The following is a 288358-nucleotide window of genomic DNA, read 5'->3' as shown; positions in this document are numbered from 1 at the left end:
CGAAAATGTCAGTGCGCAACTTATTGATCACATCCCCTCATGGCCCTGTTGTTTACGTTCTTTCTCCATCCCTGGTTCTAAATTTCAACTCTTCCAAAACCAATTCCGTCTTTCCGTCACCACTTGACCCGTCTTTTCCTCCTCTGAACTTACTTCCACCCCGTTTCTTTTATCCAAGTTGTCGCTTTATGCTTCTTCCTTTTCCCGCTTTTTTTTTCTTCGTGATCTCATCCTCTGTTTTTCTCCCATTCTGTTCGTTTCTTTTTATCCCTCTGTTCTTTCTCTCTCTCTCTCTCTCTCTCTCTCTCTCTCTCTCTCTCTCCTCTGACTATGGAAGAGAAATTTACGCATTATTTCCTTTGTTACGTCACCGACACTCGCGATTAAGGTGCAAGGACTTCATCATACTCTTCACCTGCGCAATTTTCACTCTTTCATAAAACTATCCGAGGAGAATTGGAATCGGAAGTGAAGCAAAGTGAGAATAAACAACAATCTTATCAGATATATACACCAATACACCGCGCTCTCAGAATATTATAACGATGCCACTTGGACAGAAAGACCATCATTCGGAGATATAAAGTGCCAATTTCCTCATCTTCTTCTTTGTCAATTCTAACAGGGTCTTTTAACGCCAAATACAAGTACCTACCATTTTGCAGACGCTGTTGGATTGAAGTAGGCGCTGAATACCTGCATTAAGAGATAGACGCAGTTATTTTGAACAATCCATAATCAGATTGGAGACTATAGATACACGAAGGCATCAGCTCCTTTCAACCCGTGGTATAGCTGCTTCGGGATTATAGGATGCCAGTGGTACTCCCTGGCAGATCGACGGGGTTGAATTCCGCCAAGATAATCCTCAATGGGGCGACAAGGGTCAATATACTATATACCTGTATGGCTACAGTTCGAGAGCTGGATTCAATTCGAAGAATCAAGTCAAAAAGGTACCCTTAAGACGGAGAGGCAAGACCGAAAACAAGCAATTCTCACCTATATACGTCTTCGGCGAAAGAGAGCAGACTTGTAAACACTAGCTGCTTGTACTACGAGCAAATTGACCAGTAAAGGAAATTACCTGGTTTCTGGTTGCAATCGGCAAAAACAAAATAGGCGAAAAACACGAATGCCAGACAGTGTTATTTGTTTCTAGAACATTTTAGTACAATATATAAAGGAAGAGACCTGGATATTTTTCTTTGAGTACCTGTAGCCGCAAGGCAGTGAAGTACAACTTTTGGAAAGTTGAGCTGGAGTATTTCAAAAAGCGGAGCTGGAATATAATGATGTTGTTTCCTATGATTTTCCTTTTTAGCATTCCTCCCCATTTCCAGCATTTCCGTATACTTATAATATTTTGCAATCTTATCCTTTGTTATGTTTTATGATGAAGTTTATGTATTCAATTTCTGTAAAACATTTATATGTTTCTGTTGGAAATGGAAAAAAAATAAATGAATGAATGCATGAATATGATTAAGAACATTTTTATGTGACTCACAATTAAGTACTTTAAAACGAGCGAGCACAGAGTTTGAGAGTTACAATTTTATCATCTTTTTCAATCAAGCTATAGATTCTCGAGAAAACAAAAATCTGTTGAGACGTCATGGTGTTCAACATTGAGACATATCACTGGTATCACAGCTATTCACTTTAAGTTGCAGAGAGAAATGACAACATGTGAGGGGTATGCACTCATAAGTCCCAATTGAAGGTGAACTCTGCGATTCTTGCACTGTGATGCCGTGGATTAATGCTCTTGAAACCCTATTTAGGGACTTAGGGCAGCGTGTAAATTGCTACGGAGTTTTCTGCGGGGATCGGCACTCAAAGGACTCAAAGGGTTAATCAAACAGGTGATCCTGGGTTCGAGTTCTGCTCGTCAGTTTTACATACAAGTATAAGGACCCCATATGTGGCGTATTATGGAGTTGAAGTTGTACATAATCTTAAGCAAGTGAATGAATAGATGAATGAATGAATGAATGAATGAATGAATGAATGAATGAATGAATGAATGAATGAATGAATGAATGAATGAATGAATGAATGAATGAATGAATCAATGAATCAATCAATCAATCAATCAATCAATCAATCAATCAATCAATCAATCAATCAATCAATCAATCAGTCAGTCAATCAATCAATCAATCAATCAATGAGCGAATGAATGAATGAATATTATGAATGAATGAATTTACTTAAATTATATCTGTAACATCTATTAGAGTTCCTGGCACAAACGCGCCGACATTGACACATTTCCTGAATTGGGAATTCGGATACCTCCAACATAAGTTGCGATCGAGGGGGGGGGGAGCTCTATGGGAACCTTCCAAACGTGCTACAAGTCTTCTTGAATGCTGACCTCGCTGGCACCGGTTGCATTTTGATTTTGGTCCTTCGCGCTTGCAAAGCTCAGGGAAGAAATCAATCACGAAATAATGATGTCCGTAACGATACCCATTCTCCGTGTTGTTATGAGGCAATTCTGGGATATTTTTCTCCTCCTTTTTTCTTCAATCGCGGCTAATATGATGGCGCGATAAACTTGACATCCAGATAACCCCGATGAATCATCACGCAGTCCTGGAGAAGAGGTTGTCGCCGCTTGAAACGACCCGTAACGAAGGGTAAATCACATCCTTTGTCTGCCCCCTACAAGTAGGAGGAACAGTGGCTGCCATATGAAACGATGGGTGTCGAGGGGCGAAAAAACCCCAAGAATTCAGGAGACTTCAACAAAAAATGACTAGATTTAACAAAGTGTGTATTATTGGAATTCCACGTTCACACACCCACACACACACACACACACACACACGTATGTATACGCAAATCGCACAAGACGCATAATGCCACAACAGCAGAAGAAAGAAAAAAAAAAGTATCATAATTTCGACGCCAATCAACCTCCGTTGTAATGCGATGCGGTTATAATCAGGTTGTATTGTTTTCATTCTGATTGATAACTGAAATAACTTTGTAGTCTGACGTAAGAACTTAATTGTGTCATCATCGCTATTTTTATTTAAGACAGAACTTCAAATTGAGCAATGGCCGGTTTACTAATGTGTGCTAATTCATGGGTGCGTTCTTTTTCTACCTGCCAGGGTCTTTGGACAGTATGTAAATGCTATAGGGTTTACTGCGATCAGTACTCAAAGCACACATAAAGCTAAAAGGATCTACTAACGAAATGTTCAATACACCAGTTCCTGGTTCTACTTAAAGTACAAGTTCCCGGCCGCTGTAACAAAGTTGTCCTTAAAAAAATCAAATCAGACAGACATAATTATAGTTTTGTTTTGTTTTTTGTTTTTTTGTTTTTTTTACTATTAGACATAAGATCATATAAAGCTAAAATATCACATCCCTACTCTAAACACGCAAATAGGAAGAAGCGTTGATGATATTCACATCACGTGTCTCCCATCCGTTTGTACACACAAAATTAAAAAGACAATCATAAAAAAGGTCATAATTTCTTGGAGAAAGAGACTCCAAATTAATTAGCCTGTTGATAATGTCGTTGTCTACCATCTCCCATTCCCCCCCCCCCCCAAAAAAAAAAAAGAAAAAAGTTTTGATGTCACTGTTACTAGTTTATTGCAAGACTGCAATAGTTATTGTTGGTTGCGAAGAAAAATCGTATATTCTTATGGATTTCATGTTAAAGAAGGCACCCACCGTCTTGACCACTGATCTCTACGCAACCATTTACATTATGTCTAACAAGTTACATGGATAGAGATAAGTAGTCTTGACCCACTGGGTGGCTATGCAAGGCATGATTGGATACCATTCAATATGGGTGTCCTCATTTCGCGAGTAAGCGCAAAATTCCACTCTCCGCCTTCGTAATACCTTTCTTTTGTGAAGTCAACTCCGGTAGAAGATCCCTATACCACCAATAATGCACAGGTACCCGCAACAGGTGCTGATAGGTACTTTTTTTTTCAACGTATGGTATTCTAAATCCGGAAGACAAAGACATTATCAACTGGCTAATTAGTTTGAGTCTTTTCCTTTAAAAAATGTGACTTTGATCTTCTGCAACTCTCTCTCTCTCTCTCTCTCTCTCTCTCTCTCTCTCTCTCTCTCTCTCTCAAGATCATACTCTCGTTTACTTCCTTCCTATTGTCAGTATACCATGGTATCACTTTCGTTTTTAAGTCCAAAATGCTGCTTATAGCTAATAAGTAGCGCCTCCTCTTTATTTTTTGTTAAAACGAAAGAAATAAAAAGAAAAAAATTAGGACGTCCCCCCCCCCCCCATCTTTAATTTTGTATAGCTAGGCGCCTCCCCTTTACGGAATTCCTGGATCCGCCCCTGGCAATAGTGTCTGAATATTATGTGCTAAGAATCATCGGTCGTCCATTAAATCACTCTTTAATTTTCACTTCTTTTCTTTTTCATTTTCATTCTTCACCCTAAACCTTGTAACCAGCCTGATATAGATTAGGCATGAGTTGCAATGATTCATCCTAAGTTTTCTATGAAGAATTATCTGATGTATACTGTCATCATTATCTCTTCTTTGTGCTACCCTTTTGTGTATCACAAAGATACAATTTCTTTCGCGTGAGGTCCTCTATTATGTCTGTTGCCACCAATGTAATCTGTACCCGCTTTCGCTTCTGTTTTTTGTTTGGTTTTTTTTTGTCCTAATCACAATATTGAGTAAGTAGGCATAAAATTTCAATTAGTCGAGTGACGAATAAAAAGCACTTTATCCTTTGCGAACTTATCGGGTTCTTTGTGTATTACGTACAAAGGAGTTTTGAAAGCACGTTTAGCTTTGCGGATTCTTTGCAGAGTATAGGCGTTTTGTTCAAGTGTTTGAAAAAAAGGGGGAAGTTTTCAAAGATGTGACAGATTCTTGTGAAGAGGGTAGTTGACATCCTATAAAGTGGTGAACATGATGAGGTTATTGGGACGTTCTAATGAGACGATTGCGAAGCAGGCATTTTCCAGGCAAGAATGAAACCGCTAATTCTGATGATGGAACATTAAAGAAAAGAGTTAGTCAAAAGTTGGACTATACGGAGCTGATGAATAAGGGAGGGGGTCAAAGAGAGAAAGAGAGCGCCACGAGGGGTGTGAAGTGTGAAGCAAAAGAGATGGGCGGGTGTAATCACACGGCTGAGCGAGCGTGAGTCATTATGCGGCAAGTCACAGTAAAGTAATGAGAAGGGGGAAAGAATACGGCCAATCATGGCTCTTTTATCCGGACGTGGGGGACTTTGAATGAGGACAATCACGGAGGCAAATCATTCCTATTACATTCTGGTAACACAATGATCGATCGCTTTCATAGATACAAGGACCACCCATCAACTCCAATAGATTAAATAGATTGTCGGGCAAGCGATGACAAGACTTTTAGTGGTTTTGTCGGTGGAGAAGGGAGCTGGTTTCGCAAGAGAAAGGGGATAAATGAATCCACCAACGTGTCTGCCTACTCATCTCTCGTGGCGTACCACACCTTAGATATCAATTTCAGCGGAAAGGAAGCTTAAAATGGCATTTTATGGACACCCATTGTCTCTGTCGGTGTTGAGAGAGCTCTTCACACCCCGATGAAGGTCACATGAAGACAACATTCAACCAAGGATTGACAATAGAATTAGGAGTGCAACAACCTCGAAGGAATGTTGCTTTATTTCTCAGTGATTCTTCGATTTCAGCACATCACGGCATGAAGCATTGATGTTTTTCAGTTTGTGCGTTTGGGTAATTGTAACAACAAGTTTTGAAGCGCTTTTCGACGCCACAAGTTTCAGTTGCCATACTAGTAAATAAAATCAGACAGAGGATGGTAAGCATTTCATCAAAATCGGATAGGAAATAGAAAATTAAGCTATGAAAATGTGAGATTCGTTACTCAGGAACACACAAACCCGTATACCAATACCTAATTATGTTCGTTAATCTGAAAACGAAATTTGTTCTTTAATCCTAAAAGACATTTATTATAGGTTTGTTAATCCGAAAATTTAGTTTAAAAAAAATAGAGCGTACTAACGAACCTTTGAAATCACGAACTTGATTTCGTTTCCGGATCTACGAAACTTTGGAATGACGAACTTTTTTTTCCATTATCGGATTAACGAATTTCGGAAAAGCGAGCCTTATTTCATTTTCTGATAAACGAACCTTTTTTTATATTCGGAGTTATGAACCTTCGGCAGAAACGGGGGGGGGGGGGACGGCCCCCCTTTTGTTTTTCTTATTCTTCCCCCACATAGGACTGTATAGAGTGTAACCACTTTGGCCCCCACTTTTTTTTTACCCCGGAAGTGGCACCAGAAAAGATATAGAATTGGCCTATTGTAAGTTGTACCAGAATTTTTTTGGCAGCCGATGAGATCTTGAAGCGGGGGAGAGCGCGCGGGTAAAGCCTTTTTTGGGTTGTTGTTGTTGTTGTTGTTGTTGTTTTTTTTTTTTTTTTCGTTTTTTTCTTGTCAGCTGAAGAAACCCGGAAGTAGAATTATAAATGAAGACATTTTTTGTTCTGCTTATCAGCTGATGAAACCCGGAAGTGGCACTACAAATATAAACTGCCCCCCACACTTTTAAAAACGTTCCGCCGGCGGTGTTCAGGATATCGAACCTTCGACATAAAGACCTCCCTCGGAAAAACGGATTGCGATCTTTACTTCATATAATATATATATATATATATATACTTCTATATACTTCTATAATGATATCACAAGACTACAATTACATGTATGTCAAAAAGAGACATTTCTTGGTGAAGATTGAAATATAGGTCGATGAGTGAGACTTGTGACGTAATGACATCATCGTTCTCCAATTTGCATACTGTTGCTATCCATGTCAGACACTGTTTCGTGAAAACACGTGAAATTTGAGATTCAGAAACGTTATCATTCTAGGTCCACTTTTGACGAAACCGTTGCCATTCTATTCGATGGATTTTACTCTGTTTATCAAAGTCAATTTGAACACAGTGTGAAGTTGCACTATAACAGAAGAGAATTACTACTTTTTTGTATCTAAAACCATGGCAAAGCTTACACGGTATAATAGCGGAATAAAAGGTGGGACCCACATTTTATTAACATTTTCATCAAATAAACTTTGAATTCCTCTCAGAATTGTGCGCTCTTTAATATTTCATAAACGGTTTCACATTATCTCATAAAAAGTTAAAATCCGAATCCCCCATCTCAACCATAACTATACCGTTGGTTAAAAAAGCGGGTTCATGTTTCTCGCTCTTTTCGTCTGTCCTCGCTCATGTGTGTGTGTGTGTGTGTGTGTGTGTGTGTGTGTGTGTGTGTGTGTGTGTGTGTGTTATATTGTAGGTGTCAGTGTGTATATTTATGTGTACATTGCACTGTGTATTTTCATCACAACTCGCACGTTTATAGGAGTTGATTGTTTGGGTATGTGGCGCATGAACGTATGTGTGAGGATGTCGGTAGGTGCTGAAACATTGTGCGACGAAAGTGGAATGACGAGTTGACGAAAAAGACGAGATTCCCCGGCCAGTTAGCCTACCATCATGTGCGTGCGTTGGCTCAAATGTTGACGCTAGGGGGCGCCCGGTTGCCAAGAACTTGTGATATGCTTGGAACCTTCCTTGCTGTATCATGAAATGTCAGTAATGAACCGCGCGCGCTATACTACTACTACTAGTACTACTACTACTACTACTACTACTACTACTGCTACTACTACTACTACTAATACTACTACTAATAACAATAATAATGATAATAATGATAATAATAATAATAATAATAATAATAATAATAATAATAATAATAATAATAATAATAATAATAATAACAATAATAATAATGATAATAATAATAATAATAATAATATATTGCACATTTCACATTAAACATGATAAAGACTCTTTGCACCGTACAATTATTTTGATAATAACAGTAATAGCCAAATAGCTGCAAAATACTACAAATGATATTATTAACAAAATATTACAATTAATTGAAAAAGTATTATATTATAATTGCTGTTCTGATAATTTTGTTCAACTCAACAGGTTTTCACATCCTGTGGTCAGTTTACACCTATACCTCCCTCGTAGCCTAACCTCTTTCATATCTGGATAACCTGTCTGCCCATTGTCTGTACAAGTGCTAAGTTTCTCCCCCATCATCCCCATCATGTAATATGTATATAGGTCCTAAATAACTGATGTCAGTGACCCATGGAATGTAACCGTGGTCAGTACCGACTTACACCTTTGTTTTATTGTAATTCAAATCCCTTCATTTTGAATACAAGTACATTAGACTAAGCCCCTCCCTCTATATAGTATAGATATAGAAGTGACCATGTGCTTGGGGAAAGAGCTCTCCCTTTCACCCTCCTCGGGTAAAGACTTGCGTTGGTCTCCCTTGCCATCCCTCTTTAGACAGAGGATACATGGCCGTTTGATAGGGAGTACCTATAGTACATCCAATGACTATTATCTGTTACCTATCATCTTGACTGGGTTAGTGTCATTATAAGTATTCTACAATCGTTATATATGCATTTGGAGCGAATATTTTATGGGAAGAAATAAAACACACTGAGCTGGATAATGTATAATGAACTTACATCTCTGTTTCTTCTGTAGTTGAGCGGTCGAGAATATATCCTTCATGTAACACCGACATACGCCATCGAACATCAACACCACTAAAATGAAGGTGTTACAGTATTGTTGAAATAGATGGTGCAGTACGAAAAGAAATGGGTAAAGTGTTCCAGAGAGTGAACGCCATATTACTTGAGCCGGTATTCGTGTATGTATACATTAAATCGTACTTTGAGGTTTAATTGCTGAATGGTGGATTAGCGTTTGCCAAAGTTTCTAGAGTGCGGTAAGTTGTTATAAACCTACTTGAATTTAGTTTTTTTAATCATATTTCAAAGCAAAACGAAATTCAATGCATATCACTGGACAAAAACAATCAAAATCATCAGATTACAATTCCAAACATAAATGAAAAAACGTATTGCTACCAAACTAAATGCAATGATATCAATGCGAATCGACACACAAGGCAATCTGTTATGACAAAACCAAAGCTAAGGTCCGTTACGAATAAAAGTGCGAAATATGATGGAACCAGCTAAAAGTAATGCTTGTTGAGATACTAGTCGGTTCCTGAGGTTGAATGCATTTCATATAAATAATTCATATTGGGTGGTCTACATGAGTCATATAAAACTAATTCAGTGAAAACAAAATCAACTTTGTTCCATTATACCTGCACCTGCACTATAATTATAATTGATGAGTTATAAACACAAAGTCCTACTAAACACGATTATGTTAATTCTCGTATCCCCGAGCCGTGAAAACCAAAAGATTCTTCATTGTTCCAGGATTTATATCAGAAATGCACCGAATTTTGCATGAAATACAAAATAATAATACCTATATTGATAAAGAACGCAATCAATTATCATGAAATCGAAATGTATGATCAACCTAACGTGTCTTTAGATTTCAATGAAGGTCGCTCCCACTAAATTACTTGATTTTTATTACGAGAAGGAACCTCATTTTTATCATAAGGTATCACAAGTTATTATTCTCTAGATGAACACGATCTGTCCAGATTGATCCGCATGGGCTTTTGAAAAGTCAACCAGTACTATCAAATCCACAAAACTAAATAAAGCTGAATTCACTGTCTTTCAGGGAATTTGGCGTGAAGATATCGGTATAGGACCTAAGTGTAAGTTAAGAATGCTAATTCAAACGAAATCGACCAGATGAGGATAGCGATACGTATGTTTTCGATTCCCTTAACGTCGAAAAGGGCTGAGAGTCGGTAACTGTTTCTTAAACAATCATCCAGGGTAGTGCGTATACTAGTATTATGATAGGAGGAATCAATAAAATTGCTGTAAGTAAACTTAGTGCGTAAACAAGCCACAAGAGGGCGCTCTTACCTTTTTGTACCTGTCGAGCACTGTTTTTCTAATGTGTGAGAGGAGAGCATAGACTGTCTCGCCTCCCTCGATATCTCTTAACTGATTCATCCAGAAAAGTTTGGCATATGAGAGTTGAGAGAGAGAGAGAGAGAGAGAGAGAGAGAGAGAGAGAGATGGAGATGGGGAAACAGACAGACAGACAGACAGAAAGAAAAACGGAGACAGACAGAGACAGAAAGGGAAAGAGGGAAGTGCAGAGGAAAGGAGAGAGAGAAACACAGACAGACAAGCAAAAACGTTCAGCTTTCCACGTCCCTTTTGTTGTAGTGCGGATACAAAGAGGGCGCTATAAACTGCAAATCACAATACTTATCATGTCAGATTCACAGGTCAAGGGTATTTCCGAAACAGAAATAATGTACGTAGTTTCGAAGGTTCGTTAATCCGAAAATGAAAAAAAAAAGTTTGTTATTCTATAGATTCGTGTTCGTTAATGAATATCTATGATTTATTAATGAAGATCTATAGTACGCACTTTATAATATATTCATTATTTTTCTGATTAATGAACCTTCGACAAAGCGAACCTTCGGCATAACGCCACAGAATGTTTGAATTAACGAACCTCACTTCATTTTCGGAATAACGAATATCACCCTGTTAAATCAAGGCGCTCTCAAGGCATGCTATTCACACCCAGATTCGATTCTCTTCCTCATCGTCTTTCCACGCCTCCCTTTCGTTGTCTATTCCCTCATATCTTTCGAAGCCTTTCGAATTTTCATGACTCTTGAAATAAAGTTTTCCATTAATATAGGTTTGTATTGTCCACTTTTTCGCTTCTTCTTGAATGATGCCCTCTCTTCAGTACCTTACGACCGAAACTGATGTATGTGTCCTTCTATCTCTCTATCTGTATATCTATCTATCTATCTATCTATCTATCTATCTATCTATCTATCTATCTATCTATCTATTTATCTATCTATCTATCTATCTATCTATCTATCTATCTATCTATCTATCTATCTTTCTATCTATCTATCTATCTATCTATTTATCTATCTATCTAACTATCTATCTATCTATCTATATCTATCTATCTATCTATCTATCTATCTACTTATAGCATCATGCTTTAACCTATTAATTTCTCTCTAGCTGTCATCGAGATTGATACAACGTATCAGAGCAAATCCTTCTTTCATTGTTTGGTGCAGACAGCTCAATCGTATGGAAGTTTATTTTTTTATCATTTTTTTCTTTGGGGGGGGGGGCTGTTTCATTTGACGCCTACATTTTAATGAGTTGTGAAATGAAATATCAGTAAAACAGAATTTATGAATTTATAGGAAAGGGTGATTTTCATCCTAGTAATCAAAGGGGAAGTTACTCCATATGATACATCAATCGTATACAATTTTTTTATTTTTCTACGATTGGTTGACGATAACGAAAATTTTCACGTTTCACCTCGTTCAGGGATCGAGTTGAGGAATTAATATGTCGTAGCCATGACGAGGGAATGTGTAATTTCCATGAAAATGAAATTTTGTAAAATTCTCATCATATTTTCTATGTATCGTTCTCCATTACGACATCATGGACCGCTGTAGCTTTCTTATCGAGAGATGACTGGTCATTGATTTAATCAAAACTGTTAAGAATTATTTACTTTTGAATGGACGGTGTGATTTTCCTCAAACGTCACCGATATTTTCTCTTAATATTCTATACTCACTGAGTCCGCATAACTTAAAAAGTTTGCTTTCGTTTGAGACATCTTTTGTTCATCATTATATGTGGTTGAGCAATTACGGGGATTGTTAAATTCAGCATTCAAACAATGTTATTGCTATGTTTGCTTTTTATTTATCTTATTGCGAAATATACGAAGGGTTTGTTTGCAAAAACCGATAAGTCCATTTTTGAAGATTTTGAAGAAAGATCTCTGTCATGAAGTACAAAATAATACCTTTTAAATGATATATTGGTCACTACATATAAAGGTATATTTTTTAAGTTATGGTCAAAAGTAGCAAAAATTTTCTTATTATTCTCTTTATTTTTCTTGAACTTTAATCGCAAATATCTCCATTTGGCAAATATGGACTTATCGGTTTTTGCAAACAAACTCTTCGATTCTTAAATTTTCAACATATTGCTAATAATAATAATAATAATAATAATAATAATAATAATAATAATAATAACAATAGGAACCTACTATTTATAAAGCGCCAAATCCATGCTCTACACTAGTATGACTAGGAGCAACTTGTGCAATATTAATAAATTACGTCATGCAAACAAGAAAGAAAGGGGCAAAGTAAAACAATAGATTACATTTTTTTGACAAAAGTGATGAAAATCGATTATTGTTTGTAGGCCAAGATAAACAAATGCTTCTAGCGGATTAACGTTTCTTTTGTTGCTTTTTCCTTCAAATTGGCAACATTTCTGATTTGGAGCAGATTAAATGAATCTTAAAAGTTCAGTTCATCAGAGTATAAGATATGCAATGAAATTCAGCGCGTCCCAGCGTGACAAGATGGACTCTGTTGCATAATCAACACGGACTTCATGATCTAACTAAGCCGTGCAAAGCCGGGAACTATAATATTATAAGTATCTTGCTCTCCTGTAACAATACTTGCAGCGTGATTCCCTGAGCGTAATTACAACACTGAAAAGTAAATGTTATCCTTAGATAATTATATATAAGGGTAAGGTCATTATGTAATTATGCCTCAGGACGTGCTCATACTGATTACCCCCACCCCATCCCACCCTACCCCATTTCTTTCTTTCAGTGCTGATTGGCATCATTTTAAGGACATCCTCCCACGCCTTACCGGTACTTCTGAAAGCCATACGCGGATAGAGGAGTGAGGGATTACCCACTTTTCCGAAGCTATCATTCGCACCCCTGCGTTATAAAATCGGCGAGTCCATACAATCATCGGTAGATGGCTCTCCGTCCGCAATCGAAATGACATTGCTGGTTACCATGGCGACGAGGAGTCGCTCGGTATCTTTGGTAATCTGCATTTATCATTGCCGCTTCCTTAATCAAGTACATCATGTATACCTTGTCAGTTTTCGCGAACAAAGAATGCGCAACGCCGCGACGTCTCCCCGCCCCTTTCCGTTTTGTTACTAGATACAAAATTTCGATTAATTTGCTTCGTAGTTTATTGCAACCCCTTGTCAAGCGCCATTTTAAAATGATCTTTGTTTACATTCTGATGAGTTTACAAGCTAATTTTTATGCCTGATGGGTTTTTTTTTTTTTTTTTTTTTTTTTACAAAAAGAACAAAAAAGATTTTTTTTTTTCATGGAGGTACGCAGGAATATTTTTCTGGGGGCAAGAATATGATAAATGTTTGAGGGGAATGGGATGCGGGAAATTTTGCATTTTTGGAGCTGAAATTCATCGATGTCATATGGTGCACACTTCTGGGGGTAATGTTTGGAGAACTCAAAGACAACCCCAAAAGAAAGAAAAAAAAAATAACAGTATTCGGGGGGGGGGCTGGGAATGGTTCTATTCAAATGTGGAATCGGTCGCCTGTTTTTCCCCGTCTGTTTCATCACTGTGTATTTCGTCTATGGAGACGGACAGAAGGGGAAGGCTGTAGGAGCTTTTGAATTTTGTTTTATTTGAAATTCAACGATCTGGTGCCCTCTTTTGGGGGAATCTTGAGATTTTTTTAGTAAAAAGAGTGAGAAACATTGTACAATATTTAGGACCATGTGAATGGCCAGGCGAGTACTGTAGGGGTCTTTCATTTTGTCCTATAAAGTTTATGGAAGTGAAGGGGGTCCTACACGAAGGAGTGTCGCACTTTGAATTTTGAATTTCATTGCGGTGAACAATTTTCAAGGAGATTTATAATTAAAAAAAAAAACAAGTAAGAAGATAGATATTGAGGACGGATTGTCTCGCTAAATCGCGAAAAAAAAAAATGGGTAAAAGTCACTTTTAGTGCTCTATGGAAGAAAGTTTTGTTGCAACAATCAGCTCGTCACATACACACTATACACCAGTGACCTCAGTGTCACACACAGACAAACAGCAGCACAGCACTATACATTACCAGTCCACGGAAGACGTAAAGAAATTAATCACTGGAGGAGTTCGTGGATTGATGTTTTAAATTACTGTTCAAAATTGTAATAACATTTTGCGAAAAGCCAGATTATAGAATAAAAAGAGTATAATTCTTGTTATCTTAAAATTGTAATTACGGTTTTGAAGGGGGAAAAGTCATGAGGTAGCAAAATTGGCATTGGGATCCTTATCGCAGCCGCCAGTCAGCTAATATTTGGCCGCTATAGGTAACTGCACATTTTCATATCATACATTCACTCCATGTACATCTAACCCGGGGTATGACGGTACCCCGGGATACGGCGTGGTGCATCAAATGTGGTGGTGACAGATCCACATATCACAATAATGCCACGTGTTGGGCTAGGATAACGAGATGTTAAAAGATGTGATGAGCAAACACTAAACAAATAGATAAGAAATACATTGTAGATTCTTTGATTTCTGCGTCATTTTCTCAATAAATTATTGATCAAATCATGTGAGAATCGTATTCCAAGTCTTAGTCTTCCAAGTTCTTAGTCCAAAAGAAAATGGGGGTGTGGACATTTCTGTCTCCGCCGTATGACCATGATTTTCATAGTACCGTTACAGTCTTTTCTTTGGTATCATTATCTTTTTAATATTCATTGTATGATCATTGCAACAATAAAATGGTATTTTTTTTTTTTTAATGGATAACTTCAATAATGAGGACTATTATCTTAAATCATTGTTACACCTCGTTGGCTTTACCAAAACAGTTTACATTGTGTACTTGTAGAGGTATCCCTACTGTATTGGGGAACATAATGGAGACTTTTCTGCGTCATTACCAGTTTCGCTACACGACGGGAAGACCGAGAATACGCGGAAGCAATCAGCTGTGACAGTCCCCGTACTCAGATTCCCGTCCCAATATCTAAGCAGTTTCGCTGTCCTGTTAGACGGAGGCGTGGGGACAAGATCGCTGATTGGCTGGCCGGATGGCTTGGTTCACTCCGAACGCTATTTCGGCCGAGTACCGTAATCGTTTTCCCCAGGACGGGACGTTTCTCGGATTTGATCATGCGCAGAAACAATTTTTGCACACGGCACGCTCAATTACCGGCTGCGTCGTGTAGCGACGTACACGTACACGTATAATGGAATACATGTTTACTCGTGTGCATAAAACGTTTTACCAGTGTTTCAAATGTTCTTAGCCAAAGAGCCTACAATGTACTATGTACCCCATTGCACAACAGACATACAGTAAACAGAAAGACACACACAAAAAAAAAAAATAAGCAAGTTAAAGGGATGGTACAGTTTTGGTTGAGATGGGGTGTGAGGTTTCCAACGTTTTTTAGGATCATTTATTCCAGTTATTTTCTTTTTCTTTTTCTTTTTTTAGATGTCAAACCTTTTATGAAATATGAAAGGGCATATGTTTAATTCCAAGTGGAATCGAAAGTTTATTTGATAAAAATTGGTTTTGAAATTCCCGAGATATCCAAAACAAGGCGATTGCTTTGTTTTACTTTGGTTCTTTTTTTATATGTCAGCCATTTCAAAATTGATTTCATCAAATAAACTTTGAATTCCTCTTAGAATTCCATGCTTTTTAACATTTCATAAAATGGTTTCTATGCATCTAGTAAAAAAAAATAAAACCTGAATTTTTACCTCAACCAATACTATACCATCCCTTTAAAGGGACTGTACAGTACTGGTTGAGGTGGGGACTCAGGTTTATAACATTAATAAGTGAGATAAGGAGAAACCTCTCATGAAATATGAAAGAGCATGTAATTTTAAGAAGGATTCAACGTATATTTGATGAAAATTGGTTTTCAAATGGCCAAGATATCCAAAAAAAGTGATACATGTAATAATAAAAGGCGACAGGCCACGCCTTTTATTAAGATCTCTCTGTTTCACCTTGTTTTTGGATATCTCAGCCAATTCAAAACTGATTTTCATCAAAAACTTTGGATCCCCCTTAGAATTGCATGCTCTTTGACATCTCATAGAGTGGTTTCCGAGTTGTATCTCGCAAAACATTAAAAGCTAAATCCTCACCTCAACCAGAACGTACACACCCTTTAAAGGACAAGTTCACCTTCATAGACATGTGGGTTGAGTGAATGCAGCAATATTAGTAGAACTTATCAGTGAGAGTTTGAGGAAAATTGGACAATCCATTCAAAAGTTATGAATTTTTGAAGTTTCTGCTCAGTCACGGCTGGATGAAAAGACTAAGTAAGCTTGTGATGTCATATGAGTACAACGATATAAAGAAAGAATAAAGAAAATTCAACATATTTCCATTTTTCTTGCATAACAAAAGAACACGACTTCTCTCTTTCAGATGGCAGGGGGAATAATATTACCCTTAACATACGTCGGCAGCCAGTCGAAGAAATGTGCACTTTATTAAAAAAGTAAAGTTTTGTGAAATTCTCTTTTTATTTTCCTTATATAGTTGTACGCATGTGACATCATACACTGTAGTAGTCTTCTCATCCAGCAGTGACTTCGCAGATACTTCAAATATTTATAACTTTTGAACGGATTGTCCGATTTTCCTCAAACTTTCACTGATGTGTTCTACTAATATTGCTGCATTCTCTCAATCCTAATGTATATGAAGGTAGACTTGTCCTTTAAAGGTACTAGCCCACATTTGCAAACCCAAGAAAATCAAAACTGCATAAAACAGGTCCAATATGACTTCAAGTACAAGTTATAACAGTAACATACCTCACCTGTCGCTCTTTGTCTATACCATTCGATAAAAGAGAGAAAATCATCGTTTTAAAATCAATTTTCAAACCGGGTCAACCCGACCCAAAATCGAATTACGAGCGCGGGCTATAGCTACGTACATTGTACATGTAACACGTACGTGGACCGGAGCTAGCGAGCGTTATACGCATGCATACGGATTACGGTGCATTTTCATTTATTTTTATGAAAGTAATGGACTAATTGGAACGAAATTTTGCACAGGTGTTACTGCAATCATACCCAAACTCCATGCTAACTATGAGACCAATTGCTGCAGGTTTGCAAATGTGGGCTAATACCTTTAATAACATATCCATTCGTACAAAACACACAAAAACCAAAACACGGGACCATCTACACGTGTTGACGACAAAATGAACACATTATACACCTCATGTCAAGTGCCTAATACCAACAAAAATCTGTTTGCATTTATTCTGGTTATTTCTCTTTTTTTCTGTAATACAAGTATAACCTTGCATTGTGAATTCAACATTCTACAACCTAGTCCAAACCCCAAGACGGAAGCAAGTAGCTGTCTATCCAACATTATTTTGGAAAGGAGTGTCATACAAGCTTCTCAAGTATTCCCACTGGGGTTGGTCACCACTAATGACCGATGAGTGGACACGTGGCAACCCCTTGTGGGCACGTTTTATCGTGGCGGTCAGCAAAGACAAAACACAATCCGGTGGCTTGAACCATGGCCACGGTGAATGCATACAACTGGAATTGACAGAATACTGGAATTCAAGGAAAAGGAACTAACATAGCCAAGATTGTCTTCTTCTTCTTCTTCTTCTTCTTATTTTTTTAACCATATCAAAACAATACCGCTGGAATATTCTTGTCGTGGGGCAAATGAGCAAAAGACATCCTTGAACCGTACCTGACTTCACGCTGTCCAACAAATTCTTATCACTCTCATCAAAAGACATTTTCTTCACGGGGAAATATACACAGGATATTTCAACTTACATTACAATTAGTAGTAGATACTATAACAGAAAATTGCTCACGTATATCTTTCAGTATAAGGCAGGAAATCACACCAGATCTATACATATTTCAACAAATAAGAATACATAGATGCACGGAAAGCAATCGTACGTAACCTAACGAGGCCAGCGGTCTGTGCAAATATCAATATGCACATTCAACACTCAATCTACGTACATTTCATGTGCACCATATTTGCAACGTGGCCAGACCTGGGGATTAAGATATGATAGTCATTGTTAACATTGGAGCAACCCTCACAGTAAAACTTGATTCACACAATTTTCGTTTCTTCGCGCAGCTCTCACTCTCGGTAAAAAATAAATACCAAAAAATCTCGGGATTCTTTGGTTAACAGTATAATACAGTTGCGAATACAATTTTCTACAAGTTATAAAAAAAAAAATCCTCTGACTCTCACACTCAAAATGTTGTCACTGCCCCAAAAGTTACTAAGAAAGAGCTAAAAACTTCGTGACAAATCTCACTCAGCATTCATACCATCACTCATCAAACTGATGACTATCAACTCAAGATAAATGCGCGGCTGTAAGTTAAATAAGTTAAATAATTCATAAACCACTTATTTCAGGGAAAATTGACAGCATCGTATACAGAGGCCCTCAAAACCTGTGATAAGAATTTGTTGGATGTCGGGAGGCTCAACCCCACGGATCTGTCGTTCAAGTGTTCAAAACTTTACATTTCTTTCAGGATTACATACACTTCAGGACATTTCTAATGCACAAGTTACACTGTCGAGACACATACATGTATGATTTGCACAAATTTGCTCTGTTCACAACCAAAGTCAAGTATGTACAATTGCGAGAATATGAGATGTAGTCCAAAGTTAAACTCTCAGTCAACAGAGAGAATTATGAAATTCAATGCACAAAAAAAAAAAGAAACATGGACCTATATGCTTCTGACCATAAATGCAGCATACGCTATTTCTGAAATTTTACATATTGTTTTCTGAGCGAATAAATATGGAAAAATGCCAGAGTTGCCCAACATCACGAGTTGACTTCAGTTCGATTATATCTATTGTACAATAACCTTCAAAACTGTGTCACAAGTATACTACTGTACAAATATCGTGCAAATACAGATTACACCAAGGCATGCAATGTACAACGACATATCTGGGTCCCACGACAGTGACCGACCAGCGTTCATCTACAGAGCGGTGCTGATATACAAAGCCTCCTTCAAACAGACATTAGCAATGGTGGATATTACACACAGAGAAAACAAAACAAAACCAAGCTCTCAATTTCTGGGTTTTCAAACAATTCATCAGCGATTATATCTCACACATAGCACATAACGTCTGAAATAATCAATCCATACACTCAATGGTTAGATTTGAAAGCCATTATTAGGCGTTGAAAAATTTGTTTCTCATCCAATATTATGATATACCTAGAAAGCCTTGCAAAATTTTTTTGCCCTATTTGGAAAAATATACAAATTACAAGTAAAAAAATTCATCAAACACTTGAAAAACAAACATCTACAAATACAGTACACTATCATGGTGGTTTTTTTAAATCTTTCCAGTAACTTTGTCAGGAACCAAAGGCAAGAACCTACACTACAATTTTCTTTGAACTGTACAAAATAGAGAAAGAGGAAGAGAAGAAGTCAGGAAAGAAAGAAAGGTAGGACAGAGTGTGTGTGTGTGTGACCTCGTAGTAGCTTCTTGGCCAGGGAATATACAATGAAGGCCATAGTGTGACTGAGGTACAGATCGTTGATAGGGGGCGCTCTTCAAGAAGCAGCCTCGGCTTGAGGTGCCTCTTCCGTCGCGTCGCCGTTTGTCTTCTGGCGTTTGATGAAGTCTGCTCCCTCCTGCAAGTGGACGAGAAACAAATCACATGATATGATACAATCCAGGACACAGCATCAAATGGGCTATTAAAATGCCATTAGGAAGTAAAATCAAACATCTGTCTCCTAGCAGCTGTCGGTACACTCTACACCATCTTACACTTGGATGGAAATGTGATGTTCATTCCAGATCATAACACAAAAAGTACATCACTCTTGTTAGATGACAATATCCAGAAGTTGAATCAGAAAGCTTTGCGAGATCACTTGGGCACAGACTTTATAATATGTTAAACACTGATTTTAAAATCACGGAGCATGTGAATAGAGTGTTTTCACTAACTACAGTACCAAGAGTGTTTTCACTAGGTACTGTACCAGATCCCAGTTGTATTCAACCAAACTTTTTGAGGTTTAGATAGCACATGTGATCTGTATTTCTCATTTTTCATTCATTCTGTACAAAACTATTCCTGCACAGACAATGGGATATATCTTTCCAACTTTGTCAATTGGGCTTTCGTGCAAGAATGGTACACTTTCAGTGAGGGAGTGCCCATTCACATTACAGTAGAACCTTATCATAAAGAGGTAAAAAAAAAAAAAAAAAAAAAAAAAAACCTCTTAACAAGGTGATCATGCAGGTCCCAAGTCCTTGTACTTCTTTTGTATACCGTGATATAGCAGGGTGATTGTAATGGTGTTTAGGTCTTTGTTATAATTAAATTCCTCTGTACCAACCTGACAGTCAAGTTTCAGTTGCCTCAAGCAAGTAAGCAAGTAGCAGGAAATAATTTCCCTTCTCTAAATTGAATAGAAATTTTTGTTGATGCACATACGTTTTGAACAAAATGATGTACAATTGTATGTAACGAAATTCCTCAACAAATGACATTCTGTACAGCAGTCACATCAAAATGCATAGCAAACTACTATGCGATACCAGGAAAATTATTCCCTTTTTAGTAGGTATGTAGCACCCTGGACATTCGACTTCGGTACCGCTGTCACGTCACGGATGTACTCACTGCGAGAGTCTCTGCCATGGTGATTGTCCGTTTCACAGCAGCCTTGTCTGCCCCCTCAGCGTCCTCTTCCTCATCGCCATTCTCCTCATCGTCATCGCCTTCGTCATCGTCTTCGTCATCTTCGTCTCCATCCTCGCCCTCTGCCTCTACAATATTCACAGGATGGTGCAAGTTTACTCAAAGCGTGCATCCATTTGTATTCAACAGATATATTTCTCTTTTCATCGTGAAATTCTTTTATATTTCCTATTCTTTTATACTCATTTATATGCTACAACTTAGCGTTAATCAGTATTATGAGGCACATTGATATAATACATGACAAAATCAACTGAATATTCAACCAGAAATGGTGCAAATTGCCATTTGTTTTTCTTCTCTTGCAACCCTCATTTTGCAAAAGTAAGTTATAAGTAAGTGCTGAATACAAGTAGTGATGCCCTCATTAAAATAAAACAAATCTACATAATTAACTGCCTTCACAGCAAAACATGACACTTCCTTTCTGTGGCAAATGATAAAAGGGACCTCTTTCGATTGAATCTCAATAAACTGAACTCACGTACTACACTTCAAAATTCAGTGCATGTTACTGCATCCATTTCAAGTACTAAATGCAGTCTTGTTCGTCTGTTCCCTGTACATAAAATTACAATGATATATTTTTTTTTAACATCATTTTCACTTTAGAGCATCAAGGGACTTTCTTTTCAAGGGCTTTTCTATTTATAGCGACTGCCAACAAAAGGCAACTTTTTATCCAAAGATCTACTTGCCATAATACGGCAAAAGGGTTCAGCTAAGCTCTGAACTGAGAGAAATTAAAATGAGAAAAATGACTTTACAGTTTAGCCCCATTTGCATTTGCTCTAGAAGTCACAGGAATAGATGTTTGTATGGTGGAGTTTGTCTTAACGGTTTCCTCAACACTAAGAGATCCTTTGTTGATATTTCTTACTTTCTAAACCTACTCATCACCAGGATTTAGACTAAGAATTATCCAGATACATCCTTCAGCTCAAATAATGTGTCATGTGCCGCAGTAGTCTCTTCATGGCAGAATGGTGTATCTGACATACAAATCCCCTCTTTCACCAACTCTCTATGGGGCAAAAGGTGAAAATGGAAAATGACTCTAAGATATAGCTCATAACATCAAAGAAACAGAAACTCAAGTGCATCTGAGAGATGGCTAAATGAAATTCTTTACCTCATGTGTAGATCGCCCAAATGGAAAAAATTACAAAAATCCACATTTTACCCAAATATCACCCTTTTTGCCATGTTATGGCCATATTTACCTGCAACTTCTGCCTCCTTGATAGCCTCAGTCTCCGCCCTCGTCGACCCCAGGGCCTGGTCGCCAAGAAGCTCTTGCCCCTCCTACAAAGAAGAAAAAGTATGATGATGATGATGATGATGAAAGAGAATATATAGCACCATTTATCTGTAGAAACATTCAAAGGCACCCAGCTCCCAATGATGTTAATCATTCACAAAGTATCCACATGTTAATCAGCAAATGGACACCACACATGATGGGGTGACAAGCATGCAGGCAGGGCGGGGCTGCCTACAAGTCATGCATCAAAACCAGACAGATTAGTCCAAAGGGTGATCATGGAAGATCATGTCTAACATGCATCTCCCTAGGGGCAATTACAATTATTACACAGAATCAGGAAGAGTTTTACATTTCTTTTGTCCGGGCATGTCAAGATATTCATAATTTTTGGGAAGCCTTCCAGAGAATCAGGAAGACATGGCAGCTTTGATGCGGTAACATCTGACAGAGTAAGTAAAAAACAAACAAACAAACACTGAATTCTGAAAAAAAGAAAAATCTTCAGGAGCAGTATTGAGACTGTTTTAGTGTAAAAGCACTTCAAACATTAACAACTCCAAAAGAAAGGATTTAATTTCAAGCACTGATTCATGTCTGACAAGGAAGACACGTACATGTGCATGCTTTACATCAAACATACTGTACAGCTCTGTAATAAATGATGAAATTTGCAGGTTGTGTTTGAGTCACTGCATGCAATATGCTGCTGACAAACAGATACAAGTACTTCTGGACGCGACTTAACAAATGGATTCGACCTTCGTTGCTTGCTACGGTTCTTCACGCTTAGAAACCTCACAACACAGCGTGAAGACTGAGGAAAAGCACACGCACCGAGTGAATCAAGAATCATGTTCGACCAATTAAACTCCACCTTCCAGTCTCGCAATGGCCTCATTACCAGCGTTCGACCTCCCTTTCACGGGATAACGCAGAAAACATACATTTCACCCCGTTTCAGACGCAATCATGACTTTACATACAGACTAAAAGCTGATAGAGGAAGCAGACTATTAAGAGTCGGTGATGTGACTAATGGCGGACAAGAATAAAACATCTGTCTCGAGGCCAAGAACATTTGCATTTGAGAGACTCTGCAGAACAGGTACCTACTGCCATACAACTAAGGACTTTACGGGATTGAGACCACACATCTGGGGGACAAGTTGAGACTAAACCTCAAAGTCTTTCTGGGCACACTGAAAGTGAAAACTTGCAGAGGCATAATGGACAAAAGGTGTTGTAAGATATGGCAAACATAATGCATCTGCCAACTGCCCCAAGTATAGATATGAATAAAGATACAAATATCTGTAAGTATATTAACTAAAATGATGATCTCTTTCCAAGTTACCCTTGCTGCAGGCAAAACCCCAATTGCTTGAACAGGAAAACCACCACACATTGTACACAAAAAATCTGCAAGGGCTCTTTCTTTTGTTTTACTATTCTTTTACTTCTTTTTTTTTTTTTGGCTTTGTTTGTTGATGTTTTAATTTTTTTAATTTTCTTTTTTTTTCTTTGGGGGGGGGGGGGGGAGTTAGAGGGGCTTACTTTAAATTTTCTTTGGATTTAACTTCACAGATTGGGCAAAGCCCACACAACACAATTCCTCTTCTTTATCCCACTTGAATGGTCGTCTCTAATTCATACAAGTCCTTACTTTGGCTGTGACCTGCATAGTGTTGTCCCTGGGAACGGCGGGCACCTCGCTGGCTGCCAGGGCTGCATCCAGCTGCTCCTGCTCCCCTCTCGTTCTGGCGTTCTCGTCGGGCTTGCCAGACGCCTCCAGGAATGCCTCTCCCTCCTTGCAGTCAAGAGAAAAACAAAATAAAAAAAACAAACAAATTGTTATAACCAAGCAAAATAAAACTAATTGTTATAACAAACAAAAACAAACCCAAGTGAAGGCAAATTTAAGAGATCATGCTCTAACACATACTGTAAAACCACTATTTTTTTTTTTTTTTTTTTTTTGGGGGGGGGGGTTTGCATGCATGAAACTTTCGTGAATTTCGCAAGGAGCCAAGATTCACAGAAGGAAAAAGCATGTTGAAGTTTTGTCTATGACTACACAATCCATTGAACATCATTTATCAATTTGCAAAAGTGTCCCGCGCCAAAAGAAAAGGCGGTCAGCTTCAATTCGTAAAATATTCATGCCATGCACGTTTCTGGCTTTACAGTAAATGAAATACACAGTATGTGTTAAAACTTTAATACACTTTGCACAGCACTGAATTCGCGCAAACATAACAGCAGATGCACGATTGTTTTGCTAACTTATTTTAGGCAAGAGCAAATTTTAATGTGTTTCCATTTTGGTGTGCTGACACATCTGGACCAGACACAAAGATAACATACATCTCATCTGTTTTTACCCCCCTTTCAACAAACTCTGGGTTAAGTGCTCGTACATTATACAATCTGTACCATGCCCTGATCGGAAATACTAAATGGGTAGGATTCATCTAATGCAGCAGTGCGTAATGAGTCGATCACACACAAAAGTTACACAATGTACAGCCATCCTAACAAAGTTGACCTCAATTTTCTATCTCATGGAATGGGCCCGGTGTCTAATAAACCTATCTAGTGCTGTAATCATTTCAATTTAGAGAGATACATTTCACTGTCAGAGAATGAATGTCAATGAAAGCAGGACAGCCAAAAATTGGATACATTATATGGAATCAAATTTACCTTGGATTAGTAGACCTACATATAAATACATGTACTACATTTTGTACAACACACATGTACAATACAATGTACAACACTGTAAATTACTGTATACAATCCATTTAACACACAACTCGGGATCAGTGGTTGCTGCAGTACTGAAGACGGTCACAATTTCACTTTCTTCAATGACTCAATCAAACGACACCAATCAACCAAAAGTAGACAGCACTGCTAAGCCTCATATTACTCACTTTAATATCATCACAACAGATGTATTCAATCAAAAGGGGCAAAAGCCTGTGTTTGATGTTACAGGCAGCTATCACGTATTCAGAGTGACCGAAGATACAGATGACTTTCTTAGTCTTAGAGTAGTTACCAGTGTTATGATAATTTCAAAGGCTCTGAAACATTATCCTTGGAATTTGAGGTTTTTCCTAACATACAGTATATGTACAATGTCTATGTTCAATCCTGTTAAATCAGACACTATTATAACAAGAGCCCCCAAATTAAAAAAACAAAAACAAAAACAAAACTGTGATCAACCAGGAGATTGGTATCATGCCAGTATCAGCAATCTACATGTACTTTGTACAATCTCCTCCCTACAGTTGGTGTAAAATTCATCTTTTGATTGAATATGTTACATTGACCAACTTGGCTATGAAGAAGGAAACAATAAGGACAAAAATGTCCTCTGACTTCCCTTTACAGTTTCCTGGGGATCTTCAAATCACATACAAACATCATAATCTTGTACACTTTGATAAATGTAATGGAACATATATTGGAAGAACAGTTTCCTGCAACCCAGAGCAGGAAATAACATCCACGGTATCAAATCGCAATTTAATTTGCATTTTCGACATACTGCTTTGCAAACTACGTGTACAATGTATCTCGGCAGAATTATAAAAATTAACAAAAACATTGGGGCTTTGTAGTGAAGCATTTGTCCACTGACTCAGCAAATGTGAAGTAAAATCATTTCCTGCCAATGTACATGCAAATTGAAAATTACAATCTATCCACATACAAGTACTTCCTGTAGTTTTCTTCACCCAGTGTGCATTGTACATGTATAATGCAAACATTGAAGAAGCCAAATACTTTCACTTTCCTATCATAATCATTCGACAATGTTTTAACAACAGATGAGTGCATACAATTGTATGACGTGCAGGCAGGAAAATAGATTCAGACCGCAATAAAAACAAAACTGAAATATTTAGCATACTGGTAATCTACTCCAAAACAACCTGCACTGTATCTTTCTCCCATTTCCCCAACCCCCCCCCCCCCCAAAAAAAAAACACACACACACACACACACACACACACACACACACACTGCTGTACAAAAAAATTAGGTACACATACATCATGTATTTATTCTGAGTCTACATTTTTAGACTATCAAGTTTCAAATTCAAACATGGTGGTAAGTTTGACTATGCAGTTTCAATAGGCTTTGTCTTTAGGATCAATATGACTGAAAAAGTATCAGGGTTCCATTGGGCTGTTTCAAAGACAGCAGCTGGTTGACTTTACAAACAAACAACAAAAAAAGCAAAAAAGCAACTCTTTGTTATTCCAAAGACATGTCCTATGAAAATATTGAGCTTTGCCTCGTTCAACATAATCCTTCCTCTATGGACCCATCCTGACACTTACATAGCATTAAAATGCTTGTTATCTCCTAAAGAGTGTTTAGATAATAATAATTCACTTCTCAGCAAAGACGACATTAGCGACAACGCTTCGTACAAGGGTCACGCATCTCCTCAGCCACTCCGCCACTCATTAGTCTAGTTTCCCTCGCTGCCCTTTGGACCGAGACTCATGTTTGCTAGCTGGAAGTGAAATGTAGCTTTCACATCGGAATACTGTATGGAACATGGATACAGCATGCAGCCATACTCGGTGGGCCGTAGCTTCTTCACACCATGTAACATGTCGGGTTACAAAGGGACCAACTCTACGAACAGTGCTGCATTGATAGTGTGAATTCAGCCTTGCCTTTCCCCTTTTGCACGCATTTTTCAATTTTTGGTTCCTGTTTATTCATGTCTCCCCTATCATTCCTCATCCAACTAAACATTACACGAAAGGCAAAGCCACAAATACACTGTTCCTTTTTGTTTTGTTTTGTTTTTTACCTGTGTCTAAAGGTACTATGTACATGTATGCATGTCTGTGCTTTTTCTTTCATTCTTATTTTTTTCTTTCCTTCCTTCTTGTTTAGCTGCTTGAAAAATCAGGGACTTCCAGATACTAGAAGTAGAATGGCAGTAACTGTAATTTCTGTAAAATATAATGCCGTTTGCTCATTTTGTCAAAAAATACTAAAACATTTTTGCGGCCAAAAAACAGATAAAGAAATCAAACATAAGCATGAAGGCAAAAAGGTTTTTTGTGGGTTTGCTTGTTTGTTCTTTCATTTTGCATGTGTGTGTTGGGTTTTTCTTTTGGTCTTTTCTCCCATGGACAACACTCACATAGACGTCACAAGTCCTCTCTGTCAAATGCTCTTATGGTTTTGACAAGGAACAACCTGCTTTTATATAAATTAGTGAACATCAATGTTTGACCTCATTCTGTATTCCAGGGTATATTGTATCTTTCTTGAATGGTTCTGCTCAAGCAAAGGATGGAGTGGGAGGCACTGCTCACCATGATCTCGACAACTCAATCAAACAGACAGCGGACACAATCATTCAATACATTGAAGCTGGAGGAGCAGGAGTTTCTGGTTGCAATGAAATAGCTATCTAATTCTAAAGAAGTGAATGGCGAGAGCCACGCCAACATTTCCCGAAGCATTCAGCAACGGGCAGTTACAAAGTCTCCCCCAGTCCAGCACTTTCATTTCGAAACACACACACACAGATAGCTTTTCATCTCTCATACAAGACTGCATGAGGCAGAAATGATGCAAAGTACAGTACTGCAATGTACAGTATCAGTTTTGTGGTTACAGACGTGTTTACACATGGCAGTGTTTGCTCATTTTTTTTGGCATTCATGTGGCATACAGCACTTACTTTTGTCAGTCTGCTCGGATATTTCCATCTGTTGCTTTTATTTTGTGGCTCTTTGCTTACAACTTTCTTAATAAAGAAAAAACAAGAAGTTCTTCACATTGCACAGCTTACACATACTGTACAGTTGCACATATGCGCTATGAGCAAATTCAGACAAGTGTTAAATGTGACCTGAACAAAATTTCAACGGCAGCACACTACAATAATTTGTACTGGAAACACCAGGGGGATTTCCCAAAATGTTTAGTGTGACAAATAATTACAAGACTTAATACATGACCACAACACTTCACCATCGTTAGGATGACCATTTGGAGCCAGGGCACTTACCTTTACTGTGGCATCAATCGTTGTGTCTCTCTTGACATCTGGCTTAGCATCGCCCTCGCCATCTACGTTTGGGATCAGGTCCTCCGCTCCAGACTTCTTCAGGAATTCTGCACCTTCCTGTTCATTGGGAATGGGGCACAATAGAAATGGGGCATTACAGACTACCACTATGCTTTTCCTACTTTCCAAATCACAATGTACACTTGAGCAAGTGTTCAGGTACTGTACACGCTGAATATTTCGCGAGGTTTTTATTTTCGCGAATTTTGCAAGTCAGGTGCTATTCGCGAATTCAAAGACACATGAAAATAAAGACTAAAAAAATATTGACTCTGATCTGTATATGAATAAAACGTCCATGTATAAATACATTTCTCTGTTCAGTACTGTACACCACAATCGTGAATTTAAAACCACTCAAGAAATCATCGGGAAGTCCCGATTTGCAAAACTTTAGACTTGCTAAATATTATATGGCATACAGTGTATACAGTAACTACTGTATCTGACCATTTTATTCCATACTCGCCAAATAGCAAATATCAATTGGTTGCCACGAGCAAAAAACGAGAGAGAAAAAAAAAAAGGTATGTGGGTTTGTGATGTAACACCCTGAAAAATCAAGATGTTTATTTAACTTCGCCTTTAATGTGTTCACTCCATTTCACTATGAACATACCTTGTACAACAGTGTACATTGTGCATGCAACTAGTCATTCTAATCCTGGAAGTAGTGTAAGAAATTCACTTTCAGTTACCAATGTCCACACTAGAACAAATGCTTTTAATCCTTGAAAACCTGAAAAAGACAGTTGCAGAATGTGTTATCATCTCTGTAATTAACGCAAGTGGAATGCATTCAGAGAACATATTCCTATTCTCTGCGTTCCCTGTGAATGCAATGTTATCAAAATCGGTTTGGTTTTCACTTTTGTCACCTGAAGCTGTGCAGAAATTGCATGCATTCTTCCACCATCAGAAAGGCTGAGCATGATACTACAGAAAATGCAGTCCCTACATGTGTATGTACTATGTATCCATGCAAAGATAAACACACAGCAGTATCAAGTCAAGGTTTTAGAACATTTTAGCACATTACACACATCACTTAGCCATTATTCTGAAAGAACACTGAAGTCCAAATTAATGATAATTCCTTACCAGCATATCTTCTTCATGAAATTAAAATTTATTAAATGTATCATACTTCTTCCAAGCATGTTGTTGCATATTTCAGCAGCACCTGCACATTTAGTCCTACATACATTGCTTTGCATAATTTCCGCTCCAAATTCTTCCAAGGAAAATCTTTGATAAAACTTAATTAACATCAGGATTGAACGACTCTGTTGTTTCAACTTTTCAACAGAGGTTGGTTACAAAACTACTGTATCTAAGTCCCAAGACATCAATTTCACACATTATAAACTGTTTCACAGATAAGCCGCAAAGTATCACTGTAATGAGGCTCTAACGTTACAACAAGTCATTAGGACCATGATAAAACTGACTTCAGACTAGTTGTTACTGTATGAGCTGAAATTTTTGCGGTGGTTTTATTTTTGCGAATTTCGCGAATCGCCTTTAAACCGCGAAAATAACAACACGCGAAAATAACAACGTGCGAACAGATGAGCACAGTTAGACCTCGCAACCGCGAAATTAACAACACATGAAAATGTTCTCCTAGTAGCAATTCGCGAAAATATCTATACGCGAAAATTTCAGCTCGTACAGTATTCAGTAGAATGATACAAATGGGAAGCTACAAAATCTCATGACAAAATTGCTGTTGACTCCCCGTCATGACTTGAATCTACAAATGTACGACAGGCACGTGATATGGGGAACAGTCCAAAGAAATTGAATTTTAATTTTCAAGGAAAATAGATTGTCTTACACTGATATACTCCATGCAAGTATCCATTATAACGCTATAAACTCAATTTGTTGGATTTTGCAATTTGTACCAAGTTTTTTTTTTTTTTCATGATTATCATGAGAGGACATGAAAGTTTACCATGTGGTTCACCTTCAACCAAGACTACCTGTTCAGTCTACAGTTGTATGATGCTGACGGTGCCTCCGTCGAAATCCAGATGTTTTATGCTGATTTGATTGGACAGACTTTGCAAAGGGGAAGGCAACTCCCGTTTCGTGGTATATCCAGCTCTATGTGCATGCCACAACACATGACAATGTAAATGGGAGTCGCAGCTGGGAAGAGCGGATAGTTCTGGCATCATTATCGCGACATAATTGTTGTCTGAAAGTGACACCTTCTGGGCTGGCATCTCATCCCCGGTGACGTCCTGATGAAACCTTGCTCAATTCAGGCCATGTATTTGCTCCCTTTCCCCCCATGCTCCCCCCCCCCCCCCCCCTTCTCTCTCTCTCTCTCTCTGATGCTGGTCGGCCAGCTCATTTGCCGGAGCAGGCTAGTCAATCAGATTCATTATCCCTCGCAGTTTTGATCAACATTATCTCTTGGATAATTCAACCCCTGGATATTGTTTTCCTGTATGCATACGCAGAGATGTCACTGGCATGGAAACTTTTGAACATACATTGTACCTGGCTTAATTCACACATGAGAGCAACATAAAATCTTGGTTGGGAGTTAAGCTGTTGCTGCTTACAGTAATGACTAAAACAAAGGGGGGAAGGGGAACATTAACATATTTCATACTAAGTACTGCATTATAAGCATGTACAGCCTGTGAAATACAGTAAATGAATACGGTACTATTACTAGTATGTCACTGTCATCCACGATTTAGTTCGAATATTTTTGAGACATCCAAGATTTTTTTTTCTTTTGCAAATATCTTGAGGCAATCACTCCATGACAATGTCTTCCACACTGAATAGTAAACAACCTTTTATCAATCTTATCACCAAGTCAGAGTGTACATAGTAGAAGCTCAAGCTCGTCTCAAGTAATGACACATTGCACATACTTACAAGCACTTGTTTGCTCTATTAACGCTTATCAGCCACTGCTTCCTCAGTAAGTGATAATACCTTGCTCTATCACACTCTTTTACTCTTTGGTCTGGCCTACACACTCTAATCACAGTTATGCCGTCATTTCATTTTATAATAACACCCTGCCTGATTTAAGACCTATTTTCCGCCAGACCCCGTGATTTGTCCAAACTGCCCTTTCCTGCAACGAAAGCTTCTGCGCTCTCAATCTGTCAGTATCAGTGCTTTGTTTTCTCACTGGGGCGTGGAATAGAAATGTGTGCTACCTATGAAATCATCCCCAAAGGGTTCGAAAGAAAGGAGAAAAAAAAAGTGACCATATGAGGAAGGGTGACATCATGCCCTCATTTCTCCTCTGAGTCGGCCAGGTCGTGACCTCACTGGTTGGCTGGTCTCAGGACAAGGCCCTGCCTTACGGTACTAATCTCCGCAAATTAACAAGAGCTGGGATTTGCCGGCCGCCGACTGAAGCGCAATTTTGTTTGCATGGATGGACAATGGGCACAGGAAGTTTTCGATTCTTTCTTTGGAAAAATCAGCGAGGTGGAAAGATACATGTATCATTATTCAGGGTTCGACACTAACTTCTGTTATTCAAAATCACCGAGGTTCATGCATATCATTGCATGACAAAACAGAAAATCTGGGTCTACCATAACCACCTCATGTTGTCTACATCCCTATTGTAACATGCTATAGAATTTTTTTTTTTTTAAAGTCTATCTATGAAACATAATTGCAGAGCATGTTAGGTGAATATATATTTTTTTTTTATTCCATGGGAACATAAATGCAAAGCACGTTAGAATTTTTACAATACAGGTATGGAGACAAAAAGTTTACCCTTTCAGGAATCCCTTTTCACCGTTGCGAATCAAGTTACAATAACCACATCTAAAATTTGGTCACAAAGAGATAATAGGTTCTCATTTGCTGAAAAACAGGGCTAAGACTATCAATGCCTCTACTGAAGTGGAAAACCCTTTCATTGCGTGCAACCTGCAGAGGCAACATGCAAAACCACATCAATCAGCCATTCATGCCTCAGCACAAGCTGTGGACTTTGAAGCATGGAGACCATTTTTCAGCATTTTATCCATCACACTATTAATAGGAAGACCGTGGCACGCTGCCAGACACACCAGTCTGTGCATGTGTGTGTATGGGGGGGGGGGGTATTAAAAAAACCCAGCATCTATAGGCAATGAGGCACAGACCAACGATCAAAAATTTACAAAATTTACAGAGAGCTACCTGGTATACAGTGTATATCAGAGTTACCAATACCAGTTTATTGCACTGCTGCTGATAATGGGTTTAATCATTAATATTCAGGCCTGGATGGGAATTTCTTTTAAAAAATGCAGCAAATCACTTATCAGGAAGATATCAAAAAACAAATGTATGGAACCTGCCTCTGTGGTTTATTAACTATGTGTCTGCTGGTAAACTATTTTATCAGAGATTTCATGCAACATACATTTTGTTCTTTTACTGAAGTGCAGCTTCAGTCTTTGAGATTAATTGTACTGCACATGTATACAACTTACAAGCATACAGTATTCATCATGGTTTTGTGCAAATGGTGGACAAATTTCTACAGAAAAAAAAAAAAAATCATCTCCATGCATACATACAGTATAATTTCACAAATATTCCAGTACTTGAAAATTAATACAAAATGTGGTGTGAATGCTGACAAAATGCAGAGTATGGTATGAAGTTCAGTTTGTAAAACAAATTGCTATCATAAACCCACCATAACATGACATCAAATCCATCTTCACAGCCACAATGTCACTTACTTTTGAGTAAGAATACAATAACAAGATGAAAAAATACAATAGCATACAAAACACAGCACTAGTGACAGTAGTGTGTGACATATATTCTGTACAACATGTTACAAAAGTAGGCCCTATACATCTAATATCAAAATATTAAAAGCCTGAAAACATTAATATTTTCATTTATGTTATCACAAATTTAATACAACAGCCGACAGAAATTTGAAGTTACATATTATCTACTAGGCCCTAGAGCAATTCTTTAATAGGTTCTACTCCTCTATACTTACTGTAGGCCTATGATGTATACAAGGCCAAGGTCAATTCATACTGAACAAGTGAGCAAAAATAACAATGTCTTAGCTGCCATTCATGCCTAACAATTCTAAATATTCACAATATTGTTACACTCCTTCAGAAAGGCCAAGGTGTAGGATCTACCAAGGAGGGCACATATAGACAACTCTCACCTCAGTGTGCAATGTACAAGACATACTGTTGACAGCGCAGTGCTCAGTGCAGGGCAGGGGTCAACTTGTTCATGAAATCACATTTGAATGTCTAGTTTCTAGACCTCTAGAATCTAGATCCCATTTCCAAATCACATTGAACATGATATGCGAATGACTTCAAGAATACCAGGTAGAAGAAATAAATCAGACTAGCTACGAGTATGATTATGAATTGATACTAATGACCAATAATGTGAAAAATCAAAACACCACACAGCTGCAAAGATCGATCAAGTCGGCAGAAGGCAACCATTGGCCATCATTTATGAATCCCTGGCACAAGTCTGGGAAGTACGCCGACTATAACCTTGCTAAATTGATAATCGTGACTCAAAAATTGCCGTCTGCATTTCGAGGTCAACACAATTTTTACATTCACTCTCTCCGACTCTTCTGCCTATGCTCTGCTGGGCACACGGGTTGGAGGCGAGCATCTCCACTCCAGGCATGTTGACATGTCAAAATGTTATTCTATATCAGCATTTTAAACGTGCAGTACAGAAGAAAAGGGTAAAGGAGAATGCGTTCGAACTTGGTTTTATCATTAGGCTAGAGTTTATCGCAGACAGTCTCTCGCTATGTCAAAAGTGACATTGATCGAGGACTAACTCGTTACGACATCAGTTACATTAGCCACTTCTACACGGTACCGCACTACGCATTACATACATGGAGAGAGAACTCGATTCGCATTTCCAGGTTCTGCTGCTCCTATGTGTATGTCGGACTTGTCCAAAGAAGTTTGCCTTCTCTTGAACATTACTGTCTCTTCATGTTCAATCTATACCTCTGAAGTAAATCACGACTTATTGGAATGCTTTGTGACATACGAAACCAGAGTCCTGTATTCACGGACAAAGCAGAATCAAGCCACCAAACAAAGACCAGAGGCCGGCTTCAGATACAATGCGAGGGCATTGATTTTCACACACGTGTGGAGCATAGAGGCTTCGTATCGCCAAACGGTGGCTGCCCGTGCAAAACACTGCAGAGTAACGTTCAAACAAACGCGAAGTCCACTTCTGAATTTCAACCAAGACAGAAAACAGATCAAAAATCACATCGCATTTCTTACCTGTGCGGTGACTTGCATGGTACCATCGCGTTTGAGTTCTGGTGGGTTGGCTGCCATGTTTTCTTGTGTGAATTTAGGTGAAACAAGTGAAATTAAAGAGTGAAAAAGTCAAGAAGTGGAGATCCGTATATTTCCCAGACACCGAGAGCTGGTCACACACAAAGGATTGAAAATGAAAATGAATGAACCAGCTTCCTCGTTTGTAGGGAGAGGATGTTAGATCGCGGGACTAGACGGTGAAAAAGGATAAGGCGGGAGTGCGGATGCGCACTGACAAAAATCATAAAAACATGTATTTTTTAATTCGAATTCTATTATCCAATACAATAAATATATCATGACATAATCATTGTACATCTTTGAAAATATGCAGTCACATGGAAAAAAGCAAAGATCATAAGAAACCAGAAAATAGTATTCATGCTAACGGGTCGAGTCTGGCCCCTAGAAGTTCAAGCACATAATAATTATTATAAGTAGGGCCTAGTATTTTTTTTAAACTGTGCAGTAATGTGTTCAGTTATACCACGGTTACTGTTATCAAAGATTTTCTAGTGCTAATAGCAAAATAAAAATGATTAAATGAACGATTCATTACATGATGAATATGCCTTATAATTGTAATATCGCCGTATGTCATACACAATGTCTATCTAACCTGAAAAAAAAAAACGACAACAGAAAGAATAGGATCAACAATAGATTATGATTGGTGATGTTTTTTAATTTTCGATTAAAAATTCTACGACAACTTTTAGAATACATTAGGCATACGTCCTACGACAATTATACAAAACCAACAAACAAAAAACAAAACAAAACAAAACAAGAACTGTGAGCCGGATATTAGATTTAAACAAAATTAAATCATTTTAATTAAGTCAGTTATTTTAAAAAAAAAAAAATACCCGGAGGTTGAACTTCAGCTAGGACAGTGAATGAAATGAGGAACAACCTGAGATCGAACAGCTGTTATGCCGCAGGCCTAGCTGCTACGTCAGAGGGCCCTGGTGGAGCAAAGGAGAGAAGAAGGAGCCTTACCGAAGACGAAAGAAAATGAGTAAGAAAGAAAGAAAGAAAGAAAGAAAGAAAGAAAGAAACGAATTAATAGTAAAGAAGAGAACTTTATGATATAAGCAAGAGGATGGAAGAACCGTTTTACATGGAAAGAATCAAAGGAAAAAGGAGATTAAAAGCGCTAGAACTTGGAAACGGCATAGAAATGTACAATAATGTACTATGCCTTCAGTGTGTAGGCATGCATGCCTACTTTTACAAAAGTGATGAAACGCACGGTGCCATATAGTGGGTTAGGCCTAGTCCGTGTCATATGAGAAAAGAAAAGAGAGGAAAAATGCGAGTTGGTTTTCAGCTTAGATTTCAGTGAATAGATGAATAGACAATATATGTAGGACCTACACTATGCTCTAGGGTAAATTGAATTGAAATGCAATTTGTATTTTATAGGAATAAATAGGCCTACACACACACAAAAAAAAAATACAGAGCTCTGGATTCCTTCATGGTGCCATATAAAACGTCTTACTGCCGCAAGGAATGTTCAAAGGTCCATCAGTCATCATTTTTATCATGGACACGATCATTTGGACCGATAGTATCTCGAAATAATGTTTCTTTGAATTGTTGATAAACCTAAAAAAAATATTTGAAAACTAATGCTACACCTACCAAGATTAAAAAAAAATTAAAAATCAGCACAAATACAATCTGGTTTCAAAGTTCAACTTCGCAAATGCAAATTCTAAATTATTTCACGTTGTACACACTTGAACTATGAACGCGCTGGTAAAGACTTGTGCATCGATCAAAATGTATTAATAGAGTCATTCTAAACATACCATATTTTGTCAATTTTAATCACTGGATCTTTATCGGAGATAAAAACCTATTAAGAATGTTTTAAGATGGTATTTAAACCACGTACAAACGCTGGAGTGTGACGTCATCAGTATGGTACCCACTGACTAGTCCTACTCATTTTATGTTCTTTTTCTCATAAACGTGCGCTTACCTGTATTCGCGGTTCAGCTGTATGCAAATAGCTGTGGGTGACGCAAAGGAAAGTCGGGACACCATTGGCTTATTGGAGCGATTTTCTTACAGCTGATTGGCTCCTCGTAAAATGAATATGCAAATATGTAAATATTCAAAACGGCGGGCGCGTGGGTTACGAGGAAAACGACAATGAGGTACGAGTGCCGACATGCTATTAATGTGCGATGAAATCATAATATCCGTTGCCATTGGTCACCGATGAGATAAAGTAAGTTGTCTCAACTTGTTTAAAGTAAAAATACTGAGGAATTCGACAGATATTTCCACTGTTCCTACAATCGCATTATTTAGAACATGGGTTGAAATGCCGATTTTCCTGTGTCTATGAGATTCTTCTCACTATTCTTTGTTTGAAGGCTGCCCTGGCGGAACAAAGAAACTAGGGCGACTTGGTCCAGCCTCTTCGTTTGTTTCTCTCGAGCCGCACTCAAGCAAAAAGAAAAAAAAAAATACTAAGAGGTTAGCGAAAAGGAGGTCTCTCTGGCTAACATCATTCTGATCTTTTGCCGACGATAGAGGTGATTGGCCAGTGAGGGATTTCTCGTACCAAGGAGGTATGCTCGTACATTACTGTATTGAATTAAAATAAAATAGAAGGTGTGCGGCCGGGGGGGGGGGGGCAGTTAAAGGGATGATAGATTTTTCGGTTGGGATGGAACTTCAGGTTTATATTTTGTGTGAGTGTGTGTGTGTAAGATCATGAGAAACCATTTATGAAATATGAAAAAAAGCATACAATAAAAAAAGAAGAATTCAACGTTTATTTGACGAAGATCGGTTTTGAAATGGATGAAACAACACTTTGCTTGGGGATATATCAGCGTGACCCGTCTGTCCAAAACCTATTTCCATCAAATAATGTTTGAATTCCTCTTGGAATCGTATGATTTTTCATATTTTTAAGAGGTTCATTAATTGATGAATGAAAACTCGATTTTGAAATGGCGAAGATATCCCAAAACAAAGTGGTCCTAAGAAAAGTTGTGGCATCACTCATTCACTCAGCCGTTTCAAAAGCGATTTTCATCGAGTAAACTTTGATTTCCTATTAGAATTGCATGTTCTTACATACATCATAAGTTTCACATTATTTCATACACAAAAAAAAAAAAAAACTATTTGAAAATCTGAATTCACTTCTCAGCCAGAAATATTATATTTTGATATGTCACTCTATCGTCTCTCTCTTCCCCTCTCCTCTCTCTCCCTCTCTCTCTCTCTCTCTCTCTCTCCCTCCCTCTCTTTCTCGGTGCATTTTTTGAGCTGTGAGATTATTTTCAAACAATTTTGTGACTAGCATGACAAATCTCTCACGCACAAACAAACAAAAAGTACTTTATGCATTTTCATTCAGCATCTGTATTAAACGCCTTTTATTAGGATCTCTTTGTTTCACTTTGCTTTTGGATATCTCAGCCATTTCAAAACCGATTTTCATCAAATAAACTTTTGACACCCCATACACTGTATATAGAATTGCATGCTCTTCAAATGACATCACATGGAGTGGTTTCGGAATATCTCGCAAAATGTTAAAAGCTAAATCCTCGCCTCAACCAGAACTGTACACATGCAGCCTTTATAATGATAATGCTTTTGCTTCTGGCGTGTCGAGCATTGAACAAATATATTTATCGTTAATTGTAGAAGGAAAACAGGTTAGTAGAGTAGATATAGCAGTGTGGCGCGGTGGTGTCTACTTCTTCATGTCTCATTGGCGAGGATGACGTAAAAACAACAACAAAACAACATTGTCTATATATTACAGTGATCGCTCGCTGGCGCTCCTATAACAAAGGGTATTGCGAGTTTTATTGACCAGTTTACGAAGTGGTCACCATGAGTCAAACTTACGAACCTCTTTGTTGTAAGTTTGTATTTCTTCCATCAAGTCCTCGGTTAATCTTGCCGCAGAAATAATCACCTCGCACGCCCTCTTTGAATTGGCAAACATACCGGTATTCTTGTCATAATGTCATTAGCGAATGGTTAGGTGAAACATTCAATATTTGTTATACATCAGTCTGTACAATACACAAGAATGTCAAGTTGAGAGAGAAACAAGTTAATTCGATCGTCTAATAAAGTATTAAAGGGATGGTACAGTATTCTCAAATTCAAATCTCTCAAATTCAATCATAGTTTATTTCCAATCAAAGAAAATCAAGACGTAATGCAAAGTATACATATCATAAAATGATATTGTCTAAACTTTTACACTTTTACAAAAGGTTCATGTATTATACGAAGTATTGGTGGAGATGAGAATTGGGCTTTTAACTTTTTGCAAGATACCAAGAAAACACTTACGAAATAGTACAGTGCATTCCATTTTAGGAGGAATTCAAAGTTTATTCGATGAAAATCGGATTTGAAATGACTGAAACATCAAAAAACAAAGTAAAACAAAGCGATCGTAATAAAGTGTGGGTCCCACACTTTACTAGAATCGCTCTGTTTTGGATATCTCAGCCATTTCAAAACTATTTTTATCAAATAAACGTTGAATTCCTCGTGGAATTACACGCTTTTTCATATTTCACAAGAGGTTTCTCATTATCTCACCCAAAAATGTTAGAAATCTGAAATAAGGTCTCAACCAAAACTATACGATCCTTTTAAAATCATGTGGTCGTTACTATCAGTTGTTAATACAATTTAACTAAGACATCTTTTAAAGTTGTACAACTCAAATAAACAGGTGGTTAAGTTTACTGACAAAAAGGAAAATATCTTCATACTCTATGCAAAGCTATAGGAGTGAATACTTAATATAATGAGAAAGATTTAAAAGAACCAAATGAAAAAAATGTCGCCAGACCTTATAAAGACATGCAGTTTATTACATTTTAGAATTGATTGCCTGTTAATGTAGAGTGACTTTCATTTTTATGTGTGAACAAAAACATACAATATTCAGTACGATGTAGGCCTATACAATCATTCTTGTGTACATTTCGAAATTCGGGGTAGAAAAAAAAAGACAATACATGACAGTGAACTGTTCCAAGAAAAAATAACTTATCATCAGACTCTTGCCTTTTTGAATTGTGAATAATAAACGCGTTATATATTTCACAATATTACTGCATGAATGGAAAGGGTAATAAAATATATAATGTATTATTTTATAAGATGCAAACATATATCTATATCTCTCATTTTTTTCGACACTCAAAATGCAACTCATCATCAATCATATTTTGATTGATTCGATATCATTTTTAAACAATAAATCAAGTGAATTAAGATGAAAATAAAATAAAAGTTAAGAAAAAACAGATTGTGGCATAATCTATGATGCACCGGGAAATTACGGACTGTCATTTTTCATGGTGTAAAAACCAATAGTCAACTCATAGCATGCTGACAGATATTTCAACTGTATGCATGAGGGTAAAAAATCACTGTTTGTTGATTGATTGATTGATTGATTAGATAGATATTCGGCTGCAGAACTATGTAATCAACAGTCTCTTCAATCGCTAAGTATAACTGATAGCACATTAGAGGATACTGTGATACTGTTTATGATAGTCTTCTAAAGTGGCATATTTTGCGTAATATTTTTTTATTGTGTGCGTGCAGTGAATATTATATTTGATTCCATTTTATCTATAAATATCATCTTCGACGTATAATTCGCAGCGTCGTTCAGAGGTGCGAAATTAACAGAATAAAAATTTTGCAGCAAGATTGACTGTACAGGGGCTGATTCAGGGATTACGTAAAAGGGGGTGCCTTAACAAAATTAAAGGGGGCCCCCATCCCATTTTGTGAATTTCTTTTGTTCTAACAAAAGTAAATGGGGTGCTCGCCCGGTGCACCCCACCTGTGGATCCGCCACTGCTCATGAAGTCAGAGGTGCATTAAAAAAGAGTATACACAGGTATCATTAAAAACTTGATCACGGCTGACCTCATTCTTCTTCATTCTATATAGCCCTGAACATTCTAGGTAAACGAAAGAGTATACAATTAATGATTCAATTTTGTTGTCTTCATCATTGCAGGACATCGAAGGAAAGAACTACACCTATTTTCTGCTCTTTTCAAGTTCTGTTCATTTCCAGGATAAACTTGAAAAAGAACACCAAACTAAAGAGGTAATAGGCGAGCTTGCCTAGTACCGTCCTCCTTGATCACACTTTTATCCTGGGAGAGAAGATTTTTTAGAAGAACCAGTGTGATAATCATATCAATAATGGTATTAAAAAGTTGGTAAGTCGGTAATTTCTGTGCAAAAACCTCTATTATGTACACAGTACCCTCTCTATACGACATTCCTGGTTTCCTGGGTATATCCTTCCCCCATGGATGATCGAATGTGAAAAACAGGTGTGGAATATAAAATGATTGTGGCCGTATAAAAATGCTTTCTCCTCCCACCTCCCTTGGTATTTTGCCTGCATGACTATAAACATTTTTTTTGCCCCATCCCGAGAAGCTTTTACACCCACCTCCCCCCCCCCCTCCCCCCGCCACTTCCTTGCGCCACACTTACACCTTTTGCCATCAAAGAAGTGCAATGTGCCTTATAACTCCGGGTGTTACATCATTAGAGATGAATAATTTTCATTGATTCCCCTCATTGCCAAACATGGCTGGACTATAAGCATTATCATGTACAGGTTAGTATAACAATGAGAGAATGCCATTGTGACGTCAACAATAGATGGCACAGAAGTTTACAAGTAGGCATAATCACTTCATTGTAATTATGATACAGTAAGTAAATTTGGAAAATGGAAAAAAAAAACATGTCATTAATGCTGCATTTAACTGATACAAGTATTATTGTTAGGCACACAATTTGTTTGTTTGTTTGTTTGTTTGTTTGTTTGTTTGTTTGTTTGTTTGTTTGTTTATTTTAATTTGTGAACTCGGAGACTTTGGTATAATAAAAAGCTTACGTTTATAATTGTTTTAGTATTAATCACAGCATCACCAATTATTGCTGATGCAGTGATTGTTTGATAGATATTTTATTTTCTGCAAATCAATATACATAAGTTACATTATCATGAACATGTAGGAAATATACAAAGTGAATTTAACACAGAGTCGTTTGACTTGCATAAACAACGATATAAAAGGAAAGTAATATAATATACAGCATGCATGTCTATGCAGCAGGGATTACAATAACAATAGTTATTAAAAGAAGTGATTGAGTGCAGAGGGCCGCCATTATAAGCATTGCTTGATCGGGATGGCCGACCCGAGGAAAAGGTAGGGACGTACTAGATTCGTATAACAATACATACGAAAATATTAATACTAAAACAATAATAAACTTAGACTTTTTAATGAGAATCATCATGTAATTCCTGCTTTCCTATCATCATAATACATGTACTTCATATCACATTAACTTCTCATGGCCGGCGGAGCCGTGGGGGCCGTGGGGGCTCGGGCCCCCACACTTTTTGTGCACATTACAAAGGAATACATAAGGTGTCATCACTTTGGGCCCCCACACTTTTTTAAACCCGGAAGTACGTAAGTGGCACTAAATAGAAATAGATAGAGATCTTGAAGTGTGAGCGCAGTATGTTACGTTTTTGGTTTTTTGTTTGTTTGGTTTTTTTTTTTTTTTTTTTTGCTTGTTAGCTCATGAAACCCGGAAGTGGGCCCCCACACTATATAGTCTTTTGAAAACGCTCCGCCGGCTCTGTTTCTCAGTGCGGCAAACGCCGATCCTGAAATCTGATATTTGATATTTTGATATTTTATTATCTCTGTCGACCCCCTTCAGGGGTATGAGAGTACAGCACATGTTCAAAAATATAATACAAGGGCTATATACATAGTTACAATACACAGAATATAATACTGTAATAAAAAAAAAACTGGCAAGTACAAATAGAATACTGTATAACATAGGCTATAAACTACTGAACGTACAAGTATTAATGATGGCTACAGATCTAAGATATCACGTGGTTTGGTTTGTCTGCCACTACGAGTTACTATGCTTTTAAAATACACGTTATATACAGGATCAGGACTAAGCCTGTTTGCCTTTCGAATCAAATCAAAATGCTGGGTTATAATTTTTTTCAAGTGCTTAAAACTGAATCTATTAAATATACTTTCCATATGCAATGTACTGGGGTTGCCTTTGGGCAATTGACTACCTACATGTTTCTGCCTTTGTTCCATAAAAAAAGGGCAAACAAAAATGTAGTGAAATTCATCCCCTCTAACTTTTAAATCACAACATGGGCATTCAATATCACTGTCCTCTACATTTGTTTTAAACCTCCCATTATTGATTGGTAAACGGTGTGATCTACACCTGAAACGACATAGCAAAATTGCATCCCGTCTGCTAAGTGTTAACAAATAATTTTTGAACAATATATCTGTCTTGAAAATTCGATAATTAATACAAACACTATTAGACCATATTTTTGACATAATATCCTGCTTAGCAATATCGGTTAATCTAAGCTTGAGAGCGTTAATAATGCAGGTATCACTGAGCCCTTCCCCCTTGTCGCTGCCACACATGTCCTAGACCAGCATTATTTAAAATACTTTCTATGTATGATAGCCATTTTGACAACATGGGGGTGTTGTTGCTATTTCAATTTACCTTAAAGGTAGGGAATCCCATTTGCATGCCTTAAATGAAGAGTTGTATAAAATTTAATACAATGTGTTGAAGAGAGTATCATTTTAGAAACTCCCATGAAGTATTGAAAGTGGAAGGTAACATTTAGTACATTTTTATTGACCGTTAGATCTTGAATTGAATTTTTTTCGGGGCTCACCGTAAATTCCAGTACATTACTAGGCTACCTTTGCAGACCCATGCACCGCATGTGTGTCCATCATGTATATTTTGTGAAGAAAGTTCATCAAAACTTACAAACATTTCTATATACATTCTTGCCACACACTCTATATGTTATTACATCAGCTCTTATACTTTTAGATTTGTGTTTATAGATTAAAAAAAAAATACAGAAGACTGCAACAAAAAGGCTTAAGTGTGGCTGGCACACAGAACTACTAAGTAGTTGAGTTTTGTGCATTATTCAAATTGTAGATAACTGTTGACTTCCAAATTTCTCAGCAGTGGCCTAAACAAGTCCCCTGAGGTTCATATTTAATGTTTTGCTGCATTTTGGGAGGTCTGTAAAAGGTATCCCCTACCTTTAAAATACTATAGTCTGAATGTATATTTACAATGACTTCCCTTTACTATCTTTAACCAAAAACCTATCATTCTACACTTAATGTGAGCTTCAACATGCATGTGAAAATCAGTGAGACCGAGAGAATGGCAGTTAGCGGAGCAGGCCTGGGGATTTCAGCAATGATTTTTGTTGCATAGCGCCATCTGCCGTTGAGGGGACGTTAATGTTGGGGCTACTCGAGTTTGGGTATCGATTCGTGTCTTTCAGAATAATTGTATACAGTGTAGGTCATATTATCAGAGAACAATATTAGTGTTTTGTTTTCTTTACTTTTAACCCACATAAGTTGAATCTCCAAACGAAGTGTTCCCCAAATTAATTTTATTATTACTTTTTTTTTTAATTTAGTGCACAAATTTTGTGCACAATTCAAAGGGAAACTAGATGATAATATATGGCATGATGAAGAATCGTCTCATGAAGTATTCGATTGCGACTACGGAATATAATGTATCACTTATTTATTTGTGAAAACATGAACAAGTTCGATATGTACATATGACATAAACGATATGTAATAACTTTTTGTTCCGTCTTATTTCTATTTTTATCAACAACAAAAAAAAAACACCCAACTCTGCGGTCCTGTTAGTCGGTCTTTATCACCGAATAGTGTTTCGACAATTAAATGCTATTATTCATTAATTACGTTTGTACAAAATAATTATGGCAATAATGTTCATTAAAGCTAACCTGAACATTCTAATGTGTTCGTTATTGTTCTTAATGTAAGCCCTATACACATTATCTGCAAAGAGCGCTAAACATAAAAAACTGGACCAAAATATCCAATATTAAATGATGGTACGTTTGTTTGGCATAACTATATATATATATATATATTTTGATAAAGTCCCCTATTATATACCATACTAGAGTCCCCTTTTTCATCACAAGTCATCATACATACACACTCATACACAAGCGCACACTCACAATAGCTCCCTTGAACCTGGCAAACAGAGAACCATTCTCATTCAATGCTCAAAACCGAAATTGTGCTGTTTGAAATTTATGGACATAAAAGTAGGCGGTGTATACACGTCCGTATATATAGGCATTAAAAAAAGACCCCAGTAAACCAAGGAGATATATAAAAGGCTCGCCTATACAGCTAGTACCTCTTTTGTTAAACCATGATGAAGAGGAGGTCGAATAACATATTGACAAAAAAAATAATAATTGTTTATTGCCTATACACCATGAGACTTCAAAGCAAGGCCATATGCACGCATGCCTATAATCCGCAACCTAGATCTCCCACACACGAATCTCCACTCCGTTCTGTAATAAATGGGTAAAACTGGAATACATGTTTTACAAATATGATACAAAATATTGGTATAACAAATTGGTGCTGTCGCTGTTTTGTTTCCAGTGTTCCACGTCTTACAAGCTTGGCTATTTAGTGGAACACTGTTTTCCATCGTTATGATGACTTACTTTTTCTTTGTTGCGTGACAAATTGTGCATTGTTTCTTTTTTTTAATGATATCATTCGTGAATATACTTTATATTGTATTCGAAAAAAATGTCCTTATCAGACTGAAAGACTGAGTTAATCGACAACTTGTACAGCTTGGAATCATGTTCTCTTTTTCTTTTTTGATGATGGAAATAAACAAACTATTAAATTGAATTGAATTGAATTGAATAACTACAGGCCTATATACATGTCATACACACATACACATAATAATGACAATGCGGACACTTTTTTTTTTTTTTTTTTTTTTAGCAGAACACTAAGTGAGTCTTGAGGAAGCTTAACTCGGACAATCTGTTAAAAAGTGATGAAATTTCAGAGTTTTTATTATCGCTGGATGGGAAGCAGGAGTAAACAGATCATGACGTCGTGATAGGTACGATGAAACTATAAACACATACACACAGATAATTATGTCCACATAATTATTACATTCGTTTTTCTATATCATATTATTATGAAAGAGCACTTCACTTATACTTTCTTAAGAAGGCAGAGGGAAAATATCAATATGAGAAATGAGTTGAGAAATTTGTACTTTTCATGATAAAATTGATGAGCTGCAACTCAGAATCTTTGACAAAGGGCATGCTATGTTTGCATGTTTGGCAAGTCAGCAGTGTCGCTTCGCTTATTTCAGTAGTTGTTCTATAGGCCTATATACAAACAATAATTGAAAGATTGGCACGATGACAAAACGTGGGTACATAGACATTATAAACGTCGGCTTCTCAATGCTACACACCATTGTATTGATAGCTCTGTGAGTACAACGGTGCGTAACTTTATAGGTGGCAATATTATAACACTTGTTTCTCCGTTGAGTGTCAGCATTACATACTCTGAATTATTCAGTTTACTCAGATTGGAGCTGCCTGCAACGCTCAATGGATTGAATTGTGTGCATCTGACCGAGAGATCTTTCACAGTGGAATGCAAAAAGTACATTCGTGTATAGCTGACAGCCATTTGTGTACACAATGATACTAAAGTCAGTGTTCTGATGATCAGTTTGATGTTCACGGTCAACATCATGGGGATATGCACGGGTCATCGCGGAACTCCGTTATACTGAGTATACAGCACAGTGTGGAGCGCATGGTGCAGAATGTTATATTTTTCTTTGGTATAACACTCCGTGTCGCTCGAAATGATTTATCTCTAAGGTAAGACTTGAACCACACTCAAATATTTCCGGTAATTTCATAGTCTGCAAATGCACAGTGCGTTGACTGTATAATGTCAGTATCTGTGAAGAGTTTAACTTGACAAAACGGGCTATAAGTGCCATTAAAAAAATCAAAGCAAGTCTATCATCATAATAAAGAGCAAATTAAAACATTTCCAATGATACCTCAATTCTTGCAGAACAAGGAATGTTTTAAAAAAATGTATTACGTTTCTTTATACAGTTGTTTATACTGTTTTCTATTGCGAGCAGGTTTAATCGTAAATATCTCAAAATGACAATATAAATGGGATTAATTCGTTTTGCGATGAAACTCTTCATTATGATATGATTGACCATGTGGAAACAGAATTCAGATCTTTTTACAGCGTATATACAATGACTGTGGGCTCTCTTTTATGAAGATTACTGATGCAAGTCGACCAGTTAAGACATTATGCATGATGACTGTACTGTTTATTAACTTCATTTGTTACGTAAATTTGAAATTCACAATAATGTAAAATCTGTAAAGGGAAGAGATGACACACTCTTACCGTCATCACGCTGAAGACCAAGACAGTCATATAGCTGTGTGATTTTATGTAAATATTTTGAGCAAAATAAAAGTGCAGCACGATGATTGGTTGACGTCGGTACTATACTAAGCTTTTTGGAAGTTAATGTCTTGCTTATTGCATATCGCTTCTCCGTAGATACAGGAGTTGGATTGATCACTTCATGGTCACGACGTGCATGCATATATAGGATTGTCGTTTGATAACGAAAGGTGAGAAATTGATATTCAGAAAAATCTTGTGCGTATTATGATTGGAAATTTGAGTTATTTCTTTTATCGTGCGCTCAAAGATTCAGCACTGTACCGTATACTAGTACGTCCCCCCCCCCCCCCGCCCCCTCCAAAAAAAAAAAAAAAAATACAACGGGACTCTCCACAATGATAACTTTAAAAATGGTGAATCAATCCAAATACAATTTCAGGGTATGAAACTATAACTTATTACCCACATCTTGCAGAAAATCCCATCCGATTTTCTTCAGTGGTCAAAGACAAATGATGATTTTTGTAGAGCATGTTAGAAATCTCTTCCTTCAAGTTCTGTCCATTGTGTTCACACATTATGCAGTTTCAAAAGCATCCAAGTGCTATAAGCTCAGAAGAATCAGACCCATGACATGCTTTACAATGATTCACATTTCTCTGTGACCACTTAACCAAATTGAATGGGGTTTTCTGCAAATTATAACTAAGATGTTATATTTTAAGACCCTGAAATAGCATTTTGCCAGTTTATTCATGTTGAAAGTTATCAAGCGAAGAACTGATTGTAATTTTTTGGGGACATACTGTATACAGTGATCCTCTATACACACTGATTTTGTTGTTTATTTCGATGCACTGAACTTAAAGAAAGGAAACACATCATAACATCTCGATAGAACGCAAAATTCGAGTATATATTAAATTTTATGTTCATGGACTGATAATCAACGTATATAGATTTATAAAATTCCAGCGAAAGAATTAGCACTCGTTGCACACTCGTTCTCACTACCAGTATTTTGTGTAACGTTGATGAATTGGGTTGGGTATACAGTAGTATTTCTAGCAGACAATCAGTCGGAATCGCGTATCACTTGAATTGCGGAGATTGTGGCCAGTGAGGGTATAGTTTCTCATCTGATGAAAAAGGCTGGTATTCTTTACCTCACTACCTATATTTACATACAGATAAGTATTGTTCTTCAAGGTCACGCATATAGTTCTGGAACGAATAGCTTTCATTAATGTATAGCTATAGCTATAATGGTGAGTATTCTCACTATCTCGTTTAGTTGTCGCGATTTCCGTGTGCACTGGGAACATCGACATAATAACACAATCATGAAACACCATGCAAATAATACAGCACGCATATCAATAATATTTCTTTGTGTAATGCTAATATATTATGTAATTATAGTGATATTTTTGTCTATTGAATCGATGTAGGTTTATAGTATATATAATAACATTATATACATACATACATTACATACAATTCAAATTTCAAATTTACAGGATGCATGCAGTATAAAACCAAAACTGTTATGCCATCCCCTATAAGAGAGAGAGTTTTGGTTGAGATGGGGATTCAGATTTTGAAGTTTTGAGAGATAATACCACTTATGATAATACGTTAAAAACTTGATGTGAAGTACTATTGCATGTTATACTCGGACAATAATTACTTGCATGTGGTTTATGATATTCTCCTTTAATTCATCTGGTTCCAAAAGTATGCGTATAATATTATACTCTCATCGTAAAATTGAAATTGAAGTTGTTTTTGTTGTTGTTGTTGTTGCTATTATTATGATATGAATGCATATCTTTAGCCATATCGAATGATTAAAAGATGAAACAGAACTTGCGAAAAGTGTATGTAATATGTGAAAGTGTGTGAATATATAGGGCCTAACATGGCGATATAGAGTATAATCATATAGCACAGGGTATATCATGAAAATAATGATACTACTCATAACAATAATCATAATGATAACAATTACAATACTACATGTTTAACAGTAGACCTATCATCGTCAAACGATGACTTTAACACAATGATAGTGGTTTTCAATTAATAATTCTAGAGGGCTGTTGTAATCACACTGGAGCAACACAATGAATTAACTCCTGTATTTTCCTCCCCAGAAAGTGATATGAATCCCTTTAAGACCAAGGATCGAGGTGATACCTCCTTCCATAGACTAATAGCAATAAAGCATTGTAGCATATGGCACTGCATGGTATATCTTTTGAGGAGATCGTCGCTCCAAGGATAATCACTGTGTGAGCGTATTCCACAATTTAATTCCAACTTTGCAAAATGCTGTCGCGAGGATTAGCTTGAAATCCGCCCCAAATCCTATTCACTCTCCTTTCAGTAGTTTCTATCACAACGAAGTCTACATGGGTAAGCTGATGTGGCGAGGATCGCCTTGAATAAAGTTCCGCCCCAAATCCTATTCATTCTCCTTTCAGTGGGCCTATTCTTTATTTAATGCACTCCCGTGACCGTTGTGTCGCTAAAGTATGTTATAATAGCCCGCAGCGACGAAAGAGTTGTACACTAATCAAGGGTCCATGCAGTAACCCGGCCGCTCTCAGTCCAGTGTCTCAGTCTGTTGGTTACCCAGGGAGGTAGGAAGAGACCCTGGGTTACCACACAGCTTATTACATTTTTACTATACTGGCCAATTCTCGCCATATGACAGGTGATCATCATGGCCCAACAGTCTGCGGGGGCTTCCACATCGGAATCGCACCCTTCTCGGGCCTTGATCGCTGGGGATGAGGGGAATGAAATGGGAGGAACTTCCGCCGGAAAAACACCTGACCACACGACACCTCTCAAGAAGGGCAAGAGTTACCAAACATTCGAGAATAAGAAGAGTAACTTAGGTCATGGGTAAGTATTGTACTTATCATGTCTTGATATTGATACTGGTATAGGTATTGGTATTCAGGGGGCTAATCCAGGAAATCCGTAAAGAGGAAGGCGCCTTTACAAAATGAAATGGGGCGCACGCCCGGCCACCATTCTCTCTTCTATTTCTTAGAGGGGGTGCGCGCTCCGTGCGACCCCTCTTGATCCACCATTGGTATGGGTATTTCTATTTGTATTTGTATTGGTAATATATTTGTATTGAAATTGATATGGTATTGGAATTGGAATTTGGAAATGATGTTGGTTTTGGTATTGGCATCGTTTGGCTTTGTGTGCAGATATTTCATGGCAGCAATGTCGCAGGAGCAGGGAACCATGGTACTCAATATATATGACATTGGTGTCAACGTTCCTAAGTGTTAGGTGCATGACATTAATATCTGCATCACCATCAATACTGATATTGATTTTGTTGTTGAATGCCAAAACGGATTTTTTTTTTTTAATTGTTCATTTCTGTCTTTTTTTTCAACAATTTCATAGAGTTGCAGCAAACTATAGGTAACGGGGCTTTCTCTCTTTCATATTGTGCTGCTGCTGATGGGTGCAAAGCGATGAAAGGCACTTTGTCAAGACCTACAAGTGCCTGTAGTTACCAGTATACTCAATCTATGCCTATCCTCCAGAGGTTGCTTTCTCTCGCATTGCATAATGAGTATACGGTGAGGATCAATAATTTCATGAATATTGTAATATAGGTTTTCCCGTCAGTTTTCGCACTTTTAAAATTCAATTTCAAAGATTTTTCATTCAAATTCGTTCCGAGAAACTCACAGAATGCAAATCCTAACTTCAATTTATAGTCAATCGTCATCGTATAAATTCGTTTTTCGTCAACCATTTTCAAAGACATCGCATTTAAAATCGTCGATTGTCATTGAAATTCGTCCCCGCCGCCCATCGACTGCGATGGAGAATGTAAGAATCAAATTCGTCTTTGCTTGCACAATTTCATTATTTTTTTTTTCAAACAAAATGTCGGCACATAGCATTGGTCTTTTAGTGTGAGGGTGAACTATTATTCTAAGCCTGCATTAATCACTTTCTCCCAGTGGGATCAGTAAACATTATTCCTAAACCGTTTGCTTGACAATATATATATACATATATATATATATATATATATATATATATATATATATATATATATATATATATATATATATATATATATATATTATATCATAACATAAAATCATACAGACACACAGGAAATTAAAGGATGAACGGCAGTCAGAGAACATTAAAATAGTAAAGGCAATCTTAAATCATGTTGTGAAAACTTTTGGATTTGAGCTCTTTTACTTCCTGATTTTATGTTATCGCATGAAACAAACTTTATTCAAAATGATTAACGGCAAAAAAATGATGTCTTTTTGCAGGGCCTATATTAAAATGGGCTTAAACTCTACACACATGTGAAATTGTCTGGAAATCGTGGATCACTGTTTTCGTTTGTTTGACAGTACACAATATTTGTTTTCGTGTGTTCTGTGAGAAGGGTGTGTCTGTATGTGTATGTGTGTGTGTGTGTGTGTGTGTGTGTGTGTGTGTGTATGTGTGCATGTTTGTGGTTTTTGTGTGTTGTTGCGGGGGTACGGTATACGTGTGTGTATGTTACTCCTAAATGTGGAAAAAGTGAACGGTTGTAGGAAAAATTAAACAACCAAGAAATCACAACAGAAAAGATATGAGACGAATTTGAGGGAAAATTTGACTAATATGATTGCCAAAAGACGAAATTGCTTTTGCTGTTATGAGTGCAGCGAGTGTGACGAACGAATTTGAATTGTAAATGACGAAAATATGTGACAAATGACTAAATTGAATAGACTTTGTTCGAAAATGATCGACAAAAGACGAATTTGAAACTAGGATTGGCATATTTAAGATCTCTCGGGACGAAATTGAACCATAAATATATTAAATTGAATGAAAACAGTTTGAAAATGACCAGAAAACCTATAATTACACAGTACCCGCTTCATGCTATAATGATTAGAACCAACACTTGCTGATGGGCGGAAGCTCGGTGGTCTGGTGGAGATGACACCTGTCCCGGAGATCGGGAGGTCGTAGGTTCGAATCCTTCTCGAGTATATAGATACATCCATTATTTTTTATCGTGGCTACTACTAAAACACTGATCAATTTAGTGCTTATTTACGTCGATGTAGGGCAATTTGTCAATCAGTTGCAATGAAAACATCTCGACGAAAGAATTTCATGAATTTGAGTTAGAGGATGGTTTATAGGCAAACATTGGAGTAGGCCTATGTGTGTGCTTATTTTAGTGTCAAAAGCGTTTTTTGTGTTACTCTATCAATTGAAATACAGCAATGATAAAATACATACTCGTAATACCTTTGGTGAGATATGTTTTCATCTTGCAGGTGTTATAATGTTCTGTTGCCTATATAAACATGCAGATAAGAGCGTGTTCTTGATAAATACAGTGTGTATACATGTACACCATTTGAGATTCCGACACCGCTCCGAAATACTCAGTAGTACACGCAGGATCTGATGTAAATAAAACAACGTGGTGTGTGTTCAAGTCGCGTGCAACGTGCGTTTGGTACTTAGCATGCACAGTCTCAGTACAGTGTCCTGAAACGCGTGGGTATGATTTTATGCCCCCGTATCTCCTGGGCGCGGGCGGTGCGGGCGGGCGGGCATCAATTCGGCCCCGGCGCGGCGTCAACATCTGTAACGTGCTACATCTCAATATATGTAGACTGCTGAAGATTTGAATTCAGTATACTACTATTACTAAGTATACAGTGTGCTCCCACGATGGCAATGGGGTTCCGGCTGAGCTCCGGGTGAGTTAGCATTAAAATTTGCTCGCACTCCTGGTACAAGTTTATAGCTTGATCATCTACAAAAAAGTACTGCTCGGTCGGTTCAACCTGAAGGCTTTTGTTCATGTGCGTGTGTGGCTGGGTAATGGTCTTGTACCACGCGAGTGTGCTATAACTTAAGCCCGTGCACATGCGATATTGGGTCAAGGTACACATGTGTAGTGTAGTAGTCGAGTCGTGTACCTGTCGAAGGTATGATATGTATATGAATGGAGGTTTCCACGTGGTACTGGTGGTGTTTGCTGGAAGTCTAAGACCACGGCCCATATCTATTTATCTCTCACTACAGTAGTTCGGCCAATGTTCGTTGCCCAAATAGTTAATGAAGAAGTGTAGAAGATAGAGGAATCTTTATGGACTTAAATTCAATGCTTCCTCTTCATGGACTTAAATTCAATGCCAAAATTTATAAGATTTTGTTTATCAAATAGACTCAATCAACAAAGGTCAAAGCTATAATTAATTGCATATTTTGCACACATAACATACCATATGAGTCCATACAGAACATCATCTCGGGATATCTGTCTGTGTACACAATGCATAGGATACTGCGTTCATGGACTGGAGATTCTGAATATGTGCAAATGAAGTATAGCCAGGCTAAGACAGGGTTTTGTTACCGAATCCCACGACCAACATGATGCCTATCCAGCAGTATATGCTTCGGGCCCCTATTTGGCCCCTGGCCATAAAGAAAGGGATGACTTAAAGTTTTGGGTGAGACCTAACGTCGGGTTCATAACATTTTTTTTTTTTTTTTTGGTGAGATAGAGACACCTCTTACGTATGAAAGATGAAAGAGCATGTAATTCCAAGAAGGATTTTACATTTTTTTGTATGTATTTTACTTTTTTATTTTTACATGTATTTGAAAATTGGTCTTGAAATGGCTGAGATATCAAAAAAAGTGATCCTATTTAATAAATTACTTTTGACAGGCCACGACTTTTGTTTTATTAGTATTGTTTTACCTTGTTTTTTTATATCTCGGTCATTTCAAAACCGATTTTCATCAAATAAACATTTGATTCCCTTTGAAATTTTATGCTCTTTATCATTTCATACCGAATCATAGAGTGGTTTCTAAATATCTTGCAAAACGTTACAAGCTGAATCCTCACCTCAGCCAGTTCTATACAGTCCCTTTAACCCCGGGGCGCTCCTTCACACAGTTACAGATGTACTCTGTGGGAGCACATTTGGGCTAGTCACAATTACCTCGCCATGAACAACACCTGCCCTATCACTATCAATCAGCTCCGCTGCAGATTCTTTAGCAATGAACGAGGTAAAGTATATCTCAAAAGAGAGAGTAGAATTTTACAAGCGGAGTAGACCGAAGGTATCTGTCTCTTCACTGTGGGCTTCTTTAAAAACGTTGGACATGTATTGTCAGCCCGAACGGGGGTAACATCGGATAAGAAGCTCACCATGAAGAGACAGATACTATCGGTCTACAAGCAGAGGTAACAGAGCAGTGAAAGTTTGAACAGACATGATACCTTGAAGTAAGTTGTGCTTAGGCCTGCAGATAAAATTAGAAAAGATGAAATTGAACAAAAGACAAAGAATTCGAAGTTTCCTGTGTTGTCCGAAAACAATCATTTCACTTGAATGCATTCATACGCAAAGTGCATAATTGTAGATGTAGATGAAGTGAGTTAAATGGTCGAGTCTCCCATTTGGTTGCAAATGTACATGATATATTCTATAGATTTCTTTTGAAGACATACATTTTGAAGAAGAAATCATATCCTTCATATCAAGTGGTAGTAGGCCTGTAATATTATTTGTTTGTGAGTTTTTGTAAGACCTCGTATGACTGAGGCCCCCACCTCCTTTGAATTTGCCGTCGCGTTGCTTCTTCAAGCTGGAGATTGCCTCCTACTCACAGTTTTAAAACTTCAATTTAGAGGAGATTTTTTTTTTTTTTTTTTTTTTTAACCTCTGAGTGTTTCAAGTGACCATTATAATAAAAAAAAAGATAATTTGTTCCTTGTGCTTATTTTGGCATTGATGTGTTACCAGCAGTTGTTTTCTTACTGTAGTGTTCTTCTCACATGTGAACAGCCAGTGATAAAGACAATGTTACATAGACTCCCCGCTGGTTGAGTCTGAAGCAGGCACAGACTCAAATGCAAACTATGGCCAATCATGAGCATGGGTATTCCAAACCCACCAAATTTGATCAAAACCCAGGAGGAAAAAAAAAAAAACAAGGAAAAAAAAAAGAGCAGGGTAGTTAAAACGTTTGATACAAGGGAAACAGGTACTTTAGTTGCTATAATTTACAAAAAGTCATAAATGACCCTACATCAACAAAAGTCACTAGGCATGAATTTTTAGTTCAGGGCAGATTCTGAAAGAAAATGCATGGCCGGCACCACGTTTTCAAAAGTGTGTGTGTGTGTGTGTGGGGGGGGGGGGGGGGAGGGGGTGCCACTTCAGACTTCTGGTGCCACTTCCGGGTTTCATCAGCTAACGAAATGTTCATTTTGATACAAAATGTTGTCATTTCTTTACAAAATAATAATTTCGTTGACGAAATGACTGATTTTTGTAACGAAATATTCCATGCGACACTTGGCGCTCCATGGTCTTTGTCCATAAAGCCATGGACAAGATTGTACCACCTTCGTGAATTCAGGCCAAAGTGTACAACTGTAGGAAACTTACAATCACTTTCTTCAGCACACCAATATGGATAGCATCTTGTCGCAGTGATTGTGAAACTTTGGTATTCACAACATCTGTTTTGAGCAGAAATTTGAAGTAGGCCTATGCATACCAACTTTCTCTTTCTCTTTTTCGCTTTCTCTTTCTCTACAACTTTCTCTTTCCTTCTCCGCCTGTGAAATCATTGAACAATCAGTTCACGCTATCTTAGAACACATGGCCCTGTTTGTTATACGCTGTACTTTTGAAGCCAGTGGGACTTTCCTCTTAATAAAAACAAAAAGTAGAGTTGCGCAAGTTTACAATTGGATTATTCCTCATTGAGAGGCAGCGAGCAAGTACCTTAGTAAAGGAATTGGAAACAACCAGACAGCAATGGCAGAGAGCCATCATGATGGTATGCATTATGGCAAGGGCTCCCTCTACAGACACACTGGCAACATTCATACCTGAGCTGCCTGTGGCAAGGCAGGTGCAGGAGGATTGTTTGTGTTGGGACAAAATGTTGGAACGAAGTCTGGGTTATAAACTTTAGCTAGTCAAGCTGCAATGCTTATGTTGTTGTTGTTGTTGTTGTTTTTTTGCATTTTCTTTTGTACAGAAACTGAAGAAAGTGCTTTCCTGATAAATCTACAATGTTTAATCATCAAACTTAATTTTTGTTTACATGAATAAATTGTGTTCATGAAAAATTAAACAGAGCTGGGGCCCGTTTCATAAAACTTGTCATCAGTGACAACTGTCACATCTATGACAACTTGTCACTGATGACAAGTTTTATGAAACGGACCCCTGAAATGTATGTACATCCGTACTTCGCTTTGAGAATCATGGTAATGGACTGTCAGTGATGGGATGGGTGCTGCTCAATCACAATAACAGGCCAGAGAAGTTTATTTCAGTTTGTCTTATGTACATACTCTACAAACTTGTACTCTTGTGATAGATTTTATCAACAATGATGAAACAAAAACTTATCAGACCACATAAAAAGAATACAACACACAATTCTGTATGTAAATAAATAAGATGAAACAACCCCCCCAAAAAAAAGAAAAAAGAAGAAGAGAAGTTCAACAATTGACATGTAGTTAGAAATTTGAAAAGCGTATTGACAGCCTAAGATACATTCAGCACTGCTCTGTAAGAAGTTAATCAATAAAGATTCACCAGTCTCTGACAGTGATGTTCAGCTTTCTACAATTTTAAGAATTAAACAGAACAAAACAAAACATTCAGAAAACATGAAGAAGACGAGAGAAAAGCCTCTTCAAACAGTGAAACATGCCCTTGTCTGTATGATATTTGGGCATGGCACTAGGAAGAAAGTTTGTTCGGGTTTGTTGAGGGCAGCAGACAATTTGTGGCACTGGGCGCAGCCATGAGCTCAAATTGCGGTGTCCCAGCCGACCCCCCTCCTCTCCCCCACCCCCCGGGCAGCATGTTTATTGCGCACTCAGTAGCAGGAGTATGCGCATTTGTAACAAAGGTTCGCGCACTAAGCAAGCGTTCGCACACTCAGTACGAGACGCCTATTGGCTAAAACAACCACGCATCAGTTTTTCGTTCTGTGAGCGTGAGAGGGGTGGGGGAGAGTGAGGGGGTGTCGGCCGGGACACTGCTGTAATGGCGCTGCCCATGCCGATAATACACAAACCGCCTCACAGAATCGGTCAATAGAGAGGAGAACAGTATGCAAAGTACAAAGGGAGGATGAAGGGGAGACAAAAACATCAAGACATAGATACAGACAAACTGACAGAAATTTAATTAATATGCAACTTGACTAAAATGACATAGGGAAAAACTGCTGTAGTAATCAGACAGTGTCAGATAAAGGGTACTGTATGCAAATTGTTCTCAGAGTTGTTGTTGTGGGTTTTTTTTTTTGGGGGGGGAGGGGGAGGGAGTAGAGACACTAAAGTGAATTTATGTAGATTGTGTCTAAGGGTTGCCAATATCTGCCTCCTGCATGTCCCGCTATGTAAACCAGCCCCGCCCCCTTTTACCATTCGGCTAATCCAGCAGAGCATGCTTGGTATCTCATATTGTACGTGTCAATATCTCCATGTATAGTGATTGGTTCTGCTTCCAACAAAGGGTTAATGATTTTTGTAGTCTTTAAACTTGTCAAAGTAGACTTCTTTTCTTTTTGTGGTATACCATATTTTTTTCCTATTCTATCTACATTTGGGTGGAAGGTACGTACTCGTAACGTAATAGAAAAGACATGACTATAAAATTAAAACAAATTAAGATAGACTTTAATCTGGTTTCAAATCTGCTTGCAATAAAACAACAACAATGGAAGAGAGCTAAGAAAAAACGAACAAGGTCAAACTTAAATCTACTTGCAAGACTGAACTCATGAAGGGAGCTACAGAACATTCGTCCATTCAAATGTATTAAAATGAGGTACGCTCTACAGTAAGAGCTACTCTTCTCTCAAGAGCAGGGCAACAATAGATTTCTTCTTGAGAACGACATCAGGATTGTGAGCCTTTAAATACACTTTTGTGTCTGCCAATAGCCTTGCCCCTCTCCCCCACCTCTCTGTTGACCCCTCCCCCTCTGGAGACCTCGTCCTGTTCTTGTTCCAAGAGTACACCCCTCAAGATCTGAAAAGAGGGAATGGTTTAAAAGGACCTTGGACATTGTTATCCAGAGTTTGCCATCCCTTTTGTGTGTTCCAGGGGGGAGGGCAGAGCTTCTCTCTTGCGGGTCAGTTTCTGGCAGTACCATGTTATCGATTAAACAGGACACAACAGACCTTGCCTCTTCCAGAGAATCGGAGATTTCATCAGAGTGCTACATGTCCTGATTACAAACTGTGACTTTCTGGCAGTACTGTGTTATCGATTAAACAGGACACAACGACCTTGCCTCTTCCAGAGAATTGGAGATGTCATCAGAGTGCTACATGTCCTGATTACAAACTGTGGTAATCAAGAGGTACTGTACGTGTGACACTTTTGGCTGCTGGCTTCAAGTTGTGGAGAAAGAGAGAGAGAGGCTTGTTTCTCTTTTCTACCCTGGGATCCTGCTTCTGATTGATTTGGCACTTCCGTAGTTCAATTCTTGTCGTCAGAGTGAGCGAGACACAAGGGGAAAACGTTCAGTACTGCAGGGACTTCGTGCCAGTGAAGAAGACGTGGATGTTTTTCTTCTCTCACTTTATCTCTAGGCTCGTTGTCTGAAGAGTTGATTAGACGGGAGCTTCTGTGATAGGACATCAATGTAAGTCAGTTATTATGGCCGTGTCAGCGATAGGGAAATCTACTTCATCTTCTGCTGATTTGTCTGTAACTTCTGTTGGATTTATCTCACCAAGGAATATCAAAAATATTTGACTTCAATAGTTATATATTTAGTTAGTGGACTTGCACCCCAACTTATACATTCCTGGCACCATTTGATCATGATTATAGTCAGCGATGCCCTTTCTTTTCTTCGATAAAACTGTGTGCATGGTCTATAAACTTTGAGTAAGGAAATAAATACACTTGTAACCAGTGTCAGTATTGGTGTTTAAAGACTTGTATGGTACAGAATGATCTGGAAAATATTTTACTGTGAACTTCTCGTCTTTGGAGATGGTACCAGTCACGTTTGCAAGTCTCATGTATGCAGATTTATCCAACTACAATTTCCAAATGCTAATTGTGAAATAGATACAAGAGCAGCAAACGCAATTTAACATGATCATTTTCATAATAGCTGCAATGTATCACTCTATAGTGTACCATATAAAGTCTTTTTCTTTATGAGTTTCTTTAGTTGTTTCCTTTAATGCTCAAGACATGTATTTAGTGTCAGGATAGTACATCAATGCAATATCCAGTTCTACTTTAAAGCATTATTTTCAGACTCAGATTCAGATTTCAGATACAAGATCAGCTTTTACAGCAAGAGAACTGGCAAAGAGAAGCAAATTTGAGACCTTGTGTTTGTTGTTATAACTGCATTTTTTACATTGTTCTTCATTCTGAAATTCACAGAGTTTGAACTACCATTGTTATGCTCTTACAGCAATTATGACGACCAAGCTCCACCTCTGCACATCAGATTATGTTATATTAATTTGTTCCATAATACGAATAGAGTTTTAAAAATGCTATAATGTGACTGCAGTATAAAAATATTTTGTATTACTTCAAACTGAAGGGGTAGGGAATTATTCACTTGAAGTGAATAGGGAGGAAGCTCAAGACAGATGAAAAAAAAACCCAAAACAGATAGATTCAAGTCATAAATTATGCCTTTTTAAAGGACAAGTTCACCTTTATAGACATGTGGGTTGAGTGAATGCAGCAATATTAGTAGAACACATCAGTGAGAGTTTGAGCAAAATCGGACAATCCGTTCAAAAGTTATGAATTTTTGAAGTTTCTGCTCAGTCACGGCTGGATGAAAAGACTACTATAGCTTGTGATGTCACATGAGTACAACGATATAAAGAAAGAATAAAGAAAATTCAACATATTTCCATTTTTCTCGCATAACAAAAGAACACTTGACTTCTCTCTTTCAGAAGGCAGGGGGAATAATATTGCCCTTAACATACGTCAGCAGCAAGTCGAAGAAATGTGCACTTTATTCAAAAAGTAAAGTTTTGTGAAATTCTCTTTTTATTTTCCTTATATAGTTGTACGCATGTGACATCATACACTGTAGTAGTCTTCTCTTCCAGCAGTGACTGCGCAGATACTTAAAATATTCGTAACTTTTGAATGGATTGTCCAATTTTCCTCAAACTTTCGCTGATGTGTTCTACTAATATTGCTGCATTCTCTCAATCCTTATGTGTTAATATGAAGGTGGACTTGTCCTTTAAGAGCATTGTGTGACATGCATTTATCCCTCTCATAGGAGAAACTGTAAAGCAGAGTATTTTCGCAGCATGAAATTTTCATGAATTGGACTGACAGCCTTTCTCACAGCATGAAATTTTTGTGAATTGCCACTGGCATTCAATGCATATTGTGTAGACAAGAACTTTTGTGTGCATTTCAACTTCGCAAACTTTGGCTCTCGCGAAATTCACAAAATATGAATGCATGTGAACATTTCTGGATGTACAGGAGATTAAACAGAGTGTACTTTGATAAACACCACTGTAATTAAAAGAACATGGATTTGTCCCTTTTAACTGAGCAAAACATTTGCACCACACATACCCACTTATGTGCGTTATCACTCTGACAGAGTAGAATGGAAATCTTAAGTTTAAATTCAGCAGTAATGAATTTTTTTTTTCCCATCTTTTGTCTCATGTGTTTGCATACTACGTAGCCTGTACAAGAGGGCTATGTCAGGCTGTGGCTCAGACCAGGTGAAGATAGCCGAGGAACGCAATGAGACACTGGTGAGTATCCTAGTCTGCTTCCAGACTGAAGAATTTATAGGTGTATATCTACTGGTATATATTTTGTCATCGCATGTTGTATGTTTGCCATATATATATTTTGTGAGCATACAGTTGTATTGGTAATTACAAATCTTGACTTGTTCAACCAATGATATTGAGTGGGTAATATCTTATATTAAGAGCCACAGGGATAGATAGAAGGAGAAATAAGTATTGAAAGTGAGAAATAAAATAAAAAAGAATTGGAAGTGAAAGTAGTATTAAAATGAGGATAAGTAGTATTCCCTTTGTGAAGCGTAATATTTCCCACTATGCAGACTAAACATGTGTACATGTATACATGCACATCTACATTGCATATATTGTGTAATGGTAGGCAATATTTTGACTTGTTGATAATTGCAGAAACATCAGTTGACTCTCACAATTTGCAACAACAGTGAAAAAAACAAAAACAAACAATCATTCAGGAATTATGTTGCGGTATACACACAGTACATTTGAAGCATGTTCTTATCATGTTAAGAGTTTTAAATATGGATCTCTTCAGATTCTGAAATGAGTCTAACCGCTGAGTGCAAACCACAAATGACATTCCATACAGCAGCTGCCTGTAAGCTACGTGGCTTGTCAATTAAAGGGGAATTTACTACCAAACACATTTGTGATATATATCAGTACATGTAGAAAAATTGTCAATGGTAGAGCACGTCAGTGAAGTTTGAGGAAATTTGGACAAGGTGTCAAAAAGTATTAATTTTTACATAGATCTGTGGTTAACTCATTGTGCTGTCATAAGGTGGATAGGCAGGCTTCAGTATCGTATGATGTCACAATAGTACATTAAAGAAAAATCTGTACTTTTTACAAAAAAGGGAGTTTCCCTCAACTTGTTACTGATGTACACCATTGGTACAATGTATGCTATATAGGGTAATACTATTCCCCTTGCTTTCTGAAATGGTAAGTCAAGTGCACTTTCATTGTACTAGAAAAATGAAAATAAATGATCTTTATATATTTTCCTTTTATTGAACTTTGATATCATTGACTGCTGTAGCCGTCCTATCCAGCAATAATTGCACAATGATTTAACAAAAACTTCTGAACTTTACACTTATAAAAAATGTTCGGGATGCTCGTGAAATTTTAATGGTGTGACGTGCTGATATGGGCATTTATTGAATCCCCGTATTTGGGTTAAATTCCCTTTTTAGACCTGGTATCATTGGGATTTGCTGCCCCATTGGGGTACATTCAAAAACCATGAATTGCCTTGATCAGAGAATGTACATCAAAGGATGCGCTCATCGCTAACATTGGACTCGGGTCAAGATTCTGTGCGGCTGTGTACTTACATACTACACAAAGATTACCTGGTAGTGATAAACTTGTACACGATTCGTTATGGGGATTCTCGAATATTCCCGAGCTAGGCCAACCTTTTAATACCACTCCATGGATCTCGGTACTACAGGGTCGTTATAGGACTTTCTCCGTGTTAGGGGGCAACAAAGACCTGTTGTAGTGTTGTCTGTCATCCCACGAAGTTGACTTTCTTTCTGTTTGAAGTTTTTAAATCTCATATCTTGATGGTACAAGGACCAGCCAACTTGCAAGCCTAGATTAAATACAAACATAGGAAGATAACAAAACATACATGTACACTTTTAAATCTGTTGGTGTCCTCAAATTCTGAGATACATGTATGACAGTTAGTATGAAATGTTAATGCTTTTTGCATTAGTTTGCAGTCAGAAAGCATGCATCTTGTTATTCAAATTAGAGCTAAACTGTCCATGGTGTTCATGAAGGCAATCTTTTTTGTTTGTCCGTGGAGTGGATTGCTTTAAATACACAAGTCATACCTACCCTGGTATATTGTGAGGCAAATAATCATTTCTGTGACCTGAAGAGCATTTGCAATGAACAAACGTGATACCTCCAGATGTTTTTGAAATTCTAGATCCCAACTGAAAATAACACCAGTGGTATTTGAACAACACCATCTAGTATTGAAAGTGGACAACCTATATGTGGTTTTTCTTGGCAGCGTTATTTATGCAGGTCCTTTGAGCAGTGAGAATCTGCAAGATGAAATGATAGTTCTTGATGTTTGACTGTGTCCCATGATTTACTGCCAAGTACAGATTCTTCCTCCATTCCTTTTGAAGTCTTTGTCGCAGTACTGGTTTGGTTTTGTCAATGTTCATCCAAAGTGTGATACAAATACTGGAGTGCTACTTACATTTTATCTGAGAAGATCTATACTTCTAGAAGATGACCTGTACTTTTAGAAGAGCAGGGCTTGTTCCTTTTCCTTTTTTTAAAGTGATTTATGGCAAAGTTGCAAAGACGAAGAAGAGATACGTTGTAATATCAGTGCTTTTGTCGTGTGAAATGCTTCCTTTTAAAGTAGAGTCATTGAAACTTGTTTATTAGGCAAGTGATATCATGATTTTCACACTTCAGTGAAACTAAGGTGTAAAGGTATCTTCAATATGTGCCTCCAGAGCCAAAGGATCCGAGTTCAATTCCAGAGTGTAACTGAGCAATGTTTTCTCACCATTCCCTCTACACTCTGTCCCTCAGATTGGACGTACAGTGTAAGATGGAGGTCCCTTGTGTGAGAGAGGTACAACTCATGCACATACAAATTGTAAAAGATCCTTCTTCATTTAGACATTGCGAAAAGCAGGGTGCATAACCCGGTGAAGTGGTCCCACCTCACATCCAACTGGGCCCCGTGGAAGACCGTCCAGCTTAGCGTAGCTGGCTATCCAGCCATCTTCTCAGATGGAAAATTGAAGCAAAAATGAATACTATTAAAATGAATACTTCTCAATGTTTAGTGTTAGGCGGCTTTCATAATGTATCAGAATTCTATGCACAACCTTTTCCCTTGAGACCACAAAATTTGTGCAAACTACATCTGACTGCTTCAAGCAAAGATTCACTAAAGTTGCTTAACAAGTGAAGAAATTTTCCAATTACTCAGATTACATGAAAAAGTGGTTGAATTTAGAATACATTATGGAACTTGTTCATTTACTTTACACTCTGTAGCAGCTCAAACAGATTTCACTTGATTTTGACCATCGCAGTATGATTATAATTTCATGCTTCATACAGTCTGTTTCCTTCATGTTTGTCACAAAAGTTTTGGCATCTGTTCAAATGAAAAACAAAGCAAGAAAGTGATTTGGGAAGAATGTTGATGTTTTTTCGGGGGGGGGGGGGGGGGAGGGAGACAGTTAGGAGGTTATGACAGTACTATGACAGATTTGACTATCGTTACCAGTTTCTGTATGTCAGAATTTTGTCTTCTTTTCTAATTTTCCTTTGTTCTATAAATTACTGTGTATAAAACTCTCTATAATTTGATAGTTAATGAGACTACCATTCAACATGAAGTATGAAGTAATACTGAAAAGCATGTAGTTCTTAACTCATTTTTGCATCCCCATCTTGTATTATATATTCTCTCATCGTTTTTTTTTTTTTCTCCCCTTTCTTTCTCTCATTCTTTCTCATACGCAAACATACATACCGATTCAATACCGCTGACCTTTTCTCTCTGCCCTCTTCACCATCTCACTCCTCTCCCTTTCCCTGATTGATCCCTTTTGAAAACTCCAGTACTGCTCCGGTTACAAGCGCAGTCTGCCCAGGACGGTGCTGGTGTACATTCTGGGCTTCTTGACCGCTGGCTTCTTCCTGCTGGTCATCTACTACTGGCGGCCGGACTGGGGCCTCAAGCTGACCCACTACCGGAGTCCATTCAGCGAGGCCGATGCCGTTCTCCTCAAGGTGAGAAGAAAAAATATTTCTGTTGCTTTTGTTTTCACACTTGAGGCGTCGGTCCTCATTTTGTGTCACATTTTCTTCAGAGCTGACATTGTTTTTGACAGTAACATGAGCAAAAGTTGCTTGAAATAGATGTTGCCATGACAGTCACAAACTGAAGGGCTCCTGAAATGTGTCTGCTTTGTTCAGGTTTGTGGAGAGGTACAACATACTGTAATTACGAGAAATGTTTGCGTGCATTTTAATTTCGTGAATTTCGCAAGCGGCAACATTTGCAAAATTAAAATGTACGCGAAAGTTCTTGCCTACACAATATGCATTGGATGCCAGCGGCAAGTCGCGAAAATTTCATGCTGCGAGAAAGACCCGTGGGCTCCAATTTGCGAACTTTTCATGCCGCGAAAATATTGTATTTTACAGTATCATGTACACTTATTCAGTAGGCTCGTGATGATGATGCACATTTTTCATATGAATTTATTGTCATGACCATGATATCCTTATCATGACTTGTTTTTGAAATAATATGCAAGTTTTCTTCATCACCTAATTGTAGCTTCTGATGCTGGAGATCTTAACCTGTAGTTAGGATGTTCAAGCAACACTCAACAAGCCTGTGGAAAGAAGTGTTGACTGTAGTAGAGAAAATGCAGTCAATGGGTAGTCTGCCCAAACCGGCGAGTTATCTGAATACCAACAATATGTGAAAGCAGTGACAGTGACGTTGCTATATGACTGATTGTATTATTGGACATTGTGGTGCTTTTTACATGATGTCTTTTTCAGACAAGTTTTTAAACAGACACACTATGCAGTCAGGTTTATATGTTGGTCTCTGCCTCTAAATGCCATTTTCCCCCTTAAACCCATTACCTGCCAGAATATGGTAGCCCCTGCAGAAAATCTATGCAACATATAGTCATTTCAGAAATCTTGTAGCTAACGGGTTATATGAATACACTGAATATATATGTGAATATATAAGAAGTTATATTAATTGAGACGATAATGGTGTGCAAATTTAACAATCCCAGAAAAACCCAAAATGCTCATGAAAGTTCTTGTCTGCACTTATGTGCATTGAATGCCAGTGGCAATTCATAAAAATTTCGTGCTGCGAAAAAGGCTGTTGGCTCCAATTCACGAAAATTTCAAATTTCATGAGCACTGTGAAAATATCTTGCTTTACAGCATGCACTGACTAGAACATATCTGTGAAGATGTTTAGATTTAGTCTTTAAAAAAAAGAAGAAGAAGAAGAATGCAACCAAATGTTTCGAATGCTACAGTAAGTGATATATCGTCGCTGGGGCGACAAGACCTCGTATCTACAAAATGTCAAATGTTCAGGAGAGCCAAAAAACATGACGGCCAAAGCACTAGAGCGAATGGGAAAGCCTTTTCTTTGACATGCCATGGTGGCTTCATTTTTGGAGTAAGACAGTTGGGATTTGGACAGGACATCACTTAACCCATTATTTGACCATTAATCAAAAAAAGTCATTTTCACCAAAAATGCAGATACAAGGTCTTGTCACCCCAGCGACGAATGTGTCATTGAACCAAAGCCGTATCATTGTATACGTGTCCTGGATGTTGGTTATAACACTAGATGACTCATTCTCACAGAGCCTTTTCTGGCTAGTTCTCACTTTCACTTATCTGTCACCTTGGCATCAATGTTTAACTTTTTCCACAACTTTCTCTGTTAAAAGTAGATCAGTCTTTTGTTTGAGTTGATAGTGAGCAGGGACAAGCTGTCATTGCAGTTTTATCGCAATCCTGCAGATAAGTAGACTATACCAGGTATTGGAAGAATGAAGGGAAATTGATATAGCTCAAGGACTCAAACTCATTTACTGCAAGAGTAATGGCAAAAAACATCCGTGTTACTTTCCCTTGCATCCTGTAGTATTGTACCAGTAACATTCAAGAGTCATTGCTTTTTTCTTTTTTTTTTTGACATAGCGGTTTTTTGGTATGTGTATTTCATCTGCTTCATCTCCATAAATCAGTGATTGATTGTATAGTTGATAGCCACTTACAGAAAAGATGCATGTTTGGAATAGTTGTATACTTATCTCTGTTACACCTCCCTGGGTCAACAATGTGGACATCACATGCAATATTTTTTAAACCTCAACCCTGAGTAAGTTTTCCCCAAATAGTGTAAATCGAAGTTTTGATGCCAAATTATGGACTGAGTCCAAGCACTTCAAGAGACTAAACTTTGTAGCTATTTTTTTTTCTCTTTAAAAAAAAAAAATGTTTTCATAATTTAAATTTCCTGGAGAATGGATTTTGTTTCACCTGTTGCAATGGGTTTAGGAATATCCACTTTTGGCATGTTATTATCTCAGGCTGGAAAGGCTAGAGACTCTTTTCTTTGGATCTGACCTGTGTATCCAAAGTTGGAAGGGCTAGGCTCTTTTCTTTTGAATCTAACCCAGGCTGCGAAACCTGTTGTGGTGACTTTTGTTGTTAGTTTTGTGATGCAAGGTCACAATTATCATTGGTCAGTCAATGACCCCGTTTACAGTGCAAGGCTCGGCCGAGCCCTCCTTCATTTCAGTGTAAACGCGCAAAAGGCCAAATGCGAGGCCAAAATTGGCCGCACATTTGGCCACGCTCTGGAAGTGGTCTCGGCCGCGGCCAAGCCGCAGCCGAGCCCGGACTCGCGGCCAATTTTAGTTTGGCTTCCAGACCCTCTGCCCGTACTATTTCACTATTCACGATATTAACCCCCTCAACATCTAGTATAGTTTAAGGTGGTTTTGTCCTGCAAAGGATTTTCCTTTGGCAAAGGCCTTTGCCCGAACAGCGACTTTGTCGCCAAGGAATCCAGTTGGCAAAGGGTCTGAAAACCAGACTATACCAAATTGCATTTGTCTACAAGCAGAGCGCCACTTCGACAAAATATTGAAAGGTTTGAATTAAAAGCGCGGCCGAGCCCGGCAGTGTAAACAGACAAAATTGCGGGGCTCGGCCGCGGCCCAGCCGCAGCTCGGCCCAGCCTCGCACTGTAAACGGGGTCAATGACAGAAAATGGCAACCATATCCTGTGACAGAGGAGGTTGGTAACATTGTGATTTCTTTTACAGAAATAACTTTAAAGTGCAGATCCAACTTTTTTGTATGTTACAATCCATGGTAAGATTGCATTCAACAACCATTGAATATATACCCCCCAAACAAAGAAATACAAAACATATACATCATAAACTTGCCTTTTTCATCATTTCAATCAAAATTTAAGGCTAGGTATTGATATGATAAATGCATGTGAAAACTACATGAAGCTCCCTGTATTTGTTCTTTCACACAGTAATGCTCTGAGAAATCATTAAAAAGATTTCAGGTCAATAATGCTGCTTGGATTAAATATGTTAGGTCTTCTATTTTTCCACATATTATGCCCCCCCCCCCCCTTGCTATTGCACTGTGGTGATCATTTTTATGATTGTTCAAAAAAGTTTGAAGCAGTGCCAGGTGCAATTATAGATTACAATTTTGTAGTCGTGTAAAAACACATACGATACATGTCTTTTCAGTTGTTACACAAGAGGTTATAATATCATATTAATGGCCAACATTCCCGCCCCCCCCCCCCCAGTTTGTTATGATTATGAAGTTAACTTTATACACTTATAATGTTTACAGTTACTGGGAGTATTATTTCTCCCGCAATAAATTTTTAGGAGGAATTGCTTAATCAGCTGGCTGTTCCTTGCACTTCGACTTCATTTGGAATTGCCTTTCTCATATATTGCCTTACTAGTATATGAGAGTAATGAAATACTGTATTCTACCCAACAGACTCCTTATTCAATGTACTCTTCAGCCCAGCAAAGAGAACATGATTAGAATGATTTGAAAGACCCATTTCACTGCAGTTAAAACTTCTGCCACTACATTACACACATGGTCTGGATCTTTGTGTTATAATTCTTCTAGTTCAAGGAGTTCTCATGTTTCATTTGTTTGCAGGATGTGGATTATATCATCAGTAGGCAAGTAGCAGTTACAGTGGCAATAATGTAAACAGATGGACTCAAGATTGGAGGGAAAACATTTCAAGAGACATATAACTGTATCAGGTGTAATCTGACATTTGGACCTTGACCACTCTATTTGATTGGACTTTTTTTTTTCTATTTTTTTTTTGTTGGTATCAATTGTACAAGACCCTATTTACTGGCGGAAAGCTATACTGGGAAGACTGGTTACATTGAAATGGCGTGGACCATACCTGTGTACCTGCACCAACAGCAAACACCGCATTGGTGCTAGTCCGGAAACCCTTTGCACGCACCTCCTTTTGTGTAGCCTATTTTGCTTGTTCCCACATGTAGCTTTCATACCTCTCTCTTCCAAATCCTGGAATTTGGCTGGTTGAAGTTTTTCGTAATCATAACTCTGCCATAATGTGTCTTCACTATATGCCAATAACACAGAATAAATCTTGTATTGAAGTGTTTTTTTTTTTCTTCTTTGTTCAAGTGTGCACTTCCCCATCTTATGTTAAATATGACAGACCTGAGACTAAGCAGGGAGGTGAGTCTCACCTCCCTGGACTAAGACAGTAAGACAAATATTTGGGATTGACTTTTAGCACTTCTTTTTCTCCAACTAAGTGTCTAGCTGTTTCCCTACCTCTTTTGCAACATGATAGACATTTTTTTTATTTTTTTAAAGTTGAAAGTTTCATCTCTGTACACGTTATTCTGTTGATGGAGAAATTTGTACAGACTGGTGCCCAGTTCTTGTGTTTGTTTTGTTTTGTAATTGTTTTCATGAGTTCTTAGCACCTATTGATATCTAAATCTGTGGTAATCACTTAGTTAAAGGGGGTGGACAGGGTTATGCACTCCTGAGATAAAAGATAGTGGTAGTACTGCCAGAGAGCTATAAGTGTATGCATACAATGTTGTTTCCCATGAAAATTACAATATGAGAGCTGTGTGGGTAGCTCTCAAAAGTGAATGCACATTGGTTTAGAAATAGATCGATGTGACTACAGTAGATAAGGCAGGAGTGTGATAGCAAAAACAGATTTCTGTCCCTACAGGAAGTTGTGAGTACACGTGCTTGAATTAAAGGGACCATTCAGACCAGTTTGCAGTCTGTGATCATCAAATCACTCCACATTTGAAACCATCGAAGCGAAGGAGAACTTAGTATGTTTAAAAGCTTGATATCACCCACTTCTGCAATCAAACTTGCTGTGATGTTTGATAGCAAGCTCCCTTGAATATTAAAGGATGTTCTTTCAGTGCAACAGAAAGAACCATTCAGGTGCTGTCCATGATATTTCCCATTCCAACTCTGTGTCTCATATTATGCTGTTTTTGACAATTTACCTTTGACTGCTTGTGTGCAGAATGTAACTTCAAAATGGCTTTAATACCCCGGGGAGACAGCATGATTGTACATGCATACGTTGCCAATGTTGGTTTGACTCAGAATATATTCGGGCATCCCCATAACGCTTCAGAAAATACTCACACAACGGGCTCTTGCAAGATGCCCAATTCGGAAAAGACTATCAAGCCGTTGCAAACTTCTTTTAGCTAATGTTACCGTAATATGATTTGATGCACAGAGTTGCTGATTGACAATTCTATTCTATTCTATTCTTTTCTATTCTATTCTTTTCTATCCTATTCTTTCCTATTCTATACAATCCCATTCTATTCTATTCTATTCTATGCTATTCTATTCTATTCTATTCTATTCTATTCTATTCTATTCTATTCTATTCTATGCTATTCTATTCTATTCTATTCTATTCTATTCTATTCTATTCTATTCTATTCTATTCTATTCTATTCTATTCTATTCTATTCTATTCTATTCTATTCTATTCTATTCTAATCTATTCTATTCTATTCTATTCTATTCTATTCTATTCTATTCTATTCTATTCTATTCTATTCTATTCTATTCTATTCTAGTATATTCTCTATTCTAGTCTATTCTACTCTATTCTATTCTGTACACGTAGTTTTCAAATGTTATGCGGTAGACAGCAAGTTAAGATCAATTCGGTGATAATACATAATCTCCCCACGATACAATCATTTCAAATTGAACTTAATACACCACCAGTCCGATTGATGCTCCTTAGCAAACAAAATATCCTTTCACATAAGGATGTTCATGTGGCTGCCTGTACTGCTCTGGCAAAAATCCCCCCTCCCCCCCCCCCCCCAAAAAAAAAAAAAAAAACACACACACACACAAAAAAAAACACAATAGGTACTGGTAGGCCTGTTCTCATTGGTCTTTAGTTGTATCCGTGTTCCTCATCCTGTTCTCCACACTAGACTTTTGTTGGGACCTACACTCAACAAGCTTTGCTTTTTAGTAGGTTCCATCGTATTTCTCTTTAGCATTCTTTTACTTTGATTGAAAATGACACATCGACTGCTATGTACTATGTATTTCTTTTTGTATATATCCGAGCTGGACATTCTGTATTATTATATTTTGTCTGTATTTTTCATCGAGAAATACGAAAATAAAATTGAAATTGAAAAAAAAATTGAAATTGGGAAATATTGTGACATGAAACACTGTGATGTTCTCACTGCAACAAAATATTGTGAAGTTATGGCATGAGATAAAGATTGTGAGATTTTTTTTTTTTTTTTCTTGCCACTATAGATAGTGCACACATGGCTATTGACTGAGCAATCTGCCTGCTGTCAAACAGTTCTAAGTCCCATTCACACGTACCCAAAATTGACAATAATTTTCAATTCATGTTTGCAATGGGATGCAAAAACTAGTAGTTCTTGTGTGTGGACACAAAATTTTTAACTGATTATATACACGTGTAGATTGATTTGTGGGAAAATAACGTGCAATAATTTTCCATGCACATTGTGTGTGAACAGCACACACACACACACACGCACACACATTCACATATTGATGTTTTCAGTTCTATATCCATGATGCAACTTGCCATACTAGTACTAAGGTGTCTGGGCTTATGCTGCGATAATTGTCAAGCCTTGTACAGTTCTGGCATTTTTAAGTGCTTCATGTGCATCCCAGTGGGTTGTTTTGCCTGTGTGTGAATGATGGCAAATAAAATTGACTTTTGCTCAGAAGGCACAAACCAGTGAAGTCTTGTGGACAAACGGGCCGAGGATGATGTAATGATACTCGCAACATCTACAGCTGAGTGTTGTGTATATAGCCATGAGGAAGAATACATTGTATAAAGAGCTAATGGGATTCACATGACTCAACATCAAATATTTTTTGTTCCTGCCTTGAGCATTCCGACATGACAGCAAATTTACTGGACAGCGTCGGAAAAATTGTAACGGCAGTTTATGATTTTTCTTGCACAAAATCTCTGGTGGCTTTTGGCACAGTCGCCTTCCTATTCTCCCGGAATTACCATGATTTTTCATTGTCAGTGTGAATGCATGGCCTTAAAGATAACATCAGTTACTGTTGTATCTAAAGTGCCCATTTCCCAGGTTGCAGTTCTTGAAACACTTTTCCACACTTCCATTAGTCACTGGAATCAAACCAGTGCCTGCAATGTACTCATACCATACCACTCCAGTGAGAACGAGTCCAGCCATTCCTTTCACTATAAAATGTGCATGTGCCGGATCCAATCACGACGACTCTCGACTTCCTATTGAGCACGCACACCTGGGCAGAGAGAAGCCAGATGGAAAAAGTTCAAGGGTGCGAGTTCTCTAGCAGGCCTTCCAAGTTTTGACAGCGTGAGCTCGTAAACTTCATAGCTTAACAGTTGATAGCATGGTAATTTTACCATTGAAGATAGCTATCATTGTTGATAAAAAGTGAAATTGCATGTCATAGTGGTGCTTGCTATCATTGTTTAGTCACATACAGGTAGTTTACATCAACAAGCACTAGGCAATTATGAAATTAAGACATAGTCTGGCTCTTTTACACCCCGTTCAGAGCCCCTCTGGACTAGGAGGACCTCCAGAGGACCTCCGGAAGACATGACAGATGAAAACGAATGTTTTTTTATACTTACTCAGCGGGGATGAAAAAGACCCTTTTCAACCACAGCCTTGGTTGTGGTTCAACCACAACCTTTTCAAGCACAACCTCCGGAGGTTGTGCTAGACTTGCGCTAGGCTGTCTAGCACAATCTTTACCTCAGACTTATGCAAAACTCACCCCAGATTCGTTCTTTGTGCTTTGTGCCATGACCATTTAGAGTCCCCTCTGTCTTGAGGTAAACACGACACAACTTGTATGGAGGTTGCACCGTGCTTATGGGGACTCTATAAACGGGGCATAATAGCAAGCGCTCACATGAAATTTTTAGTTAGAAAGAGGCAGTACAGCTACAATGTAGCACTAGTGATAATAACAAACTGCATTCACTCTGTCCCAAGAACACAGAATCACATATTGTGATATTACATGTAACCATGGATTTAAAACACACTGAGACTTTAATATCCCTAATTGTTAAGTTATCAAGCCCACTCAGGTATTAAAAGGGATGTGCCTCAGTCCAACAGGAAGACATGGAACACTACAGATTTAGGGGATTATGTAATATTCTGTTCATTGACAAGTCCAGACATCTGTGCTAATCAGTGAAGAAAGCACCCCAGCTTGTGTGTCAATTGGAGAAAAAAAGCACAATAAAGGTCCTATCTCACTGGAGGAGATGTCGCAGCGACTGACGCGACTCATACGACTCGATAGACCAAAAATGGATTGCATTCTCACCAAGAAGGTGACTCCAGGGCAACTTTCGAGACATCTCCGAACAAGGTGACAACTTATTTGCCTGGAAGTCACTGAAACGTTGCAGCGACATCTCTGAGATGTCTCTGGTACGTCACCAATTGGATTCTGCAAGGTTGTGGAGATGTCTCAGAGATGTTGTCTCTGTGACTTGGCCGTGACCAAGGAGACGTTGCCATCTCCGAGACCAGCTGGAGACTAGAAAAAGTCTCCAAGAACATTGAACATATATTCATTTCTCTCACGACTTCGGGTTAGTCTCCAGGAGACACTGCGCGACCAGCATGAATTGAGTCGCCACCAGGTTGCCATCTAGTCTCCGAGCCAATGAGATACCCACTTAATAGGGGTTAATAGTTAGACCCTCAACACCAACCAGTAGGCAGGGACTGTGTTAAAGCTGTATATGGCCTCTCAGTACTACAATGTACATGTTGAATATGCCATTGCTGTGGTACATGCTGTTTTCTGATTGGCTGTTAAGTGGTCAGTATGCATGTAATCTGCCAAGTTTTCCAAGTGGACAAAGAAAAAAAACAGAAGGCACACCTTCGTCTGAGATAAAAGATATAAAGTACTAAGACTTTTTTTTTTTTTTTTAATACACTGTAAATTGTCTCATGCTCTGTATATTTGCTTTCAGGAATTGTACCTCCCACATATTGCTCTTTAGAACTATTTCATCTCGCGGAACATCAATGTCTCAACATCATGTAGTTTTGTGCTTACAGTTTTGCAATAACTGGCTTCCCATCCATAAAAATTGTACTTTTATGATAACATTTTATAATCTAGCATGTTGATGTTGTGATTGTGATGTAAACACAGATAATGTTTAATTGCATGCATGTATCTTCCAGAAGCGAAATGCTATATTATGTTGGGTTGAGCTCTTTGTATCAGCTCACTTAAAATAAAAACACTGTCAATGATATTGGCTCAAGAGCATAATTATATAAAGTAATTTTCAATTTTTTTTTTTCTGCCTCCAATTTGATTTCTGTTATTTGTCTGGAGATGGCATCTGATAAAGAACCCTGATGGCAATTGCAAAAGTGGACAATTGCTCCGTAAGATCTATGGAGTGTGCTTTTATACATGATTGTGTTTATTGGTATCATCAAAAGGATAATTTATATGCTGTATATTTCTCCAATTTTATTAGCCAGATATGGGCTTAAGGTCCACTCTCAGCCCTCCTCGGGTCAAGCTATGACCTTACATTGCTCTCCACCCTAACAAGATGGTTAGTAGAGAGTGGTGTGAAACATTAGGTGGGTGGATTGGAAGTCAGTTCAAATGTAAGCTTGAGAAGGGTCTTACACCCAGTACATAGGGAAGCTCTCCTCTCCCCCACTTCATACTGCCATTTTTGTGACAAAAGGTACTCCAAGTTGTTTTGAGAGCAGAATTTGTGCGAGCAACTAGCATCTTCATCTTCAGCAGGGGGTTTGGTATGGCAAGAGTCCATTCCACAGATGTCCGGAACCTGCAAGAGAATGAGATTATTTAAATGAGGAATAATAAAAAGATTGTTTAATGTAATGAGCTAATTGTACTTGTGCAGGGTTATGTATGATGTGTTTTCATGGTGGATGCATGATACACTGTAGCTACAGTACGTTATAGGTTGGTTTCTGTTCTTGTGAAGAGATGTTTAATACGATCTGACTACAGTACAGAATTTCAACAGTCCAAAGTAGCAAGATGATCATTCATATAATTAAAAGCAATCATAATTCTGTATGTCCCCCCACCCCACAAAAAAACAAACAAACAAACAAACCCAGAATACAACAGGACCCTCTGCAATGATAATTTTAAAGATTGTGAATCAATCCAAATACAATTTCAACGTACCATTTGACCTTCATGCAGCATGATATATAATTTCTCTAATTCATTGATTTCGTTTCCTCTTCCCATTACCATCAACAACATCAAATATTGTATTTTCCATTCACATTTCTACATAATTTTTTTATTTCTATTTTTGCTACACATAGTTTTTATTATTATTTCTTTTTATTATGAATAGCAAGAGTTCTCCTAAGAATTGTTTTTGTATATTTGTTTGTTTTTTCCCTTATACAGGATGCATTCTCGAGATACCATGTGTCACGCATCTTCAGGGAAAAAGTTGGCGAGTAAGTACATGTACATATCTTGGTAATATTATCTATGCTCAGACATGACTATCAAGATGAAAAGTCTTAATTTGGGTATGGACACTTCTCATAATTTGACATTATAATTACCTCTTCCTAAAGAGTGGCTAACTGGTTATGAAATGTAGACGGCATATACTTATGATGGACTCAAACGGCTGCCAATTTTGCAGCAAAATCTGATGAATTAATTTGACATTTGAACATGTTGCAAGCTGTTTTTATTGTGAGCTAGCAGAAATTGTATGTGCACAGAGCAAACATCATGGCCTGAATTCACGAAGGTGGTACAATCTTGTCCATGGTTTAAACCACGAACAAAGACCATAGTTTTGTATGGTGCGCCAAGTGTTGCATGACCTATTTTGTTACGAAATCAGTCATTTTGTTACGAAGTGATCATTTTGTCGGATGAAATGACTGATTTCGTATTTCATGATTTATTTCCTGTTGTGCTGCTTATGTTCGATGTGCTGTCTCGTGTTTTGCGCACAAATTTTCCAAGTAGTTTGCATGTAGTTTGATGTTTCTCAAGTTTTGTACATGCTTGATTACATTTTATTTTGAGCATGTCTCCATGCTTATAATTTACACATCAATGTTAATAAAGAAGCAACTTACTTGCCCATTCTTACCAGGGATTTTTTTTTTCTGATATTTCACTGGCCTAGGGCCAATGGGCTAGTGGTGGTTTCATGAAAATCTTATTTTTTTTAAAAGGGTATTCCGTCTGTTTTTTTTTTTTATGTCAAAAAGTAGGCATCTCATCTCTGCAAATATGTGTCAAGCTGTATGGAGTTTATAGGATCACTGCACCGGCAGATAGTTGTAGAAGATGTCATGAGACGTTGCATAATTCATGACAAGATGCTGGTTTACATCTCAAATGAAAGGCCATTACTTTTTCTTTCAATTGATATATAGTTTTTCTGTAGTCTTCTTTTCATACATGTACGTGTATGTGTCGGTGACATCACCATGAATTTGAGACGGCACAGTTTAATGAACGTACATGAAATAGCCTCTGGCAGCAACAGCCTATAAACTGCATTACGCGACCGGCAGATGTGGGCTGAAGCTTTCATTCATAGGATACTGTGTCACAAAATTAAGGTGACATGTTGTACTTGACTCTGATTTCATGTTCTGTGTAGGTCAATGGGAAACTTGTAATAGGCAGTGATTGCCTAGTCCTACACCTTTCCTCTTATCTTACATCTGATCTTGATGACATGTCCATAATACACATTTGTTTGATTTACTTGTACACTAAAAAACCTACTTGAACATGGAATTTGTAATTGCACTGTATAATCAAAATCAGGCAACTCTGCTCAGGCAAATAACCCAGATTCTGTTAAAGGGCATTGTGTTGCCAAGAAGTTATATATTTAATGGATATGATATCTACATTGTAGATATTTGCACTCAATATAAAAATGTCATAAATTTGTTGCAAACCAGACGGTTGACTTTCAGATGGGCTTTGAGTTCTACCAACAGTACAGATGACAGAATAATATTATGTGCTTCCAGCTGAGAAGCACATGTCAATAAAGCCTAGCAGTTTATGAACCTACCTGTACTGATTGTATATAATCAAAAGATAGGCCTACAACCCTTTGTGTGATCAAGAATGATTTGATGAGCTGAAGTGCGTGTAATTAACTTGTCCATAAAGTTTGCTTGTCTGACAGTCTAACAGACTTGCCGATGTTTCTGTTTGGAAGAAATCAAAGTTTGAGGGCCTCATAATAGTAGAGCAGATAAGCCCTCAAAATCACGTGAATTGTGCAAAATTTGACTAAAGCATGAAACTTTCACCAGTGTTAGTACATACCGTAAGATTTATTTTAAGATCGGGAGGTAAGTCTGATTTGACCTCTGATGACCTCCAGAGGTCAATGTACTTTAGATATCAGAAAATCGATGTTTTTAGACATTTGCAAATGATATATGTGGTTTTGTTGCACTAAACATGCATTTATACCACAGAGAAATCATTTCCAAATTCAACAGAGCACTTACAGGTTTTTACCTTTGACCTCTGATGACCTCCAGAGGTCAATGAACTTTAAATATCAAAATATCGATGTTTTTAGACATTTGTGAATGATATATGTGGTTATGATTCACTAAACATGCATCTATACTTCAGGGAAACCATTTTCTGATTCCTAGGAGCATTGACAGGTTTTAACCTTTGACCTCTGATGACCTTTGGAGGTCAATGACCTCAAAATATTATATCGCTCTGTGATGTCATTGGTTAATGGTAACCATTGTTAAGATGTACAAAACAAGCATATCTGTCTTACAATGAAGTTGTCTTCATATTCTGAAGAGCAGACAGGTTTCTACCTTTGACCTCTGATGACCTTGAGAGGTCAATGACCTCAGAATATCAGAATATTGAAGTATGACATCATTGGTGAAAGGTCAAACATGGTAAGGATGTACAAAACAAGCATATCTGTGTACAATGACATCGTCTTCATATTCCAAGGCACACAGACGAGTTTCTGCCTTTGACCTCTGATGATCTCGAGAGGTCAATGACCTCAAAGTATCAGAATAGTTTGGCATCATCAATGGTAAACATGATGATGTTTTAGAGAGCACTCGTAGGCCCTGTTTATTAACGAGCCATTACCGTTCACCTATGAAAATCACACAAGGTCAAATACCTCGAATGAAATGTGAGGATGTTAATATTGATATTGCGATAGTTAATAGTTAATAATTGTTTATAATGTAGGGCTTACAAACCATGCATTTCTGTTACCAAAAAAGTGGCTACTCATTCCGCAGAACTTTTCAGGTAATTATCTAAGTCGGGTATGTGCACAGAGCAAGGGGTGTCGATCTGTTTTCACGTGGGGGAACTTGGAAAATATGTAAAAGCATAAGTTCATGGTGCAAAGGAATGCAGCGGAGGGGGAGGGGGAGGATGTGGGTGGGGGATTGGATTTTTGCAAGTTTAGACCTGAAATCAGTGATTCAGTGTAGCTCTTGTTTAATGTGTGCGTCATCACTTATACGGAAGTTGATGGGGTGTGGGCGCATCTCACCTACCCTCCTCCCAAAGACGAAGTTTGTTTGTTTGTTTGTTTGTTTTAAGAATCTGATGCATACGTTTTTGGGAATATTTGGAAAATTATGGATCACCAAGGTGTACCAAGTCTATATGGATGGGAACCCAGGAAGCGCAGCGTTGGCGAGGGTAGGGTATTCCACTCCCATTCGACAGAGCTCTTGTATTTTGAGAAATGAGATTCAACGACCTGGCACACAGGCACTTTTGAAGGAATACCTCGAAATTTGTATCAAAGAGGTGTAGTAAGTCAGCCATCTATGGAGGAAGACCAATCGACAGAAGGATGTGGGTAGAGGTATCCCCCTCCCACATTATGGAGCTTTTGCATTCTTTTGTTTGCAATTCAATGATCTCGTGCCACTCTTGGTTGAACTACCATTTTGAAAAAAAAAAAAAGTCCATACCCAAATGTGTAGCCATAATCAATGCATGGAGGAGAGGTTGATACAGCGAGAGGAGGGTATGAAAGGGGCTGTCCCCCAATCCTTCCCATGCGAGGGAGCCTTTGCAGTAAGAATAGAAATGTAAAAAAAAATCTAGTATACACATTTATGATGGAATATTTGGGAAATTATCAGTAAAAGGAGTGAACCAAATATAAGGGTAGAAACCGAGGAGGGATTGTTAATTGAAAGATACACTACCCCCTCCAACAAGAGGTATTTTCTTTAATATGTCTGAACTGAAATTAAAGATCTAGTACATACTTTGTGATGATATAGAACAAAAATGGGACAAAAGCACTTAGCGTATATGGAAGGGGACATAACGAAAGATAGTGTGGGGGAGGGGGTATGCAAAGGAGATTCTGCCTTTTAATCTGGTGCATACTATAGCTAAAATGTTCAGTGACAATTCATTTTCTGTCAAAAAAGTGAAGAAAAAAAATCTCAATCTCAGGAAATGCTTGGAGGCAAAGTTTTATGTCCCCACCATTCCCCCTCCCATATTTTCTCGGGAGGCGGGGCAAATGCCTCTTGCCCTCCAAAATGAACAATCGTGCATGTAGGAAAGCCTTTTCATCTTTGGAATTCAAATAAAAATATCTCTTAAAAACATTTTTCATAGAATAAGGGAAATTATCATTCCCCAAAGTATGTTATATCTGTGGAAGGAACCAAGCAGGGGGAAGGAGTCTATCGAAAGGAGATATCCCCTCTCACAGAAGGGAGATTTTGGATTTTAGAATTAAATTTTAACAATCCGATGCACACTTAAAGGGACTGTACAGTACTGGTTGAGGTAGGGATTCATGTTTTGAACATTCCTAAGTGAGATAATGAAGAGCCTCTTATGAAATATGAAAGAGCATGTAATTTTAAGAAGGATTCAACGTTTATTTGATGAAAATTTGTTTTCAAATGGCTGAGATATCCCAAAAAGTGTTAATAATAAAAGCTGACATGCCACAACTTTATTAGGATCTCTTTGTTTCACCTTGTATTTGGATATCTTAGCCATTTCAAAACCGATTTTCATCGAATAAACTTTTGATACCCATTAGAACTGCATGCTCTTTGACATCTCATAGAGTGATTTCTGAATATCTCGCAAAACGTTAAAAGCTAAATCTTCACCTCGACCAGAACTGTACACACCCTTTAAAGTGAAAAACTTGGGCAGTTTTCTGTCTAAAAAACAAAAAACAAAAAACAATAAAAACTAACAACAACAAAACATAGTCCACATCTCAGAATTTAATGGGGTGGGGGTCAACTATCCCTGTCACCACCCCACCCCTCCTCCAAACTAATGCCCCGGTATGTGCATGTGTTTTATTCCACTTGTTGAAAAGAAGAGAGAGTTTTAAGAAACAATATTGTTCAGTGGTCGCTATCCCAGTCAAGTAAATTGTTTATCAATAAGGTGATTTCCTTCACCTGTATACCTTAAGATGATGTAGGCCTGGTATTTGCCTTGCACGTTATTACATCTATTTCTTTTTTAGTATTCTCGTTTATATTTTGATGTGAAAGTTGTTTACTTTGCCACGATTTTATTTGTACATAGAAAAAATAATCCAAGACTGAAAATGAAACTGATACAATATTTATTGATTGACATGATGCACATATTGTGTATTTCTATAGCAATAAAAGTGAGCAATTCAAAAGGCGTGTACTCATTTCACATGAACATTAGCGATGATCCTCTGACCTCTGGAGGATATTGAAAGATATGCATCAAAATGTAAGAATATTGATGTCTGGTCTCATTGGCTTGTAATGGCCTGCTGCTTATGAAATAATAATTACATTAAAAAAATGCATTTTGTGTGTGTGTGTGTGTGTGTGTGTGTGTCCAAAATTGTATGCAGAGTATTCCACACACAGTTCAATTTTGACTTCCATCTAGGACAATGAGCGGTTACTTTTTTCTCAACTACACTGTAATATCAAAATCTATTGAAAAAACACGGTGGCGGCTGGGTCTAACACATTATCATTCCTTTTCGTTGGAGATCCATGCGGGATGGTCAAAACAAACATAAAAAATAGATATCTCAGACCTAATTGTTATAACAAAGCATCATATCCTCATATACCCAACCCAACCCTCTATGCCCAGACAATGTAAACCACCCCATGGACTTACTTGGAGCTTTAGAATATCCTTTGTCAACAGAGAGAGACATCCAAACCTTTGCAGTGCCGACTAAGATCTGCCATGGAACTGATTGGTATTGGCTCTGCATCATTGACAGCAGATCTCGTTTCCTATTCTCATTCTTCTTCTTCTTCTTCTTCTTCTTCTTCTTCTTCTTCTTCTTCTTCTTCTTCTTCATTATACTGTGTAATCTTGTAATATTCTGCCATGGAGCCTTTTCTTAATTGGTTAAAGAAGGTATCCAAAGAGCTATATGAAGCAAAAAACAACAAACAAATGCAAAAACAAAAAGAGAGACACATGTATCTTTACTAACAGAGCTGAATATTGAGTATCTCTCTCCTGAAGTGTTTCAAAGAGATACAAGAGACAGTGGCCGAGAGTAGCCGCCACCTTTTTTGGGATTAGGCCTACTTTGTGTTCTTGCAAATGATGCGTGACATTTTTGGTCATTTGCCCTTTTTGAAGAATGCAGCAATAGAGCCACAACTTCCTGCGGAGTGGATATTGTGGGGTTCTTGATGCAGAACATCATCGCTGAATTTGCCTAAGCTGTACTTTCTTACAGGGATTGCCATTGTAGTTTTGTTTTGTTTTGCTTTGTTTTGTTTTTCAAGTGTGGCTGTAACACTGCTTGTTTTGCATATGATGGTCATTGCAGCTAAAGAGTGCATATCTTCTCTGGATCATTCCATACTTCATGATGTTTCACCTGGGTGAATGGATCCCAGATGATGCATGCATATTCCAGGACAGTCCTGAGCGGCATGGAGTAGCAAAACACCTGAACTTTATGATACTCGTATCTTCGTCTGGAGAGAGTCTTTGGTTGAAGTATAACCTTTTTAAGCTGCTGTGGCGATTTGATTCCAGCTGAGCCTCCTATTGGAACTCCAAAATATTTTGCACAATCCGCTTTCTCCATGGTTTGCCATGAATGCTTATCTATTCCCTGGGTAGGTCTCGGATGGCAATAGCTAGTTGCAATACACAGGATTGCTTCATGTGGAATGCATGTTGGGCCTCACAGTATGTCGAAGTTTTCAAGATGGTCCATGATGTCGCAGCTGTGGACTGTATACTCCAGGACCATGAGTCATTCATCGCAGTCATACTGTAACAACCCACCAGCTTTACACTGGCCAATACAGGCCCACCAGCTGGAAACTATGCAAATATTGCCCATGAGCTTGACACTTAGGCAAACCAGTCCCATAATGAGTCCGACAAATGGGGGAAAAGATCTATGAGACTTACACTGAATAGATTAAACACTCTGTATAATCAGTCTCGTGGGCCTTGTTTTCCTCGAGTGTCGAGATAATGGCCATATTTGCTAGTCTACATAACTAACCCAAACATAACAGTTGTATTTGAGGTCACTGCCATCACTCAAGAAACTTAAGCTTTATTTCTGAAGTAATTGACCTCTCACATTTCAGAGACATGTTACTATAAACCAATGCTCTGTGGAATATGCATACATACTTTGATCAAAACATCAATGCGTGATTTGTACATGGTTAAGCATTTACGATTACACCAATGAAGCCAAACATCAATACAGGTAAGCCTACACAATGTGACCTCAGTGACCTCTCATTGTCCTGAGAGGTCAAAGTTGGATATAATGCACAGGCTAATGACCAATGTTCCATGGAATGACAAGATTCTTCTATTATAGCATAAATGATTGCACATCGGGTATTTCAAAGTTGACCATTGACTATACATAGAATATCAATATTCTGATATTTTGAGGTCATTGACCTGTCACCTTCTTCAGAGGTCAAAGGTAGAGACACGGGAGTAATTTCTCTTGCTCTGTGGAATAGGAAAACAATTCAATTGTAATACAAATGAATATAACATCTACATCACGTTTGTCATCAACCAATTGCACCAAATATCAATGTTCTGACATTTTGAGGTCATTGGCCTCATCATAGGTCATCTGAGGTCATCAGAGGTCAAAGGTAGAAATCTGACTCGAAAGGCTCAGTGGAACATTGAGGCAATTCCTCTTACAAAAATTAGTTTTTAGTACATAATTATCGTGTTTCAGTTATGAGTGACGCATTAAAATATCAATTTTCTGACATTTTGAGGTCATTGACCTCTGAAGGTCATCAGAGGTCAAAGATAGAAACCTGTCAGGGCTCTGTGGAATATAAAGAAAATTTCACAGTGACAAAAATTAAGTTTTAGTACATCATTACTGTGTTTTATCATTAACCAATGATGCAAAATATCAATTTTCTGACATTTTGAGGTCATTGACCTCTGGAGGTCATCAGAGGTCAAAGGTAGAAACCTGTCAAGGCTCTGTGGAACATAAAGACAATTTCACTGTGACAAATATTAAGTTTTAGTACATCATTACTGTGTTTATCATTAACCAATGACGCAAAATATCAATTTTCTTAGATTTTGAGGTCATTGACCTCTAGAGGTCATAAGAGGTCAACTCAGACTTACCTCCCGATCTTAAAATTAGTCTCATAGCATGTACTATCAATGGTGAAAGTTTCATGCTTTAGTCAAATTTTGCACAATTCTTCGGCTTATCTGCTCTACTATAAATATTGTTTATACAGGATACTATAAATAGGAATAAATTGGAACTGTACTGTACAATACATTGTACATGTCATGCCACCCATTTCAATAGATTATGTTAGGTTTCGCTTCTGCCACCCTCAATATTCTCAGCTCACTGCCTGTATCGAACTGTCTCAGCTTCCATACCCAAAGACTTGACAGTATTTATGGCATAAATGTAATAACCTATCCCAGGTTTTGGCAAAGATACGTACATGTACATGGCATTGATAGATGATGTTTTATCCCATTTAAATACTGTTTTGCTCAACATGGACTGATCGCAGAAGAAACCAAGGAGTTCTATTTGTATCTTCAAATTCTCAGACGTAAAATTCAAGGTACGATTCTAGTCAGGCTAAAGACATGGTATTTAGTCTGAAAGGTTAATTTAGAAGGAAAGCAGCTATTATTAAGTAATGTACCGGTACCTGTAATTCAGGATTTTGATTGGTTACCACTGGGACAGGAATAAAGTGGTGTGTATTCATGTAGACCATAAACAGGCCCTGTTTTATGAAGACCTATAATTGATTATATAGTGGATTTCTATCATAAGTCCATGGCAGCCTGTGTGGTAGGGAAATTTATAATCGATGATATCTTTTGATAAAATGGGGCCACAGTAGGTCAACTTCTTGTCTTCTTAATATCTTGCCTGGTCTATTGTGATACTGTAAAATATTATATACTTGCGCATTGAAATTTTCGCGAATTGGAGCCGATGGCCTCTTTTCTTGCATAAAATGTTTGCAAATTGCCACTGGCGTGCAATGCGTACAGTGTAGACAAGAACTTTCATGGCATTTTATTTTCACAAATCTTGGCACTCGCGAAATTTGTGAAATTAAAATGCACGCGAACATTCCTCATTTTACAGTATACATTGTGCAGATTGTAAAACATGTGCAATCCCTTTGGAATTACAAATGTATATAGTTCCCTTGAGACATTATTTTTTTCAACTTTGCACACCTCAGGAAAATAAAGTCTCTTGGGAAAAAACTAACTTTGGGTGGGTTATCAGGTATTGTATATTACACAAAAAGGCAATATAATGCAAATTATGGACTGATGAACATTATTGATATTGTTGCCCTGCCTCCCTTTTTCCAGAGTCATTAGTAAGGAGGTACTCCTTGAGGTGATGAACCGTGATGTCATCATGGGGGACTGCTTCCTCTACTTTCGCTTCCAGAAGGTCAAGTACATCTGGGACCCCAAGGAGGAAACTTTCTTCAAGCTCAGGTGAGGGCTCCCTTCTGGCCTTGTTTGTTTGGACATCATCAGCTTGTGACTTAAACTGTGGGGTAAATTGTACGTAAAGATTTATAATGCGCTCCCGTTATAACGAACGTGGTTATAACAAATTTCCGGTTACAACGAAGTAAAAATTCAGGCCACACCGTTATCCATTCTATGTATTTTTTTTTTTTTTGGTTTATTTGTTCTGTTATAATGAAATTTCGATATTATGAAAGAAAATTGCCGGTCCCAAGGACTTCGTTATAATGGGAATCGACTGTATATAACATCTAAAAAGAATGTAGCTATCCGATTGGTTGATTGCCCATCATGTAACATGCAGTTAAAAGTACCATCGCATGCTCTCTCTGTCAGCTGTGCAATTTTGTTGCGAGCAAAAATGGATATCACATGGCCGACATCACCAATTTTCATTGACTCCTGCGTGAAAGTCATGATTGACTCGAAGTTTTTGTGCCATTGCACGGCTCTGATGTCACAATAAGCAAATATTTACCGCACGCACTCAACAATAAAAAATGCGCTAACAAGCATGTATTTTGTCACTCAGTCTTGTAAATAACTTTGGTTTGATCGGTTTCGCGTACCAGTACGTACGAATATATGGCTGACTGTGACTGTGCTACTCAGTCGCCTTTCAAGGAAAATGGTTGCCATTTCTGTGCTAAAGTCAAAGATCTGTGAGGACCACATCTGTTGACGTCCGAGGTGTCGTATAAAACAAATAATATATGGTCTTTCCTCATGCAATGGAACAAGATTTCGCACTCGGTGAAAGAGGAGGCGCACTATTCAACTCGGCTTCATCTCATTGAATAGAGCACGAGATAGAGCACCATCTTTCACCTCGTGCAAAACTTTGTGCCATTGCACTCGTGACCATTCACTATTTGTAGTATATTATATCCCTCACAAATTACTTCTTGTCCTCTGATTGGTCGAGAGCACTGAAAAGGACAAAACATATTTCTACCATACAAATCCTTGTCCTGTTCGCGTCTTACTATTCTCCCTAGGGAAATAGTACAAAAACTATATCACGCTGCCATGGAGATACTTGCTAAGCTCACGCGCACCACTCTTGTCACAAGCGCGTAACTTGCATGAGACATCACGTCACAGTACAGTTTTCCACCAAACGCGTGACGTCTCCGCTTCAAGAGATAAAGGGCATCGCACAGTCAATGCATACACTTTTACGTTGTAACTTTGTGCGTGAAAAAAAAAGATGACTTTAGATCAGTAAACCACTCACTTTACTTTGCTGTAACTCTTAAAATTCATTGGGAAGGATATTAAAAAGCAAATATACAAGGCCATTTTTCGAGGTTCTTGTTACACCATGTGCCTTCGGTGACTTCAGTAGCACTATTTTTTGAAGTCACCTCATGCACATAGTTTCAACCAGAACCTCTCAGGGCTGGTATATTTGTATAATATTTGTTGGCGTGTCTGCTTGCAGTGACTGTCTTTGAGTTCAAATGCTGTCATGATGAAGAGATAGTTAATGTGTGAGATAAGATGGTGATGAGCAAATAGTGGATAGTTCATGCTAGTTTTGCTTAATTGGTGATCTATCGTTCAAGTGATGCCATCTGTAGTGGTATTCACGCACAGGAGTTATCAGTTTTTGCATTGCAGTGCAAAAAAAAATAATAATTATATTTTTCCTGTGTTCATACAAGATAAAAAAAAAATCACTCTGCTGTAAATGAATCACTTTGAACCCCAGTCTGCGCATACCTAAACGATAACCAGAGTGTGACAACATTCAGGTACCCAATTGTGTAGACCTAATGGCCCGAATTCACAAATGTGGTACAATTGAAACCATGGTTTAATTCATGGACAATTTGTATGGAACGCCAAGTGTCGCATGGCCTATTTCGTTACGAAATTAGTCATTTTGTCAATGAAATGACTGATTTCGTAACGATATAGGCCATCCGACACTTGGCGCTCCATACAAATTGTTTGTGGTTTAAACCATGGTTTCAATTGTACCACCTTTCGTGAATTCGGGCCATAGTGATGAATTACATTAAGGGGATTAAAAAAAGTATGGTTATTTATTGTTCTTTTCATAAGCGTCATGTAGGGCAACTTATCAAAAGAGTTTAAAAGAAAGCAAGCTTGTTCAATTTATACATGTGAATCGTATTGCGAGAGCTAAATTTGTGTGTGTGTGTGTGTGTGCCCACACACAAGAATTAGATGTTTTCGCATCACGTTGCAAAAGTTGATTATCAAAAACCATTAATTTCAGATGTGTGTGAATGGAACTTGTGGGTCAGTGAGGTCGTCTCTCTTTATTAGACAAGTGGTTACAAAATATATCGGGAGGTGGAAATGGTGGCTGTGATTGTGGTTTGAGATGTAGCCACCTTCCCCCCCCCCCCACCCTCGAGGTTATTGTTTATCTGCCATGAGACAGATGTATGACTGTTTGCTGAGCTTTAGATGATATTGATGCTCTGAAAATTGAGACTGATTAGTCATTTATAAGCCCACACATTATCCTCATTCTCTTACTAAGCAAACTAAGCTTTACAGTTCCGTGAACTTGTGATTTCCAAGTGTTCAACACTATTTTCAAGGGTAAAGTCTATTTGCCCAAGAATTGATTGATTTTCCATTGTTTGTACAGGAAAAATCAACGACCACATCCTTCAATGGTAATTTATATAAAGTGCAATTGAATTTCAAAGTTTATGTACATGTTGTAGCTCTATGAACCTGTAGTATATTATTAAAACAAACAAGACATGAAAACTCTAGGGCCTCTTCTTGAAATTATGGAATTTAAGGTGGATGAAATACACTGTTTTATGAGAGGTGCAGCCTTGAAGAAAATTTCTGTTACTTAAGAATCTGTAATTTCACCTGTAGCTGGAATCTGTACATTATTTGTTTATATTCCCCCAATAGATCTTTAAAAACCTAGTTGGATTATTTCAATAAAGTTTTTAAAATATTTTAGTGCAGACTATCAGTGTACTGCTGTGGACATGATTACATGCTCTGGTCTGTGGGGTCAATGCCAATTTACACACTATCGAGAAATTATCTATTGATCGCATTGAAAATCTATTATGTAAGATTCATGGTATAGTGCTCTACTATGAATACTAGTATAACATCACGGTATCACATTTTTCTCCAGGAATTGTCTTCAACATCTTACAACGTCATAGCAATGTTGTATTTGGTCACATGATGCTATGTAGACCAATGGCTGAACAGAATTTCATTAATGAGGGATATGAACTTTTTCAAATTCATGATTTTCTTCCGTCGAGATGTTTTCATTGCAACTGATTGACAAATTGCCCTACATCGACGTAAATAAGCACTGAATTGATCAGTGTTTTAGTAGTAGCCATGATAAAAAATCATGGGCGTACATACTCGAGCAGGATTCGAACCTACGACCTCCTGATCACCGGACAGGCGTCATCTCCACTAGACCACCGAGCTTTCGCCCGAAAGCAAGTGTTGGTTCTAATCCTTATAGCATGCAGCGGGTACTGCTTTGTTATTCAAATTCATGATTTTCTTCCGTCGAGATGTTTTCATTGCAACTGATTGACAAATTGCCCTACATCGACGTAAATAAGCACTGAATTGATCAGTGTTTTAGTAGTAGCCATGATAAAAAATCATGGGCGTACATACTCGAGCAGGATTCGAACCTACGACCTCCTGATCACCGGACAGGCGTCATCTCCACTAGACCACCGAGCTTTCGCCCGAAAGCAAGTGTTGGTTCTAATCCTTATAGCATGCAGCGGGTACTGCTTTGTTATTCAAATTCATGATTTTCTTCCGTCGAGATGTTTTCATTGCAACTGATTGACAAATTGCCCTACATCGACGTAAATAAGCACTGAATTGATCAGTGTTTTAGTAGTAGCCATGATAAAAATCATGGGCGTACATACTCGAGCAGGATTCGAACCTACGACCTCCTGATCACCGGACAGGCGTCATCTCCACTAGACCACCGAGCTTTCGCCCGAAAGCAAGTGTTGGTTCTAATCCTTATAGCATGCAGCGGGTACTGCTTTGTTATTCAAATTCATGATTTTCTTCCGTCGAGATGTTTTCATTGCAACTGATTGACAAATTGCCCTACATCGACGTAAATAAGCACTGAATTGATCAGTGTTTTAGTAGTAGCCATGATAAAAAATCATGGGCGTACATACTCGAGCAGGATTCGAACCTACGACCTCCTGATCACCGGACAGGCGTCATCTCCACTAGACCACCGAGCTTTCGCCCGAAAGCAAGTGTTGGTTCTAATCCTTATAGCATGCAGCGGGTACTGCTTTGTTATTCAAATTCATGATTTTCTACTAAAACACTGATCAATTCAGTGCTTATTACGTCGATGTAGGGCAATTTGTCAATCAGTTGCAATGAAAACATCTCGACGGAAGAAAATCATGAATTTGAATAACAAAGCAGTACCCGCTGCATGCTATAAGGATTAGAACCAACACTTGCTTTCGGGCGAAAGCTCGGTGGTCTAGTGGAGATGACGCCTGTCCGGTGATCAGGAGGTCGTAGGTTCGAATCCTGCTCGAGTATGTACGCCCATGATTTTTTATCATGGCTACTACTAAAACACTGATCAATTCAGTGCTTATTTACGTCGATGTAGGGCAATTTGTCAATCAGTTGCAATGAAAACATCTCGACGGAAGAAAATCATGAATTTGAATAACAAAGCAGTACCCGCTGCATGCTATAAGGATTAGAACCAACACTTGCTTTCGGGCGAAAGCTCGGTGGTCTAGTGGAGATGACGCCTGTCCGGTGATCAGGAGGTCGTAGGTTCGAATCCTGCTCGAGTATGTACGCCCATGATTTTTTATCATGGCTACTACTAAAACACTGATCAATTCAGTGCTTATTTACGTCGATGTAGGGCAATTTGTCAATCAGTTGCAACGATATGAACTTTGTTTTGTATCATTTTGTGGTGATCAGTAAATAGCACTAATAATCTTCATCAACATCATCGTCATTATCATTATCAGTGCCATCAAGTATGAAGCAGTGTATTCAGATGCATCCGTTCACACATACTACTGGACACATACACACACACACACACACACACACACACACTCACTCACTCACTCATTCACTTATACTATATGGCTGATATACCTTTAATACTTCAACCTGATCTTGTTGTATATCTTTGTACAATGGTGCACAAATAATGAATGATCAAGAGTGTAAGAGTTCAAGACTTTGCAGCAGGTAAAAGAGGAGATACCTGGTACTCTATGATGAGCAAAAGGCAAGTAGAAATGAACAGCCCATCTATCATCAAACAGATAATATTTGTCCTTTTCGCAAATCAAAACCATTCACTATTTGTTTTATGCAACACCTCCTGATGCCAAGTCCAGAATGTAACAAAACTTAAAAACCTGCAAGTTATGGGAATTCAGTGTACATGTGCATGTATTGTACATGTACACAGTTAGTGATGTTACCATCATGTACTATCCAAGACCATTCAACACTTTTTGTTTATTTATTTATTTATTTTTTTATTAATGAAAGCAAAATCGTGCAGTAGAGCCATTTAGTGAATATCCTGTGATTAGTTGCAAGATTTTATTTACCAGTACCGGTAGGTATTGTATGATGATTTCTATTCTTTCCTGATGTGTTTTAACACAGGGGACTGGATAGGTACACCACAGCTGACGATTTGTACAGGCGAGCTCATCTGGGTCTGGACTCGAAGGAGAGGTCTGAAAGGTAGGTCCAGGAACCAACAGTGGTCACACTCTCACTATAGTAAGGGACTGTGTAGGAGTGAGGCCTCTGCCTTCATCCAAGACTAAGATTGTTCAGTTTGTTGTGTCCGGACTTTCAGTTTTTGTCGTTCCTCCCTTTCGTTTCGCAAAAAAACTAATAATTTTTAAGGATTTTTACCACATTCTTTCCTTGAGTAATGATAACCAAGTAGGATATGTTAGATGTTTTGATAATAGAGTAACTGCGTGTAATTGCCCTTTGTCATTTACTGCATGGTCTAAAATAGTCTTCTGAAACGTTTACCGTCAGGCAGGTATTCATTCATTTGTATTTGAAGTTCTGCAACAATTGTTTCCTCCAATCTTATCCCATGACTTTGAAATGCCATAGTTGTGTTTTGTTTGTTTGTTTTTGTTTGTTTGTTTGTGTTTTTGTCTGTTTGTTTGTTTTAAATCCACATCATCACCATTTTAACCTGGTGATGTGAGATATGGCAATTTTCAACACAGTTCATGCTTTGCATCTTCAATTCCAACAAGCAGTGGGTAATATCTACCATCAGGTTGAAGTATGAGGTGTGCCAATCTTTTTTCCCCTCTCTTCCCCCCCCCCCCCCAAAAGCAGGCTCATTACAGTTTCCCATTACCATTTGTGCTGTTGTACTTCAACCCCTCCCCACATTATTCACTGTGGCCAATATTCACATTTCAAAGAGAAATGTGTTCAGAGTGAAACTGTTTCATCTGTATATATGCTCTTTCTCTTTGCAGGCAGTCAGTGTATGGTATCAACAAAATCAAGATTAATGTGAAATCCATCCCTCTACTTCTCATTCAAGAGGTAATATAAAATTGTATATTGCCTTCCAGTTTTGATAGATTGGAGCTCTTCTCCCTCAAAGTTTTGTAGTTTTATTCAGTGTGCTTGCCCCAGCATTTATCTGCAGCAACACCTAATGAGCACACAAAATTTTTGATATTTTGTTGATATCCTTTCCTCCATGTATGTCAAGTCAAATTCTCTTAGCATGCATATTGAATTGTCCAGCTGTATTAAATCTTGGAGCTGGTGTAAGAACATTGTAGTCATACATGTAGTATTTTGTATCGCTGAAAGAAATTGCCTAGAGACACCATCCAAAGTGCAAAGCAGTAGCAGGTTCTTTGAGTTCTATGCTTTGACCTCAAGCTTTGCTAAGACGTAATTTCAGTCAAGAAATTTATTGCCATTCAGCATAAATGAGACAGACAATTGTATAATAGAGTGATTGCATGGGGACAGGCAGTGGTCATACACATAGCATTACTAGTGCATTCGTGATTGACTGCCTTTACCAGCGCGAACACACTGATCACCTTCACTTGAAATAGGAGGTGATACGTTGATGTCAGCTGGTGTGATATCAATGGCAATGCTTTTCAAGACATCACATACAATGGTATCTGTATTCACTTTCGGAAACTCTTTGATGCCTAGCAAGCAAATGCTATTCCTGCCTGAGTATTGATCCGTATTGTGGACATCGTATAAACTTACACGCTTGAGATTGTCTGAGCTCTTCTGATTGAATGCCTTCTGCTCCTCAATTTCGGGCAGGTGCTGAACCCCTTCTACATCTTCCAAATCTTCAGCGTGACGGTGTGGATCGTGGACGAGTACCTCTACTACTCCTTCTGCATCATCGCCCTCTCCGTCCTCTCCATCTCTGTCTCGCTCTACACCACCAGGACGGTGAGTCTCGTATAAGCTGTGGTCACACCGGCAAAACTTCTCAAAGTTTACTTTCTTGAAGTTGTGCAAGTGTGGCCACAAACTTCGTGAAAACTCCTTGCTAAACTTCATTAGAAACTTCCCATGAACCCCTTCCGTCTCACTCTACACCACCAGGACGGTGAGTCTTGTATAAGCTGTGGTCACACCGGCAAAACTTCTCAAAGTTTACTTTCTTGAAGTTGTGCAAGTGTGGCCACAAACTTTGTGAAAACTCCTTGCTAAACTTCATTAGAAACTTCCCATGAACCCCTTCCATCTCACTCTACACCACCAGGACGGTGAGTCTTGTATAAGCTGTGGTCACACTGGCAAAACTTCACAAAGTCTACTTTCTTCAAGTTCTGCCAGTGTGGTTGCACCCTTCAAGAAAACTTCTTGCTAAACTTCATGAGAAGCAAACTTCCCACGAAAGTGAGGGGAATATCCCGAACTCCAGCGAGTCTTAAAGTTTGTACAGTCTACATGCATGAAGCTGAAACTTTGTGAATTTTGTCATGCGACAAGTCCAAATCCGTTTTGTGGTGCTTCCGAAGCACACGCTCATTGGGGTGCATGTGCATGCATTCCTTGTGTGGCAATCACCTTTCTTTGCTGCACAAACTTTGAGAGCTGAAACTTCACAAAGTTTGGCCACCAGTGTGAACATGAGCAAACTGTGCAAAGTGTTCACAAAGTTAAACTTCGAAAAGTTTTGCCACTGTGACTGCATCTATAGTGTACCATTCTCACTGATATGCATTGTGATGATGGAGAAGAAGACGAGATCTGGTTTTGTTATTATAAAAATGATGCACAGGATAGAGTGCGTTAGTGGAGGCGTAGCGCACTCGAGGGTATTTACAATTGTGAAACATGCACGAGGCGAAGCCGAGTGCATGTTGCATTACATTGTAAATACCCGAGAGTGAGCTGCGTCTCCACTAACGCCACGAAATAATCCTGTGCATCATTTGTTTTATAAAATGGGTCGAAAACTAACAACATTTTTCACGTACATTTGTGGATCAAGATGTCCGAAGATGTTCGTCCCAAACACGTCGCACTTGGAAATCCCGCACATATAAGTACTGTAGTACGTATAAGAGTATACGTACGCCACACATGTTATGCACGCAAGAAAGGCCGGCCGGCAGCCCGAACTAGAAGTTGTTTACAGGATTGACAGCGCGTATAGTAGCGCGCGACGCACTTGTAACAACTGATTGAGTGCGCACTGCTAGCGCAAACCTTGTGACGTACGTCGGCCGTGGATCCGGATGTTAGTGAGAAATTAATACAAGCACACGTGACTCATTTCAGCGCTTCCAGTTGGCTACATTCTTGAACCCATTTTATAATATTTTTTACGATATGATTGCAGTCAAACCTACTTTGCAGGCATGAAACCTTGTTGGTCGTAAAGGAGTCTGCGCCAAGACTACTACATGCAGCACCCTGTCACTGCAGCTTCTCAGAGGCTACAGTACAGGACCTATGGGAAAGTGCCAGTGGTGCATATAGTAGTCTTGGCACAGACTCCTTTATGACCAACAGGGGATTGTGCCTGCAAACTATAAAAAGTCAAACCTGCCCATGGCATCCATCGGTCCACCATCCCAACATGTAAAACAGGACTGATATTAGGAGAACAAGCATTTGCTTATTTGTGTGGCCCCCGAGTTGTGGAGTAACTCACCACTGGAAATCAGGAATTCCTCAACTGTAGCATGATTCAAATGCATCTCTTTATAAAATATATTGTTCACTATTAAACTTATGTAGGAGCTGTTGCAGCACAGAAGAATGTATTTACTTTTAGCATGATTCAAATGCATCCCTTTATAAAATATATTGTTCACTAAACTTATGTAGGAGCTGTTGCAGCACAGAAGAATGCATGTACTTTTGTTATACGCTTTACAAATTGAGATGTTGTCATTGTTATAGTCGCCACTTCTACTCATTTTTTTTTTCTTTCTGTAGCGTCTGCTAGAGATGAGTTATAGTGTTTCTTGACATCGTCATCAAAGGTGTCTGAGACATGATCCCAGACACTTGTGATGTGATCTCTATTGTTTATGTTTTTTCATCGATGAAAGTGGCACTATTCCCACATAGGTGTATAGTGGTATGATTATGTACTGTACAATTGGTAGTATATACAGTGTACATGTAGATATGTCACAGTTTTTCGTCAGTTTACATCATAGTCATTTAGGTTTCATTTTTTATCCTATTCCTGGGCCTTTCTCCCACTGCTGTTTTTTTTTTTTCCAGACCCCTGATTTCATCCCTAACCATTTTGATATCTGTTTCACAGCACAATCATATCTTTTTCCTTTTTCCCATTTCTCTGTCACGTCTGTGTATGAAATCATTATGCATTTTTCATTCCATGATATATCAAAGTCTTTATGTGATTTGCAAAGTTATATTATCCATATTCAATGATATAAAACTACACCTCTCTACCTAATTTGTTACGCCTTTCATTCTCCTTGTGTTCGCAGCAAGCGACCACCTTGCGAGCCATGGTCCGGTCCAACACCACCGTTCAAGTTCTTCGTCCAAATGGAGGTGACTCATTTTGTTGTTTACCCTTTAGTCACAGAAATTTTGCATTTCCGGGTAGAATTTATACTGTTTATTCTCCTCACAAACCTTTCCCGCAGTTTAGCTTTTCAGGATTTTATTTTTTCTCAAGATTTATAGTAATGATTTTACTTGTGGTATATTGGGTGTGTAAGGAATGATAGGTTATGACAGTCAGTTCATGCTATGTTGTGTTGATGTGCATTAACTTTTCTTTTACCTTGAGAGATGTTAGATATATACATCTACATCCAGGCATCTGTGAGTTGTTAAACAAGGTTTACTATGTAATTATTGATTTAGTTAAAGAGGGGGAAAAAGAATCTTTTACAGCCCATCTAAGCTTGCAGAAGTCTCTTAATGAATAAAAAGAGATGGAGTTTTGTTTTGTGCTCTCTCCCTTTCTATCTATCAATCTCTGTCTATCATTTCTCCATCCATCCATTTATCTACTGTATGTATATATGTATCAATCTGTCGGTCTGTCTATTCCTTTATTTGTCCATCCATCTATCTATCCATTTATGTACATTGTAAGTGTCTATCCATTCATCTATCTATCTATCTATCTATCTATCTATCTATCTATCTATCTATCTATCTACATATCTGCATATCTCCATACCTGTCCATCTGTTTCTCTATTCATCTCTCTCTCACTATCTATTTATATCCATCTGTCTGTCTTTCTATCTATCTATCTATCTATCTATCTATCTATCTATCTATCTATCTAATTATCTATCTATCTCTGATTTGGGAGAGTAGAAGTTGAGACGGTATGGGAGGACCAGCTGGTACCAGGAGATGTCCTCATCATTCCCTCCAGTGGCTGTACGATGACGTGTGATGCCGTCTTGGTGGCGGGGAACTGCATCGTCAATGAGAGCTCCCTCACAGGTAGGATTAGATCATGTGACCTGCATCTTCCTTGTCACTGTTTTGTTTTTGTTTTTTTTAACTACTGTAAAAGTGGAAATTTTCACTGTGTGGAAATATCTGCGCAATTTGCAAGACATAAAGCTAGCACAAATATTTAAAAATGTGAATATTTTGCTTGTTGTATTATAGACTTTGATTCGGATAAAAAGAAATATGCCAAATTCAACTTACCCGACCAAGCGTGAAAAATTCCTTGTGCAAAAATTTCTTCTTAGTCTCTGCCTGATGAGAAGTGGCCCTGAGCCTCTTTGATAGGCAATCAATAAATTATGATATTTGTTGGAGTATAAAGGTATTAAATGTGACATATTGGTGAGCTGCAAATGCCTTGTTCTAAAAGATGCTTGTATGACTCTTGAATGTATGTTTGCTTGTTTGGTTGGTTGGCTGTTTAGGTGGCTGGTTTATTTGTTATTGTTTGCTTGAATTATTCATGGTTGTAGTAAGGCATTTCTGCAGCATTTTATCCATTATCAAACATTCCAGGGACCACAGAAATGAAACACGACGATTGTTCTCAAAACACTTCAACATTCAATTTTTGCAGGGAACTGTCTCGGGTATTGATGATGATGATAATAGTGGCTATTATAGCACACAGGTTCACCTTTTAATGATTGCAAATAGATTTTGTGGTCCAATTCAATGGTTTTATACTTGCAAACCATCAATAGCTTGTTAAAGAAAGGAAAAGATGATTTTATAATATGCATGTGATACTTACAGGTTCATACCCGTATATGGTATGCCACATAGCTTTGAAAGCTGGCCCCAAAATGCAATTCAGGAGCTAAGGTGCTTACTCTTTTGAATTACTTTTAACCTCTGCTAGGGGAGAGTGTCCCCATCACGAAGACACCACTGCCCAACCCTGAGAGTGGAGAGTTGACATACTCCATGGACGAACACAAGCGACACACTCTGTTCTGCGGGACTCACGTCATCCAGACCAGGTTCTATGCAGAGGAGAAGGTCAAGGCAGTGGTTGTTCTTACAGGTGAGATACCTGGGTACTTGAATTTGTATGAATGATGTAGATAGTCTGGGTGCCAAAGTCAGATTTTTGGCCTAACCTTGTTTTACCATCCTCCCAATGTTTTATCGAGGGTGTTGAATCCAAATCTGGATGATGCAGCTCTTCAAAATGAATGTCTTTGTATGTGAAATTACAGAAATCAAATAAAGATTACTGAAAAAAAAAGAACCCTCCTACGTCCTTGAGTAATTTGAGATATTCAAGATGGCCACCAAAATGGCCACCACAATCTGAAATTTCTGCATTTTGAAGGTGCTGAATCCAAATCTGGATGATGCAACTTTTGTACTCTTTAGGATTCTGGGATATTCAAGATGGCCACCAAACATTTAAATTCCTGTATATTTCTTTAGCTGATAAAAGTTGAAAAGATTTGATGGTTTTAACCTGTTTTGAGGGTGCTGAATCTAAAGTTGAGAATGGGGTCAGTCACATCTGAAATCAAAGTCTGTGTAGATGAGATTTGAAGTTGGAGATGACTGCATGTAAACTCCACTCTGATGTATTTTGCCTTATTTCCTCGTTTTCTGTCTTGCTAGGTTTTTCCACTGCCAAGGGGAACATGGTTCGCTCCATCCTGTATCCCATGCCCACTGAAATCAAGCTCTTCAGAGACTCACTGCTCTTTGTTGCCATTCTTGCTGGCTTTGGTGAGTCTTTCCCCTCCCCCTCCCCCTTCTCTCCCCCTTGAAGGCCAATTCCAGTCTAGAGCTATCTCTCCTTGACTGAAAATATCAAAATCTGTTGTTTCCTTTCACCAGAGACACAAATTCCCAAAATTCTATGCATCTGCAGAAATTCTGGATTAACTCTTATTATGTCACCCGGCAACTTCCCACTGTGTAGCATGTTGTTTTCACACACGACCACTGGAGGATTGATGACACACTACACAAGCAGCTTCATAACAGTTATAGCTATGTGTGACAAACCCATCAGCCTCAAAAACTGTAATTATTAATATTGTTTTCAAAACTCCTTTTTAGTATGTTAGATTTGTTTTAAAGGTAATAGAATATTTATTGCAAAGATAATGCACTATTTTAGTTTTTTGTTAGCTTAGGTAGATTTTAGACTTTTGGATGAAGAGTTCCCTGTGATCTTAGAGGGAGAGAAGGGCAAGTCGGGAATACTCACAAATTTGAATGCATTTCAAACTCATCAGTGAGTTTTATCTTGATGATTTTCTGTCCTTGATTCATTGACCCTAATTCCAGCAGTCTTATTTTGTTTTGTTCTCTATAAAGAGAAGACTTGAATGACACTATCAATAGGTTGCTGGTCAAAAAAAGGTCATTATAACTTCATCTGCACACAAGTATTATGTCCAAGCTATTACATGTATTTTCTCTCATGTTGTCAAAAGGCATAGAAAGGTCAGGCAGGCACAAAGACCATTTCATAACCAGTCCTTGCATCTTTGTGTATTTATTTTCCAAGCATTGACCACAAGTTATTTACTCTGTGTAATCTGAATCTCTCTTTTTACCCCCCTTCCTCCAGCTTTTATTGGTTTTGCCTACACTGTGGTGGTGCTAGCATTAGATGAGGTATGTATATATGAGTATGTGGGTTATGTAGAAAGACTGCAAATATCTGACTTATGCTAGGTGGCTAATAGCTTGCTATAGACTAGGTCGGTTGGTGGCTTGAATGTTCTTTAGAATACCTGGTAGTGTCAGATACATGTGCCCTGTTGCATAAAACCCTTACCGCTGGACTTACCGCTCCTTTCTAGCAGTAAGTCTTCAAATTAGCAGTAAAGCTTATAATCCTTGATGCTGATTGGCTGTGACACCTAATTTTGACGGTAGTTACCACTGAAATTCAACGGTAAGTTTTATGCAACGGGCCACTGGAGCAGTGAATGGGTTCAATTATGCACTTAATCCAGTAGTTTGATTAGTGAATATTTGAGAAGGGCAGGGTGGTCCACAACTTGAAATCTGAGCATGCTGCAAGCTCGGAATCTGAAAATATTGCAGAAATTGTATGTGCATATCACGAGCATGTTGTACTCAATATTTCACTGCTTTTCTCTCTTTGTGCTGCTTACATTCAATCTTCAATGTTCAAGTATGGGTATGAAAAATTAAATAGTGAGGCAGAAGGACAAACTAAATTGGTGAAATGCTGAACCACAAAATCAAATGACTAAAGTGAAGGATCACTCTATCATGTAGGTGTCCACAGAATAACAATTTTTCCCTATTGACTACCACCTCCCTCTTTTCCCATGAATTTCTCAGACCGCAGTGAAGGAGATCGTTCTGAAATCTCTGGACATCATCACGATTGCCGTCCCCCCTGCCCTGCCCGCTGCCCTGACCATTGGGATGGTGTACGCCCAGCTCCGCCTCAAGAGGAGGGGCATTTTCTGCATCAGCCCCCAGCGCATCAACCTGTGTGGAGCCCTGGACATACTCTGCTTTGATAAGGTCAGTTGCAAACTGGGCAAGGCAGAAAGGTTTTAAATTCTTCATATATTGATAAAATATGGTGTAATATTAAAAGCATAATTTACCATATGCAGATGAAACAAAAACCAAACATTAGTGCTCTAAAATATTTCTACTATTAAGTTAGGGATAGAAACAACCACTGTAAAAATTTGAATTGGTAAAATGGATGTTAAGTATTTTTGAATATGCAAAATGTGAACAATAGATATAATAAAAATGCTTCCAGACTAAACCGTCTACAGTTACGGTTTATTGAGAACAATACAGATATCTCCGTATATTTTAGGCTTTATCGCGAAAATTTTATATGAGTGGATGTTTTGTGGTACAACAGACCTACACTTATGCGTTAAATGTCATATCTAAAACATTTTTTGTATTACTGTTCCCAAAGGTAAACAGGGCCTTTGAAATTGATATTAGTATTGGTATTGGTACTGGTATTGGTACTGGTATTGGTATTGGTATTGGTATTGGTATAGGTATCGGTATCGGTATCGGTATTGGTATTGGTATTGGTATTGGTATTGGTGTTGATGTTGATTTTGGTATTGGTATATGTGTTAGTGATTATATTGGTATCGATGTATATTGATGTTGAGGATACTGTGCAGATAAAGTGCTTGGGATTTTCATTTCCATTTGATGTTCTTGATGTTGCCTTGATAGTTGGCACTAGTCATTGGTCTATGTGCATGTCAAACTTGTGTGGATCCAGATCTTACTTAAACTTATATCTCTGTATTCTCCTCACCCCATGGTAGACTGGGACCCTCACTGAGGATGGACTGGACCTGCTAGGGGTGCAGGAGACCTCAGAAGGAGGGTATGTTTAGTTTTACCATGACTTTCCCCAGACTCACAATTTGTTCATTGATCATATATTGTTCTTTGGCTGACAAGACCTTGTCCCTCAAAAAACTTTTGTCATTCTTGCGATATTTTCATAAAGATAATATAAAAATTTGACGACATATATTGTAGAAGCATTGTTTTGGATTACACTAATAATGGTACTGTTTTGAAACTCAAATCAGTGTTATTGATATTCAAAATTGAGTGACGATTTTTTTTTTTTCTTCTCACCCCAGGGAAGATATGTAGTTTCTATGTCTGCTATGTGTGTCGAAAAAATGCCAAGAGGGATTATTGATACATCAGATGACTTGTTTGAAATGCACATCTACATCACAAAGATGAAAAACTGTAACTCCTATATACATGCTTGAATTATAATATTGTTTTGATTTCTATTTCCAGCTGAACTTTGCAAGTAGGTATCAATGATTGTTTTCCTCTTGTTCTTCTATGGTCAGTTTTGGCCCCATGATAGCCGACCCCACGTCGATCCCCATCGGTCCATTCGTGTCCACCATGGCTACCTGCCACTCCCTGACCTTCATCAACGGAGAGCTGGCCGGCGACCCCCTGGACATCAAGATGTTTGAAGCCACGGGATGGGTGAGTTATCTCCCCTCTGCTTCCTTAGCGGACTTGGATGTTTTCTCCTCGTTTTCAGTAGGAAAGTTGGGATAATGGTACGGTGTTTTGAAGTCAAATTGACAGGAAGTTTGTCTAGTATGTTTCAATAAGCAAAGTACTGTAAAAGTGTTGTTTTTTTTCGTAATTTAATAGTTGATATTTGTAGAGCGCCTTTTCCACTGGATACAAAGCGCTATGAGATGTCATCCCTGGTCGCCATGAGAGATAAAATATATAAAAATTACCAGGCAGTGACAGTACAAGTTCAGTGCATATAGAGTAAAAGCCCCAATTTTCGGACACTTGAGCTTTTTGCAATATTTATTCAACTCAAATAATTTTCCACAAAATGAAATCAATAATAATGTTTGTCACATATATCAAACTAATTTTTCGCAATATTGATTTTGTTAAACCGATCGTAAAATTTCACAAAATCCCCAAATATTATCACCTTGTCAATTCCCCAAAATTCGGACAGCGTCTCCAAAATCCGGACACGCGTGCAATGTCAGTACGCATACAAGGCCGCTGAAATATCCGCGCGCGCCATACCTTGTTGACGCAAGGTTGCATTGGCGATGTTGCGACGCCCGTTCGTGTCCGAAGTTTGGGGACTCTCCACTTGCATTCAGCCCCTGTACATTCATTCACTGCATCGGCACGTACGGAGATTTTGTTTGTCTTTTGTGTTTTTGAGGATACCATCATACTCTGAGCTTGCGATAAGCAAAAAATCTCACAACCAAACAGCGTAATTTTCAATTTTTTAGCACTTTTTCGGCGACCCCGATTCTTAACACGGGCCCTAATTTGTGCGCGCTTTGGAAAAATTGCGGCGATTCCGCAATTTTGACGGCAAAGTTTGGGATTTTAGATGGATTTTTGGAGGTGACTCGGGCATTTTCGTGTGGTGAACGAGTGTGCTAGTATGTGAAACGATGTGATATGCTTGTGCTGTGACAGTCGACTTTGCTGCCTTGTGATAAGTGGTAAGTGTCCGGATATTGGAGGCCGTCCGAAGATTGGGGTTCTTACTCTATAGGGATATCAAAATAAGTAGGTCTTCAAAATTTTTCACGCTTGGCTGGGTGAGATGAATTTCATGTGTTTTTATTTCCACAGAATCAAGACATTTATTAGCGGAACATTGACATGCAAAAATATTCACATGTTTTTATTTTCGCACTGGTTTGTTGTCGCTCAAAATGCTTGAAAATTCCCACTCAACAAAAATTTCCACTTTTACAGTTAGCATTTTAATAATAACCTAAGGAATCAAGAAATGTAATACTCTTCATCCTGCACATTGCTGCATAAAAGTTTTATGTGCGCGTCGCAAAATGTGTGAAGTAACTGTCTCTGTAAAGAAGGCTATTGGAGAATGAAAAGACTAAACCATATTGTAGGTAAACGAAGAATCATTCAATTGAGTATCTGGATATATTTCACTCTGTCATCGTGTATCTCTTTGTATGGTTTCGTCATGTTTAAGCAGTGAAGGGAAGACGTACAGTAGTAGAACAAGAGGAAGTGGAAAAAGATATCAAACTCGTTAGAAGGAAGGAGGTGAAAAGTGTGTTGCACAAGATAAGTAGGCTTAGCATGCATAATAGTTCCCTAACTCCTATGCGCTTCCTCTTGTCGTAAGAAGAGGGCATTGCTGTGACATTAAGTGGTGCTAGCAAATCTACATGTAACTCTCCGAATTGAAGAAAGCAATGAATTTTGGGATAATTTGTGTTTGAATAGTGTGAACAAATTCGGATCAGTTTTTTTTTGGGGGGGGGGTTGTTCATAGATGTGTGTCACCCACAAGTTCTATTTGTATTGATCAAAAAAAATATAGTGGATAGTGATACCAGCTACAGAACCATTTACAGACCTGTATGTCCCATGACCTTTGACCTTTCAAGTGGGAGAACAAGTAAACCAGAATGTAAGAGTTGCTACAGGCAGAAGGGCAGCTGGGGGAGGTTTAGATGCATTGAGGTTATGCTACATTCTGTGCAAATTATTCAGGGGCACCATCTTGAATAGCCCCTCAAGACACAAAGGTACATTGTAATTGAATTGTGTGGTTAAAATATAATCCATAGATTAAAAGGAGTGAAAAAATAGGTGTCCTTTTCACACATATACATCAGTTCACATTCACTATTGGATGTTTGTTGGCATACGTGATCCGTCACGCAGTTATGGAGACTAGATTTGCGTAGGATGATCAATGAGCAACATGAAAAACTACCGTTGTAAGTGCAAGCCATGGAGACGAGTCTTCCAAACCTTTTCCATGGAGTCCATCAGTTTATATGTCTGTGAAAATTTATAGACAGTACCAGGGGGGTGTTTCATAAAGCTGTTCGTAAAGTTACGAACGACTTACGAGCGACTGGTGATCAGTTCTGATGTGCTATACTAATCAGAATTTCCATAATTCAGCACAAGAACTGATCACCAGTCGCTTGTAAGTTGTTCGTAACGTTACGAACAGCTTTATGAAACCCCCCCCCCAGCTGGTATATTTCTTCATTAAGGCTCTGGTAGTACATGTAACTTGCAGTATTGACAGAGGACATTTTTAAAGACACATGTTTGTGGGTTTTGCATTCTTTGTCCCAAAGACAATGCATGAACATGGGGATACAGAAGGTGGCTTGGTATGTAGAATCTGATTTCAATCTGCATTAATGTCACAACAAGTTTCCATACAGTCATGTATAAACACTCCACACGAATCACTGACTAGCCACCCACCCGTGACATTTTACAAAAAGCATTGTCGTAATTCATCAGTGATAAGCGTCATCACATCCATTGTCATTATCATTGACATGTGATCGCAACTTGAAGGGCAATCGTTTTGTTGTCACGATTACAATATGCTTTGTCTTATGAATATTACAGTAAAACAATGTTCATTTCAGACTGACTGTGCAGTGTATAATCCAACTCTGCTGATTCAATGCAATCTTTATCATCAAACATTTATGTGCATGAAAATTAGTCATGGAAATTTCTTTTATTGTCAAGTTCTAATCATATGAACACATATGAATTTAGGTTCATTCCTCCAGTGCTATTAACATTAATATCGTCAATTTCAGGCTGTTTTTGTCAAATTTCACGTACCAGACAGAAGTTCATGAAATTGTCATACATAACATGTATTTTTGTTCATATCATCACCAAAGCTACCATTAATTATTGATTATCCATGGTTCACAGCTGCTGTATAGAGAATTTCCAGTTCACATAAACAAGGCATTGATTGTTGTCCAAAATTCTTCCAGAGACCTACAGTGTACTTTGTAATATTTGTGCTATGGGGACACCTAACTTATTCAATCAATGTTCCGTGATTTTTTTTTTTTTTTTGAGTAATTCCTGTCATTTTAGACTGATGGCTCAAGAATTATGCAAGTTCAGTCAAATGTGCATAGCAGATTGTATTACAGTACCGGTCACAAAAAGTGGCTTGAAAGCAGCTTTTGTAAGGTATTGTTGTTCGGAGGTGGATGTCAGTGTGTTATCTGTTTGAGCTGTAATGAAAATTTTCTGTTGGTCTGCTTTTCACTCTACAGTTGTATTTTTAATAAAAGTCAAATTGAGTCGGCGGTGGAGATCCTCCTTTTCAACAACATGATATCCTGTTAAACTCCAAGTAACAGTTTTGGCCTCTCCATGTGATGATATCATGCTCGTGCAATCATGACACTATGCAGCTGCATTTGCTGGTCAGGTGACCACACTGTTAATCACATGACATGATCTAATCACATGACATCACATTCCTCTGCTCATATGCCACATAATATTTTGCTGATTTAGTCGTAAAATGTAATGACAATAAGTGATGTTCAAAGTTGTCACCCCTAGCTAATGACAAATGTATTCAACTGAACGTCTTCTCATTTTTTTTTTTTTTTTTTTGGTACCAGGCTGTGATGAGGGGAGTCTATCAATTTTTGTAACAAGACTGTCCCTTTGTTTTTTGGAAAACTGTCCATAGAAATGAAAAAAAAAAAAAAGCATCGTGATCATGATATTGTAAGTGATTTGGTAGAGCATTATCACACCACCTGTTTTTAAAGTGGCCAGTGAATGTCTACTGTATGTACACTGTACATGCATATCAAGGTGCATCAACGAATGGATAGCCAGTAGGATGATGAACACAATTGTGCTTGGATTTACTGCTATGTATCCTTGAATGTGGCAGCTTGGCTTTTGAGACTGCTGCTGAGAGCATGCTGCAAGTGCACCGTAGGTTCAGGGTTTTCTACCAGTGAATGGGTGATGATATGATGTGAGACACTTTAAAAAACTGTGATGTGGTTGGTTGGGGATATATAAAAGGTGATTATTCTTATTCTTATTTCCATCAGTATCACTAATATCAGTATTAAAGTATTGTCAAAGTTATTTGTCATCAATTATTCAGTCATCCACAAAAGGAAAAGATATCTTTTCCTTATCCTTTTCCTCTTCCTTTTTTTCCTTATCTTTTCATATATGTACAAATGACACATGATGTGTGTGTGCTTTTGCGTATTCTGTAAAACCAGAAACTTTTGATAATGCTATGGAGCTGATGATTTTTTTCGCAGCAAAAAAAAACTTGTTCGAATTGCAGCTGGAATTCAATGCATTGAGTAGGCAAAAAACTTTCATGTGCATTTTACTTACATTAATCTTGGCACCTTGCAAAATTTGCAAAAGTTTCATACACATGAAATTTTTTTTTACAGTTAGTTTGCTTCATGTAAAACGCAGAGTAACTTCCCGTTGCCTGGATCTGCTGACTGACTGTTGACTGACTTTCTGTAGGTTCTAGAGGAGTCCAATCCGGCAGAAACCAGTAACTATGACGCCATGGTTCCCACAGTTGTTCGCAGTCCAGGCAAGCATGCAGATCTCAAGGCTGAGGTTGATACAGGCGAAGAGGTAATAGTCATGTGATATTCGCTTGTTACTTTCAAAGCAAAGATTGCCATGTGAGTCATTTCCCTTGCTTGATTAGATTAGGTGGATTTCACATGTTTATAATTTCTGGGAATCAAAATATGAAGTATATGAAGTACAGTTGTAGTAAGACATAACTATCAAAAATTTATGTACCTTTATTTTTTCAGTAATTTTATGTCACTCTAAATGCATGGAAATTTTCACTTTTACAATATCCATTTGATGTGAAATATGTGCGAAATACGAGTAGACATGCAAAGTGCATTGTATGTGCAAATATCAGGTGTTTTCACACCCCAATTTTGGCAGTGTGACTCTACTAAAAATACATTTACAATTCAGGTATGTCCCTGGTCTTTTACTTGAAGTTGTTGTATTTGTAAAAGTTTTATATGACGTTACAGCATTAAGCAGATCTTCCCAAGATAGAAAAAAAAAATATTGAAAAATCTGAATATGTTGGCAGTTAGCTTCATTCCCCTAATATCACAAATTGAAATGCAATTACGTTGCTAAGACCTAGTTCGATCTATCCATCTCCATGGTAACGCAGGACGCAGGCGAAATTGGCATCATCAAGCAGTTCCCGTTCTCCTCCAGCCTCCAGCGCATGAGTGTGATAGCCAGGGCCATGAACGCCAAGCACATGACTGTCCACTGCAAAGGGGCACCGGAAAAGATCGCCTCACTCTGCCTACCAGACACAAGTATGAATGGGTGGGACTGAGACAAACTTGTCTCTTTCCAAGGGGATATTTTGAGCTGCAGATGCTGTTGATGCATGAATCATGCTATGTATTTCTTGCAGCCATTTTCACATAATGAGCTTAATTTCAGTGAGCTCCCCTCATTCATAATTTTGAACATACAAATATTTTGTACATACCTGGTATCTTGTATGCCAAAAATATTGCACATTATCATTTTATGTGCTATAGTTCAGTGGAGAGCAGAATTTGAAAATAATTCCAAATTATTTAACATTTCATTTTAACAATAATCACGTCACAGGAACTGTGCCCATCCTATCCTGGCTTATGCACAGGCTATCAATGTATCAGTATAACTAACTTTTAAAACAAAAGTTATAATTTGATATACATGTACATCTAAGGAAAGTTAAAAATTTCTTGTGTTAGTTGTTTTTGTGCAGTATTCAGTTAATGCTAGATTGCACACAAAGGAATAGTTAGCAAAGTTTCATTAAAAAAAAAAAAATGAGTGAAAAGTTGTGAAATGATCAGTCAAGATATCATGAAGAATTCCCAGCGGGCATTACCTGAACGTATGGGACATGAAATCATGGTGTGGTTATATTTCATCATTATGCCTGCAGTTCCAAATAACTTTGAGGACACCCTGCGATCCTACACTGCCGACGGCTTTAGGGTTCTGGCGTTGGCATGGAAACCCATGGACCCCGGTCTCCAGTGGCACAAGGCACAGAAAATACAAAGGTAGGGATGTGACTGCCGCATGGTTGGATTTACTCTTAACCTGTTGAAGGATAGTCCAGAGGATACTCGGGCAGGCGTCTATAGGAAGTGTACGTTATAGCAAAATCACCTCATCCTCAATGGGTAAATGCAATTTTCTTTGAGCTGGAGGTGGTGGTCTGTGTTCACTACAAAGATGGCATAGTATATAGTAGCTATCTGCCCATGCTTTTGCTTCACATTGCTAAAACCTTGCAAGTCCACTATTGCCTTGGGCAAGTTGAACTCACTGTGTGGTGAGTGAAATGAATTGATACTTAGCACGATTTCCTGCTCACTGTGATGGAAAGGAGAGTGTGGAGACAGTAGCGATGTAGCTTGAGTAACAGCTGCACTGGGATGTCGCAAGGTAGCTTGAATAGCAGCTGCACTGGAATGTCGCAAGCTTAGCAGACAGTAGACTGAAATGTACCAGTTATGGGGGTAATGGCTGAGGGGACCGCTAAGAATTAGAGTGAGGCTAGCAGAGGTATTCCTGTGGCATAGAGAACAGCTCTGACACTTAATCGCCTCATGGCGTAGATAAGTGGCTCATTCAGTTTCTCTGTGTTCCCCAGTGGGGAACCAATTGTGAAGTGAGAAAACTGTTCAGACTTTAGTCATGGATATCAGTGCCCAAGAAGATGATGGCTGGATGACCTAGCATTGGGTATACAACTGATTTGAGGTCACATAGTGACAGAAACAAAAACAAAAACAAACACAAGACGTGTTTAGGCATCAATTAGTAATATTGTTGGCTTAGTATGTGATGAAGATATGCGACAAAAAAACAAAGTACCAGACGCTTATTGGTGGACAAAAAAAAAAAAATTGCAGGGGTAAGGAATGCACAGGTACACAATACAAAAACTGGTATTGGCTTGTGTTCACACCGGAGATGTAAGTGAACGGCACTACATGTGCATTCGACAACTTGGTCCAATGCCCAGCTGGGCGAATGGGAAAAATGTCCTCCACATTGAACTGCACATAGTGTTATGTTGTGTGGATTTGACTGAAAAGCTGTGAAATACTGTAGTTAATGCAGAAATTTGGGATAATAGTTTTATTTCTTGAGTCACGTGATATTGCATGTAATCCTCTGAAAATCCTTGTTAGTTATTCTCCATATTTCTGAGCAAAAACAATGTGCAGGCACAGATGTGCAAAATGAATTATCTTGTTTATTTCTTGCCCAAAATATATACATCCCAGTTTTGCTGAACATTGTGTGGTTGAACTAAACACACTTTATATTCTCTATGGCACTCTTCTATATAATCTGACTCTTCACCATACCAGCATAGCTTTATGCATGGTCTGCTTTGTGGGGTGACTGCATCAAGTATAAGCATATCATATTGCACATGTGACCTGAATGCCATGATTTGATTGGTCCATCATGGAATTCCTATACCCCTATTTCAGGGACTCAGTGGAGAAGGACCTGCAGTTCCTAGGCCTCCTCATTCTCCAGAACAAACTCAAGCCAGAGACGATCCCCGCCATCAGGGAACTCCACGATGCTAACCTCAGAACTGTTATGATTACAGGTATCAGTATTAAAAATGTTGGGTGTTCTTTTCTTGTTTTGTTTTTTCCATGATGTTCGGGAGACACTTTTATGTGCTTACACCTGTTAAAGTAACATGTCACTGAGTTGGTAAGGCAAGTACTTGACATTATGTTGAACTACACTGTAAATGATTACTCTAGATTAATACAGAGGTGCCAACTGTGCCAACTTTTTGCAGTGTTTTATGCATTTTTTTTGCCAAAAATACTGTAGGTCTCATGGAAAATACTGTTTTCCCAAATTGTATTACAACACATGTTTATTGCAGGAAAGGTAAAAATACTGTTTCCCCCCACCCCCCCCCCCCAAATATGCCTTTTCAGCCCTGAGAAAACTTCCAAGTTGTTTTATCTAAGGTTGGCATCCCTGCCCTTTCACTTCCTTACTTTTTCAACAAGCACAGATATCCGGATGCTGATAACGAGTAGAGATTATCTTGTCCCCCTTATCCGCACTTTTTCACTTTGGTCTTTGGTTTTGGGACTGGAGTGATTCTACATCGGAATTGGATGTGTAACTCACAGTAGGGTCAAGTTTTTGGGGAATTAACTGACCGCTAACGAGAGACATTAGCATGTTGCAACAGAGTGCATTGGCTTATAAAGGCTTAGAAAAGATCTGGCATAACTTGCATTTGGGTAGTACTTAAAGGGATGGTACAGTATTGGTGGAGATGAGAATTGGGCTTTTAACTTTTTGCGAGATACCAAGAAAACACTTATAAAATAGTACAGAGCAAAACATTTTAAGAGGAATTCAAAGTTTATTTGATGAAAATCGGGTCTGAAATGACTGAAACGTCCAAAAACAAAGTAAAACAAAGCAATCGTAATAAAGTGTGGGTCCCACACTTACTAGAATCGCTCTGTTTTGGATATCTCGGCCATTTCAAAACCAATTTTCATCAAATAAACATTGAATTCCTCATGGAATTACATGCTCTTTCATATATCATGAGGTTTCTCATTATCTCACCAAAAAATGTGAGAAACCTGAAATTAGGTCTCAACCAAAACTATACGATCCCTTTAACCCACATTGGCCAGAAATGTTCAGATTTGCTTATCGTTTTCAAACTTGAAAAAAAAAAAAAGATGACTTGTATATTCCTCAAAGAAAAGAGTAAAGTGGGTTTTTTTTTTTTCATTCTCTCTCTCTCTCTCTCTTTTTCTGTCATGGAATGCAGGAGACAATATTTTGACGGCGGTCAACGTTGCCAGGAAGTGTGGTATCATCCAGCCAGGGGGGCGTGCCATGCTGGTGGAGGCTGCCACGCCCCTTAACGGTGACAAACTGGACGTTCAGTACAGTGTGATGGAATATCATGACACCAAGGAAGAGCTGTGCACAAAAGGAGATTTGGTGAGGAGGAGGAGGAGGAAAAAAAAGACAAACATATTCCTCTTTTTTTTTTTGTATTCTTAAATATGTACATGTATTCCTTTAGCATAACGTCGCTGGGGCGACAAGACCTCTTATCTACAAAATGTCAAATGTTCAGGAGAGCCAAAAAACATGGCGGCCAGAGCACTATACCGAATGGGACAGCCGTTCCTTTGACATGCCATGGTGGCTTCATTTTTGGGGTAAGACAACTAGGATATGGACAGGACATCACTTAACCGATTATTTGACCATAAATGCAAAAAAGTCATTTTCACCAAAATTGCAGATACAAGGTCTTGTCACCCCAGCGACGATAACATAACCAAAGCTCAACCAAGACTCGCAGAGCAATCTTTTCTTTGTTACCTCAATCATTGCTTTAATCTTCTCACACACAGCAGCATGCATTTACATACTAAGAAGCTTAAAATTAGTTAATTTACAGAATGAGAATATATATGTATCTACATGAGTACATACTGAACACACCATTTCATTGTCACACTGTGTGAATGGGTAAAGAAAAACTGGCTGTGTATTGGTCGAGAGTACATTTATTTCTGTGTTTCTGTTGCATTTCGATAAACTTCACTTATTTAAAACTTTGTGAATCACCCAAGTTCCTTTATTTATTTGTAAAATCAATCGAAAAAAGGAAATGTGTGTTGCTTGTTTGTCTCATCTTGATGCGTCCCTGTCTGTGTCGATGTCGCAGGGTGTTGGAGAGATCATGGTAGACGTGGAAAACAGGAATGGGACGACGTACGCCATGGATGGCAAGACGTTTGGCGTTATCAGAGAGTATAATCCAGAACTCATGAACAAGGTAGGCCGAATCTAAGATTTTCTATCCATTTCACCTTTTATAAACAGAGTGTTACACTGTATATGCCGAATATTTCGCAAGGTTTTTACTTCTTTGAATTTTGTGACTCGGGTACTATTTGCGAATTTAAAAAATGAAAATATTAACTCTCATCCCGACATGAATGTGTCGTTCAGTCGTGTACTCCACAATCACAGGCTTGCACAATCACGAATTTAAACACTTGCAAAATTGTCGGGAAGTCCTGGCTTGCGAAAAATTAGACTTGCTATATGTATGGCGTATACAGTACTGTAAAAGTGGATATTTTTGCATGACTAATTTTTCGCGCTCGGCCGGGCAAGGAGAGTTTCGTGTTTTTAATTCTGCGGAATCAAGACATCAGCTAACGGAACATACGGCAGGCAAAAATATTTGTGTGCTTTCATTTTTGCGTGAGTTTCTGGTTGCGCGAAATGCGTGAAAATTTCAACACCGTGCAAATTTCCACTTTTACAGTAGTCTACTCAAATTTCAACAGCTCCCCCCCCCCCCCCCCCAAAAAAAAAAAAAAATGCATGAGTCTGTCAGAAGGCTAGACTGGCAGATCATGGAATATATTCATGGCAGGCAGTTATAGGTCAACATGTTTTTTTGTTATAGATTCATCCTGACAGTATACTATATATTCACTGCAGGATTACAACAATATATGTTCAGTTATGGACTCGCAGTGAGCACTTTAATATATCAAGTTAATATCCACATGAATCTCACGGATAGACTCACCCCCACAGTACGCATGCTTATATTGATTTTCGGAAAATATTGGCATACCAGTGTATCTATTTATAATGTATCTAGTGATGACTCATATCTATGAAATATATTCATGACAAGTATATGTCAGCAAAGGTCTTCTGATGTCGGTTTGTATCCTCTTCTCTCCTCCCAACCGTCAGTTGTCTGTCCATGCCGGCGTGTTTGCTCGCATGTCTCCCGACCAGAAGATGCAGCTGATCGAAATTTTCCAGAAGTTGGAATACCACGTTGGAATGTGCGGGGACGGAGCCAATGACTGCGGTGCCCTCAAGCTGGCCCACGCAGGCGTGGCCCTGTCGGAGGCGGAGGCATCGGTGGCGGCGCCCTTCACGTCCAAGATCCACGACATCTCTTGCATACCGACTGTCATGAAGTGAGTTTACTGTGATACTGTCTGTCTGCTCAGTCAATTGGTCCATCTATACATCTTTCCAATTTTTATCTGTTTTTGCATTTGTACATCACATCAATAAGTGCTTTATTTACTGACTTACTGCAAAATTGCTCTACTTGGAGTGTAGGATAGCTTTGCTTTATCTGTAGCGAGTTTGTATTACAGGACACATTCTTCGGCCCTGTGCCCAATCCTCTACTCTGAAGACCAGCGGGTCTACTTTGTCTAACATCTGTGCTTTCACCCAATATATGGCTACTTGGAGATAACTTCTCCCATCTCATCCCCATGCATAAGCTCCCAAAACACAGCCAGGTTGTAATCCGTCAGGAAATAATCAGTATGTCTCAAATGATTTACCAATGTGTTTGCCGAAGACGCACTCTCTCTCTCACACACTACCTACTTACTCCTTTCTGCCACTCAGGGAGGGCCGCGCCTCTCTCACCACCTCCTTTGGCATGTTCAAGTTCATGGCGCTGTACAGCATGATCCAGTTCACCTCGGCCATGATCCTCCTCTGGGACTCCGGTTACCTCGGCGACCTGCAGTTCCTCTACATCGACATCATCCTCAGCACGGTGGTGGTGCTGCTCATGGGGCGCAACGAGGCGTACCCCATCCTGGCCAGCGTGCCTCCCCCGCCCCAGCTCATGGAGGTGACCATCATCTTCTCCATGGTGGCCAACGTCTTTGTCCAGTGCGTCCTGCAGGGGGGCATCTACGCCCTGACCCAGCAGCAGGTCTGGTGAGTGCACTGTCACAGAGAAGATGCCATTCCAAGTACTGTATACTGTATACGCCGAATATTTCGCAAGGTTTTTATTTTCATGAATTTCGGGAGTCAGGTGCTATTTGCGAAATTAAAGACACGTGAAAATATTGACTGATCCCAATGTGAATGTGACGTACGCACATACACTTCTCAATTCAGTACAGGACTCCACGATTGCAAATTTAGCCACTCGTGAAATTGTCCGGAATTCCCGATTCACAAAATTTAGACTCGCAAAATATATGGCACATACAGTAAGCTGCTATTTTGGCATACAGATATTTTCGCAAATGAGGAGGTCACGGACATTTTTTCGAGATTTTTTGTTGTTTTTGCGACTTGGTATCGAGACTATCGTAAATGTGTAATTAGTCTAGCGTATGGTGACATTTTCGCATGTTGTTAAATTCACAGTCCAACAGTAATTTGCGAAATTCACGGAAATTAAACCCTCACGAAAATAACAGCTTTTGCAGTAACATTTGAACAAAGTAGCGTGTCTGAGAAGTCATAATTTCTTTTCTGATTGTGTGGATTACATCAACAAGTTGCGAAAAAGTCCAGTAGACTGCAATATGCAAAAATGTGTGTACACAAGAATATCAGTACAGAGTATATGTACCGAACTGGAAATGCATAATCCATGATGTAATCATTTTTGCACATTTTGCCTTCTATGGGGCAGAAGAGATTGCCCAGGTGGAGGCCAAGCCAAGTTGTGGTCCATGAGGGGTTCGAGCATGTTGCAGCAACGTGCTCAAATACTTGTGCAACATCCTCCAAAGCCGGCAACATGCTAGACAACATTCTCGAAATAAAATGTAATCAAACATGTAAAAAACATGTGCATAACTTTGAAAAACATCAAACTACTTTGAAAATTTGTGCGCGAATGCATGAGACAAAAAAATCAGACAGTTGCAAAATATTGCATGCACTCGTGATGTGCATTCTGCATACTTACAATTTCCGCAATTTCTTACATACAGAGTTTGCAACATGCTCCAATTTCAAGTTGTGGACCACCCTGCAAGCTATGCTCCATGTTTGCAAAATTTAATTCAGCAAGCGGTGCTTTGTACAGTACTGTAAAAGTCGAAATTTTTGCGGTGTCGAAATTTTCGCACAATGAGAAAGTAGCGCGAAAATGAAAGCACACAAATATTTTTGCTTGCCATATGTTCAAGTAGTTGATGTCTTGATTCCACGGAATTAAAAACACGCAAAACTCTCCTTACCCAGTCGAGCGCGAAAAATTAGTTGCGCGAAAGTATCCACTTTAACAGTAATCACAATATATTATGTTTCGATGCAGTATGTGCATTACACTCCATGCTGCTGCATTTCAAGATGTATGTTCTCTGTCTTGACAGGTACCACCCACCCGAACGGGACGAAGATGGCATTACGGTCACCAGCTACGAAGGCACGGCGGTCTTCATCCTCTCTTGCTTCCTCTATCTCAACTCGGCCGTCGCCTTCTCCCCGGGCAAACCGTACCGCCAAGAGCTCTACACCAACTGTAAGTTAGGACTTCTTTCTTTTTTTTTTTTCTAAATTTGATGGCCTTCGCTTTGTCCAGGGCAGGGCAAAGTTTTACTTTGAGAGACAAAGACATTTGATTCTTTTTACTAAAACAAGACAGGGTCTTTCTGCCCCTCCAAGTATGAGTAAGTTAGGAAAGAAGAAAATATCGGTTATTTTTTGGTGGCGCTATGCAGCATAGATGTAGAAAGAACCATCAAGCATAGTGCTCTTGTTGCTTTGTATTGTTGAAAAGCAGAGGTGCCAACTGTTAGTTTTGTGCGTTATTTTGTACTTTTTTAACCAAATCTACTGCAGATTTCATGAAATATACTATTGTCCCCAAATTGTAGTACTACACATGTCTATTGCAGAAAAGGTAAAAATACTGTTCTTCCACCGAAAATATGCTTTTTTAACCCTGCGAATACTGCAGTGCTGTTTAAAAGGTTGGCATCCCTGGAAGAGGAAAAAAGTTCTGTGACAGATGCAATCGATAGGGACAGGATGTGTGGATTCCTCAACAGCAGACCCTCTCCTCATTGCATTGATCCATGTATTTATTCTCTTCATCCTTGCAGGGCTGTTCTTGCTCGCTCTGATCATCATGTACACCATGACGGTGCTCATCCTCTTCCACCCACCGCAGTGGCTCCGAGATCTCATGGAGGTAAAGAGACGTGTCACAATTTATTGCAAATATGCTATTGGTGCAATCTTCACTTAACCCTTTAGCAACTGAAGATTACATACATAGTGGCCTATTGTTCCCTAGAAGGTACAGCAATGTTATTCTCATTTTGGCAACTTTCTAAATTGAGCAAAATAGATCACTGCATGCTTATTTTTGTCTATTAAAGATAATAAAAAGTTTTGGTACCTCAAAAGTTTCCCTGAATTTCCTTGACTTGGTTTGTGTTTCAGGTTAAAGTACGTTGTCTGTGAGAATTACTCGCCCCAAAGTGCTCTCATGTCTTAGTAATCATGCAATAATGGTTTCGTACCAGAGCCGTCGTGGTACCGCGTCGATAACTATTGTACGAAACCACTGACTGCGACCAGCAGCGTGCAGCCCATTGTACGCATAGCTAACTGCCACCAGCAGCCCCATACGCATAGCGTAATGGGGCTTCGCATTGTAGCATTTAGGATCATGACAAAATTAGTATCGCGGGTAAATGTAACCCTATAATCCAAAAATTTCTTTGATTTGAAGACTTACCAATCAAGTTGAAGTACTGAAAACAGGCTTCGAAGAACGTTTGGTTCTGCCAATAGTCCCTTTCTGTTCGAATTGATGACTGAATGTGACTCGGTCGAGAGGACCTTGGGAGAGCTACATACACTGAATACCGAGTACTACGGCCAGCGCATGCGCACACAAACATCTTGAAATTTGTGCGCATGTGATGTGTTCGCATGCACTGGCTGTATAGTATTCAGTGTATGTAGCTCTCCCAAGGTCCTGTCGACCGAGTCACATTCAGTCATCAATTCGAACAGAAAGGGACTATAGGCAGAACCAAACGTTGCCCGAAGCCTGTTTTCAATACTTCACCTTAATTGGTAAGTCTTCAAATTGAAGAATTTTTGGGATTTTAAGTTGACATTTACCCTGCGATACCAAATCTGTCATGATCCTGAATGCTACAATGCGAAGCCCCATTACGCTATGCGTATGGGACTGCTGGTCGCTGTGCGTATGGGGCTGCTGGTCGCAGTTAATTGCATGATTACTAAGACATGAGAGCACTTCGGGGCGAGTAAGTCTCACAGTGTTAATTTTATGAAAGGTACTTTAACCTGAAACACAAACTAAGACAAAGAAATTCAAGGAAACTTTTGAGGTACCAAAACTTTTTATTATCTTTAGCAAAGTTATGTTTATTTGAAAGCCTATTAAGACTTTACCAAGAGAGTGGTGCGTCACAGAATTAATTCTGACGTACTTTTGTTGGCCTTTGACCTCTTTCAAATTACATAATTATAATATTCTATAGAAAACAAAAAAATGGTAAAGCATAAAACTAAAAAAAGAAAAAAACGGAATGGCAGTTTTGGGCATTTTAGGGAGTAGTAAGATGAGCAGTTTCGGGCGGTTCAGTTACTAATGGGTTAACAACCCCCCTGAAGGCCAGACTTGTAACAAATGTTGCATTAAATATCCACCATGTGCAATTTTAATTGACCATTGTATATGATACATAGAGATGAAACATAGTCTGCTCTCGAGGTGAATTCAAATGAATAGAGTGACATAAAACAAATTGATGTGCAAAAATGGCTGCCAAGGGATTTAAATCATGTCATGATTTTGTGAAACAAGAAATGCACATTATTTGGTCAGATGTTAGTGAAGTTATCCACCCTCCGTAACTTTGGAACAATCCAAAACACACTCAGCTTGGCCTTGTGTGTTTTTGAGTGTTCCAAAGTTACTATTGGGTGGATTATTCTTACTTATGTCCAATATAATGTGCGTTTAGTTGTATACTCATGACGTACCACTTCTTGTCAGCTGGAGCATAGGCAGAAGTTGCCTATAATCTAGGCGGAGGATGCAGCTATGGTAGTCTTTACTGTCATGGAAATGTCTGACGCGGCAAGACTATTGTCTTTGCTGCGAGGCTACGAACAGTGGATGCGTGTGAAGCTTTCACTGCCCATATCCACTCGTCTTGCTTTAGTCGTTTTCTTATTGTTGACTATGAATTGGTGGCAGTTTTTCGTAAGAAAACTGCCACCGATTCATAGTTGATAATAAGAAAACAATGACTAAATCAAGACGATTGGATATTTAACAGGCGGTAGATGCTTCCACTGTTCGTAGTCTCGCCACATCAGAGGTATCGTTTAGCAATGACAAAAGTCTTGCCGCATCAGATGTTTGGCGTAACAGCACAGACAATAGCTGCATCCTCCACCAAGATTATAGGCTAGGGCAGGTTAGCTATCTCACATTCAAGAAGTATGAGTAGTTGAGAGTTCCACTCATGGCTGTTTCCAATGATGTGCATTTTGATTTTTCCCTCGTTAGTGTTGATGGAAAGATGAAGTGGAATAGATTTTTGTAGTTCACATCATAGCCTCGGTCGAAACTTGCCATACAGTGGGATATGTTTGGTTGCTGTCCCTAATACTGTGATGACAAAAATGTGTTTTTTGTTCTTACAAAAAGTGAGAAAAAAAAGATGTACAGTATTGTTTCTTTGCAAAGTACAGATGATTTTAAATAGGTAAATGACGATCGTGTCCTTTTGTGCATCTTGCAGATTGAAGACATTCCAGACTATGCCTACAAGGGGATCATTCTTTCGTTCGCCATGGCCCACGTGGCCATGGCTTTCATCATCGAGCTCGTGCTGGTGCCGTGGAAGGGTCTCATGCGCCTCGTGTCGTGTCGGCGCTTCCGGAAGACCTCCCTCACCTCCTTCCAGCAGCTGCAGATGGAGGACATGCGGTCATTATGACAACGGCCGAGGAGTTTGCAAGTTTTCGGGAGAGCGTTCCCGTCGGTGCTTCTCCCTCACCGGAAGGTGTTCCCGCCTCTCTGTGATATCAAATTTGCATTTCATCCACCTTTTTCGCATGAAACGATGTATAAATGTAAATATATTTCTCTTTTTATACTAGATGCTATGAGATGATATTTCTCCACTGATTTTTTTTTTACTACCAAGCGATGGCATAAGACTGGATGGACCATATACTCCTGGTATCCAGGGCCTTGTTGCAAAAAGTAATAAAAAAAAGAAGAAAAGATGCAATCAAACATCAATCAGAAAATCAAGCCTAAGTCAGGTACCAGACGGTCAGAATTGAGTATTCAGAGACTTATGATCGATTTTCTGACTTAAGTTATATTGCATCTTTTTATGCAACAGAGCCCTGGTTTGTTACTTGGCCTATGCAGGAGATACATTCTCTTTCCAGCATTATCATGTCGTTGCCGTCATCTCTAGCATATTAACTGATGTTGTACAGATAGTGCGTAAATCTATGATTATATGTAATTGACAGGGTTCATCTGTCAGGTATGTATAATAGAGAAGGGCTGTGTGGTGCCATTAATTCTCTCAGTCTTGCTGACAAAATTATTACATGCAATATCAATGGGATCCCAAGCTGGTGATCCTGAGGGGGTTAAATGTAAAATATATAGTTGCTACATACCTGCCGAAACTATCAGGTTTTTGCTCTAAGATATATGAAATAATGCTGTGATAACATGATTTTTAATTAGGTAACAGTGAAAACATGAAATGTTAGCCAAAAAAGGTATGCCAACAGTATCATGGTTGCTACGTAATGCTTAATAATCGACTTCAAATCGGGCCATAGCAGTATCCATCAATCTTCCGCACACGAGTGAATCGCATACAGGTGTTTGGGATTACTAACTGCTACTGCATGAATGATCATCATGTGATATTTGACATACCCACTTCTGAACGGGGAGGGCACGAGATCGTTCATTCAGGGATGAAACTTGTGTACTACAATCAAAACTGTTTTACACTTTTGATCTCAAAATCACTCCAAAACAACTCATTATCCTGGCTAATCACATCTGCAGAACAAGTTTCCCGGTGGACCCTTTTGATATACTGCAAGCAAATTTCAGATGGTGGACGATGAATTTCTGAGCTCTTTTGAGAATTACGTTTTACCTTTAAAGTGGGTGTGCAGGTGCCTATCTGGGAGTGTCTGTTAGTAGGTGGTGTGAACTGACAAACTGAATACAGCCCCCTCAAGCTTCCATTCTGAAATCTGGTTTTTGCCTTTAATCCTCCATTTTAATGTACAGTCAAACATGTGTATAGCGGGCACTCCAGGGAAAACATAAAGGGTGGCCTTAGTTGACAGTTAGCCGTTGTGGACAGGTTGATGACAATTTGAGCCAATTTGATTTTAATCAATTAATGTTTGTAAATACATATCACCCATCTGAAATAAGAGTGTCATGAAATGTTACCAGCTACCTTATCTCAGAAGTATTCCAAGTGGAAAAAAAAAATATTATATTCATTTCATTACCTCAAAATTTACAATGGGTTTGTCTCCCAAGGGATTAATGAAAAGAAAAAAGAAAGAGAAGTGTCATATATTTGATTTCATTTTATACTTCTGGATAACCATTTGGGCTGGTCCTAACAAAGGTTAAGTGAAAGCAAAGACGAAAGAAAATATCCAGCTGAAAGAATTAATGAGAATTAGCATGCTAACAGACAGTGGTTAACTTGCAATCTGTTGACACCGTACGCAGTGAAATTTTGGCAAGGTAGACAAGTTAGTTGCTGCCATGTGCAAGAACTTCAACACCTGATATTCTCCATGGGGAGGTTTGAAGCTGCCACATAATAAAGAGATGAAATACCTGTATTTAAGAAATGAATTGAACTTCATTGCTCGGCTGCATCCCATAGTGACAGATCAGGATGATTTGAGAGAGCTCATCCAAGTTACATCAGCGCATATTTCGTCGCCGGTCACACGAACCGACGAATCACTCGATTTTGGGTCAAATTTTCGATTTTGAGATTTCAAATCATTTCGATAGTAGATATTCCATACTACATAGTCTGAAATTCTCAGTGTGTAATTCGGTGTAATTTTATGTAGTTATCACTTTTGTAGAAGTATGTAATTCCATTTGTGAAAATTATTTGTTTTCCCCATAGACGCGTGTGTTAAAACAATCAGGCGATTCGACGGTTAGGTGACCGCGCGTACTAGTACGCGCGTACGCGCGGTCACCGAACCGACGAATCAGTGCGCATAGACTTGCGTGTAATTTTTGAGATTCAACAGTTCATTGACCACGCGCACAGTGCACGTACTATGTAATACATGCGTTGACAATGACAATGCTCAATGTACATGTACATATAGACACACATGGAAAATGACAACATTCTTTGCAAACCGAAAATACATGCATGCAGCTCTGACGATTTTCCGCTTATTTGTTAACAATACAATTTGATAAAAACTTCACAAGTTAGAGCAAGAATTGAAGTCTGATGTACTACAAAATAATTGGAAATTATAGACATGAAAGTGCAGCAACCATAAGTAAAAAATGGGTTAACTTCAAGCGTACGCGCGGTCACCGAACCGACGAATCAGTGCGCATTGACTTGCGTGTAATTTTTGAGATTCAACAGTTCATTGACCACGCGCACAGTGCACGTACTATGTAATACATGCGTTGACAATGACAACGCTCAATGTACATGTACATATAGACACACATGGAAAATGACAACATTCTTTGCAAACCGAAAATACATGCATGCAGCTCTGACGATTTTCCGCTTATTTGTTAACAATACAATTTGATAAAAACTTCACAAGTTAGAGCAAGAATTGAAGTCTGATGTACTACAAAATAATTGAAAATTATAGACATGAAAGTGCAGCAACCATAAGTAAAAAATGGGTTAACTTCAAGCGCGATTTTCTCGAATTGTCATTCTTACGCAAACCTGAGGGATTCGTCGGTTCGTGTGACCGGCGACGATTTGTACCAACTGAAATGATGGTGAAACAATACTGCCACTTGACCATACTAGCCACACTGGTTCAATCAGTAGTTACTTGTGTATCAGGCAGCATTCTATGCAAGTTTTTATTGATGTTATCCTCTGATTATGAAGATTTCTGTCGCGACATGCCATCATGAAGAATGCATAAACAAATTGTTGAAAATATTGTTGAGCATCTTCACAAATTTGATTGTCATTGATTAAGCCGTCGGTTGAGGACGGGCTGATTTTGCTACAACACACATCTCCCACAGACGCCTGCCCGAGTATACTCCGGACTCATCTTCAACGGGCCAATGAACACAGAAGCAAGCAGGCAAACACTGTATTAGATCTATTGACTTACAACCTTCTGCCTCTCAAGTTGTCAAAATCATGGTTGCACTTTAATCTAGTTAACAGCAAGTATCTTGAGTCACTCCCAATGTTACTTGCGACAATTTTTTCCCATGATGTGACTGCCATGCTGCTAAACATCGCAAAAAAAAAAACAACTCGGCTATTTCCCTTCATTTCATAGGAAATTGGATCAACTATTTGCAAATATGTTCAGTGTATTCATGAATTGCACAACTCGTGAGGAGTTTTGTTTTGTTTTGCATTGTATGAAGACATTTCAAATCAACATTGTTACATTTCTTCTGAGGCTGTAAAGGGAAGAGTGTCAAAATTCTTCCCATTCTTTCTTCATTCTGTTTGTGTGTGATGGTCTCTACAAAATATCACACCTTGTTTTCTCCTCCTCTCTTGGTCCCGTAGATAAGACTGTGCTATTAAAGAAAAGTGGAAATTTGTGTGTGTATTGAGAATTGGTAACCAAAGTATCTGCTACGTGTATATCCCTAAGTGTAGTTAACAAAGTAAGCTTGTACTGTATGGAGAAAAAGTTCACAATTTGCATGGTAACAGCATTATACAAATATAATGTGGTAGTTATGATAGAGTAATTGGTCTGCCTGCATGTTATGGCGTAAAGGGGCACGACTCTGCGGTGGTGATAATTTTTGCCAGTCTTACTGTGTAGCTGTATTTCAATCTGCACATTCCCTTTGACCCCACCCCTACAATAAAAAAACAAACAAACAATGTTCTAGCATTGGGAGTGGTATGCTATATCCTGCTAAGATAAGATAGCCATCAAAGATCAGTTTCTTTTTATTAATGGATCAGTGTTGACTTTTAGTGCAATGAAGGCAAATGCTACTATTCTGCTGAATTTTAGAAACTTTTTTTTTTTTTTTTAAACAGTGGTGGAAGAGAAGGAGGAGGGTGTATACTCTTTCATTTTTAGACCTAAAAATTATGCAAATGTCATCATAGATATGGAAAGGGAGAATCATTGCGTATAAAATGGTTTTGTTTTGTTTTTCTGTCCTTTTTTTGGTGCCACTAAAATTTCTCGGGGATATGATGTGCTGCTGTTTGCAGCAAGTTTTCGAAGATTGAATATTTTGTTTTCTAAAAAGTTATGGAATTTTTGTAAATTGAAATATGAACGGTCTTTCTCCAAGGATTTCAAATGTATTTTTAGAATTTTTTTTAGCGGCAGAATCTAGCAGATTCAGAGCTGAAATCATGTTCTTGCATAGAAATTTTCATTAATGTTTAAAGCACTTTGCCTCAATATGGTAGGCAGTGGCAATCATTTATTTTTTAAATCTTCAATGAAGTTTTTCACTTTACCCAATGCTACACCCACCATTTGATATTGCTGCAATTGAATGAACTGACGGTGCATGAAAGGGTGAACATCTTTTCATAAACAAGCTATTGATATTATGCAATGTGAGACATTCTTCATAAGAAGCATTAAAATTCGATGTTTTTTTACTTTCATTTGTATACATTTTCATCATTGTTGTTTTTTGTAACCCGATTTCCTGGTCCTTTAACCACATTTGACCAGTACCTGTACACACTAACAGACCAGGTGTGTGGGCGTGCGAGAAAGATGGCAATCCGAATACAAAGTACCATTATACATGTACTGTATGTGGAATTTCCTTTGAAAGAAAAAAAAAAAAAAAGGTAGCCAATACATTGTACACTCATATCATCCATTACCAACTCTCTTTGAAGAAATTTTGTTTCCTTGCCCCAAATTCAAAGATACTTTGTACTTCGTACCAGTTTGTGTTTGTATTTTTATCTGACCCTGATATAACAAACTTGTGATATATAACAAAGTGATTTCACAAGTTCTCTGTATTCTGAATACAATGCCATGAGTGGGCCATACACAGTGTACAACTGTATGTTTTTTGGAGCATCAGTTAGTGGTGGATCCAGGCAGGGGCACACAGGGTGCACCCCCCCCCCCCCTTTAATTTTGTAAAGGCACTCCCCCTTTACAGAATTCCTGGATCCGCCCCTGTCAGTTTTCTTGAGGCACAACATACGTATTGTCCTGCTTTTCAGCAAGTCCACATCACTGTTGAGGCACGTTGAATATACGAAGGTAAGGTCACAACCGTGAAATACAGTAGTACAAATCTATTACAACATATGATATGTGGAGCATGTGTCGCCACAGTCGAAAAAGTGCCTTGGGAGTGGAGGCATAGAACAAAGCAAGCTGCTTGACACTACTGTATATGCCGAAAATTTCGCGAAGTTTTTATTTTCGCAAAGTTTTGATTTTCACGAATTTCACGAGTCGGGTGCTATTTGTGAAATTAAAGACATGAAAATAACAACTCTGATCCCGATATGAATGTGACGCACACATATACATTTCTCTGTTCGATACACTCCACAAGACCGAATTTAACCACTCGTGAAATCATCGGGAAGTCCGGGTTCGCGAAAATTTAGACTTGCTAAATTTATGGCATATACATACAGAACATTTTCACTCTCAGAAAGGTCCACAAATCATGTTCCCATAACATCTGTGGCTTTTAGTTGCAGTAGTAGATACATGTATGTACTCCTTTTTTGCTTGTTTTTTTAATATTTTTGAGTGTGTGGACAAAAAAGCAGGAACTCGCACAGCATGCCATTTCTGTCCAATGACAGGTGATGCAGGGTATATTACATTTACAAAATGTTACATGTATAGGTTTGTGCTTCTAATAAATCATACGTGGTGAAGATTCATGTATATTTGAAGTTGTTCAAGTTTCATTATTAGTGTGTGTGTGTGTGTGTGTGTGTGTGTGTGTGTGTGTGTTGACATGATCACTGTACGGTTGTACTAGAAAAAGATGCAATTCAGATAGCACAGGTTCCATCAAAATAGGACCTAAAAGAAGTAAGGGAATTTCAGAGTTCTCCCCGTTTCCATAAATCAGTGATTTTAGTTTCACCCATGTTACTGTACTCAAATTGGCAGATGTGATGATGTCATTACATGTACCTCAAAAGTCACCAACTGAACCAAACATAAATCTGTGCAATATTTCCTTTTGTGATGTGAAATCAATGGATATAAAATGTGTCCTATAACAGTCTTGCAATAACAAAGGCAACTATGACTGTTGGGGAAAGAGATTGCGCGGCTCAAATCCATCCAAAACATGAAAAATGCCGCTTCTCAAAGTTTCATTTTTATGCCCAAGTTTAAGAAGTCTGCCATCATTCTGTTTAATTGCACAAAGAACTTTGAAAATAACTTTGTACTGTATGACACTATTGCAACTTGCCATAATTTACAACCGAATTTTGATGAAATGGGCCTCTTCCTAGTAAGGCGGTTTTGTCATGTCTGCGCATGTGTGTGTATGTGACTTTTAACTTTCATGAGGTAGCATTTTGTCCTGTGTTCAGAAGAATGACGCGAACGCATGCAATTCGAGGAAGGTGTGCCCGGGAGAATGACGCGAACACTGATGAGGCCTGCAAGTATAACATGTGCCTCACATGCGTTTGCGTTGTTCTTACAGGCACACTTTCCTTGAATCCCATGCGTACGCATCATTCTTCCGGGCACATGACGATTTGCAGTATTGAGCTCAAGGCATAGCCGTACAATATAAGGTGACTTGCTGCCAATCTTGGCACCAGCAGACATGAAGAGGCCTCTGTCACATCCTGCAAGTACTGTACCATAAAACCAGAAATATTTGCATGCAATTTAATTTTGCAAATTTCACAAAAGCAGAGATTTGCAAAATTAAAATGCACAAAAGTTCTTGTATACACTATATGCATAATTGAATACCAGTGGCAATTCGCAAAAATTTGATGCTGCAATATGGCCATCGGCTCCAGTTCGCGAAAATTTCATGCCATGAAAAAGGCTGTTGGCTCCAAATCGCGAAAATGTCCTGCTAACATTTCTTGCTCTACAGTACCCTTGCAGGATGCAAAGGGATTTGACCTTTCAAGATATAAATCTAGTCTTTTGAAAAATCGCATCAGCAGTCATACAAAATCACACATTTCAGTTCAGCCTTGTCTACTAGTTATTCGTTTTAGAATTCTGACCAATGGATTTACCTCATGGCATTGTGTCACACTGGCTGCTGTTTTGTTAACTCGTATTGCCATGCAAGTCATATGCACAGTTAAATACAAAAAAAAAAAAAATGCCAAGATTACATACACACACACACACACACATTCTCAAGGCCTCCCAAAATTTACTTCGTCCACCTTAAAGGGATTGTATAGTATTGGCCGAGGTTCAAACTTTTTGTGAGATGCTTAGAAACCACTTATAATTCCAAGAGGAATTCAAACTTTATTTGATGAAAATTGGTCTTGGAATGGCCGATATATCCCAAAACAAAGTAAAACAAAGCGATTCTAATAAAAGGTGGGTCCCACCTTTTACTAGGATCGCTTTTTGGGGATATCTCATCCATTTCAAAATCAGTTTTCATCAATTAAACTTTGAATTTCTTTTAGAATTATATGCTTTTTCATATTTTGTAAAGGTTTCTCATTATCTCAAAAAACCATCACCAAAAATGTTGGAAACCTGAAGCCCTACCTCATTTGAAACTGTACCATCCCTTTAACAAGGCCTTACTGCATATACCAGGGACTAGAGGCACTTTCACAACATAACAATTCCTACTAATCATCTCTTCCAAAAAATAAAACAAACATATGAGGATCCATTCCAATACAATGCCATTATGCCTTGGATCTATTATCCTATCAAGCCATTTTTTGTTTTTGATTTGTTTTTGTCTACATGAAGATATTCCTTATGTATGCATATTGTGTCCACATGTGTTTTCTATGTGAAGTTACTGTTGCAGGCAAGTACAAATGCAGTAAACACACACACACACACACACACACACACACACACACACACACACACACACACACACACACACACACACACACACACACACACACACACACACACACACACACACACACATGCATTTCACTATGAATTCGGAGAGATTTGTCATTATGAACTGCACTTATCACTATGATGCACATCTTAGGACTGATTTTTGGAAAGACACTTGTTTGATGCTTCACACATACCTTTTCTATGAAACTTCCTAACAACCCAAATCTCGTATACATGGGACCCTTGTTGAAACGAACTGCTTCTGACCAGTGAAATTTCCTCTGTCATAGTGTATATGTATTGGGTATCTTGTGATATAAAGGATAAAAATAGAAAATATATAAGGAATGGGTCTTGCAAAATCATCAGGTATCTCGGAAGTATGATCTATTGATAGATGAGATGAATTGATAATCTTGAAGGCATACTACAAACTGTACAATAAACAGTGCTGACGACATGAATGACTGTGTTTTGTGCAAATTGATGTCATTTATTCACACTTGCGTGGTTCATCGCCGAAGCAGCTATTGAATGACATGTCATCAGGTATACAGCCATTGTCAAACATAACTCTGTCACCCTGTCCCTGAAATCAGTGCTGAGTTGTTTCGTTTACAGCAAATCAGTGATGGGAACGGATGGAGTAGGTGACCTCAAGACATCTCATGGGTATCAGATCGTCAACATTCTTTATGTTTGACCATTGCCTCCGTGATGGACCAAGGCAAAGGAGATCGCGTCTACGAGTCGTCTTCTTCTTCCTCATCGTCCTGGTTGATCTGGAAGTAGCGCAGCTCGTAGGACTCCTTGTTGGCAGCCACGACGCGCAGCCAATCACGAAGGTTGTTCTTCTTCAGGTACTTCTTGGTCAGGTACTTCAGGTACCTGCGTGTGACGAGGAAAAGTTTAAACCATGATTGCAGATGCCCTGATCTGTGACCCGAACTGTATTTGGAAATTCTCTGGCATTGTGCACATTTATCGTGGTACATCAATGTCATCAGCTCTTACTTAATCTGTGAACAGCAAAATACAGTCAACTTCGCATAAGTCCATCTCTCACGAGTCAAAATATTGGCTAAGTCGAAGAAAAATTCAACCCCCGATGGAAACGAACGATATATGTGTTAGATCTGTTATGTACTGGCAATAGGTCGATGTTTACATGACCGTGTCCAAGGATTTTCTCTGACCCCTTAATGAGATTCCACTAAGGAGAGGTCGACTGTAAGTGACACAAATTTGCATGATGCCACCAGGTATACATTTTTCCCTCTTTTCTCTGCAATTTTGTTGTTGCTTCCTTCCACTACATTTTGCCTGTCCAGACTCCCCTTTTGATGCAGTATGGATTTCCTACAAATAATACTGAAGCTAAGATGGGATTCAAAAATAAGAGCCCTTTTTGCAAGCTCTCCCATTTATATCACATTCTGTCTGGAGATGCCACGTGGTATGAAAACAGTGCAAGACCAATTTAACCTACCAATTAGATTTCCGGGGGGGGGGGGGGGGGGGGAATAAAGCACTTTCTTGATTTTCAGCACTATTGATAAAATGTCTGCTTCATCATAACAATGCTCATATTTGATTACCACAGCAGTAATATATTCATACTTCAGTCTAAAATCTATTCCTACAAAAAGTGTAAAAAAGGAAGACAAATCAACTGGAACAGTTTATGCAAAACTTGGGCAAGAAAAAATGGGCCAAGTACTAACCTCTTTGAGAAGGCAATCTCTGATTGGACAGTGACTTTGCTCTTCTTGCGCTCGATGATCAGGTTGTTGCCAAAGTTCTTGGTCTTGCCGTTGACCTTGATGCGTTCCTGCAGGAACTGTTCCTGTTTTGTGAAGGGGCCACAAAATCCAGGGTCCAGTCCGAGATGGACAGAAGAACAAAGGCAGGGTTGGAGGGAGCTCATTTTAGGGAAGGTGTCCCTAGTATTTGAGCATGGCTTTGTTTAGGGAAGGAGTCCCTATGTTGGGTCAGGGAATGGAGCCCTGAACCAGTGATGGATTCCAATTAGTTCTTAGGGAATGAAAATCTGCACATTCAGCTCAAACTCATGCACAGACTAACATTTTTCATCAAATTCAACTCGAGCAAAATGACTACAGACATCAAACCCAATTTGATATCTAAAGCTAGTGGCAACAGGGAATTACATCATCTTTGAATTTCATCAATTTGCAAGAATTCAGTTTTAGCTCTTATCACTCATTATTCATAAACCATCAGCTCCTAGAAAATTATATTCCTCAAAAAGGCCCTATACGAACTGACAAAGATGTATACAAACATATTTGAAACTACCATGTCAAGCTTCATTTCAACAGATATCCTACTTATTGTTGCGGTTGTTGTGGGTTTACAAAACTAGCTATTAGGGAGCACCGTTTTGATTATATCACACATTGTACTTGGGGTTGACAAATTCATCCACGACTATATTTTTAATAAGACACAATTACACCATAGAATCCCTGAATTCTTGTCATGAAACACTTACGAAGTTTGAAGCATCCATGATACCATCTTCGACAGGCATGGCACAGTCGATGGTGAACTTCAGTGTCTGCTTCTTCTTCTTGCCCTTGGCCCCGGAGGGGCGGCCACCCTTCTGAGCCGTTTTCTACAAGAGGCAAAAAGCATAAAACAAAAATGAGCACGAGTTGGGAATCAGTGGGAAACCGAAAGAGGAAACCATGTTCTGATTTCACACTGATTGGTTTTACCATTTTCATTGAAGACACTTCTCTCAAGCTGAGAATATAAGCTGTGAAACTGAGGGAAAGAGATTTTCATAAAGAAAAAAAAAAAACTGATTCTCGGGTTTGGTTCTGCCACAAAATTCTGTCACAAATTAGCATTGTTAATTTGTAGTTGCGCATTTGGGCGATTCTTCCTCAATCAAGCCCACATGCACTTAATACGCAAGCTAGATCAAGTTTCAGAGCTTGCTAGAATATGCATAGTCAGTGCTTTCATATTTACAATACCATGGTATCTCACACCGGAATTTATATCATTGCAAAACACTGCAAAATACCAGAATTTGGTCATTTACATTTTTTTCAGTATAATTTTTATTAAAATAATACGTACAAAATCATATCTGCATCAATCTTTGTCAACTTAAATATATCAAACTTCTTTTATCTCAATTTTGATTTCATTAAATACTCAAGGGTACATCATAGAACTTTAGAAAATCCCCAAATGTATTGCTATGATAACCACCCAGAATTTGGCCGACACGATTAGAATTCGGAAAGGCGATATGTGCGTTCAATGTCAATGCCCTTACAAGGCCGCTGAAAAATGCACTGCGCACAATCTTGCTGGCGCACGGTTGCATCACTGACATTGTGGTGCACATTGGTGACTAAATTCTGGCAAGTCAGCACTTGCATTCAGCCCTTGTACATTTAGTCACTGCATCGACACGTGCGAGATTTTGCTTTTCTTTTGTATTTTTGCAGATGTCATCGATCACACTCTGAGCTTGTGATAGGCAAAAAATCTTGCAAGAGAATGGCATTTCTTCATTTTCAACGCTTTTTCGGTGACCTTGATTCTTAACACCAACAGTTACAATATAGAGATTTCTAATTCTTGCACACTTTGAAAAAGTTGCACTTATTCTGCATTTTTCTAAACAGCAAAATTTGGGATGTTTGATGGATTTTCGGAGGTGACTAAAGGACTTTCCTGTGACGGACAGTGCAGTGCCAGTATGTGAAATGTGATTTGCATGGGTTGTGACAACAGAATTTGCTGGCTTGTGCCAAGTGACAAATGACCATAGAGTCTATTCATGATATTCTAACATTAGTAGGTGACTGAAAACTGGTAGTGGTAGGCTAGGGCCCTACCCTAGAACATTTGTATAACCTTTATTACAATAATTCAATTCCCCCCCCCCCCTCCAAAAAAGAAAAAAAAAAGAACAATAATTGTGCAAAATTAGGACATCTGTCAGATGCCAAACTGATGAGAAGTGGGGAAAAAGGTGGGGGGGGGGGGGGAAACACCTCTTGCTGAGGATCTGGGTGGGGCCCTCATGGGAGAACAGTCCTTGACCGTGTTGACGAGTGGGGCAAGGTTGCAACCCTCGCCAAGCATGCAAGTTTCCCAGACTGTAACTTACGATTACGACTAAAAGTTGTCGAGCGCAAAATTACACGATTGTTTGAACAAGACTTCTACTCAATTTATTTTCGTTAAAAAACAAAAGAATTACATAGCTAAGGTTATATTAACCCTAGTCTACATGATTGTGAATCCTCCAACTTCTGCAACCACCACCCAATTCTGACCATGGCATTATCCATGCACGCACGCGTGGCAAGCATGCATGTCCACCGGTACCGCGCCGCGCGCTCTCACCGCATCACATCATTAGATTCTACACGTTGACACTGTATATAAATGCCGTACATGGTTGAAAATTCTGCTTCGATTTTGCCGACACAAATTTATTGCGATATTTTTCATACTTAAATGCAATATTCAATCTTCCTTTTGTCAAAATATAATACAAGACATATATCATCTTAACCACAACCAATTTCTGCATAACTATGGGTAGCATTTTTCGTTAAAAAATCCTTCATATTTAGCAGACTTTCCACTCACTCCAGGCATGTTCTCTGTCTTCGGTCGAAAAGACCATGCCAGTGAAATGAACAATTTAAGACGGTAGCTTAACATCTTGTAAAAATATATTATACTAATATGAATTCTTAATAAGCCTTTCAAAATTGTTTTAGCCTTTTTAATTTTTGAAATAACAATTTTTGTGTCAATATATTTTATATCAATAAATGAAATCCCAAATATTAAAGGAGATACAATTGTACATGAAAGTACATGGGATCTACGCACGAAAAACCTGTGCACCTGTACACTGATCCTGTACTGTGCTTTCTACTGTAATTTACAGCGTAACAGCTACAGAGGAACCGTCTATCATGTCTATAGAGACTGTCTATAGGTTACATACACGATACTCGAGATCTCCTGCATTCTGGATGTTGTAGGCCTGCCCAAAATCCATTTAGGAGCTGTGTGAAACTGGTAAGTTGATCATTAATTTTGCATTTTCACGTACGTTTACATCACCGAAAGTTTTTTGCAATTGTTTAAAAATAAAAGCTTAGTTTTCATGTTTTTCTTTGGCAATTATTTTTTGGTGTTTATTATTCTCACAATCTCACATTCTCAGTTTAAATCAGCAGTGATCAGCAAAAGCATTAAGTTAGCAGCATTGGCATTGCCAAGGCTGAAGTCTAATAATCATGTAAATTTAACTGTTAGACCTAACTGTTGTTAGGCATACAATCCTTAAATTGAAAGTCTTTAGAAAAAAGAATATCAATTAAGATCTTTAAATCATCTTATCAGTTTTAACGTTAGATTATATTTTTAGTCCTAAGTTAGTAGGCCTACTCCTTGACCGAAAGATCGGTCTGTATCTGTCCGTCGGGGAATGTTCCGCGGAGACTGCGTCTGGCTTCATGGATCCCCTCCGTACGGAGGACAGCGTTAATGGCAAATTATAAAAAGAGTCCTCCGGACAGACGGATCTTTCTGTCTAGCCTACTCCTAACGTTTACCTCTTGACTAGCCCGACCAGACGCTGTTACGCTATGCGAAAACAGCGTCTGACGAGCGCGGCATGCAGCCTCAAAGTGAGGAACCTCAACACAACTACAAAACTTAGGAAAATGTATACTTTTCTCCTTCAAACAGAATACTTTACTCACGTTGAATGCATGTTTCTATTACAGAAGAATAGTTCGCCACACTGGGTCCATGGAGACCACTTGCGATAAGTCCGTGGAACAAATAAAATGACACTTTCTGGCGCAATTCCATGGTACGTCGACGTACCATGTACAGCGACTGTGCTGTGTTCAAGTGTATAGTTAGGCCTGGCGTGAAAGATTGTGTACCGTGTGGACATGCTGGATATGATGATCAATTTCGGTAAGTTTCATTGCGTACATTTGAATACTGATAGCATCAGATGTAGAGTAAATATTGAAGAGTATACTCGATGAGTTTGAGGTGACAAAAATTATGTTAAGTATCAAAATTCAAAGCTATCGTGATACGATTACGTCGCTCTCCTAGTGGTTGGTGGTCGCGCGCGTACAGCCCTGTCGCGACGTACCATGTACAGCGACTGGGCTGTGTATAGTTACCTCTTGACATGAATCTTAATTAAAGGACCTAAATTTTATTTTGGCTAATGTTATTTACCTTGGTATCACATTATCCAGTGACAACACAACAGTGTCACGTTTTCATTTGTGCAATAGCTGAGCTGATGACCGGATGACATTTTATAATATTAAACCTCTGAAAAGGAATCTTTCGATTCTTGTGGAAGTCATTCCTGTCGTCAAGCCATGTAGTTTCACGGCAAATAAAAATAGGCATTAGACGATCTACTGTAAAGCTAAGTTGTAGTTGTATGGTAGCCCTACTGCATATCGACCACCCTTTTTAAAATTGACCGCATAGTTTTGGCGCACAGAACGCTAAGTATGCACTGCACTGCGCGCAGAGCACATAGCCAAAAATGTATTGGCTTTGAGTGCCGTTGATAAGGATGTGTGGGAAAACACGAAAATTTACTGTTCATTTAATGGTTTTAATCAAGGACAAAATTTCGTATGAAAATTTCAACTGAATCGCCATGTTATGTCAATGCATTTTCTATAAAGCTTTGTACAACACGGTGTTCAATGCAACTCGGTTTGCGTGCATTGTCAATGCAAAAACAGCAGTCAATCTCAATAAGGAGCGGCACCACGGGAAGCTGAAGAGAGGCCACTCAAGTTCGACAGCGATATTTTTGCACTGAAACTTCGAATTGAAAAGGGAACAACAGCATTTGATAGTGATGGATTTTCTCAATCACGTACAGTAGGTCATGGTTTTACGTGAATTTCAGTGTTAAATATTCTTATCAAGCAAATGAAAATTAGGCGGTCGATGAGTAGTAGGTCCAACCATACTTGTAGGAATTTATGCATTCATTTTCACATGCATTCATCCAAAAACCAAATTTCCTATTTTAAAAGCATGTATTTTGGCAGTGCGCACTCAATCAGCTGTTACAATCTACAAGCACATGAAAGTGTAGCAAGCTATCAATCACTTTATTTCTGCAAACAACTTGTAGTTCATCTAGAAGTGTTATGGAGAGAGCATCATTGGATATTTTGGCTTTTGAGCAGGTTCTACATGTAGCTTAGCAGTAATGCTTTGCTGTTAATCTTCAAACTTTTGCAATTGTGTATGAACACTGTCAAAAAAATCTAGAATGTGATAGACCCCTGTAGCTGTAAAATGTTAGAATTAGATATTTCTTTGAAGATGTGTGTGTGTGTGTGTTTTTGAAGAATCCTGTGTAAACACTTACAATTTTTAAAGTGGGGTGAGCTTGCTCCTCAGAATCCTTCCAAAATTTTCAAATGATTACACATGTGAATGGCAATATTAACACAAACGTAACCTAACTCTCGCCCATTTCATCATCAAAACCACAGTATGTACAATACTGCTCAACTCCCTGCCTATAGTAAGTTCAAAGTATACAATGTTCCATGTTTCTTTCTGACCATCCTCAGGTAGCCTTTAAAGCAAGGTGTGTGAAGAAAAGTTGATGTCCTGGCCACCCCAGCTAGCAAAGCCACCATGCCTGCCCTTTTGGAAAGGCCCAAACTCACTAAGGCTATGGCTTCAGCCTTGAGGGTGCACATTGTGAAGGAGAGGGAGAGGAAGAGACAAGGTTTGTGGCAGAGCTTTCACTCCCTTTAAGATTTTTGATTTTCCTACCCTGTGACATTTGCCCTTTCCTATTGCATTCAGGCAATTCAATTCAGATTTACACATTCTTTGTCATGCATAAGAACACGTACAGTACAGTATGTCCCCAAAAGAATTACAAACGGAATTTTGCATTGATAATGTAATATGTTTAAACTGTCTAAATGCTATTTCAGGGTCTACATTCCTTAGCTCTATTTTGCAGAAAACCCCATTCAAATGTGAACCGTTGTGAAACATGTCGTGGATGTGATTCTTTCAAGTTTATCACTTGGACGCTCTTGGAACTGCATATCAATGTGTGAACACAATAGACAGAACTTGGAGGGAAGGGATTCCTGACACGCTCTACAAAAATCCTCATTTCTCTTTGACCACTGAAGCAAGTTGGACAGGGTTTTCTGCAAGACAGGGATAATAAGTTATACAGTTCGACCTCGATTATCCGGCCATGTCGGGACCGGCGCTCATCGGGATATTGGCCGGATATGGGAGACACAATGTTAATGTATATACCTGCCATCCAAGCTGCCGTCCCAGTGCACTGGCAGCTACATGTAGGCTGGGAGCGTATCCCGCAACGGTGGTGTAATCTATGCTAGCCTGCGCAAAATTGTAGTCCCTTCTTCACAAAAATAAAGTTTATCTTTATGTGAAAATCATACATGTTTTATCTCATTAGATATTGAGAAACCTATCATGCGCATCTTATGAAATTAGTGAAATAGATCCATGAAAGTCACTGTTTTTTCTCAATTTTTGGATGAAAAAAAAAGTCCTTCACTGCGTGAACGCGTCCGGATAATAGAGATTTCCGGATAAAAGGAGTCCGGATAATCGAGGTCAAACTGTAGTTTCATACCCTGAAATTGTATTTGGATTGATTTACTATTTTTAAAGTTATCATTGCGGAGGGTCCAGTTGTAATGTTTTGGGGAACATACGGTATATGTTTATACTGTTGAACGGGACAAGAATAATTTCAGCTACAATATTTTTTCCATAATTTGTATTTGATTACAGCATTGTAGATAGAAGTAAGGTCCTTATTTTGCCAATATGATATGTGACTTCCTGGCTCATTTACAGCAGCATATTAAAATGATTGTCAACACAGGGGCTCATCACATTCATTGAGGGACTATATGCTCAAAATTATTCTACTTAATTGAAACATTTGTTTTTTTTTTAGATTACCCTGATAGATTGTTATTATTCATTTGTACAGTTTCAATTGCAAATAAGCCAAACATACCAGTACACAATGCACATTTGTACTGTATTGCTGAAGAGAATGATATGAAAGATAATCAGCTAAATCATACATGTATATAGGCCTCTATTTCTTATTTCATCAGAGTGAAGGATACTGTCAAATTCACAGTTGAAATGTTGATGTGCACACATCTCTGGCCCCGATAGGATTTTGTAAGGGGAAAAAAAAAAGTTTTGTAACTCTGGAATAGCCCAATTGAAAAAGAAAAGAAAAAGAAAATCAGTGGGTGAAAATAGGTACAGTAGATGTTACTATTGATAATTATCATTGATTTTTATTTCCATTGATGTGATGTGATGTAATTTTTCTGTTTGGTTTTGCCTTGTAGAAGAGGAAGAAGCGGACAAGGCTATTGAGAGGAAGAGACAGGAGCAGGAGAGGTTAAGAAAGAAGCATGAGGCTGAGACACTTTCACTGGAGGAAACAAAGGAACAGGTGAGCACTCCCTGGCTTTTCCTTTCTCTAAAGAGACAGATCTTCAAATAGACAAACGAAATAAAACAGACACTGTGAATGTTATTTCGAGTGGCACCATAAGAAGAAAGATGTTACAGGCATTGGGTAACAATTACACTGTTTATACTAAGCAGAAAGGGGGTTCGGAAGCCTCCTATAGCAGCCTCGAGGAGCCTTTCAGCTCAGTTAAACAGACAAAAGGAGATCAGATCAGATCAGATCAGTCAGGTTCTGAAACCACCTACAGGGGGTGGTTTCAAAGCCTGCTATAAGATAGCAGCCTTTGCTGCAGTATAAACGCTAGGGGGTTCGAGAGGCTGCTTTTTAGCCAACCCGGAGGTAATTGCTGAAGATCATCGCCTGCTTACGTAAACAACCCAGCCGTCTCAACCAATCCCCGCTGAAGAAAGCCTTTCAACTTGCACACTTTGGTGTAAAAGCCCGCGCAATGTATCAGAGGGGAGGAGCCACTGGGCCTCCTAGGGCCTGCTGAGGCCTGCTTTTGGCGAGTCCTTGGAGAAAATTAGACCAGAACAATTGTCCTTTAGCAAATGTTGTGTCACCGTTAAGATGAGCTCTGCTGAAAATTCAAATTTGAAAATGACCATTAAATGCTCTTTACAAAAGCAGAACAAAGCACATGAAAAGTAAACACCTACACTGAGTGACCAGCTTTGCTCCATAGATACACAATTTCTGCCATATTACTATGATAATAAACCATTTTAAAATTCTTTTAATACTATCATGGTATTTAGCTATTCACAGATATCTGCTTGTAATTGTAAAAGAGGTTTTTGTGCACTTTAGTGTTTTGTTGTTTCTTTTCATCCATGTGAACATTGTAATACAGCTCAGTCAGCTAATATAGAAAAATAGTTAAAAAATGAGCACCCACACCCACCACTTCAAACAATTTCTTTTTGGTTGCTGTATCAATTAACACAGGATTTCTTGATGAAATAATTAAAACAAGAATATTTGTTCAAAGGGGTAAATACAAATGATGTTCGTAGAGAAGATATGTGAATAGAAACCCAATTCTTCCCACTTGCAACTGTGTGCTATTCCATCAGTGTAGATTGTAGTTTACTTGAAGACAAAATCAGAATTCCGTAAAGTTTCATGGCACGCTTTGATGTCTTGTTGAAATGCCCAAAATATTTGAATGCATCATATTTGCATTAGTTACAAATGGCACATGCATACTCCACACACTGTCACATTATAAATCATAAAGAATGGTGTGTGTGTGGGGGGGGGGGGGGGGGGTGGGGGGAATGAATTCAGTGGGCTTGAACTTTTTTCCCTGTGATTTCTTGTGGAGATGAAAAACAAAGAGTTGGAGAGAGCCTGGTGTACTCACTTAAATATTTGTATTTATGTGTAGTTTAGGTGCCATGGCTTTTGGCGAATGCTATCTGAATGTTTATGGTTTTAAATATGGTGTAGATCAAAAATATGGAGGAAAAGCTGAAGTCCTTACAACAGGAGAAGCATGAACTCTTCCTCCAACTCAAGAAGGTTCTGAACGAGGACGAGGTCAGACGTAGACAGGAGGAGAGCAAGAAGAAGTAAGTTTTCCATTCCCACCTGGGGACGTGCAAGGAAGCAAATTTTCCTGTAGCCACAGCCAGAGATTCCTGTAGATAGAATGTCTCTATTGCGACTGATTGACAAATTGCCCAACATCGCCGTAAGAATGTCTCTATATTGTGTCACCAAGGATGTGACAATGGATAAGGGTCATGTTTGTGATTTACAGAGACATTCGCAACTGTTGCAATTTACAATGAGTGTTCGTAGAAAGGTAAAATTCATTGCAGATCACCAGTTTGTACCCAGCTGCTGTCGTAGTAATTGTGGTTATTGGAAATTTGATCTTTGTTTAACTTTTAATTCATCTGTAACTAATTAAACCTCTTCATGAAAATGAAGGCCTTTGGACTTTATGGACCTCTGGACAGGGAATACTGAGTGTGAGCATGCTGGGAGAAGATGTTTATCCAAACAAGTCCCTGTTGATTCTGGTGTTTGAAGAAAACAAAACAAAACAAAAAATGGGCACTTGGTGATGTTTGGATAATAATGATTGCAGAGCCATTTGGAAGAGCAGTTGCTATTTCAAAGAGACTTCACTATTTGTAAATGAGGCCAGATTTTTGCCTTAGACTTTTGCTATAATGTACATACTTTAGGCTGAACAGCTTAGTATGGGCACATATTACAGCTTGTACCTTGCCAGTCAGAATAGTGCGAGTCAGAGAAACAACATTCTTTATAGGAGATATTCCAAATTTCAAGAGTGATGGAGGGTCAAGAGTTATTTGTTTTGTTTGTTGTTTGTTTTTTCTTCTCAACCAAAATATTAGCTAAAGCTTTGAGCCTGTAGATGTCACATGCTGTATCATTGCTCCAGTAGCCTTCCTTGTGAAATTGTTCTCTCAATTCCTTTGTACAAAAGGAATAAAATTTAATGCAGTGATGGTGTTTTGATACATGGTTCATCAATGATGCATCCAGAGAGAGTTTAAATTTCATATGCCATCCTTCAAAACTCTTTTCCTCAATATAAAAGGTTTGTGAAGTAACAGGCAAAGTACTGTTTTTTACCCATAATGTGCATAAATCCGTTAGACTTTTTGTCAAAAAATTGTTTGAAAGTTATGCTGAGGTTTTTATATCAAGTAATCTTTTATTTGGTTGCGTTTTTGGTGCATGATCATCAATACGTGAACTGTTGTTAGTTTTAGATTTATGTATATGTCAGGGCTGCACACTAACCCCTTTGTTTTACTGGTCCAACCTGTCTGTCGGACCAGTCGGTACCCAGTTTTTCCCTTTTTTACTGGTCCATTCCTGAAAAAGTTACTGGTCCGACAGTGATTTTTACTGGTCAGGGACCGTCGGACCAGTGCCAGTGTATAGTGTTTGATGTATGTCCTTTTTATCTTGATTTCCTCATCTAGTGAAATTCTTGCTGCAAGAAGCCAGCCCTACTATTCTGCCTTGCCGTTGTCCGGGCCTCACATGTTAGTCCAAAGTAAGTACCAGGCAAATCTAGCTTCATTACAGAGCGTGTCGATTTTCAGGCCAGCGTAATGGACAGCCAGTGATTATGTCATTTCAAAGCTCTGTTCACGTTTTAGAATTTTTCCGCAACCCGAACAAACTACAATGTGTCCACCCAAAATCTTGAGTAGCATTCCTGTTTGTGAAGTGAGCCAATAATCCTGTCACATGCACTCACTTTTTTGACATTTTAGAAAGAATGGCAACACTTTTTGCGAGTATGGTCATGTGAGTAATAGGCATATCCATGGCTATTGTTTAGAAATGAACAAGCTTCTAGTTCTCTTCCAGCTGTGATGCATTATATGAAATGAAATGTGTATAACAAGACCCATTTTGTAGCTGAGTCCAGTGAGACAAAATCTTCACATTTTTCTTTCAGCTGATTGTCACTGATTTGCTAGTAGCAGTGTGAATTTCATGCTCAAAACGAGCATTTACATCTATTCATTTTCATGATTTCATTGTAGAACACTTTTTCCTTACTGTGAAATATACCACATTTCTTAATCCTACTAAAGGGAGGAAAGAGAGAAGGAGGAAGAAGATGAAGATGGGATATGTCGTGAGAAATCATAGGATCAGACTTTCTCCTCCATTGGAATTAGTTGTAATGATCTTTTGATTCATATTCACAATTTGCCACTCATTGTTAAAACAACCACTATCTGAAGCAGCTTATCATTATACTGCCCATCAAAAACAAGAAAAGGTGTGTTTATTGCAAAGAGTATCCTTTGTTTGTGTAAAACTGACTTTTACAATCCCATGTTCAGATATCAGATATTTCCTGAAGTTGTCAATGATGAATGAGTTTTTACTGGAAGTGGGATATTTTAAAGGTCAAGTGCAGGCATGATATATTTCCTATGCCTGACTAAAATATTGGCTTGAAGAAAGAGTAGGTTTCTATCATCTCTCTGAGCATTGTGAAAGTGGAGGAGATACAGTGTAAAGCTTTTCTGATGTCATGATTACATTTATGCAACCAATAATCCTATGTGTCTTCTTAAAGGTGGTAGTCTAGCCAGGCCTACACTACTTGGAGATGGAGCCAAGGGTCACTACTACCGAACGCAAACGCCACCATCACAAACAGTCCAGGTGAGATGCTTTCTCCCCCTTTTTTTTTTTGCATATTCTTAAATAAGCGAATAGAACCTGACTCACAAAATTTGTGAAATAGAACTTCCTCAAATTTATGGTGCACGCAGTATTCACAACTATGCTGTACTGACAGAGTTGGTTTTGTTTGACCCCACAGGGCGTGAAGCGGTCCCGCAGCCCCTCTCCTCCCGTGGTGGAACTCTACCCCAAACATCATATCCAGGGCAGCCACTACACCCAGGGGGCCTTTGCCCAGAACCAGGTCACGCACACCCACAGTCCCTACAGGCAGCAGGGTAAATGCACCATCCACTCTCTGCAGATCTTCAATACTGCCCCCTATAGTTCATCTTCTTGTATTGAAACAGCACTGTGCAGTTGAATAGTTTACTGTCATACTATTTTTCGCGGTATGAAATTTTCACGAATTGGAACCAAGGACCTTTTTTGTGGCATGAAATTGTTACGAGTTGCCTCGAACATTTAATGCATATAGTGTACACAAGAACTTTCATGTGCATTTTAATTTTGCAAATCTTGGCTCTCGCGAAATTCGCAAAATTAAAATGCATGCGAACATTCCTCGTTTTACAGTACATTCAAACTGTACACATAGTAGTCGAAAAAGAACTTGTCCGTTTGACTTAAATGACCAAACAAGAATGTAGCTGCACAACCTTATACATTGAATTTGTTCTTTAATTATAGTATGTTGACTAAAAGTAAAACTCATTACCATGTTTAAGCAGATTGCAATAGATTGAAGTTCATCAAGCAAACATTTGCAGTTTTATAAGATTAAACTGTGAAGCGAATTTGTTATAGTCACTTGACGATAATCTGTACATGCATGTTCCCATAGTTATGATCTACATGTCGAAGAATTTCACCATATTTCATCAATATTTTGTTGATGATAATTGGACAATCTATGATGATACCCTACCGCAGGCCATATAGCTTACACCACAGCTCAGGCGCCGTCCTCGGCCTTCATCAACCAATCAGCAGCTGGCTACCCGCCCACCCAGCAGCCTGTCCACGCCAACTATGCCTCCAGCAGCCAGTCGAACCCCAACAAGTACCAGGCACGGGAGTCAGCATTCAGTTCCTATGGCAACCACTTTGCTGCCACGCCCAAGGAAATGAATGAACAGTTGTATCAGAGACAACAGCAACAACAGAGTGAGTTGCCATTTCTATGTTTCCAATTGTTGTTATTATCACCTTTGTTGGGATAATAATCATGATGATGATAATGATTATCATTTTATTCTTATTTTATTGTTATTATTATCATTATTACTGTCATAACTATTGTTGCTTTATCATCATTAAGTGTGATAATGAATCCTTAAACAGCTTAACCCGCTCCTCCTGCAATTCTGTTAGCGCCTTCAATGCCCCAAAACGAGATTCTTTTTGCAGGGCGACAGAGAACAGACAGGTTGGTAATCCACCTGTGCGAAAACAGTCAAGCGGTACATGTACGTGTGTACCAGCTTTCCATGGTCAACTACATGTGCTATGGAACAATAAAAATATCACATCGGGTGTAAGGTATGAACAGAGCGTGCGCTGATGGGCTCACAGAATCTTTCCTTCTACACAAAAGAGGCACCCGATAGGGGTCAGCGAAACGCGAAAATCTACTGAGATCACCCTTTATCGCTATGAACATCTTCAAAGGAGTTTTCTAGCAAAACCAACACAAGCTACGTTGGAAAAAAAGACAAATAATATTGTGATACATGCAGTTTTTATACAGAAAGATAAGAGATATTGATAAAAGAAACTCTAATCTTTCTATTAAAATCATTTTTCTGGGCAGCATTTAAACACAAATTAACATGAATTTAGGCCACAAATGCAGGCACTCTGGTCTACATTTTGAGAACCAGGTTCCCGTATATCAGTTGAAGCCAGGGGAACCTGGTATACATGGTTCCTGTAAGGACTGGGTTGATACATCATACACTGCATTTCCCCCACTGTGCAACTAGAGGAAGGCACACAGGGAAAACATTTAACCCTTTCTGTACTCAGACGCTTACCTTAAATTGCCTAGCATCTTTATCAGCATTCAGTACCAAAACTTGACCAAATTGTAGTGAAGCAAGCCCACTCAGGTGTAACAATGTGCCTCAGTCCAACAGGAAGGCCTTTGTGATACAGTAGGAATTAGGGGGATTAGGTAATCTCTATTCATTGACATGCAGTTCACAGGCATCTGTGCCAATCAGCAAAGCAAGTGCATCAAGGTTTGATAAGTATTGTATTGTTTTGTTCTATATTTGCTGAATCATGTCCAGTCCATCTCAATTGGTAACTGAATCTTGATGATGATAATGTTAAGCAGGAAATCAGTAATAGCTATTATTGTTATGGTAGCATTAGAGGAAGATTGTAATCATAGCAATAATTATGATGCTTATGATAACAATGACAAAGATAAACAATGACCAAAATGGCTTGATGTCATGTATTTCTGAGCATTTAGACCAATGGTCTGTCAATTTTTATGATTCTGCAAGAGAACTGGTGGAGTTTAGAAATTTCGCCAGTTCAGAACAAGAGTTTACGGAGAGTCTGTTAAAATACAACAATAGTACCGTCAAGTACAGGATGGAATGCAGAGACATAGGAGTCAATGCCGTGTTTTCCAGTGTTTTCGTGCCGGCTAGACGACAACCATAATGAAATGTTAGCACAATCAAAACAGACCTCCGACCACTAACCTATCACGTTGCTTCTGAGATGTGATATTTCCTCATAAATTCAATTCATGACCATGATCTTGTCCCCTAGTGGAATAGGTTTATATTTGGCACTGATGCGACCTTTTAACTCTGTTTAGCACTCTTGCACTGGTCAAAGAGGTAATCGAAAGTAGCTTTATCTGAATGTGGTTGTGAAGCTACAGGTGTACTATGTGCTAAGTACGATAATGCATCTCTTGTGCAAAGTGTAATGAACCGTCAGTTTGTGTTGGTCAGTTTTACTGGCCTACATACTTGCATTTATACAACCCATATTTTACCAGGTTTGACCCTGGTCAAAATACCAATGCAATACTCTCAGAGTGCATTCTGTTGTATTGTGTGGACATGAACTTCATGGCCTTCCACTGATAAAGAGTAAGAGTTGACCAGTGTGGCTTGAGGTTGGTACACACATGCTTTGTTAGTAGACTAAACCATCATGCTATATCTGTACATGTATGCCAAAAGGTGATACTCTATTAGGATTTCACTTCAAGGGGAGTTTTCCCAAATAGACAGGACATTAACCCTAACCATACAGGGCTATTTTTTATTATGCAAATTTTATACATATTTGAGATATTTTCCCCCCAGAAATTGTATGGATTGAGTGAATGCAGCAATATTAGTAGAACACATCAGTGTAAGTATGAGGAAACTTGGACGATCCTTTCAAGAGTTGTGAGTTTTTAAAGTTTTGGTGCTGCCACTGCTCGATGTGAAGACTACCCTTACAATGTTTTGTGTTGTCATGTATTATGTACATCGTCATAAAGAAAATAGAAGGAAAATTCAACATATTTTCACTTTTCTAGTATAACAAAAGAACAGCTTGACTTTATACTTCTTTCAGCAAGCAGGGGAATAGTGTTGCCCTATAGCATAATTATGTCAATAACAGGTCAAAGGAATGTACTTTTCATGAAAAATCATGAAATTTTATGGAATTTTATGGAATTCTGTTTGTATTTTCCTTACATCATTGTGCATACGTCACATCATGAACTGTAATAGTCTTCTCATCCAGCGATGGCTGCAATGAAACTTTCAAGATGCATAATTTTTGAATGGATTGTCTGATTTTCATCAAATGTTCACTGATGTGTTCTGCTAATATTGCCGCATTCACTCAATCCACATGTAAATTTTGGGTGCCATTAGATCTTATCAACTGAACTATTTCGTATTCACAATACTCCCTCCAGATTATTCAGATTTTGCGAATCTAAACACTGTTGGAAAAGAGCAAATACAATTTAAGAATCGGGACTATCCAATGTAAAAGTTTGAACCGAACCACAAAATGCCAAATATGAAAAATGATAGAATGTTTTTCAATAATACACTGAGATCATGTGCCATATCTTCTGTTTAGAAACTTTCTATGTAGGAACACAGATAAAACTAAAATAAAAGTAACAGCATGTCCAAAATGCGGCTGTCTTTCTGCATACCATGCGTATCATCATTAAATAAACCTAGCAGTGTGGCGATTCGATGTAGGGTGTGGTTATAAAAGTGAAATGTACTTTTTGGGGGGTTAACTTTCAGGGTAGGTAGTAAATTATGCTCATGTTTCCTGCTATCCTAAAGAAGGAAGGCAAAAAGATTGTTTCAAAGGCAGCTCATTGGCAGTGTCTACACAAACCATGGCAGATGACTCACCGGCACTTTGTCAAACCAAAAGTTTATTGAAATTTACATATTTGTAGCCACCTGCTGTCCATCAAAGATGTAAAACTTAAGTGTTGTCTTTGTTATGTAAATGCGAGGAATTACCCAAATTACCCTGACCATTTGCTGAAGGGTAAATATTGCATTTTTGCGCATTTGCCAGCAAGGGTCATTGCCTAAAAGGAAAAGGTCAAATCTCATCCTGTAATCAAAGTGTCAAAATATTTAGTTCTGTATTCACTGGATGCAGAAGCCTACTTTGTACAAGCCTATATATTCAAGCCAACTTATCTTACAATATGCCCAGGTGTTTACAGTTTATGTTATGATAGTAGCAGTACCTTTATAAAGTATTAAGTCTTGTTTCGTTTGTAGGATATATACAAGGGGCTGCACCCTCCAGCCTGCACTCAACCCCCCACCATGCAGTGGAACAGTCCAGGAAGCCGGGTAGCGAAGGTGATGAGCAAGGCTACTACCAGGCTAAACTCCAGGGCCAGCAGGTAGGTCAAAGTCATTACCACGGGAGGGATGGGAAGCCAGGGATTTTGATGTTTAGATGCACTTGAGTACCAGCGGTTTCCGTGTTGTAAACAATTGAAACACTCTTTGCTTCCTTTTTTGCCCCATTGTCCTATATTCCTGGTGTACGTCAATCCTATTTACTCCATGTGAAGCGTGCTTGGTGTTTTCTCCTGATCTTTTTTTTTTCCCGCTTTGTGTAATTAGTTTTCCATACCAGCCAGACACACACACACACACACACTCACTCACAAAATAGAATAATTCAGTAATCTTAGCTTTGATTGTCATTGTATTCTGTCTGTCATGTGTATGTATGTACATTATCACATATTTTCCTTTTCCCTTCCTTTGCGTGAATGGATGTGACGTCTTGACTGCTGGTAAAAGAAGTTATCATTTATGTGTACAGCTGTAGCTTCACAAAATTTCAAGCGAACATGTCAGTATGAAACAAGAGTATGTGTGAGAGTGTTGTGACGTAATTGTTCTATTTTACATTATGTGTACGAACCTCAGGAAGGCATTGCCAAAGCCAAGGGGTTGATGAGGGAAAAAAAAAAAAAAAAACTCACAAAAATGAAAATACCAGATGTAAGTGGCTGTGTGGGGGAGGGTTGTGGGAAATTTTTCGGCAGAATTTTGTCAATTTATTGACTGCATTGTGACTTGGTACGTGGGATCAGCCATAAACAGGAAAGCAGGAAACCAATAAAGATAACACCAACAAAAGTGTGGTCAGACTGAAGAGGAAGTAACTTTTCTGTCTTGTTGTATTGTGTTCTTTTTTCATTGGAATCTTGATTTGTTAATTGTGTTTGGTCGTTGTGTAACTTGGTGTCTTTATTAGGAGATGCCTGGATTGTGTTGTATGAGAAGGAAAAAATAAAAAAGGTGCTATCATTGTAGTGACTGAAGCTAAATTGATTATCTCTGCAACTTTCGTTAGTAGCTGCAGAGCCGTCCTTCTTAGGAAATGTAGGGGGGGGGGGTTGGCTAGATACAATGAATGCAGAACATCTTGCATTTATCAGGTCTTCACAGACACCCCGCACTTTGGCAGACAAACTTTCAAAGTTATTTTTTGATTGTCTACATAGGAAATGACATCACTGTCATTTTTGTTTTCTTTTTATGGGTATGATGTGTGAAATGTAGTTTCTGCCATTGTTTGTTAGACTGCTCTATGCATTGATATGCAGTCACTGCTGTGTAAAATCAAAGCAATCATCAGCTTTTTGTATGCCACATTATTCTGAGACAGCTTTCCAAAGCCATGCCACGTTATATGAAGCATTTATGCTTGAAATACAGTCCAACAAACTTGTAGAGAAAATTGCAAGCATACTGTTATGTAAATAGTATGACTAAGCTCAAGGCCAATTTAAAGAAAAAGAGAAATCCTAGTCATGTTAACAGTAACATATACTTTCACAAATTGGTCTAGAAGACAAAACATTTTGAAGACTCAGTCCAACAAAAAAAAAATCATAATTTACCCTAAGAATCCCTACGGAGCACCACTATTCTGTCACCACCCACTGCAAGCTGTCAGGTTCAGTGAACTGTGGCACATTTCAATTTATTTTTCATGCATAAATAGAATAAAGGGTTTTTTGTTTTGTTTTTTTGTTTGTTTGTTTTTTTTTTGTTTTTGATGAAAATTTCACTGTTCTGTCAGCTCTCACAATATTTATTAAAAGTCTGCTTTTTGCATGGAAAAAAAAAAATCCTTATTGAAAAATGACTGTTTGAGGATATTCATTTTTGCAGTGTATTTCAGTCTTGCTGCAAACACAATAATACCATTATATAATCATACATATGTTATTTGTATATCATACCAATGTCTTCTTATGTTTAGCTATGTTATTTGCCAATCGTACATGCACAAGATGGACAGTTTGAATTGATGTTGTGTGTTCTCAATGAAGTGCTATGATGCTATTAAGACTGATCTGTGAGACTATGCTGTGCTCCCCAATGCAGCACTTGCGGCAGCTGAACTCGGCCCACTCCCAGGCCCTTCACCACCAGACGGCCCACCAGCCTCTGCTCACCCAAAGTCAGGTCCAGCCTCACCTCCAGCAGCAAGCCCAGGCCAAGGTAGGATGGACAACATACTGAATGTAATGACACTCCATGCTCCAATGCAAACAATAAGAAGTGGAATAAAAACAGACTAGCAGAATGATAACATTCAAATCAGTGATCCTTGTATGGAATTGTTTTTATTGCAACCAATTGACAAATTGCCCTTCATCAACATGAGTACACACCAATAATCACATTTTTTTTTTTCATTTAGTTATGGCCATGATAAAAATCATTGACAATCAACATGGGTACACACCAATAATTACAATTTTTTTTTTTCATTTAGTTATGGCCATGATAAAAATCATTGACATACATACTTGGATGGGATTCAAACCCACACCCTCTTGATTACTAGGCAGGCATCATATCCGCTAGACTACTGAGCTTCTGCTCGATAGCCAGTGATGATTCTAATCCTGTATGGCAGCAGCGGGTACTGCATATTTTATTCAAATTAATGACTCTTGCCCAGAGGTTTTTTGTTTTGTTTTTTTGTTTTGTTTTGTTGGTTTTTTTTTTAAGTACAAATTATTGGCAAATTGTCTTTTATTCAATTTCATGAAATTCTTCCGTTGAGGTGTTTTCATTGCAACTGATTGACAAATTGCCCTACAGCGACGTAAATAAGCACTGAATTGATCAGTGGTTTTGTAGCAGCTAATGATAACAAATCATGGGCGTTTGTACTTCGAATCCTGCTCTAGTTTTGTCATCATGGTTGCTACAAAAACACTGATCGATTCAGTGCTTATTCATGTAAATTGTCTTTTGTCGTCCTAAATACTATTAGACACCAATTATTATGGCAGTGCCTACTGCCACTTTTTACTGAGAGCAGCTGGCAAGTGCAGGAAAGGGGTCCTTTACGCATGCTCTGGACATAAGATTTTCAGCAGTAGTCCAAAAACCTGTTTCAAAAGAAGCCTTCACACCCCACTGCCATCTTTTCTCTGTTTGTGTTTCTGTTTCCTAAAATCCTGTTGACCAGAATCAGTTATTGACAAGCTGTAATATCATCAGAAATACCCTTAAGACTTCAACATTTCTGTTTTCCAAATTTCCCCTAAGGTTTGAGACCACTGGTTTGATGGCTTATACCATTTTAAAAAGGAAAAGCATGATATAAGTTGTAAAGTTGTTTGTATGGTCATTGATGTCTACGTCATGGTTGTGTTTTGCTCTTACAAACAGCCGAGCATGGCATCCTCCTACGGCCGAAGGAAGCCGGAATCCCCCTTGTATCAGAAGAAACCAGCCCAGCAGCACGGGGTGAGTTTACATAACTACAAGTATTTGAGGCCCATCATCATCACACTACCATGAAAACGTTATGGTCATTTTGGTTAAGAAATGTGCAAAGTAAAACAAAACAAAAACAAAACAAACTAAACAAAGTAGTAAAAACAGAGGTTCAAAGATTGAAATTTTATTTTCGCGAGTCTGGTGCTATTCGCGAAACTAAAAACATGAAATTCGCGAAAATTTAGACTTGCGAAATATATGGCGTATACAGTAGTTGTTTGATATTTTTTGCAGACAAATATCACTTTTTTTTTTCAATATTTTAACTTTTGAGGAATTTTGTTTTGAATATTTCAAAGTGGTTTGTGCATAAATTTCTAGCAGTGATACTGTACGAGCTGAAATTTTCGCATACAGATATTTTCGCGAATAGCTACTTGGAGGACATTTTCGCGTGTTGTTAATTTCGCGGTTGCGAGGGTCTAACTGAACTTAGCTATACGCGTGTTGTTGTTTTCGCGTGTTGTTATTTTCGCGGTTCAAAGGTGATTTGCGAAATTCGCAAAAATAAAACCACCGCGAAAATTTCAGCTCATACAGTATTAAAGGCCTCGTGTCAGTGTCCAGTTTGCTATGTTTGTCAGCATGTTATAGTCAGATTGCTAGAGCGTGAAGAATATTCTTGGGGGGGGGGGGGAGGGATGGTAATTTGATATTATTTTGCCAGTGGTTAGTACATTCTAACATCTCTTGAAATATTCATTAACTCAGCTGTGTAGTTCACTTTGTAGTTGGGATGTTTGGTGTGGCAAAGGTTACATTCCAACTGTCTGTTTCTATGTGCTTCTTTGTTTTGGGATTGCCTTTTTGTTTTGTTTCCTTTTTTTTTTTTTTTTTTTACTTTTTCCTGTCTTCCTTGTTTCTCTTCCTGTCTGTTGTTAGAAACCCATTCCTCTGTCTCTCTCTCTCTGTATATTTCTGTATTTCTCTATCTCTATCTCTATCTCTCCCTCATCTCTCTTGTAATCTGTCCATACGTCTATCTGCATCTGGCTATTAATTATCTATTCCCCAACCACGGCCCTCCCTTTTTGCTGCATCATTATCTGTCTGACTGTCTTCCTGTGTCTAATCAGCCGTTGCGTTCATCCTATCTCTCACATCTATTTAAACGGTCAGCCGTGGGGGCTTACAAAATTGTAGCGTTGATTGAGTAATGCTCAGAGAGCCCTGGTCTCAGGAAAACACCCATACTGCCAAGGCTAGCACTGGGCTTTTTATAGTCGAAGGACATTAAGTCTGGCGTTAACCGCAAGTAGAAGCCGACGGAGCAGCCCGTCAAATGTTAGTCACCTTTGCTCTGTTTAACAGACGTGACAAGTTTAACAGTCGATAAAGACAAATGGGTTTTTTTTAGTCGCTGATTTCCATTGTGTCATTCTGCAAAGACAAATTCATCTTGTTTAATGAAAGATCAAACAAAAAGAAGTCATTTGAATTTCCCTACAAAAACAGGTTCTGCGATGTTGTCTCTTACTGTAAGTACGTGGTTTCGAGCACATTTCAGTGGAAATGGTTCCCTCCACGCTGCGGATGACCCCTAGAGCTCCAGTGTCTATTTTCCACCTGACGACCTTTGCTGTGCTAGTTAAACCTTCCATTGTTAGTGAGTTAAAAAAAATAATGTACAGCACTGACGATTACTATAGATGGTTAAACCAACAACTGACTCACCACAGAATAGTAACCATTTGCCATTTCACCTGCAACCTTTACCCACCCCGCCCGCCCCCCCCCCCCAAGAAATCCAGATGGCAGTCAATGTTAGAATGACTTGGCCGACCATCTGTTACAGTTCTGAGGTTAGCCACTATACATGTACTTGACTGTGCTATTAAATGCATTGTAAGGAGAAAACTTCTGCGTCCATGCACTATCAATATTAACCTGTTGAGGACGAGTCCCGAGTGTACTCGGGCAGGTGTCTATGGGAAATGCGTGTTGTAGCAAAATCAGTCCGTCCTCAATGGGTTAAGAGACATTAGGTGTGAAAACAAGTATTGTTGTATGTGACAGTGATGGGGCCACTACATGTAAAAGAAAGAAAGAAAGAATAGAATAGGGAAAGAGATGATAGAATTTTTTGGCAAACTGAACTGAAAGTTTGAAGGTTGAGTCACTCATAGACCCTGGCCATGGAATTTGCATCAACATGCATGGGAACCAAAGTTCCACTTTAAAGCAGGAAACCGGGCAGTGTGGCATTCACACGCAGAGGATGCATGTCTTAGCCAGTCAGGAGACTAACTTTGGAGAGATGAGACTTCAAACTTCCCTTTCATTCGATGATAACATAATGAGTACGGCTAATTTTGGGGGTGTCAAGTGTTTGTGACCTTGCGTGGTTAGCTCCATTTCCTACTCAGTTTGTAGTGCACAAATTCTTTCATGCTGCTTTAATAATGATAGAACTGCTAGTATGGAGATTTGGCAGGTACATTGCAAAAGCATGGCAACATGGCAGGGCCGGTACTGGCGATCAGGTTTGAAATGTTCACAACTTTGAATGTCGTGTGAACAAAGTGAATTTAATTCATTGTCATCATCACTCTTTATAACAGTCATTATTATTCTTCAGAACCGTTTTTACATAAGTTTTGATGCTACTTGTCGCTTTCTTATCATCTCCCTTTTCCCACGCCCCATGTGGCTGTCAGTCGAACTACTCACCAGGCCAAGGGAGGGGCCGGGCCGGCTACACCCCCACTCAGGGACAGCACCCGAGTTCGAGCAGGTTCTACTAGGGGGACTGCGATCGGGCACATCCTGGAGCCCATCACTCCTCGAGGGACCTCGTCTGGCTCTGAAAGCCCCCCGCTCTAGCTGCAGTGGCTATCCAGAGGGGTCTATACCTGATTCCCGAATCCCAGGGATGAATTGTGTGTTACGTACATGAGCGTAAAAGCCAAGCCAAACCACACTACTGGTATTTTCTATAACTGTTGTTACGTCAAAACTATGCACCACACTGTCACCACAAAACCTCACCACAAAACCACAAAGTTTTGTTTTTGTAATGATTTGGCTATATGTGTCACTGATGTACACTGTTGACATTTAGACCAATGTTAAGAAGGGGGAGATGACCTGCTGTGTTTAATATCTGCATGTAGTGTACAATGTTCGGTCGTAAATGTAGCCATTGATCACTTATCATATGTGAAGGAAAAACGGATCTTACCAGAAAATATCATGTTTTGGGTCTAGTTTGAAATTGGATAAGTCAACAGCAGTAGTTTTATATGAACCTATAAGAATTTTGAATCATGGTTTCTTTAATCTGGGCGGGGTGTTGTTGTTTTTCTGCCTGAGTATGAGACGTATAATGTTTGTGCATGCATGTTATGTAAAACTGTATGCTGCAACTAAGCAGCAAATTGCAACACCACATCTATGCTTACATCAATCGAAAAATTACAGATGAGTCCATTTCATGCCTACTTTTGTATTTCATGTGCAAAAAATAATAATAATAATAATAAAGGTTGTGTTAGTCCATTGTTGACAAGTGCAGAGGTTTGTGGAGCCACAATGTAAGTGAGAGCAAGGTAATCCCATTTAACAACATAGAATTAAATAATGTGAAATTTAACAAACCAAACCTTTTTTTTTTTTACCACGGTGTTCGGCATCTTTCAGATCCATGTCTTGAAAAATGTGATACACATGCTTACCAATGAAGTGACACAGTTGGACTTTGAGATGTTTTTGTAATGTGCCCAAAAAAGTTAATGTCACATTGTTGGAGAAAGGATTTTCAGGGGGTTTCTAGGCAAGCACATAAGCACTCCCTTTAGATATTGGGAGAAACAGTTTGTAGTTGAAGTTGTTTGACCTATGTGTAAAATCTATGACATTTCCCTCAAACTTAAGTTGCCTGCCTGCATTGTGTACATCGAAGGCGTGTTGTTACAGGCTTACTTATGAGGCATTGCTTTTAATGAGATGAATTTGACAGTCCCAATTATCCACACATTATTTTATGGCAAGCCAGCCAGCTTAAAAAAAGTTTGACTATAACCAAAATCATGGCTTCAGCGAGGTCGATTCCAGTGATACAAACTTGTAGATAATGATAACCTGAGGTGATATTTCCAGATCTGATTCAATTGTTCACATGTAGAATTCCTTATAAACTGCACACTAATGAATGCAATCCTTTCAACCTGAACCAGATTTGACTTTCATAATGTTCATTGCATGCTCCCAAAGCATATACCATAGGCCATATGTATAATGCGCAGTATGGTGTTCACTCAGTGCTTAGCTGCTGCACTACACGCTGAAATTACCCAGAATAAAACTTTTAAAAAGGACCTAGATATGAAGAGTTTGTTTGCAAAAACCGATAAGTCCATATTTGCCAAATGGAGATATTTGCGATTAAAGGTCAAGAAAAATATAGAGAATAATAAGAAAATTTTTGCTTCTTTTGACCATAACTTCAAAAATATACCTTTATAATATGTAGTGACCAATATATCATTGAAAAGGTATTATTTTGTACTTTATGACAGAGATCGTACTTCAAAATCTTCAAAAATGGACTTATTCGGTTTTTGCAAACAAACCCTTCATATGTTTACCTGGAATATCAATCTGGATTTCTTCACACCCCATTCTGTTTGTACTCGTTGCTGATTGGATATTGCCTGTGCAAGATTTTAAATGGTCCATTTGGTGAATTGGGTGCAAAGGGGTGTAAACCAAGGTTTAGACAGAAAATTAAGCATGCATTAGGAGCATACTGGAATTATTGCCATCTAGCGATTATTGCAGCTTGTATTTTCAGGAATTTTCCTGCTTTTATTTCTGAATTATGTTCAAATCTACGTTGCATATTGTACCCCATGTCTTCAGCAAAGTTGTTGATAACGTGTATGAAATGTATGAACATGTAGGTATCATTACTGGTACATTTGTAACAAATACCGGTTATGATGTGGTAAATTTGGTCCGGGTGATTTCGTCATAACTAGCTTTCCCTGTATCTGACATAAAATTCTCTAAATCTCCAGTGACTGTGTCACAAACTGCCACAATATCGGGTTGATTAATTATTGAATGTATTGGGTACTCGGCATTATACCACCTTAGTGCACTCTCATCAATGTACAAACAATAAACTGATAAATCTGAACATCTTCGTACATATCTACCGCTGTTCAGAGGGTCGTGAATATCACACTTACAAATGGATTGTAATGATTTGTACATTCCATACTGCATGCTTAGATGATAACCCATTGCAAGTATCGTAGATTGGCAAAATAAATTTGACAGAATTCATTGTCACAGGGGGGTTAAAATATGAAGGAAATTCTTCATTATTTTTCTGAACTATCTAACTCTGCTTTAAGAAGGTGATTTGTATAAGACCAAAGTGTTCAGTAATAGATGTGCTTGAGCTTCTTTGTAAAAGTCACCATCATATTGAGGGACTGTGTATCTTATTGTGTGCGTGCATATGTGTGTTTTAACTCGGACACTGAATGTAGTTTTTTTTTTTTTTTTTTTTTAAGTGGTCATCTAGCAGAAATGTGGACGCTTGGAAAATAGATTCAATTTCAGCAGGTCACCATGTATTAGTGGATGCAGTCTTGCAAAGTTTGTTTGTCCCTTTTGCAACCCTGAAAATTAGATTCCTTTCATGAGCCTGTATATTGTAGAGGTAGGTAATTCAGACCTTTCCTCAGACTAATGAAACTGGAAACTTTTTGATGGCGGGGAAAACAATGTACTGTATATTTCCAGTGAATTTATTCAGACCCCGAAAGTATTCCAGCCGTCATTCTGGGTTCAAAAGGGTAGAATATTTTCGTATTTACAAAGGATAAAATTATCTCTTTCTCTTTTTTCTTTTTTTCATTTGTGGTGTTTTACTGTTAGATTTCATGCATAATGTTGGGAGACATTATTTTTCAACCATGGAAGTGATGTCTGTAATAGGGATGTAGGACCTTAACTTGTGAATTGATACAAGTTTGCATTTGCATTTTCATTGTAAAACTACTGTAAAAGTCGAAATATTCGCTGTGTGGAAATTTTCACGCAACCAGACGCTAGCGCGAAAATAAAAGCATGCGAATATTTTTGCATGCCATATGTTCCAGTAGTTAATGTTAATCTTACCCGGCCGAGCATGAAAAATTACTTGCGCAAATATATCCACTTTTACAGTACATCCTGTGAAAGACTAGTTTTCGTCTGTATATCAGCGACATGTGTCCTGTTGGGCTTACCCGGTAGTTCAATTTTAAAAATTGTATGAATACTGTTCTGTACATTTTGACAATGTGTTTGTTTTGTTTTGTTCTTTTACTGTGCTGTGTGGACAGTTATGCACATATAGCAATGGAATCTTTGTATCATGTGAGGTTACATTCTTGTAAATTTGTGAAATAAAGCAGTGGTTAAAAACAAACAAACTTGCATCAGCTTTCTCATTTGTACCTGATTGTGTTTGAATGTGTCCTGTATTCTTACTGCAAGTTGTAACATTTACTTCACATTTGCACTGATACGTGTACTCTTTGGTCAATATTAAAGTATTGTTGTAGTTTTGGTGTTCTATAGCCGTATACACTGTGCAGGATATAAAGAAAAAGTAAAACAAAAAAGTAGTAATAGTGTGAGAATGTGAGATGCATGAAGATTCATGATAGAAAATGAGTTCACAATCTATCTGTTCCTTGTGTTCAGATACAAGTAACAGAAAGAGTTAGAAGATAAATACAATACACATGCTAGACTCAAAGGAACAATAATCATTCATCGACATATTATGTTCATGTGCACAAGCCCAGTCTTTTACTAACAAATATCAAAGCTATGCCATTGGAGATATTGATGTTTAGTGAAGTTGGGAAAGTTAATTGGCTCCGAATATCTTTTACAAGGGTCAGTGAACTAATTTGCAAACGTTCACTGGTTAAGTGTTAGCACACGTCAAGCTTTGAATGAATGTAGCTGAAATATCTCTCCAAATGAGGACATTTTTCCACTAACTCACAGCAACACACTGGCCTCTTTACCACCTTCATTATCACTATATCAATAACAATATTACTATTTTTATTCTAAGTACAGTGCGCTCCCATTACAACAAACATGGTTATGATGTAATGTCGCTGCAACAAAGTAAAAATTTGGGTCCAAAAATTATTACCAATACAGTCTATGGTGCAAAATTCTCTTCGATAATAATGAAATTTCAATATAACAAAAGAAAACTGCCAGTCTCGAGGACTGCGTTGTAAAAAGAGGCACGTATTATTCTTATTTATATCATTATTCATATCATTATCATTACTATCATTATTGTAATAACTATAAGTACTATTATTATTATCATCTTTATTGTTATTATTAGTAGTAGTAGTAGTAGTAGTAGTAGTAGTAGTAGTAGTAGTAGTAGTAGTAGTAGTAGTAGTATAGTAGTAGTATCATAATTATCGTTATCGACATCATTGTGATCATTATGGCATTATTTCCCATACATTCTTAGACATTATTACACATTTCATTATCTCATCCTTTTAGGGGATATTCAAATAGGAATTGGAATGAAACAAAAATACAATGCAAAAACAAACAAATAAACAAGAGACTATTAAGCGGAGGGGTGAAAGTTGAGGTGTGAAAACTCACACCTCAAACAAACAAAAGCAAAACCACCGACTTTACTCCATATTTCTCTAAATTCATGTATAAGTGCCTTTCCGTTTTAATTGCACCGCATCTCCCGTCAAGGTGTATTACCGAGATGCCGCGCATAGTGGCGGGAAGAATGAGTAGAGTGTAGCAGATCTAGATCTAGATCTATCTTTGAAATTAGACGTCAGACTTGCAAGCGTCATGACACATTTAAACTTTGTATAATGATATACTTCAAAACATTTCTCGTCATTATTAGGCTAAGTCAAAGCGCTCAGCAGACGGCCAACAAATGAAAATTAGATTATTTTATCTCTTTCACGTATTGACTTGATTCAACACCTGAATGAACTTCCTCCATCTCATGTTGATTTCAGGTGACATTTATTTCCAGAGCTGACGCCTATAATACCGCCGAAGCATTCATTGTCTGTATTTTTCATGATTATACAGAGTAAAGGGTAAGATTACTTCAAGAATGATAACTCATCGCCAAAGAGAATTTATATCTACACTCTGTCAAAAAATATACATCACAAGAGTAATCATAATTCCACTGAACCTGCAATGCAGACCGTTAGAATCCTTTCTTTTTACACAATAAAGATAGCCAACATTTCCGAAGGAAAGAAAATGATCATAACAATACCTTAACTGTCCTAGTATTTGCTCGATGTCAAGAACGTGATGAATGCTCCTAAAAAAAAGCATTCATGCCTTCGAAAATCGATATAATCTACACCGATTTTTCATTCCAATTCGATGGTGCTCAAAATCTCACTGTTTGTGCCTCGGACGGGGGGAGGGCGGAGAATCTCAACAAAACAAAATCATGAGTTCACAGATCACTCAACTGAGTCATGCGGTTAAATCAACATCCACTTCACATGTATTATGTTGTTAAAAACTTGTGACAAGATCGCAAGATTATATATGCTCTGATAGCAGCAGGCGATTGATCATCACCGTATATAAGGAAAAAAGAAGACAGCGTTTTTAACGAGAGATTTTCCCCATTTAATTTCTTCTGGCTTGGGGAACAGTTATAATCCCAAGGCAATGTCCATTTTGATTATTTTCTTATTTGTTCATTTGCTTACTTTTCAGTCTTCTTTAGGGGAGGGAAGGATCACTAAAGATCCCCATCAATCCAACCAAAGGCTTGGTTCTTTGAGGTCGGAAGAACTTCCCCGTTTGGAAATGTTTAAAACATGACGCCCTTTTCCATATGAGTGTGCTAAGTAAGTAATCACTCCGTTAAATTAATGGGTCCTCCTTCATTTCGTATATTCTTCCCTTCTACAAGGAGGGAGGGTGATACAGAGGTGGATCTAGGAATTTCGTTAAGGGGACGCCTTTACAAAATTAAAGGAGGCGCATAAAGGAGGTGTGATATCGCTATTGATAATGATTGACATTTTATGGTTTATCACTCATGCCGGTGACGTCGGTGTAGAGCCTGTAATACGTCTCGCTCTTTGCTCAAACCATTCAGATGGACTCGTCACCGCCTTGTGTGACTGCATGATGGTGCAGAACAGTCAACATTAATCGCTGTTGCCCGACAGGGCAGTATTTAAATTCTGGAAATATTGCCCGTTCTAACTGCACTTTACTCTGAATGGTATACAGTCCGTCTGTTTTTGTCTGCACGATAAATGAATGTAACATGACTCAATGCAAGCACTATCGACATATACGTCCACTTCAGCAGCATTTCATCTGTCGATTGTCCCAAATGGACCGATGTCACGCAAATATATAGATGGAAAGACTACAAGTAAATGCATAAATACTTGACTTTTTTTTATTTATTCAACTTTACTTTTCATTTCCATTAAATATACAGGGAAAATTATATACAATGCATTAACAGAACATATTTTGTACTAATTTCAAAAACGTAAATTAACAAAATACATGTGATCACGAGTAACAATTCTTTTTAAAGGTATATACATATCCATAATACAAGGATGGGAATGGAAATGGAGGGTCCCACTAAAAAGCAAAGCTTGTACGGTATGGGACCCTCAGAAAATACATAAGAGAACGAATAATGACGTAATGAAACTACAGACAGATATATGAAACTAAATCAAAAAACCAATGTCATGATTTATTTTTGTCCATTCTATTTCTTTTTCTTTCTTTTTTTTGTCCAAGCCACCTTATGTTCAAAGTCATTTGAATTTATACAGGAGAAATGCATAATATAAACATAATGATTACAGTCTAGTTCCATTGAGATATAAGATTGAAAATACGAGTAACAAAATAACGTAAGTTTCGTATGTATTCACAAGCAACTCTCGTATGGGTTTTTGTTCTTAAGAATGAGATAATGTTTTTATTGATGATCAAATCGAAGATAGTGATTTTACCCCTCCCTCTCATCACTTAGGTTATCATATAACTTTAAAACAGGATGGTGTCACTCATGCAATCTCTTTTTCTTTGCAGACGTAGGAAATTCATTTCATTATATACTTATGTATTATCATTGTCGCGTCATCATTAGGCTTGTACCACATTTGCATCATAATTTGGATAATAATCATATTGCTGTAACTATTCTTATTGCTTCGTAAAAAGGTGTGGAATTTCAGACTTCCTTAATGTCCTTTTTTGCTATGTCTGATTCGAATGAAACTTCTGCCTTTCTGTTAATTTGATTCTATGTATAGCATCATATACTGAATTAAGGCAGCTTGAAAACTTGTAGTACGATGTCACCATAAACGAAAAACAAACAAACAAACAAACAAACAAACAAACAAACAAACAAACAAACAAACAAACATATAAATAAACAAACAACAGATCCGAATGAGTTAAGCAGGTATACGATTTGGCCGTGTCATCAGTAAGTTAGGATTGTGTTTGCCTTTATTTCGATGTCAAAATGATGTGACTAAAATTCATGCGACCCATAGAATTAAATATTTATTTTCTAGAGGCTTCCCCATGTTACCGAATTAAATCAAACTGTAAAATTTGTTAATATTTTTTTTCAGTGCATTGTGTTGAGCATGGAACTGTAATATATAGGCTATGTATTTCAATGAAACACAAATTCCCAAATAAGTATCCAACTGAACCCACATCGATTATGCTGAACTAAAATTAAGTGCATGTATTTCGTATACCCTTCGTACCCGAGATAATTCAAAAACTATCATATGCATGGTAGGAATACATTCTGTAGTTTATCCTGTACCCCGTTACCACGAATATCCTGTCCGGATGTAGCTTGCGTGATAATTTGTATTTTTCTTTCTACGAAATCATAAACAAAACAACATTTGGTTTATGGTTTATACAAGAAACTTCCAAGGACAAACCAACAGCATACTGTTGATTTTATGTCACAACGCGTTGTATCCAATTATCTGTTTTTTGTTTTCCTTGTTTGTGTGTGTGTGTTTTTTTTAAAAACATATGTTACAAACCAATGAATTCCCGTTGTAAGTTGTTTAAATTGAAATACATTATAACGAGTTACAGTAGCTGTTGTAAGGTTATTTTTTGTTTTTGTTTTCAAATAACAGAATGATTTGAGTGGCGCGGTACAATGTACAGTTTGTATTAAAATTATGTCCTCTATTTGACAGATAACCTAAATATCTCGTTTCATTTATTTTATTGTTTTGCAAATCAACAAATCACGTTAGTAAACATACACATTATCAGCAAAGTTTAATGATTATAGATTATGAATGGATGAATCAACAGCTACATAAATGACAGTTCCATAAGTAAAAATCATTTTGACAAAAAAGCATTCACCTAGATATATTTGTAGGTAGGTACGTGCGTGCTGTAGATTTAGGTAATATGAATGATAACTTTGATTGAATTTCCAATATGTAATGAAAATATGAATAGATAATAATGATAACAGAATGAATACTGCGAAAGAAATATAGAATGAGAAAGGGGGAAAAGATATAGAAAGATAGAAACACTCAGCACACAAAGAAAATGAAACTAACTCCTTTTTCGGTTTGATGCGCTCTTTGAGCAGATCAATTCTTCGATTCATTAATTTTACTCGATGAAGTAAATACTTCAGAAAAAAAAAAGAAGCTAAGTCAATCATTTCAATTGTTGGCGTCGACTTTCTCAGTCAAGCATTTTTCCCGTATTCGCTTCACTGAAACTTTGGTAACTCCAGATGACGAACTTGCCAAGTTGATCTAGCTGAAACACCGCCGCCTGCGGGCCAAACACGCGACGATTACCTGCGGATGCATAAAAAAGCGGAAGTTTTGTATTGTTGGAGCTGATCGCTGAACGCGACAACAGATAAGCGAGACTGCGCCAACAGTGGAGGTGGTTTCAAGGACCAGTTTACCGGCGGTGCTGGTATCCGTTCATTGAGTGATCTCTATTACTTCGTGTAATCTCTGCGTTGCCTGTGAGGCGACAGCATCCGCTCGTGCTGCGGGGAAACTTTGGAGACGGCTTTATCGCTTCTCCGGCTCAGCATTTTAGAGGATTCAAGATTCTAGTGGAATACATCCTCCAAGGATTGATTTTTGTCTTGGATCCCATTTAGTCTTGACTGTCTCAGCTCTGTGGAAAATTAATAAATTCCTCTCATTCCATTACGATGTCTCGTTCTTGCGGGGCCGCTCTGCTGGCGGCGATAACGTGCGTGATGGTGGTGGCACAGCTCCGGGGCGCCGCCGCGGTGCAGATTAACAACGGTGTTAGAACCTGTCAGGAGCATCCAGTGGAAATTCGCGAAGAAATGGCCAACGTTGTTATCTCTGGATTCATCCAGGGCATCATGAGGAAACCCAGGACTATCATGTACGACTGCAACGTCGAGGTCTTTCGCGTGTTCAAGGGTCGGGACGAGCTTCACTCTCACGTCGAGCCTCCAATGAACGGAAACTCGCTCATGATCGGCGGCTTCGGCGATCCCACCATCTGCGACAACGCCGTGACTCGGGGCGAGACGCGCATCTTCATGCTGAACAAAAACAACGACGGCCACCTTATGCTGAATTCTAGCGTCATCCGCATCACTCTCAACAACCTCGTAGAAGCAGAAGCAGCTGTATTGGGTATGTTTCCTTTCTTTCTTTCTTCTTCCTTTATTTATTTTATTTTATTTTATTTTTTGCCAAAGCATAGAGTCTACCCCTGACCCATAAATCCATCAAGGAAGCACAAGCCTGAATGAAGCCAGTGTGAGTAGCCTGTAAAAGTGAGAGAGAGAGAGAGAAAAAAAAAAGATAGAAGAGAGATATAACGGGAAAATTAGATAAAAAGAAATGAACAAGAGTCAAAAATGAGAAGGTGAATGATGAGGACAAGAAGGAGTTCGTTAACTTTTAATATACATTATTACCTCCGTTTCTCTTTGCTTTGACATGTATTTGGCAAATAATTGTGGGTTCTTCTCTTCTTCCTGGTGAGTGACCGCAATCAACATGCTGATTATTCGGTCACTTTGTCAGGTAGGTCGGTATTGCACGGTGCCGTAGATTTTGAGTTTAACAACAATATAATTTGTTTCGTTGAATAATACATAATCCCAAGAAATGTGTCGGCAAACCAACGATGAAGATACAAACATATCCCTATTGTAAAATTGCTGCAGTGGTTTATACAATAGCAATGATTTATAAGTTACAAAAAGTACATGTGAGATACATATACCTGGATATCGTAAGTTTTTGAGAAGTGGATTGCTGACTATCTTTCTTTTGATGTTGAACTACACTGTAGGACTCGATGACATAAAAGATAGTGTTGCTGTGCCATAATATTATGTTTGGGGAACAATAAGCAGATAAAATTCCATCTTTGCATTGTATTGCATGTGACATGCTTGTAAAAATCAAATTATGTACTGATGTGACTCTTGTTTTCAAATTCTATAACTTAGGTTCAGCTTAACATATTTGAAGATTTTATTGTGTCCTTTTTTTTGGAGAAAGAGAACTGTGTTAACAAATACTAGATTTTAAAGTGCTGTTGACTGAGGCAACCTATATCATCAAGTGAGAATGATAAAGGCATATATATACATTGTAAATTGCCACTGAAAAGCCATAGTGTTCAAGACATCTTAACGCCCTTATTATTCTCAGCCGACAATATTGTTTCTACAAAGAAACTTGGCGACTGGGATTTGAGTAGAACTCTTCGGACTGCTGATAGGATTTTACACTCTGTTGGCTTGGCAGCTTACTAGCAAGCTTTTCTGTACTCGGCACATTGAAAAAGAGACCAGTGCATTTTTTGCCGTGATCACAACCAAATCAGCGAGTTTTAGGGGATGCATTTTGTCCCAATGTTTTGAGTTTGATAACTGGCTTTGATACGCTGGCTGCGTTGCATTGCCGGCATGGATCCAGCAGATGAGCTCAACGAAGCATGTGCTCAGAAACCTTGCACAGGACTGCTTATGTACCAGGCATTTTTTTTTTTCAATGCAGGGTCTTCTACAGGCCAAGAAAATGACCCATTGTCGTCAGCCTTGCACTCAGGCTTTTGGATAGAACATGGTTGAGTGAGTTGAGCCCAGAGAAGCTTTGTGCGAAAAAAAAAGGCAGCTTCATGCCAAATCTATGGTGGACACTCCACTGAATGAGAAAATAAAAACAGAAGGCTCCTAAAGGAGGAAAACAAAACGCTTTGTTGCGACAAGAGAAGCCTCCAAAAGGCATCTCGGGCTTTTGTGGGAGTTAACTTTCACCCACATGCCTAGATGCAATTTTCACTAAACTCATCCGCATTATGTATTCTATATAAATAGTAAATCTGTTGCTTGATATAGCCCATGGTCCTGCTAAGAGCAGTATGTACTATAATGCCCTCCATCAAACTATGTCTCGTCTGGCTGCAACAAAGAAGAAAAAGTAGAAGGTCTTTTTTTTGGCGTCATTTTGTTGGTAATCTCTAGGGCTCGTCTGTGGTAGTGTTCCAAGTTGCGAGACAAGCGAAAAGCTGAACATTACCAACAAATAAGAGGCTTGAGGTCCCATCATGTGAACCAGAGTTCAAGCCTCGAGAGGATTACATTTAATTTGCTCTCATGTGGAGCATTCCCAACCCCCATTCCTTTCTTTCTCCTTGTCAAAATGTAATATGTCCACCCACACATGACCTCTGTGCTCCACATTCCAACAAGGGTGAAGTTTTAGAAAACTATCCCTGGTAAGGCTGGCTGTGTGATATGTATTTGCCCCAATTATGCACTTCACACGGAAACCATCACCACACAAAATTTCACACATTGTTACTCTGAAAGGATTCTGTGGAAATAGCAAGATTTGTTTACATTGAAGTTTAGATCCAATGTCAAAGAAAATATGCAATCCTCTGAAAGAATCAGAAGTCAGGTATACTAAGACAGAAATAGACAGGCAGACAGAAGAACAGCTACTGGTAGATAGTAATGATGATGGTTGTAAGAAAAGAGTTAAAGAAATACAAGAAAAAGAGAACACGATTATCAATTTAATTTTTCCTGTGAAGGTTCCATGCATACTGTCTCCTGTCTGAAAAGAAAAATCCATAAAACATGTGGTCCACAGATTTTGTTCTGTTATGGATTTGACTACAAACATCTCAAGATTTACGATCAGCATATTATTGGAGTCTTCTTCCAAGACTACACCTCATGCTGACACTCTGGAGTGTATGTTTTCAATTATTAAATTATCAAATTATACTTTTCAATTATTCAGTTATGAATTTTAACTGCCATAAAGACCAGACCAACAGAGATAACAATTTGTGGTGCAAGACAGACTTGTAGCAGTATTGCTCAATTTAGAGCTAGGGAGAATTATCCACATAAATCAGGCCTCAATTATCCTGTGTCTAGCCACAACTATTTTCCAGGGGAGATGTTGTGACTGTGCTAACAAAAATTATATAAATTGCTGTGAAAGTCTTGTGACATGAAAGTAAATTGATAATGATCATCACAATCAAAGAGAGTATTGTAAAATTAGCATTGTCTTTAATACCCCAGCCATCTGCTGTTTAAAAAAAAAAAAAAAAAAACAAAAACCAACAAACAAAAAAACAACAACAAACAAACAAACAAACACAAGCTAAAAGAAATCAAAATCAGAGAAACATTTGTGACAGATTTTCTCAATCTGAACAAATGAACCTGGTTTTGGGTTCCTCATGGTGTCTTCCAGGAAGTTTGCCCTAGTGGGATCCCCCCCCCCCCAAAAAAAAAAGAAAAAGAAAAAAGAAAAGGACCAGTTGTCCTCAGAAGGGGGCAGGCCATACAGATGTGCACATAAAATATTGGGGCACATCTGTATGCCATACTGAGGGACACCCTCCAAGTCTTTGGGGAGGGAGAAGCGGAAGTTGCTGTGGCCCTTTCTGTGGTGGGAGAAAAATTTATGCCAGTTTGTCCCAACCAGACTGGTGTCAGACATTGAAGGTTAGATGTTGTGCAGTTTGAAATCATGATCCCCTAGCAAAAGTGCAAATATTTTATGGAATCTCATTGTACCCTGTTGCCTACTTTAAGTCCTCCTTTCATGATTTTGGCATAGTCTTTTTTTCTCCAAAAGATATAATGGTAATTTCAAGCTGTGTGATCTGCCATCTTCATGATGCTTGATCTGATAACTTCTACAGTCACCTCCACTTAGTTGAGATAGCCTAGGAGGTGGATTGTCATCCAGATTCAAGTGGTTGCCCCAGTTAAACATAACTACACAAGAAAGGATTGTATCTGTAGTCTGCACTAAGTTTGATACATAAGCCTGCAGATCATGCCTGCATACAACACATGTATCATCAATAGAATGTACCCCTAACAACCTTTTAAGGGAGTGTACAGTACTGGTTGAGGTGGGAATTCATGTTTTGAATATTCCTAAGTGAGATAATGAGAAACCTCCTATGAAATATGAAAGAGCATGTCATTTTAAGAATGGTTCAACGTTTATTTGATAAAAATTGGTTTTCAAATGGCTTTTATTAGGATCTCTTTGTTTCACATTGTTTTTGGATATATCAGCCATTTCAAAACCAACTTTCATAAAATAAACTTTTGATACCCCTTAGAATTGCATGCTCTTTGACATATCATAGAGTGGTTTTTGAATATCTTGCAAAACGTTAAAAGTTAAATCCTCACCTCAACCAGAACTGTACACACCCTTTAAGTATGTGTAGCTGTATAAATACATTCATCATTGAAGAAAAGTTTTTGTGTCAGTTTTAATGACAAAATTTATTTAATATCTAAAGAAGAATAGACACAAAATGGGGGAAAAAACAGCATTGTATTTCATTCAACCTTGTCAACCATCTGTGGGCTCAGCATGCCCGGGCGATACATGATTTGTGTTGTTCAGGGGAAAGTTTTAATGCACATTCCACAATGTATACAATTCCCTGAAAGGGATGTCATCCCTTATGGACGGCTGAAAGTGATGCCTCAAATATTTTAGAGGATGTTTCCATCTTCGAGGCAGTGTGCAAACTCCGTCCTGGCTGATTTAAAAGCTAAAATAGGACAAGAATGTCTCCGGATAGTCCATCCTCAGACTTGTTTGATAAACAGTCTGAGAGACTTTTAGTCTGACCCTGTTACATTCTAGGGGAATTTCAAGGGCATTTCCTGCCGCTATGTGATTTTGTGATTTTTTTTTTTTTTTAACTTTCTTTCATCTTCTGGAAACCTCTTAGCAGGGTTTTAATAGTTTTATAGAAGTACAGAGAGAGAGGGGAGAGACAAGAGAGGGGAAGAGAAGAGAGAAGAGAAAAAGAAAATAGACAGGGTAGAGGAGATATCGAGGAGATATCGAGGAGAAAGAAAACTTAGCCTTCTTTACAGGCCCTTATGCTGTTGTTCGTGTCGTCATGAGCTACTTAAAGCCCGCCGAAGTTGATCCTGTAGGCGCGATGGCCTATTGAGCTTTGCGAAAGCTTAACCTGCACACAACACCTACTGAATAATTCAGCAAGTCACTTTGACCATTATGTAAACTGCTCAATTCCCTCATCAGTTGCCAGCGTGAAAAGTCTCTTGGGTGATAAAACTTTGAGGATTTGTTTGCAAGTTTATCGCTCCCAAACAAAGTTTTGGTTATTTTAATTCAGTAAATTGACAAGTTAAGAAATTAAGATCCTGTGGGTCTCCAAAGGCACTCTCTTGCATCTTGCTGAAGACTTGAATCAAAGCCCAAATATATGGATTGATTAAAGGATTAATATTAGTAGAACACATCAGTTAAAGTTCCTAACTCTTTAGCAGAATTTCAAGAAGGTATGTTTGACAACATATTACTGGAGGATTGAAAATGATGTACTGCTTTTTCTCTTCCTCTCTGATCTCTTTGTGGAATTTGTTCATTTTCTGGTGATTCTTGTGAAACTGCATCCAGAAAATTGAATTGACTCATCCGTGCAGTGGGCAAGATCAGTGGACAGATTTTGATTGTTAAAGAGTATAATTTTTGTTGTGGTTCTTCCCTTCATGCTTGCATTGCAAATCTGCACCCTCTCAACACAAGTTTGTCAACAAGATTGATGAAAGTTCATTTTTGCAAAAAGGTCCGATCCAGGAGTATCCGAGCAGAGGTTTTTTAGGGGTGTTTTTGTATTTGTTTACTCTTCCAAATGAGTGTAGGAGGCAGAGTCTCCGTTCATTTCAATTTGTCACTATATACGGTGCTTATGGTGTGTTACACCGTATTCAAAAGATTGATCATGAAAAGGACTGTGCTCAAACTATGCAGCAGCATTGACAAGTGTCTGCAATGGCTCAGTAAACAGTGGTATTTTTTTTTTCTACCTCCTTTGCAATATTTGCAGTTTGAGTAAGTGTTGCAAACTGGCGGCTCTACAGGGTTTCATAACCTTGCCCATTTCTTTTCGGGAGATAATGCAAATAAGACAGACAGCTCAGTGTTCAACACAGACATGGCCAGAGCGATCAAAATTGTGTCATACATACAATGTATTACAAGCTGTACTGTAACTGATCATTGCTACATGTGCATATTTGAAAATTTGCTCATTTTATTTGCTTCTTGATTGCTGACAAAAGCTGTAATTAGATAAAGAAATTTGAAAAGCAGATCACACTATTGCCTTGTTCACTTTCTTGGTGAAGTCATGAATGATGTAGTGTTCAAGAGATCTCATATCAGCAATAATGTAAGGTGGGAATGTTGCAGTGTTGGTTTCTACAGGTGTCCGGCATGTTAAATGGTTTGGAACATTGATAAAAGCAAGGAAAACAATTAGTACAGTATCTACAGTTGTAGCTTCCCAGGCATGATTACGACATATTGGTAGATTCTGCAATATCCAAGATACAATTATGCTTTACTTTATTTTTGCCTCAGTGATCGATGAGAAAATGCAAGTGAGAAACACCACCACTTTCCTAGGATGCCTTTAATCTTGTTCACACGCACCCAAAATTAAAGGTTTTTGAAAATGTATTTTAGCAATGCGATGTAAAAACTTAATTCTTGGACGTGGAAAAAAAATGTGTTAACTTTTACTTTTGGTAAAACTTATGATAATTTGCCTTATATGGCATGTGTGAACAGGCCATGAAGAAACCACCTTTGTTTTGACAAACCAATTTTGCATCTCACCCTACTTGGGTCCCTTTGTAACTACAATGTTGTCTTGGTTACTGTTTGGATTAAAAAAATAAAAGAAACCCCAGTAGGTAGGCCTATTAGATTTAAACCACACCTTGAGATGTACAACATTTACAGCTTGTTTTGCTAAAACTTGTGTTCAGCTTCAGCACTACAAAAGCAGACAATCAGTATCGCAAACAGCTTGATGACACCGTTGCCAATTAAGACTCATTATCTTTAGATTTAAGGGGTCATGACTATAAAAAGGCTGGATTACATAACACTGGATAATCAGTTGAGGGGGGGGGGCTGTATAAAGTCAAGTGCATTTTCACACTAATTACTGGAGGCAAAAGCTGAGGTAAGCAACTAATTGAATCCCCATGATAGAGGAAGTTGGAATTAGTGATGGGGCGTGAAGTACCTGCAATGAGGTGACAAAGCTTTTGCGCTGATTGTGATAGTTTTGACCCACTGACCTCACTGTGGAAAACGCCATCCTTTAATTGCATTGTGTGGGAAAATGTTAAGAAAAGATACCATGCAAATGGAGTATAGAAGATGATTCAAAGAAATATTGAATGATAAGATTTACAAAATGTTATTCTTATAAAAATAGAATTAATGTTACATATCAGACAGACCTCTTTTGTGCTGTGTTTTCTCAAGACCCTTTTCAACTCAACAAATTGGCATTACAAGCAACAATATGATTATCATGGAGTCAGTGCACTTTAATGCAATACAATGCAGTGATATTTTTGAATTTATGTACTCCTAAACTGGTATCAATTTGTATGATGTTCAAAGGATTTTTTCTTTTTCTCACAATCTATCCATTGTGAACAATATGGTTTTAAAGGCAATGTCGGCAGCACAACTAATTGGAAGTTTTCTTAAAGTCTCAAAGAAGTTGTCAAAAGCGAGGCTAAGCTGTGGAATTTGGCATTTTGGTCTAGTAATTACCCTCACTTTGAACCAGACTTAATGTCAGTATAGCCTGGTTTTCTCCAGCTATTTATCCCAACAATAAAAAGGTGAAAAGCCGCCTCCTAAAATACAAGCACCGAGGCAGCTTCGGGGGCTGTTGCAGTTTTATGTACCACGCGTGCATTCATTCTCCAGTTAGAAGTTCAGGAAGTTCACCTTATTAATTTCAAATGGGCCCCAGGATCTGCCTAATAAAGGGTGTTTTGGGAGGAATGCACATAAATGAACATGTGGGGATGAGTGAGTTGAAGGAATGCCTGGTCGAGATGTGAAAATTTGTTTCCCCGGCCACAAACGCAGTTACATTTGTGCCCTTTCTCATGTGACATGTGTATAATTGTACGAGGGACATATTTTCCCCAGATGTGAGTCTGCAGCGCTGTTTGACTTTTCATTTGTTCATTGACTAACGTACAGCAAGTAGGGCCTACATATTCCAATTTCAGATGTCTCCTACTAGTCTATCTTATTCAGACCCAGAGAAATTGAGCATTTGTAATTAATTATTTTCAGTCCCTTTGAAATTCTTGAGTTTCTCCTACGATTCGTACCATTGTAACTTTGTCCTTTTATAATACACATTCTTGAAGTCCTGTTACCTGTAAATTGTTTTCTTACTAACCCTGTCGGCTTATTGACAACGTCTGGAATCTTAATGATGTATACTTAGGCCTAAGTCATTCAACTATGATTCAGACAGATATTCATAACCATATTATAATATGACTATACAAGATGTAATGTTTTGTTTAAGTTTGACCCTTAAATGTGCAAACATTTGATCGTAGTGGAACGCAATGTCATTTGAAGATATACAATGAATTTAAGTTTAAAAGTGCATCGTTTAATTATTAAAATGAATTAGATCAAAGCATTTTTAAACCAAAATGAGACTCAAATGTAGTGCACAATAATTGATTCATTTTATGCAAGTTTCTAAGGATGTCGAACTAAATGTACTTTTCAGCAGTAACAGGCCTGCAGTAATAAAGTTACAAAATAATGTAGGTTTAATCTATATGCAGAAAGTTTGATTGATGAGTTTTCAATAATAGGAATACCAGTAATGCCTGGTACAGCATAATTGTAATCTCTTTTCGCGATCAGGGGTTGCTGATACGGCACGCTTTCATGTTTGAATACTTCATCAATGATGAAGTGGTACTTTTAAGTGTGTGTGTGTGTCTGTATGTCTGTGTCATGGACCTACCTACCTGTAAAGCCATCCAAGGCAGCAGCGTGCTTTCATAGTAGCCTCTATGGGATCATGGACATACGTAGGTGGGATAAGGACTGATTACGCAGGCTTAAAGGCCCTTGTGTGGACATTCCAGTTGAGGGAAGTAGGGCCTATTTGTTATCACTGACATGACTTTGGCAGTCCAGGTTAATGATGGGTCAAATATTCAGTTGTCTATGAAGAGGTTTATTTACTACCTTGAAAAGGTCATAGAAAACTGCTTCCTATACAGAACTTTTTTTTTCATGTTCGTCTTTTCTCACAAGTGATGTCATATTATATTATGATTATGATTATATCAATGATATGAGTGATAACGATAATGACAATCAAATGATGATATTCAACATTGATATCATTGTTATTATTATTATTATTATTATCATGTCATTGTCTTTGTTATCACACCAAAACAGAACTAGAACTGGGGAATGTCTATACTTATATGACAGAAATATTGAGCAAAGTTTGGTAGGTTTTACGTCCACTTGGACAAGTTGTATTGCCTTGCAACCATGCTTGCTATAATGTATTTCAACTTGCTTGCCCTGTCAAGTTACCAATGCACAAGTTTGCTGATACTAGTGTTCATGTAGGCCTACTTGTTTTTTTTTTACATCTCCTCCTTATGTAATACTAAAGGAATTTTTTTGCAGGAAGAAAATGGCATGAACTGTCATTGCAAGTCATGATGTGTTGTTCGTGTCAAAATCTTGTTTTGATAGTCAGCATGTCTGCTTCAGTCTGTTTTTTCTATTTTCCTTGTTGTGTAGTGGTAATGACTTTGGCAGTGGCAGTTTGCACGAGTGATACTTGTGGATAATCTCATTGCCAATAATACATGAGTGAACCCATTGGCAAAAACAGAGGTTTGCAATGTAGTCAATATTCAAAGAGATGTTACATTCACCATGATGTGAAAATGTGAAGAGATCGTCTGAGGGGCAGACTGTGAAAAGTGGACATAGTCTGACATGTGGACACAGTGGTTTTTTAATAGAGTGAGTGTCCCAAAGACTGGACAAGACCTATTGTCTAGGTTTGCAGGGCAGTAGAGATGGGAGATAGGCTTGGGGGGGGGGGGGGGTTGGATGTCTACGGAGGCGGCTGACTCATGAGTAATGAATGTCGTCCAAAAATAAAAATTGGAGCTATGGGGATGGGAGCAAGGGTGGGTTGAGGAGGATCAAATTTGGGAGGAAGAGAGGTAAGCAGACTGAGGATAATTACCTCCTATTGTGTGCAGTGTGGACTGCAGGGGTGTTGGTAGAGCAAGCTGGTTGACAAATAGGTACAGAAAAGGAAGGGGTGCATTACACATAGGCCTAATATATTCAAAGTAGGATTAACTGTTAAGCCTCACATCCACCAGACTGTGATTGTGCAATGTATGTGTGGACACTGCCCTGATTGCGGTGATGTGATTAGGCTGGGATTTAATAAAGGAAAAAAACAAGAAAGAGATCATGAGAGGACTGAGAGTTAATTACGTGGTGCAAAGAGATGTGACCGCTTGCCCATGGTTGGGCTCATCTTGAGTGAGTTGTTCCATCCCATCCCCCCTCCATATGTGACTGAGCGGATGGCTGATGATGGGAATGAAGTAAATGACAAGGTCTCTGATTCAAACCTTTTTGGTATGTCATTCTCTGAGTGCCAGAACTGCAACATTGTAGTGCCTATTTGTTCAGTGTAGGTTAAAGTGGAGTTTATATTAAAAGAGCCATTCCGATCACATTGTCAGATGATGCTACTCCGCATCCTCTTGAAGTCCAGTTGCCATAGAAACAGTTACTGAATGCAATATCATATCAAAAGTTGGAAACTAGATGAATATTAATTATGCATGTAATCTGCAATTTTATGTCCCACTGGTTTTCTACTGATATTCCTGTATTATTGTGCAGAGTAGAATCAATATTTACGGGCTATATACTATGTGCTGCAGGAGTATTTAGATTATATGAATAGGACTGAGAAACTTCATGTGTAGGTGCCAAGTTTCATTATTCAATGAATGCATTTCTCTGCCTAAATGATGGAAACAAATAATGGAGAAATATTCATTCTCTTTACTTGCAATGGATGTCAGTAATATCTAATGTCAGCATTCCCTTGTTATGGGGAAAATACCTTTTTTCTTGTGGTACATGTATGTTGATGGATTGCATAACAAACAGGTACATATTTTATTCACTCTGAAAGCCTCCTTGTGTAAGACATTGCATCTGGAATCGTCTTGATGACATCCAATTCCATCACTCCGTAGTGCTTGTAGTGGCTGTAGAGCACCTTTAAACCTGCCTCGGATGATTAGATGTATAACCATGGGTGGTGTGGATGTCATACAGCAAGCCGGGAATTCCATTAGCCCTGTGTGCAGGCCTGCTCGCTACTTCTCTTAAAGATGCGATAGCACTGCATGAGGATATTGTGGAGTGGGAAGACTCAGAAAATAGTGTTTGAGAATCCCTATAACAAATTGATCTGTATGATGTACAACTGTATTTAAGTACACATGCAGCCAAAAGGAGTCGACCATTGCCGATGAGTGTATGGTATGTTATGAGGTACATACTATGTATTCACTGATGGGCGCTGCTTGTGGATTTTGAACAGGGGTGGATCCAGGAATTCTGTAAAGGGGAGGCGCCTTTACAAAATTAAAGGGGGGCTCACGTGCCCCCCATTTTTTTCTTTTTATTTCTCTCGTTTGAACAAAAAATAAAGAGGGGGCTCGCGCCCGGTGCACCCCCCTCTGGATCCGCCACTGTTGAATGTACACACGTACATTTGTATCCCATGGGCTGTGTATGAAGATCATTCAATAGAGCCCCCTACCCCCCCCCCCCCCCATGTTACTGGGCCTTTAAAGGTATTAGCCCACATTTGTAAACCTGCAGCAATTGGTCTCATAGTTAGCATGGAGTTTAGGTATGATTGTAGTAACACCTGTGCAAAATTTCGTTCCAGTTAGTCCATTACTTTCATAAAAATAAGTGAAAATGCACCGTATGCATGCGTATAAAAACGCTCGCTAGCTCCGGTCCACGCACGTACTATATGCATGCGATACAATGTGTAAGTTAATGTACGTAGCTAGCCCGCGCTCGTAATTCGATTTTGGGTCGGGTTGACCCGGTTTGAAAATTGATTTTAAAACGATGATTTTCTCTCTTTTATCGAATGGTATAGACAAAGAGCAACAGGTGAGGTATGTTACTGTTATAACTTGTACTTGAAGTCATATTGGACCTGTTTCATGCAGTTTTGATTTTCGTGGGTTTGCAAATGTGGGCTAGTACCTTTAACTACTCCCTCTTCTTGGGAGAGGAGTGCCCTCGCTTGCTTGCTCGCTCGCTACCGGTAAGTAAGATGCATCACCCAGCTCACACCGATGGGCAGCGGGAGAGCATCGTCAAGGAGGTGTGGGACTCGTGACGTGTTGGGGATGCGGGGATGGGGGTACACAGGGATAGGGATGTGTGGGATGTCAATAGGAGGAATCGAGCAGACCTTTCTTGAGGCCAGACACCGCCCGGCCGGCCGGGGGTATCACCCCTGAGAGGCTGTGATGGGGAGACACTTCTCAGAGGGCGACAAATCAAGACTGATCAGATGCTAGTCTCTTTCCAAGTCGTTATTTGTATTTTTTTTCTTTTTTTCTGAGGACTGAGAAAAGAGCAGAAGGAAAAATATGTGCAACTGTTGTAAGAATATGATACATGTCATCAGGTCAGGTAATTTTTTTAGTTGCTGCCCCTGACATTTATTGCCAATAGATGATTGCAGATTTACAAGGATGTTAGGCATTTAAGATCTAGGAACAAAAAGAACAGTAAAAAAAAAGGCATCAAATTTTGATTCTTTCTGGGATTATTTTTGGCACTTTGTCATAGAGTGCCATGCTGTGGTCAGTCATGTAGCCCCCTGCAGTAGTTACCCTCTAGTTTTAAAACTTAAAGAAATGAGAAGTTGGAGCCATGATACATTTCAATTGTATTATATATTTCTATATCTCGGGCAAGAAGTGAAAATGAATTAGGATGAGGGTCAAACATGAGTGTCCTGGAAACAAGATCTGTGCTGTTGATGGTGAGATGAATGAGTAGGCCCTACTCTCAATCAAAGTTTTGTGAATTTCTCTTTGGATCTCAGAGAGACACTGCGAGTTCCCCTGATAAAGTTCCTTGCAGGTGGACGAGCTTGACGATGAGGGAAGACTGAAAAAGTCTGAAAGGCGACTAGGCTGATGAGAATCTCCCGTTAAGTTTGTGTCTGCCCCAGCAGTGGTAGCCACGGCGATGGCGGGGAGACACCATGTTTGGTTCTCCCCTGTTGCTGTCTGGTTCCCTGGAGTGAAAATGACACATCTACTTGGCTACATCTAAGGATACAGATGTACTTACTGGAAAACAAGAGGTCAACTGGGGAGACACGAAAGACAAATAATATATAAAACTGCCAGAAGAGTAGAAATATAGATATGAGAAGAGTAACAGATAGGCAGATGGGTAGATAGATACATTTCTAGATATAGATGAATAGATGAAACATTAGAAAGAAAGATATGCTGACAGTAGAAGATATAGGATAAAATTTATGTAAATAAAGGAGTGTAGTAGGATGTCAAGATTTGAAATACATTTCGATGTCAAAAATAGTGCATGCACGGCCCTTGGCAGAAACAAAACAAAGTAATTGATGATTGTATCTGATGTAATGATTTCTCACTGACATTTGATTTATTTTCAGCCATCATTAAATTCAGAATTATTTTCCAAGATTAAGTGACATATATAGGCTATTGGTTGTCTTTTCATGAAAATATATGATAGGTGTAACATGACTTAAATTGGCAGATATTTGTGGTAATAATGTATCGTAAACTATTATAACTTGACTTGAATGGATTTACCAAGCATATGTGCTCTCATGTCTTTAAGTAATCTTAGTTTAAGTTCTCCTGAGAGAACTGTAAAAAGGAGAAAATTGTTTTGAATTCCAAACAAATGCCAGAAATATTATGTCTAATTCTATTTGATGACACATTATGACATTGCAGAGCAGAGGTTTTGCTACATGTACTCTACTCCATTTATAAGATAAGGAGAAAAAATTGCTTCGTGTTGAGCAGGAGAGCGGACATACAATAAGTCTAGTAGAAGGCTTCTGGTATCATTGAGCGCTTGGTAGTAATCCAACTGGATGGTGGACACGCCCCCCTGCCACTTCCAGACTGGGCTCTTATTCATCAAGCACTATTTGGAAATCACCCATAGAATCAACATCCTGTTATTCCTAGCAAATTGCAGGGTGAAATGAATGGCTGCTGTGAACATTGTTGAGCGAATGGAGAAAAAAAGTTTGTTTGGTAGGTAGAATGGAGCGGGTCTTTTTTCTGAGAGATAAGATAACATCATATACATGTACTTGAACTGCCTTTTCCATTGTTGAACCCCATTAAACTTAGTGTAAATGCCTTTGATTTTCCTGATACATTTCTCATGATATTGTACATTTAATGGAGAATTAACAAACTGGATAATGGGTGAGAACAGGCAAACTTATGTTTCCCAGAGATTGTAAATTGGAGCGGAAGGAAAAATTTGTGCAACTTTTGTAAGAATATAATCCATGTCATCAGGTCAGGTGTAATTCTTGATATGAAATTGATGCCACCGTTTATGGATATTTTACAGTTCTTTGATATTTTGTTTGTTCACTTTAAAGAAGGATAATAAGTAGACCTAGTTGTGTGGGTCTGATGGGTGTTGTACATTGTAGGTCACTATTCATGAGCATGATATGTTCACACATGATTAATTCCCCTGAGGGTTTGTGCAGTACGCCTTGTATTGCCTGCCCCTACACGTAGGGAATACAGTTCACTTGCACCACCCATTGCTATGTTGGACAGGGCATGGGAAGCTCTCTGGTAATCAGGAATGACCTTTACTGTGAAGGCATCCACAAAGTTTGAATGAATGTGATAGTAAGTCTGTATGTCTGATAAGGTATATGGTGTGAGCAGCAATATGGCAAGTTTATGTTTACCAAATGTCAAGAGGAAGACATGAGAAGCCACATTCACACATAGAAGTCTTAGGTTTTCGCATCCTGAAACAAAAGTCAAATGTCATTTTCCGCTGTTCACACACACTGCAGAGGACAGATTATCACAAGAGTTAAAAAATGGGAAAAAAAAAAAACAGTGACTGGAACTTGACTCCAACCATCTGAGTGTGCGGACCTAATCTGCAAACCTACTTCATGGCGAGTTGCTTTATGGGATTTAAAAAGTTGATAGAATCTCAGCGTGCCTTTCGCAAACACTGCAAAGAGCTAGAAAAAAATCAAGTCGGACCTTGCATCATATTGCGATGCGGTTCACCATAATTAATTATTTTTTATATGTCCACACACATGAATCAAGGCTTTTCACATACAGTTGCAAAAAAGAAAAAATCACATGTTCCAATTTTGGGTGTGTGTGAATGCAGCTAAAGAGAGAAAAGATGATGGGGGCAAGTAAGAGCATGAAGAAAGAAAGAGAAAGAAAGAAAAAGAAGAGGGGGAATTTTAGGAGGGTAAGGAAGGAAGCTCCTGTGCTGGAGGAGAAGAAGGAGAAGAAGGCACTGTCTTCCAGCCAGCTGAATGTTGACGTTAGTTCCTAAATGTTTGACATTCTTGGCCCAGATTAAGTAAATGTTTATTGATGTGAGGAGCCAAAATATGAAGGATTATTGCTTGGATGTGGAGAGCCTTGCATTCCTCCCCTTTTTTCTCTCTCTCAAGTTGAATCTTGTCTATCAACTCCTGACCTTCACGATCTATCTCTTCTTTTTTCTCTTTTTTTTTCCTCTTTGGGTGAAAGCATTATTTGTCCCCAGAAGGTAAGGAGGGTGGAGGGGAATCAATTTTTTTGAAGATTTTTTTTTTATTTTTTTTTTTTTTATTTTTTACTCAACTTGGTACTGTACCATCTGAAACTATTCCTTCATAGTTTGTTTCAGTTACAAAACTGAAGTTCACATAACCAAAGCCTTTAAAGTCAGCCTTTAAGTGACTTTGGTTAGAGCCACATCATCACCAATAGGTAGGTAGAGGTGGCAGTGTTGTTGCCCCTGGAATTACTGTGTAAATCTTCACCAGACTTTGCTTTTTGCAGGAAACAATAGGAATTAAATATATTCTCCTTAACACAAATTATTTTGCTCTTATTGTATAGCAGCAATGATTTTAAAAGGAAAAGAGATTGCAGGTGCTAAGCAATTGACAAAAAAAGAGAGAAATATTTAAAGCCAATGGGGTTTTTACATGCTGTGATCAGTATTAAGGTTGCCAACATACTTTCAGCATAACCAGAGGTATGTAAACTTGTTTATTTTTGTTCAAAGTTTTTAAAGCCTAAATTTATTTGTTGCTTTTTATTCTTCGAATGTCTTACCTATGCCATACTGTGTTGTGAAAGAAATCGATAACAATCAACGTGGAAGATAAGAACATGATTTAGAAAGTTTCAAATGTTCAGTCTTTCAAATTGACTCAAATTCTTTTTGTTAGCAAGAAATTGTGAAGCAAAGAAAAGTTCATGACTCAAAAGGCAAATTTGGGTGGATCAATACTCATTAGCTGACTGGGTTTCACATTCTCTACTCTTTGTAGCATTTTATGAATTTGTTTAATAAACTGGGATGCCAGTTTTCAGAAAAAAGCCTGAATTCAGGCCATGGTAGTATCAAAGTTTACAAGTGTATGCCCTTTCTTATACAAAGTAGCTTGATATCAGATGTATTTCAGACCCTGTCTTTCATTCTAGGTGGCATACCTGTTTAGATACACTCTCATATTCAGATAAACTTTCAAGCATAGGAAAGTCACATGTAAATAGTTTCTATTCTTTTCTGCAGGGATGGGACTAAATGTTCAGGCCTTTTTCCATTTTTTTTTCCACTCTTATATTTCGGGAGAGTTTGTATCAAGTTGTAGGTCATGCAGTGTCATTTTCTGGGTCATCATTTCCAATTCTTCCCCAGTGAAAGAAACTGCTACAAGGCCATGGCTGAGTTTCTGTATTTACAAACAAAACACGTTTTGTTGATCCTGAGCAAAATGTACAAACGCTCCAACAGTATCAGTCTTTGGGTTCACTCTGGAGTCACTCCTTCGATTTCTGCCTTCAACTCTCCGATGAGACAGGTGGGACGCATATTGCCGTCTGATAGTATTGGTTACCTCGTACACCCATAAGCTGCTATGTGTGTGGTGTTGGTTTGGTATCATAGGCAAATGTAGAGTCATGCAGCAAGAGGTTACCAAGATGTTCGGAGCAGTGTTTATGAAAGTTTCTTCCATTTTAACCCAACAAAACACTAACATGATACTTTGTATGTAGGGCCTAGGCCCTATACAATATATAGATCTATATAACAACTGGTGTTACTGTTCATTTTTTTCTAGTTTTTTTTTCTTTGAATGAGCGTCCAACTCTACGTCCTTGTCATGACAACATGACTTTTGTTTTTCATATTTCACATTTCATATTTTTCCAGTTTTGATGGTTTTGAAAGTAAACCGATAGATTTCCCCCACAGCCACCATATTTGATGGCTGCAGATTGTTTACCAGCTGGTAAAATTCTGACTTATTTCTCCGACCCCACGAACTAACATTTTGCTCTCCTCACATGCACTTGCTCTCTGCCAAACCATCATACCCCAGTTGTCATGGCCACACCCATAGGTTAGCATTAGCCTTCAATGCTAACCCCCTCTGGATGCCCATAAATCTTGTCTCTTTCCCTGGAGATTTTGTCTTGTTTGTATGCCAGTATATTATCATGTTTGTCCTTCATACCTCCTACAGTTTAGAAGAGAGAAGCAAGGTAGCACCCCCTCCCTCCCCCCCCCCAAATAAAAAATGATAAAAATGAAAGTTATGTAGTTGTTTTTCCTCGCAGGTTTCAAGTTTCAAATTTCAAGTTATGCATATGTTTTCTCTGGCAGCATCTTCCAGTTGCTGGAGAAAGGGAAGACTGTGTATTACAGTCATTCTTTTTTTCTCAAAGTCTTTCCTTTATATTGCAGCTCATCCCATTGACCTTGCTAAGGTCAGCTAATGTGATTGCCATGTAGCGTACTTTACCTTGAGTGTCTTTTGTATGTCTCTGTCTGTCTATCTACCTGTCTGTCTGTAAGTGTGTATGTGTGTGTGTGTGTGTGTGTGTGTGTGTGTGTGTGTGTTGAGAGAGGTAAATTATTTATTACAAAATTTTTATTGGAGGACAAACATTGTTCATTGGCACATATGGGGGGGGGGACAGTGGATGACTAAATGGATAATTTTTATGACTTCTGAACAGATTTACTGATTTTCCTCCAACTTCAATGTGTTCAATGTGTTCTAATATTTCTATGTTCCTTGCAGTCACATATATAACATTTATTATATATAAATCTTATATAACTCTTATTATTTGTTGTTTTATCTATGAATGGATATACCCCTGATTGTTTGAGAGCTTCTACTCCTACTAGATAATCATGGGGTGGGGGGCTATTAGCTGCACTGACTTGCTCTTTTCATTGTTGAATGTAGCTCAATAATGCATTCATGTTGGAACATCATATAGTCACGTGTCATTCATGTATGGCTGTACGAAATATGCGATGCCCCCAAACGTGTCGAGAGTTAAGCCTGTCACTATGCATTCAGAGTGAGCAATACAGGAATGGAATATGAATCAGATTCAAACAGCCTTTGCGATGAATGTGAGCTTGCTCTTTTTTTTTCTTTTCCTTTTTTTTTTTTGTTTGCCAAGCACTTTGATCTTCTCAAAACGTTTTGTTTCATCGTGTCAATATTGGATTGGTCGGGGGTTTGAATGAAAAATGGGAATTTTCCAGGCATTCTCCTTGATTATAAATCCATCCCCCTTTAAAACACCATCGATGTTGTCAAAAGAAGTGTATTGAAGAGATGATAATGAAATTAGAGAAAAAAATATTGGGAGAGAATACTGGATTCATAGTGCAGACTTGTGTTTCTCCCTGATACAGTTGTGTATCTCGCTGTCCCAACTTCTTTCATGTCTTTTTTTCTTGTGTGTATGGATGTAATGGCATGATTTATTAGGCATGGTGCCTTTGTGAAAAGCGTGCGGCAATGCAGGCTGCCGAACACAGCACTTTGACAAATGACACCGTGCGGCGGAATCAGACAGCCCGGCGATCCAACACGGTGGTGTCGCCAGACAAAAAAAAAAAAAGAAAGAAAAGCTGTTAAGAAAACGGGAGAGTCGTAAAACCTCATCTCTCTTTCATCGTTGTTTTTATCAGCTGACATTGAAGTCAGCGCAACCGTGAATGGGATCTCGCAGGTCTGGCTTTGAACGGGAAGCACTCATGCCGCGAAGCATTCCTCTCCCCTTGTTCAAAAGGAATTTTGTGAAATAATGAACTTTGATATCCTATTGATCCTATCCTATTTCTTTTTTTTTTTCTGCTGCACATTTTATTAGGGAAGTTTTACCCAAAGAAGCTTAGCTTTGGGTATTAAGCTAGATCAGTCAGACCGAATAATTGCAAGATAGAGCTGTAATGGTTGAAGAGTGAGTGACAGAGGAATGGAAGTAAGCAAAAGGGCTTTTTACACTTGCAAATTTTTGCTTAGTCCCGTACCAACGGTGGGGCTAAGGAGGGGGGGGGGGGGCCTTAGCCCCACCGTTGGTACCGGACTTTCCTTAGCCCAGTTTCTGTTTACACTTGTTTTTGCCAAAGTGGGCTAGCCCCACCAATAATCCCGTACTATCTGGCCCGCAATTGCGGTGCCAAGCAAGCGAGTGTAAACAGAACGAAAAAATAATCCGGGGCTAAGCGACGGAGACGAAGTCCGACCCCCCCACTGACCAATCAGAAACGAGGTAATCAGGTGCTGCCGGTGCGTGCATGTACTTGTACAGTGCACAGCGTAATCATGAATATTCATGTGGTTTGGAAAGTACAGGACTAAGAAATGCGAGTGTAAAAAAAAAAGAGCTTAGTACGGGATTTATTGGCGAGTGTAAAAAGCTGAAAAAATTGGTACGGGACTAACGATAGTCCTGGGTCAGAGAAAGTACGGGGTTAAGAAACACAAGTGTAAAAAGGGCTTAAGGCAAGGAAAGAGCTAAGACAAGAAAGCCATTCAGTCTTGATACTGAAGCTCTTTTTAAAAAGAAAAAGGTGCTTTATGTTCAAGATGTTCAAGTTGGCACTAAAAGATAGGGTTGCCAAACCTGGCAAGAACCGAGAACAGCAAAACCTTCTCAATAAAATCAGACATTGATTTAGAACAGTTTGGGAAGTTTAAAATCCAACAGACTATAAAACCTTAAATTTTTACGTGCACGATATTTCCATGAATTTCGCGAGCGGCCAGGATTTGTTAAGATGAAATGCACATGAAAGTTTTTGTTTTTACACAAATCATTGAATGCCATTTGCAAATCTGTGAAAACACCATGCTGTGAAAAAGGCCATCGGCTCCAATTTGAGAAATTTTCATGCTGTGAATGTTCTTGGTTTTAAAGGGAAGATAAACCCCAAGAGCAATGTGGATTGAGTGAAAGCAGCAACATTAGTAGAACACATCAGTGAAAGTTTGAAGAAAATCGGACAATCGATGCAAAAGTTATGAATTTTTAAAGTTTTGGTGTTGGAACCGCTGGACGAGGAGACTACTAGAGGTTATGACGTATGAGTGGACAACAATACCAAGAAAATATAAAGAAAATTCTACAAAAATCCATTTTTCATGAAAATTACAAATTCTATCAACTTGATATTGACATATGTTAGGGGTAGCAATTATTCCCCCTGCTTTCTGAAAGAGGTTGGTCCATTGCTCTTTCATAATTCTAGAAAAGTAAATTTTTGTTGAATTTCCTTTATATTTTCTTGGTATTGTTGTCCACTCATACGTCATATCCTCTAGTAGCCTCCTCATCCAGCGGTTTCAACACCAAAACTTTAAAAATTCATAACTTTTGCATCGATTGTCCGATTTTCCTCAAACTTTCACTGATGTGTTCTACTAATGTTGCTGCTTTCACTCAATCCACATTGCTTTTTGGGTTTACCTTCCCTTTAAAGTAGTTGATGAAACAGTGGTATTAGCTGCATTGGCATAAAAACAATGCAATTTAGATGGGGTCATGACACCACTTGCTCAAAACTTATTAGCATTAATAAGTAATATACTTCAGACTATATCTGATGTTTTTGTCACCAGTGTGGCAACTTCAACCACCCCTTCTGAAGAATAATTATTTCATTACCACTCTACAGTAATCCAGTGAAATTGATAATAATGGTTATGATGGATTAATTGTATATATTGTCAACACTGAAAGAAATAAAGAAGAAATCTGTATTGCAGACATTCAATGTTCGATTTATCTTGAAACAGAAAATTTCGTGAAGAATTGCAAATTTGTATGTTGAGATCATTGGGGGAAGTGCTGTTTCTAGGCAACAAAACCATCTCTTCATCTATGTTGCACACATGTATATCAGGGCTCCACACTAACTTTTATTTTTGGTGGCCCAAAGGCAAACATCCAACATTTTTTGGTGGCCCGATCAGGCCACCAAATTCTTCATTTCTGAAATTTTGGTGGCCCGACGTAAGTTTTTGGTGGCCCTGGGCCACCGGGCCACCGTTAGTGTCGAGCCCTGTGTATATGATCGTAGCGATCAGTGTTGCTGTCTCGTGATACATTTTGGGAAACTTTTGTGAAATTTCACAATGTTATACAGCCTATTCCTGTCTTCAACAACATTCTTTCCAGTCTTTGTGCTGCTGACTCTGACTCTATTCAGTTGAGTAAACTTTATAGCGGAGTGGCATATCCCTTTAAAATTTTGGCAAGTGACATATCAAATGTTGACTTGGTATTCAAAGCTCAGAATCCTCTGTTCATTATACCGCATTATGTGCTCTCAACTGAGAGATCAAGAAATGCTTTGCCAGTTCTTTTTTGTTTACTTTACTGTCACTTCATATCCATTATCCACATTTAGGCAAACAAACTGACCCAGCCGGGACCTCTGTTTTCATGTTAATGTGAAATTTTTGGCACAAAAAGCTGCGGAGTAGTTTGTTCCTTACATGCAAGTGTATATAGCTAGGTCTGTGTTACATGGGTTCATTTATAAATACAGAGCCCCTTTGGGACAGACCCTGTGTGTCCTAACATGCATCAAGTAGAAAGCTGACTTACAATGTACATGTAGGCCTACTCTCTACTTCCAATCTGGGCCCTGTTGTTTAAAGGTCCTGTTTACCTTTGGGAACAGTGATTTAAAAATTTTCAAGATCATCATTTAATGGATATGTTTAGGTCTGTTGTACCACAAAACATTCTATCAGATAAAATTTTTTGTGATTAAGCCTAAAATAAAAGGAGATAATCTATATTTTTCTCAATAAACTGTAACTGTAGACGGTTTAGTCTGGAAACATTGTTATTATAACTATAATGTTCACATTTTGCATATCTAATAATACTCAACATCGATTTTACTGATTGAAATTTTTACAGTGGTTGTTTCTATCCCTAACTCACATTTTAGAACTATTTTAAAACACTAATGCTAGGTTTTTGTTTCATCTGCAAATGGTAAATTATGCCTTTAAAAAGATGCAATCAAACCTTAGTCAGAAAATCACACATAAAGTCAGGTATATCAGCCAATCAGAATTAAGTCTTTTTGTCAGAGACTTATGTTTCATCTCAGCTTTTATGCAACAAGGCCCAGGAGCATTACACTTACAAAGTTTGTTTATTAACCACTAGAATATATCATGTGGCTCTGTCTCATGTGGTAACAACAAAATATGTGATTAGGATCCATATCGGTATAGGGCCTAGTTACTGCTTTGCATTGCATTGCATTTCATTGAAGATGTCCCATATTTATGAGCTCCTTTATAGTAGTAAAAACGCCCCTGTGGTCAAACTGACTGTATAGAGGTTACCTCGGTTTGTCTCCTTTTTTTTTTTTGGAGCTATTAATAGATAGAATTTGAAATCATTGTATAACTGGTGCGCTGATGCATTTTTCAAGGTTGATTATGGACAGAAAAAAAAAAAAAAAAACAAACCAAGGAAGCTTTTTGAGCGAATCAACACACAGGTTTCATAATTTTTGCTGTAAATCAGACTCTATTTGTCCACTCGAAATTAGATTGATATGTACACCATACATACATTCAGAAACGTGTGTACATACCTACTGTGCATTTACACACACACACATTTATAATATGCATTGAGAGAGAGAGAGAGGGAGAGAGAGATATATGTAATGCATCCTCCGTATCATACATAAATATATACATATGAACGTAAGTGCTATTTATCTGATTCATTCTGATCTGGGCCATGTGTACTTTACTGCGGGTAAAAGGTCACATCATTGATACCATAATTTTCTATGCACTCCCTTATTTCTATCATGTTTCACCCATAGTTAGAGAAATATGTGGGCCAATGCGATAAAAGATCACCAGTACATAATTCCCCGTCTGCGCTCTGCATTCTGACCCATGGTCCAACAGGCAAATCCTTAGGCATCAGCCATTATTCTATAAACCCGACAGTTTGTGGGCAAAAATTGATACGCTTGGCCGAGTGCAGAGATTATTTGAAGGCCTGCCTCTCTTGTCTTGTCTGCAAAATGGTGTGAAAAAAAAAAATCTGGCAGTACTGTTGTTATATATATTTTACTCGGAGCATACAACAGGAATGTTTAGCCTCTATGAAGACTATAAGGGAAATCCCATTCCATGTTTGATAACTGAAGGTGACTGATTCCTGCAGACTATTCATTGATAGAAGGATTTCATATGAAATTGGGGGTGGGGGTGGGGTGGGGTAGGGGAGAGGGAAGAGGGATAAGGATTATTATGGGTACATTGTTCTTTTCTTTGGTCCACTCTTAACCCGAAACATTTTTGAGTCTCCTGTCAGACAGACTTGCGAATCCGAACCCAGCACAATGAGAGAAATAATCCGCTGTTCAAATACAGACCCCTAGCTCCTCGTCTGTATGTGAGGGAGCATGCTACATTGGCAGAGAATTGTATGTTGTGCCTGGAACACAGTCACCTACATTGATTCACATGTCCATAGTCCGAATCTGCAAAGGAATGCAAATGTGCCGCTGAGAGGGCATTGAACACTAAAGTCGTCTATTTTAAAGGCGGCCTCCCGCTTTTGTGCAAATAGGTGGGATTTGCTCGTCTTGGGTGCCTTCGATGGCAGACACGGGGAGAACAACATTGATACGTGCACAAATATGCCTTACTCAAAAATGAAATCAAAAGTATTGTTTGTTTGTGTGCGTTTGTGTATCTGTGTGTATGTTTTTCCCATTTAAAGAATTGCTAAATGGAAATGAAAAGTGGTTGGTCACATTTTCCCTGGATTAACAATGTTGATGAACCCACCAAAGAGAAAGCGAAAGAAGTTTTAGGAGGAAAAGGAAGGTTTGCAGTAATGCTTATCGAAGTTTCTTTGTGAACAACATACAGTATTGGTCTCAATTTTCTTGTCTCTAGCTATTATTATACCCCCGCCAAACGAAGTTTGAAGGGGGTATATAGGAATCAGCGGACAGTCGGGCGGTCGGGCGGTCGGTCGGGCGGTTGGTCGGGCGTTCGGTCCGTTGCAAACTTGCGTCACGAACTACTTCCTCAGTTTTCAAGCGATTCCCATAAAACTTGGCACAGATGTGTGCCTTGGGTTGTAGATGTGCAAGACGTATTTTTTGACAGTACCCAAAAGTACGTTGCCATGGTAACGGCATATTATGGGCAAAAATGGGTACAAATCTTGCGTCGCGAACTCCTCCCACAGTTTTTGATCAATTTTTATGAAATTAGGTACAGATGTTCATCTGAATATGTTAATGTGCAAGACACATATTTCCGTAGTGGCAAAAAGTGCGTTGCCATGGTAACGGCATGTTATTGGTGAAATATAGGGCAAAATGCTTCATGGCAAAACTGCTTCATCAGTGTTCTTCCAATTCTCATATAGGTCAGCATGACACATTTCTTGACAGTGACAAAAAGTATGTTGCCATGGTAACAGCTCACATATTATGAGCCAAAATGATGGAAAATTTTGTGTTGCAAACTACTTCCTCAGTTTTTGCCCAATTTCCATGAAACTTGGTACAGATGTGTGCCTTCGGTTGTAGATGTGCAAGACACATTTTTCGACAGTACCCGAAAGTACGTTGCCATGGTAACGGCATATTAATGGCAGAAGATCAAGGAAAGATCTTGCGGATTTAACTACTTCCTCAGTTTTTTGACCAAAGCTTATGAAATGTTGTTTTGACCAAAGCTTATGAAATGTTGTTTGGCGGGGGTATAACCAGTCGCTGTAGCGACATTTCTAGTTTATGTTACATGTAGTTTCAAATTTGTAAGTCAGATGCTATTTTGGGACACTGGATGATACCCAAAGGAATGAGAAAAAATGTCAACAACAAACAAGTAGCTGATAGTCTGAAAGCTACATGTATGACTTTTTCTCAGTTCATAAAAATACTTTCACTTTGTTTTAGACATACAATATCCTAATGAAAGCAAATAATTGCAGAAAATCAGTAAACACATTTCAGTTTCTTTCATCATTATATTATGGGTAGGTCCTATATTATTGTTAACTTTCAGAGAGTGAGTGAGATCATACAGGGCTCCACACTAACTTTTATTTTTGGTGGCCCAAAGGCCAACATCCGACCTTTTTTGGTGGCCCGACTTGCGTTTTTGGTGGCCCCGGGCCACCGGGGCCACTGTTAGTGTCGAGCCCTGGATTATAAATTATGCAAAGGGATGCATTGGTCAAATGCAGTACACGAAGCAAGATAAAAATGTACATGTAGGCCTGCATGCAGTGAACCATTTCTACCACCTGTGTGGTTTGTACCACACTGGTATGAATATACTCTTTTGATTCTCATATACTAACCATTGTTATGAAGGATACTTTCAAAAGCTTTCAATTCAAAAAACATATCTGACACTTGTGAATAAGCCATTTATTCATTTCTCCATGGCCATTAAAAGGAGTACCTCGGAGATCATAAGCCTTTTGAGGGTCACATCTGATGTCATACACTGCTTATCCTCATAGATTTACTATTTCCGACTACAGAATACACTCATGAAGCTCCTTGAGTTATGTGGTTTTCAGTTCTTATCCAGAAGTTTATTGCCCATGGTGTTGCAATGCATTACCAGGCCGTAGGATCAGGATTTGTGTTGGGTAGGAAAGGAAAACCTTTTATTATGACCAATCCAAATTTGACCTATATTTCTAATGTGTACTTAAGGTGGTGGGAGGGGTGTTCATTATTTCATTTGATTGAGAGAGAGAGAGAAAAAGAGGGAGAAGGAGAGACAGAGAGAGAGAGAGCAAAGAAAAAGAGAGAGAAGAAAACAAGAAAAGCCCAGAGAGACTATCTCACCGGTCAAATGCAAAAGCAAATAGAGACTTTGTCGTCATCCAGCGGGCATACCTTTGCAGGCATGCACTAATGATCTTTAGCACCCAGCTAGGCTGGGAGGGGATCAATAAATTCCGCTACGGCTGAGGAGTCAACCTTCTTGTCACCAGCCGGCAATAGTCCGTCCAGACTTGGGTCTTACAGACCCCCGCGACCGACGATTTACCTTGTAGCGGCCGGGCAAACATCAAGTCCGTAACACGTGTAGGCGGAGAGTGATCGGGGCGCTGGACATTTTTTGAGTCAATACCAATAGAGGTCGAGCAATCTTGAGAGCCAGCATTAGAATGCATTTCTTACCTTCCCATTTCGTTGCACTGCCCAGTGCATACCCTATCTTATGTGCAGTCCCTCACATTCCCTTTCGTGCTGTCAAAGAAGGAATATCTTCATTATCCTAAACTGTATTAAAAATTTTGCGTATGAAAAGTTGAAATATGATTGAGACTGATTGAGACTAATTTGGGAGATGATGCTTAGAGCTGTGGATTTTTTTAAAGTACAAAATATTATCAGATGGAGAAATAAAGTGCACTGTATGTGAGGTACAGTTAATCCTGGCAATGGCATCCTAATTAATCTAGACATTCAATGTAAAATATACATATTGAAATGTCTGATTAGATCTTCATACTAAGTGACACTGTATCCATGGTAGGCACACCTGGGCCCCATTTCATAAAAGATGTTAGGATAACAACTCTTGCTAGAATGGCAACTTCCCATAGCAACAGCCAATCAGGAAGCTGGATTCTTGTCGTTACCATGACACTTGCCATCCCTCAGCAAGAGTTGCTATCATATCAACTTTGTATGAAATGGGGCCCTGATGTTACATTTGCTTGCAAACTCATTTGAAGTGAAGAATTCCACATTTTCATGATAGTGACTAATGTACTTGAATAATTTTTGTGTGTTATTTCTTCATTTTTTGTTTTTGCTGAATGAACTGAATGAACTTTCAGTGAGTTTTAACATGTAGAAGTTGTCATAAAGGATGTCTTTACAAAGGACTGCTCAATGTATGAGTTGTAAGTCAGGCTTGTTGAGACGTGCCGTTAGGTGACCCCCGTCGAGGGATAAATTTCATTGTTACACACTCATGACTCTTGGGAAGAGGGGGGAAATCGAAGAAATCAATGGTGTGTAGATTGCGCACACGCAAGGAACCATGGGTCTTTGTTGAGATTGGCCCACGGACATGAAACAAGTTGTGACTGGAAGTGGAAACAGGCATAAAACCCTCATCAATAATCAGACAGATACCGTACACATTATCCCCCCCCCCCCCATTCTTTATATTAGTCTCTCCTTACCAGACTCACTGCTGTCATGAACAGCACATTTGCATGTTGGGCTCCATGACAGAATATAGGTTTTTCACCAATCTTATTCATTTTCTTGTCATGAGTAAAATATGGCTTCTTCCAATTCTTTGGGATGTCCAATTCCAGTAGGCCCTACATGTACCTGCAATCATTTTTTCCCTTGGGTATGCAAACATTCTTATCATTTGCAACATATTTGGATTTGCAAAGTAAACACATTTGTTTCTACCGTTTGTTAGTCTGTACAGTTTCCATTGTGTGCAAGTGACTAGATGATCACAAGAATTTTATAGGCCTATATCTTTAGTCAATTCCCTTTTTCTTCCACAAAACTGTTTGGATATATGCTCGATGAATAATTCAAGTTGCTTAGATTTTCAAGTGCCTAGCTAGCTAGCCTTTTTATGCGTACAGAAGTGAATGGCCGACGTTCGTTGGGAATTCTCCAGCAAAAGTTTGTACTCTGCAGTGTCAGACGATTCCCTTTGGAGTATTAAAGAAGGGCAGGTAAGCTGGGAAGGAAGGTTATCAGGATAAACAAGATATCGTTTCCATCCTCTCGCATGACCCTTGACACATAGCTTTGACAAAAAGGAGTTGCTAAAACCCCTCTCCGCCCACAAAACGGGTTGGCTAAACTTTTCAGGGCAGACTGGGACGTTCAAATAGCCGTGTGTGATATGATCTGTCTTCCCTCGGCTGTGGGAGTCACATCTCCGAACAGAAGTCAACATTGTCTTTCTCTGCTTCCAAGGCGATTTGTCTGATATGCCTTTTCTGTGGCAAAGTGTTTGAAGAAGTGATTGAGGCTTGATCTGAGGCCCTGCCCCTCCCCCATGTATCGATATCCATAGGTCCTAACTGGTATGAAATCCATCCTATAACAACCTTCCGCAGGGAGGGTGGAAGAACTTGGTATCAGTCGCAACCCACTAGAAACTGCAGGTTGCTAGGAAGGGAACCTTCATGACAGGGCAGCTTTAGGCCTGGTGCCTGTGGTTGTAACTTGTAAGGACATGTTCACGATCATCTCATTTTCTTCAATTTGCAATACCCATCAGATGTTGAACCTTATTGGGACTGGAGAATAAGCTCTGACTTAGGCAGTGTTTATACCATGATGTAATTAATGCACATATTTCATATTTCAGTCTGACAACTGACTTTAACTCAGAAGTTTGACATATGTTTCTTGGACTCATGGAGCAGTGACTGTCTTTGATGAGTTGATTTAGAGTCAAATATTTCTGAACAGCACAAACTTTAAACATGATTTATGGTAGCAGTTAATTCAAGATATGCAATGATTAATCATGCATAAATATGTAACTCATCATTAGCATCAAGCGATTTTTAAACAGAATAGTATAGCACTAGGTTTCAATTGATTTAAAAACATGTATGATAATGTCTTCATCCTATTAACAAGATACGAACTTGTGAACAATATGGCATGTAAGAAGTGTTTCAGTAGAGTTTCTGTATGTGGTATTGAATGGTCAGCCCATGCACAAAATGATATGAACAATTTGCACCTTCACAGTAGCTGGAAAGATATTCAGAAAGTACAAGAGACACACGGGACTGGACGAACAAAAACATTGATGGTAAAATACATGACAAAATAATTCCCCCAGTACCTGAATGTCACACATTGACATACAGCATTCAAGGATACGATGATGCACTCGTGCAGTTGGCAGGGTATGCAGATAGAAGATGGACATGGTGTGTACCATCTGCCCTGGATACCCCTCTCCCCCCCCCCACCCCCTGCTCCTCCACCCAGTCTCCCATCTGATATTGTCACCCCTACCCTCTTTCCATATCCCGAGTCGTATTGATTTTTCATGCATTTCGAGGGCTCCGGGGAGGAGGATGAAATCTTATTTCTCATGACTCCACCGAGGGATAAAGAGTGAAGAGGGAATGAATGTTGGCTCAGCGAGGGATACTATACACCAGTGCGTGCCATGACACTTACCAGAGAAAAGGTCGATGGGTTTCCACGCACAAAAAATCTGAAGGATCATTTGAGCTTCTTCTTGAAAGTTGCACAAATATGGAATTGACTGTACGCAATTTAATTTGGTTCATCACTTTCTTCCCTATCTCAGTGCAATTATATAAAAGCGATTATGAAAATAAGAAGTATTGAAATGTTTTTTCTCCAAATTCAAGTTTGATAGATGGACATGAAAATATCTGAGATCAATCAAAACATGATTCAGGTAAAATTCAAAGATGTGCATATAAAGTCTCATTAATGTTTAGGGGAAGAGGTGAGAGGTAACTGGAGTAGGGGGAGAAAGGGGGGGGGGGGGGCTGGTAGTAAGGGATAGGCAAAGATTTGTGACTTGGCAGCTCTTAGTCTAATCAACCGGCAGTTGCACTTCACTCTCAGCATCTATTTGCAGATGGGACCCTGACTCGACGTAATCAAATTATATCTTTCTCTCTCTGTCATATATGTTTCTCTATCTCTCTCTCTCATATATATATATATATATATATATATACATATATTTCTGTCTCTCCCCCTGTCTCTTTCTCTCTCACACACATGCACACACACAAGAGCAAAATGAAATTACGTACAGGTCCACGAGCACTCGAAATCCAATATGGCATTGAAAATAAGAGTAATTTACGGAGATTCAAGGCAGTATCCCGTGTTGAAGATGTACTCTTTCTGACCCAAGTGAATTTTACTGGCCTTCATCAGCCAAAGCCAGCGTCATATATGTACAAATTGCAGTGTGATATGGAGGAAGGTAGAATGGAAATTAGAAAATATATTCAGTGATTGTGTTTGCCATTGCAGAAGGCAATATAAATGTTTGTGCATCTGTTTGTTTTATCAAGTTGCATCCAATGATATGTTTGTAGTCATTGCTCGTCATGCATATATTACAATGATATTGACAAACAAATGTTTCTTCTTTAAAGTTATACACTGTACCATGTTGGGGACTTCTGCTTGAGAGCAATGAATGAACTTGATGTCAACTGTCGATGAATATATACATTTTTTATTTGTGCATATTCTTTTACACATTGTCTTCTTTGTTAGAAAGGGTTTATGATGTGTGTGTGTGTGTGTTTGTTTATGTTTTGTCACTATCATCGCAGATGTCTGGACCAGTTAACATTTAGTGGATCCTCATTATGCTTTTATAAACAGTTGTGCTATGAGTTGAATATGTTCCAGATGATTAGTTGAGGCTGGAAGAAGTGAGGTGCTATCCTGTTAGACTCCAACTCCCCCCCCCCCCTTGAAGAGTTCTACACTTGCAAAATAATTGATTTGTAATTATACTACTGAAACATGTTTTGAAATGTGTTCATAGAATAATGCAATTTTAGACTCAGTAGTGAATCTCCCTATAGACGGCTAGATTTGCTAACAACATTCCACTCTTAATAGCTTTGTCAGAAATCTTGCCAAACAGGCAGACAACTCTGAAAGATCATGTATCAGCATTGACCTATATTTTATACTAGGCTTATGCGATGTATATGTACATACACACCATGACAGAAATACATGTACATACACAGTCAAGCTAAACTCCACCTTCTCAGTCATGTCTTATAAATACTAAACTGTTAAGATTACCATTGTACATGTGGAATTGAGAAGATTTTATCTAAAATAAAATCCTCTGACCATGATTAGCCAAATGTAATTTGATAAAAATGTGCTGGGGGAAATGTGGTTGTAAACACCAAATTTGCATCTGACAGTCTGTTATTTCATTAGTTGTGAAACGTGTTTGAAAATACAAACAGTGAAGCAAAGGTCTTCGCAAGCGTGAAAGTCTGCAACAACCTGCCGACCAGTGAAATAGTTGTTGTCCACTCTCTTTGCTTGATTGACCAGTGTCCTCCTCTGGTCACTCTATTGCTTCTAATCCTCACTAGGCTGGATGACCAGTTGACCGGTCATAGGCTTTTGACCCTCTGCGTGTATTGATTAGTGAAAGCTCTGTACAGTCTCAACAAGATCGGTCAAAATATTGAGTTGCTAAGCTAGAGTCTGTTTAGATAATGATAGTGATCATAGGTGATTATGACGATTCTTAATAACAAAGATTGTCCTGATTATGATTGTAATGATTATAGTGATGATATAAATATAAACATAACACATATATATTTTTTACAGATGTTTCTTCATAGTGAAGATAGTGATTGTTATACCAAAACATTAATTATCTTCAATGCTTGAAATACAATGTACACCTTATTCCTTTTAAAGGATATGTTAATGATGACATTTTTCAATATGTGAAATAGGTGCCATCAATGTTTCAAACATAAAAAGTCTTACACAATCAACCTTACAGTTATGCAGTCAAAACAGTGATTGTAAAGTCCCCAGTAGCTGACTTTACTTTATTTTAAATTGCCATGCACTAGCCCTTTTTATACATGTCAGATGTTCTTCAGTTTCGTTGATTTTCTATGTATCATCACATCTCTTTAAAATCACTGCCTGTCGTTGCTGTGTTTTCTAATGATCTTCATGAAGTATCAGTGAAATGTGAGCATCTCGTTGCTATGGAAATGTAAATGAAGATGTGATTGTAACATTGATTGACAGATGTTGTTAAAGAGGAATTCTGTTCCAGTTAAAATTTGACATGAAAATTGATAGGTTTACAAATGCAACAGCACAAATTTAATCAAAATCAGGTGAAAATTAGGGAAGTTATGAAAATGTAATTTTTAAAGGAAAAGTGTGTTGCCATCAAAGACGCTTAACTAATAAGACACGAAAGTGCGCGCTAATCCTGTACAAAACAAATGGACAGTGCGCGGTCCTTATGCATATTATGCGCATCACCTGAGACCACTCAGTCAACTTCAAAGACAGCGCGTCTCAGGTGATGTGCATCTTTGCCTGAGACGCACTGTTTTTCAAGATGTTGTTGTTTATCAAGCATCTTATTTGATTGTGAGATCATGTTGTTGCCAAATTTTTACCTCCACGAAATAATCCTTATTACTTTCAAATTTCGTTCTTCAAAATAATCCCCTTAATCGAAAAAAAAGCTATGACTATAATTTTTAAATCTTTTTTAGATAATAAAAATACCACTACCTTTGGAAATGACTGATGTTCCTAGGTGTACTGAGTTTGTACTTAGCTCTCTTTTGTATCGTCATGGAGGGTAGCCATTTTGTGTCCATTTTTATCGCGCGCCTTCGTATCTTGTTTTCTCTGCTATCTTTGGTTGCCATCATGCCCCATGAGCATAAACAAAACTAAACCAAACCAAACAAGACAAAACAAAAAACCCAAAACAAACAAACAGTGAAAATGTGTCTCTTCAAAAGTGTCTTCTTGAAATGAGTACTCTTCTATAGCTGCTTGATTGCCTCACAGCTGCAAGAACAAGATGGAACTGGCTGAGATGAGTTGACGGCATCTCCTTCAGACAAACAGGCCGATGCGATCCTCCTAGAAAGCATCTTGACATCAGTACAAACATCGATGGGAGCATGTGTCTTTCATCATTTCTCGTGCCTACGCCGAGTGCCATGGTCGGCTCTTCAGAACACTTGATATTTGTAGCAAGTGCCAGTATGCATACAAGTGTATACATACATGCTAGTCTCCAGCCTTTGCGTCTCTTGTTGGTGATTGACTGATCAGTAACTATTAGCCATTCATTGCAAGGTGCTACATAAGCACTTGCCTGATTGCCCGGGGCAAGTGTGTTGGAAGAATGAGAAAAAATACATGTCCGAATTTGGCAAGTAAAAGTTTTGAAGCCACTTATTTTTTTTTTCACTTTTTTCCCCCTACAAGCCCACAAAGTCAACCAGACAGAAGCCCAAAGATAATGGCTGTTTAGTGATGCAACACACTCTAACACAACATTTCAGCAACTTTCCAACACTTACATGAAAACGCTCCAATGCAATGCAACACCAGTACTCGTTTGAACCAAATTCATTACTCCCATGTGCGAATCAACATCTCCTGTTTTTTTTTTAAATGATTGTGTTTTACCAAGATCTTGACTTAAGGTAATTTTTTTGTACTATTTTCTTCAATATACTTTTGGACTTTCTTTTCGGGCAAGTAGAATTAATGTTAGCAAATGTTCTACCACAATTCAGAAATCTGCCTGCCTGACCAGGCAAGTGGTAAAAAAAAAAGGTGATATCGCACCCTGTCATTATAATCTTAGTCTGGAGTGTTAAGACTACTCACCCATGACACAGACAGGTCAGAGTGGGGGCATGAATGGGCTAAGGCATGGCTCAGAGGTGGGACAAATTGTCCAGAGGATCCATAATGGACAGGGGGATAAATACTGATGAAGGGATCATCTTTGAGGGGTAATAATCCACATCTCTTAATTTAGGAGGGGGGGGGGCAATATAGGGTCATGGTTGGATGAGCTTAAACTGCATTGGAGAAGTGGTTGCGATGGTGGGGGGGGGGGGGGGGTCTTTGCCTTTGGTTATTCAACCCAGGTGAGCTGTGAAGCGAGACGGGGCTCACGAAAGATTTGAAAAGGATCGAAGACTTTTTCAGGCAGGGAGAGGATGACTTGTTGGCGGATAATAGAGATTACGTGTGAAACTGACCAAGCTGCAAATGAACACTAGTGGCATACTCCCGGCTGCTGCCTGGGCTCAGCCACGGCTCAGCCACAACGATCCAATTACGCTCTAATCGTATGTCACCCATCATCACAATGCCCAATAAAGTCACCTCACATTGATTTCCTAATTTTGATAGCTTAAGTTCTCTAGACGTGGCTCTGTCCTATGATGTAAGAGCAAAAACCACATAGAAAAAAAAAACAGCAACATAAAACAAGGATATGGAAAAACAGAAACCAACTACTGTATAAGCTGTCATTTTCACGATGGTTATATTTTCACGAATTTTGTGAATCACAGTTGGATCGCGAATATAACAACATGCGAAAATGTTAGCATCGACATGAATTCGCAAAAACAACATCTCGAGAAAATGTTAGGACCTCCTCATTCGCAAAAATATCTGTACATGTCAAAATGACAGCGTATACAGTGCTAGATAACCGCTGTTCTCAGAAACTGACTTTGTAGTTTGCATGCAGCCAAACATAAGGGAATTAAGTAGAAGCACCATAAACACCATAATGACACACCTCATGAAAACCAAACAGTTAAGTGCCTCCATTTTAAACTGTCTTTGAGATTTTTGAATATGGACATGAGCTTTGATAGTTGAAATATCGAGCTTTCAATGTTTGCAGACATTTTTGTTCAAATGAGAGAAACTTGTTGGATTTTGATCACCACGGAGATACAGAAGTGAAGGTGAAGAATACGAAGGAGAAGTGTGATGATCTTCCGAATGATGAAGCTATTGAGAGAAGCCTTGTAGGATTGAATCTTGGCCACTGCAATGAGGGACCTCCTTGAACAGACAAACATCATTAGTTTCATATTTAAAGAAGACTGGAGGAGGGATTTGTCCATTCCTTGTACTGTGCCCTGAATTTGAACTCCTCATTACTCGAGCCATTGAGGGGTGATTTTTTACAAGATGCATGGTTCTCTTGATTAATACCCTCAGAGCTCCAAAATTACTGCTGCCAATAACTCACACCGCTACAGAATCGGAGGAGCTTTGTTTGGAAAGTGGTTATTTCCCCCCTGCAACATAAAAGGTGGCCCGAGCCAGCCTGGAGTGATCTGCTTGAGGGTTGCCCCCTACCCCCCTGGGCCGCTGCCGAGGTTTTAAAGTTGAGCTAAAGAATAAACTCTTTGTAGAGATTATCCCGCGACATAATGTTGGTCAAACCCGTGCAAATCGCAAGCAATAACATGCCGATGGGTCCCTGTACGGAGTGGCAAATCCGGGCTGGAAGATAAAAGGGGAGCGTTCAAAAGCAGTGGAAATGTTGTGAGAATTCACAGTTCAAAGTGCTCACAGGCGACTTTCCCCCGAAGCGTCATGTAGGGTGTGGAATTTCCATTGATGCAGCAGGCGAGAGCTAACAGAACGGGGCCATTCAGGTGGCTTAGATTGTGCACTTGTGATTTGAAGAACGTTTTTAAATGCCATAACAATTAGAGTTTGATTGTGTGAAACATTCGTGATTAACAAGCTGTACCTTTTTAATACAATGTGAATAAGTAGCAGAGGTCAACTTCTGTGGCAGACTAGTTCTCATCGCATTCATCATTAATCATAATTTTGAGAGATTTGGGGATTTTTGTCTGCTGGAATTTTGAGTCATCAACAACAGAAAAATCTCCCATTCCCATAATCATACACATACTGAATATGGAGAATCATATGTTGTTATTAACTTGCATTCTCTCTTTTGCCCCTACTCAGGTATTTTTTTTCCTAGTCAATTTATACCTTTTGATAAGTAGAATCCAACTTAAAGGGAAGCACCTTATTCCATATATCCAATTTGAGTTAAAACAAGATGAGTATAATCAAACGTACAGAAGAGTTAAAGTTTGATTAAATGGGACCGAAACAAAAGTTAAGGATTATGGCAGATCAGTGATATTTGTTGCAATTACAAATATGCAAATGACACAAGGCAGTGCTATCATTGCCTCATAACTGTTCGTTTGTACATGAAAAACTCTAAAATCACTCTTTCTGCCAATAATTCATCAACCAAAACCCTTCATCAATACAATTTCATGCTCTAACATATCTCTTGTTGTTGAGGGTACTGTAGCTTGAAAATGTGATGGCTATTCACTTTCATTGCATTTTGGTTTGGAAACAGCTATAGAACTTTTTGGTCTTTTTTGTGGAAATGATAAATGCTAATGTATGTTTCATATTATTCCTTTTTATGATGCAGTGTCGTTCATTTATTTTTTGTTACTGTAAATTAGGAAGTGGAATAGTCAATTAGATCATACCTAAGACAAAGCAGAAATAAACTTGAAAGAACTGAATCCTCAAACACAATGTGTCGTTACACCATTGAAGAAGGAACAGAGAGGTCATGAAAAGGTCGTGGGTTATCATGAAAGAAAAATTCCATTCACAAAGCTTCCGACCTTTTATAAAAAGGCACACTTTTATTAATGAATTTTATGAACATCTGTGTTTTCACACTTTACCATTTTTTTGGGGGTATAGCACATCATGGAAGGATGCATGGAATTTTTGTTGCTGATCGATAGGGGATACAAATATGTGTGATATTTCATATTTATAGCACGAATAGATTGTATGAATACATGTTGCCTAGATTTGATGATGATATTTACCAGTTCTTCATACGGTGCACCTGTTCTCATTTGTCGTTCTCCTGAAATTCTGCCATATTTTGTTTGGAAAATACAGTATTCATATATATATATATATATATATATATATATATATATATATATATATATATATATATGAAGGGTTTGTTTGCAAAAACCGATAAGTCCATTTTTGAAGATTTTGAAGTACAATTTCTGTCATAATGTACAAAATAATACCTTTTAAATGATACATTGGTCACTACTTATAAAGGTATATTTTTAAAGTTATGGTCAAAAGAAGCAAAAAATTTCTTATTATTCTCTTTATTTTTCTTGACCTTTAATGGCAAATATCTCCATTTGGCAAATATGGACTTATCGGTTTTTGCAAACAAACTCTTCATATATATATATATATATATATTTTTTTTTTTTTTTTGGCGGGGTGGGATGGGGGTGGGGGCAATGTTTTTGGTGTGGGGGTGGTTTGTGGAGAAGTCTTGTCATAGCATGGAGCTCCATAGTCATAGCATGCCAGACAGCAAGGGGACACAAAGATCACATAAACTGTGAGATACGGAGTTAGAACCTGTGCTGACTGTTCCGGCGGTACAATCGCCAGATAGAAGTTTTCCGCAGTGAAAATATGTGGCTCAATATCAAATGCGACATTTTTCTTTTTCATTTTGAGCAACGTATTCAAACTTGTTATTCATAATTCTGAAACTGTTGTATACTATGCTTTTAAGTATTTTTTTTTTTTTAATGCATCACATCATCAGTATACAGTATAGATCAGGCAGGAAAGTTTGGGTAGTTTCAGCAACTTAAAGAGCTAGCTACCACGATGTTGTTCAGTGTGACGTGATATTTCCACACCACGCTCATTCTCAGCTGATCTTGATAAAGAGAGTAATACCAAAGAATATGTCCATTAGATGAACATTTGATAGGATGGTGATATTATGTGCTTTCCTTTTGATTTCATTTGTGGAACAGAAAGAAATGAGGGGACGCTTTATTTCATTTTATCATATTTGCTTGCCTTTAAATGTAAGACAAATGCCCTCTCAAAATAATCTCCCTTGCAGAGGCATTTTAATGGATACAGGTTTGTGTGTGTTTGTGTGTATGTGTGTGTGTCTGTTTGTGTGTGCAAGATGTTCTGATAAAATTCTTGGAGCAAGGAAGAGTACTTATTCATAAACAGGATACCGTGCAATTTGTATTTCTAGATCAGAAAAGTACATTGACTCTGGAGACGGTAATAGAGACTCATCTAGCCGTGTTTGTATACCTCCATATCAGAATCTATTTCATTTGCGCTGCTGATGAGGAGTTTCAGACTTTCAATAGAGCTTGTTTGTAATCATGTTTCTCCAATGCCTTTCCATACATTTTTAGAGTTTCTGACTGTTTAGACACTAACATGAGTTTCTTAGTTTCAGTGACTTTAAAGAACCGCTAACAGCAATCGGAACAATTAATGGATGTGACTCAAATTCCATACCATATTGTCAACCTGCCCATTCTCTATGTACCTGTATACATGAGTATGTACAGACTGTACCTAAATAAATTATATGTACATTTTATCATAACAGAAGTCACATGATAGGTTGTCTAACTGAACTCTACTACCTTCTAAATTGTGTTCTTGACATCGAACTGCAGGTCAGTCTTCAAATGAACTGTACTGGCAGAATAAAGCGCAATAATACACGATTGGAATACATCATGCTTGACGATACGTGACGATCAAAAGAAGAAGAAAAATAGCATGTCTTCAGGGAAAATTGAAATGAGTTTGCTTCCACACATCCGGACTGAAATAAACGTGATTAACAATGTGAAATGCCTTTCTTAACATGTTGACAAACAAGTTCTCCACCAGTCTGAAAAGGCTCTAATAGCCTGTACTTCTACTTCAAAAGGGATTTCCCACTGGCATATATATTGCAAAATTCTGATAAATTTTGTCCCCTTGAGGCTCTCTTGTTTGAGATGAAATTGTCTGTGAAACTTCTCTATTCATTTCGACGGCCAGGAATGTGATGTCATTTGTAATTGCGCAAATAGCGCATCGAGTTTACATGTAGTTCTTCATTGTGGAAATGTGTACTTTTTAAGCGCATACCTGTGTTGTTGTTATTGTTCTTGTTGTGTTTCGATAGCATAGAATTCATTGACTCTGAATCTTTGTGATCCAGAACACATTTTACGCTAATGGCCTTCCATTTCAAAGAGTTATTACCTGTGTGATATGATGTGAAGCCCACAAGATAGAGGCTGTTTTCACACGTACCGAGAGTGCGTATTTGAATTTGAATCATGATTCCAATGACGCATCACCAGAATCATGATTCAAATGATGCGTTTTGGCGGTGTGAATGCAAATTGGAATCACGGAGGGTGATTTGAATCGTGATTCAAGTGACGGTCTGGAGGTGTTTTCCAATCGTGAGAACTTGAAAAGAAGCCACACCTCCTTGCTGTGATATTCAAAATTGCAGAATCCCCAAAGTCCTCCTTAGTCGTGTGTACGGATGATCATTCTAATTGTAAGTGTAGTCATAATCGTAATTCAGCATTGCAATTACGTCTATCAACCTGTGTGAAAACAGCCAGTGTTCTTTTCATTGTTTATGTTTTAATATGAGATCATGCAAATGTAGTACATTTCCGTGCAGACTGACTTGGCAAAACAAAAAATGGAATGTTTAGATGTTTTCTTAGTTCTTGTTTATTGCACCTTTTGTTTAGAACATAATGGGGTGTCATACCTCTCAAACCATAGATAAGATGAACAATGGAGCTCCGTGGATGAACTTCTAAGAAACTTGCCTCTCAAACTGTGGTATCACATGGCATATTCAGGTTGGCATATAATCTAGTGAAGGGTCACGGCAACATGCATGTGTTTGTTTGTAGGGTGTCTTATTGGATTGAAGGAATGGACCACATATGTATTCAAATGTTAAGCCAGTTCATGATGTGATAGGAGTAGAACCAAGGTTGAATCGTTTCATCATGGAAATGATGGCCTTGGAATGGGGTACAAAATGAACTTAATACATGAAGAAAAGGGAACTTTTTACTCAAAACTCACATTTTTCACCAGCCATTCAATTGCTAGTAAAACTCTCTCAGAGGAGTCTGGATGTAAAATTCTGGATGTAAAATTCAGCCTGCAAATTGTATCTCTGTATTAGATACTGAGATGATAAGGATTTTAGAATTTGTGATCCAAGTCTGGTGGTTTCTTGAAATTCTCTGCTATTTGCTGTCTAGTGTCAGTGCAACTAGAAAGATTTTAGAGCACATTGAAAATGGAAGTCATTCAAGAAGCTGAATGATCATATTCATTATCATCCAGGGTGACAAGAATTTGGATCTTTTGGTTATTTCATGCTTGAGTATTCCTTGGTCATTTGCTACCAGTAGTTCCTACATGTATGTCATTGACATGGTGGGGGTACAAGAAATAAAATGAAAAGAAAAAAAAAATATGTAGCCTACAAATTAGATCAAAACTGATAGGATATCAGATGTAAATTTGATAAGTCAGAGATATTTTTTCCCCTCATTCCCTAGCAAACACATCATACAATATTATGACATTACAAAACAGAACATGCCAACTTGAATAATATGTATAGTTTATCTTTCAGAACAGTACACAACTATATCATGTACACTCATGCATTTAACATTCAGAAACGTCACTATTCTTCAACTTTATACACATAAACAAAAAAGATTATTAGTGTGTCCAAAGATGAAATATTAGAATCAAAGAAGTTCATGGAACTGTCAAAACTAATTCAATGATGCCACTGGAATTGTTTGCACCAAATCTCTGCATGTTTTCAATGTGTAAGGTACAGTGTCAAAAATACGGTTTATCAACTGTCAAAGTTGTGCTGATGGTGCGACCAGGGTTTGACCCCGATTGCTTACACATATTTCTGCATATTTGTAGTGTAAATTTTCTCCAGACCAACTAAATGTTTAAGAAAACAAATGAATTACAAACCAAACTGAGATCAGAAGAATGTCAAGGCGTAAGTTACCAGTGCAATTTTTTTTTGCCGCTCATCAGAAAAGCAAATATTTGCCTGAAGTGGAATCTTGAGACTGTGAGCCCCGGGAATGTAAACGTTCGTAAGAGCATGAAACATGAATTCTGTCTGAGGGCAGCATTCTTCCACGTTCATGCGCCTTCAGTTTTAATTTTAATTCAACTGCAGAGATAAGACTGTAGCCATCTCCTGAGCGGGGCGGGGAGAACCCCATGCGGAGGGTTGTCTGCAGCTGCGAAACATTCAGGCTCAGTCCATGTTATTGAACCCTCTTCCCAGCTTCTGAATACATTCCGACGCTGTGCCGACCGAACCACCCCGGCCGGTAACCTTGGGCACCAATCAAAATCCTAATGAATCAAATTACTTATGCCACTTTGAATGCCCCATTCGTGCTTCTCTTGTTTTTTTCTATTTCTCCCTTTTATCAAGAAGAGGATGGGGGGAAGGGGGGGGGGGGGGGAGGAGGAGGGAGGGGGATGCATTCTTCAATCGGTCCCAAAGAGGCTTCCATTCAGCGGATACTGCACCAGCGAAAGCACACAATGTCTATAGAGTAACCATAGCGACAATTGTAAATGGAAAAAGTAGCCCCAAGGAGGTGATTTTCATTTCTGTATGACTTTTGGCTGGGCATGTTTGGTGTACTTTTCCGCTGGGAACATGCTCATACAATAGTGCTCTGTTTGATTTCTGCTGTTACAGCAACACAACAGTTTATATACACTCCATCATGTTTTATGTTATTGTTAGAACCAATCTTTTATGACACATTATTATAGACCTTTGTTTTCAGTTTTTAGCCTCCTTACAAGCTTAGGATTTGGCCTGAGGGAATTTAAGGTTTTATGAAAATTACAGTTCTTTCACTCTGAGAAGTCCATTTCCTTTTTTTTTCAGTCTAGACAATACATCATGAAAATGTTAAATGATATATGTAACCAGTGAAATGTATTGGAATGTTTAAAGGGGCTTTCACACTGGGTCTGGGTAGAGTTGCATGGTGCGGCATACCAAGTCTGCCAAAATTAGGCTGTGTACTCATTGAAAAGAATGTTGAAGGAAGTAAGCTATCACATGAATATGAGAAGATGAAATGTGTTGGCAAGTCCATGGAGGTAGTAAGATAGAGTCTTGAGTTCTCTTCTACCTCCATGGTAAATCCTTGCATTTAGCCCCATTTTTTTTTTTCAGACTGGTGATTTACAGGAAATTTTATTACTAAGCATTTAAAAAAGAATGCACCTATACAAATGCGTTAAAGTTGCACATACTGTAAAACACGATATTTTCGTGGCATGAAATATCTGCGCAGTTGAGCTGACAGCCTCTTTCGCAGCATGAAAATTTCGGGAATTGCCTCTAACATTCAATGCATATATAGTGTAGACAAGAACTTTTGCATACATTTTAATTTTGCAAATCTTGGCTTTCGCGAAATTCGCAAAATTAAAATGCATGCGAACATTCCTTGTTTTACAGTACCTTGACCTTTAAATTTATGAGTAGTAGGCCTATGCATGGATGGAACAATTTTAAGTCTGTTTTAATCTGCTGAATGTTGTCTAATCTAATCTGTTGTAAAAGAGAAAATTACAATCTGTAGATAGAGAATGAGCGAAACAGATCTCACTTTCACACGAACCAGGAGTGCTTAATTTGAATGCTGAATTACAAGCACGATTGCAATTGCGATTCAAATCATCGCCCCTTCGTACGACTGAGGAAGGCTTCGCGGATTCTTCGGTGTTGAATTTTAGAACAAGGAGGGAGGTATGGCTTCTTTCCACATTCCCATCGATCACTCTTGAGCCGTAGGTAGCGCGTGCTTTGACTGCAGTGCAGACATTTGAGGAGCGCGGTCTTTCTGCGGAAGTGGTTGAAAGGTCACCGTAAGCTCCGTCTCCCCAAAAACACAGTTGGAGGTCAATTACTTTCACAAAGTCGTTTCAATGCTTAATTCTGACAAAACGTGATTTGAAAATACTGCCCGACCGTCATTTGAAACTATGATTGGAATTTGAATATGATTCAAATCGGCCTCCATGATTTCAGTTTGCATTCACATGGCAAGAATGCTTAATTTGAAACACGATTTTAGCGATGTGTCATTACAATCATTTTTCAAATTAAACACTCTTGGTATGTGTGAAAGCTAGGCAAGAGACAGACAGAACCAGTGATTAGGAAAACTCTCAAGAATAGATCAGCATTTAATGTGTACTCAGGGATTTCTTATTATCTGCCTTCTCGTGCCCTGAGCAGTGAATAAAGTTATTCCAGAGTAACCCTGGTCAAGAGAGAGAGAGAGGAGGGGGGGAGGGGGGACTGTGAGAAGAATTTGAGAGATTGGTTTTGTGGATTAGCATCTAATGTAAGGCTTCCAATGATGGTGTGGAAGAAAAGGCATTATTTCTGAAATCGGCTCGTGGTCCATGGTAGGATTTTTGTCTCGCAACCTGTAGGACTCACAAAGACTGGACTGAGTCATCGCTCGTTTGTTGCAACCACAATTTGACTGTTGGAGACTGCCAGACAAAGACAGAAAGAATACATTAGCTGAAAGGAAAATTAGAAGTGATTTTTCGTTCCTCTAAAGCAATCACTGGTAGTTAGAATAGTCTTAAAAGTTCTTTCAGACAGAGCAAGTGAAATCAGAAATGTTTGTGTTCATTTTAATTTTGTGAATTTTGCGAGAGCCAAGATTGAAGAATATAAAAATGCATATGAAGTTCATGTCTACACTTTCTGCATGAAATGCCAGGGTCAATTCGCGAAAATTTCATGCTGCGAAAAAGGCCGTCAGCTCCAGTTCGTGAAAATTTCATGCCACGAAAATATCTTGCTTTACAGTGTCATTTGTTCATATGACGTATTTAAAAGATTGATATGAGACTATTTAGACATGTAATAATTGCTACAACAACAATGGCAGCGTCAGACCTCATGTACTACATTGTTTCATGAGGAGTTCACCAATATGTATGCGTTTCTCCCCTGTGGTATGGTGTAGGCCCTACTGTAAAATCAGAAGCATTCATGGCTTTGAAACTTTCTGAAATTAGAACTGACAGCCTTTTCGTGGCATGAAACTTTTGCGAAGTGGCACCAGCATTCAATACATTGTGTAGAATGAGAAACTTTGGCTTGTGTTTTATTTTCGCAAATCTTGATTCCTCGCAAAATTTGCAAAAGTTTGATGCACACACAAAATGTGTGTTTTCAGTAGTAAATGTGTTTTATCCCATGGGCCTTTTCTCTTCTTCAGCCTCGGTGAAACCTATTGATTCGTCCAAGAGACACTCTGCTCTTCGTTTTTGTTCTTTTTGTTTTCTTTCTTGCTTCTGTTCTGTGCTTTTACCATTTTGACCAAGCCTGTGATCAAGAAGCGTGACAAAGTGATGGCTATTGCAGAATGGAGCTGTGTCCCGTGGGGGCTAAAATGCACTTTGAAGGACCCCAATTATATCTATGAATACCTCTCGTGACCTCTGTTACAGTGGGTTTTAGCTGGAATGTCTATGGCCTGGTGTTAATGAGCTGAAATTTCATCACTGAGACTGTGGAGAGAATTTGCATGGATTGATATTAGGTCCGTTCACACACAAGGGAAAAAGTGCGATTTAAAAATCGATTTTCTTATCGCGATCAAAATTTCGAAATTTTTTCCAGTGTGGACAGAAAAATCTCACTAATTACCGCGATCCTTATCGCGATCCAACTCGCACTATTAGTGCGATTTTTCAGAATAATCGCGATTATTTCGCCAAGCGTAGTGTGTGTGAGCGCGATCGAGATTCGGAAATCGGTATTTTTAATCCCATCGTTCGCAGCGCGTGCGAAACTCTATTGGGACTGCGGGGTCAGTCTTCGGTCATCAATGCAAGATTCGCGCATGCGCAGTTTGGCCACTGATCGTTCTTTCCTTGCTGCGAAGTACGATTTTCCCTGTGTATGAACGGTCGGAAAAAAAATCGAAATTTGGATCGCGATTGAAATTTCGATTTTCGTTGTTTGTGAACGGGCCTAATGAGAGGTGATGAGAGTAATAAGAACTATAGCAGCAAAGTTGATGATGAAATCTATGGTCGTTGTCAAAAAGACAATGATTGTAATATTGGTAATGGTAATAGTAATGGTAACAGTGAGCAAAAAAAAAAAAAAAAATAGCAGCGTCATAGTAGTAATGATAATGCTGATGATTATATTGAGATAATGATAGTGATTGTTGAATGTGATCTCTTAATGATCTGTAAATTGGACCAGAGTTTTTACTGTAGACAGGGGACTGCAGCATGGGAAAATATTAGCCTTTCTTTGCAAGCTTAACTTTTTAAAAAAGAATTTCTGGTGTATCCCTTTAATGTTCCCCTTGCATTCTATTTCTCCATTTAAAATGAAATTGAAAGCATGATATTTGTATAAATGGACAGGACAATACTGTCGGTCCTTAATGTCACAAATATCCAGTATTTTGTCTTTACAATAATGTTTTTCTGTTGCTTCTTTTTTTCTTTCATGTGCTGTTTTTCTGACTCTCTGCTGATACTGTGATGTTCTGCACTGTGCATAAAAACAGGTGAGTTAGACCTTGTGAAATTTCAATAATGTTGTGATATTTTGGCTAAACCCTCTCCCATGCCTTAATTAATTGAAGAAAAGGGAGAAAGCGTAGGATGAGAATACTGACAATCTCCAGGCATTTGTGCTGAAAACATAATTTTTGAGTTGACATTGCTTATACCAAGCCATGAGGACTCCCCAACTTTAGAATTGAATTGAGAGAGAAAAAAAAAAGACACCAGTAGACTTCTTTAAATTCAGCAGAATAAATTTGGCTAATCTTCAAACAAGTTCCAAAGATTTCCTCTCCTGGGTTCCCCCGCCCACTTGAGAAAACTGACGTGGCTGAGGGAAAAAACAACAACTTCCGATTATCCAACAAGCAAAGGGTTGGGTTGGATCAAGACTCTTTTTTTTTTTTTTGAAAGGAGAGCTACATCCTTTAAATATAACTGCTTCTCTCTCCCGTTCCATTGTCTTCTTCACTGATTATAAAGTACCAAGAGTCCTTAGCGTGTAAATTTAGTCAGCAAACACGAAAACCGAGCCATCAGTTTGATGGGGTTTTAAGAAAGGGACATTGTTCGCTGCCCCTCACCAGCCACTGACTCCATATCCGTCGTATGCCCTTTCTTTCTCTCCCCGGTTCTTACGTCAGAAGGGGGGTATTTGGCTATTGGGTGTTTTGCAACAGATTAGTCGAGGGCCGGTGTTTGAGACACTGCGTACATACGATGTCTCACTTTGTCCCCAATCTCAAGACTTTGTCCAGCATGCGTGGTATGGGATAGGATGGGGGAGGGGAGGGGGGCTGGGAGAGGCATAGAAGGGACAGATTTGCAAGCTTCAAGTGTTGCTTTTTTGTCTTGCTCCACTTTTAAGGGCCATGAATTCTCCCTCCCTCTCCCCAAACCTGGTGATTTGAAAGTCAGTCAACACCAATTGTCATGTTTGAGGGTTGTTTTCGACGTCACCGCATCCAGCCAGACTCCGTGAAGTGATCTCAAAATGAGAGGGAGAGATTGAGAGTGTCACTTGCAAGAGGGGGAGAGATACACACAAGAAATGGCAATGAGACAGTGGTGGAAAGAGAGATGAACATATGAATATATATATTTATATATTTATATATGTATATATCTATATTTCTATGTGCATAAACCTATACATTTCTCTTTCTCTTTCTCGGGAGTTATATTATATTCTATCAATATGTCTACATGTATAATATCTCTAATATAAATGAGATGACATTGTTTGTATACCTATATAGGCCTATCTATGTTCATATACCTATACTTTTCTCTTTCTCTTTCTCTTTCTTGGGAGTTATATATTATATCGATATGTCCATATAATATCTCTGAGATGAGATGGCATTACTAGACAAAAAGTATATTGCATGAGCCATAGGTATTTGTCTTTAAAGTATCAATATCTTGACAGATGTTTCCGTACAATATCATGTTACTTTGAGATTGAGTGGTAGATATTGGGCATTTGCCATTAGACTGAGGCACAGAAGGGAGACAGAGATTAGCTAAGTGCTTTTCAGAACTGGAAGAACATAATGTATGATTCTCTGATGTTTTTTTCTTCTTCAAATGTATAAAGATATGTTTACACAGTGAGCAGAGATTTCTAGAAGATAAGATGTTACAAGACATAAGAATACTCCGTGTGTATTAGGAAACAAAGAATGTATTTTTTTTTTTTGCTACATCACCAAGGAAAAGAGAAAATCTTTGACCATTTCAAAATGGTTTAGAGTGTATGTACCTTCACTCCAAAATTTAACTTTAAATATGTGACGTCATGATATTGCTTTTGTGGAATAGCCCCATGTGCTAACATTCAAATGTTGCTGTACTGTACCATTTCATTCTAGTTTATAATCATGTTCTCTATTTGCAATTCAAGAGATAGTTTTTGATATGCAGCGATGAGGCATATCATATACCAGATGCATGTTTTCTTCACTTGTAATCAGATGTTAGGTTTCTTTATACTCTCTCATCACTGTAATTATGCAATTGCTGAAATTCATTTTATATTAAATAATCCATTGAAAAGGGATGAATTTTTTAAATTTCTATTTTGTGGATGAGAAGAATACAACATTTCACAATGTCATGCATGGATGGAATGTGCATTGTAAAGAAAATCATAAAATAATCAACACATTTTCATTTTTCGAGCATAGTGAAAGAGCACTTGACTTTTAATACCTCCTTCAGAAAGCAGGGGAAAAAATATTTCCCTTAACATATTATGTCAGTAACAAGTCAAGGGAATGTGTACTTCTCATTAAAAATGAATTCTGTAGAATTCTGTCTACATTTTCTTTATATCGTTGTCCTGCAGTGATGTCAATAACTGTAGTAGTCTTCTCATGTAGCGATGGCTGCACAAAAACATCAAAAAATTCATAGCTTTTCAATGGATCGAGTGATTTTCTTCAAACTTTGCTGATGTGTTCTTCTAATATTGCTGCATTTACTCAGTCCACATGTACTGTATATTCAGGTTTCACTCCCTTTAAGTCCAAGGCCCAAATGCTAAGCCTGACTCCGCTCACTGCTGGGGGAGGTTGGGAGTTCAGCGAAAGTAAAACAGGAGATGTGTTGACTTTGTGTTAGGGTAATTTGCTCGGTATTCAAGCCGTCCGCTTTGTGTTATCTGTCACTGACCTCAAAGCGACTCCTTATTGACGTTTAAACTATTTTCAAACATTTATGTTTTCAGTTCTAGTTTCAAGTGATAAGTTCCACTCTTGGCAGGTGATGTTAAAGAGAGGAAATTTCAGGAGGAGGAATAGAAAAAAGAAACCAAGTGTAAAATAGGTCTCCCCCCCAAAAAAAAGAACAAACTAGTAACTAATGGTTTCAGTATCATTAAAATAATTTGTCTAGAAGTGCAATCAGTTATTATAAAAGCAGGTAATTTGAGAGCAGTTCTTTGAGAGAATGAATTATAGTAGACTGTGTAGGGGAAAAAAAAAACTTGTTATGTTATTACTGCATGCATTACAAATCTTACAAAGGCATGATTTGCCAAAGTTGTCAGTTAATACTACATATAGTCATTTCCTTTATTTCTGTGGTAACCAGAAGGTGGTCATACTGGTATTGCATACCTCTTTATCTTATCTCTTTCTATCCTAGGTAGAGTGTACTGTCATACTGTTATCTCTGCAAAAATTACACCTAAGGATTAATTATTTTTGCTTGTCATCATTGACCAAATCACACATCCAGCTTAAAGAAAAATGTCAGATTGCATTGAAGTTAGATACGTCACATAAATCCCTTTCTGCACTTGGAAAGCAGTATTTTTTTTAAAGATTAAATTACCAAAAAGATGCAGATGATTATTTTTTTATGCACTTGAATGGTGAATTATTTATTAAAGTGATGTGTATTCTGAATATACCTTGACTGTTCTGCATGAAAAGTCAGTCTGATATTCATGTGTACCGCTGTGAACTACTTTAGCGCTCTGTAATGGAGCACCATGCACAGCTGGGTTGTAAATGCCTGGGGGGAAAGAAGACTGGATTGTGACATGTTTCTCTGTACGTTGCCATGGCAACTGCACTGGTACACCACTGTACAGTGGGAACTACGTCTGCTATTTGTGCTGTGTGTCCTCAATTGTCTTTTCTCCTCAACATTTGGGGCAAATAACAAACTTCAAGGGACAAACGGATGTACAAACACCATTATCTCTCCTCCTCTTCACAAATCCAAGTGCTACAGAATAGCTAAATTCCATTAAGTGGTTGGGGAAAGTTGTGTAATCCGCTCCTTTTGCTTTTTATGGTTTCAGATGGTTGAATGCCACAGCAAAGTCAAACCTCTCTCAAGGTATTTATTGTCCAAACTTCCCAGAGCTGGGGAGGAGGAGTGTACCCCTCTTACCAACAATGATGTCTCTTTCAACTTGGTGGAGGGGGAGGGGGAGGGGGTATCCCTAAGGGTGAGGGTGGGAGAGGAGAAACTGAACCAGGGGTAAGGAAAGGAAGGGGCGGGGCTTTAACATGGCTGAGAAAACTATGGGATATTGTTTCCAGTAAATGATAGGCACAAGATGCATTTCAATTTGTTTTGTATACTGTAAAACCAGAAATTTTTGCGTGCATGAAACTTATGCGAATTTTGCAAGGAGTCAAGATTCAAGGAAGTAAAATGCTTAAAGTTCTTCTATACACAATGCATTGATGTTGGTGAAAATTCAGGAAAGTTTCATGGCGTGAAAAAGCCCGTTGGTTCCAGTTCGGGAGAGTTTCATGCAGGGAATATTTCTTGCATAACAGTACTGTAAAGCAGTTGATAAGTATTTGTGACATGAAGTTTTCACAAATTGCCAACCTGGCATTCAATGCACAAGAACTTTTGCATGCATTTTAATTTCACGAATCTTGGCTCTCGCAAAATTCGCAAAGTTAAAATGCACACAAACATTCCTCATTTTACCGTATACAGGTAGGGGTGAGAACCCATCACGTGATACAGTGTGTGTGTGTGTGTGCAAGGGGGATGAAGAACAATGTGAATGCATCTCTTGTCTTTATATGCTGCAGACAGAACTAAACACTGGACTTGACCCTCTCTGATCTGGAATGATACAGTTCACTGCCAGTGATAATGAGACCATGATCACTTCATTCTAATTCTACTCAAAGGCGGAAAGCCCATCTAGCCTGTTACATTGTCTCCTCCAAAGACTGATCGCAGAAACCAGCTTCATACCTGCCGAGTTGTATGTACTTGTTAATAGGCTTATCACAGACCTCAAAAAAGCTGGGAAAGAAAACTGGCAAGGGGTTACTTGACCACCAAATTCACCCTCAGAGGTGAGCCACTCAGCCACTCCATTGTGATGCGGTGCCCGGCATTGACACGGTTGATTGAGATGTTTTTAGACAGTCGAGGCCTCGAGTGTACACGTGAAATATAGTAGAGGGGAGTGGTCATTCGATGCGGCCGGTGATTCTCATTTTGACCGCTAGTTGTGAAGTGGCTGAGCTGTCTGATGCCATTGGAAAGCATTTCAAAAGATTCACCAACTTGTAAACTTTGTTTTACTTCATGAAAGTTGTGCCATGTCAAACGCCAGGTTTTTCTCTTTTCACTCATTTTCCTGGCTTCATGCATAGCAGTCTTTGTTCTTCTTGTAAATTTCCCTTCATAAAGTTATATATCATTGTACAATATTTTACAGGGAGAGGGATAGGCTGCTATGTTGAAGAATAAACTTCATATTCAGGATTAGAATTGCACCCAGAAATGATTGCAGTGTCTCAGTAACAATTATAACGATGAAAGTGAGTCAATGATTACCTGTGACATAAGCAATCATTGATGTTGTTAATGGGAATGCTCAGCACTCGCTTGTTGATTTTCACCTCTTGGCATGAAAGCAGAAGTGCCTAGCAGTGGTTGTTCATCTTCTTTGGTGCAGCAGTGACTGATGTTTCACATGAGTTTTGTTAAAAGCCTCTTTCTGACGTCCACTCAGTAAAGTCACACTTTAAAAGAGTTGCAAACAATCATGTTGAGTAGTTTGCTGTATGTGTCATGTAATGGCACTGTGAGATTAGCTCAAACTTAGAGAATGAAAGTAAAGCCCCTTTGTGAATGGCTGTGAGTATGTGGATACTCGTACACTGCCTGGCTGGAGTTTTCGTGGTGTCGGGGTACTCGGCAACACTATTATGCAGAACATGCTCGTTACATGGCACATTGCAAGCATGTGTGAAGAGGAACATGGCTCGGGTTGAAAGCTTTCTTTTCTTCCCAGCTAGTCGGATTTCCCACTGTGCTTCTAATGCGTGGCACTCGACTGTTTCGCCATTCAGCTATTTGCATACATGTGGTCATGTTATGGAACCGCTCGCTCTCTAGCAGTGCATGCTATAGAAAACACTGTGATTGTCGTGCAAAGTGAGCTGGCTGGCGATGCCTTGATGTATTTGTACTGTATTGTATTTGTCCCCATGTGTGCATTTGCGACACCAATTTCCGAATACACTCTGAAAATAAAGCGAAGGGGGGGGGGGGATCTTCAAACACTGTCTGGAGACTATGTTATTTTGCTTGGATCAAGCTTATTTCCCTTCCCTTTTGGCCCGCTATGTAGATGCACAATGTCTGTTCAACACCATGTACGCTCTGTGTATTAACCCATTGAAGACGGACTGATTTTGCTACATATTTCTCATAGACATTTGCCTGAGTATACGTGGGACTCGTCCTTAACGGGATAAAAGAGCTTGGTCAAGTGAATTTATTGATATATGAACCTTATGAAAATGCAGTTGATGTCACTTCAGTTCATTGATTCAAATAACTGACTAAATGCATGTAACTTCATAACTGAAGGTGTTTTCACAACTGTTGTTTTGTCTTTTTCATCTCTCTTGCTTTTTTTTTTGAAAGCCTGTTAAAGTTTCATCATTAAAATTGTTCGTATATACCGCATTGTAATAAATGATGTGCAAAGCTCATCTACAGCACATCGAAGAGCATTCCATTCTGTCAGTGGATTGGGCTGTAGTGGAATTGCTGCTCTTAGGTAAAGTGATAATGCATGATTAATAGAGCTGGCGGCAACCTTCGCTGGGAATAAAGTCATCTTGATAAAGTATTCATGAACTTCATTATCATTGTATAAATATATTTTTCTAAGAGAAGATGCATATGAGTAGGTGACCTGCATTTCATTTTATGTTTAGTTTGGTTCAGTTTAGTTTTATTTTGAGAAGTACAAGTTGCCATCCATTAATAGATTCATTTTATACTGCCAAAGCCCCCCCCCCCCATGACAGAAAAGAAAAAGCAACTGACTTCGAATGAGTAGTACTTGCAGCCTCTTTGATTATTTTATCCCAATTTAGAAGCACTGTTTGTCTGACTTCAGGTCTTTCAAAGGATGTCTTCCCTGGTTGTAAAAATGGACACAGTGACTTTCTGTAGCAGGTGTAATTCATGCTTCGTGCATGAAAAGGAAATTTGTCAAATTGACCATCCATTTGCATACCGATACACATCATAGACTTGCATTCATGGCTGTCTGAACAGTGATGTCATATATGGACTTTTGATGGTTTCCCTGCAAGTCAGTTGATGATTCCGTGGAACTGAAGAATGCGTGTGAAAGAAATTTAAGAGGAATCACAAAATGAAGAAAATGAGCTTACGGTCTTATTGCCTGCTCGTTCCGGTAAATGTGACTGTGTGGCGAGGTAACCCTTTCTTGTTAAGCCATATAGTTGGGATTGACTTGAAAAGGGGAAGAAGAAACAAAAACACGAACAATGCAAGACATTTCCTTTTCAAAGAAAAAAAAAATCTTGTCAGTTTTGTTGCAATTCAGTAATAATGGTGTGTTATGTAATCTGATTTATAAGTTGGAGGAGTTAGATTGTCACCGCTTTCAAACCTGGCAAGATAGAGCAAAGTGCAAAGCAGTCGCAGATGTGACGCTCTGGTGTGAACAGAACACAATGAAATGTTTCGAAGCAGATCGAGTCAGACTATAGTGAAGACGATGTGTGAGGTCTGTGACTACTTTTGAAGATGTTTAGCTTTGCACCGTCATGCTTTGCTTCATTTGATAATGTGCAAAGGCAAAGCAAATGATAGGTTAAAGGTTAAAGGTCATATGAAATTATCAGGGAATGGTATCTAGAGAAACAAGCATTTAGTGGCATGAAAGTAAATTGTTGTGGTACCTGAGGACAGTTTCCTGTAGCTTACTTAACCACTCTGGCTGTTATACATTGAAATTCCCTGTAAAGGAGCTCTGCAATGCATTTGTTATGTGCTTATGAACTTGTATTGATTCATAATACCCTGATCATCACTTGAGTCGATCCCCTGCAGTGTCTTCTGTTAATCAGATTATTGGTAAGAGAGAAACATGCAAATTAATGCTCAGTTTAGGGAATGGTGCATTCCAGTGTCGTTTGTTAATTATTTAAGTACAATGATTTCTTGTACTTCAGCAATGATTGACAGATGATGTCACTGGCAGATTCTTGGTTTGAAAGGCTTTTTGTGGGCATATCCAAGTAATCTGAAGAAAAATAGTGCTCAGAAAAATTATCATAAAATATTTGGCACACATTAAAATATTCATTTGTCCGCATAAGTGATGTAAAGTGTATCATAAATCCACACAAGTCAATATGAAATTTGAATTATATAGTTCCTGTAACCCGTTGAGGAGGGACTGATTTTGCTATACAACATGCATTTCCCATAGACACTTGCCCAGGTATACTATGGCACATCTGGTTCCCATAAACAATAGGTTAAGAACTGTTGTCACATATGTGATCAGCAATAATTGCCAATTTGTTTGTAAAAATGCAGTCACAGGTGCGCGTGCTGAGATTACCATCAGCTTTGACCATTACTGCAACTGACGCAAGGCACTACTGTAAGTATAGTGCTTGCCTGATTGCCCACGGCAACCCTGTATTATACATTAATAAAAACAAAAAGATTTTTAACAGAGTGAAAATCAAAGGGTGCACAAATTCATCAACTCATTTTTGGCACAGAATTTAGGTTTCCAAACAATTTTCAGGGAGTTTTTTGGCAGTTGATAAATGCAAAGCAATTTTGATTGTGGTCGTGTTTCTGAAACACCAGAAAAGGTGCGATTGCAAATGTGTTTGAGCAGAAACACGCTTCTGTAGAGTTGATCAATGCAAAGTTGTTTTGAAACAAGTTCATAGCTGGGACTTGCCCACGTCAACCACTGCCAACTACACATCTCTGCTCCTCGCACTGACTTTATATTTCCACTTTTTGCAAAGAAGACCTCTTCTCTCTGTGCTCAATGTGCTTTTTATCTGATTTCAATCTAAATGAAAAAAAAAAAAAATCAGTGTCTAATCTGAAAGCAATGCAAAATAAATTCAGATGCACAGCAGATTGCCATGAAGCAGTGCAAAACAAAGCAAAAGAAAGGGGTTTTGTTGTGACAGCGGAGGGAAATGTCCGCTTTAGGTACCTCTCATTTTGTTTTGTGTCTTTTTGAGGGTTTTTTTTTTCAGACTGAAAGGGGTAGATGATGTGCGCAGATGGGCTTGCCCATAGCATCCTTTTTCCCATTCCTATTACGGACAAATTTGCCTTCCACAAGACTAAATCATTGCATAAACCAATTCTCTTTCAAATGATGCTGGTAGAGATAGGAAATAAACTTGGCAGTTTTTATGGCAATGATCATTTGTGTTTTGTCTTACAGCGAGTAGTATCGGCATGCACAAGAGCCTGATGGGCTCCACATTATGTTGAAAAAGAAAATAGGCAAATCCATATAGAGTTCGGGTATATCTTCAGGATTGGATTCAATCCTGCATTTCACCACTATTGTGCTGATGTCATTCTGGATGCAAATGATGAGCAGATCTACGTGGATTAACCCGCCATCAATATGCAAACATTACAAGGTTTAAACGCCTTGTAGTGTTAAAGAGTTAGGGGGTGGGAACATGACTTTGTTGCCTAGCAACAGTGTTTCTGTTTATCAATGCTTGTTTGGAGTAATTTATCAACCCAGATAGCTCTAGCTGTCATGTAACTACCACCACATACTCATTCTTCTTCATGCAGTCTTTTCTTCTCTCCACTCAGTCTGTGTGTTTGTTTTGAAACATTTCTTTAATTCTTTTGAAACATTCCTTTAATTTATATGAAGACCAGTTATCTTTGCATTGCGCTGCTTGAAGCTCATCACTTTTAATGTGATTGTAGGTGGCTATCATCTTATTGCTTTGAAAGAAAGGAAGGTGTTCGTTTTCTTATTTCATGAATGTTTTGTCTGTGAAGAGATGGTGTAAAGATACTGTTTCAGCTGTGTTGAATGACGTGAAAAAGGAGTCATATATCTACTAAGCTGTGTCATTCTGATGAATGAAATAAAAGTCTGGCATTTCAATAATTTGTTTCATGAAAAAGGACTGTTTTACAGATTAAAATTTTTTGTATGTGATGTTTAGTCTGGGCTCTGTTGCATAAAAGTTGAGATCAAGCATACATCAAAAAATAAAACTAAAGTCTCCGAATATTCAATTCTGATTGCCTGATACCAGACTTACGCTTGATTTTTTGACTTATGTTTGATTGCATCTTTTTATACAACATGGCCCAGGTTTGTTTATATTATGACTCACATCTTAAATTCATGTATGACATGCATTTTCTCCCGTTGAAGGCTTGTCCCAAATATACTCCAGCACTTGAAGAGTTTGTTTGCAAAAACCGATAAGTCCATTTTTGAAGATTTTGAAGTACGGTCTCTGTCATAAAGTACAAAATAATACCTTTTAAATGATATATTGGTCACTACATATAAAGGTACATTTTTGAAGTTATGGTCAAAAGAAGCAAAAATTTTCTTATTATTCTCTTTATTTTTCGTGACCTTTAATCGCAAAGATCTCCATTTGGCAAATATGGACTTATCGGTTTTTGCGAACAAACTCTTCACTTGTCTATGGGAAACATGTGTTATAGCAAAATCAGCTCATACTCAATGTGTTAAGATTTGACTCTCTATAGTTATGCTTGGTATGAAGAGTTTGATAGCAAAATGAGTTAACTCCATTTTTGTAAATTTCAGATATTTGCAATTAAAGCTGCTACAAAGCAAACAAAATTATTGAAAATGAGATAACTTCAAGAATATTATGTATCTATTTTTTTGTTAAGTGATATGTGAGGTATCACTGGAAATGTTTTAGTTTGCTCTATCTGATCATGGACTCACGTTAAGATGTTTTATAATGGCATTAAGCCCGTTTTGCAATTAACCTCTTTGTGGCATAGCACTGACAATCTTGGACTGTTTCTAGCACAAATATGATTTGTCCATCACTGGGGAAGTTAGAGTCGTAGAGGAATGAAACCTCTGATATAGACGGGCTTATACCGACTTAAACAAATCCCTGCGAATCCTGGCCTGAGAACTAGAAGGAAGCCCCCCTCCAAAGGAAAAACAGAAGATAATAAAATCCTTACCCAAAGATCAATATTTATCCTGCAGTGATGAGGGGCTTGGAACCATTTCCTCACCCACACACTGGGAGAGTTCGTTCTATATAACAGTGTCCAAATTGTCAAATAAATGCAGGGAGCCTTGAACAGAGTACTCTCAAGATTGGCTTCTAATCTCAGAACAAACTCCAAATCTCTTGTTTAATCACATCCCATTTAAAAGGTAAAGGAGTAAACTTGACTACATGTCAACTTTTATCTGTGTCTCCTCCTTCCCCCCCCCCAAAAAGAAAGAGAGAACAACTTGTTTTTCTTTCTATGACAGTTTGCTTGCCTCCTAATGTTTTCAAAGTTCTCCTTGGAATGATTCTCTGCAATTATCTTTTTTTTTCTTTCAAGAAAACCCTACATTAGGCCCGTGCACACACAACGAAAATCGAAATTACAATCGCGATCCAAATTTCGATTTTTTTTTTCGACCGTTCATACACAAGGAAAAATTGCACTTCGCAGCAAGGAAAGAATGATCAGTGGCCAAATTGCGCATGCGTGAAACTTGCATGACCGAAGACTGACCCCGCGGTCCCAATAATGTTGACGTTCATGCGCTACGAACGATGGGATTAAAAATACCGATTTCCGAATCTCCATCGCGCTCACACACACGACGCTTGGCAAAATAATTGCGATTATTCTGAAAAATCGCACTAATAGTGTGAGTTGGATCGCGATTAGGATCACGAAAATTGGTGAAATTTTTCTGTCCACACAGGAAAAAATTTTGAAATGTTGATCGCGATAAGAAAATCGATTTTTAAATCTCACTTTTTCCCTTGTGTGTGAACGGGCCTATTGTCATTTCAACGCAAGGCCACTGGCTAGGGTCTTTTAGAATGAAAAGATGGCACAAATTTCCCCCACACTTTGGCATCACTGCCAGCTATTTGGTATTTACATTCTGGTGAATGAATGGAAAAAAATCAATATTTTGATCTTCGATTGAAATTCATGTACATACACGTAAATCTAAAAACCCTCTATATCTTTGATATCAGAACCTGCCTCATGAAGTTTGGTAAACAACAATGTCTTAAGGATTTTGTAATTTCTAATGATGTACTTGTTGCAATTACCCTATTGGGGTAAAAAACACTGTTGTTGGATTTCAAGTAAAGAATAGTGACTGAAACCCCCCCCCCCCCCACACACACAGACAGAACTAAGCTGAAACACCCCTAAGAAACTGGCAACTACCATAGCAACACATTTTTTGAGACCAATCAGGTATGAGCATTTTGTTGTTTGTGATGATACATTAAGATTTGCAACTTTTAGTGAGTTCCTTCCAATTTAAATCAAACCCAGACATGGCTTTCTATGCACTGATACTGCTATGGCTCTATATTATAGTCTTGGATGAGACTTGATGTGGCGAATAGTTGTGGGTGCTGAGCTGTTATGAATGAGTTCTATTCTGTTTCTTTGGTCCTTCCAAGGAGAGTGAAGCCAATGTATCCAGCCACAGTGATCGCATGGGCCTCCTTCCCCCCTTCCTTATCAGATTTGTCCATTTATGAGAGATTATGATTATCTAAACCGAAGAGTATTGCCAGATAAGATCTTCGCAAACTGAGTGTTATGGCCTGTGCAATTACACAGAGCAATTACTTGCCCATTCTGTCCAGTCGTTTTCAGTACACTTCTCAATAAAAGAGAATGAAAAATCAAAATGTTCTGTCAGGTGATTGTAATGTCAATTATAAGTGGGCACAAAGATTATATTGCAGACTTGTGCTGGTACACATTGCACGTGTAGACATATAATCTGGTGGGGATGCTTTGGATTTGATAAATGGCACAAGTCTGATAAAGATCATTTGTTTGCTCACGCTGTATTCTCTCCAATCTCCCAATCATCTGGCTGGGATTTCTTGCGATGAATAACCAACAAATTTGTGGGTCACATGTCTCGACAAAGTGTGATTTCACCATTTTTGTGTGTGTGTGTTCCTGTGTCTCTGTGAATAAGGTGGAGAACTTATTGGATTTTTCTCGATAAAGATCTGTTAGCGTTTTCATTCTCTCAATAATAATTGCCCCATGAAAAGACCAGGAATTGGTCCCCGTGATTGATGTGCGACACCCCCGTGTGTACAAAAGAATACTCCCCGTTATTCCAGTCCCATCCTTGGAGCCACTTCACTCGGTGTGAGCCTGAAATTAGTCGGTCATTGTAGTTCCTGTTAATAGATATTTAACCTCGTCAAGGGCAGTATGGTGTGTGACTGAACTGATTGCCGACATTATCATGACTTGATACCATGTATTCATTACTTCTTCCTGCCCGTCTGCATCAGGGATACCCCATTTAGGAGTCAATAACCTTTCTCAGAGTGCAATTATCTTGTTCTTCTGATGCATTTGTAGTTGTTGCAATCCTACAATCCTTTCTGAGGGCTGCTGTGTTTTCCCAAATCGTTGCCCCCTTTGTTCAATGCATTAAAAGATCTTTAGAACTGTTTTGTGCAGGACATTCGAAGGACCAAAATTGGTTTAACAGTGTAGCTTGTTAAACTTCCTTCAAGTTTTATAAACTTCCACATTGATCAGGAATAGAAAGTAATCTTCAATTGTCATTATTCAGTTGTTATGAGGCTGGAAAGTGTAGCAGGTAATACCTTGGTACATGTAGTTCTTTGTTATAGGTTTTTTTTGTTTGTTTTTTTTATCCCATTCTTCGGTGCGATGGAATGAGTTTTACCTTGTTGTGACTCTTGTTGATGTCAATGAGATGGTATTTCAGTCAAGGTGTGAATCAAACGGCGATCTCATTTTGCAATTCTGAGAATTGAGTGTGTAATATACCTATCAGCCTCATGCCTATTAAGGGGCATATCGTCTTTGGGGTGACAAAATAGTTGTATCTCCATTTGCCTAAAAAGAACCTCCTATATGTAACTCAATTTTGACTACAAAATAACAACAACAACAATTGGTTTGACTTTTAAAACTGAGCAAGTATCAATGTAATTCAAAATAAGATTTCCAAATGATTTTACATTTGATGTACTTTAAATCTACCGATAATGTTGGTAGATTTGATATGAATATCCTTTGGCGAATTATTTTTCAATAGTGCCCTATTTGTTTTTCCCCCATAAACAACAATTTCAACATCATTTGATGACAACATTGATAGTATTCGGTGAAAATGTTTCAAAAGGGAAAAAGAAGAAATTGCTCTCAGGAAAATTCATGATTTATATATGATATGAGATCTTGTCACCCCTGGGACGATTACATGTCTGGCTGCTGATAATGGCCTACACCTTAATGGTGAATTTTTATTGGAATTCAAAAGAAATGTGCTGAAATTCATTCTGAATATCTGACTATAAAGTATGTTCTTCATTCTTGGTCACATTGCATGAACTGACTGAATCAAAAGCAAATTTCTTACAAAAACTTATTGAAGATTTTGTATTCGAAAAAGGCCTGCATGGCTCTGGACAATCTTGGAACTAGAATAGTTGGCAGAATAGCTAGAATAACTTGGCTTTGAGAAGGAATGCATTTCAGTCAAACCTGCCTTAATACCTACCACCTGTTTATAGTGGCCACTTTTTGTATATGGCCAGTAAACTCAATTCCCCCCAAGAGAAAAGCCATGGTAAAGACCCTGTCTAGGGTGGCCGCCTGTCTCCGCTGGCCGCATCTTTAGACTCGCTTGGGTGACCGCTGTATAGACAGGTTTGACTGTAGTAGTGTCATGTAAAGTTTTGTTCAGAAGGACCTCGAAAAAGTATGCATTTCAGTTTACTGCATGTGATTTTACTTTCAGGGTATTTGAATTCAATGCTGCATGCTTATAGTTCATGTATGATACAGTTGATTAGGAAGTCTCTGTAGAAATATCAAAAAGGTAAACAGGGATAAAGCAGTGGATGAGGCTTTGAAAATTTCTTCCCTACACATGGTTCATGCCTCTGCGAGCATAAATTTAATCTTAAAGGTAGGGAATACCTTTTACAGACCTCCCAAAATGCAGCAAAACATTAGATATGAACCTCAGGGGACTTGTTTAGGCCACTGCTGAGAAATTTGGAAGTCAACAGTTATCTACAATTTGAATAATACACAAAACTCAACTACTCAGTAGTTCTGTGTGTCAGCCACACTTAAGCCTTTTTGTTGCAGTCTTCTGTATTTTTTTTTTTATCTATAAACACAAATCTACAAGTATAAGAGCTGATGTAATAACATATAGAGTGTGTGGCAAGAATGTATATAGAAATGTTTGTAAGTTTTGATGAACTTTATTCACAAAATATACATGATGGACACACATGCAGTACATGAGCCTGCAAAGGTAGCCTAGTAATGTACTGGAATTTACGGTGAGCCCCGAAAAAAATTCAATTCAAAATCTAACGGTCAGTAAAAATGTACTAAATGTTACCTTCCACTTTCAATACTTTATGGGAGTTTCTACAATGATACTCTCTTCAACATACCACTGTATTTATACAACTCTTCATTTAAGGTATGCAAATGGGATTCCCTACCTTTAATAAATTAAATGAAATTAAGCACTCTTTTTTTTTCAGGACGAGATAGGCAAGAAAGTAATATATTAAAGCATGCCCAGGCCTCTTGTTCAGGATACAACCCACCCCCCCCCCAAAAAAAAAAACAAAAAAAACAAAACAAAAACAAAACACCCCCCCAAAAAAAAACAAAAAAACAAAACAAAACAAAACAAAACCCAGAGGATGTCATTGTGCAGTATTGAAGTAAAGAAGGACATCTAATTTGAAGTCAGTAACGATAAACAATAAAGTGAACAAGGTTGGTCGTCCTTACCAGCAGGGTCGATAATTTGTTGCAAACATGCGATATTCCTCTTCACAGAGATTTCCTCTTGAAAAACCATTAAAAATTTTGTTGTTGTTTTGGTTTCATTATATTACAAGTGCTGTATCCTATGTATTATACAGCCAGGGGATTCGTTAACGCCAGGGAGGTGAGACTCTTTCCCACACTTCGCTTCAGGGCGATATCCATCTGCTTCAAAATAAATGCGCCGATCCGTTGTCAGTGCACAATTTGTACCAGACAGCAAGCTTGATTATACAGTGAATACGTTTTAAGCTGCGACTGACGCTATTATAGATCAGATGGATGCGGAACACCATCTTGCATCAGTCTCGCATAAGATTTAAGCACCGATGAGAATATGGTACTAGAGAAAGTGCATTGTATACAGAGAACTTTCAGAGGACGCCTTCATGCGTCCTCATCCTGAAAAGGTCGCTCGGGCGAGTTTCAATAAGTCACCTTCACGCTGAAGCTTCCATGCATATGAACTTGAGATATTAACCAAGGACCGTAATTGTCTGCAGGCAACCTTGTTCTTCCTGGCGGTGAGCCAAAGGGCATGGTGGGGAGTGTTGGGGGAAGTCGGAGGCGAGATTCAGGGAGGCTGGAAGAATCTTCTTGAATGGAAGCATGACAGTCAGGTGGAGTCAGGCCAATTAGTAATCAGATGCACTGGGTGTGTAGCCTCATTGAAGATTGAGCGGGGATAGGTGCTGTTGTTCCTTTTCTTTCTCTTATTCTTCTTCTTGTTCTTCTTCTGAGGAGGTTTTAGATTTGCAAAATAACTTGTTGTAATCATGTTTTGCCAAATTGTGTTTTTTGAGTTATGCATGTTTACACTCTGAAATGCTTCATTTCATCTGAGAAGATGGCTGGGCAGTCCATATTCAGCTGCGTTAGCTGGTCTTCCATGGGGTCCATTCGGATGTGAGGCAAGAGCACTTTAAAGTCCCTACTCCCTGCTTTTAGCAATGAATGAATGAAGTTGGATCTGCTACGTGCATGCATCGCGATAATACGCAGCCAGACCTCCATTTTATGTCCTATCCTTTGGACAGAGTCTTTTGTCTCTTACTAGAGGGGACAGTATGATGACTCGCACCATTGCTCAGCTAGACTTGGGAATCGAATCCGGGTGTCTGTGATGATATGGCTTGGGAAGCAGATGATGTGCATCTGACTGAGGCAAATCAGCCATGTTTGAATCAAATGGGTCTCTTTGCTACCTCCTGCAAATGACGGCTATGCAGCGTAACTTTGAGGCCTGCCAATCCGTCACTTGACTGTTGATGTGCCTTATATACATGCAAGAGTACATAGATACAGGCACGCATGCACTGTGGTTAAGTGACCAAAGGTCAAGCTGAAGTTCACCTTCTCAGTTGTGTTTTCAAGGTCAATTGTTCGGACGACGTAAAAGGCATCCTTTTAATTGAGCAAAACTTGGAGTGGAAAACACCTCCAGACCACTTTAAAAAAAAAAACAAAAACAATAACTGATGAACAGAAACAACTCTCTAATTGTTTTAAGAAGCATATGACTAATTTTTAGTCATAGTGTTTTTAGAAGTCTGAATGCACGCTTTATTCTTTCTAATCTATTTCTTTCATATTTGTGGCATTACATGTACTTATCTATTCATTTTGTATTCATTCACTTATTTGTTTATTTTTGCATGCATCTTTTATTTATCCATTCTTATTTATTTCTTCAATTTTAAATTTTAACATATTTACCCAACTAATTCTTATTCATATATTCGTTATCATTGACTCAGTTTTACTCATTCACTCACTTTTCCCTTCCCATGTGAACCTGACTCGGGTGTATTGGAGAAGTTGAAAAAAAAAAATATCAGACTGGCTAAACATTGTTGTTTTAATAGCTGATCCCTGGTGCTTTGGGTTTGAGTTAAAGGCATTATTACCATATGCAGGTGAAATAAAATCCCAGCTTTAGTGCTTCAAAATAGTTATAAAATGTGAGTTAGGGATATAAACACCCAATGTAAAAATGTTAAAGGGATAGTACGGTATTGATGGAGATGAGAATTGGGCTTTTAACTTTTTGCGAGATGCCAAGAAAACACTTATGATATAGTACAGAGCATACCATTTTAAGAGGAATTCAAAGTGTATTTGATGAAAATCGGGTTTGGAATGACTGAAACATCCAAAAACAAAGTAAAACAAAGCGATTGTAATAAAGTGTGGGTCCCACACTTTATTAGAATTGCTCTTTTTTGGATATCTCAGCCATTTCAAAACCAATTTTCATCAAATAAACGTTGAATTTCTCATAGAATGACATGCTCTTTCATATTTCGTAAGAGGTTTCTCATTATCTCACCAAAAATGTTAGAAACCTGAAATTAGGTCTTAACCAAAACTATACGATCCCTTCAGCAGTATAATCGATGTGAAGTATATTGCTAAGTGTACAAAATGTGAACAATAGTTACAATACAATTGTTTATAAAATAAACCATCTACAGTTGTGGTTTATTGAGAAAAAATAGTTATGTCTCTATATCTTAGGCGTTATTGCAAAATTTGTATATGATAGGATGTTTTGTAATACAACTGACCTACACAAATGCATCAAATGTGATACAGTGTAGCTCGAACAATTTTTAAATCACAGCTTCCAATGATAAATGATACCTTTAAAGTGCAATGTGATTTGTTTTGACTTGTTTTGACTCTTTGCAGTGGAGGAAGGAAATACTGCTATCAAGGACAATATCACTGAATTCCACCTTTTCCCATGTTTTTTTTTTTTCATTGTAACTACAAAAATTCTGCCTACTACCATAAAAGTACAGCATATGTTTCAAAGAATGTGTTAATGCTTTACGTAGAAGGCCATAATCGGTGTTTCAAAATGTGATTACTGTTTCTTCCCGTCCATCGTCGTATTGTTCCGTCATGATATTTCCGACATCACACACCTGTTAAAGGGACTGTACAGTACTGGTTGAGGTAGGGATTCATGTTTTGAACATTCCTAAGTGAGATAATGAAAAGCCTCTTATGAAATATGAAAGAGCATGTAATTTTAATAAGGATGCAACATTTATTTGATGAAAATTGGTTTTCAAATGGCTGAGATATCCTAAAAAGTGCTAATAATAAAAGGCGACATGCCACAACTTTATTTGGATCTCTTTGTTTGACCTTGTTTTTAGATATCTCGGCCATTCCAAAACCGATTTTCATGGAATAAACTTTTGATACCCCTTAGAACTGCATGCTCTTTGACATCTCATAGAGTGGTTTCTGAATATCTCGTAAAACGTTAAAAGCTAAATCTTCACCTCGACCAGAACTGTACACACCCTTTAAAGCATAACATTACTCCATCAAATACTCAACAATAATTACAGAAACAAAACTCCCATAAATGAAAGACAACAAGGACTTAATTCTTCAGCCATGTTCAAAGTTAATATGTGGAGAGGGTTGGTGGTTGTATGCTCATACCCATAGAGGATCACAGGTATAAAAAAAAGAAAGAAAGGAGACAAAACACATACAAAAAAGAAAGAGAGATAGTTCACAGGTGGTGTGGAATTTAAGTGAAATGTTATTGCTAGCCAGTAATAGTTTCCTGGTCTACTCCTCGCCTTCCTGTATTACCCAGCCCACTCGAAAACTCTCCTGTCTGTCATTCTCTCCAGTTATACCTTTCCCAGGATTTGTTGATATACAGTAGGAGAGCAGACCTGTTTTAAAGGTATTAGCCCACATTTGTAAACCTGCAGCAATTGGTCTCATAGTTAGCATGGAGTTTGGGTATGATTGCAGTAACACCTGTGCAAAATTTCGTTCCAATTAGTCCATTACTTTTATAAAAATAAATGAAAATGCACCGTATGCATGCGTATAAAAACGCTCGCTAGCTGCGGTCCACGCACGTACTAGATGCATGCGATACATGTGTAAGTTAATGTGCGTAGCTAGCCCGCGCTCGTAATTTGATTTTGGGTCGGGTTGACCCGGTTTGAAAATTGATTTTAAAACGATGATTTTCTCTCTTTTATCGAATGGTATAGACAAAGAGCAACAGGTGAGGTATGTTACTGTTATAACTTGTACTTGAAGTCATATTGGACCTGTTTTATGCAGTTTTGATTTTCGTGGGTTTGCAAATGTGGGCTAGTACCTTTAACATACCATCAAGTTTTCATGGGGGGGGGGGAGGGGGGACAGTAAGGTGATGCAAACAGGAATGGCAACCTGTCCAATGTTGTCTCGTGCACTTTTCAGCAAAAGCAAAAACAAAAACAAGAAGGGAGAGCCAGTTTGCTGTTCCAGCAGGAACTTGAATTGCAGTGCGAAAGAAGGGCACTTCACAAACTACATTGTATTCTAAGAGCGTCAAATCCTATGAAAGAAAGACTGTAGGCCTATATGTGTGACCCGCTACAGCAAAAAGATCCTAAAGTCGCTAACGGCCGAGCCGAGAAAATCGAGTTTGAAGTCACATCATCAAAATCGGTCAAAATAATCGGATTTCTGTTTTTGGCACAGTCTTGTAGCCTAATGTTTTGTCTATCATCTGCCAAAATGTCGAATCTAAATGATCTATGGAAAGGCAAGGAAATCAGCGTTTTTCTGGGCCGTGATTTTCCGACTTTCAATGTTACAGAAACGAGTCCGAAGATTTCAATTTAGCGCTGCAGCTAGACTCCTCCCCTAGCAACGAGGGAGTGATCTTATTGGTCAGTGCGTGGCATCTTTATTACTGATTGGTTGTGCGTAGACCGCTAGCGATAAGCTCGAGCGGAGGTCGCGGAGGTCGCTAGGAGCATGCCTTCTATTGTCAAGCGGTGAAAATTGTCTGGCCTCCCCTTGATCATGATATGATAGCGTCGGAACGACAACTTTGAAGGCGTTTTTCTCGAAACTCTGATTTCCTCAACTGCTTGACATGTGCTATAAAATCATCGATATCTCTGCAACCAGGGAGGTCTCTTTCCACCTCCCTGCTGCAACTGAGTACTTTCATGAGTTGTGCTATATATATGAAATTAAAGTAGAAGAATAAGGGAATAATGTCATGCCATTTTCAGAAAATTGTCCTTCCCGACTTTCAGATCCTTATGTTGTAGCGGGTCACATAACATGTAGTCATCATATATGCCGGTATCAAATCTTGTGGCAATAGTAAGAGTATGATTAAAAAAAAAATGACTTCACTAAGTTTTAATAGATTTGTGCAGATTCAAACTGAGGCTAAGTCAATTGCATGAAGTACAAAAGATTTGAAAACAGTTTCATTGACAGTAGTAATTTAGAGGGGAAAAAAGAAGAATATTTTGCCTGTGTACTTTCAAATGAGTCAGTGTAGGGAGTACAATGTTTAATTCTTGTTAATTTATCTTTATATCATTTCTAGATTATCTGGATCATTTCCAAATTGCTGGCATTCCATCTGTAATCTGTCATTTTTCTGCACTGCTTGACTTGAGTTTGTAATTTACTCTTCCCCCTTCTGCTCTATTCCATTTCATGCACCACCTGCCAACCTTGGCTTGGATTACCGCACGCATGTCAATCTATGGGACTACGGACAACAGGTGAGTAAATCCTATGGTAATTGATTTGAAGGATACAAGTTAAATAGTCACTCAAAGCCCTACAGTCCTTTTTCTTTTCTCTGCCTAGAATTGCATGTAAAGCTCTCATGAAGGTAATTACGTATCTCCATGGTTGATTAGAGTATATTAATATATTTTTTTTTCTTCTGAGTTACTACAATACAATGGAGTGTTAGTGCTCACCCTGGCTCATGCAAATGACAAATGCTATTTCTTGTTTCTCTCTCTTTTTTTTTTTATATAAATGAACTCTTTGTTGAGCAGGAAAGAGTTCAAGAACCACTTAGTATCCAATATTACAGTGCTTTTACTCCTACTTCTGTTCATGGGTTATATAACACCACCATGTATACTTTTACTGAAATTAATAGTCTGTCCATAATCTGAAGGAGGGAGAAAATGTGTCATCTTTTTCAGATTTAGCCAGCCATTTTTGGACAAGTTGATGGCCATACTGCTTGTGTTTAGGGTGTTTTTGTATTTCTGTGTGTGTGTGTGTGTGTGTGTCCTCTGAATGTATGGGGTATCAGATCTAAGTTGTCACTTTTTTTTTTTCAAAGGATTTGATAATTTATTAGGGAACTTTCTCTTCTCTCCACCTATGAGAGAGACTCATCACCAAGAATAATCACTTAACCCTATCTATGCCAGGGACATTGGACAGTGTGTACAATGCTATGGAGTTTTCTGTGCCAAGCGGTACTCAAGCACATAAGGGTTGACACTTTGTTTGCCAGGGATTTTGGACAGCTTGTACAATGCCAGGTTTTCTGTGGAAATTGACACCCAAAGCACATATAGGATTAATTAAGTTACTTTAGTTGTTGGTTTTTTTTTTTCATGCTGAATTTGAATACTATGTAGGATTTATGCCCCGGTGGTGCTACATTCTTGGTGTATTCAGATGCATTACTGTATTTTACGGTTGAGCGAAATGCAAGCATATATCATAAAAGGGTACTGCAATGACAGTTTATACCTGAATGTTTCTCACTATTAATATGAGGAATGGACCTAAAATGACCACTTCAAAAATATAACTAATTGCTATGATGCAAAAGCTCCTACACTACTTGGTTTGTTGTTAATGGAATTTTCAGATATTTTCAGAAAGAAAGAAATCTCACATCTCATATATGCTTATTACAATGATATCTCATTTTATACTTGTGCTGTGTGCGTAATTCCCCATCTGGCAGATTTTATTGACACTGTCAATGCATTTCCCTTGACATGTGTGACAGAGTCTGCCCCATATTTGACAGGTGCCCATATTCGCGTCCACTCTTGCAGAGACTGCGCGGGAGGCGACAAGCGCCACCGCTGCAGCCACCACCCCTGGCATCTGGTGGAGCGCGCGTGTGAAGTGACTGCGTTACACCTTGGCTAGAACCCATCGGCTCGTGACAAAGTCAATGCCACCTTTTGTCACGGAGCCGGAATGCGAGACCTTCGGTGTTAAATGCAAATAGTGTTTCAGAGCTCTCCTTGAAATGGTGTAGCAAAGGATGGAGCATTAAATTGGATTTGGAGGGATTGAGAATTGAGTTACTTTTGCGCTCACTGGAATTTGCACTTCCTCATCCAAAGTGGAATGAACCAAAGTGAAATCATAAAGTGTAGAGTAGACAGCATTGTGATGTAGGCCTACTGTATTCTTGGGGGTTTGGCAATGAGAAAATGGATGAAACCAGTTAAATGCCAACATTTGGACATGACCATTTCATGGATGCCCTTACCATGGACCCTAGGGTCCATGCCCATACTATGGGGTTCAATGAAACTCCACAAAATCATGAATGAAATAATACCCCATCACCCTATCGTTATTGTCTTATGTATTCAGCATCTTTCGTGACATGAATGTCTCTCATATTTTTATACCCCAGATATGTTGGGTTTCAGATAGAGATTAGGGCCTATATGTGCCAATGATGTCTGTACATGCTAGCTTCATGGAATAGTTGCTTTTAACTTTACCTGTGTTTTGTTCAATGATGGGCACGGAAGCTAGAGTGCTTTCTAAGCAGATTGGCACATTGATGTCTTTAAAATAATTGTCAGTGAATATACATTGTAACACCATGGCCTTTCCAGAGGGACTGACACATTGCTATCATGGAGTGGGCTTGTTAGCTCAAAAACTACAATTTAGGTCAAGTTTTGAGGGATTAAATGACAGTTGATAAAAAGCAAAACAAAAAACAAAACAAAACTAACTCTCAAAGTTAATCTAAGTGCATGGTCACACAAAGTTCAGACTGACCACACATCAGTGATATCCCCAGGTTTGCAGAGTATTTGCTTCTATACAGCTGATCAAGTTATGCAAACAACAAAATTGATGATCTTTATGATTGTCTGTTAAGGTTTAACACTCGATTGGAGAGTTAATTGGAAAAAAACAACAACAACTCTAGCACACTTTAAAGCTTCCTTCGTTGTTTCTTCATTTAGGTTTCTACATTCATTTTTCTGAGCATGAGAAGTCGGAAAGAATTATGGGGTATGTCTCATTTCAGCATGGGCAGCGACATGGTGGCACCCAGATGGTGGGTGTCCATCTGCTTCAGTGGCTACTCTTTGGCCATGATTTGCTATTTGAGGCCACTATATATATGAGATCTAAGATTTATGGTCTGCTTATTTTCTCACACAGACCTCAACCATGGGTTGACAATGTAATTGGGCATTTGCTACCGCCATGGCATTGAGGTGAATGGTAAGGGGGGGGGGGGGGAGGTTTCAATAAGTGAACTACTTTTCTGTGAAGGCTGAGAAAAAACAACAACTGGTCATTTGCTGATCATAGCAAAGGAGAATTGCCAAAAATGTCCCTGGTTTGGAGTAATTTATGTAGATATTATGATACCCTGGTTTTTTTTTCTTATAGTCTACTTTGGATTTCTTTTGTTTTGTTGTATTCCTTGTCTGGCCCCTTAGCTACTAAATCATAATTATCAGTGATCAGAATAGTCTACACATGAGACAGAGAGTTTTGTACAGATGGCTTGTGTCAGAAAATGATCCTTACAGGGGGATTTAGTGATATGAAAAAAAAATACATGTAGATTCAGTAATTGCAAAAAGAAAACAAAATAGTTAAACACATCAGTGAATTTTGAGTGAAACAGTTCTTAATTGCCCTATAACAATTGATTGTTCTAATCCCTTATGGCAGATTGCACTGTATGACTATTAAAGTACTATTCAAAACTTGAAATCATTAAATTGATTAGGAGCAGTATGGCAGTCATTTGCATTAAAAACAACTGTATGCAAGAATTTGTAATTTGAACTTGATTTCTGTAAGGGAGGGGCAAGATTGATAGTCATTAATTTTCAATCATTTTAGTTAATGCAAACATGCAGTGCTGATGCTTTGTTAACACTATGATACATGAATTCTATTCATTCATTCACATCATTGAAGGGCATAAAACTCCAGCTATTGAAATTCCCAGCTGTATGAAGGCTTTTTCCAAAAACAACAAACAAAATAGAACAAGGCCTATTTGTTTAGATGGGTACAAATATTGTAAATGATGAAAATATCTAGTCAAAAGAACTGCCCATTGTATCGACAGCACACACAAAAAAGAAGAGTCCACAATTCCAGGGCATATGAGGGCTATGCTTCATTAAATACTCTTTTATTTTCTTTATTGTGGAGGAAAGATTGTGAAAAGTAAAGATGGGTCAACAAGAAGACCTGCTGGTGGAGGAAAAATATGTCTTTTGAATGAAACAGGATGTCAGAAATCAATAATGGCAAATCCCACCACTCCGATGTCTGCCAAAGATAATATTTAGTGTTTTCTGCTGGACGTGGTTTGTATTTCCCCTCGATTTTCTGTCTTTGTATTCGATAGAGAAATAGAAGAAAAAAAAAAAGAAGATTAGTTGTGGTGGTGCAAGGTGAGGGAGCAAGAGATCGAGAGAGGGAAAAAAAAGAGGACATTTATGAATGAATTTGGGGCATGAATTGGTCTTTTTTTGAATGAAAATGGACCACAATGGAAGCTGGCTCCCTGGCTATATATTTTGTTTGCTTACCTGTCTGCGAGTGTTGGAAGATGAATGGACAGGAGGCAAGGCATTCTGCATTCACTGGAGCGCACTTCCATATTTTATTCCATCCAATAATTGATTCTGTCTTTTTTCCTGTCTTTTTTTTTTTTTTGGGGGGGGGGGTTTCTTTTACACTTCCCGGTTTATTGTTGCCATCCTATAAGTATATCTTGCTTAGCAGCTTACATTTGAGCCCTTGATGTTGTGTTTTCCATCTGGCTGTAAACTTTTGAGCAAATTAAAAACAGGGGGAAAAAGAGAGGCATAAACAGAGATAATTTCCCTCCCTTTCTTTTATATAAGATGACTCCCTTGATTACTGGGTTTATATTTCTACATTTCGTTCATTTGATAAAAGGCCAGATAATGTTTTTTTTTTTTTCCAGTCAAAACAATTAGAAGATTTTTCTTTGAAACTTCATTAACCTGCAAAATAACCACTTTACATCCAAGTATGGACATGTATCTATCACAGTTTAAATATCTCAAGTTTAGATTCCTCCTTGGACACAATTTAGCAGACTGAATCATCCTGTTGACTCTCCTCCATAGCATAAGCCAGGGACTTTGGTATTTTTTTCTTTTTTTGTGAGCAAGTGTTAAAACAATTCTGGGCCCTGTTTTTTGAAGAGTTGTAATTGATTATGTAGTTGATTTCTATCACAAGTCTATGGCAGCCTGTGTGGTAAGGAAATTTATAATTAATTATATCTTTTAATAAACGGGGCCCTGTTATGTCATTCTGGAACTGCATTGTCGCTGGAGTTGGAGGAAAAGCAACAGAGCATGGACTGTGCATTGTAGTGGAGAGGAAAAATTTGTGTTCTATTGTCTTTTCAATGAAGATAACTGTAAATACAGGTTGAAATGCTTCTTGGACCTTGAGATCCAAAGAAAGAATGCATATATTCTGCAAAGCATTAGATATTTCGGCGTGAAATTTCCATGATTTGGAGCTGATTGCCTTTTTCGCAGTATGAAATTTGTGCAAATTGCCACTGGCATAAAATGCATTCTAGTGTAGACAAGGACTTTCACTTGCATTGTAATTTTGTGACAAAAATTTCTGGATATAGTATACAGTAGGGCCTGCTCTTTTCTACGACTTCACAGACAACTAGTCCTAATCAGGGCTGTATCAGTATGTTTATTTGATAATTATGTTTGTCAATATGAATTTCTTTGTGTGTGTGTATGTGTGTGTGTGTGTGTGCGTGTGTCTTGGGGATGGTTATGAAAGTACTAACTTTTAGTCCTGCAACAATGTAATACTCATGACACTTGCTACACCACATGAACATAGAGTCTTGTTTATGACAAGAAGTACATTGTATCAAATACATGCTCTTGTGGCATGTGAATAAATGTGACTCTTTTAAATAGCCACATTTTCGTGTTCTTTTGTGGAATACCTATAGGGGAAAGGGGGCAATTTGAGCCCCGGGGTAAAATGAGCCCCCTTGAGGAATTTTGCTCACTGCTCTAATGTGCCTGGGCCAAACTGGCTGCTATTTTGTGGTATGTTAATCCACTATCTCTGCCACAAGTTGCAGTATAATATTCACCTACATTCTATTTCATATGGCAAGGAGGAGCAGTTAAACACATAGCACTAAGGAATTTCATCTCGAAAGTGGCATGTCCACTTTGGAGAGATCAGTACTCTATCCACCCCTTTGCTTCAATTATTTATATTCTTTGTTGATTGTGTTAAGTAGCCATAGTATGTGCAAATCATAAAATAATTCTAGAGAAAATCATTTTGATTTTGTGCCTGGATGTGAATGTATGGAATAGTACCCCGTGGGGTAATATGAGCCCCCTCTGTTATGTATGGATGCTGTGTACTGTGAATAATGGATCGAGTATGAAATTTTAATACAATTTATGATTTTAATTGAATGTTTCTTGAAATATACCTGAATAAGAGAAATGCATGTAATCAAGCACACATTTAAAGAGAATACAGGTGTATGTGGCCTCTACAATAATAGGATGCACCTTGCACTAACGTATTTGTGCCATTAATCGGTACATTGGAACATTGGGTGAGAATAAGAAAGAGTGAAGAGACTGAAAGAAGACTGTAAGGAAAGCAGAACAGAAAGAATCAATAACAAAGGAAAGACAGGGATGAAACAGAATATTTTTGATGAGCCAGTGGAACTTCCACTAAGACCCTGTTTACAGTGTGAGGCTCGGCCGCGGCCGAGCCGCGGCCGAGCCCAGCCCCGCTTCAGTGTAAACGCGCAAAAGGCCAAATGCGAGGCCAAAATTGGCCTCGCATTTGGCCTCGCTCTGGAGGTGGTCTCGGCCGCGGCCGAGCCGCGGCCGAGCCCGGCCTCTTCTTGGTGTAAACGCAAACTGGGCCAAATGCGCGGCCAATTGCGCGGCCAATTTTAGTCTGGCTTCCAAACCCTCTGCCTGTATCTTTCGCTATTCAGGATATTAACCTCCTCAACGTGGAAAACTAGTATAGTTTAAGGTGGCTTTGTCCTGCAAAGGATTTTTTCCTTCGGCAAAGGCCTTTGCCAGAACGGCGACTTCGTCGCCACGGAATTCATTTGGCAAAGGGTCTGAAAACCAGACAATATCAAATTGCGTTTGTTTACAAGCAGAGCGCCACTACGACAAAATATTGAAAGGTTTGAATCAAAAGCGCGGCCGAGCCCAGCAGTGTAAACGGACAAAATTGCGAGGCTCGGCCGCGCAATTGAGGCCGGACTCGGCCGCGGCCGAGCCGCGGCCGAGCCCGGCCCGGCACTGTAAACGGGGTCTAAGTGACAATGAAACCCAAAATGGATGACAATGAAGTCGAAAAATGCGAAGCATGTGGTGAAATTCATGATACCATCAACTCAAGTTCATTGGTTGTTATCTCTGTCCAAAGTTATTTTGCAGGGGTGTTGCTGCTGTGGCATTGATCTCTCTTTAGTTTTAGACGTTACAGCAGTTTTTTGTAAGCAATTATTGCAAACAAATCATATAAAACAGACACTATGCATTGTGTGACAACACATACGGAAATAGAACATGGTGGAAACACATAAGCTATGTCATTAACATTGCTTTGATTATTGTGGTAATTAATTAGGGGGATATTAAGCTATAGCAACACTTTTATACTCCCAAATACTTATGAGATAAGCAAAATTCATTACAGTTTGTTACAGAACAGAAATTGATTAATTACACATGGTTATGAAAAGGGGCTCTTTTTACCCCATTTTCATGGGGCAAAATGAGCCCCTTGTTGTACTCATTAAACACCAATTAATATGCAAATTGGAATAGCTGGTAACATAATTTCTACGTGGTATCATTCAGCCTATCTACTACTATTACCTGTGGTATTATCAGGCTCCAGCATGTTTTATTTATTGAGATATTTTTAAAAATGTAAAAAAGGGGGCTCAAATTGCCCCCCTTTCCCCTATGAGGTATGCCAGAAAACTTTAGTGTCATGCTGGTGGAATATATTTACAGCTAAGCCCTATGTCTTACTGGTTCAGTACAATAATTATGTACATTGTATACTCATTGGGATAGCTTTCTAGAGCTAGCAGAACTGACACACGCAATGTTTAATGAAGAAAATAACACTCGGTATGGGGTAAGATAACAAAAGAGACATCGTCACGACAGTCTTCACACAAGTGTATTCTTTACCAGCTGTCACTGGCTGTTGTCGACCCATAATGCATTTGGCCATGCGTGAACGTTGTTGGACGCCACTGCTCTGCCATTGATTCGAAAGAAGAAATAAAGGCTTTTTTATTTCTCTTGTCTTCAAAAGAATGAAAAGATCAAATGCTCTTGCAAAGAAGAAAGTGTGATAGAGCTGTTGGATTCACACCAGCGATGCATCAATCATCAACACCTCGGCGACTCTTCTTGTCTTGTGTGTTTTAGGAGCTCCGAGGAGAGGATGAAGAGAGATATTTAATTGGTCTGATGTTGGTTGCCTTCCTCAGTGAGCCGTAGCAATCGTCTGCACTTTTTTAACCCTTTGAAGACTAGTCCCGAGTAATCTCGTGCAGGAATCATTGGAAAACGTGTGTAAGAGCAAAATCAGCCCATCCTGAACAGGTTAAATAGACTTTTAATGTTGTTGTTTTAAGGTTTTTAAAGTCACATCGGACTAACTTGTTTTTTTTTTTCTTTTAAAAGTCAAGAAAATGCCATTGTTTGGCTCCGTGGGAAAAACTGCCTTTGGCGAGAATTGTAAATGATTGCTCAAGAGAAGGTCCCAGATCCCTTTCAGTTTGAAAAGCACAGGCATCATCGACCATGTGGCAAAACCAAACTTGTCACGGTATAAATCACACTTGTTGCTTCCTACTTAACACTGACAGGCGCAATACAAACCCGGCTGCGAGAATAGAGGAGTGCGCAGCGAGACATGACTTGAATGATCCATCCAAAGCCAAGATCCTTCTCGTCGGATTCCCCCTCCCACAGTTTGCCAGATGCCACCATCTTAGCTTACCGATGTATGCATTTGTGCGAAGAATAGATACCTGGGGAAAAAAAGAAGCGTATGGCATGATTTATGACTGTTTGAACTCAAAACCTCCATCACTGTATAACTGTGTTATAATCATTTTCAAACACTTTTTGCACATGGTTTTGTGCAAATACAATAGAGAGCATTGTGTCATTCTATACAATTTCTGCCAAGAAAAGGAAAAAAAAAAATAGATAAATGTCATTGATGTTAAAGTTTGTGGAAATTGTCATAGATTTTCTGACACCCTTGGTCACTTGCCATATTTCAATATTTAAGGAGTGAGTAATGTGTTGAACATATGACACTTTAATGCATTAGTCACTCTTAAAGTATATAAGAGAATATGTCATAGATCATATATATTTGATAGTCATCATGGTGCTGGTAATCTGAGCTTGAATGGAGAAAAAAAAAAGGATATAATTAGCCTTGATTATGTGTCACAGTTGTGGTTATGAGTTCACAAAAGAGTGTAAGCCACAATGCTATGAATGAGGTTTTAGGGAATGGACTGGTATGAAATCTGTTGGTGGGAGGGGAGGTGGTGTATAAAATGTTTCGAACGTATAGTCAGTCTTGCACAAAATCTTGAATCACTGCCGTAGATAAATCTCACACTTGTAAACTCAATGTTATATTAACGCTCTTTATAGTGTGTGATGTACATGTACTATACATATAGTACATTGTACATACAAATGTGTGTACAAAAATAGATTTCAGTCATTCTTCATTTACATGCCATTATGCTCCTTATGTAATCAGAATATCACCATTTTATTTTCTTAAAGCATGCAAAAAAAAAAAAAGGCCACTGCTTTCACACAAAAAAGTGCAAGTTTTGATCTTACCTTCATTTTTGAATAAATTCTGAAATGGAATTTAATAAGAAAGGAATTAATTTCAAAACAAAGAAGGAATTAATTTTGAAAAAAAAAGAAATTAATTTCAAAATGAAAACAAAACGTAATTTCTAAATAAAAAGTTCATCTTGATATGTCTGAAACACTTACTGCCAGATGCCCATCAATAACGGAACTGAGGCACAGAAAAAATGTACAAAGGCACAATTGCTCTCTGTATGGCAGCGAAACGGTGCATCCCCTATAAAGATGCCAAACAGGCAATAAACTTTCCCCCCAAGTTCCCTTCCCCACCATCTGATTATCAGAATGTCAGTTTTTTCAGTTTTTTTTTTCTGCTTAGATCCTGTGAGAAGATTGATTTCCTTTATCTGTCTGGTGTTCCTCATTCAACCTACCCCCATCCCACCCCACCCCTCCCAAGTCATCTATGGGACCAATCAGAACAAATCTGTGTACTCTGGATCTTTTTTCCCCCTAGTCGTCACCCTCACCTGCATAACTCTGTGTCTGACCTGGTTTGTCCTTACCTGACCCCTGGGTGACCCCTGTGACCTGGAGTGACCTGTAAAGCACATGATATCTAATACCTGGCTGGCAGTGCAACCTGACCCCTCCCTGCATTCTGCAGCTTATCTCTCCGCTGAGTAGTTTGTCCTTGAAATGCTGCCAGGAGCCGAGATGCTACCACCATCAACTGCTATTAGCTTCTCTCTCCCTCCCTCCCTCTCTCTCTCTCTCTCTCTCTCTCTCTCTCTCTCTGTAAGTAGGATATCTATGGTGGTTGTAAAGGTAGAATATACAGGCACATTGTTTATTTACTTTTTTTTTCAGCTAAAGACACTTTGAAAGTCAAGGAAGTAGATGAAATATAATTTATGTGTGTTTTCAAACTTGGAGAGATAGTGAATGCACAGTTAAGAGTTGACACCAAGTGCTGATAAGAAAGGAACAGTTATGTATTTTGCTGAGTGATCTACTGAAGTATTTGACTCTTTGAGCCACTGCTTGCGGGAACTCTGTACCATGCATGGGAATTAATGGGAAGTTCTTACATCTCGTGAGCAATGGCTTAAATAGGTCACCATACCTTTGTAGTAGTTTGCTTGGGTTAGATGATGATTATTCTTTGCATGTGTAATCTCTCAGAACTGGTGCATGTTTGATTATCTCATCAAAACAGGATGAAAAAAACACAAAAAACAAACAAACAGAAAACAAACAAACAGTGATGATGCATAGTTCATTACACATTGCTGATTTAAGGGTCTACAGATGAAGTGACTTGTGAAATGGAGGCAGAGTGTATATCATTTCCAATTCTTTGTGCAATGTGACAGAAGATTAGACTTTTCTCTTGATTGTCCAACAGACAAAAACTTTTTTTTTTAGACCCCAAAGTTCAATGAAAGGCACAGAACCCTTTAGATATTGAAGGTCATATCATGTAGAAAGATAATGAGTATGCATTTCGCATCGATTATTTCGAAGTAGTCTTGTGAATGCCCTCCCTCAGAGTTCTTTGATACGAAATAACTTGCAAGGTATAAAACTTTAGCGTCCTAGTTTTCTTGAATTTCTGATGTCATGACTGTGCCACGTACTTTAACCCATTGAGGACAAGTCCCTAGTATACTCGGGCAAGTGTCTATGGGAAATGCATGTTGTAGCAAAATCAAACCGTCATCAACGGGTTAAAATATCGATGGTCTTATGGTCACCATGCATGCACCATATGTTTATGCAATACAAGTATTATCTTTCAGGATATCTGGCTTCATCGTGTCTTTAGCAAGTTTAGAAAGTTTTGAAGTTTAGTGTTTCTCTATTCCTCTTTGTAGGAATCCAACCAATCTCTTGGTATTGATTTAGCTAGGTTGGGGGAAAATGTCAACAACAGGTGATTTCCATGGATACAGACTGGCATCAATCTCCATGGACATAAAACCTAATGTAATCTTTCCCTTGGATATATGGCATAGACCCTGATGTGATTTACATCACAGCAGCAAGTAGACTGACAAATCCCCATCAAAAAACTGGACGGCCATGCTGGTAGAATGTGAAGCCTTTGAGGTCAGCAAGTCTTGACTTTGATGGGGGAAAATAGCTCATGATAGTCACAGGATGTAAAGACTTCTGAAAGTTGCAAGGATATACGACGATATTGTTACAGCAATAGGTAGGCGTTCCCTGCGCCCTATCCCAACTATAGCTTGCCTAGTATTGCATCCATTTGCAGATCAACCCACTGAAATGTGACAGGTTGAAGAGAAGGGTCAGATAACAGAATGTTTGAGGAAAGAATTAAACTTGCACGAGGATACTGGTGTTTCTGAATAGTTATGACCGATACATTCAGTTAAATTTTTCGGATGATGCTTTGTGTGAACTTTTTGCTTGTGGTAGATTGCTTGAAGAGGAGGTGCATGAGCATACATGCTAAGAGTTAATGCTTTCAATTGATCCTTCTTCAATAATCATGTAAAGCTTCTTGTGATCATATCAATTAAAAATATCACTCTCTCAATAAATCTAGGCATATATACCCATTGTCATACCCATTTGTTGGACTTAAGTCATGATTGGCATCACAAATAGCGAAACATAGGAGAATCTGCATGTCATTACTCTTCGCTTTAATCTTGCCTTTGTGATGGAATGTCTCTGTAAGGATAGAATATCTTCAATGTAAATCTCATCGTGGAGTCAATTTGAAGTCTATTGGATAAGCAGTTTTCAGCAGCTTTTTTTGTGTGTATCTTTGTTACATTTAAATCGCATCTTTGCATAGATCCTGCAATGCAATATTTCATACTTGGAGGGCTATATTTAAGTATGCCATTTTGCTTCATTGGCATTCTTTCTAGACAATGACTTTAAATGTCCTCGGGATGCCTAGAGGAATATTGAGAAAAGCATGTTCTCTTTCATACACAATACCACAGCTATTGATGTGTAATACTTCCACCAAGTACCAGCTACCATCACTAAAGATGATAAGCTGGGGGAACCACACAGCATCCTGCCATCTGGTATCTTTGTACCAGACTCAAAGTGAGTTGATTGTTTGTTACAACTCTGTCAAAGCTCCATCACCAGGTTGTGCCATACAGGAGTAAAAGTTTCTAGGGATCAATTGGAGACAGTTAAAGGGTTGGTACCGGTACAGTTTTGGGTAAGATGGGGCTTCAGGTTTCCAGCATTTTCCGATGGTGATTTTTTGAAATAATGAGAAAGAAAACTCTTATGAAATATGGAAGAGCACATAATTCTAAGAGGAATTCAAAGTTTATTTGATGAAAATTGGTTTTGAAATGGCTGAGATATCTAAAAAAGCTAGTGATCCCAATAAAAGATGTAACCCACCTTTTTATTATGATCGCTTTGTTTTACTTTGTTTTTACATGTCTCAGCCATTCCAAAAGTGATTTTCATCAAATAAACTTTGATTTCCTCATAGAATGGTATTGACCCTACTCTGTACTAGTTCATAAATTTTTTCTTGGTATCTTGCAAAAGAGTTAAAAGCCCAATCCTCATCTTCACCAATGCTATGCCATCCCTTTAAGAGGGACCATGGATTAAAAAAGAAGAAGAAAGTGAACAAAAAACATCATTGGGAGTGTGCTGGTAAACAGAAAAAATGGGATTACTTGACTCTTTTTAAACATTTTTGTTCTCTTTTTCCTCAGAAAGGTGGGTCTTTCATTTTCATCTGGAGTCCATGTCTTAACCTGTTCCTTTGCAGGAATCTGGTGAAGATTGTATTGCGAGTTGGTGGGGATCTCAGATATTATAAAAAGAATGGGTTAAAAACTAAATAGGTTGGGGAAAAAAGCTGTATTGCAGTGAGTTGCAGACGCATGCTGACATAGTTGAGACAGAAATTTAGATGTGATGACATACACACATATGGTCATGCTAAAACTGGCAGGCGGGGTGTGTGTGAAGGAATGTTCGGGTGAGGGACTTTCTACCAGTCCCCAGTAGAAACAATGTCTGGTTACAAATGTGATGTTCCCCCCCCCCCCCATCCTTCTCCTAGCTGGTCCAAAGAAGCGACTCGAAAGTGAAGGGAGAGGATGGGCAAAGTTCATAGGTCAGGGGTGAAATGTGGGTCATTTCTGTTAAAAAAAGAGACATTATGTTCTTTGGTTCAATATGTGAAGTTCTCTGCACTTGGATGCATCATGAAATGTCGATAGGCTACTTGAAGAAGCATGCAGGCATTTGTGCATGTTCAGATGATTTCGAGTGACGAAAGTAGGGCATCAGCACTGCTTTGTGTCAAAACTAGAATAAGTGAAGAAAGAGTTATGTGATTGTTCCTGTTCTTCAACAGTGTTACCCACCAGACAGTAGGCATTTGTTTCTGCCTTTGTTGCAATATGGGTTTTTATCTATTCATTTGTTCGTATGTGTATGTGTTTATTATTTACTTCATAAGCCTTCCCTTGTAGAAATCTAAATGAATTCAGCAGGAGAGGAAGGAGACCAGGAGAGCTGTAATCCTCCTTTTCATTCCAGCCATTGTGATGCAGGACAAACTCATCACCAAGTGAATAAGGGGGGAGGGGAGAGGGGTAAAAGGTAGGGGGGTTGTCTATCCACCGGTCCAGAAGATTAGGGCTTTGGGATGCGGTGGATGCTCCGGGGCGTGATGAATGATACAATCTCTGGCGCAGCGATTATTTCCGCTTCTGTCATTGTCACGGAGTATCTCTTGTCCTCTAGCCGCGGCTAGGGCTTGGATCATGGGTTCTCTAAACCCCCCAAAGCTGTGTTGTTATGCTGTTGTTGTTCTTTTTTCTTTTCTTTTTTTTCCTGCCTTCTCCTGGCAATTATAAACAATGAGTGAGGCTGGTAAAAGCTTGTCTGGGAAGGACAAAGGAGGTTTCTTTCTTTTTGCACCCTCATTCTTGGCAGCTTTGCCCAAATTCATTTTGAGGCTGATACCTTTTCATCAATGTGTCTGGACTCCCTCGCTCGCTCACTGAGACATTTGTCCCTACCCCCCCCCCCCTTCTACTCTCTCTAAGGTTGCTTTTCACACTACCGAGAGCGCGTAAATTTGAATCATGATTCTAGTAGTGCATTGCGAAAATCATAATGCAAATTGTGCATTTTGGAACTGGAATGACAGAGGGTGATTTGAAACGTAATTAAAATCATAACTCAAATAACAGTCCAGAGATATTTTCCAGCAACGATTCTTTAGAATTAGGGAATGAAACAGTCATATGTAGGGATTGACCTCCAAATCATGTTTTGGGGATGGAGTTTATGATGACTGTTCAACCACTTCTGCAGAAAACCTGTAGGCCTACTCCTTACCAAACAAGAGTGATTGCTGGGAACTCAGGAGATAAGCCATACAGGTACTTCTTCTCCTCGCTCCAAAATTCAAAACTGCAGAATCTGCGAAGCCTTCTTTGGTCGCATGCATGGACAATAATAATTGTAATTGTAATCGGAATCCTAATTCAGCATTGCAACTTCGCTTCTTGACCCGTGTGAAAATGGTCTAAATCTCAGCCTCGAGACTCCCGTATAAACCCCCATGGAGTGGGCTGTGGTGCAGTGAATAGAATGTAATGATTGCATTGAGAAATGTCCAATCCCGTGATCCTAATGAGTCCCCTCCAGCCAAGCGAGTATTAGACCAAGCCAACGGATTAGTTCCATTAATCTCACCTTCGGAGGCTGACTCATAATCCGGGATTTCAAGTCTTCTTGCAGACCCCAAAAGAAGACATCATCACTGAATCAATAAAAGGGCTTATAATCTAATCAAAGACGTGCTGTTTGCGACCGACATTCAGAACAGTGTAACAGAGATGCGTTGTGTTTTGTGACAATGCAGTATTTTACAAAGCCGATGATGATGAGATGTTGGAGGAGGTTTCATGTTTTGTTAGACTCTGATTTATCAGTGGATTTTGTTGTTCATTTTGAATCTCTCTGCATTGCATAATTGCAGCTGGCACAACCAAAAGCTAACCTAGTCATAGTCTTGGTGGTATGTAGTGAATGAAGGTAATCTTGTTCAGTTTGCATAGAATGAAGTGATTTAAACATACAACTATACGAATATGACAGTAAAAATAGGTGAGAAATACATCAATATAGCCTGGTATCAGTTGAAAATACAATGTACATCACTTAAAGGGATCGTACAGTTTTGGTTGAGACCTAATTTCAGGTTTCTAACACTTTTTGGTGAGATGATGAGAAACCTCTTATGAAATATGAAAGAGCATGTAATTTTATTCGAGGAATTCAACGTTTATTTGATGAAAATCAGTTTTGAAATGGCTGAGATATCCAAAAAAAGAGGGATTCTAATGAAGTGTGGGACCCACACTTTATTACGATCGCTTTTTTTTTTACTTTGTTTTTGGATTTTTCAGTCATTCCAAACCCGATTTTCATCAAATAAACTTTGAATTCCTCTTAAAATGGTATGCTCTGTACTAGATCATAAGTTATTTCTTGGTATCTCGCAAAAAGTTAAAAGCCCAATTCTCATCTCCACCAATACTGTACCATCCCTTTAAATGTTCTAATATGATTTTTAGAAATAATCTCTCTCTCTCTCTGTTCCTAAGTGCATTGCTTGCAACTAAAGTGTTATTATTATTATTATTTTTTTTTTTTTGGGGGGGGGCATAAATTATGTGAATTGTGGCAAATATAGAATAAATTTGTTGCAATGCAGTGCAATAACCATGTGTGAATGGGCCTAGTGTGGGTAATACATCCTTTTGAAGGACATGCATATGCCCTATTGGGCAGGATTCAAACTGAGAGGCTCCTGATTCATGGACCTTGTGAACCTTACAACCTATAACACCTCAGCACCATCTCCCACTGCTGCCGAGCCCACCAGACCTGGACAATTAGAGGTGAACACATAGGCCTTCACCGTAAACTGACAGCTCGAATCCTCCCTTCGCAATCCCAATTGTCACTGTTGACTCCCCGAATTACGGCTAACTTGTTTTCCCAGATTGCGCCCCCATGAATCGATTTCTCCGTCGGGGGTAGGACGTGACCGAATTAAGGGGTGCTGCTCCGACTCCGCCCTTCGAGGGAAGGGGGTCTGTTCTTCCCCCTTTCCACCTCATCTCTGCCCCCCTGGTAGGGTTGGAGGAGTCTTGTCTGGTCTGCAAGGAAACATACCCAAACATTTTTTAGCCAGCAGGGAATTATTCCTTTACTCTGTGTGGGTAAGGTAATCTTCAACATAGATCTCCACAGACTCTGACTTGTACCATACCATTCAGAGGAATATATTCCTCAAATATTCCACAACCAACAATGAAAATTGTTAATTCTTGTCCCCCCCCCCCCAAAAAAAAATAATCATTAACTCTTTGAATATTCAGTGTGATGCAAAAATCAGTCAAGCTTGTTTTTTTTTTTTTTTTTGTCGTTAAAACTTTCGTGATAATTGGCCCTACACAATTTGTGTGAATGGTACATAAAGAAACATTCATTTTTTTAAATCCCATAATGCAACTGGCCACATTAGGTTTGCAGAATTGAGTGCCTGGTATCACACCCTCCAGTCATAATTGAGGCATGTGCAGTCTGGAGATTAAGAGGGCTCATTTGTATCTCATACCCACCAAGTTATTTTTTTTTTCTGCACCACGTGTGAACAGTGTCAAGTGAAATTGATTGTCACATTGCAATGCAGAAACCAATAACTCCTGCATGGAAATGCGGCTTCTTGTCTACTTTTAGCGATATTAAGTCACATTGTGTACCTTGTCAATGTCTGGTGTAATGAACTTGCCATATGTGAGGAGTTCATCTGCAGGAGCCATCATTTAGCCAGAGTCACTCAATCGCTGGAAACGTAATTATCCTGACTGCTTAACCGATTTCACAGCATGTCAGTCAAGTTTGATTGGTGCTGAAGAAATAAGAAAAAACAACAACGCAAACAATCCTTCCAATCTACGCCTGCTCTAAAGATTGACTTGGGAATTGAAATACCTATTGTGTCCCTGTTATATGAAAATTCTAGCATTTGCCAGAGAGACACTCGGTGATGAATGGTTTTGTCTAAAAAGAATGATGTGCATGTACAGCTCTTAATTGAGATGAATTAAAATGTTGAACATGTGCAACCCATTTTAGATTGCCGGGACCCTCTTTTTTAACCCTTCTTTTGTTTGTTTTGCCAATACAAAGTAAAACTGGTCATGCCATGATCATTACGTTGGAACCTCTGAATTCCACTTTATATCTTGTATTGAAAGGTTACCTGGAAGATGGAACTGATAATGTGTTGCCAATTTAAAGGGCAAGTCCACCTTCATATACATAAGGATTGAGAGAATGCAGCAATATTAATAGAACACATCAGTGAAAGTTTGAGGAAAATTAGACAATCCGTTCAAAAGTTATGAATTTTTAAAGTATCTGCACAGTCACTGCTGGATGAGAAGACTGCTACAGTGTATGATATCTCATGCGTACAACGATATAACAAAAATAAAAAGAGAATTTCACAAAACTTTACTTTTTGAATAAAGTGCACATTTCTTTGACTTGTTACTGACGTATGTTAAGGGTAATATTATTCCCCCTGCCTTATGAAAGAGAGAAGTCAAGTGTTCTTTTGTTATGCAAGAAAAATGGAAATATGTTGAATTTTCTTTATTCTTTCTTTATAACGTTGTACACATGCATGTGACATCACAGCTATAGTAGTCTTTTCATCCAGCCGTGACTGAGCAGAAACTTCACAAATTCATAACTTTTTAACGGATTGTCTGATTTTCCTCAAACTTTTACTGATGTGTTCTACTAATATTGCTGCATTCACTCAACCCACATGTCTATGAAGGTGAACTTGTCGTTTAAGGTTTTAGATCTTGTGATTTTGAGGCTTTTGAAAATTTTGCAGTAAAAACAAATATATAGAAAATAGAAGGCTCAAATGAATGAGAATGTCTTTACTTTTGGAAACATAAGTAATAAATAATAATGAATTATACTGCTGCAATCCACAGATTTCTTTTTTTTTTATATGATGGGTTAACTAATTCATGGGGCCTGTTTTCATCAGGAAACACATTTCTTCATTGACTTTGATAGCAACAAGATGAAACGAAAGAAATGAAAAGTGAAAGAATGCTACTTCCACGTCATATTGGGTTTCGCTCAGTTCCATGCTTTTCCTCAAGCGTCATTCGAGCAAATGTGGAAGAGAAATTTGGGGTATCTGTTTTTTTCTTTTTATGCGGTGAGGGGGAATTCCTTTCCGCCTGATATTCGGCGGCTGATTTACAGTGATAGTCATTAGAAATGAGTCCCTTGCCCCGGTCGACACTCATTTGGGCTGGTGACTTCATCCATCATGGGGGTAGACCGAGTCATTGTCGTCGACAGCATCGCATATACATGTGTTGTGTTGGAGGTGGCAGTCATTATCTGGTCTGACGTAGAGTATGTCAACTACATTGCGGCAATGTACAACATGCCACGTAGGGCACCCAGGCCCATCTGTTCTGCGTCTCAGAGCGCAAACCGCAGAGATACGAGACCTGTTAACCACGAGTCCCCACGGATTATGTTACCACTCTGAAATTGATACATGACCAGTGTACACAGTAATTCTCTCTGAACTATTTGGGTAGCAAATGTCCCCTTCTTTCTCAATCAAAGAAAGTCTATTTTTAAATATTTTATTGTCATACATAATTTCTCAATTTGAAACACTTTGATATCAATTTCTTCTATTTCTAAGCCAGTAGCAACATTGTTATTTTTCTCTTCCTTCATTTTTCTGAGTTTCCTTTAAGGTTCATTAAATTTGCCGTCATCACTCTCTCTCTCAGAAATCATTCTTGTGATTTATCCCAACATAAGGAACACAAAGTGAATACATGAACCAAGTGAGAAATTGGTCTATTGTTTAAAACCATGGCTTTTTGTTCTGCTTAGAAATAATCCTTGGTATATAATATTTTTTTTTCTCTCTTAATTGAAAGCAAAATTTTAATGAAGTGTATCACCGAAAGCATTTACCAAGGAAACAATCCTAGGAATGTAATGATATTCCTGATATCAGTATTACAAGGTTTTTCTTTGAACCTCCCATACAAGATGAGAAATTCTCCATATGGGTATGATGTCCGTGGAAATTTTGTGCTTTTGCTTTTCATCCAGAAACAAATTTAGTTATGTTTGTCAGTTTCGCACCTTATATATTTCACAGTATGATTTGTATTTCAAGGATCATAGACCGCAGTGAACGAAGTCACATGTCACATATATTGAAGGCAGAGGTAATGAAGTTTTGAGCAAGGTTTCCATTGCGAATGAATGATGCCTATAAATTCCTAGCAGTTCGTGAACTTTGCTTCACTCTCCCCGCCTGCGCTCATCTGCTTCCAATATTTCATCATTGTCTTGTCTTCTTGGTGGACATAATGGGGCCATTTATTACCCCTCCAGTCAAACATTGACTCCGCCTGTACCCCTGGTTAACATCTTTACCCATGATATAATATATATACACGCAGCCCCAAGTATGGCAGTGATGATGGTATTGGTAGCAAACCTGGGGAGGATGAAGAGGGTGCAGCTATGTCAACTGTCCCCAGATGCAGCTTGGGGAGTGAGGAATGGGCTTTTTACACATGGAAGAAAAATATATTCTTGAGAGGGCTAGGGGTGGGAATTTGATGCCTCTACCAATAGTTGAAGCCTGCTGGTGATAGTTGATCAGTGGATAAATGGCTGCATTTGGGGATGTAATAAAGTTGTAATACTGGTTTAATTCACGGACAGAGGAAAAAGGGTGATTTCACTAACATGTTCAGATTTATGGACATTTTTTTTTTTTCGCTGCAGAAATAGTGACAAGCTATTTATTTTACCGGTTAGTTTTAAAAATATGTCAATACTAATCCTCTTGGCATGTAGCAGTTGTTGCTATGTTGGGTAAGCCTCAGAGTTAGCTTAGTGACTGTCACAAAACAATGTGTGATATGAAGGTATAAACTTAAGATGTGATGATGTTCGTGAACATTATCTGTTGTGTGACAGATCCACAAAACTGATGTGATCGATCAAATGAACCGAAGTGACATACGATATCCATGCGTGTGAATGTTCAAATTTAACAGGAGTTGGAGGTGGTAGATGATTCTGCATTTTGATAAATTCTTTCTCTTCTTTTTTAAATGTGGGTGTATGTTTGATTTGATTGCCTGGCTAAACATGCATACATCAGGCATGAAGAATTATGACACCGATGTAAGCGACGAGAAAATCAGACATGCATGAAAGACGTGGCAAGCGCCAGGAAATGGAAAGAATGGAAAGGAATGCCTGTGGTCGTTTTGATGAGTGACATGTGTTTTAAATGTCAAAACTTTGTAGCGTTGTAAGGCTCGTCACATGGTCCACGAAATCTCTCCCTTCTTAGCCGCATCCAACAGAGAGTTTGTGATGATGTAATCATGGTAAACAAAATGTTGATGTATGGCATGATCTCAGTTGCAGTCAATATCAATAGCTCCCTCTAGTGATCATTTTAAGACTCATTTGAAACCATGACAACTCATCCATTTTGTTAATTTGTTTACATTCCCTTTATTCACCTGTTCATTCCAGATTATTTCACATTTCAGTGCAAGGTACCCCTTATTATGGTAGAAGAAGGCAAATCATATACATGATCCATCCTCTGTAAGACACCAGATGGATGGAAAAAGGCTTAAGAGTTGCATGTAACATGGTTACGAGTATTACTTTGTTTTACAGAGCGTACAAACATATCACAATGTAGCTAAAAAAAATTGTATGTTCAGAGATGAGCTAGAAAAAAAAATCATTTTTGCCAACTAATATCATTGTGGATGTCAAGTAATGTAGAAACATTGATTTTGATTATATTGATAACCAAACTGGTTTAAAACTCAGTTCAGTAAATTTGATATTCAAATTGGCATTTGGAGGGTTTTAAATATCTCTAGGCCAATGAAGATAAAAGGTCTTGCCACTCCAGGAACAATATACTACATTAAGGAATATCACTGAAAGATGTATACTACCATTTGCTAATTGGATTTTTTTGACATTCCTGGTATTGATAAATGATGCTTGCTCCTAACAATACTATGACGTGGTTGCAGAGCAGTGCCACATTTCAAGCTGAAAAGATGTAGAGAATGAAAAGTCAGGGTTTTGGCTGTGACTTTTGTCCAAAAAACTACAGCTTCCCGAAGTCTGTAACAGATACATCAGTTCTACCGACCAACTCAATGTCTTGTTCATTCACATATAGGAAGGAAGCTCGATATCTCAAAAGCAAATATTGGGGGGAATGAAAAAGGATACTCGCCTGGTGGGGTAGGTGTTAGATTTGACCCAACCCCCATTCATAAAGTCCCTGCACCCTGGTGGTGAGGGTGAATTGTTTAGCCCAGGGGTGTTGGCAAGGTGAAGGTCATTATTTCCCTCGCTGACAGCCTTCATAATTTGGTCTCTTCTTCTTCTTTTTCTCTTCTCTCGTCTGTTCTCTTCTTCTCTTTTTCTCTGTCACCTTCCTTGTGACAGTGAGATTTCATTGTCAGAAAGGTCCAATATTCTTTGACAGTTATGTTTTGGCTAAAGAACTGTTTGCGAAAATATGAATTATAAATGTCGTATTTGGGTATGTAGTTGTAACTTCCATGTGATATTGAAAGATTAGCCTATATTTCATCTGCCTTTGATATCTTAGTATAAATTCAATGATATAGAAGTGTATGTATGCATGAATGTATTAAAATGTATTGCTGCATTAATATGTTTTGATTTGTTTGGATGTATTTTGGTATGTGTGGCTCAGTGTCAAACTCCATGTCTTAATTTGGAGGAGTAGGAATAATTATTCGTGGCACACGTGCATAATATGAGTGAACTCAAGTACAGGTGATGACAAAGTTAACAAACAAAACCAAAAACAGAAATGGTACTATTAAGACAAAAATATGTTATGAACTTTTGTCCATAATATATTTCTCTTATTATTAAAGAGATAACATCAACCACATGCCAATGCATGACAGCATTTGTGGGTGTTATAAAAAAGGATCCACATTGAGGTTTTGTGTGTGTGTGTGCATGTATTGGAAGTTCATATGTCTCAGACAAAATTCTGAATGGAATTGTGCAAATATACTATGTAGGGGCCTACCTGCAAACAGTTATTGTTGCCAAGTACATGATATTCTTGTGTATCCTCTTCCCTTAGCCCTGGGGTTATGACCCACTCCTAGACCTTTCCTTCAAACACCTCCGGGCAACTCTGTCGGGCAACTCTGTCGCGTATGTTGCACTGATATTATATGTCACATCGGTCATTCACTACGATGCTCAAATTTCTTGGCTGTGTGTGTGTGTGTTTTAGCGCATGCAAAAAAGAAGAAAGGAAAAAAAGAATGTGTGGCTCTTCCCAGTGGTGGTTTCCATGGCGAATCTCATCAGTGCTTGAGGGATCATCCCTCTAACCTCTTCTCAGAGTGCGTAGAACATGATCTTGTCTTTGCACAGATGTGAATAATATTTTCATAGTGTCTCTTGCCAGCAGGGGAATGCTTATTTTTTCTGTCCTATATTCAGGTGATCTTTGTCTTGTGTGGCAAGTACACATATTCCCCCCCCCCCCCCAAAAAAAAAAAGAAAAAAGAAAAAAAAAGATGAAAGATTGAGATATATATATATCTTACTTACAGTCTTAGAAAAAACAAAGGTCTTTGATTATCAGATATTGGTTTTATTAAATCTCATCTTTAAACAAAGTTCAGAATATCACTCTTTACAAAATTGCTCCATATAACATGTCAGGTCTTTTTGGGTGCATTCTTTGCAGACCGCGATATATCACAACTTGTTTTTACATATCACCTTGGAGATGTAGCTTCCTAAAGTTTGCATATATATTTGTTTTTTGTCTGTTATATGTGGAGCTTTTCTACCTGTTTCTCTCTGTTGTGTTTGTGTACTTTTAATATCTCTTAGACAGTTCTAAAATATTTGGACTACCCATTATTGAAAATATAGTCCTGATGGGAACACTTCTCAGTTTGTACAAAGTTTGATGTTCACACCAATTGTTATGTCAAAAATACAGTGTGTTATTTTTTTTTTGTGCAAAATCAAACCATGACCTAATATAGTAACACAAAGAGGAAGGTATGAATTCATTGACTTTGCTTTTGTTTGCATTCATCAAAACTATGAAAAAAGAATGTGACCAATTTGTCACAAGTGAAGTTGTATTCATAGTAGTCTCCAAGCCAGTTGTTTTCCCTTGAGATTCCTTAAAACAATGTGTACTGTCATTCTGTTATCTGAAAGTTGCGTGCGTGCACCCCCTCTTCTGTTATACCATGCACCCAGCCACCTCTCATCTGATACGTCTGACAAAGAGGGGGTATGGAGGTGCGGCAAGAAAAGTCATAATGAATATGCCACCGAGTGCGAGAGCGCATCCCCGGTGTGAATGAGAGCTTGGACAAGCATCCCTTGCCGTGGCAACAGAAGCCCGAGTATTTGGCACCGTTCTGTTTGATTTCACAACTCTTTCCAGCGACGAGGGTGTTTCCCTCCGCCTTTCCCCCCACACCTGATGTTTGGCATCCTCTGTCAAGGTTTAGGGATTGGAATATCTGTGTTGGTGTCATTTTCACAGTGTTGTCTCAATTCAAGCATTCCAGGATTTTTTTCTTCTCTTTTTTACCTTTGTACTCCTTGTATGCCTAATGGATATACTACCCTTATCAATTACTGTAGTCTTAGTGCAAGCTCAGGTCTCTTTTTTAACAAAATCTATTTATCCATCAATTTTCAAATAAGGAGGGAGAATATGAGCAATTTACAACCTCAGTAATATTTGATGTAAATACATTGTTAAGTGCATCAGCTGTTTAAGGAGATCTGCATTTTGTGTGTCTTGGATATTGTTGTTCAGCTGTGATATAATCATGAAGGTGAAAGAGGTTGTGAAGTTTATAAAAATCAGCGTTGCAACAAGACTATATACAGTGTACCTAGCTCTGTGAATGAAATTTTTTACTCTGTTGTGTGGCAGTATGTGGTATTGTCTGCTCTTACCATTGGGTGAGGAAGTGACCAGTTTTCCTGTGACCTATTGATGTTCGACACAAATATTATTTCTTTATTATTAATATAAATATTATCTATTTTCAAAGTCCTGTTTTCTTTCAGCAGGTTGCCTATTATTGAGTACTGCTGGCTTTGAGAAAATTGTCAACAGCTCCCTACATTCACTTTGATACCTTAAAAAAGATGCTGGAATACGTACTTGTATTTGTGATTAGTCTTGCTTTCAGATACTTGAAATTTCACAGACACTTTATGAATCACCATACATATATCTGTTCACATGTAATTCAGCAAAGAATTCAGAGAGATCGAGAAATGTGCATGTACAACGTATGGTATGAACTGGAAGAGCAATGAATAACCCTGTCAATAAAATAAATGGGAAAACAAAGATCAGATGTTCTGTTAATGAAATGTAAAGGTAGAAGACACAATGTCATGTAGATATGACAAAGTCATTTAATTCTGAATCTAAGACAGATTCATGTGTTCAAATGGAAAGATAATATTATGTACATGTAGTGGATATTGCTTTTGATACAGATCATAAAGAATGTCTGTATTTTTTTCCCTTTCAAGACACTATTGATATCAAAGTTGTCGGATAATTCTCTTTAAGTCATCCAGGTCACTGCAGGTTCTACTCAGATTCTGTATCTGATGAACAAGATGCTGTTTGCTACCCATAATCATCTTAGGACAGACAGTGCGGGGCTCTCCGCACGGGGCAATCCTATTGATGCGGCACAGAGCACCCATTTATCTCTTTAAGCGTATTGTCGGATTTGGAGATGGGGTGCAGAATTTGAGTCCAACTGTCGCAATCGCGGTTGCATTATTAACCCACTCATTCCCCCGAGGGCTGCTGTGCTACAGGAGATGAGCAAATGTTATTTTAAAGGTGTGGTCATGTGAGGGTTAATGCAAACCCCCTTTGGAAGTGCTTTACTGGTGCAAAGTAGATGTGTGAGTGTGTATGTGTTAATCCACCTGCTAAAAGGGAAGAGATAATGTCAGCTATATGGTAGCTGACAAGACTAAGTTATACCTTGGATATTTCCTGTATTCCTGTCATTCTTTGAGCAAGAGCCATACTTTGTTACACCACGATGTATTTTTTCTTCAGAAGATTGGATTGGATTTTTGTGCCCATTGTTTCTGTGCAGAGGGTCTTGTGCAAAATATTAGCCATAAGAAGAACACAACAACTCAGGTTTTGATTTTTGTTATCATTTTTATGAGGGTAGAATACAATTTCCTCTTTAAAGCAATCTGTTTTTAATTTCAGAGGTTAGAAAAAGGTGAAAATTTGGAGGCAGAACTGCAGTTGGGGGAAAATGTTTGAGGGTAACTTAAGCTCAATATCTGCATGCTATCTATATCTGATATTAACTTACTCCTCTCTTACTCTCCACTCTCTTTTGTTGATATGGTGTGCATGTTTTTGTTTTTTGCTCCTTTGTTATCTCTGCTGATGTAAATCTTCCTCTTTCTTATGTATCAAACCCCTCCCTTGAGAGAAACATATCTCCCCCGCACCCACCTCTGCAAAATGTGCCCACGCAAGCACATATACTCCCAATACACACACATGCACACACATACAGAGACCTCCTGCCTACATAATGCTTATGGATCGAAGTTTGCATCTCCCACCCCCCCCCCCCACACACACACTGACACACACACAACATACAGACACAAAATTTATGCAGCCAAAAAGAGGAATATGATCCAATTATAGCACACAACATGGATCACACTTTGTCTTTTTCTCCTATCTCTTTCTCTCTCACACTTTCTTATTTCTCTTTCAATCTAGCCTAGCTTCAGAGCTTTGCAACATCTTTCATCCCTTCTGTGCTCAATGTTCTCATACACACACACACACACATACACACAGACATACTCCTACTTAAAATCTGTAACGGTATCAGTATGCGCCTCCTCTCCTCGTCACACCACCACAAGCTGTTGCCAAAGAGGTCCACGTTCGGCCCTCCTCTCCCGACCCCAGAGGTCAGCCAGGCTAGCACCCTCTGTCACCAGACTGCCTCCGCTGACAGCTGGGGTAGAAATGTTCAGACAAAGTGACACACTTTATCATGCCTTCATCATTCCACCCCGCCCACTCGGCAACCCCCCACCCCCAACCCCTCGAAATAATAGTCATCTCAACCCATGAGGATACACATTCGACTTAATGTCTTCTGGTTATTAAAGTCAGAATCGAAACAGAAGATAAAAGGAGAAAGAGTAAGTTTACAACAATTTGCACATCTTGATATCAGCAGGACTTTTTGGCAATTATACCAAAATTGATTCCCATTATTTGTTGGTTTGGTTAAAAAACTCAACATTTGAATCAGTCAGGTTCATGGGATGAAATGATGACAGGCTGAATGTAGTGTAGTGTAGCAGGGAGGTGGGAGTGTAGTGTGTATCTTGCAGTAAACCATCAGATATATCACCTCTAGAGGTGAATGAGAAGATGAGCCAGGATAGAGGGAGGGGAGGGGGTAAGGGAAATAAGAGTGGAGAAGAAGGTGGGGAGGGAGATAAGGGAGGGGATAGGGAAGGGGATGGGGAGGGGTTGGGGAGGGGTCAGGGGTGGGGTGGGAACACACCAATAGTCCTTCGCCAAAGGGAGCTTTTCAGGAAATCACACAGTGATGCATTTTAAACAGACTTTTCATCGCTCATGTCTTCATCCAGCTGATTAATCCCGTTTCCACCAAAGTGCAGTAGCCGCTGGAATTGAAACCAGCTTTCGTTTGGCAGGCAGTCAGTCTCCAAGCGGGGGAGACCCCACCACAAAAACAGAAATAAAAAGGACAGAGAGAAAAAAGAGAGAGAAAAAAAAAAAGAGGTGGCAGCCTGGTGCAGTCATGGTCGTCATCGGCACCATCCCAGTGGAGTCTCACCCCACCGCTCCCTCGCTCGGCTCGCCATCTGTCCGCCAGATTCTTGCGGCTGGAAACACAACTTTCAGTTACCTACTGATCTGCCCCAGCCGTAATCAGGGCTTTGTTTGTGCTCTCACGTTACCGCATACACTGACAGAAGCAAGTTTATCGGGAGTTTATGGCCAAATAACCTCTCATGAACAAATTATTTCTAATTCATAACACATTGAAATGATAAACAAAATTATTGTAGTATAATTCAATTCTCCACACTTTAGGCAGTGCAGTGATACACTGCACAATCACAACATCTCTCTTTATTCATGTTTAAGAATACCACAGAAATGGTAAGAATGCTGACAACCAGATAAACGTAATTACTGAGAAAATTTATTTTTTGATAACGTAAACTTTGCAACTTTTGTGAGGGCTTTATATGCGATGGATAAGGTTTTAGGCTCCTGGAGAAGAAAGCATAAGGTTAAAGTCCTTATGGCCCATGTTTGTGTACATTATTGCACAAGATTTGTTACCTCATGGTCCACTTGTATAAATGGGTAACTGACAGTGTAGAGGATGGTAATCACAGGAACCTCTGGGTAACATTGCCTATACTGCATAGGATCCAATGGGTTAGGCCTAATAGAAAAACGAGCAAATGATGTCGTCCCCTCGTGGTTTGCCCCAGATGACTAGCAATAGTCAGCAAACTGTATCAGCCATCAGCCAAGCACATTGTGCGGAGGAGGAGGAGGAGGAGGAGGAGGAGGAAGAGGAGGGGGAGGAAGAGGAGGAGAAGAAGAAGACCACAATTGTCATCATTGTCATTATCATAATTATTATCAATAGTGTTGAAGAATCCTACCACTGATATAATAAATTAGAATTAAATCTTGCTACCATTCAAAGATTCTTGTTCAGTGACAAAATACACCTCAGTGTGAGTGAAATTTTGAGCTGTAGGTGGTGCAGACATTACAAAGGTGTTTGCTTGAGACATGGTAAGGCAGAAAGGGAGGTATGGTAGTCGAGGTTTTCGTTCACCCAGACAGACAAATCCAATATAGATAGGTGGATGAGCATCCCAGGCCAATAACTCAAGCAGTGAGCTGACCTCTTCTTCTTTGAATTTGTCGCTTATCTTTAGTTATGGTGAGTCCTGGAACCATTCTGGATGAATAATGGCCCACATGCACTCTCCTCCACCCCCCCCCCCCCTTCTCTCTCTCCATCTTCTTGGCTTACTTTAGACTCTTTCAAGTCTTTTTGTGTGTGCGTTTGAATGCTTTAGTCCACCCTTTGAGAGAGACTACTAACAATCTGTATTTCTTCTTTTTTTCTGGGAGGGGAGGGGATTCTATTTAGATTCCAACTTTATTTGCTGCCTTTGCGTTTCAACATAGGTGTTTCTTTATTCAATTGTGATAGATGAAAGCTTTTTTTGTGTGTGTGTGATGGTGGACTTTATTCTAAAAATCAGCATGATTTTTGCTGTCAGCAAGCATATAGGATGTTAATTATCATTCCGTGTACTGTCCATTTCTTTGTGAATATCCCTATAGAAAGGGAAATGCAAGACAACAACATAATCAGATGATTTTACACCTTTGTCAGACAGCACCATCATTTCCATATTTTATTGACGATGAAAAGGAAAAAACGATACAAAATATAGATACGTACAAAATATTTATGTCACTTTGTATAGTTGATCTTTTGCGTGAACTTGAACCTCTAGCAATATCATTTGTTGTTCCTTGTCAACTACAGTTGTAGGCCTATGTGAGACTGAAGAAAGAGATAAATGGAGTTGAATTCTATGCTAAACAAATAGGGCCTACAGGTCTGATTTAAAGAAATAAAGGGAACTTTTCTGTATTGAACTTTGATGCAGAATCTTTGATGAAGCTGAACGCAGGAGAGGGGCAAGAAGGGCGTCATTGGCGTGTGAGAGAAGCAAGTGTGAGAAATTTGAAACACTCCCTCATTAGAGACCCAAACTTGTCGCCATAACAACCGCCTCTTCGCCCCCTTCTGGCACGTCCCGCTCCGTCCCTTTTCGCCCCTTTGGGACGCACGTCACGGCACTACGCTGAAAGGAGCTGAGAGCTACCAAAGCCAACATTCCCATAAATCATGACCCCTTCGCAGATTGTCAATACCAAATTGGAACAAATTGGGTATGGATTAACCTAAACTTCTTTGATTACATTGTGAGTGCTTTGCCTCTCTCCTTCGAGGGGTGTAGAGTTGTTCCCCTCACAAAGTACATTGTATTGCATGCTCCGGTATGTCTCTGTGAAATTACTCCTTTTCAATGGAAGTGATTTTCCACTTGTCCCCAAAGCAATGATGTTATTGTCATATGTTAAAGCTATCTAGATCCTTGTCTCACATAGGTCTGGCCAGAAAAGAGAACATGCAATCTTTGTTCACCTTATTTTTTCGTTCTACAAGCGGTTGTAGTTTGAAGTACCTTTAGACTCAATACCCTTTCCTCATTGTTCCTGTAAACCCAGACACTTGTGCGCTAGAAATTTTCCTGTTTGCAGTTTATCTTGGAACATATCAACAACTTGATTATTTTCATTCTGTGCTCTGCAATTTTGTTTTCACATTAGGGGATAGAACCATGCTTCAAAAACGCAAAAAAGCAAAAAACAGTATGTCAGTATAAAAAATTGTTAGCCGAGGACCAAAAAGTTCATATGTTGACCTTGATTCTACGTGTATATATATCCCTGAATGTTGAACCAACACAATTTCTATGTATTTCTGTTTTGATAAAGGAACAAACACTCACAAACACTAATTGTTCATACCATTAAAATGCAAAGTGCTTCCATTGAACATGATCTAATGAAGTTGTATGTCAACCACTCAGTCTTATCTGAAATTAAAAATGCAGTGCATGCCTCAGAACTTAGTTCACACAAATATCATAAAAAACTATGACTTTTGCTTGAAATATTTTCTTTTGATACATTGTTCTTTACTCACTAAGAAAGTAGAATTTGGATTTTGAAGTTTTTGATGTGAAAAGCTACAGAAAACAGTCGATTTATGGTAACTGTTTGCTGACATGTTATTCAGCTCTGTCTGAGTGAGGTATGCTTCCTTTAGACCTCACTTTAGCTTTAGGCAGCTCTTCCTCTCTCTCTGTCTCTCTCTCTCCCTTTCTCTACCTCTCTCTCTCTCTATCTATCTATCTATCTATCTATCTATCTATCTGTCTATCTCTCTGTCGGTCTCTGTGTCTTTGATCTTGCTGTCTTTCTCTCTCATTCTCCGTTGAGTTATTCCATGTGGTTAACCCATTGAGGACGAGTCCCGAGTATACTCGGGCAAGTGTCTATGGGAAATGCATGTTGTAGCAAAATCTGCCCGTCCTCAACGGGTTTACAAATGTATGTTCTCTGTAGAAAACAGCAACAACAAAACCTATGTCTTGGGGGGTGTTTCATCAACGTTTGTCAGCGCTAAAATTTGTCATCGCTGACAATCACCATAGTAACAGTCCGTGACCAGGACATCTCATCCAGTCAAAACTGAGGATTTTGCTGAAATTGTCAGCGCTGACAACTTGTCAGTGCTGACAAACGTTGATGAAACACCCCCCTGATATAGGCCTTTGCACTTCTGGGAAGAAGACTTTTATAAAAAGTTGTGCAAAAATTGCGGAAGTGAGATTAGTTTGCCTTTTCCCCACTGCACTGAGCCCACCATCCCCCTCCAGAACGCCCTTTACACGGCTGGTGTCTGTTTCCCATCACTCTGTCAGGTTCATTGGTGATGAATGCTTGGTGGGAATTTTCTTCAGTTCTCTTTTTCGTACGAGAGACAGTAAAGGAGTCTTTTCCTGACAGTCAATGCATTTTGTTGCTGCAGAAGAAAACAAAAGTGGGAGAAAAACCAACATGTAAACTTTGAGGCAAAAATGTTGGGTTTGATTATAAGGATAAGGTTTTCTTTCTCAAAGTGACATTTTTTTAAAGATATATTGTATTTTCTTTGTCTGAATTTGTGCAGATATAATGAATGTTATATTCACACAGTAATAATAGCCAGTTGTGCAGTTTGTATGTGGCTTGCAAGTGAAAGTGAGTGACAAAGTGCCTTACATCGACATAAAGAAGCACTAAACTGATAGTGTTTTGGTAGCGGCTTTGTGGAAAAAGAATTCATGGGCATACATACTCAAGCAGGATTTGAACTTGTGACCTCCTGATCACCAAATAGGCATCTTATCCACTAGTCTACCGATCTTCTGCCTGACAGCCAGTGCTGGTTGTAATCATTATGGCACGCAGCGGTTACTGTGTAATTGTAGCTTTGAGCACAGTTGTTGAGCAACTATCTCATCATATTATTTTGTTTGCTTTTTTTTAATTGCAATTTTTCACTTTCTCTGCAAAAGGCCCTACATCAGAGCCTTGAGGAAATTACACTTAATCACTAAATGGGGATTAAGAATGCATTGTGGCACCAAAACCTTTCCTCTTTGACATTTATTTTTCTTTGAAAAGTCCTGCTGAATGACCCAGGGTCATACGATGAGTCATTGCTGAAAGAGTCGGTTGACTTGTTTCATTAGTCATAATCTCCTAGCATAAAACCACAACTGAATGAAAGCTGTCTTGTAAATGGCACAGTCCACAAAAATCCAGATCACACCTCCTCAGACATAAGGATAAGAAAAATCGTGACCATTCGAGTGTCAAACTTCAAACATGTTCCGAGCTTTATATTCAAAATGGTGAGTAACTGCACCATCTGTAGTCCAGCATTCCCCATCGCCCTTCTGCACAAATTTTACATTCAACCCAGCAAATTATGTAAATGTACCTTTCCCTCTGAATGATTGTTAAAAAGGAATGCATTTCAGTCAGTTGGGTGACAAAGATGTGTAAAGAACCAAATGTCAGTATACATGTATGAAGTCACAGAAATTTTGATTTGCATGAATTGTCATTGAAATGCAACCTCCTCCCCCCCCCCCACTTCAGCTTGAATGAAACATAATCTGCAATGTGGAGTTAGGTTTTCTTTGAAGACAGCATGAATGTGTGCATATGTGTGGTGTTTGCACGCACACATACAAATACGGTACAAGGGTAGACATACACGTATTTTCTCCTTGTATTTAGCAGAGTGGAGATTTCTCTGAAAAGGCACAGCCTAGCTGGGTGTATCGGACTATTATGCCTGACCACCGTCATAGGTAGAAAAAGAAAAAAGGTCGTGGCTAGTTCTTTTGGCTTTTCCCTCATCTCTGCATGACTTGTGGTCAGACCTGCCCAGCGTGAAGCCCATGGGGGGCTTCATTGGGTGGAAATTTGAGTATAATTGATTGTTGGCCTTTCACAAATTCCCTTTTGTTGTAGCCTATTTATTGTTCTGTGTGTGTGTGTTTATTATTTTTTTTCTCCAAATCTTGAGTATTTAAAGGGGTTGTTGATGCGGGCCGAAGTAAATAGGATGGAACAGTAAGCGTGTCTTGCAAGATTGTGGAACTTTCTTTTAGTCCAGTTAGTTGTCGAATGTTAAGAGCTGGTTTTGTCTTTAGTTCTATGGATTGCTTTTTTCTTAATGATGGCCCCGTATTTAACTATTCAATTTTATCTTTCTAGGAAACTAGGAATCTGACCAGACCTACACAGACACCAGGATTTTTGTTGTTTTGTGACCAAATGTCATGCTTGAGTTTTTAGAAAGAAAGGTGATGTTTGATCATGGCGCTGTGAGGTAAATTCTACATTCTGTTCTGCAGACGAGAGATTTTTACTGCTGGTTGTTAGTCAGTGGAAAAAACGAAAAAGGGACAAGCCCTGTATACTTGAGATCCATGAGCTGTAGCATATTGGTGAGCCCTGGCGAATTCTTACCACATGTGTGGTTTGGTGTGGGACTGCACATAAGACCTCTTTAAAATGTACAGAGTCAAGTGTTTTTTGGCCCCCAAAGTCAAAAGGTTTACTGCGGGGAGCTAAAACTACCCAAAGTGTTACAAGGGTACACTTGAGGGGGCATGATAATAGACGGCTGTTTTGACAACATTTTGGCAAGAATAATATACCAGAGGGGCAGGTAATTTATAGGGAGTGGTAACAGTTCAGAGGTATATAGTCCACATGCCTGTTATGTCTATAGTCTTACTGCAAGGAGTTTGGCATTTTATGTGGTATCTGGGCCATCGGAAATAGAATACCACTCCATGTTCAAGGTGAGGGTCATGAATTGAATGAAGTGAAATACAATATGGTACATAGATAATTTAATTGAAACAGACATTGAGTTGAAGAGAGTTAAGAAAACTTCAACTCTTGCTTGCCTCTTTCTTGAAATAGAATTTTGGGTCACAACTCTGTAGGCCTATGTAAATTACATATGTTACAGCTGTCTCATTGGTTAGCAATTCTACGCAAACATATTCTAGACAAGATATACTTGAAAGTTTTGCAATTACATGTACAACCACTTTTACTCCTGAAATCCTCATTGTTTGTCAAGTATGATGTATTGGTAAATTCATATGAAAGATGCAAATGTTGTCTGATTGTTCCCTTTAAATGACATGAAATTTCTTGATGATTTGTGTGCATATCAATTTCACACTGGTGGAGTTATGGTGTCATCACCTCGTTCACTGGTTGTTACAAACATCTGTGTTTCAGGAAATCACATGCTACTGTTAAAGATGAAAGATCCTATAACTTTATTAATGTATTTAAAGCCTTGTCTTATCGAAACTTTGATCATTTTGTTTGTTTAAACTTACCATAGTAATAAATTGAATCAAATCAAATTAGATTAAAATTAATTGTTGCCTTGTACACGTACATGGTGCAACATTGTTCTGAAACAGCAGTACCAGTACTACCACAAACAACAAAATAAGCTCAGGAGGATAACTTGTCCTTTAAGTACTAAAGATTTTGTGTGAGGCTGTATCTTGGCAACCAGTCCTATCCCACCCCGGGGACTGAACTGGAGGCAGGGACACTCCCAGTGAACCTCAGGACTTCAAATGGAATGCCGACATTGCTCGGAATGAATGGAATGTTTAGCTTTGTTTTGTGTTATAATGTGACTTCCCATGTAATATGTGTGGTCCAGCATGTCAACTTTCTCAGCCTCAAACCTGGCTATTTCATGACCAGCAAGCACATGAAATTTAACTGTTATTGTGATTGAATTGTACCGAAATGAGTTGTATTCTGTTTCTAGGTATGTGGAGGTGGTTATTCCCTTAGTCAGTTTCATTTTCAAATGGTTTCAATTGTCTGCAGACAGATCAGAGTGGTACAGCAAGATTGTATGTATAGACCTACAGCTATCGTATGGAGTGTATTGCCCACAGATCACTTTAGTAGGCATGTTTGATTGTTGCCATGGTTACTATAGATTTAGGCCTATGTGTTAACATTCTTTCCATGAGAAGATACCAAAACCTTGTGTGGTTCTCAATTCAAAGCTCATTAAAATATACATGTACATTGGGCAGCATTCTACAGCTGTCGAAATCTTGCCTAGGCAGACAAGTAACCTATAGACGTATTCGTTCTTTTTTTTTTTAATGTAAAGAAAGAGATAAGAAAAGCATTCAAGAAGAAACAAGAACAAAACCATTGTGGTGAGAGAATGAAACATGAATTAGGGTCGGCAGCCATTTTATAATACCCCTGAGCCCATAAAAATCAGCTATGCCTCTTGTAGGCAGTCAATATTTCTCTACTATTTCCCATTTGACAGATATATGGTGATTTGGAGATGATAGTCATATCACACTCATATCAGAAATGACTATTGCCCTCATAGGATAAGAAAGGGAAAATGTAGCATTTTTTATGTACTTTGTAGGATAAAGTCTCTGAAAATGGAGAGCACAATTACAAGGGTGGAAAACTTTTCAACAATACTGTAAAACCAGAAATGTTCATGTCCATTTTAAATTTGCACATTTTACCAGAGCCAAGATTCACAAAATGAAAATGCATGCATGCATTGAATGCGCAGTGGTAATTCAGGAGAATTTCAGGCCGAAAAAAATGGGGGCCATTGGCTTCAATTCATGAAAATTTTACGCAAAAAAAAAAAAAAAAAAAAAAAAATATATATATATATATATATATATATCTTGCTTTACAGTATTGACTTCAACTTCATTGCCTCGCATGGAATTGCAGCAGAATAATGAATAAGAATGAAATCAATTTGATTGGTTGATTGATTGATTTGAATTTGATCGATTGATTGATTGATTTTCTGTAAAGATAGAAATAAAATGTCATTATGGAGGAATCTAAGTGATTACTATATACCTGGTTAAATTCTTGTAGAAAACAATCTGAGGCTCATTTCATAAGGAAGCATTTGCACATATCTTAAATTGGTGTAACTATAGCAACAGCCAGGAAACAACCAATCAGTCATGATGATGGCAGTTAGTCCCCAAGTAGCCATAATTATTGCAACTTAACAATAATTTGCGAACCTCTTTATAGAAAAAGGGCCCCTACACAGTGCAGGCAACGATGCCACGTTGGTCAGTCTGAGACATCTTTCACCCCTTGGTCGTCAAGTTTGACCATTAATCATCCACTGTCATCTGCGTCTATTGTGCACGGTGGTGACGCAAGTGGACAGAGCGGGGCAATATATAGACATAGTTAGTGTTATGCTTGCAGCTGACCTTAGCGTGGAGCGATAAACATATCTTGGGCCTAGCTTTGAACCCCACGTGTTTGTTGTTGTTTATTGAGAGGGAAAGCATTGACATTATATAGCTGTGCCCTAACTTTGAACAACTCTGTATCAGGTGCTTGTCATAAACTTTTATTGGAGGGGCTTGATGGTATAAGGAGAGAGGTCTGGGAAAGTTTAGCCACACAGAGATGAACTGGTGAAGAAAGAGGTATGACACCAGTGATGTTGGCAGAGTTTATACGTCAGGAAATGGTACGATCACAGCTGTCATTCCTAACTGGGTCTTTGCAAAGAATTTTGGAAAAGAATTGTGATAGAAATTAAAGATGTGATGAAAAGATGTTGGGTTCGTGTTTAAGAGTTCAGGTATCTCAGTCATATTGTACTTTGATTGGTAGCTGTTAGATAAGTTTTAATTTATTCAATTATCAAAGCTGCATCAGTGCCTTGTTCCGCCGAAACATCTCGTCCCCAGTGAGTTGCGGCTGTGATGTACTCTTGAACAGACTACTGTATACGCCGAATATTTCGCAAGGTTTTTATTTTCGCGAATTTCACGAGTCGGTTGCTATTCGCGAAATTAAAGACACGCAAAAATATTAACTCTGATCCCGATGTGAATGTGATGTATGCATGTACATTTGTCCGTTCAGCACAGGACTACGCAAGATCGCGAATTTAACAACTCGCGAAATCGTCGGGAGTGTCTGATTCGTGAAAATTTAGACTCGCGAAATATATGGCGTATACAGTATTATTTGTTTTTTCTTCAAATTAGTTATTCTTGCAGCAAGTTCTTTTTATAGCAACTAATTGATAAATTGTCCTTCATCAACATAAATACACATGGATTATTCAGTGTTTTGATAAAAATCATGGGCATACACATACTTGGCTTGGATTTGAACCAACAACCCCCTGGCTGCCAGACAGGTGTCATATCCACTAGGCTACCAAGCTTCCACCCAAAAGCCAGTGATGGCTCTAATCACTTGTAGCAACAGGCTCTGCACATTAGTTCAAATCAATGAGTTTTAATTGCATTTATGATTATGTATGTATGGCCATGATATTTAGGATGGCTGTTACTCAGAACACTGAATAACAAATGTGTATTTACATTGATGCAAGGCAATTTTTCAATTATTGTTATTTGTTGAAAATGTATCTAATCTACCTCACATATATGAGTCTAACCTCTTGTGAAGTAAAGAAAGAAAAACTATTCTTTGATGATCGTAGGTTTTAACCCATTGAAGTTGAGCTGTTTCATTTAACACACATTTCTCATAGACACCTGGTGGGGTATACACTCAAGACTTGTCTTCAATGGGTTTAATGGCTCAGAAGGCATCAATTGGATTGAGGATTGGTGGGTAGAGAGAGATAGAATATGCAAGAGAAAGAAATAATTTCAAAAAATTGCATCTGTAAAAGTGAGACTAGTCACATCCTGGGGTGTTTATGTATCCCAGTCATGTTGACATGAGCGGAGGGCATACCAGGAAAGGTCATCTGGGGTCACAGAAAGTGTAAACTGTGACCCAGCTCAGGCTCCCTTAATTTCCTCTCTTCCCTGGACCCCTCCCCCTTCTCTCACCCTCTGTGTGTGTGTGTGTGTGTGTGTGTGTGTGTGTGTGTGTGTGTGTGTGTTTGTGTGTGTGTGTTTGTGTGTGTGTGTGTGTGTGTGTGTGTGTGTGTGTGTGTGTGTGTGTGTATGTGTGTCCCCCCCCCCCCCCCTCACTTCTTTCCTATCTTCTTCCCTGTTGCCAGTTTGGGTCAATTGAAACAATCACAGAAGTTCCATGCTGTTTGGTTGCTACATGACCTGTCCATTTCTGTGATATGGTACTTTTCGAATTATGGGAGCATAATCATATGTTATGGTCTTGTGATATTGCTATAATGCATAGAATAGTATAATGTTGGCAGTCTTGGTAACTAGAGCTGCAGGTCTATCTGTATGGAGGATGAGTGTTTATAATGTGCAATATTTATATAATCATGCTCTTGTTTAAGAAAGATAATGATTTCAATTACTGATCAAAATATGTCTGTTTGAAATCTGTTTTAAAGATAAATCATCCCCTGACACAAGACCCCCTCCCCTGTCCATCCTGAAAAAAATAAAGAAGAAAGAGGATACACATATTAGCACAGTTCACTTGAAATGTGATGATATAATTCTCGATGCAGTCTTAACCCATAATTATCTGTGAATTAGATTACGTGTAGTAGCATACACTCAGTCAAAAGGCATCACATCATCAGTTTGGGGGAAGATAACTAGAACCCATGAATGGCAAAATGCCTCATTGGAGCACACCTTCTGTTGTTTGAAAAAATAACAGCAGAATTGGCCTGAGTTTGAGGCAGTCTCTATTTGTGGTACCTGGTGAAAATCAGTTTCGATGTGGATGCACCCGCCTTAAAGATAGAGACAGAGTCTAGAGGGAAAGAGAGACTTGCCCAGCTGCATGCCCCTGTTAATCCACAGCACCCAAGGAGGAGGTGGGCTACTGGTGGGGATGTGATCGATGTGTGTGTGACAGATGGGAGGAGGGATCCCAACCTCCTCCACATTCCTCCAAGTTGATTTGTCTGCACCGTCTCGTAGATGTACGAGTTGTACCTCGGCAACACACCGTTACCTCGCCTGGATTTCCAAATGTACCTTCTCTCTTTACATTCTTCACAGTCACTTACTTACTAAATTCTGTTAAAGCTTGATTCACATAGATTTCCTTTTATTAAAACTGTTTTCATGCAAAGAAAAAGTTATAAAATCCATCTAGGAATGAGTGTGTCATATATCATAGTTCCAGAAGAGTCCATGTTGTAGGTACCATCAAAGAGTTTAAAGTTACTTGTCATGTCCCACAAGTTATGTTTCAATCTAATCTAATTGGCCTGAGTTTGAGGCAGTCTCTATTTCTGGTACCTGGTGAAAATTAGTTTTGAGGGAATCCCCTCCCCCTGACCATGATTAGGATTTTCTTTAGAGATTCTCACTATGTAAGTTTCCATCGTTTTGCTTGATTTTTTTTTTCTTGACATCTTTCATATGAAACAGGCAAGGATATTTTGTATGGTGATCAATAGACAGTCATTTGGAATAAGCCATATGATACCAATCTGCCAGATCTCTTGAAATTAAGATAGGCCAAGCTGACTTTAAGTATACATACTATTATCTGATATTGTTTATTCAAACTCTACTGATATGTTTTTTTGTTGGTTTTGTTGCAAGGGATGTCAGTCAAAATAACTTTCTTTCTCTGAGTTTGGAAAGCTGCTGACGTAGCATTGATTCTTGCCACACATGCCAAGTTGTAAAAGCATTGTATGCTGATACATGATTTTCATATTTGCAATGTATGTTTGCAACATCTGCTAGACATTATCACATGATAGAGAATGGTGAGGAATGTAACATTATGTTATGCTTTGTTGTAGATATCCCAGATAAATATACAGTTTTGGAAGTAGAGCTAGATCACTTTAATATTTCATTCAGTCTCTTTTTCATGTGGATAGCAGCTAAATCAGCAGTTTGATCTTCATTTTGTTTTCTTCTTACTGGCCCCTACAGACTCCACCTTGCTTTCCTCATTTTGTGTTGGTGTATTTCTTTCCTATCTGTTTTTATTTATTTTTTATTTATCTTATTAACCTGCAATCCACTTGCACTTTTTCTGCATGCCCCCAACATCTCCATTCCAGGTTCCTCGAAAATTGCATTTGTCTCCATCAAATTTAATCTTCAGTGCTGTTTTTATTTGTGATTCATGTTCTACTTTTTGCTGTCCTATGGGACTCTTTAGTGGCCGGCTGCTGCAGAAGTCATTATTGAAAATTGCCTTTACCTGTCAGAGTGGTGTAAGGCCCCCGTTCAGACCAAGGAAAATTTCAATAGATCGCCCAGGTGTGCTCGCTGATATTTTTGTGGTCTGAGATTTCTGTTTCTAGTGAACTTCTGTTGCAGAAGAGATGCTAGCTTGAGCGAAATTTACATACTTCACTCCCTTACCATTCTATTATTGGATTTGTCCCATTGCGTCCTGGTGGTTCTTTCAATGTAAAGTTCAATGGTGGTTCAATACATGACAAGATATTTAGCAGTTCATTTGTAGATCTTAATCTTTCTGATGGAACCTTTGGATGTGCTCTGATCTTGCTGTCTGGATTGTGCTACTGTTATTAGGTGACGTGTGCACACAGCTAGCTGATACCTGGAACTCCCTTTTTTTCCCCTTTTTTGTACTTGTAGTTATTTTCTTCACATTTCTCATCGCCTTTCATTCTGAAAGGTAGGAAGGAAATCCATACGTTGACATTCATTGCTGATAAAAGGCAAATTTCATATATTGGCTGTGGAAATGCTGGGAGTCTTCCGGGGTGAATTTGGTGTGAAAGGGGGAGGGGGCAGATGATTCCTCTTGTGCACCCACTCCGCCCAACCTGCACCCTCTTTTCCCACCCTGGTGTCTTCAGATCCCCTCTCATGCCAGCGCCCAGGTGCCTGTGGGAAGACGTAAAGCTATCCCAAAGGTTAAATTGCATTGACAGCACAGATCTGCCTTTCCATTTATCACCAATTGAGTTGGCCCATAATGACATATATACCTGGATTTGTGTACCAACTTTTGTATGCCTTCTTCACACCGCGAAGGATCGAGCCCGAGCTTTTTTATTTACCCCCACTTAGAAGTGAGCCCTCTATAGTAACAAACATGACAAATACAATGGTAGTCAAATTTAGATGTCTGTTATGACCATGAATCTAAAGTTGCCAATATATGTGAAAACTACCAGAATTCCATTCAAGAATAAACCCAAATGATGATAATAGGCAGCTGATATATATGTCCGAGATCAAGTAGAGATATAATGTTTCTTGAAATGTTTACTTCCATGACCTCTTTCTTTATATACCTTATTTGGTGCACATGATGCTTTATAGTTGTTCTTCCTGGGTTACAATTCACATGGTTATACTCATTCTTTTGCAGTATCATTAGAAATGATATTTTTGTGTTATTTGGCAGAATGTCTGTTTTGGCAGTTTTGTAAAATAGTGTTTTTCTCCTTTATTCTGCAAGTATGCAGATCAGCTTAGATGTCATCCAAACATAATTTCACATAGCCTTTGAGCAAAATCAACACAGTGAACACAATGATGTCAGGACAAAAGTTAGGGTTACGGTGTGGCATGGTTATGAAATGTAATGTATACATGTTAACCCATTAAGGACGAGTCCCGAGTATACTCGGGCAGGCGTCTATGGGAAATGCGTGTTGTAGCAAAATCAAACTGTCCTCAGCGGGTTAATGTGGAAATAGTGTACATTGCTGCAGAGCTTTATTTTTGGACTCTAGTCAGAGTTGAATGATTCTTTGCCGTGCCCTTTTGGCCAAACTGTGGACCTGGCTGAAATTGTGTCAACAAAAAAACAAACAAAAAAACTAGGAAATGGGCTGCCTAGTGTACACAGGTCTAACCACAAAGTAGATTATACGCATCTTAGGCCAGGCATCCATTACTAAATGCAATTAGTCTTGTGTGCTGAGGAAATGAGACAGAAAAACGCTTTAAAGGGAAAATCAGGCATCTGGTAAGGATGGAAAATCAGTCTTAACCCATTGAGGACGGGCTGATATTGCTACAACACACATTTCCTATAGACACTTGCCTGAGTATACTCGGGACTCGTCCTCAACGGGTTAAGGGGAGACTTGACTGTTACAGATGGAAAAAGAGACAAGAACAGCAATTAAAAGAGTTGAGATTGTTTGTGCATTCATTTGACAAACATTACTGGAAGACTTAAATTTCTGTGCATTTATATTAGAAAATCTTGAATACTAGACAGTTATACAGGAGATGAAGCTGTGAAATGAATATAGGACAATGGGATGTTGCGTATGGCAATTAACAGTTTCTATTGGCACAGACCGATGCAGGGCAAGTAGCTTGACTGCTTTGGTGATAAAAAAGCCAACTTTTGTTGATCTTAGTGACGCAAACAGTTCACTTACTTCAAATCTTTGTTCTCTTAATTTTTTTCCCCATGCACTTACAGTATCAGCCTTTAACATCATTGGCTGGGACCAGCAGATGCATGATGGGATATTATGCATGTTTGATTGCTTGATTTGACTGAGTCATTACTTTTTCTATGCCTAAGTGATGGAATGTACATTACGTCATGGTATTTCTTGATCGATTTTAACTAGCATGGGCTTTACTTCATCCTTACCATTATGGGACTCAGTATCGTTGTGAAAATAGAATGGTATGCTGCCCCCATGTGATGAAGGAATGTACAGGTAGATCATTTACTCCAGACAGCATGATTGCATGCAGTATCATACCACGCTGTCGAGATTGTGAAATCACTGAGGCAGAAGTGTTCCCAGTTGATGGTCCCCATTGTGAAAACTGTCTGCTGCCCTCACTCAATCAACTAAACTTGGCAGCACCACGGGTCCTCAAACATATGCAACTGTGCGAGATGTTGCCAGCTCTTGTACATCTACTCATTGAGATAGATATAATTTCACTGAGCCATGCAAGATTAAAAAGCACCCAATCTTTTTTTTTTAACCTTTGTCCTAGTAAAAAAAAAAAAAAAAATAAGAATGATTGATCTGGCATACTCCAAGATTTGCTTCATTATTGACTTTATAGGATTTTGTGAAGACAAGACAGAGCCTGTCAGTGTACTTGTGTTATTGTGGTGAATATAGGAAATAGAACAAAAAATTTAGTATGTCAGATTGTGAATGAACCCCCTGTTGATCAGCCTGGTGGTTTTGTTCATCAAGTAAGAACACTACACTGTAATTCCAAGTATTGGTCAAACCTGTCTTAGCAGCCACCTGTCTGTAGCACCATCGTACTATATGACCACAAAAAAAAAAAAAAAACCCTCTATGCATAAAAGCCATTTTTGAGCTAGACAGCATGTATATAGCAGCCACCTGTCTATAGTGGCCACCCATTTTTTGTCTCCCCTGGGTGGCTGCTATAGACATGTTAGACTGTAATTCAACGAGGTATACAAGTGATACTGTTTGAAATTGAAAAGTATTTACAGTTTCATCAATTTTTCGAACATACAAATCACTTTCAGATGAGAATTTGACAGTGAGTGAACTGAAAGAAAAATGTTTCAATTTGGAAAAGCATAATGTCATAATTTTGTGTACCGGTACTTGGAAAAAGAAATCATTGCTCAATCTCAGAGTACATAATTTGTAACTTAAGTCCATTTGCAGCTTTAAAGCAATGTTGTGTGCAGAGATCGGTTTCATTTGAAGCTCTTGAGAATTGGAACACTGGATGTAAAGGTAATCCGAACATCAATTATTTGAATACCTGCCTTCGTAGAGCCAGGTGTTGCAGTACAGGTTGCAGTGCCCACATCAAAGAAAAGAGGCACTTTTTCTTTTTCTTTTTTTGGAAATTGGTCATTTGACCTCCAGTGTGGAATGAAAACCTTGTATAGTGACTCCGTCAAATTGACTGTCACCTCAACGGCCTTACCTTCCCTAATTGCCCGTGATCATCCAATGTAAATAGGAGCCAACCAGAAGCAGTTATGATATATCACATTGCTGGGTGTATTCTTCGTGTGGCTGTATATACGCCACGGGATCAGCGAGTCCCGACTAACCTAGGCTAGAATCGCCCGCGGCTGCAAGCTTTTTGACTCTGGGGGGGGGGGGGGGGAGGCAATGGGGGGATGAATTTAGACCAGATATTTGACATTTGATTCCCAATTTGTCTCTCATTTGCCCAGAGTACACACAGGACTCTGGTGAAAGGCAAGCAATTTATCTCATGGCTGTAGTATTTGCAAGAGTATAATATATAGGTCTCTCTACTTCATTTTCTATTCTCTCTCTCTCTCTCCCTCTTTTTCTCGTTGTTTTTCACTCACTCTCACCCATCTCTCTATTGCAGGTACACTTTTATTATTGAAAGTCTTCTCTTTTCTTCTGATGAACTCTCCCCATGCACTCTTTATAAGTCTGGTCATTTGAGCTTCGTGCAATCACTGACATTTTCAATTCTTGACTGTGATGCTGTTCGGAGAAACGCCAATTGATGGCACAAAAATAAAAAATTTGATGGCGAATCAAACTTACGTCCTGTAAAACCAGAAATTTTTTTCATGCATTCTAATTTCAAATTTCAGGAGAGTCAAGATATGCAAAATTAAGATGCATGCTGAAGTTCTTGTCCACATTATATGCATTGAATGCCAGTGGCAATTTGGGAAAATTTCATGCGGTGAAAAAGGCTGTAGGCTTCAATTCACAAAAATTTCATCCCACGAATGTTTTTGGTTTTACAGTACATACAAAGATGGGACTGGTAATACTTATCCTGATAGTGACATCTATTGTTTAAACACAGTCTAGATATGTCTCCAAATTTCTTGAACATAAAACAGACGAACATTATCATCAAATATAGATGTCAAGTGAATCATTGGAATCTTTGGACCTCATTCTTTTACGGAGAGGAAAAAGGATAGGAGAGTAGATACTGTAAAAGTGGACATTTTTGCGCGACTAACTTTTTTGTGCTTGGCCATGTAAGAAGATTTTCCTGTGTTTTTAATTCTGTGGAATCAAGATAGCAACTACTGGAACATATGGGAAGGAAAAATATTTGCGTGCTTTTATTTTCGCACTAGTTTCTGGTTGCATGAAATGTGTAAAAATTTCCACTTTTACAGAAAGATATTGTTTGCCCCTAGAATTGCATCTTAAAAGTGTACAGCAGAGATGAGTAGTGTCTGTTAACTGCGTACAAATTGATTGCAAAGAATGCAGTTATGACAAGCATTTATTGATGAAAATGTTCCCACCACCACCACCACGAATAACAACAAAAATCTTGACCTATTTGACTTGGGTGCTCAGGATCGAGTGTCCCCTTGCTTTCCTACGGCAATTATTCCTCCAGTCAGTCCTGATCTGGACTTGGTATTCTACCTCCTCAAGGGCCTTGAATACCCCTTACACAAAAATCTCAGGTTTGTGTACTGTAAAACACAATATTTTCGCGGCATTAAATTTTCACAAATTGGATCCCACAGGCTTTTACGCGACATGAAATTTTCGCGAGTTGCCTGTAACATTCGATGCATATAGTGTAGACGAAAACTTTCATTCATGTGCATTTTAATTTCGCGTATCCTAAGTCTCTCTCAAAATTCGAGAAATTAAAATGCACGCGAACATTCCTCGTTTTACAGTAGTTGTATCATAAGGAATGATCACATTTACCGGTAGTTGTCATCAGTTGTGGTGCTGACTGATTTCTACCGCCCTCGCTCTGTTAGCCATTATCCAGCATCTGTTGTCTTTACTATCATGTGCCCATTCATACACACGCTCTGCAAAGTCTTCAATTTGAACTGTTTCAATCTTTTATGATGAAATGCTTAAGTAAATATATTGCAGTTGAGCATATGACATGCACATAGTTTTCCCTGTATCATTAATGTATATTTTGTTAGATCATACCTATATTTTTATGCTGTATCTCGTTCATATTCTGACTTTTGTCTTTTGTCATATTTTTTTGTCATTTCAGATATACCATTCGTCACAGCAAGACCCAACAAGAGAGGTAAGAGCTGTTCAATTTTCAGACAAGATTTTTGTAAAGTCGCTCTATATGAGTCCCCATAGCAATCAGAAAATGAAAGTGAAAATTGTTATTTATGAGCAAATCATCTTGAGGTATGTCACTTTGTGTGAGTGGCAATAGGTTGATAACTCTTTCAGATAGCATACAACATTATTGCAAACAGATGATAAACAGTCACCACATAATCAGAAAGTGAAAGCAAAGATTGTTATTCAAGAATGAATCATTTTATGGCTTGTCACATTGATTGTCAATAAGTTGTCATCTCTTTCATGTAGCATACAACATTGTTTTGATGTGAGAAGCGGAATTGATGGAAACAAACGACAAACAGACCACGGAATCAAAAAGTGAAAGTGAAAATTGTTATTCAAGAATGAAGTTTTGTAGTTCGTCGCTTTGATTGAGTGGCCATAGATTGTTAACTCATGTATGTAGCAGACAACATTGTTTTGACTTGAGAAGCAGAATAAATGCAAACAACAACAACAACAACAACAACAACAACATGATGATGACTTGATTATCAAGAGAATGGTATAAAATGAGTAGAGAAGTTAAATTAATGTTGTGGACTGACAACGTCCTGATTTTCATGTGATAGGCAAATACCAGACACACCTTTCCCCTTTCATACGACTATGAAAATAAGTTTTTTGTTTTTCTTTGACTTTCTAGGTGTACTTCAAATTTTATGTGCTTTGATTCATGTATGATGTCAATGTATTATGGAGTTATGCCACTAACTGTCATTATTTCTAATTTCTATAGCCCCTATAATAATACAGTGGTAATTTTGCTTCATTTCAAATGATTTTGGCAATGATGTCAACAATAAGTCATGATGTCATCATAAATGAAATGTTCATTTTTTTTTTTTATAGAGATGTGGATACCCACACAAAAGTTGATATGGTTTCTTTCACTTTTGCATTGAGCCTGTTCTTTACTTTTTTTTGGGGGGGGGTAGGGGTGGAGGTTGCTCCTCACCCCTCACTCCAACCCCCAAGCCCCCTCCCCCGTAAAGGACCCAAGAATAGGTACATTCATGCTCCAGCAGAAACCTATTGTACTTTGAGATTGTATCATCTGATATCTCGGCGTCTTCGTGTCCCTTCCAGCGCTGACATTCCGACGATCGCCAACCTTTTCTCTCTTGGTTTCTCTTTGTCCGGAACGGAGTAAACCAACATGTAATCCCTTCTCGCCTTTATTTCACATCACATTGTAGCAAGGGCATATTGGCGATCTATTGTTTGCCGGGATTGTTGGTCATTCACCATGATTTGTTTTGATATTTAATTCTATGTAATATAGATGTATCCCACCCCCCCCCCCAACACACACCCACACATCAGATAGATTAACCCCAATACGCAAATGAAAGAGACCAGGGATGGGATAAAGAGAGAGTATAGTTTTCGCCCCAAGTTAAGCTGTTCCCAACCCAGTATTTTCCCACCGTTGATTTGGGAGAGGTGCCCGTGGACAAGGGCTTGTCACCGATACCTGTTAACTTCAGCCGGTGAACATGCAATGAGGCCTAATAATACATTTCACACTGATGGTACATTATGTAGTTAGGGGACACCAAAGTTCCAGCCCTTGCCTGCTGATGGTAGAGTCTTGCCATATTCTGTCAAATTATAAATGAATAAAGACAGAATAAACTGACCAGAAAGAATATAAATTATTAGTGGAAAAGTGAGCAAAGAAAATGGGATTCCATTGGGATTCGAACCCGAGACCTCGGGATTGCTAGACCGGTGCTCTACCGACTGAGCTATAGAAAGCCCTAGTGCAGTGTTCGTCCCAGAAACCCTTAATTCTCAATGCTCGGGTGGTCAGAAGCTATAGCAGTGTGTTTGTGTGTGACACACACGCACACACTTGAACCTGGCATAAACCCGAAGGATAATTCAACTTGGGGATAAATGCGAGCACCGGTCTAGCAATCCGGAGGTCTCGGGTTCGAATCCCGATGGAATCCCATTTTCTTTGCTCACTTTTCCAATTATAAATGACTGATATCTTTTCTGAACAATGCCATCTTAGAAGAAGCTTTTTGTTGACTAGGAGTCATTTGTATGTTTATATATTTGTTGTGGCTAATGTAATCTGTCAAATTTGTGGCCTGTCAATGAAATGGATGGGGAGAGAGATCTAAGACTCTAGGGGAAAGATGATGATATTGACATAGGAAAAAAAAAAACAACCCAAACTCTGATGAATTCAGAAGAAAAAATAAAAGAGACCAACAATGATAACACTGGTCAACAACAAATTTGTTGTCTGCGTTTTTTCAGCTGATGTAGGGTAAACCTGATGCGCTGAATCCAAAAATCATATTGGTTTTGCTCAATCAGGTCAAGTTTTTGAGCTACGGCCACATGTCGTTTTTTACGTTTTTGTTCACATTAACGCATGTGTGGAGCATTTCAGAAGAAGTCGGTGGGGGTAAAATGCCATTTTGATTAATTGTTTTGATTGGAAATGTTTGTTTTAATGACAAAAAGTATTCAGGTCCGATAGTTCTGGGTGATTATGTCGAAAATGGATCAGTTTGTAGTCATAAAAACCTTGAAATCTTCCAAAAATTAGTGCAGTAAGGCATAAAGTTGATGGATCAAAACTAAACTTGATGGGGCAGCCACCCCATGAAGTGTGTAGGAAACTCCACTTAGGCATGAATGGGTGTTTTCGCTTCATGGGACAACAGAGTGGCTTCACCAAGTACCCATGTTTTTTGTGCATGTGGGATAGTAGGGACCGTGCTCGGCATTACACGAAGAAGGACTGGCCTGTAGGCCTACGAGAGGAATTGGTGCCTTGCAAAGAAAGGAATGTCATCAACGACCCTCTGGTGGACCGTGACAGAATACTCTTCCCACCGCTGCACATCAAGCTCGGCTTAATCAAGCAGTTCACCAAGGCTCTGGACAAGGATGGTGACTGCTTCACTTACTTGTGCCAGGCTTTTCCAGGATTGTCCATGGAGAAACAGAAAGCTGGCATCTTTGATGGTCCTCATATCCGTCAGCTCATCAGGAGATCCAGAGTTCGAAAACTCAATGAATGAAGTGGAACTGGGAGCATGGAAAGCATTTGTTCTGTTAGTAAAGAACTTTCTTGGCAACATTAAAGCCAGAAACGACGCAGAACTTGTCAACAACATGCTGACTGCTTCCAGACACCTTGGATGCAACATGAGCATCAAGATGCACTACCTATTTTCACATATGGACCGGTTTCCTGAGAACCCGGGTTCAATGAGTGACGAGCAGGGGGAGAGATTCCATCAGGACATGAAAGAGATGGAGACCAGGTATCAGGGTCGCTGGGACGCAGTCATGATGGCTGACTACTGTTGGACTCTGAAGAGAGACCTCCCTGATGCTGAGCATTCCAGGAGTTCGAAGAAACGAAAGTTCAAGCCCTGAAGTTTGAACGATGTGAAGCAACATGCAATTTACGTGTACTTACCTTTATCAATGCCCACCATTCAGTTTACAGTAATTGATGTTTCTAAGATCAGGTATGTTGCTGGAAAAATAAAATTTTCTCTTAAAAATATATTTAGGGTGATATATGTGACAAAAATCAGCTGATAATACCACAAAAATGTAATCGATTTTGTCACAAGATCTATTTTTTTTCAAATCATCTTAACCTGTTGGCCACTTGAACCGAGTGGTCCCTGTACAAAGTCTATGGGAATTACAGAATTGAGTATTCAAAGGGTTAACACAAAAACTTGACCTGATGGAGAGAAACGGATGCCATTTCCTGATTCAGCACTACAAAAATACCCTAAATCAGTAGAAATCAAGACAACATTCAAAAAGTTAAAAATTGTTGCCCAGTGTAATTAGTGTTGTAATTCTTTTGGTAAGTACCACAGTGGAAATATTATGGGAAGAAAGATGGGAAGGATATGAAGATTTAGCCTAGGTTTAGAAAACATTGATTAATTTAACAGGAATATGATCCTCCCCCTCAAAAAAAAAATGAATCTGAAGAGCATTGCTATGGAGCAGACTCAATGTGATATTAAAGGGAAGGATTTTTTTTAGATGTTTCAAGGGGGAACTACACTAAAAACTGCACAATGAGGGAGAAAATGGCAGGCATAGGAATAAAGCTGAGTTTATGGTTTGATGGAATGTAAATTTTAGTACCAAAGCTCTATTTGAGGCGATTGAATTACAGAATAAAGATGCGAGACCGATGAATGTCACGGCATCTGTATGCAGTGTAAGATTTATCTGTCCCCCATTGTGAATATGATAATGGAATTCCGTCGTGTAAACAGCATGTTAATTTGATTGTGTGGTGTAAGTATGTGATCAGGAGCATTTCTCCGGGCAATTAGATATTATTTTTGATGGATTGCGGTGCACCGAGAATAAAACATGGGCATCACGATCAAAAGCTGGGGATCGCTAATGGCCTGGCGATATCCGCAGGCGTGGATGACAATTTTGCGCCTTTCCAAAGCCGATTTGCCACAGGTGTCACCAACCTGCTCATCCCCTCGAAATCTTTTTCTCTCCTAGATCATGATAGCTACACTTCATTGTAATTGGAACTTGAGCCTCAATTATTGTGTATGCATATGTGTGTGTGTGTGTGCATATATATATATATCATACCTTTGTGTGTGTGTGTGTGTGTGTGTGTGTATATATATGTGTATTTGCATTCTCATGGATGTAACATTGTTAAAGTCCATTGTCATCATCATCAATGAGTCTCGTAACACTTGAAGAATGCTCAATAAAAAGAAAAAATATATGAATTGGGATGAATAAGTGAGAAGGGCAGGGGTTTAGGGATCAGCTTCTATTTTGCTTTTAAAGACTTCTTGCATGCAGCAGCATGGAGCTTGGCGTTGCCATTAAGAACCCATTGCATGTTTTGACAATATCTGGAACCCTTCCCAAGATGCATTTGTGAGACTTCTTTGTCACACAGCAGTTGCGTCTGGAGTCCAGGTGAATTGGTACAGAGTTTTGTAGAGAGCGAAGGTGCAGCAGGCATCCCCATTCAGAACAAATGACGAAAGCGTGTGCTGCTTCCACAACCATCAAATATCACTCTTTGGTTCTCGCTTGTAATATGAGTCATATGACTGTATCGATATTCAGTATCAGATTTTATAGCAACAGCTGATATGATGTTAAACTAAAAAAGGAATACCTAACTCCAATAAAGATATAGAAGGTTCTATGAATGAGTAAATTACATAAATATCTTCATAAGTGAGTACAGTGTTATCATATCAAATGACAGTTTGAGCTTGCGGTTGTCTCTTCCTGTTTTCTTTGGTGCCCACAATGGAAGAATCTGTTTTATATCAACAAAATCAAGGGCATTATGAATAAAACAAAGGAGACTGATATATTGGACCACAAGAGAGAGGTTTTTCAGCAGCGCTGTCAAGACAGACTGGGGCCAAAAGATAGGTGTATAAGTACTGATTGTAATCTTTGCATAAATTAAAGTGAAAGGATAATATAAAATAATAATGATGAAAAGAGCAGATAGTGGGCAAATAGTTGTTTTGAGCATTTGAGGTTAGCAGTTTCCGATAGACGTGTGTGCAATGAGAAACATCACACATTATCCAATGAGGGATAATAGAGATATTAAATTAGTAGATTATCTTTTTTTGAAAAGTTAGTTTTGATGAAGTTAAGCTGTTTGCTGAGTCCTAGAGAAGAATGTTACATGATGCACATCATGTCACTTCAAATTAATTGCAGGATACAGTTGTATTACCACTGATTGATGTGGTGCATTTCTTGGATCTGCAAAGTATAATTAGGCAGTACCATTTAGAATGTACATATAAACATTATCAGCCAATGTTGATTGCAGAATCTGAGCAGTAGGAGCTCAATGGCCTCGAATGTGAATCAAACAGATTTGCGTCTCAATTGCCTTTTTAATCCGTCCATGTAGACCCCAGAGGGATGCGATATTAAATGCTGTCATAAATGCTTGTGGCAGGCTTTGCCTAGTTTCCGTTAGTACTAACATCGAATATATAGAGCTTCTGGAAGGCCATTCAGCAGTTGGAATGCTGTATGCTAATGGTGATCCATATTAATGTATTACATTGAGTCTGTAATATTAAACTAAATATATATATCTAGTGCTTCCATGACCACAAACTTGCCATTTTGTTTATGTAATTTTTTCCTTAAATGTTACATTGATGTGCCTGCCTTATGGACTTTGTCTGTCCTAGATGTGATTTTCTAGCTTAAGAGAAATGATAATCAACAGTGTGTTATGTATACATTATCCCCTTGTTGTGAAATTACTGTAAAATGCTAAAATCTAGCAGTGATACCAGCTGCCTAGGATCATAGTATGATACATGTACATCTAGGAGAAGTACAGAAAAAAAAAGCTTAATCACCACTTACCACAAATATTTTGTGACATCCATGAAGGCGACATCATGTCCATAGAAAGCAAAGGATGTGAGTGAGGGGAAATTGTTGGTGAATTAAAACAAAAGGAAGTGCATGTAAAGTTCTTTAGTTATAACAAATGTGCAGTTTAATTAAAAATACATGCACAGTATAGTCACTTTTTGCATTGATACTGCACTGAACTTCGACTATTGAAGGAGTGGGGATGTGCTGGAGATGTAACTTTGAACAAAAAAAAAAATAGAAAAAATAAGTAACCACCCAGCATAATCACTCATCATAGTCATAGATGAATACTGACGACGACAGATATGATTCATTCCTGATTCATAAATAACTAAATATTGAATAATTTTGATCTGTTTCCCAAGAGATGATTATGAAATGCAGATTGTTCACAGAGGGATGAGGGTAAGAGCCCATGTTTCATAAATTTATGATTTAGATGTTCAGCTATGTTGAGGATAGGTTATTTTTCCCGTGGCATCAGAATGGTATGGATTTTTAGAAATGTTTTTAGCGCTTACCAGAATATGAGTATTTTTTGTAATGGCATGAAATTCTTGCTGTGCAAAAGTGCAGAGACTTGGATATGTCATGCATATGGAGCGTGGCTTTGGTAGTGGTTAGAGTCTCCGCGTTGAGAACGGATATCAAGCTATTAGTGGATCAACTGCGAAGGATGTATGTTAGGCAATAATCTGGAAGAATACATCTTGGCGTCGTCTTCCAGTTCATTGACTGACGCAAGGCGGGCGGGCGGGCAGTCGTCGGCATGATGGCGGCTAAGTTCGATTGGAGTGAAAGTGAGCTATATCCTCCGCACAGACGAGATTTGTTTGTTTGTTTGTTTATTTGTGATGAGAGGAAATGAAGAGAATAAGATGATGGAGAGAGAAAAAGAATCGAAAGAGATGGAGAAATGGAGAGATAGAGACCCATCACGACGATGAGGAGATGTTGGTGTCTCACACCAGGGGCGAGGCAAGAGGCCACAAGTTTCTCCCAGCGCCGTCCACGGCACACAGTCATGATGACTCATAGGATTTCACTCTCCACCCCCCTAGCCTGCCTGATTTGAGGGAGATTATCGATTCTGTTTGGCGAGGGAGAAACACTTGACATTAAATTTGCCTCCCGTGGACTATTAAAGGTATCTCTCTCCCAACATCATTCTCTCCCAGTGTGAGAGGCTTGTTTGTTAGAATGACAGTAGGATGATGAAGAAATCACTACCCCCCCCCTCGATGAAATAAGTGGATTGATCCAATAAAGTGGTGAGTAAGCATAAATTCAATTTTTCCAAACGAGGAAACATCATTCATGTTAGCATATTTTATGTTGGGGGGGGGGGGGGGAGATGGTAAGGAGGGGGGGGGGGATTTGTTGAATATTTAGCCAGGAGCAGAATGATTTTAATTACCTGTGCTGTGGCATCGGGCTCTCGTACCAAAGACTGTGGTCTTACTAGACCAGATGAATTATAATATTCTGATTCTTTCTCACTTCTATCCCTTCTCTTGGTCTTTGTCTCTCACTTCTAAAAGTTCTTTCAAATTTTCTGCTCATCTAACTCTCTATCATCCAGTCTGTCTGATATATTTCGAATGCATTGGAGTAGTACTACAGTACAACTCTGTATTTTCTTCTCATACAAACCAAACGTTGATATTTTTCCTTTTGCTTGATTTAATTTCTCATCCCAATACTATAATTGAAGCTGTAGGGAATGAGAACTTGTCATACATTTTGTCTTCATGAACGTAGCATGGGGAGAGAGAGAGAGAGAGAAAAAAAAAAAACCTCCTCTTATTGTTCAAAAGTGCAGTCAAACCTGTCTATAGTGGCCACCCAAGGAAGATGAAAAAAGTGGCCATTGTAGAGAGGTGGCTGCTATAGACAGGGTTTTTAACATGACTTTTCTCTTGGGGGAAATTGAGTTTAGTGTTCGTATGTACAGCAGGTGGTTGCTATGGCAGGTTTGACTGTTTCACAATCTTCCTATTTACTATTCTATTGCAAACCATAACTTCATGCAGTTTCAAGCAAGGAAAATCATGGTTGATTTTCGTGGTTGTAAGTACGGCAAGCACAACTTTGCAAGCTCTGCTCTTATTGTTTCATTTCTGTACCCATTTACCTAGGAACTACTATGGCATCAGATAACAATCCTCTATACTCTTAGCTACTCTATAATAGCTAACATCGATAGAAAGTGAATGTACATGTATGTCTCTGGTCAGAAAGGATTTAGTGATTGTCTCAGAAATTAAATTTTCCAAGTTCCTGCAGATTTGCTTTTTGCCTATTAAAAGAAAGATGGCAGTATTATTTGCAGAGTTTTTTTTTTTTTTTTCAAACTGCGATGTCATTTGCCCTCAAAATCTCAAACATTTATTATTTCTCAGCTTAATTCTTTGTCAATTCTACCTTTAAAGGCATAATTTACCATTTGCAGATGAAACAAAAACACAGCATTAGTGTTTCAAAATAGTTCTAAAATGCAAGTTAGAGATAGAAACAACCAATGTAAATGTTTGAACCAGTATAATTGCTGTTACGTATTGTTAAATATACAAAATGTGAACAATGGTTCGAATAAAAATGTTTCCAGACTAAACTGTATACAGTTATGGTTTATTAAGAAAAATAGTGATATCTCCTTAAATATTAGGCTTTATTGTGAAAATTATATATGGTAGGATATTTTGTGATATAACTGACCTACACATGTGCATCAAATGTGATATCTTGAACATTTTCGTAAATCACTGCTCCCAAAGGTAAACAGGACCTTTAATAGTAAAAGAAGGAAATGAGTGGGGTTCACCATGCCTGTAATTACAGAGCGTTTGAGATACCATGCCAGTTTTCAAACTGAGCAGTGATAGAAATGATCACTGCGTGATGGGGGAAAAGGAACCATTCAACTTGACTTTAGACTTGTTACAATCGATATCAATACAAGTGTTGAAAAGAGGCCAAGTTTTTTGGCTCTTTCCTCACCGTTGGCTACCAGGCTTGGACTCCGCTGCGATAAAAGACTAAATACCTTGTTGCGCCGAACAAAAGAGGCGATCCAGAGCAAGAAGAACACTCTAGGCAGAAAGGTGCCAAATAAACCTGTTGGAATTAATTTTTCCTGGCATGAATACTGGATGGGAAAAAAATGGGGGAAAAAATGGGGAAAAAAGGCTTCATCACAAAAAAAAAAGTTAAGTTGTGAGTTGGGGCAGTATAATCTGATGAAAAGAACCCAACCACTGGTTGATCTGAAGTGAATGTGTGGGACTTTGCAGGAGAGGGAAAGAAAATATGCTTGTTCAAGAAAATAGTTCCACTTTGCCTTGGATGGTATCAGTCAATAAGTTATGCATGGATAACAACCAATATGCCAAGATGACTGTGGCTATACATGTGATTTAAAGATAATAAAAAGTTTTGGTACCTCAAAAGTTTCCCTGAATTTCCGTGTTTCGGGTTAAAGTATCTATCATATAACTAACACTGTGAGACTTACTCGCCCCAAAGTGCTCTCATTTCTTAGTAATCATGCAATTAACTGCGACCAGCAGCCCCATACGCATAGCGTAATGGGGCTTCGCATTGTAGCATTCAGGATCATGACAGATTTAGTATCGCGGGTAAATATCAACTTAAAATCCACAAAATTCTTCAATTTGAAGACTTACCAATTAAGTTGAAGTCTTGAAAACAGGCTTCGAGCAACGTTTGGTTCTGCCAATAGTCCCTTTCTGTTCGAATTGATGACTGAATGTGACTCTGTCGAGAGGACCTTGGGAGAGCTACATACACTGATTACTACGACCAGCGCATACGCACACATCACATGCGAACAAATTTCAAATCCATGAACGGATGTTTGTGTGCGCATGCGCTGGCCGTCAATTCAGTGTAGCTCTCCCAAGGTCCTCTCGACCGAGTCACATTCAGTCATCAATTCGAACAGAAAGGGACTATTGGCAAATTCAAATTGAAGAAATTTTTGGATTTTAAGTTGATATTTACCCGCGATACTAAATCTGTCATGATCCTGTATGCTACAATGCGAAGCCCCATTTAGCTATGTGTATGGGGCTGCTGGTTGCAGTTAGCTACACAGTATGCGTATGGGGCTGCACGCTGCTGGTCGCAGTTATCTCGCACAATACGTGTACTACCTCGCCGCCGCCGTACGGCGGCGGCTCTGGTACGAAACCATTATTGAATGATTACTAAGACATGAGAGCATTTTGGGGCGAGTAAGTCTCACAGTGTTAGTTATATGAAAGGTACTTTAACCTGAAACACAAACTAAGACAAGGAAATTCAGGGAAACTTTTGAGGTAATACCAAAACTTTATATTATCTGTAATGCTCCTCCAAGGGTGTTTGTCACAAACTCAATGATTTTAACATTCTTCCTGAAATGTGTCATCATCTTCATGATTGTAGAACATATAGAGAGGGTGATATTATGTTGGATTTTGGTTCTACCACACATTTCATTGGACTCACTGTATAGGCCAAAAAGGGTGGGGGAGGGGAGGAGAAGGGGAAATATAGATTTTAAAACTGTATAAATAGATGAAAATGGTCAGAACTGTTAATATTTAAGCTAATGATTCATTTTTCTCATCCCATGGATTTGAACATGTCATGGTCTAACTCAAGTATGAGAGCGCATTTATTATATGTTATCTATGTCCACAATAAAAGTGAACAGTATTAAAAGAAGGGGAAATGTCTATTAGTATATAGAAAAGAAAATATAGTTGACAGTTAATGCTCATACAGAGCATTTGAGGGAAATGCAGTATTTTAGACAATTTGGGGAAAAAAATAATGATAGCTTTTTAGATTGGCATTGGCATGGGACCCATCAAACCCTTTAATAAGTAATTGAGGTTATATTTGCCACTTCGTTTAATGTCTAACGAACGTCATTTCCGGCCGAATGTGGAGATGAAATGCTCGGATAATGAATTGAATGGCGTCCTTGGATGGGTAGCTGCCGCTGCTCCGCCCTCTTGCGAGTGGTGATTACGTATCCTAGGCGATGCATTGTGTGTATTGAGATGGGATGAGCAATGTGACCATTAATGACGTGTCACGAACCGAGCTACTCGATCAATATGCGTGCAACAAGAGCTTTTACATCATCTGATGTGGAATGAACACTCAGAATTTTATCTATCTACCGGTATCTCTCTCTCTATCTATCTATCTATCTATCTATATATCCATCTATCTCTCTATCTATCTATCTATCTATCAATCTATATATCCATCTATCTATCTATCTATCAATCTATATATCCATCTATCTATCTATCTATCTATCTATCAATCTATGTATCCATCTATCTATCTATCTATCTATCCATCTATCCATCTATTTATTTATTTATTTATTTATTTATTTATTTATTTATTTATTTATTTATTTATTTATTTGTTTATTTATTTATTTATTTATTTATTTATTTATTTATCTATCTATCTATCTATCTATCTATCTATCTATCTACATATCTTTCTGTCTGTCTGGCATTAATAATGTCTCACAAACTGAGCTACTCCATCAGTGTGTTTGCAACAAGAGCTTTCATATCATCTGATATTGTTTGAACAGTCAGAATATCTACTGATCTAGTGGTATCTCTCTTTATATCTACATATTTGTATCTATCTATCTATCTATCTATCTATCTATCTATCTATCTATCTATGTATGTATGTATATATCTATCAATCAATCTATCTATCTATCCATCTATCTGTCTATCTATCTGTTTATCTATCTGTTTATCTATCTGTTTATCTATCTATCTATCTATCTATCTTTCTCTCTGTATATCTGGCATAAATGATGTTTCACAAACTGAGCTACTGCATCAATGCATGTGTGACAAGAGCTTTTACACCATGAATCTGATGTGGCTTCAACAGCCAGAATAGTATTGATCTACCATTATCTCCCATTTTATATATCTACCTGTCTATCTATCTATCTATCTATCTATCTATCTATCTATCTATCTATCTATCTATCTATCTATCTATTGATATATCTGTCTATCCTTTTATCTAACTATGTGTCTGTCTATCTGTTTATCTACCTATATATATCTATCTATTTGTGTATTACAATGCAGAATATTGCCAAAAATTTCACTGCCATCTATTTTTACCTGAGATGAGTTGATCGAGAGTCATATACAAGCTTGCCATTAATGGATGTCAGGTTATCAGATGAATTTATTTCACCGTCAACCTACAGCATGAGTCTCTCTGACGTTCATCCAGGGAGTGAAGAGATAAGAGAGAGGAAGAGAGAGGAGGAACGGAATAGGACTCAAATGAATTGATTAGGCAAGTACAGATATGAAAGGTTTTATTGGAAATTTTGAAGGGAGCAAAAAACTGAAGTGGAATGAGGGTTGTAGTGATGCACTGAAAGTGAATATTCCTTGATAACAAGTGATTGAAGTGAAACAGGGCATGAAATCAGGCAGAATCTACAGAGGGGATATCTTAATGAATAAACTAGGGTGCACATGATTGGGAGAAAAAAATTGTGTATATGTATATAACAACACCAATTCCTATATCTATTTATCTCTCTCTATTGCTATCTGTCTATCTATCTATCTATGTTTATATATCTATCTATCTATCTATATATCTATCTATATGTCTGTCTATCTATCTATCTATATATCTATCTATCTGTCTGTCTATCTATCTATCTATCTATCTATCTATCTGTCTATCTGTCTATCTATCTGTCTATCTATCTGTCTATCTATCTATCTGTCTGTCTATCTATCTATCTGTCTATCTATCTATCTATCTGTCTGTCTATCTATCTATATACGTATCTACCTGTCTATCTATCTATCTATCTGTCTATCTATCTACCTATCTACCTGTCTATCTATCTATCTATCTGTCTATCTACCTATCTACCTGTCTATCTATCTATCTATCTATCTATCTATCTATATCCCTCTCTGTCTATCTCTATCTCTTTATCTGTCTATCTATCTATTTATCTATCTGTCTCTCTATCTGTTTATCTATTTATTTATATATCTCTCTGTTTATCTCTATCTCCCTATCTATCTGTCTATTTATCTATCTGTTTGTCTATCTATCTATCTATCTATCTAGGCCTATATGTCTATCTGTTTATCTATCTCTATCACCCTCTATTTATCTGTCTGTCTATCTCTGTAAAATGCACTGCATGAAAGGAATATGATTCATGGTATTGCTTTGTACTCAGAGGTTGTTCACTTTTTTTGTGCACTTCCACGTGATGCGCAATGAGTAATGCGCGAAGCACAGCAGGAAAACTTCTGAGATGATCCCTTCACGGCAGTGGTAAGGGGGCTGCTCATTGTGTTGAGGCGGGGACTAACATTGTGGATTTCTATAGAGAGGTAGTCGGCAAGCTTGAA

At 38.5% G+C, this 288358-nt stretch overlaps 5 protein-coding genes across 5 annotated transcripts; 3 read left to right on the top strand and 2 right to left on the bottom strand.

Moving 5' to 3' along the window:
- Positions 1-17215: 17215 nt before the first annotated feature.
- Positions 17216-34609, bottom strand: LOC140239020 (uncharacterized). The gene is made up of 6 exons (XM_072318917.1): positions 34450-34609; positions 28088-28204; positions 23690-23833; positions 21983-22064; positions 20682-20827; positions 17216-19674 (listed from the first exon to the last, which is right to left on the bottom strand). The coding sequence occupies exons 1-6, from the start codon at positions 34504-34506 to the stop codon at positions 19594-19596; spliced, it is 627 nt and encodes a 208-aa protein (XP_072175018.1). The 5' UTR covers positions 34507-34609; the 3' UTR covers positions 17216-19593.
- A 23965-nt stretch (positions 34610-58574) lies between these two features.
- Positions 58575-118988, top strand: LOC140239233 (polyamine-transporting ATPase 13A3-like). Its single transcript, XM_072319110.1, has 27 exons — positions 58575-58681; positions 60737-60809; positions 64452-64622; positions 75477-75529; positions 84972-85103; positions 90825-90905; positions 91676-91745; positions 92502-92636; positions 95168-95234; positions 96018-96149; positions 97024-97188; positions 97767-97877; positions 98731-98777; positions 99477-99665; positions 100454-100515; positions 101006-101150; positions 106002-106118; positions 106693-106846; positions 107476-107596; positions 109046-109170; positions 110380-110555; positions 111295-111405; positions 112347-112579; positions 113028-113348; positions 114749-114897; positions 115481-115569; positions 118172-118988. Exons 2-27 carry the CDS (start codon positions 60753-60755, stop codon positions 118367-118369), a joined length of 3411 nt encoding a protein of 1136 aa, XP_072175211.1. The 5' UTR covers positions 58575-58681; positions 60737-60752; the 3' UTR covers positions 118370-118988.
- An 8184-nt stretch (positions 118989-127172) lies between these two features.
- On the bottom strand, positions 127173-131377 carry LOC140238754 (large ribosomal subunit protein eL22). Its single transcript, XM_072318649.1, has 4 exons — positions 131349-131377; positions 129220-129342; positions 128429-128550; positions 127173-127592 (listed from the first exon to the last, which is right to left on the bottom strand). The coding sequence occupies exons 1-4, from the start codon at positions 131355-131357 to the stop codon at positions 127448-127450; spliced, it is 399 nt and encodes a 132-aa protein (XP_072174750.1). The 5' UTR covers positions 131358-131377; the 3' UTR covers positions 127173-127447.
- Positions 131378-134385: 3008 nt separating this feature from the next.
- Positions 134386-151834, top strand: LOC140239004 (uncharacterized). Its single transcript, XM_072318900.1, has 11 exons — positions 134386-134514; positions 136157-136263; positions 137737-137858; positions 139254-139327; positions 140372-140460; positions 140621-140759; positions 141415-141648; positions 145275-145402; positions 147411-147527; positions 148713-148790; positions 151481-151834. The coding sequence occupies exons 1-11, from the start codon at positions 134421-134423 to the stop codon at positions 151565-151567; spliced, it is 1269 nt and encodes a 422-aa protein (XP_072175001.1). The 5' UTR covers positions 134386-134420; the 3' UTR covers positions 151568-151834.
- A 9106-nt stretch (positions 151835-160940) lies between these two features.
- On the top strand, positions 160941-277528 carry LOC140238629 (uncharacterized). The gene is made up of 4 exons (XM_072318529.1): positions 160941-161554; positions 274393-274428; positions 275477-275489; positions 277213-277528. Exons 1-4 carry the CDS (start codon positions 161095-161097, stop codon positions 277526-277528), a joined length of 825 nt encoding a protein of 274 aa, XP_072174630.1. The 5' UTR covers positions 160941-161094.
- The last annotated feature ends 10830 nt before the right edge of the window (positions 277529-288358 follow it).

The sequence above is a fragment of the Diadema setosum genome, chromosome 15 (assembly GCF_964275005.1).
Source record: "Diadema setosum chromosome 15, eeDiaSeto1, whole genome shotgun sequence".
Classification (NCBI taxonomy): Eukaryota; Metazoa; Echinodermata; class Echinoidea; order Diadematoida; family Diadematidae; genus Diadema; species Diadema setosum.
This window is presented reverse-complemented; position numbering and strand designations above follow the sequence as displayed.

Excerpts from the sequence above, each read along its gene's own strand:
- LOC140239020 (XM_072318917.1), bottom strand. The coding sequence starts at position 34,506 with ATGGCAGCCAACCCACCAGAACTCAAACGCGATGGTACCATGCAAGTC. Across the intron at positions 23,834-28,087 it reads CGATTGATGCCACAGTAAAG|GAGGGAGAGGCATTCCTGGA; the intron begins GTAAGTGCCCTG and ends CTTGACTGCAAG. Across the intron at positions 20,828-21,982 it reads CAAGGAGGCAGAAGTTGCAG|AGGCAGAGGGCGAGGATGGA; the intron begins GTAAATATGGCC and ends TGAATATTGTAG.
- LOC140239233 (XM_072319110.1), top strand. The coding sequence starts at position 60,753 with ATGTCAGGCTGTGGCTCAGACCAGGTGAAGATAGCCGAGGAACGCAAT. Across the intron at positions 95,235-96,017 it reads AGTTCTTCGTCCAAATGGAG|AAGTTGAGACGGTATGGGAG; the intron begins GTGACTCATTTT and ends TTGGGAGAGTAG. Across the intron at positions 100,516-101,005 it reads CAGGAGACCTCAGAAGGAGG|TTTTGGCCCCATGATAGCCG; the intron begins GTATGTTTAGTT and ends TTCTATGGTCAG.
- LOC140238754 (XM_072318649.1), bottom strand. Across the intron at positions 128,551-129,219 it reads TCATGGATGCTTCAAACTTC|GAACAGTTCCTGCAGGAACG; the intron begins GTAAGTGTTTCA and ends TTCACAAAACAG. Across the intron at positions 127,593-128,428 it reads GAGATTGCCTTCTCAAAGAG|GTACCTGAAGTACCTGACCA; the intron begins GTTAGTACTTGG and ends CGTCACACGCAG.
- LOC140239004 (XM_072318900.1), top strand. The coding sequence starts at position 134,421 with ATGCCTGCCCTTTTGGAAAGGCCCAAACTCACTAAGGCTATGGCTTCA. Across the intron at positions 141,649-145,274 it reads GAGACAACAGCAACAACAGA|GATATATACAAGGGGCTGCA; the intron begins GTGAGTTGCCAT and ends TTTCGTTTGTAG. Across the intron at positions 148,791-151,480 it reads AACCAGCCCAGCAGCACGGG|TCGAACTACTCACCAGGCCA; the intron begins GTGAGTTTACAT and ends TGTGGCTGTCAG.
- LOC140238629 (XM_072318529.1), top strand. The coding sequence starts at position 161,095 with ATGTCTCGTTCTTGCGGGGCCGCTCTGCTGGCGGCGATAACGTGCGTG. Across the intron at positions 161,555-274,392 it reads AGCAGAAGCAGCTGTATTGG|ATATACCATTCGTCACAGCA; the intron begins GTATGTTTCCTT and ends TTGTCATTTCAG.